The 288358-nt window shown below is 41.3% G+C and overlaps 1 protein-coding gene across 13 annotated transcripts; it reads right to left on the reverse strand.

Moving 5' to 3' along the window:
- Positions 1-2138: 2138 nt before the first annotated feature.
- On the reverse strand, positions 2139-150298 carry USP25 (ubiquitin specific peptidase 25). 13 transcript variants are annotated; one of them, XM_043509274.1, is made up of 26 exons: positions 150018-150298; positions 121284-121361; positions 119254-119398; positions 106169-106292; positions 100872-101034; positions 78843-78929; positions 72272-72409; positions 71119-71195; positions 70005-70078; positions 65472-65620; positions 62265-62392; positions 60488-60583; positions 60049-60210; positions 56723-56931; positions 55823-55893; positions 32421-32649; positions 29960-30157; positions 28043-28182; positions 19598-19711; positions 17123-17218; positions 13676-13854; positions 12590-12668; positions 10693-10772; positions 5167-5290; positions 4230-4425; positions 2139-3591 (listed from the first exon to the last, which is right to left on the reverse strand). In XM_043509274.1, exons 1-26 carry the CDS (start codon positions 150060-150062, stop codon positions 3419-3421), a joined length of 3354 nt encoding a protein of 1117 aa, XP_043365209.1. In that variant the 5' UTR covers positions 150063-150298; the 3' UTR covers positions 2139-3418. The 13 variants fall into 13 exon arrangements, with proteins under 13 accessions (XP_043365209.1, XP_038247667.1, XP_038247662.1 ...); XM_038391739.2 differs by having other exon boundaries at positions 28043-28173; positions 29960-30160; XM_038391734.2 differs by having other exon boundaries at positions 28043-28176; positions 29960-30160.
- Positions 150299-288358: the final 138060 nt, after the last annotated feature.

The raw sequence follows: 288358 nt of genomic DNA on the forward strand, positions 1-288358 counted from the left end.
AAAAAAGTGCATGAATGCAAAGGTGATACAGTAGTGAGGTTTTTATCTTCCTTTCTAACATCTGATATGATTTCAAGATGAACATTTCTGCCAGGGGCATGGATTCATTCCAGATTCAACTTTTCCACTTCAGATTTATTTTCTTCTTCTTCCAAGGCACTGGTACTAGCAGTGGTACTGGCTGGTCCTGTGGCAACAGCATTGACTAATGATAGACAATGACATTTTGCCATTGATTTTAATGTAATGGTGACAGCATGATGGTTTAGACAGACAAAGATCAGTACCAGAAACAGTAAATTAACAAGCACTTACTTTACTCAAATTTGGATAAAATTTACCAAGTCCTTAGTTTTATATGACAGCAAAAAATGGCTTGCATTTAATTATATCTACAGGTACTCTAGTAAAGAGCTTGGGTTCACTTTCTTTACCCGTTCTATGCATGTGTAGTTATGAATTGAGAAGATTTGGTCACAGTCCAATGATTAATGTGGTGCAGTGAAAATGTCCCACTATTTTTATATGTATCATTCATGAAACTAGTATTATCCTGCAGAATGTTTTTACGTATTTTAGGGTTCACCAAAAAAGTTTGTCTAAGTTCTATGCAGCCAAAGAACATGCAATTCCCATCAGCTTTCTTGATCGTATGACTTTGGCAGTGCAGAAGTTCCATATTTTCCACACAACACCTATAATTGCTACAGTTTTAAATTCACATAAGGTACGAGAAAATGCTTTTGACTCTATGGATCTTCTGGATCAAGATTCCAAAATGCTTCATGAACTTAACAAAGCATCCAAAACAGGATTTTTCTTCAATGACATAAATAAATTGTATTTCAAAACTTTTCCTAGTGAAACTGAAACACACAGTTTTAGAGTAGCAGCTGTGTTAGTCTGTATCCGCAAAAAGAAAAGGAGTACTTGTGGCACCTTAGAGACTAACAAATTTATTTGAGCATAAACTTTTGTGAGATACAGCTCACTTCATCAGATGCACACACAGTATGAACTATAGTACACACTCAAAGGCATAAGATATTTCAGTGAAGAGCTGAAAAACTGAGTTCGGAAACATCGGAGATAACTCACCAAAGGAAAGACACTTATGTTTTACCTTTGCTTCTTTCTTATGCATAAAAGGATTTTGAAAGTCTCCTTTTCTCCCAAATAGAGGGATTCCCCCTGCTTTTCATTTTTAAAAGATGGAATGTCTTGTCTTCTCTATTTTTGATGGAGGACTGGATAGGGAAATTCCTCAGCCCTCCACTGAAGCTGTGGATATTTGAAGGTTTAGCAAAAAGAGCTTTTCTCCCAAGTGGAGGAAAATGGGGAGGAAATTAAAACAGTTTGAATCTCATTCAGGCCTTGTTTATATATTATAAAGGAAGCTCAACATCTTGATAATGGATTATATTATTAAATATAATCCCTGGTTCACTTTTATCTGTGTTACTAAAGATGTAAGCTTACCAGCTTTGCTTAAATCTGTCAAAAGCTCCAAGTTTAAACATAGTTACTGTAAGTAAGTAAATATACAATTGAGTCACACCTTCAGATGGAACGTACTATAGCTAGATAACCATCACCACACCCTTTGAAATAATATTTTCACCTGCTAAGTGCACATGCCTGTAGCTCTTCAACACTGTCCTTAATTGCTGTGTGAGACAATATGCAGAGTTTCAGACTTTTATATTTGTTCTTTCCTGGAACAAGAATTACTACTTGGCTTCCAGGCACTATTGTAGTGTTACTATTTTGCATATTTTTGAAAATAGTTATTATTATTTTTGATACATTTTTGAAGACTGCAGAGAAAAATCCTTTAACAGATTTTGAACCTATGTGCCAACATTTTACATACTTCCGTCCAATACAAAACAACAGGGCCATCCCAAAAAAGTAATAAATAAGTAGTCTGAAGGCTGCTGATGAGATTTAAGGATAAACTAAACCACTTATTTTTGTGACATCCAAAGTGAGACCCATTATACTGCCAGATTGGCAATTTTTGAGCTTTATCCACTCTTCCATCCCCTTTTCACTATTTTATTGGTAGTAAAAGAAAAAGACAAGATAGAACCAACAACAGTACTATTGGGTGTCGCTCCAATAAACACATACACACAAATATTTACATCTTTTACTGTTCTAGCACAAAATGTTCTCTATAAAGATGAGGAATCAAAATATTTTCAGGTAACAGGATTTCCTAAGGATGCATTAACTCCTTTTCACAAAATAATAGAGTTTCTTCATTAAAATCAGACAGTATTTCAGTTCTACAAAACAAACTCTACAAAGTTCTTCATTTACTTCTGAGAGAAAGTAAATTAGCGCAGATATATTATTTCTGAAATCCTTTACTATAACAGTACTAGCAACCAACTTCACAGCAAGAGTTAATGGAAGGTTACATTTCTGAGCTAGAGTAGTGTGCAGTTTACATAATTAAAACACAAACCTTATAAAACAAAAAATATGAGTATTTAATCTGTGATGGATTCTAGAGTCATACATATTTCACAATTACAAATCCTCCATTTAATTTACTCAATCAAGTCTTTCAAAGAAATCTGAGTGCCTGCTGTATCTAATATAGCTTCTAGTCCTATGGAAAATAGTTTTTGTTTTTTTAAAAAAGGGTCTCCTATGAATAGAAGAAAGGTGCAATTAATTTGTTTCAGAAGCAAGCCTTTAACTTCACTTTAAACCCAATGCGGCTTCAAAATAAATGTGTTCAGATGCAGTATTATACAGATCAGTAAGGAATATACAAAAAGTAAGGTGTGTAATAATACTGTGACAGATTTCCAATGTGCTGACATACAGTAATCAGTGATCATCTCTAAAGAAATTGGCTGTAAATCCTGAAGAACGATGCCTATGAACTTAATGACCCATCAACATATTGCATCCGTTTCTGGTCTAAAAAAATAGCTATATAATACACTAATATACAATGTATCTGCTTGCAAACACAGGAGTAGCCATAAATAAAACTTTATTCTTCCATTTCATTTACAAGCTATCAAGTACCATGTATTTACACAGCACTGGACACTTAAAATAGTTGCAGTCACAGAATGATCCAGACTGAATAGAAAGCCGTTGATAAAGTAAAGGATATTAAGATAAAAGCAAAGTAATACTGTAACAGACAGGTGGCAAAAAAGCAGTTTTGTAATGTTGCATCAATTCTGGTTGAAACAAAAACCGAGCCCCATGCAATTCTCAGCTTTAATTGTTTGTAGTCTGGCTAATGTCTGTACAGCCATTTTGTCTTTTGCAATTATTAAAATAAAAAAAAGTTAAAAACTATAGCAGCAACAAGCAAACCCTGTGATAGGTAGGCAAGGGTTAAGAACTAAAAAAGTTTATATAATGTGCTTATGAAGGTTTGCAGAGTTTATCTTCCATCAGCTGGAGTTCGACTGAGTGACAACATGATTCGGGCATATCGCTCACACAGTTCATGTGTGGAATAGGAAGGTAACTTTGGTGGATCATTGAAACCTTTAATCTCCGTAGAGCAATCTAGAAGTTTTGGCAGGAAGTCTGTCAGCTTTTCTTGCAAATTAGCTGCAAATATATATATATAAAAAAAGTCAATATAAGAACTTACTGGCCATAGGAGTAATAAAATGAAAAATTGCTCCATAGCACCAACTTCCTCTTTTAATTAGTTTCACTTTGTTACAAAACATCTTTCCTTAGTACTCTAGGCTTCAACTAGGAATAAGTAAATGAGTCATTCAGTATGACCGTGCCGAGAACAAGACTAAAATATTCTCAAGATCATCAGGAATACACAAACAAAAATTAAATATGCAATGGTATGAATGTGAAACCTTTTCCACCTTTAAACAAACGTCATACAATACTTAGCTCTTTTAGGGCCCAATACAATGATACTTGTCACCTGTGGATTTCAAAGCATATTTCAAAAGAACAAAAGATTTTGATAAGATAAGATAGAACTTGAAGATAGACATAAGCTATATCTGACTTCAAGATCAGAATCATTTTGTCTACAGCATTGTGTGTGTGGAGGAGCCTTTGGATTTAAGAAATACATATAAAGTGACTAGATAGCAAGTGTGAAAAATGGGGACCGGGAATGGGGGGTAATAGGTGCCTATATTAGACAAAGCCGCAAATATCGGGACTGTCATTATAAAAATCTGAACATCTGGTCACCCTAAATACATACGACTTACGTTCCATTTCTTGTCCAAGATACGAACACCAGCGGTTTCTCATATCTTCTACAGCAGCAATATCCTTTTCTTCCGTTTCATCCACCAGTAGTAATGGCAAACATGGGACAATAAGCTCATTCATAATTATCAGTCCATTATTTACTTCCTGATCATCTCCAGACTCAAAGAGTGCCGCAGCATGTTCATTTAGTTTCTTTATGCAACATCATAAAAAAGGAAAACTTATAAGTACTTAGCATTTCACGTTTCAGGAAGTATCAGCTTTTTAAAAAAAAGGATTTATGCCTCAAATAAAAAAACAATTTGAAAATCAGCAGTAACCATATATCACAAGTTTTAAGTCAAGACAATCTTGCAAATTCTTCACTAAACATGTCAGGTCTTATGCTATCCTTCCCTCTAACAGACCCTTGAACGGGTGACTGATTACTCGTAATTGTTGTAGCCATCCCTGCCGAAGGCTAGATCCCCATCCCTCTGTTGCTACTTCTTTCTATGGCTGATTAAAATCAAGTGGGGAGTGGAGGAGAGAGAAAAGAATCTATTTCTACTGCTGCCTTTTCTAGCATTAGTCTCCTGTCAACTAGTCCCACTGTAGCAATGTGGCCGTTTGCTGTCCAAAACTAGGGTGTACCACTATTCTTTGCCACACTATGTGTAGCAGTGGACAGGTTCATCATAATGCCCCAGTAAAACAGGCAGCTACATACTCTGTAGGAACAACAGAAATTACAAGTTTTCCTTTTAAACCTCATATTTTACATTGCTTCCTTCTCCATTGTTGGCCCTGTTCTTACAAGGGGAGGGATGCCCTTAACTGGTTATATTAATGTACAAAGGATTTTTTGATTGCAACTTTGCATAACAATTACCTAAGGTTGTCTACTATTTCACACATGCAACAACTACAAAATTAGGGTCATATTCCACTTACTAGCAAACACTCTCTTCTGTAATGGGATATCAGCTCTTCATCATGCCCTCTATACAGGCCTTTGGACAAGAGTTCTTTGTTATTCTGGTAAGCATAGATAAGGTAAAGCAAGGCTTCCATATAACTAAAACACACACAAAAAATATATATACACACATCAGATTTATAATGCCCTTGTACAGGTAGGTATCATTTGTTTCTGTATCTTTTCAAAGGTCAGTACAATAAAAAAGCATTTGAACACTCACACTTGATATGGTTTCCCTTGGTATTGATTAGGACATTTTCTCCTCAATGCACATCAGTACAAATTTCTGTTGCAACCATAAACCAGATCCAAAGCTGAAATCAATGGGAGGTTTTCCACTGACTTCAAATGGCTATGAATTAGGCCTTATATACACAGGAAAACAGTTTTCTTCTACGCATTCGTGACACATTTGGTCTGATTCTTCACTATCCTGCAATTTGTGTAGCCACTTAAACCTTTGCAAACTGAGTGTGGAATAGTGTGATTTCATTTTTCAAGTGTGAACTTCTAAGAGAAAACTTATTTTCAGGTACATTAATTATAATGTCTCCAAATTACCACTTGTATTTAGACTGATGGAAATGTTCACAGATGTGTGACTGGCATGGCCTCCCCAAAAGCAAATATTTGTAGCAGTAGTCTATTGACAATTTTCACCTTAATCTAAAATAATGACAGAGATATGTACGTTACTGTAAGGGGGGGGATGAATAATAAAGAACCAGACAACAAAATTTGATGATAGACAAAACAGACCTCACTGCTTTGAACTGGTTGTGAAAAAGGATTAGCAAGTGTTTCATCTTTCACTTTTAGTGAATACATTAGGAAACTTTGGCATAGTCTGAGTTAGAGAAACAGAAAGAGAAAATGAAGGCAAGTACATTCTAAAGATGCCTTGGAATGAGTGCTCATGTAAAGAAAAAAATAATTTTTGTACAAGCAAACAGCTTAAGATGAAAGCCTCAATAAAAAAAGTTTCAGCGAAACAGAGCACTGAGGTGTACTTGCTGCAGCTATACTAGTGAGCATAGGCGGCTAGCTCTTCTTTGGACATTTTCTGTACTTTTAACATTACATACACATGAAAATCATACATAACACATTCGAGGATATACCAGGGCCTTCACAGTGGAGCAACTTACAAATCTGGATGTTATAGCAAAAATTCTTGTTGTTACTCCCTAAATGCATGACCTTGCACTATTATATTCCATCACATTTCTATTACTTCAGGTTACAAGGTCATCCAGGCTTCCTTGTCTGATACTTCGGTCCTCCTCTGTCTCAGGAATACCTCCAAGCTTTGTGTCATCTGCAAAGATAGTGGAGTTCCTCAGGGACTGGTCTTGGGACCAATCTTATTTAACATTTTTACTACTGACCTTGGCACAAAAAGTGGGAATGTGCTATTAAAATTTGTGGATATCATGAAGTTGGGAAGTATTACCAATACAGAGGATGACTGGAATATTATACAAGAATATCTGGATGACCTTGTAAACTGGAATAATAGAAATGGGATGACATTTAATAGTGCAAAGTCATGCATTTAGGAACTAACAACAAGACTTTTTGCTATAAACTGGGGACTTATCAGTTGGAAGTGACAAAGGAGAAAGACCTAGATGTATTGGTTGATCACACGATGACTAAACCACCAAGGTGATGCAGCCATGAAAGAGGTTAATGTAGTCCTAGGATGAATCAGGTGAGGTATTTCCAGTAGAGGCAGGGAAGTGCTAGTACTATTATACAAGGCACTGGTGAGAACTCATCCGAAATACTGTGTGCAATTCTGGCCTCCCAAATTTAAGAAAGATGAATTCAAACTGGAACAGGTGCAGAGAAAAGCTAGGAGGATGATCAGAGGAATGGAAAACCTACTTTATGAGAGGAGATACAAGGAGCTTAGCTTGTTTAGCCTAACCAAAAGAAGGCTGAGGGGAGTTAGAATTGCTCTCTATAAATACATCAGAGATAAATACCAGCTAGAGAGAGGAGTTATTTAAGCTAAGTACCAATGCGGTCACAAAAACAAATGGATATAAACTGGCTATCAATAAGTTTAGGATCGAAATTAGACAAAGATTTCTAACCATCAGAGAAGTGAAGTTCTGGAACAGCCTTCCAAGGGGAGCAGTGGGGGCAAAACACCTAACTGGCTTTAAGACTGAGCTTGATAAGTTTATAGAGGGGATGGTATGATGGGATGGCTTATGAGGCCCATTGGTGACTGCCAGCTTCAAAAATTCCCAACGTCTGGAGACAGGGCACTAGATGGGGAGGGCTTTGAGTTATTACAGAGAATTCTTTCCCAGGTATCTTCCTGCTGGGTCTTGCCCACATGCTCAGGGTCTAACTGATCGCCATATTTGGGGTTGGGAATGAACTTTCCCCCAGGTCAGATTGGCAGAGACCTTAGGGGATTTTCTTCTTCCTCTGCTACATGAGACATAGACCACTTACAGGTTTAAACTAAGTAAATGGTGGATTCTCTGTAACTTGAAGTCTTTAAATCACGATTTGAGGATTTCAGTAACTCAGCCAGAGGTTAGGGGTCTACTACAGGAGTGGGCGAGTGAAATTCTGTGGCCTGCAACGTGCAGGTCAGACTAGATGATCATGATGATCCCCTCTGACTGTAAAGTCTATTTGGAATGGCAGTTTATGGAATGGAAAATAAACTGAAAGAGAAAGATTACTTGCAGTAAAAAGGAATTAGCTGAGGGGGTTGTGTTTTTCACATTCACAAGAATAAGATGTGTCCCAGTACTGCAGTTTCAAAAGATTAAGGAAAGCCATGGTGATTGTGGATGGCATCAATGCCCTCTTACAGCACTAAACACTGTGCCTGAAATCATATAGTGGTGGTACAGGCACTGTCCCCATCCATTCTCTCTCAAACTTCAGAGTTCAAGGATGTATCCATAAAATTCAGAGGAGAAAGAGAGGCAAACAGAGAGCATATATACACAGAAGCAAGTGCCTCAAGAAATGACAATTCCTAGTTAGTATTCACTCCTCTGGGATAGCCATAGGTGATCAACCAAGCAATACCAGTCATATCAATCAATCAAACCCAGGTGGAAGGAGGGCAGAGAAATTCTTTATGGAGTGACTTATGTTACTCTTCCAAGCTGGACATCCATCTAAGACCATGGTATCCAGAAAATAATGTGAAGTAAAAGTATTGAGAGAACACCAGGCAACAGCTCAATAGATCTCAATGATGGTAACACTGTACAGGCAAGACATTTGCTGTGTTAGTCCTACCGAAACATGCTTTAAAATTCTCATGGAGTGGGACTCTGGCTAAGACATAAAATGTCTCAACACACAATTTTAATCCTGGCTCAATCAGGTTAAGCATGGATGGCTGTGTGGCCACCACCAGTCCCTGGCTGGGCAATGTCCCCACCTGACCTCAAGTCTGATCTTCAGGGCTCCATGTGCTGGGACTTGATCTCCAAGGATTGGGTATATGACCAAAAAGTTCTTGTGCTAGTAATCGCTGATGACTTCAAACCTCTCAAGGCCAGTTCTCAATAATACGTCTGTGTTACTGATAAAAATCAACCTCTCTTAAGGCCAGTAGTTGCCACATATGAAACACATATGAAATGCCTCCTGCTGTCTTGTTTAAGCACCATCCATCTTTCAGATCCTTAAGAGGATCAACAGTACAAAGATGTGATAAAATCTGTACTTTTGTATATACTTTCACCTTCTTTTGTCTCCAGACCCTACAAAGGTCTTTCATGGTTGAGGCTGCTAAACGGTCTATCCTTAGGATGTCTGGCTGGCTGCGCCCATCTGATGACAAATTATTGCCTAGAGAGCTGAAATCATCCACTACTTCCGGCAGCACAGATGTCTTGTATCACGATTTTTGCCCTGACACTGGATTTTTGATTTTGCCCAAGAAATCTTTAGCCCAAGGGCAGCTGCCCTGTAGCAGAGGCTCTCCTGTCTTTCAGGTCATATGCAAGCTGTCTGAAGAGAATATCATCTGCATAATCCAGGATGGTAAAAGAAATTAAACTGACAATTATACTGTTATTTGTGCAGACTTACTCAAAGAGTAAGTCTACTGTCTAGCAAAATGGCGCTGGGGCCAAGACACATCCCTACTTCATCTTGGATCTAGGGTAAACTCTGTTAGACCTAGGGGTCCTCCATTGTACCTGTGCCCCTGACTTATTATCTAGATCTTTAATTCACCTCAAGAGGATATCAGGAACATCAGTGCCTTGCAGGGCCTTCCGGAGGACAGCTCTATTAACAGAATTGAAGGCTGACTAAGTCTCCATATGCTGCTGTCCAAGGACGACTGAATTCCTGATGGATCTCAGATAAGAATGAAGAGCAAGTACAACGTTCATTGAAGATCATCCAGCAGTGATACCTGACTACCCTGGGTGATGGCTTTTCACAAAGTTAGGCTGGAGCTGGGGGAGTAGGACATGTATAAAAACTTTTCCGGTAACAGAAACAAGGTTATGGGCCTGTCTCTCCTAACTCACCATATGGGCATTACCCCTTACAAAGTGGGATGATGATCCCTTCCTTCTACTCTGCTGGTACCTTCCCTGTACAAATCTGGGGGGAAAAAAGTTGGTGTAATGCTACACGTATGGGCTGTATGGAGCAACTGAGAAGTTTGGGGTTATGTCATCAGATCCAGCATCATTCCCGCTTTGCAATTTCTTTATGGCAGAGCAGACCTCATCCAAAATAGGTACTCTACACAGATTTTGGGTGCAGTGACTGCATCTACTACTGATGTGACCAGATCTGAGCTTTGAGTCACTTCAGGATGGTTAAGTGCACACTCATAATATTCTTTTCATCTTTGCAGGACTTTTTTGGGTTAAGCATGTTTTACCATCATCCTTATTTATCCGCATAAACCCTGTGCCAAGTCCAGTTTTGGATCAATGTGATAGAATAACTCTGAATGCAGGTTGTAATTTGTTAGGCCTTATTCCCTCTTTCACCAAATTCTAAAAAATAAGCTTAAGTGCTCAAGCCCCCTCTGTATAATAAAAGGGCGATGCTGGCAGGTGATTCTTAGCAACAGGTCCTTGACTTTGGAAATTGCTCTCCACTTTGGTCTTCAGAGGTTACATTTACTAACCTACCGGGCATTTTGGAAAGCCAGTTGCCCCTCACTTCCCCCAAAAAATTATTGAGGATAGTGGAGGTGATTATATTTAAGGGTGGTTCTTCTGTATTGTGTCATTTTAATTTATGCAATAAATTGTCAAATATATACAGCTGCCCATTCTAATATACTCAACACAATATTGATCTTTTCTGAAAAAGAATGGTGTAATTGCAATACACTTACAAATTATTTTCTTTTACATTTATTATTTTTCCATAAATTTGGTTTATCGTTTACATTGCTTTCCCCCCCACAGAAACTGAATATTTAATGTAACCAATTTAAAATAACCCCGCAGTCTGAATTCTGTAATGTCTCTTCTTACCTCTTTTTTTGAAAAAGTTCCAATCCTACCATGAGATACATGGTTGTTTCTCTGTAATTTCTATATTCTTGATGCCATCTCTGCACATAAGGAAATGTTATTAAGAATGTTCATTCATACAAAGGAGAGATACATTTTGCCCTCTTCACACAGCATTGCATACACATAATAAGGACTCATGAATTGTTTGGGGGATAAATCAAAGAATTTGGAAAATATTTTTCACATAAAAAGAAAAAAAAAAATCAAACTGTCTAAATATTTGTCACACAAAGAGAAAAAGAAAATTCTAAAACTTTGTAAAGTGATAAAACAAAAATTCCATAGGATTATGTTTACAGAATTCATTGCCATTTGAAAGGAACAAATATAGCAGTCTAAGGGGAATTCCAGGCAGACATTCTAGAATTCCAGACATTGTAAAATGTCCTTTTTATCTCCTGGGAGTGGGAAGGAGAACCACCAAAATAGGATCATCTATGTTTTGGACTTGTGCGTGTGATGATGATATAAAAATCAGGCTCTAATTTTAATCTATAAACAGGGGAAGCAAAATGTTACAATACTGCAAACCAAAAGCAATGTGGTTTGTACTGGAGTTACTTTACCAATATTTTATAGGCAAATGAATGTTTTACTTCAAATTTGCAGCATGTTTCTATTCCAGTCGGTTAGAATGGCAGCTCTTAATTGCCTGCAAGGGACAGAACTCCAACCCCAGCATGGCTTGCCAGATACCCATTTATGGTGAAATTCTCCCCAACACAAAGCCTGCATGAAGTTCCATGAAACATTTACTGTCTATATATGATAAATCCTAATCCTAATCATTTTTGCAGATATAGATGTCTCTCCCGCCCCAATTTAGCAGAAAAAGGTGTTTTTACACATGTGAAAGGGGGAGAGGTGGCACCCAGCTGTGACACAGCCAAGATCTGCAGTGTACACCTATGGGAAGTTATGCAGGAGTGGAAAGGAACTTGAACCCAGAACAGAAGAAGTGTGGCAAAGCACCTGCAACTCTGTGAATCCTCCAATCCTTCCCCTACACTGGGGAGGGAAAACACACAGAAAGGCCTTTAGGCTGGTGAAGGGGTGCAGAGCATCTGTCTTCTGTTGGTTAGGTGAGGGGGGAAAATTACTTTCTGTTTGGCCCTATTGGCAAAAAGATGAGGTTTAAGTGATGCATGGGGACCTGTGTGGGAAAAGAAGTGCATCTGAAGGATTTAGGCCCCAATTCATTTAAAGCACATGCATAACTTCAAACATGATTAAATGCTTTGCTAAACAGACATCATTTGATATTTAGCTGGAATGTGACCAGTTTCTCAGAAATGACTTGTAAAAGTTTCATTCTTGAGTAGTATTTGTCAGCATTTTAAAGTCAGGATGTATCGATCAAGTACTTCAAAATTTCAAGGGTTTTGGGGGAGGGGGATGGCAAGAGATTAATCTGCGAGTAGTCTCGGTGTGAGACAGGATGTACATGAATCTGATTCTCGCCAATACACTGGGAATGACAGCATACCCGCTGGAGATAAACTGTAGCCCGGTCCTACTGACCTGAAACCACCCATGCGATTTTACTAGATGCCCACTTCTTGTAGGAAAAGCCAATCAATTCACACTGAAACCATGGGGCGCTGTTAATGATATCAAGCCATTAGCGAGTTGGTCAAGACCAATAAACTATCTTTTAATTATGGTCCTATTCAAATTTGACCTTCCCAAAAATAAAGGGTCTTTCAGCAGCTGATCTATACATCTTATGGCATGAACATGGGAAATTTGGTTAACAAGATAAACTGTGCACTGTAAATGAACAAAAGATCTTTTCTGAATTTTAGTAGATAATTATTCTCTGCTACAATTTATTAGGAAAGAAAAAAATACTGGCCTCATACTCCTCCATGTTTACTTCATCAGGCTTTATCATTTCAAGTTTGGCTTGAGCCACTTTCATTATGTTGCGGCACCTTAAAAACAAAGAAAAAAAAGTTGCAAAAAATTAACTGGTGGTAACTGAAAACTCTCAGACATATGTTAACACTGCAGAGATATTAGCCTAAAATACTGCAAGCAAATATCATTAGAGCACTACAACTTTGACTAAACTACAGACAGGAAGTGTGATTTCCTGCATACTTCTTGAGTTCCTTGCCCAGGTATTCACAGGCAGAGGGTACAGGACTTTCTCATAATTACTTTACAAATATGTAAATCAATCACTATATTTTAACTTTCTTCCTCTACCAAAATGCCATATCAGTTTTTTTAAAAAGTTAAAAAATCAGGTGACTTAAACCTTCCTGAACTTGTAACTATTTTTTAAAAATGTAATCTTAGAGAATTAGGATCTGAAGCTTCAAGTGCTGATACCGTGAGGGATTCAGGGTGCAGTACTATAATCTTTCAGTTTGTGTTTTTAAATAAGTGAACAATTGGTAATAGTTAGGGTAGAGCACAGAAAATTGCCATAGTGAATTAGACAAGTTGTCCATCTAGCCTAGTGTGCTGTTCTTTCGTTTTTACCGTGACCAGTACAAGTTGTTTCAGAGAAAGGAACAAGAATATATAATGGTAAACTATAGAATAATATTACACCCATAGTGAACATTCCTTTCTAATCATCGATTGATTTATGCCATCAAACAAAAGGGATTTCTTTTTAATGTTAATCTAATTTAACCGTGATGTTCCCATTATCCACATAAATATTTAATTCTATCCTGAATGCTACTAAGTTCTTGGATGCACTGATATATTGCAGCAAGTTGTTTCACAATTTAATTATGTATTTCTTAAAAGTAGTATTTCATGTTGAAAATTGCAATGTTGTGTAAACCATACTGAAGTGGTGGCTAGGCAAATATATTGTTCATGATGGGTACCTAATACCCACATTATACATACAATACATAAAGCAGAGTTAAATATTGTATCCTTAATAGTATAAGATTAGCACGTCTCATTTTCCCATTACCTTTCATCAAAGCTCAGATTGTGATCTCCAAACTGTTCCAGTAATGTTCTCTCAATTATTTTCTTTGGTGCCTCGTTTTGCATAAAGTAGACAACTGCATGATGCAAACGGTAATCACATTCAGGTGGTGGATCATCCTGAGCCAATTTTAGTAACCGTGCATACTCCAATTTAATTGCCTACATAATTTAACCAAAAATATCAGTTATTTTTTTTTCTAGTTAGCCCTTGACAAGTAAATTATGTTTATTTCTGTGAAGTTAACATCCTCATATTGCTGGCCATGCTACAAGATGCTTAGTAATCCCCCAGCCCTGTCCTACTTAAACATATTCCCAAAGTACCCTTGTAATGGGAGTCATTTAACAATTAAAAACAAAACCGAGGTTGTTCCTCTCTCTGATCATCTATCACTGGCATATGGGCAGAACTTCAACATCATTTTCTCACCTCCTCAGGGAAGATTTAGCTTTTTACTATCCAACCACTTCTCTAGCCGTCCCATCTTTTTCCCAAGGTAAAGATACCGCCTATAAGTCTCTACAGCCAGAAGCTGTATAGGACAATTGCAGCCATTTTAGCCAGTTAATTATTCTGAAAGCTTTCATGTTGAAAAATAGTTTTTACCCACGGTTAAAATGCAAAATGTATTTTCAGAGAATGTTTAATGAACGTATAAAGCTTTTTAAAAATATATTCAAGCGTGATGGAAATGGTTTACACTAAGAACCTAATTATCTGATTTCTACTGAACACAAATACTTAAAACATGTTTCTATCCTGCCTTACAAGGCCTTAACAGCATTTAGTATTTTACACTGTTTTTCCTTTATGCTAGTGTCATAAGAAATACTTTTCCATGTTTCCAGTACTAATTTTTTTAAAACAAATTCTAGTTTTCCTGAAAGCTTTTCAATTGTGCTCATTAACTACTTAATTATGGACTCTGACCACTGTGTAGAACAAAAGAAATTGCTGAGAGAAATGGTGACAGATCCTACTGTATTTCAAGATTTTTCTTCTAAAAAGGTACAAAAATGGTCAAACACTATGGTAAAAAAATGTCAACTCGAACTAGAGTGAATGTATACAATGCCTCTATGCAAGATCTCAACTGAAAGGATCGATTATCAGGACCAAAATAAAGGTCTAATTAAGTCAAGGTAACTATACCAACCAAAAAGGACATCATTTGCTGGTACAGCTATACTGGAATAGTTACATCAGCCAACCCTTTCTAGCATGGACAAGGCCTGAGACAAAAGCACATGATATACACCACTTTACAGACAGTCTACCAACAGAAGAAAAGAACTGTTTCCATACACATTTTTGACTTGACCTACTACAGTAACAGGCATCTTATTTGAGTTCTAAGATTCTTATATGCTGAGCAAAATAATAGTTTTTTCTTTATACAATATACAGAAAATGGGATTACGGTACAACCAATATATCAGAGAAAGATTCTTTCAATTTCTCAAAGGAAGCTATATACAAAAATCCTGAAGAATGATTTGCTAGATTCTGAAAACTAAGACAACTGCCCTACAAAGACTTCAGGTTTCAGTGAAGAAAGAATGACTCATTTCAAGTATGTTTCAACAAGAACAGTAAAGCAAACATATCCTAAAGCAAACTAAAGAAAAAACAGAAAATGATCTTTGTAAGCACTATTATACCTAAAATACCATGCAAAACATAAAATGGCATATAATTTTATTAAGGCACAGAGCAGCTAAGAGACTATGGAAAACCATGCTGAAGTAACATGAAGTTGCACTTAATATTCTTCAAGTTAGGAAACTGAGTCAGCCACTTCACTATCAAATTGCGCATTTAAGCCTAAGCATTAACTGAAAATATCGTACGTATGGTTTTTATATACAAGTCCACCACCACCTACCCCAGAAAGGTAAGCAGAATACAGCTGAGTGTGAAATGGTTCTCTCATCCCATGGGAATTTTTGAGATTTAAAATATTTTCCCCATCTCAAATCAGGACAAAAATTAGTAATCTCTAAAGTTTGTGTGAACTGAACAAAATTTCAAATCAGATCAAACAAAATATTTTGTTTCCATTATGACCTTTTCCCATATATATATATTTCTTACTGTATATTAAATAGAACTTCAAAACAAAGTCATTTCAAACCAAAAAGTGGCACTTTTCATTTGAATTTTTCAAAAAACAGGAAATGCATTGCAAATGACCTTTTCCCATAAAAAAGTTGTTTTGATGAATCTGCATTTTCCAATGAAAAATGTTTAGTTGAAAAATTCCTGGCCAGCTCTATCAGTAAGGAAAAAGCAAACACTCCCACCACACTTTCTAACCAAACTAACTCACTATATATGGTAAGAGTATTGAAGGCTGTATCTGTCTCACCAGAAATTATGCACATTTAAAACAAATGTCAACACACACACATTTCAAGTTCCATTTTTTTCCTTTTAAGATACATAAACACACATTCTCACTGAAGAAAAAAAAAGATTCTGCACTATTTCATGGTGGCTCTTACACTGGCACACGGATGATTCAAAATCTTATGCACTAGCAATTCAGAAAATTTACATATTAAGGAAAACTGATAACATCTGGATATGTTGTCTAAATTTAATGTTACTTTGAAAAGTTAAAGAATGGGCACCCCAAACAATATCTACCCATAATAAATTGCACTATACAAAAGGGATAATACTGACACTAACAAGTAAACCAAATCAAACAATTCAGCTTGTTATTTTATGGAGGACAAGAGTCAGAATAACATTTCTCTGAAAAGCTTTGGTGAACACAGAGATGTTCCCGTGTGAAAAAGCTGGAGTTCTCAGAGACATGCTAGTGGAAGTTTGCATTTAGGTTTGGTCTACACAAGGAATTTATGTCGGTATAACTATGTTGCTAAGGGGTTTGGATTATTCACCCCTCTAAGTGATGTAGTTATAATGACCCAACCCCCAGCGTAGACAGTGCTATATTGACAGGAGGGCTTTTCCCATCGACATAGGTAATACCTATCGGGGAGGTGGAGTACCTATGCCAATAGGAGAAGGTCTCCCATCAGTGTAGGTAATGTCTCCACTGAAACACTACAGTGGTGCTGCTGCAGTGTTGTAAAAGTAGACAAGCCCTTAGTTATGAAAAAGATAAACAATTGCCGTCATTGTTCAAGTTCACACAGCTACCCTTAATATTTCTTAGATAAATGTCAGAAGCTGTGACTAGTTGTATCAGAAGGCTTTATTGTTAACACGCACCCCTAGTAAGATTTCTATATGCTTCTGTCAGGACAAAAGTATTACTAACTGTGGACTGAAGGTAAGAAAAAGAAAACAGACAAATGCCAGAACAATCATAATATGCATTAACAGGAAAAAAAATATTTCAATAATAAAAAAAAGAAATCAGAGGAGAAGTAAAGATTGAAATGTTAGTTGTACCTTAAAGAACCCTGCTTCTGGCCCACACCTGTCATAAACATTCCTGGCTTTACCTATAGCCATGATAATACCTTGCATGTTCGGGGTCAGCATGACCTGCCACAGGGGATTTAAGGTAAAAGTTTTGAATGATTAATATTTTAATGATTTAAGTCAATATGCCTTTAGACTCATGCAACATAAAGAACAACCTACTGCATGCATACATTGGAATGGCAAATGCTTCAGTGTTAGCGTTTATGTTCTGCAAAAGAATAACATTTTTCTTTACTTCTACCAAAGCAACAGCCATATATGATCTAACAGATGTTTACATTAGAATAAAGTATGTACTAATAATTATTCCCAATGCACTGAAAGCAAGAATTACATGAGCAAAATGTCCAAGGAAAGAACAGACTGTTCAACACTGTTATTCCGCAAATACTGCAAAATGAATTAGTACTAACATGAGAACTTGTCTTACTAGCAAGTTTCTATTTTTTCAAATAAAAAAATCCATTCACAATTTTTATGATGCTCAATACTACAAATTTTTATTTTTATCATTTTGCCTTTTTTCCAGATACTTCATAATTTAATAATTGCATTATTACATAAATTATATCTTAAAAATCAGGATCAGGATCCCATTGTGCTAGGTGCTGTACGAACACCAAGAGGACATGGTCACTATCCTGAAGAGTTTACGACAATCTGAATTAAGAAGCAACAAATGTAAACAAACAGGAGGGAAGTGGGAAGGGAAGACAAAGGTAAATCCAGTAAGATTAAGTAGTTACACAAGTTATTTATATACTCAGATTCAAGTTACTTGAAACAACTTTTTGCTGCTTATATAGAAACAAACAGCTCTGTCTCCAAATACCCCTCCGTCTAAGCATCATTGGCTGGCTAATTTCTGGCAGGCATCACAACAAAAGTGAGTCTTTATGGAGAGAGGGCAGAGAGCTTTGGGAATAGTTCAGGGAGGACATCCCATATGTAAGGGCAGCATGTAAAAAAGCACAACTACATTTATGGAAGAAGCAGACAAATGGACACAAGATTAGCACCACTGAAAAGAAGGGGATGGGGGATGGCATTGCTGTAAGACAAAGGCAGATAAGTAGGGAGGGGCCGATTTGTGAATGTCCTTAAAGGTGAACATTAACAACAATTCCCTTGCTGCTAGTCAGGATATTGTAAGAACTTTCTTTAGAGCTGCATTATGTAGGACATAAGGTCACAGGACACAGATATATAACTGCTGCATTCAGATCACAGTGGGTCTGACATCTCACAAATACAATAGTACCAATTTAAGTTTTGTTCTTCACCCCATTCTGCCAATTAAAGTTTCTCACAATTGAGGAGTAGAATATGACTTGACCTACTCACTGCTGCACAGAGAAGTAACCCACCAATACATGGCTCCATGAGTTACTCAGAACATAGGCCCAGGTGCCTTGAGTAAGCAGGCACCATGCACCAGCTATGTCCCCTCTCTGAGCAAATGGACAGGAAGCAGTGAGGTATGGGGTGGACTCCTGGCTCTCCATTCCCACACACGAGCCAGAAAAACTAAGCTAAACTGGGGGTATTGCAATTTGCTACTGATCTAGGCCAGAAAAAAAAAAAAAAAAAAACTATCATCCTTCTGGAGCAAAGGGAAAAGCAGAAAAGAAACGGTTTTGCAGAGGGGTAGCTCTGAGGTTCTATGCCTTTCTGGTCTACTCCTCCAGAGCTGAAGCTTAAGTTGCACCACAAGGAACAACTTAACCTTTAATTTGCTTTTTTAATAGTCATGTCATAGGAATGCAATTGTGAAATAAATGAGAATTTTTAAACATGTCTAATATTTCCCTTTTTCATTAAGCTTTTCTTCTTTAACTGTTACCATTGTAAATTGGAGCCCTAGCATAAAAGGAAATACAATTGAAAAGTCAAGAGCCAGGAAACACAGTTGGCTGCTAATCTGTCCCTAACTCATGCCTCTGTCTAAATATTTCAGCTTGTATCTGTAGGACAATTTGCTCCTCTGAATCTAAAATGTCTAAGCTTGGCAGATAAAAGATGTAGTTTGAACCTTAACTTTATTCAACTGACAAAAACAAGGAAATTCAGAATGTCATTTGTTATTACAGTTTTTTTTTAAAAAAACTGTAAGATAGTCGTTCATAAATATATTTCATAGCCTACACTTAGCCTAAGATAATACTAAACTTCCAATAGCTCAAAGATACAGATATATGTGCCTTCCTATAATCATTTCATACCACATAAAAAATGTGCCCAATTAGAGTAACTGCTGCTCTTTTCTGTAAATTTTTGTTGTGAATTTCAAGAGATCATTAACACAAATTGATAAGCTTTCAGTTATGCAGATATCTGTTAAGCGCCACAATGTGCAAACATGCCAAAAAATTCTCACACCAGGCAGCAAAAGAAAAATACTAGTGTAGCAACTGTGCACAAGACTGCAATCAAAGGTACCTCATCATCATAACCCCCCTCCTCTGACTCAATCACAAAAGTCCCTACATCAGGAATCGCCACCTCTACAACACGCTGGTTAGGAGCTGGTTGAGCTGGGGTGTTATCAGAGCTCTGCAGGAGAAAATCATCATCAGTATGAAAAAGTCAGAAAAAAGAAGAGAAAAGAAAAAACAAAATGATAGACGGATAAGTAAAACAATCTGTGTTGCTGGGATTTGCTAGACTTTACTAGACCACCTGCATTCTCTCCCACTCTTCGGATTTTTGAAAGAAATTCAAAAGGTATGAAAAATCTTAGTGAATTTTACACTCAATGTTTCCACAAGTCTTGGCCTTTAATTTGTCTTAACACCTTTTCAGAAAAGTGATTTTCCTTTTTGCTGTAAAATTATTTGTCACTGTAATGCTTATACCTTCTCTGTTACTGTAGCACTAAAGTGATCTAATGTGTTCTAGTGACAATTTTTTTTACACTAAGGGGCAGATCCTCAGCTGATATAAACTGTCCTAGCCCCACTGAAATCAAACTGTCATGGATGGCTCCACTGACTTCAACAGAGCTATCACAGTTTATGCCAACTGACAACCTGCTTGGATTAGAGTCACGTGGCAATCATGTGCCACAGAAACAAAATCCTCTAACATCTATATTTTGCTGTAAGAACTATAATAATAATTTATATTCTATTAGCACCCAGCAGCCCCAATAAGGAATAGGCCCCATTGTCCCAGACACTGTATATATACACAAGACGATGGAGTTCTGGTCCTGAAGAGCTTACCACTGGAAACTCAGGAACAGAAAAAAGGGCAGGGGACATAAGTAGAACAAGTAAATGATTGTGGTGGTGACTGGCACATGGCTTGTCATAAGTTTTGCTGGGTCTGGGTTTTGTTTTTTTAAGCTGGGGAAGAGCTTGGGTGAGAAGGTTAATATGAGAAAGGGAGCAAAATAAAAGAAGGGGAAGATGGCTGTGCGGAGAAGGGAAGATGAAGAAAGGAAAAGAAGACATTATGGGTCTGTCTGAACTGTACATGCTTATGTAATAGAAGATTACTGAAACCAGCTAATAAAAGTATGTTTGGACCATTAAAACCTGTTTTTAGGACCTAGTTGTTTAGAAGATACAATGCACAGTGTTACTAAACAAGATATTTATACTGAAAAGTTGCTTAATTTGTGGCAGAAAATTTCAGAAAAATGTTAAATACTTAATATTGTCCAAATACTTCTATAAAGGGGTCCAAATACTGTCCAAATACAAGATAAAGGGGGCACAAGGAGACTTAACTTTGCCTCTTTCTGAACATAGAGAGGGTACTCACCATGTGCAGTAACCGGAGTTCTTAGCGATGTGTGTCCCTACATGTGTGCCACTTCAGGGGCATGTGTACCCCTACACCTTTAATCAGAGACTTTTGGTAGCAGGTCTTGTTCGGCTCATGCATGTACGCTATACATCCTTGTGCCCCAACTGAGGATATTCAGAGCTGAACAAACAAATCATCCTCAGTTTCTTTTCTGCTGCAAAGTCCTGCTGAAAAAAAAAAAACTCAGAAGGAGAGGAGGACAAGTAGTGGAGTACCCATAGGGGGACACATCTTGAAGAAGTCCAGTTACTGCACAAGGTGAGTAACCTCTCCCCCTTCGAATAGTAGTGTCCCTATGGGTGCTCCACTTCAGGTGATTCCCAAGCAGTATTCTGACAAGGAGAAGGGAGCTTTGTAACAGTCTAATACTGAAGACAAAACTGCATTGACAGCTACACTATCTGATCTAGAGACATGAACCAAAGTACAGTGGTTGGAGAAAGTATGTACTGAAGTCCAGGTTGCAGCTCTGCACACTTCAGCCACTGGAACATTCTTCAATAATGCCATGAAAGTAGATTGTAACCTTGTAGAATGAGCTAATGCTCTAGAAGAAGGTTGATGTTTGCAAAGTCGTAACAAAAAAAATGATACACCCAGATCTTCATCTTGAAAATTTCTGGATAGAGATTGGTTTCAGAGTAGCAGTCTTGTTAGTCTGTATCCGATGAAGTGAGCTGTAGCTCACGAAAGCTTACGCTCAAATAAATTTGTTAGTCTCTAAAGTGCCACAAGTACTCCTTTTCTTTTTGTGAATAGAGATTGTAGATCCTTTGGATTGGTCGGCAATTGAAACAAGCAATCTGGGAAATGAATGGTCTGGTTAATATGAAAATTGGAAGATAGAATATTTTGGATTTAGTCGCAACAAGACCCTTTCCTTGAAGAACACAGGAAATGGAAGAAGGTCTGTCATTAAAACCTCCAGTTCTCTGACCCTCCAGGCAGAAGTGACGGCCACCAGAAAAAAAAACAAAAACAACCTGTTTTCAGCTACAGGTGAAGCAATGAACACATAGCTAATGGCTCACAAGGGTAATTCATAAGGTAATTGTCAGTTAGGTTTAAGTCCCATATTGGAGTAAGTTCTCTAATTTGAGCGAAAAGATTAACCTCATCTCTGAGAAATCTTGATATCGTGGGGTGAGCAAACACTGAAAAACCTTTGACGAAGGAACAAAAGGCTGTTACAGCTACCCAGTGATCCTTGATGAAGCTCATAGGAAGACCTGATCTTTTTAATTCCAAAAAAGTAGTCCAGGACAACGAAGCAAGAGAGCGGGCAGGAGAAATCAGTCAATGGGTCTTCCAGAGGTAGTAAAGCATGTCACACTTTCTACTGTTTAATAACACCTGTTGCACTTCTGTTGAACAGGTAGTCTCTAATCCAGAGAACCATTGAGGAGTCATGCCCAGAGCCAGAGAAATTCCAGACCGGTGTGAAGTGTCTGACCAGTGTCCTGAGACAACAAACAAGAACTGATCAGAAGTCGCAGTAGTGGACGAGAAGCAAGTCTAATGACATAAGGACATCAAACTTTTCATGGTCAAGTCAGCGCAAACAACATGACTTTGTCTTTGTCTTGCTTGACTTTGAATTTTTGAGAGCAATGGTATTAGCCAATATGTATAAAAAGGAGGCCCTTCATCCATGAGATAAGGAAGGAATCTCCTAGTGATTGGGTTCAGGTCCCCCTTTTCAAACAAAACTTATTGCACTTTGCATTGGCTGCAGTGCAATAAAGTCCACTTCTGGAAACCCTCATGTTAAATATATCCTGCTGAGGACTCTTGAATCCAACTCCCACTTGTAACTCCAAGAGAAGCATCTGCTGAGGTAGTCAGCCATGGTGTTCTCAATACCTGGAAGAGAAGATGATGAGATGACTATCTGGTTAACTATGCACCAATTCCAGAGTTTTATCACTTTGGCACACAGAGTGAAGGGGAACATGTCCCGCCCTGACAACTGATGTAGAACATGCAGGTCATATTGTACATTATGATCGTGACGGATTTGGCTCTGATCAGTGGAAGGAAGAGGGAGCATACCCTCCTGCCTGGTCTCAGTTCCAGAATGTTGATGTGCAGAAAACCCACTTGGGGAGACTATTTGCCCTGGATGATGTGTGATTTGAGATCAGCTCCCTGTCCCTAGAGAGATGCATCTGAAGTGATAATGGTCAGAGGAGCTTGAAAAAAAGGAACTGCCATACAGATCTTGGAAAGATTCTTCCACATTTTGAGTGACTCCAGAATGCAATGAGAACAGAGAGACCTGTCTATCTAGACTATGCTTGTGTGGTGTGTCAGTGGTCCTCAACCATCCCTGTAAACACTGGAGATGTCATCTGACATGTTGGATTAATGAAATCACAAGCTGCCATATGATCCTACAGCTGAAGACAATTTCTTGTCAAGGTTTGAGGACTTAAGAGTCCTTCAGACAAGATTTTCAGGTTTGTGAACATGTCCATAGGTAAGTAAGCCTTGGCTATCATGGCATCTAGAGAAAACCCTATAAAATCTATCCCACTGAACTGTCAGCTAGGGATAATCTATTTGACATAGCTGTTTAGAAGTCCGAGATCTGATATTGGTCTCCATCCTCTGTTCTTTTTGGGGACCCCTTTCCCCTGTGCTGGACCTCATTTTATGACCCCTAAGCATAGAAGGGAGATGACATCTGGTCTCAGCAACTGATTGTGCGTTGGGTCCCTGAACAGAGAAGGGAAAAGTGGGTGGGAGGGAGGGGTGGAGGTAAAATGGATGGAATAACCATCTGTTATGACTTCCAAAACCCATTTGTCAGATGTTATTGTCGCCCATGCAGGATGGAATTGGGAAAGGCAGTATCCGAGTCGGGGGAGGACTGGACAGTGCAGCAGCAAGCCTCTGTGGAGGAGGTGATTCAGACTCCTGATCAAGCCATCAAAACTGGAGCTTAGCCACCGCAGATGGCTGGGATGAAGTAGCTCTGTCAGTAGTAGTTTTCTTTTTGGAATATCTTGGTCTCTTGGCCCAAGGTTAAGGTGGTCTACAGAAAGTAGAAAAGTAAACTCTGCGAGATCTTTGGGCCATCTAACACCTGCTAAATTTCCTTTCATTTATAGGTGTATAGCTCCCAAGGGATCTAAGGACATGTGTATGCATGTAGTGAAGACACGATAAATCGACCTCTGAACGCTCTCCCGTCAACTCTGGTACTCCATCCGAGCGAGGAGTGTAGGTGGAGTTGACAGGGGAACGTCAGCAGTCGAAGATGAAGACACTGAGATAAGTAGCTCTAAGTACGTCGACTTCTGCTACGCTATTTTCGTAGCTGAAGTTGAGTAACTTAGACTGACTTAGCTCACCCCCCCCAGTGTAGACAAGGCCTAAGAGTGGCCCTCGAATACTTCAAAGTGTGAAGGGACTGTCAGTAGAGCCTGAAAATAACTTATGAACTTCTGCAGTAGGCTGTTCCTCCCTATGGAAGCTGCACAGCTGAAGCCCTGGTGCTTATTGCATCATGGTGGAGATGGAACAGGCTACACTATTGGCTGCATCCAAGGAAGTCTGTAAAGACGACTTTGCCGGATCTTAATTTACGATGGTCTTAAATTGTTCATGGTGATCCTGTGGAAAATATTTAATAAAGATTCTAAATTTGCTGTAATTCAGATAGTGATATTTTGACTTGAACTCCTGATGATTTACTATCCTGAACTGTAGTGTTGCAGAGGAGTTTTTGTGACCAAAAAGATCAAGATGCTTCTGGTCCTTGTTAAATGGGATAGCATTGGTTTTGTATTGCTTCCTACCCTCTAACTACATCCACAACCAAGGAATTTGGTGTCACATGTGAAAATAAAAATTCTGAATCCATGACCAGAACATATGGTATTTTTTGTTAGTATGTTTGCATGCAGGGGGTGCTCTGGCAGGAGTTTGCCGGACTGTCTTGGCTGGCTCTAGAAGAGCCTCATTAATTGGAAGTGCCACACATGTTGAAGTTGAGGAATGTAAAATATCCAGGGGTTTATGGTGGGAGTCCAAATCCCTTGTAAGGAAGTGTAGAAGAGCAATTTGTTTCATCAGCTCCTGGAACTCTGGAAAGTCATCTGCCATGGAAAGTGTTGGAGGCATTATAGCCTCATCAAGAAATATTTGTGCAAGATGCTACACCCTTGTCAGCCCTTGCTTCCTGCCCCTCCAGCTGTAGAAAAGTGGGGATCATCTATCTTCCCTGCTCTACAAGTGCGGAGGAGAACACACTCTCCTTGAATAAACGTGAGACACTTAAACGGAAAGCTGTGAATCGAGTCAGATTCCTCTTCCACACATTCTAATGGAGATGATAATTGTTCCCCTTGGATAGCGTAAGTCAGAGAAGTAGAGTGTCACAATGAGAAATGTCTAGAGAGTGACCCAGAAGACCTCAGTAATGAGAGATGCATGGTACCAGTAAGCATTGGAGACTCTGGTTCATTGGAGATGAAGAGGTCTCGTGAGTATCTGAACTCCTCTGGTACCGGAGGAACTCTGCAGGTTGATATCAGCACCGAGGTAGATACTTGACTCGTCTGCATTGAGGAATGAGCACATCCAAGCATAGACTCACATATAACAGTCCGGAGCACTGAATTAAATACTGAGGATAACAAAGAATCTGATGGCACTTGTCTGTTTGCATGGACATGACCACCAGAAACAGTGGTGGTCTTCAGTATTGAGTCCTTCTTGGCAGAGGGATGACTTTTAGAAGCAGTCTTAGAAATCTTCATGATATCAGAAGCACTTGGAGCCTCAACAGCACTCTTTTTGGTGCCTGCGGTATCCGGTGACTGATACATCTTTGAGGAAGATCTAATACGCCTGCTCCTTGTCAATACCATCAGCTCAGATTGCAAAGCTTTCAGTACTGCAGACATGGAGGCAGGTGCCTCAGCCCTGGATGCTTTCGGTGACTGGGATCTCAAGGTGGCCAAGATAGCATAAGTCTTCTCCCTTGCCAGGTGATCCCGGCATACCTCAGAAAATACAAGTCCGAAATGATCCTGCAAGTTGGGAAAACACAAGCAAAAGGGAAAGACAGAAGCCCTAAAACAAACAAACAGTGTACAACAACTATGTATATAACAGCACTAAGGCAGTTAGTAGAAGCAGGCATGTGCAGCACTCCATCTTAGACCAAAGGTGGTCAAGTAGGAACTGAGGGCAGTTCATTTGTGCAGCCTTATATATTTTTGGTACGGGACACAAGTATGCGTAGACAGCATAAAGGCCGAATGGGCACTGCAACCAAAAACCTCTGATCAAAAGTGCAGGAGTGCCTGAAATGGAGCAGCCACAGAGACATTACTTGAAGAAAAACTTTCTGTTACAGACTTAGCAATATGAAGACATCTAGGTTTCTCAAACATACAATAAAATTTGAGTGTCTTCTACAGTTAATTCCTCCCCCCAACCACAATTTTGTAGCCCACTGGGACTGTTCATTCCATGTGATAGGCCTGAATTTGGTTCCCTGCAACCCAGCTAGTATGCATCTATCCTAGCGTATCTGGAGGGAAGCCAGCAGACCCAAGGTAGAGGACAAGGGTAGGCAGGATATCATTGAGGACTTTCAAATCCTCATTTTGGGATAACACAAATAGGTACAAGGCACAACATATAATTTTCCCAGTCTGTTTTGCTATGTTGGCATTGATTTTTCTGATTTAGGCTCTACTATTTTGTTAATCACGACAGATGATTTTCTCTGAGAACACAGAAGGCCAGTTAAACATTAAACTAGAAATGTTGGTGACGGTATGTCTTGGTGTCAAGAGTTAGATTAGTTTCCCTTTGATTTTAAACCACAACTCGGCACTGTCTCTGCTCTCTTGACATCACAATGGTTGAGAGATAGGAGAAACACACTTCTGCTTTGATTAAGCACCAATCCAGGATTCCATTTCCACATGTACTCGATCCACACAAGTAACCTAATTCTTGATGTGAAATAGGAGCATTTACTGGTATATATGCTTGCCTGTTAGTTCCTGGGACTAGGTGGGCTTGTTTAGCTCTGGACAATTAGGACTCAGGCCACAGTTTTGTTTTATTTATTTTTGTTGTTTACACTGCTCCACGATGACTTAGCAAGCCAAACTGGGGAAATAAATAATAAACTGACACGTTACATTATTTTGAGCTAAAAAAAGAATTATTCCAATAAAGTTGCTTGTGCTTTCAAAATGTATTTCTATTTATGCAAACATATTTGATCAAATATACCTACAGTTGGTCAAAGAATATTTGCTGAACATAAAATTAATTGAATTTTAGCTTCATAAAGAATTCACGAAGCAGCCTTATTATTTGCACTTCTATTCAGTACTCAAAATTACTTGAAGACTATCTGAAGTGAAGCACTGGAAGTCTTTGGAGGATTTACATAAAAAGTAATTACCCAGTATTCTGGCTGGTGTAACATATGTATTCTAAGTTAAATATATACATGTGATGAATCATGAAGACCTGTTTTGAAGATGTGCATTCAAATACTAAATCCTAGAATAGGACCCTAGTTCCAATAGAATTGAAGCAGGATATTCATGTCTCCCCCCAAGTATTCAACTAACTCTACATATATCCTCCATAAATACAATGTTTAACCTTAAAAACTACATCAACTGACAAAACCTTTCAAGGATACTGACAACTCAAAATCCCTAAATAAATTTTTTAAAAAAACCCTTAATATCTTTTAGTGTTCTGGGAGGAATACTACTTTATATACTCCCATAACAAGAAAATTATTAATTGCAGGTGGACACAAAGACATGTGACCATTATTTAAGAAACAAGATACTGTATTCCATAAAGAAGTATGATAATTACATACAATGTATGTACGTCACCAGTTTTACCCTATCATCAGTCTTTAGGTATACTCCATTTCTTCTGAATAGCGTATAAAGGTTAAGAAAAGGTTAATGCTCTCTTCGAGGGAATAATTTTCTCTTTTAATCAGATATTATAATACCTGCCACTTGCAAGATACGAAGAAAAGAAGGGGTATTAAAAACTTGAAAATATCCTCACCGTTTGCATGACAGTTTCAGGACTTCCATCTTCCTGTTCAGCTAATGCTTTAGTGATTGCTCGTACAGAATCTTCTTTCAAATGCTTTGAGAGATCAGTTCTTGATGGCTGCTCTAAATACTCTGGTTCTCCTGCTTGAATTTAGTGACAAAAAATGTAAGATAAGCAATTCCATTTCTTAACATAGCTAAGTCTATCCACGTTATTTGGATTAACAAGTAAGTGCTAAAGAAATTTGCACAAAAATGCAAGTTATGACAAATAATTCACACAAATCTGCTTTAGATCAATGTTCAAAATTAGTCCCATCTTTTCTAGTTTAAGAAAACATTGAAAGAGCTTAGTGAACAGTTTTAGGATTAGAAAAAGTTTAAAATCATATTTAACATATTTGAATTGCATGTAAGACCTGCTCAAGCAGAACACAGTACCCATGTTGAGCCTCGGGCTGTGCTTCCTGAATCTCCTTGTGGGACTGTGGCCTAAAATATCTAACAGTTTAAATCTAAAAGGTTTATATTGCAAAATAAACATACATTACAATCAATACATTTTACTTTTCAAACAACTAAGACAACACAAATTCCTTTCCATTTAAATGTAGAATCTTCATTAAGAAAAATAAAACAGACTTGCTTATTGCTTTCAGTTAGTAAAACAAAAAAAGGATAAACATCTGCGCGTAAATTTTAAGAGAAATTCATTAAATGTTTTTTTTTTTTCCAGAGTAGCAGCCGTGTTAGTTTGTATTCGCAAAAGGAAAAGGAGTACTTGTGGCACCTTAGAAACTAACAAATTTATTTGAGCATAAGCTTCCATGAGCTACAGCTCACTTCACCCGATGCATTCAGTGTTAAATTAAATGTTTTGTATCACTAATACAGAGAACAAAAACTAGGTTGTTCCAAGTAACTGAAAAACAAGACATTTAGAAGATGAAATCACTCTTCGGAATAAAAAAAAAATGCAGTTTAATGTTATCAGTACACCAATTTTCTAGATCCATTTGGCCAAACTATGATGTGTGTGTGTGTCACTACTAAATGAACATACAATCTTTAATGACCCAAGAGTGACAAGAATGTATGAATGACAGTCTCCCACTATCCAAGCATATCTAGTCATCTTAAGTATTACACTGTAGAACCATCAAAGCTAGAAATGGACATAGACTATTAACCCTACCTAGTCTTTTTCTCTTTGTCAGTGAGGGACTGTCTGAACAATTAGTTCACCAATTGTCTGTTCAGGTCAGATAAGTACCAAGCAGTGGAGTTTCCACCACTGTTCTTTGGAGTCCACCACACCATCCCTAACATTCTCAGTATTTTCCTGGTAATCAGCCTAAAGGTTTCCTATTTCTTAATTTAATTCCATTACTACAATAAATATCCCATATACCACGCAATTGCTCCCTCTCCTTACGGATAAATTCTGCTCTTGCATTACTGTAAATTTAAAGTATCTGAGTACCAGGAAAATTTAGAGAAAGGAGCAAGGAAATATCAATTTCTTAAAATAAAAGGCCAATAGAAGCTGCTAACTACTCTGCACTTTTGAAAAATCAGGCCACATTTTCAATTTTGAAGAATGCATTCAGCTGAGGTGGTACTGGAACTTCACAAGGACAGAAAATTACTCAACATTGATAAGACCATCCTGTAGGCTTTTTTTAAATATATTTTTTTATTTTAATGAGAAAAGAAAACCCCCAACAGAAACCAATGCCTATTTAAAAACCAAACAAACGTCAAATGTGGTTATTTTATAGAATTCACTGTTGAAAACAATTCAAATGTGAAGAAAAATAGTTCAGTATCTTCAAAAATATGACAGTTTACAGCTGGCATTAATGTATACACATGTAAAGTTTTATTTTTGTTTTTCCCCCAACATAAAAAATGTATGCAGACCAACCTGGAGCAGAGGAGGGTGCTGGCATCCTGGATGTCTGAGATGCTAACAACTTTTCCTGTTGTACTTTCTGAGCAAGTTCTGCATCCCATTCTTCTAGTTCTTTTTCAAAACACTTATTGTCTTCCTTGACATAGTCCTTTAAATCAGGAGGCAACGTATCCATTCCAAGCAGCATCTGACCAGTTTCCTTATTAAATTCTTCTGTAAAACCACGTAGTTTATATGTTTCACAGAATAATGAAAGGCAACAGGAATACATGTGGATGAAAGGCATTCAGAATGAGCATTCTTGAAAGCACGCAATATACCAGCGAAATTAAAAAAGCTTGTCTCGCATTTATGCATGCTTCTGAGTTTATCATTTGTCATATGATGGAAGCTTACTCACCTGGAGGTGGAATTTATGAAGCATATTGCTTCTGCAATTTAAGACTTGCACTTGGGCACCATAAGCTCATTACCACCTAGAAAGCCAAACCTCTGGGACTGTGTGCCCCTATGAATCAAAATGTTCACAGCAAAAGTACATAAGGGACCGCGGTCCAATTGCTTTCCATTCCACTTGGTCTTAGTTAGACTTAGAACTTTTAGACTGGCAGAGCCACACGTTGGGGCCAGTGAAGACTGTGGTGGTAGGCCCCTTATGAATCTGGGGATCTAGAAATGCTGAGGCTAATCTTAGTTCTCATAAAAATAACTGAGATTTCTAACTTTTTATCTTATGAAGACAGATTTATATTGCTTTACATTTTTAAGGCTATTACTAGGCTTGGAAACTTGTCACTAAGTTGTAACCAAAAATCCAAGTTCTTCATTGTATTCTCATTCTACACAGTGAGGTTTTGAAGATCCATGTAACCTGTAACAAGTAGTCCTTTGATTTCTGGGACCAATTCACTCATGTCTGGGTGTAGAGAGAATAGTGAAGGCCCCAAGTGCCATAGCACTATAGGCATAAGAAACTCCCATCTGTCCTGTCAGATGAACAGCCAACCTCCGCTGAATAGTCAGTCTATATCATCTGTGGCCACAAGAGGAGACAGTGAAGGAGAATATATATTTTCTTTTAAAACATTTTTGAATTATGATTTAAACTACAAACTAGTTATAAAAAATAGGATTGAGGAACACATGGTCCATCACCACAATTTATTCATAATATAATTAAAGATAGTTCTTGTCTGACCACGATAGACAAGTGTGCGAGCAGTGGGACTGCTTTCTGTCATGTATCTTTGCAGTGAACATTTGTATTCCTGTGGAAGTATACCCATATGCTCCCTAGTCATTGCTTTCTGGTTGGACATGATTTAATGCAACAAGGGATGTGTTCCCAAGAAGTGTTATCTGAAGAGAGAAATTTCAAACTACTTAAGTTTTAGCCAGTCTAATTGGGACTGGCCAACCGGGGCCAGATCAGATAAACAAAACTACAGATTAACTGGAAAATGCAATGCTGCAGTGCCATCTAACAGTTGTTTCTGGCCCTGGAGTCCTGGTTGTTCGATAAATGCAGAGAGCCGGTTAAGGCAGGGTCGAATGAACAGGTGCCTGCTGTATTCCTTAGTTTTGATTTTCACAAGGAAGAACTCAAAATGTAGCTTTGAAGTGCTCATTTTGATAATTTGCTACAAATCTGCTCAGGTTTTTTTTGTGTTTTTTTTTACACTCCATGAAAAAGTACATTAAGTATATTAAGTGGCTGAAGGCAAGAAAAATATTCCCGAGAACATGTAAAAGTGATCTATTCTGTAGCTTTTAACATTTAACTTTTTTGGTTTTACTCTCTGGTATTGTGATGAACCTATGCCCTCACCATGACTTCATTTGGTAAACATTTTATTTTGCTATTTTAATAATGCGGAAGCACTACGTACTGTGACATTATGATACTTATTACTCAAAAGATGGATAGTATTTTTTGCCATCTAGAAAACTATAAACATTGATACCCATGAGCAGAATTAAACATTTCCCTTTCTACTCATTTGTTTAAAACACTAAAGATTCTGACATCACTCCACACAGCAATGCCATCTTTAGGGCTATAACTTGGACAGCGCTTTATCTAAACACCTACAATATTCTTTAGTTGATCTACAATTAAGCAATGTTCACTTTAAAATTGTATAAAAGAAGGATATCATTGTTGCATTTGTACTGAACTCCACAGGAACGTGGGGATTTTTTGGGGGGAGGTTGCTTAGTTTTCCTTATATTCAACAAAAATGCATATGTAACATTTTAGTCAATAGGAATTAAAATAATCATATGACTATTACTTCGCATGTAAATAAAGTATTATATACAAGTTTAAATTTCAAGCTCTTAAATTCTGCTATAATTATATTAACCATAGTTCAGATATTCAAAAAAGTAATAGAATCACTCAGGAAGTCAACACCTTGAGCACAACTTCCACATACTGTATCTCATGCTGAAAATATACTCCAGACGTTACCTTGTATCAAGAATTGTTCCTTATCATTGATATACATTAAACAGTATGCACTGGCATTCCTGTAACCACCAAAAGAGTCACGTTCCAACTCCTCCCAAGTTGACTTTGTCACAGAAATGTCATTATATTTCATCCATCTCCTCTGGTGGTGGTCATAAATGTATGCCCAGTAGTGTCCTGCGTTAGCTTGGCCTTCATGAACGAGTACAGCATGTAACCGATAAGGAACCTAATAGAAAGAAAGCATAATTTAAATGTTGTTGCCATTACAGTAGCAGGAGGTTACTTGCTATAACTGGAGATTCTTCAAAATGCGTGATCCCTATTTGGATTCCAGATGTGCATGTGCATGCGTGCCAAGCACTGGTGCCAGAACTGTTCGTAGTAGCGTCAGTTGTACACCACGCGTTGGCTGTGTGGTGCGTCCAAGTCTTGCGAGTTAACGCCAGTCCCACTTACCAGTAAGGGGATGGAGGGCAGGTATTGGAATCCAAATAGGGACCACACATCTAGAAGAACCTCCAGTTACAGTAAGTAACCTCCTCCTCTGCAAGTGATGGCCTCTATATTGGATTCCAGATGTGGGAGAGTAGCGAGCTGTGCTCGGAATACTGATCTGGACACTTAAAAAAAAAATCAGACAAAGTAACATGGGTTATAAGGAGACTACAGCTTTATTTGCCGAACTAACAATTTACCTGGGTCAAGCACCACTCAGATAATCACTACAAACTTTTCAAAAGCAATTGACTGAAGACAATAGATTCCTCAGAGCATGTTCTTTTTCATTCTTCAGTGTGCAGTACAGACACACAGACCATTTAGGTCAGCTCCATCCCAGAGTGAACACTACTCATCATGCAAACATCACAATTCTTCTACCACTGCCATGTTCAAGTACCATGTCTGGAACTTCAACCAATCAGCCACAAACTTATGAATTCAACCTTCCTTATCTCAATTCTGAAAGTAGCAAACTTCAACTCTAGATTACATACTGTTAAAAAGCTTAACATTAAAAAAAAACCCAACCATCAGCCGAGTCACACGTTTCCCGGTTTAAACAAGTCTTTCCAAAGCATAAATACAAGAGTGCTGCAGCAGAGATAAATAATAAGTCAAACAATGTACTGAGTTTAGGTTCTGATTGTCTGATCATGTTGACTGCATCACTAATAAATTACATAAATGAATGGTTTCCTCATATAATAATTGGCGCACTCAATGCACCAGTTATTGTCATCTGAGTAAATAATTAAGAGAACAGAGACCATCTGCCTGTCAAAGATGGCCAATTTTAGTACTCAAATGGTTGACAAAGATGATACCTATTTAATAAGCCATTTGTTGATAGGCATCTAAGCGTCTTATAATAGAAGAAAAAAATAAAATTTGAAGAAAAAAATAGTCAGGTAAAATATACAGTCAATCTGTACTAAAACATCTGGCAAAATATATAAAATCACTAAGTTTTCACTGGATTCTGCCATCTCTCAATTAACACAAAACAGTAAAGAAAAGAAAAGGAAAGTAATCATCTTGACAGTCTGCACATCTGTTTTTATTTTCCCACCCCACCCTCTACCTGCTCTCTCTTCCTGGATTCATCCCAACCCTGTGATCTTACTCTTCTGCTCCAGCCTTCGATGCATAGAACTGACTTTCTGTTATTGTATGCCAGGTGCTCACCCTCTCCCCCGTCATTTAGCATCCAACTCTTCAAACAATCCCTCCTCCCTTCTTATCATTCCTACATTCCGCATGTCATTAACTATTATCTCATGTCTTTCCCTCCAGTGTGTCTGTCTTGCTTTAAGTGACTTGTTAACTCTTTGGGACAGAGAATGCATTATACCCAAGTTTGCAAAGGGCCATGTAAATTAACAGTAACATATTGTTGGTTTAATAAAATCAGTGATAATTCAGTCACTTCATTTCTGTGTACATCAGAAAGTTGAACACTTACATCTTAAAAGAGTACATCTTGATAGTACCAATATACCTATAATAATTAGGAGCATACAAGAAAACAGCTGCATTTTTATTGTGTTCAGTCAGTGAAGAAACTGCTAGCTAGAGAGAAGCACGGCCAGGTGGAGGGGCCGTCCCCTCATTTTGAGGTAACAGAAGAGGGACTTCATATCAATGTCTAGGCCAGACCATGCCAACAAGTATACGTCCTTGCACTTTCCTCAGTGTCTAAGAGCATGAACTTTAGCTCCTAATCAATGAAAATATTGATACAAAGATTTGCAGCAGATGTGGAGACAAGTCTAACTTTTTACCAGTCACCAACACACATTAACCTCTGTTCACAGTGATGCCTTATTGGACTACACAGTCTACCTTGCCTTCAGTGACTGTAAATAACCAAAAAACCTGCGAGTAAGGCCAAGAGGGGTTCTCCAAGAAATCTGCTTTGGTTTTCTTAGACCAGTAGAATACAAGCATCAAATAAGTTAGCAATGAGACTCTAAGCACATTAGGGACATAGGATGTTAGCTAGTGACCATCTTCTGGCAACACCTATGACAGAATTTGAAGACTTTTTGCAGTAGAGTAGAGATGAGAAGTGTTACAGACTATAAAAGAGTAGAGAAGGAAGAATGATCCACTTTACCTTAAAAGACCTTTAAAAAAAATGGTAAAGTTGTTTTATTTAAAAAAAGTTCAAGGGAAAAAAATATCAATTCTATAAAAATAGCATTAAATATTACTATTATCCTTAATATAAGAAGAGATTTTTAGAAGGACTGAGGATGTTAACGAGTGGCTTTTTAATCTAGGGCAAGCAATATAAGAAAAACACAATGAAGAGGAAAAGATCCCAATGCTATTCATACAGCAATCTTGAGTGCTAATAAGCCAGTCTGATATTAAAAATTTAAGCTATCTTTCAGGTTTATTACTATAAAGATCTAAAGCCTAGAGTGAAGATCTGTGTAGGAGAATGTCTGCTGGATTCTTGTTGCACACATCTTGAAAGCTATACTATTGCAGCAGTGGACTTCAAGTTTAATATTTGTGTTATCGTCATGATAAAAAAAATAAGATCACTTATGACAATGATTAGGGATATTGGAATGTTCCCTGCAGTAATTATAGGGTTTTTACTTGCCCCTAATATTCCGGGCTACTATTCTCAAAACAGTAGAACCTCAGAGTTACGAACAGCAGAGTTATAAACTGACCAGTCAACCACGCACCTCATTTGGAACTGGAAGTACACAGACAGCGGAAGAGACAAAAAAACAAAAATAAACAAAAAAACCCAACACAAATACCATACGCTACGGTGTTAAATGTAAACTACTAAAAAAAATAAAGGGAAAGATTTGACAAGATTAAAAAGATTTGAGAAGGTAAGGAAACTTTCTGTGCTTGTTTCATTTAAATTAAGATGGTTAAAGTAGCATTTTTCTTCTTCAGAGTAAAGTTTCAAAGCTGTATTAAATCAACGTTCAGTTGTAAACTTTTGAAAGAACCGTAATGTTTTTGTTCAATTATGAACATTTCAGAGTTACAAATAACCTCCATTCCCAAAGTTCTACCCTATGTCAGTTTCTTTGAGATATGAGGCTATGCAAACTCCCTGAAACTGCAAGGCTGCTTCACAACTAGCCAGTAGGAAAAGTGGAAGAGGAGCAAAGGTTGCATCTGTCCCTGAGACAGGAACATTGCCCTCGGTAAAGCTCCTTAGTGCTGGCAACCCCAGCTGAAAGAACCTTGGCAGTCCTGTGAAATGAGTGTCCTGGGTGGGTAACATTGTTCAAATACAGCTGAGTTACCAAACTGGTTTGGTAGCATTTTTTAAATGGAATATGGGTATGCAGATTAATTAGAAAGACTAATCGGGGGTGGGGGAAGCTGGCCTCTGTATGCCTTTCTGATGACATTCCCTCATCACAGCATAGCACAGTACAACCCATTGGGACTGAGGTTTTAATTGAGTTTTAAATAAAATTGTGCTAATTGGGTTAACTTCAATCCCTCTTTCTCTATCTCTGGCAAACTAGCTGCCAGAACTGTTTAGTCTGATCAAGAAATGCTAATTGCAGCCTTCCATGAAGAGAGAGATGTATAGTGCTAATGACTGAATTCTGTACCAGTAGCTGTATCTCACAATAAACCATTATATCAAGAAGCAATGAACAGTACAAAGCAAAACACAAAGTATGTAATTAGCATTAAACTTTCATGCGGTAACTACCAATGTGTGTAACAAGAGTGAGGCATCCCCAGGAAGGGAAACTTTCAAAATTGTGTACCCACCCCCCTATCACCCTTGTTTCCTCCCTGCATCAAACTAAGCTAACAAAGCAGCATAAAAACACTGACGTAGTGGAAGAAATAAAGAAGTAGAATTTAATGGAGTAATCCTGATAATTGAAAAGGTATGAATGATCAAAGTTTTCAGATATGACTAGAGATTTTGGGTGCCCAACTTGAGAAATCTTCTGTCTACTATCCTATTCAACATATATATACAGCCATTAAGTGAACCGGTAAGACGACAGACTCAAGTACCAGAAAATTCAGATACACAGCTCTACCTTTCCTGAATCCCACATTACCACAATAGTCCAGGCCTTGGACAAGATCAGCTAATGGGTGAACAACAGACAACTGAGGTTGAACCCAAGCAAGACCGAGATTATGTTGGTGGAAAGAGGAAAGCATTTTGAAGTTTGCATCCATGTTGCAGTCTTCTGTGGTTGAAGTTGTATACGCACATGCACACATGGTCAATTCAATTCAGATTCTAGTTTAAGAGATCCAGGAGCACTCTCGCTGACACTAAACTCTCATGTAGCAAAAAGAAAAGGAGTACTTGTGGCACCTTAGAGACTAACAAATTTATTAGAGCATAAGCTTTCGTGAGCTACAGCTCACTTCATATGCTCTAATAAATTTGTTAGTCTCTAAGGTGCCACAAGTACTCCTTTTCTTTTTGCGAATACAGACTAACACGGCTGCTACTCTGAAACCTCTCATGTAGCAGTGTCTACAAGTAATGCTTTCTACCATCTCTGCCTGTCTAGAAAACTCAATCCCAAACTGGAGCCCAATGACCTGGCCTCAGTTATGCATCTCCGACCTGGACTACAGCAACGTAATCCATCTGAGCAATGAAGACATCAGCCTTTATGAAACTGTCAAGCACAGAATATTGCAATATGTCTGCTCAGCAACATGACTACCATGAGCCCATGAAACCTCTCTTCCACTCTCTACACTGCCATCCCATAAAGAATATTATGCCAACTCCAAGGTCTTAGTCCCTACCTTCAAGACACTCAATGGCCTGGGACAAGGATATCTAAAAGATCACCTAAAGCGCCAGAATGAAGAGTATGACTGACAACTCCACTTAAACAAGGCAACTTTCTACAGTAAAAATAAAGTTCACCCGTGCAGCAACTTTCTCAGGGGCCAGTCCAACACTGAGGAATGAACTCCCACAGGAATAAAGGACCATTACAAATTAGATTTCTAGTTTCACAAGGCATGCATTCATATATTTTGAAGAAATGTCAATTAACTTTCGATAAATCCATTTATTTGGCCTTCCTGGTCAAGGTGGTAAGGCAAGATAGGAATTTTAGCTATAAATGTCACAAGATCATTTTGCTATGGCTTTATGGACCACTGCAGTTTCCCCAAATGATTTTTAGCTTGAATGTAATGTTGCAGAAGTTTTGTTTTTTATATATTCAGAGTATATATTACAAAGTTCACTGGTTATCAAAAGAGAAAACAAATACCACAGTTCCATCCTTCCAAGGAAATTGGTTTTATGAACTCCAGAAATCTCTCAAACCTCAAACTATGACCTAAAAAGGAATGATTGTAGCAACTGGAAACTCACTATTAATAATAAAAGATTATTATAAAAGTATCCTCACATAAGCAGTCTACAAAAGAAAAATAAAATGCCTTTATACTTCCATAGCCCAGACTCAAAAGTTGGCAGCTGAATCAACTATAAAGATCAGACTCCTCGTCACTGTGTCAGGACAGCTCCCAAGAACAGCAGTGTTGTGGGGCAATCCCTACTCCCAGAACATGATACGAGGCTGGTTGTGTGTCTGTGCAGCCTCCAGAACCTCAAGTTATCATTTTAAACCCTTGATGCACACACACACACCTTTAGATTAAGCAATGGGTGTAGTGGCACATCAGGTATCAACAAATTAATGTGGCATCTTCATCTTCCTTGGATATGGAATTATATATTTTCAAGGAAATAAAATGATACCTGAGCCCCAATATATTGGCTGGTTTCAGAGTAGCAGCCGTGTTAGTCTGTATTCACAAAAAGAAAAGAAGTACTTGTGGCACCTTAGAGACTAACAAATTTATTTATTTGTAAATAAATTTGTTAGTCTCTAAGGTGCCACAAGTACTCCTTTTCTTTTTGCGAATATATTGGCTGGGTCTTGACTACAAGAACCTTCTTACTCTTTCACCAAATTATCCTCCTTGCTCCAATGTAATGCTTGTTGGCTAATAAATTGTAGCATTCTAGAAGTGAATGACCAGGCAGGTGTTTCTTCATGTCACACAGAAGTCAACAAACCACAGATTATTTGGAATTGCGTTTGGACATCTGAAGGCCTTCTTAGAGAGCCTAGGTGCCTTTACTGCTAACTAATTTACAGTCCCAAAAATTAATAGTTGCACTTAGCAGTGAGCCTTCAAATTACCAAATGTTACTGCTAGATGACTTGCAGCATGTATCCTCTTTGTTATATCACAGACCTTAACAAATCCTGCCTGTGATGAGGAACTTTAAGGGACGCTATCTAGGTAGGTCTGCTGGAAAATCTGAATATCAGCACTGAGCTGCCAATATTTATTACAAACACTGTACTAAAGCTCTAATGTACCTCTAGGAAAAATGTAAGTTGATTGAATAGCTCTTATTGGAAGGAAAACAGTTGATTTGCTAAAAGAAAAGGAGTACCCGTGGCACCTTAGAGACTAACAAATTTATTAGAGCATAAGCTTTCGTGAGCTACAGCTCACTTCATCGGATGAATTTGGTGGAAAAAGCAGAGGAGAGATTTATATACACACACACAGAGAACATGAAACAATGGGTTTATCATACACACTGTAAGGAGAGTGATCACTTAAGATAAGCCATCACCAGCAGCAGGGGGGGGAAAGGAGGAAAACTTTTCATGGTGACAAGCAAGGTAGGCTAATTCCAGCAGTTAACAAGAATATCAGAGGAACAGTGGGGGGTGGGGGGGGAGGGAGAAATACCATGGGGAAATAGTTTTACTTTGTGTAATGACTCATCCATTCCCAGTCTCTATTCAAGCCTAAGTTAATTGTATCCAGTTTGCAAATTAATTCCAATTCAGCAGTCTCTCCTTGGAGTCTGTTTTTGAAGCTTTTTTGTTGAAGTATAGCCACTCTTAGGTCTGTGATCGAGTGACCAGAGAGATTGAAGTGTTCTCCAACTGGTTTTTGAATGTTATAATTCTTGATTTGTGTCCATTCATTCTTTTACGTAGAGACTGTCCAGTTTGGCCAATGTACATGGCAGAGGGGCATTGCTGGCACATGATGGCATATATCACATTGGTAGATGCGCAGGTGAAGGAGCCTCTGATAGTGTGGCTGATGTGATTAGGCCCTATGATGGTATCCCCTGAATAGATATGTGGACAGAGTTGGCAACGGGCTTTCTTGCAAGGATAGGTTCCTGGGTTAGTGGTTCTGTTGTGTGGTGTGTGGTTGCTGGTGAGTATTTGCTTCAGATTGGGGGGCTGTCTGTAAGCAAGGACTGCTCTGTCTCCCAAGATCTGAGAGAGCGATGGCTCGTCCTTCAGGATAGGTTGTAGATCCTTGATGATGCGTTGGAGAGGTTTTAGTTGGGGGCTGAAGGTGATGGCTAGTGGCGTTCTGTTGTTTTCTTTGTTGGGCCTGTCCTGTAGTAGGTGACTTCTGGGTACTCTTCTGGCTCTGTCAATCTGTTTCTTCACTTCAGCAGGTGGGTACTGTAGTTGTAGGAATGCATGATAGAGATCTTGTAGGTGTTTGTCTCTGTCTGAGGGGTTGGAGCAAATGCGGTTATATCGTAGCGCTTGGCTGTAGACAATGGATCGAGTGGTATGATCTGGATGAAAGCTAGAGGCATGTAGGTAGGAATAGCGGTCAGTAGGTTTCCGATATAGGGTGGTGTTTATGTGACCATCGCTTATTAGCACCGTAGTGTCCAGGAAGTGGATCTCTTGTGTGGACTGGTCCAGGCTGAGGTTGATGGTGGGATGGAAATTGTTGAAATCATGGTGGAATTCCTCAAGAGCTTCTTTTCCATGGGTCCAGATGATGAAGATGTCATCAATGTAGCGCAAGTAGAGTAGGGGCATTAGGGGACGAGAGCTGAGGAAGCGTTGTTCTAAGTCAGCCATAAAAATGTTGGCATAGTGTGGGGCCATGCGGATACCCATCGCAGTGCCGCTGATTTGAAGGTATACATTGTCCCCAAATGTGAAATAGTTATGGGTGAGGACAAAGTCACAAAGTTCAGCCACCAGGTTAGCCGTGACAGTATCGGGGATACTGTTCCTGACGGCTTGTAGTCCATCTTTGTGTGGAATGTTGGTGTAGAGGGCTTCTACATCCATAGTGGCTAGGATGGTGTTTTTAGGAAGATCACCAATGGACTGTAGTTTCCTCAGGAAATCGGTGGTGTCTCGAAGATAGCTGGGAGTGCTGGTAACGAAGGGCCTGAGGAGGGAGTCTACATAGCCAGACAATCCTGCTGTCAGGGTGCCAATGCCTGAGATGATGGGGCGTCCAGGATTTCCAGGTTTATGGATCTTGGGTAGCAGATAGAATACCCCAGGTCGGGGCTCCAGGGGTGTGTCTGTGCGGATTTGTTCTTGTGCTTTTTCAGGGAGTTTCTTGAGCAAATGCTGTAGTTTCTTTTGGTAACTCTCAGTGGGATCAGAGGGTAATGGCTTGTAGAAAGTGGTGTTGGAGAGCTGCCTAGTAGCCTCTTGTTCATACTCTGACCTATTCATGATGACGACAGCACCTCCTTTGTCAGCCTTTTTGATTATGATGTCATTGTTGTTTCTGAGGCTGTGGATGGCACTGTGTTCTGCATGGCTGAGGTTATGGGGTAAGCGATGCTGTTTTTCCACAATTTCAGCTCGTGCACGTCGGCGGAAGCAGTCTATGTAGAAATCCAGGCTGCTGTTTCGACCTTCAGGAGGAATCCACCCAGAATCCTTCTTTTTGTAGTGTTGGCAGGAAGGTCTCTGTGGGTTAATATGTTGGTCAGAGGTGTGTTGGAAATATTCCTTGAGTCTGAGACGTCGAAAATAGGATTCTAGGTCACCACAGAACTGTATCATGTTCATGGGGGTGGAGGGGCAAAAGGAGAGGCCCCGAGATAGGACAGATTCTTCTGCTGGGCTAAGAGTATAGTTGGATAGATTAACAATATTGCTGGGTGGGTTACGGGAACCATTGTTGTGGCCCCTTGTGGCATATAGTAGTTTAGATAGCTTATGTCCTTTTTCTTTTGTAGAGAAGCAAAGTGTGTTTTGTAAATGGCTTGTCTAGTTTTTGTAAAGTCCAGCCACGAGGAAGTTTGTGTGGAAGGTTGGTTCTTTATGAGAGTATCCAGTGAGGCTAAATTCAGTGCCTTGCATAATGACAGGTTTCAGAGTAGCAGCCGTGTTAGTCTGTATTCGCAAAAAGAAAAGGAGTACCCGTGGCACCTTAGAGACTAACAAATTTATTAGAGCATAAGCTTTCGTGAGCTACAGCTCACTTCATCGGATGCATTTGGTGGAAAAAACAGAGGAGAGATTTATATACACACACACAGAGAACATGAAACAATGGGTTTATCATACACACTGTAAGGAGAGTGATCACTTAAGATAAGCCATCACCAGCAGCAGGGGGGGAAAGGAGGAAAACCTTTCATGGTGACAAGCAAGGTAGGCCAATTCCAGCAGTTAACAAGAATATCAGAGCAACAGTGGGGGGGTGGGAGGGAGAAATACCATGGGGAAATAGTTTTACTTTGTGTAATGACTCATCCATTCCCAGTCTCTATTCAAGCCTAAGTTAATTGTATCCAGTTTGCAAATTAATTCCAATTCAGCAGTCTCTCGTTGGAGTCTGTTTTTGTTTCCTAAAGTAAGTAAACAGGGAAGACACCAATCAGCAATTCCACAAGTACCAGTGTGGAGGAGAAAACAAAAATTACTTAAGTAGTACAGAGTAAGTGATATGTCCGTTCTAGGGTACCCTCTCAAAACTATACGGTATATTAGGAAAACTCTAACTGGAGGAACACACTCCAACACCACTTTCTACAAGCCATTACCCTCTGATCCCACTGAGAGTTACCAAAAGAAACTACAGCATTTGCTCAAGAAACTCCCTGAAAAAGCACAAGAACAAATCCGCAGAGACACACCCCTGGAGCCAGGACCTGGGGTATTCTATCTGCTACCCAAGATCCATAAACCTGGAAATCCTGGACGCCCCATCATCTCAGGCATTGGCACCCTGACAGCAGGATTGTCTGGCTATGTAGACTCCCTCCTCAGGCCCTTCGTTACCAGCACTCCCAGCTATCTTCGAGACACCACCGATTTCCTGAGGAAACTACAGTCCATTGGTGATCTTCCTAAAAACACCATCCTAGCCACTATGGATGTAGAAGCCCTCTACACCAACATTCCACACAAAGATGGACTACAAGCCGTCAGGAACAGTATCCCCGATACTGTCACGGCTAACCTGGTGGCAGAACTTTGTGACTTTGTCCTGACCCATAACTATTTCACATTTGGTGACAATGTATACCTTCAAATCAGCGGCACTGCGATGGGTACCCGCATGGCCCCACAGTATGCCAACATTTTTATGGCTGACTTAGAACAACGCTTCCTCAGCTCTCGTTCCCTAATGCCCCTACTCTACTTGCGCTACATTGATGACATCTTCATCATCTGGACCCATGGAAAAGAAGCTCTTGAGGAATTCCACCATGATTTCAACAATTTCCATCCCACCATCAACCTCAGCCTGGACCAGTCCACACAAGAGATCCACTTCCTGGACACTACGGTGCTAATAAGCGATGGTCACATAAACACCACCCTATATCGGAAACCTACTGACCGCTATTCCTACCTACATGCCTCTAGCTTTCATCCAGATCATACCACTCGATCCATTGTCTACAGCCAAGCGCTACGATATAACCGCATTTGCTCCAACCCCTCAGACAGAGACAAACACCTACAAGATCTCTATCATGCATTCCTACAACTACAGTACCCACCTGCTGAAGTGAAGAAACAGATTGACAGAGCCAGAAGAGTACCCAGAAGTCACCTACTACAGGACAGGCCCAACAAAGAAAACAACAGAACGCCACTAGCCATCACCTTCAGCCCCCAACTAAAACCTCTCCAACGCATCATCAAGGATCTACAACCTATCCTGAAGGACGAGCCATCGCTCTCTCAGATCTTGGGAGACAGAGCAGTCCTTGCTTACAGACAGCCCCCCAATCTGAAGCAAATACTCACCAGCAACCACACACCACACAACAGAACCACTAACCCAGGAACCTATCCTTGCAAGAAAGCCCGTTGCCAACTCTGTCCACATATCTATTCAGGGGATACCATCATAGGGCCTAATCACATCAGCCACACTATCAGAGGCTCCTTCACCTGCGCATCTACCAATGTGATATATGCCATCATGTGCCAGCAATGCCCCTCTGCCATGTACATTGGCCAAACTGGACAGTCTCTACGTAAAAGAATGAATGGACACAAATCAGACGTCAAGAATTATAACATTCAAAAACCAGTTGGAGAACACTTCAATCTCTCTGGTCACTCGATCACAGACCTAAGAGTGGCTATCCTTCAACAAAAAAGCTTCAAAAACAGACTCCAAGGAGAGACTGCTGAATTGGAATTAATTTGCAAACTGGATACAATTAACTTAGGCTTGAATAGAGACTGGGAATGGATGAGTCATTACACAAAGTAAAACTATTTCCCCATGGTATTTCTCCCTCCCCCCCCACCCCCCACTGTTCCTCTGATATTCTTGTTAACTGCTGGAATTAGCCTACCTGCTTGTCACCATGAAAGGTTTTCCTCCTTCCCCCCCCTGCTGCTGGTGATGGCTTATCTTAAGTGATCACTCTCCTTACAGTGTGTATGATAAACCCATTGTTTCATGTTCTCTGTGTGTGTGTATATAAATCTCTACTCTGTTTTTTCCACCAAATGCATCCGATGAAGTGAGCTGTAGCTCACGAAAGCTTATGCTCTAATAAATTTGTTAGTCTCTAAGGTGCCACAAGTACTCCTTTTCTTTTTGAGAATACAGACTAACACGGCTGCTACTCTGAAACATTTTTTAATATGTCTATCTCAGATACACATCCTTGAATTTCCCTTGGCTCTGTTAAGTTATTTATCTAGCGCTCCTCTAACTATAATTAGCTATTAGCTAATATCTAAGGAGATATTAAATTAATGATACATTCAGTATAATGCACTATAAGGAACTGGTTTTCTTCTCATGTCACATTCCACGTACCCGCTGACTCACATTTCATGTCAATGATGGTTTGCTTTCTCCCATCAATAGGGCATCTTGCTAATATGAATACCACTCCATATTTTTTAAAAATAGAAGAATGCTTAAATTAGGCCCCCCTGTTAATAGGGGGCCCTTATTTTTTTCCTCCTCATATTTTTAGAAGCATTATACCAGCAAGCAGCCTCTGTCAAGCAGGTATTCTTCTACTCAGAGCAGCTTCTTGAAAACAGAAGCTCTTGCACTATTGTCCAAGCTCTCTTACGTGACTCCCTTTATACATAACACTGTTGTGACCGGAGGCCCAGGGGAGATGGCTGAGGTCACTGAATTAGGGTGAACTGCAAAGAACGGGGCAGACAATCCACAAAGGTAGTAGATATTCCAATACTTAGATTTACCAAGCCAGCCCAAATTAACTTCTATTATACCTCACTGGTTACTCAACAACACAGTTCCCTTAAAGCAGGGGTCGGCAACCTGTAGCACGTGTGTCAAAGACTGCACACAAGCCTATTTTTAATGGCACGCTGCTGCCTGCTGGGTCCCAACTGCCAGCCCCCGCTCAGCCCACTGCCGAACCCAGGCCGGGACCCCGGCAGGCAGCAGTGTGCCATTAAAAATCCTGCCAGCCCTGGCCCGTTCTCCTCCCCCCCCCCCCCACACACACACCACACAGGCAGGATGAAGAAGCTTGGTCCTGCCAACTGCTGGTGCAGGGCAGGCAAGGTCCCCCCCTCCCCCCGCCATGCTGGGTGCCTGCCCTCCTCCTCTCCCTCCCTGCCGCTGATCAGCTGATGGAGGGGGAGACTTGCTGCTCCAGGGAGGTGGTGGAGGCAGAGCCTTGGAGACAGGATGGAATCAGGGCATATCCCCTCCAACCCCCTGCCATGAGCCACTCTGGGCAGGGGACTGGGAGCACCCCCACAACCCTAGCCCACACCCACATCCCTCTGCCCTGACCCCTGCACCGCTCCTCACACACCCCCAGCCCTCTGTTCTGACCCCTGAACCCTCCCACACCCCCAGCCCCCCAAGCCCTGATTGCTGCACCCTCCACACACCCCCAACCCTCTACCCTGACCCCTGCACCCCCCCCCACAACCCCAGCCTTGACTCCAGCACCGCCCTCACATGCCCCCAGCCCTCTGCCCTGACTCCTGCACCGTCCTCGCACGCCCGCCCCGTCCTCTGCCCTGATCCCGGCACCCCCCACACACCAGCCTCCTGCCCTGACCCCTGCATCCCCCTCACATACCCAGCCCCTCCACACCCCATGCCCTGACTCCAGCACCCTCCTCACACATACCCAGCCCCCCATGCCCTGACTCCAGCACCCTCCTCACACATACCCAGCCCCCCATGCCCTGACTCTTGCACCCCCCACATACCCAGCCCCCCATGCCCTGACTCTTGCACCCCCCACATACCCAGCCCCCCATGCCCTGACTCTTGCACCCCCCACATACCCAGCCCCCCATGCCCTGACTCTTGCACCCCCCACATACCCAGCCCCCCATGCCCTGACTCTTGCACCCCCCACATTCTCACCCCCACCCTGAGCACCGAATAGGAGCTCCTGCACTCCCCCTACATTCCTACCTGCACCAAATGGGTGCCAGTGAAGCACTCCACAGCCAAACCTCCTGCCCCAACCCTGAGCCCCCTCCCTCATTCTAGCTCCTGGCCAGACCCTACACCCCAACCCCCAGCCTGCTCCTTCACCCTCAGCCCTGTGCTCAGTGCACTCCCACCCTCAGCTCAGTGCAGAGAGAGAGGAAGAGAATAGGCTATAACCAGGGAGAGGGCCGGCAGTCTGGACCCTGGCTGGCAGGAGCTGGCAGACGGAACCCCAGACCGGCAGTGACCCGAGTGGCAGCAGGCTGATTGGCTCAGCCTGCTGCCAGTCTGGGGTTCTGGCTACCAGCCCTTTGCCAGCTAGGGTCCTGGCCGCAGGCCCCGCTCAGCCTGCTGCTGGCGTAAGCGAACAGAACCCCAGACCTCTGCCAGCCTGGGGTTCCATTCACCCAGGCCGGCAGCAGGCTGAACGGGGCCTGTGGCGCAAGATCAGAATTTTAAATTTAATTTTATATGAAGCTTCTTAAACATTTTGAAAACCTTGTTTACTTTACATACGACAATCGTTTAGTTATACAATATATAGACTTATAGAGACCTTCTAAAAATGTTAAAATGTATTACTGGCACGCGAAACCTTAAATTAAAGTGAATAAATGAAGACTCGGCACACCACTTCTGAAAGGTTGCTGACCCCTGCCTTAAAGTAACCCAGCTTCAGGCCTCCACCTAGTTACTCAAGTCAGATATGATGAGGATTAATGAAAATCTTATTTCATCACATAAAGTTCTACCAATCCCAAAGGATCGAATACATTACCTCCCAGGTAATATTCCAGATCTTACCCAAATACACGCTTGCAGCCAATTCTTATTAACTAAACTAAAATTATTTTTTTTGAAAGTATGGTTAAAAGATCAATCTATATACAGACATGAGTTAATCTTGAGATTCAGATTTATAGCAGAGATGGTGAGCTTTGTAGTTGCGAAGAGTTCTTTTAGAATTTAGTCTGTAGGTTATAGTCCAGTGTTTATCTTCAGGGCGGTCCAGTCAGAACTGGGATCTCAGTCCTGATGGCTTAGGCTTCCCCTGTATGAAACCACAAGCAGATCTGAGATGACAGGATCAGGACCCAAGGATCCTTTATACAAATTTCAGACTTTCTTTGACATGATTACAATAGGTAATCAGGGTGATTTGACGCAAGTCCATCATCTATATTTAGCTACATGAATTAACATAAGGCAATTGCCTGTTTTTCACCATTCGCAGATGATCAGCTACACATTTCAAAGAGATGAATACAGCAATATCCCATGTTTACAGTTCATTTAAATGCTAGGATGTTCTTTTGATCTCTGAATTAATAGAATTCAGCATAGACAGGACTGTTGATTACATTGTTGACCACTACCCATACATATGTAATTACACAAAACCACAAACATCATCTCCCCATATGTCTTTAAGTGTTGAATTTGAGACATTTATCCTGCAGAACGCTTAACCCTTCTGGTAATGCATCACAACTGTACTTTGAAACATATCAGTAATCACTCATGTATCATAGCAAAGGCTACCAGAGATATTTGATGAAAGGAATCTCAAAAATCTGTGTTAGAGATACAGTGAACTGAGATATCATGAGCACTACACAACCTCTAATGCAAGTATAGCTGATATTTATGAAACCTGGAATTCTGGGCATAGTCCAGGATTCTGTAACACAGTATGGGGAAGTATGAGGTGGGTTCCCTCAAGGTGGGAAAGCTAACTAGAAAACTCTACTAAAAGTAATTAGACACTAACAAAAAGAAATAAACAGCAATAAGGGAAACTGAACAATTTACAGATTGAAGAAACTGAAGGAAAGCTCTGGACACTGGAGGTTCTGACCCAGGTTATGACAGTGAGGGGAAGAATGTAATAGAGCATGTGCTACGGATGAGGGACCAGATAGCCTGGGTCACTCCCATAGTGAGGGAGCAGCTAGAGAAGGCCCAAGAGGCCCAGAGAACCTAATACAACCATCAAGCCAAGGTTTGACAGTTTCAACCTGGCAACCGACTAATGGCACTGATACCCACGGCCGAAAGTAAACTGTAGGCCCACTGGCAAGGGCCGTGTGAAATAGTTGAACCCATAGGGGAAGTAAATTATAAGGTGCAACAACTGGGATGTCGAAAACTAGAGCAGATATACCACATCAACCTTCTGAAACCCTGGCATGCCCGAGACTCGTGCACAGTGGTTCGAGAAGACCTGCACCCAGGGAACAAAATCCCTGAACAGGTGAAGGTGTCTTCTGATCTAACAGCAGCCCAGAAGAAAGGAGGTAACTGAGATGATTGCCCAATATCAAGACGTATTCTCGACAAAGCCGGGTTGCACAACCAGGACATATCACCACATCATCACGAACCCTGGGGCCAGAGTAACAATGAAGTCCTACCAGGTGCCAGCAGCCAAAAGGGAGGAAATAAAAGTGGAAGTAAGGAAAATGCTGGAGATGGGGATCATCGAAGAATCCCAGTGTCAGTGGTCCAGCCTGATAGTGTTGGTGTCCAAACCTGATGGCCACCACGAGGTTCTGCAACGACTTCCATTGAATAAACGAGATATCCCAGTTTGATGACTACCCAATACCCCGCACAGATGAACTAGTGGACCGTCTGGGTAATGCCCAGTACTTGTCGACCCGAGACTTGACAAAGGGGTACTGGCAGATTTCCCTAGCTGAAGATGCAAAGGAAAAGACGGCGTGCTCTACACCAGAGGGTCTTTTCCAATATACAGTCCTCCCTTTTGGACTACAAGGGGCCACAGCTACCTTTCAGCGCCTCGTGGACCAGCATTTCATCCCCCATTTTGCCACAAGGGCAAGTCCCCAGGGGATTTAGTGAAGGCCCATAGTCTTGATTCAGTCAGATGGTCTGACGCAGCAAAGAGGGCATTTGTGGACCTACGGACTGCCTTCTAAAATAACTCCGAAGGAGACGGATGCAGGATCAAACAAAGGCACCGATGGTCCTCAAGATCCTGGAGCTCCTCCCACTTCTCCCGGCACACTCCGCAGAGGAATGGAACCTCGGGGCTGGCAGCCAGAAGCCTCTCCAGCTCTAAAACCTCCAGTTCCAACTGCTCTATCGCCGCATCCCTCCGTCGGCTGGTGCCCTGGGTGTAGTCGCAGCAGAAGAGCCGGGCGCGCACGTTCCCGACGTCCCACCACCACTGCACCAAAGGCGCACCTTTGCCCTTGAGGGTGGTGTTAAAGTCCCCACCCAAGACCAGGCACTCACAAGGATCCAAAGACCTGAGGAAGGCGGACACCTGCTGATAAAAGCGCAGCTGCCCCGGGCCCAATGTCGGGGTGTAAATGTTGAGGAGGTTGACCACTAGTCCCTCCAAACGGACCCAGTGGTGCAGCAGGAGGCCCGGCACAACCTCAGCGACCCCCAGCACCTTGGGCTGTAGGTCGGGGGAAAACAGGGTAGCCACTCCAGCTGTACGAACTGTAAGGTGTTTAAAATAGACCGTCCCCCCACTCCAGCCGCCAACTTGCTTCGGCAACTGGATCTGTATGGGTCTCCTGCAGGAAAACCACAGCATACCCCGCCCCCCCGAAGGGGAGCACCTGGCACCTGTGGAGACCCATCCTACAGCCCCAGGTGTTTAATGTTGCAAAGATGATGGGTGCCATGGGGAGGGCTGGGGGATCATCACCAGCAGGGACACTCATGTCCCCTGTTGGGCCGCGCAGCAAACTGTGATCTACTCCGTAGGTGAGCAAAGAGTCACGGAAGCCGTGGGCCCACTGGTAGGCCGAAGCAGCCTGCCTCCGCGTGCCTTTACCCTCCCCCAGAATGGCCCTTATAGCCTGGAGGATTTGATAAAATTTTCCCCAGAGCTGGAGAGTGAGCTGCACCTTGTTCCGGGACCCAACGGGGTCCTGGAGAAACTCTTGCAGCTCCTCTCGCAGCCTACTGGGGGGCAGGGTTACAGGCCCCTGGCCATCCTCTAATAGGGCCCCTGTCAAAGCCCCATGGCCTACCGAGATGGGCAGGCAGGGGGAGGACCCCCTGCATGGCGCCCGATGGGCCGGTGCCATACAGCCCACCTCAGACCCCGGCTCAGTGGGGGGTGGCAGAGGGAAAATAGCAGACCCTAGGAGGTCGGGACAGCGAAACACGAAGGCCGCTCCCTAATGGTCATCCACTGGGAAGGGAGTTGGCCCCAGGGGAGGCAATAGCAGCACAGGAGGTGGAGGGGAAGGGGCTGGGGTCGGCATCAGGGGTCATGGTTGGGGAGAGGGGCAGAGTCGGAATCGGGGGCCCCGGGAGCCGTGCTACTGGGGGGTGGCGCCTCTCGGTCAGGCTCAGGGGTACAGGGACAGGAAAGGCACCCTCTGCAATACAGGTGGAAGAGTCCAGGGGTTTCTCAGAGGCGGAAGCAGAAACAGTAGTTAGGGGGATGGACAATGGGGAGAAGGGGGCCGGGGTGAGGTCACCCAGATCAAGGCCCACTGGCAGAGGGTTGTCCTCCCCCAGAATGGAGTCAGACCTAGGGCCTCAAACTCCGCGAAGATGGAGGGGAAACCACCACCCACCACCCCGGGGACTTCCTCGTTGGTGCCCGAAGTGATGCTCGCCTCGGAGCATTCAGGGAGTTCAGGTGGCAAGGGGGCAGGGGGGTTCCATTGGGGAGCCCCCCAGGGAGGGACTCTGGAAGAGGGGTAATGCTACCCTCCATTGCTGCCATGTCATTCCCAGTCGGCTCTAGCAGATGGGATGCACCCGATGGCAAGGCAGAAGACTTGGTGCCAGTTGCCCTCTTCCTGGTCTTTCGGGGGGCCTCCGCATCAGATGGAAGGAACAGAGCTCGAGCCTTCCGCTTGTCCTTTTTCCCCTGTACTTGGACCTAGCCCTCCATGGCATCATCTGTCGGCTGGTCAGAAGGGGTCAGGTCAGAGGGCAAGGGTGATGGCATGGGAACACGGGGAGGTAGCAGTGGGGCAGCACAAGGGAGGGAAGCTTCGTCCTAGGGCGGGCCCTTTCCCACACCCGGCAGTAATCCCGCCACACCCTCCTCCATAGGCCCTGCCAGACTGAATACAGCCAGCGCGGAGCTCTTCCGCTTGTCTGGGCATGCTGGAGGAGGTACCCCTAGGGTCTGAGCGGGAGCAGTGGTGAGCTGAGAAGGAGGAGGGGTGGCTCCAGGCTCTGGGCAGCCAGGGGCACCGGCGATGATGAGAGTAATGCACCCGGTAGCAGGCCCCGGTAGGGGACCAGAAAGGACCCCTTGAGCACCTCTCCGTCACATGCCGCCAGCAGCAGTTGAAGCTGCATCTGCCGGCGGAACGAAAGGACATGACGGCGGAACGAAAGGACATGACGGAGGGCAGGGTCTTTGCAGCCCAGGGAGAGAGGACTGACAACTGACAGTCGTTTCCCCAGGGCAGAGAGAGCAGGTAGTAGGGCGGCATTAGGGAGGAATGGAGGGACGGAGATCAGGACCAACCGGATGCCCAGGTCTTCCAGCGGCTCCAGGGAGACGAACACCTTTCCGCGCCCCCCTCTCCCCCCCCGTTAGGCCCTTCTCCACCACCTCCTGGGCAGCGGCCTCCTATGCCAGGAAGAAGACCACCTTCCCATACATTTTGGAGGCTGCCACAATGGCCGTGGGCCCCACCACCCTCATGTAGGTCTCCACGTGGGGCGAGGTGGGCACCTGGAGGCAATGGACACCGTGCTTCCTGGACAAGGCGGGGAAGGGGCCCCGACCACAGGAGACAGTAGGCAGAGGGGGCAGTTCCTGCCATGGAGGGCCTAGCCTTTTTGGCAGGGCCTTTACCCTTCCTTTTTCCCTGGCCTTTCCCGCCAGCTGGGCCCCTCCCCCCGAATCAGAGGGGGCAAGGGATGCAGCAGCAGTGGAGTCTATCCCGGTGCCCGCCACTGCTAGTGCAGGTGGTTTGGCAGTGGCGGTCGAGGTGGGAGCCACAGGGGATGACGGGGAGGCAGGTGGAGGAGGAGCAGTGGGGGCTGCCCAAGGGGTCCCACGCGCCTTGCCCCCTTCTCTAAGGAGTGGGGACGGAGGACAAACACCAGAGGGGGGGTAGGGAAGGGGGAAACAGGAGGACCACTCCTCCCCACTAGGCTGTAGGCAGGGAAGGTGGGCGCCAGAAGGGGTGTGACTGGATAGGGGTGGCCTATAAAGGCAAGGGCTTGTGGGTGCGAGGGTTCAGTCACCAGCACAGGATGGGATTCCGGCTCCTCTACCTGCACTAGAGGAGGGGAGGCTATAATAGCATTAGGGGTTCAATAGCAATGAGACAGGGGTTCAAACTGAAACAGGGGAGGGGCACAAGCGCATGGGAGGGGGCATGGGTGTACAGAGCAAAAGGCCAGTCAGGGCAGAGGAACCACGGTGCAGGGTGAGGAACAACCAGGCTTGGGGTAGGACAGGGAAACCAAGGGGCTAGCTTTAGAGGCTGGGGCGGGGCAAACAAACAAGCAAAACTGCAGAGGGAAAAGGCAAACAAGCTGAGGGGCTGGGCAAAAAGGGGGGAGTAAAGGGCTACAAGGGGAGACAGCTGCAGGGGCGGGGAGGATGTCAGTCTGGGGCAGGGGCACGTGCGCCCACGTGCACTTGCAAAAGAAAGTCAGTTTATGCTGGCTGCTGTTTCAGGCCCAAGTGGTGGCAAAAGGGCACGGCAAGCCAGGTAAGCAGCTGTGTCCTAGAAGCAGGAGCTGAGGCAGATGGTAAGCGGCCAGTGGGGATGGTAGAGGGGGCAGCGATGGTGGTGAGGGCGGGGGGGAGACACAGATGGATGGGGGGGGCAGGCTCCACGCCACAGCCTCCATGATCCCATAAACACAGTCAAGACCCCCACCACAAGAGCAGAGTTTGAAAATTACTCAGTCCTTGAAGGCCCCCTCCACAGTGGTCTGCAGAGTCTCTGCGCACTCCCCCAGCAGCAGATGGTCCCCTTCTTCCTCCTCAAGGCTCAAGCAGCTCCTGGGCAGCAGCAGCAGCTCCAGCAGGGAGTCTGGTGGCCAGGCAAGAAGGACCCCTTGCAGGTGACGGTGGTGTCCACAGCAGCAGTAGCAACAGCTGGGGCCCCTAGGGCACTCCCCTCCTCTGGGGAGCGGGCCAGCAGGCCCCCCCAAGGGGCTGCAGCAGGAGCAGCAACAACTGGGGGGGAGGGGTGGTTCAGCAGCCTGGTAACAGAGAAGTTGGGGGTTGTCTGGCCTAGCTAGGGGAGTAGCTGGAGCAGCAGCAGTGAGAGCCCAAGGCCTAGCAGCAGCCTCCTGCCTCCTTCCAGGCCAGAGGGCTGTAGGAGAGAAGTCAAAGACCCATCTACTGGCCACTGGAGAAGCAGGTTGCTGTTCCCTGACTGACCAGAGCAGGGGCTGCATTAGAGCAATGAGGAACCTGCTAGAAGCAATTAAGGCAAGCTACTTAAGACACCTGGAGCCAATTAAGAACATACTAGAATCAGTTATAGCAAGCAGACTAATCAGGGCACCTGGTTTAAAAAGGATCTCCCATCAGTTAGTGGAGGACATGGAAGGAGCAGGGAGTGAGAAGGTATGCTGCTGGAGGACTGAGGAGTACAAACATGATCAGGCTTCATGAGGAAGATCCTGTGGTGAGGATAAAGAGGATGCTGGGGGGGAGGCCAGGGGGAAGTAGCCCAGGGAATTGTAGCTGTCATGCAGCTGATACAGGAGACATTGTAGACAGCTGCTATCCACATGGCCCTGGGCTGGAACCTGATGTAGAGAGTGGGCCCAGGTTCCCCCCATCCTCCCAACACCTGATCTGACACAGGAGGAGTTGACCTTGTCTGTGAGCAACACCAGAAGGGAAGGTCTAATTTGGATCTGGCCTATCCCTGATTCACTAGGTGGGACAACAGACTGAGGAGATGGTTCTCCATTTCCCCCATGCTGGCCAGAGATGAGGTTAGCTTAATGAACAGCAGGTTTGAGCCTCTAGCAGAGCAGCCAAACTGTGAACTGCCGTGAACCTCTGAGGTGAGCAAATCTGCCAAAAAGCGCAGGACCCATCAAGGAGGAGGAACTTTGTCACAATCCCTTCTGCACCTTGGCTGCTGCCCTCCACCGAACACCATAAGAGGGCTTCCATATGACTAGCAGAAGGATGATCGTGAAGCACTCCCCTGTCACCTATAGCCCCTTCTCATAAACTGGATCAAATAAATTTTCATCTCTTCCTTGTTGCGACAAAAGAAATGATGGACAGATAATTCTTCAGTTGTAGACCTTGTCCCTCCTTTTCCTTTCCTAACTTTGGTATATTTACCTTGAATTTTGCCTGTAAGCTCTTTGGGGCCTGGAAGCATTGTCTTATGTCTGTAATTTGCCATATCCACCAACAGGTACCAACATTAATAATTAGAAATCATGCATAAAAAAACAAAATAAACACACATGAAAAAGAGAATTATATGGATACAAGACTACTGAAGGAGCCACTACTATATATTGTGATGGCTTAATATTGCTGATCACAGTACAAAACATATCACTTAAACTGTGTCCCCCAAGAAAATGATTTAGCATCATAATAAAAAGACTGACTGATGCTTAAATCAGGACAGAATTAAAATAACTTACTTAATATGGATTTATATAGGTAGTTCCAAATACCCATAGTTAAGGGGTATTTAACCAAGTGTTAAATAGAGGTGAAATTCTGAGTCATATTGTAGAACTTTCAAAGTAAAGTGAATAAGAAATGAAGATGAAATATAAATATAGGAAATAGGTTTCCTGTATTTTATTCAATATTTTTTCTTCTTTTTAAAATGGTCTCTTATCTTAATTGGAAGTACCTCACTCAACAGCCTAAATAGCTTCTACTGTGCAATGCTAAAATTACAGTCAACACAGCTGCATAGAATCAGGTATTCTGGGTTTTGCCACAGACTTGCATCACAACTTTGGTTAAGTCACTTCATTTCTAACACTTGACTTCCCTGTAAAATAGGTATTACAGTATTATTCTTTGACTTGGTGGTGCGTAATTAGGGTCTACAAAACTCTCTGATCTTCTGATTAACGATCTCAACACATTATAAACTACTCTCTTTTTTTAAAAAAAATTACGAATTAAAGGAACATCTTTCATTAAAAAAGATTTAAATGATCTATTTTTTCTTATCTCATGTGGACATTTTACTTACCTGGACCATTGATTTGTCAGAGTACATCAATTCAATTGTCCGATGTATTCTAGATATGCTTTCCTGCAAGTCTAAGGGAATAAGAAAAAAAAGTCATATCCTTCTGTGCCACCACTGAGTTATCCATATGCTTCTACAATATGCTACATCTTCACTTTTTCCAACTTAAAGGCTCAAATAAGGATAAATATTTATAATCTTATTTAAAAATTGATGTTAACCACTCACATGCCAGACACTGAAGTTTCTCAGAACTGAATACAAATGCCAGAATCCCAGGGACAATGTAGCCTGCTCCCCATAAGATACCAGGCGCTCTCTATGGGCAAGGAAGTGGCTTTACTTTGTTCCTGCCCTTGTTTGAACAGTTAGTGCCCTTCCCTGTGCCCCACACCAAGGGAGCAATCCATGCATTCTCCCAAACAATGGCCCTGCAACTGTAAGTAGCTTTTGCAAAGGAGCTCACGGCACTCTCCCAAAAAAGCCCATGTTGTGCACCCACAAAAGGCCCAGTCACAAGCTGGCATAACTCTTTAAACTGCCTGTCACACTGACAGCTACAGGACAATGATGGAAAAATTTACCAGTGCAAGTACCACTTCTCTTCCCCGCCCGCCCCTCCATATTACACAGCACAGCAATGCCTGCATAGGGTACAAGCCCAACTCCAATGTGAAAAGGCAAGGTTTGGGGCTAGAAGCCAATGCGTTACCATCTGAGACAGACTGACATTTTTGTTAATAGGTGTTTTTCCTTCATCTGTCTGTTGAAGACAAATGTAAATCCAGTAAGAATTGTGAAAAATGATTGAAGTCAAACACTGATTTTTTTGCTCCAGAACCAAAACATTTTCAGTAACCCTTTTCAAAAGCAACTGTAGTCGCTACTTTCTCAGAGTACCTCTAGTGTCATTTTCTACTTCAGTCCTCCAACGATGTAAACAGCCCTCTAACACTGAAAGCTCTTCTTCCGTTATGTGTCTTGGTGCTGGATGCATTGGCAGGTCTGGAGGAATTCGGGACTGTGTGAATGGTTTGTGTATTACTGATCTTTGTACAGGTGATGTGCTTGGTATCTCTGAAGATGAAGGCCCCTGTTGCTCTGTTGTGCTGTATTTATTTAAAATATGAAACAAGAGACTTCAAACTCCCTACACACAAGCTATAAACTACAGAAATTGACTTCACAGACACTTGTAGCTGAAATATAAACCAACCAATCCCTAATCATTTTTGTTTTTTAATCTGAGTAATTTAAAACACTTTAAAGCTAACAGTTATCAAGTTAAAGCCATACAATCCACAAATTTTAAGTTTAAGTACTGGTTTCCTTATACCTTGTCCACAGACTTTTTCTTCCAATTTTCACCATTGCTAAACTGGTATTAATCCAACAGTGCGAGCAACAATGGGAGCTCTAGTGAGCACAAGCTACTGGCATTTTAGAGCTCCTATGAGAAGGGTAAACATCTGCATTAACACTGCTGCTATTTACTCCTAGGGGAATTCTGCACCACTGCGCACACGAAGAATTCATGTTCCCTGCAGATTCTTCCCCCCACAGAATAATACATTCTGCTGGGGAGACACTGCAATTACACCATTCTCCCAGCAAGGGCTGCTGTGGTACCAGAAGAGAGGTCAGCCAGCTCAGGGCCTGAGCAGGCAGCTGCAGAGAGCAGAGACTACTTTCCTCACAGCACCATGCCCATGAAACCAGGCGAGGAGGCATAAGATATGGGAGGATGGACAGAACAGGGCACACAGAGTTGCTGGGAGGTCAAATAGACTGGGGTCCAGAAGGGCTAGTGGCGGGGGGAGGGAAGAGAAGACTGGGGAAGGGGCACAGGAGCTAGTGGGGTGATAGCATTGAGCCAGGGGCTGAATGGCAGTGCGGGGAGAGGGCCACATAGGTATAAGATGAGAGAGGGTGGCTGAATGGGAGTGAAGGGACACATGGGGATGAGGTGAGAGGGCATGCAGGGACAGATGGGGATGGGGCAGATGTGCCTGACTGAATGGGAGAAGCTAGGGGTCAGCCAGTGTCTGCCTGGGAGAAGCTCCCCAACTCCAAAACAATCCCTCCCACGCAAAAAAACCCCAAACTGTTCCATACTTCTCCCACCCATATCCAATAACCCTCCAGGTTCACTCCCAGGCTCCTGCCCAGCCATTACTTCCCTCTCCCTCAGCTCCTCTGTTACCCCTGACTTCCCCAAGGCTTTGCATTGTTTTTGAGAGGGGTGGGAAATACGGTTCAGTATTGTAGTTTAAATGAATTACTCAAAGTTTTGTATTCATAAGCTTCGCAAAAAGAAAAGGAGTACTTGTGGCACCTTAGAGACTAACAAATTTATTTGAGCATAAGCTTTCGTGAGCTACATGAAGTGAGCTTGTAACTCACGAAAGCTTATGCTCAAATAAATTTGTTAGTCTCTAAGGTGCCACAAGTACTCCTTTTCTTTTTGCGAATACAGACTAACACAGCTGCTACTCTTAAGCCTAGTAAGGAATCCATTTGTCAAAAAACATTTCCTGAATCTTTTTTGTTGTGTGTATTGTTACATATATATGTGCAGACACGTACTTTGAAATAAATTACCAAAATAATTGAAACTGGTGTGATTATATGAGTTATTTTGAAAAGTAAGATATGCAAAATAATGTAGAATTTTAAAATGTTGTGGACAGAATTTTGAATTTTTTGGCACAGAATTCCACCAGGAGTAACTATTACTATGTCCATTGGTAGCAATGGTGGGAAATTAAAAAACAACCAAGTTTATACACAGCCCCAGAGACCACTTTTGCCCTTATGCCTCCCCATTTCGGCGCTGGCTAAAAAGTTTGTGCTTAGTTTCCAGATTTGTACATATGACAGAGCCCAAATTAGTTAACCTTCATAGCAAAAGACATCTATTTACTTGGGATTATGCTTCATGAGATCGACTGGAGTATACTGTGATTTGGAGAACTCAGGGAACGCTTATAGTTGATGGTATGCTAATCTGCTTTGTGTTTTTAATATTTCTAACATATGGGCCTAAGTCACAATACTCATCTCACAAAATGAACTCAGTACACAGCATGATGTTAAACAGCAAAGCACTTTCTGTAGTGTAATTCATGCAAACAGTGTTCCCTTTCTGGAGTCTGTCACCTATTTTATTAATAGGAAGTTTCTATATTCATGATGATCAGAGCAGTACCAGCAAAGCACCTCAGCACTTTTTAAAAGAAAACTTTTAATCCATTTACTTCAGCAGGGATACTCGCAAGTAACACAAGTCTTTAGTTGCTTTGCTGGATTGGGACCTACTATCCCAATGAATCAGTTGGTATGAAAGCACTGTTTCTTTGTCAGTGTTCACAGTGCCATGTTCGATCCTAATCTGCAAATCTCTCAAATCCATTTACTTCAATGGGTGGAAATAAGGGCAGAATTTGACCTCTGTCAGCATGGTATTCCAACACTTACCTAAAACAACATGATCAAACAACAATTTTAAGTAGTGAAGCACAAGAAGAGCAGATAGCATATGACAGAGATTTAGAAATGCAGATCATTGCTGGATTAAAGCAACACTTGGAGCCATTCAACACACGCATGTGAAAAATTCTGGGATTCGGATAATATATTTTTCCAATGATGTATAATTTATACACCTATAAAATCTTGTATTCATTTTAGAATTGCAACTGTCACAAACTATTTATAAGGATTCAGTTTTTAGGAAAAGTTTTATAACTAGAATCAAACATATTAACAGAGAACAGATGAGCTCATAGGGTCACAAAATTCTATCACTAAGATAAATTTTTCTTAGAGATAATTCACAATACACAGCAATATAGCTTCTGGTTTTAGTTTAAAATTGACAAATCTTCACCAAAACAAAATTTGAGAATAGGTTTTTATAAATACATAAAAATACTCAATATATAGCATTTTTGTATTACTGAAAAATATTCATGAGGAGGAGGAGCAAATCCTAGAACTTCCCATGTTCATTAGGAGCTCTGGCTTTTAAGAGGGCTCATTTTTACTATTATTGGACAAAAAATATTTAAAAAAAACAAAACTCATCTCTCCCTCCTCCTAGTCCTTCCTCATACTGGAGGCAAACTTCATTCCTTAAAAGTGATCCATAATTTGCCTAAAAATAAACACCTAAAACCAGAAATGCTAAACAAAGAACACACACACAAATGAGATCTCGTTTTTACCTTGGTATCGTCTGTGTTGTTACAGTACCACTAGGGGGAGCACTAGTTTCAATGTCATCAATCGGAGAAGTGCAGACAGGTTTACTTGACGCAAACTCCAGTGCATACTGTAGGACATCTACCAGGGGGAATCGTTTAGGACCAGAACCATAGCTTAAATATCTGTTAACCATAGAAATGTATAAATATCATGGCACTCATACAAAATGGAATTTTTGGCAGACTACAAGTAAAATAAACTTCTCATAATAAATTCCATGCATTTAATTATTTTGCTTAAATAAACATTCCACAGAAGTTGCAAGTGGAATGGAACATAGGTCTAAGAGGAACTTCGGAACACTTAATTATATATAAAAAGACAATGAATTATTCTGTTCTGTACAGCTTACAATTCAATGTCACTTGCACCTATGTTTGGAAAAATCATCTATAGTACCGTTCTAATCTCTGCTGTAACACTGTGAGATACTCTTTAAGTCTCTTGATCTCATCCCGTTTAATTCTTGTAATTTCTCTGTTTTTGTGCATGTATCTGTGAAAACAAAATGGTAGACAAGGAGTCACCCTTCTGCATTTCAGTAGTGACACTGAACTCTTAACTGTCATGCACATTCACTATCAACAACTGAGTTTGATTCATTGAAATCATTTTTCTTCCACTGACGATGCATTAAAACACACACGTAAAAGAAAAGACTAATGATAAGACCATGTCTACACCATAAGTCCTACAACAGCGTAGCTTCAGCATTGCAGCTACACTGCTGCAGCACCGAGGCATAGACACTTCCTACACCATCACAAGGGTTTTTTTTTTTTTCCGTCAATGTAGTTAGTTTTTCTCTTTGAGCAATGGTAGCTAGGTCAACAGAACAATTTTGGCATCAGCCTACCCATGTGCTCATGGGGGGTCCAGTTGGATTAACCATAACGTTCAGGAGTATGTATTTTTCACAGCCGTAAGAACCTATATCCACCTAAATTAAGCATAGACCAGGCCAAAGACATTTACATTTGTTTGTCCACTATTCATCAGAAGAATATTTTTAATTAATTCAAGTCAAAATGAAATTACTTATACAAAATACAAGCTTATACTAATCTTTGGCATCATACTGGCATTATAAAACTTTCAGAAAAGTCTGATTCCCAAGCTCTAAAACTGTCCACATAACAAATACAAATATATCATAACTACTTCTCAACATGCTTTTTGATAGTTACTCATAGTGACTCATGAAAATGGTCTGTCCTCACAAACATGGTTGGTTTACACCACATCATCATCAATTAACAGTGTTTCATTCTGCGCTCTGTAAACTAGTACAGCACCCTTTTTTCGGCAGTGTGGACATAACCCTCAAGTGCTCCTAACTGGCTTAGCAGTCTGTGCAGTAATGTATTCCATGTGCACATCTTAAACATCGGGGGAAAGAGTATTTGCAACACTATGGAATAACACTGTTCAGACTAACCATTTAACTAACTAGTTATAAACTGGGTCAAAAGCTGTAGTATAGAGCGTGTTTCAGTAATATAAATAGCAACATACCTACAATTTTTGTCATTTACATGAACCTACTAAAATGATTATTACAAACCATTAACAATTAAGCTATTCTCTTTACAACGTAACATTACAATGGACTTAAATTGCAGCAAGGGACATTTAGGTTAGACAGTAGGAAAAACTCCGTCAGGGTGGTTAAGCACTGGAATAAATTGCCTAGGGAGGTTGTGGAATCTCCATCATTGGAGATTTTTAAGAGCAGGTTAGACAAACACCTGTCAGGAATGGTCTAGATCAGTGGTGGTCAATCTGTGACCCATCAGGGTAATCGCTGGCGGGCTGTGAGACAGTGTTTACATTGACTATCCGCAGGCATGGCCGCCCGCACCTCCCAGTGGGCATGGTTCGCCATTCCCCGCCAATGGGAGCTACGGGAAGCGGCGGCCAGTGGATGCTCAACACAAACTGCCTCGCGGCCTGCCAGCACATTACCCTAACAGGCTGCAGGTTGCCCACTACTGGTCTAGATAATTAGTCCTGCCGCAAGTGCAGGGGACTGGATTAGATAACCTGCTGAGGTCCCTTCCAGTTCTATGATTACTACGAGTTAACCCAGCGTAAGAAAAACTGGCAGTTTAACCAATTGTGTGTGATTTAATCTGTAAACACACTTTAAGATCCTGATGACTACATTATACTGTACCTGTCCAGATATAAAATTGGAGGAAATTCTAATTTGTTGTGGATCTTCTCTGGCCTTCCCAAAGTCTGATTAAACTCAAATCTTGAGAGCTCAAAAGTTAAGACAGGAGGAAGTTCAGTGAACCAGTGCTGAATAAACAAACAAAAGAAGCACATTAAATTCTTTTCAACCATACTGCAATTGTTTGGTCATATGATTCCAACACTGGGTAAAAAAAAAAAAAAAAAAAGATTTCGACAATGGATCAGTGTCAACTTTGTATGGTTCCCCCACCTTTCATCTTTAGTTTAAGTAAGACTGACTGTTTTTATTCAAACTTGAGATCATTAAAGCCCAATTGTTACCAACAGGATTACCTGGGTGGAACACTTGCAAGGTAAACAAGAGTTCTCAATATCTTTCACATCCCATGAGTTTAGTACAGAATTAAAACCTGCCCTCACTTTGAGAGTAGATATGGATTGCCGGTATTTGGAACCATTTAAGTTTAGTTACCTTTTAGGCTCTTATGGCCGCCAAGTTTTGTTTCCTTACATCACCAATGGCAAATGGCAACCTGAGATTTTTTTCTGAAGTGGTATATCCTATGTTAAAGCTAAGAGAAATTCAGCCTTCTGCAATATTTCCAACACCTTAAAGATTTGTTTGCTATTTCCAAAACAAATTATATTCATTTTTAATATTTAATATCCTCCATGGGAAATAGGACTAATTTACTGTACATCTGCTGTCATCTTAGATTGGTAATTGTACAGCAATATTTTTCTTTGCTGAGACTTGAATATTGTCTTTCTTGTTTTACCACAATTCTTTAGAATATGCTACATGGCTGTTTTTGCTTCTGCCTTCCTGTAGAAATAGAAGCCAGGTTTAATAAATCCAGTGTCTTAACTTTACAAGATGTAAAGATGGACAATCAAGAACAGCACATGGTCATTCTTCTCTGTTTTCTACAATTTGTCAACCTTCATATAGTAGGTTCCAAAAACCACTGAATCCTGGAATTTGTAACTAACAGATTATAATTAAACTGTTCCATTTCAATTGTGTGTACCTGCCCATGTGCATGTAAACACAATTTTAATGGTGTGGTGTCCACCATGTTCACCACACACAAATAGACTGACTTTCATAAAAAAATTGTGCTTCATATTGCACTGAGATACTTGAGTGAAGTCCTTGTATGTATGTTTGTCTGCTTCAGGAAAGGTGTTACCCTACAGCCTTATCAAAAGTTTGAATTTATGCGGAATTTGTATTTGTGCAAGTGACCAGAATAAAAAAAAAACAAATAGAAAATGTCATCTGAAAAGAAAGCAGCACGAATGTGGGATCTATAGGCAAAAGGTGAAACAAACAGCAGCTGATAGTAAAAGGAATCAGTGCAGAAGAGAAATTTTAAAACTTTTGTCAGTATTAGTCAATTGGAAATTGTGACAGAGCAGGGAGTGGGGAGGATTGACCTGGGAATATCGCAGAGGAGTTTTACTAGGACTGTCTGCATTGGGGATGGGATAGCAGAGGATTGCTTTATTGGAGGGACGATACCTGAGCATGTAACCTGAGCCAGGAGGGGGGTTGGGGTGAGGCAACACCTTTTGCCAGGTAGCTGGACAAAGGCTGAAGGGGGAGGGGGAGAAGAGGCTGAGTGAGATCGCTGGAGAGGGTTTTGAGTTGGGAGGGGACTGGGGAACTGGAGGGAACCCCAAGGCTGGGGTCTAAGCTCCCTGCCCTGCAGAAGAACCTGAATGTGGGGTCCTGGTTGTACCAACAAGCTCTGTTTGGGACTGTGTTCCTGTCATACATTAAACCTTCCGTTTTACTGGCTGGCTGAGAGTCATGGTGAATCGCAGGAAGAGTGGGGTGTAGGGCCCTGACTCCCCCACACTCAGTGACAGAAATTACAGCTACAAATTGGAGGATGCTTTTATTATGCTGTTATGTTTTGTAATTAAAAGCTAATGTATATTTTGACACCACTTTAAAGGAAAATGTTTTGTTATTGTAACATTCACAGGAAAGGAAAGACTACATCTGAACTAAGGAGACAACACAATCCTTTTAGGAAGGATTTCACATTCTTGAGATAGGTGTGACATTATAGTGAAAATACATAAACTGAGAGAATGTGGCTTAACCATTATGGGGCGGATACAAAAAAAGAATCATCTCATCCCCTTCTACTTTTGCCTGCATATTGAAAACATTTACATCCTAATTTATTCAAATAAAAAATAAATTTCTAAATAATCCAGCCCACCCCAAAAAATTGAGTGTTGACTTTTTTTTTTTTTTTTTTTAATATTAGGTCAGAGTTAAGTTCTATTAACATATTACAAACAGGCTAGTCCCAGACTAGATAGATATGCAGTCATTATGTAGTGTGTTAGACTCTTCCAAAGAGGATAAATTGTCGGAAGAAAAAAAACCATCAATTATACCTGGTACAATCCACGTTTTTATAAATGTACTACGAACAACACTGTATGTGTGTGTCATCTGTACATTAAATTCAGACCAAAATTTTTACCTGAAAAATGCCAGCTCATTAAATCATGCAGGCGCTTAAAATCTGCAGGAGCAAATAGTAAGGCAACCAAATCCATTGCCTAAATAGTCAAAAGGAACCCAGCGCATTTTAGCCTGTGCATGCTCTCTATGACACAGTGGTTCAGTATGCAAATGAGGACTGAGTCAACTATGACAGAGAGGGGTTATGCAAATGAGTATTGTTACAGCCTGTGCCACTTCACCACTATAATTGTCTACCCTGGCAACTGTGTTCAAGCAAAAGCAGGGTAGCCCATGTGACCCTCAATGCCATCTCAGAAAGATGAAGGTGGACCCATAAGTCAGCAGGGGGACATCTCCAGCCACACTGGAGACATGATGCTCACTCAGGGCTGCACTACGTAGCAGACGCAGCAGTTTTTTGCATCACCATATGCTTCTCCAGGGCCCAATGCTGAATTGACTCCTTCATTTGATCTGTCGGGTGAGCAGTAGCCATTTGCACTCCTTGCAAACACAATGCATACCACACAGGCTTGATTTAGAATTGGCTTACACCACTACAGCAGCAGCCTGCATGATCACCAGCACAGTGCTCTTTGGGGATCTGCACTCTTGGTTAATAATCTTGCCCTGGATTTACATCACCATAAAGAGCCACTATTAGCCCCTACAGGAACCAAACATTTAACTCACCTCCTGGCCAGACTTTCCAGAATTTTCTGAATGTAAAGATTCAATCTCCCCTTCAATCATGGCAGCTTCTAGGCACTCATGCAGATCTTTAAAGCCATTAACCTGGAGTGGGTACTGGCCGAACATTTCTGTGTTTTCAAATTTCTTACCTTGGCAGGAGAGAGGTATTAATTAAGGTTTTATGCATAAACATTTATCATTTAAGCTTCTAGTCAGTCATGTGTTAGAATCAGAGAATCAAAAACGCAGGGCTGGAAGGGACCTTGAGAGGTCATCAAGTCCAGCCTCCTGTGCTGAGGAAGGACCAAGTAAACCTAGACCCTCCCTGACAGGTGTTTGCCTAACTTGTTAAAAACCTCCTATGATGAGGAGTCCACAACCTCCCTTTAAGGACTATTCCAGAGCTTAACCACCCATACAGTTAGAAAAAAATTCCTAATACCTCACCTAAATCTCTCTTGCTGCAGCAGGGTAAGCCCATTAATTTTTTGTCTTACCTTTAGTAAACATGGAGAACTGTCCTCTTTATTGCATCCTTTAACATATTTGAAAAATGGTATGTGTTCCCTCAGTCCACTTTTCACAAGACTAAACAAGCCCAGCTTTTTAAATCTTTCTTCATAGGTCAGATTTTCTAAAACTTTTATTATTTTTGTTGCTCCCCTCTGGACTCTCTCCAATTTGTCCACATTGTTCCTAAAGTGTGGCACCCAAAACTAGAGACTGCTGAGACCTTGCCAGCACTGAGAAGAGCAGCACAGTTACCTCCTGCATCTTACATATGCTATTCCTATTAATATACCCTGGAATGATATTAGTCTTTTCTACAGCTGCACCACACTGTTGATTCATATTCAACTTGTGATCTACTATAAGCCCCACATACTTTTCAGCAGCACAAATGCCTAGTTATTCCCCAATTTGTAACTATGCATTTGATTTTTCTTTCCTAAGTGACGTACTTTGCACTTGTCTTTATTGAATTTCATCTTGCTGACTGCAGACCAACTGTCTAATTTTTCAAGGTCATTTTGAATTCTAATCTTGTCCTCCAAAGTGCCTGCAACCCCTTCCAGCTTGGTGTCATTTGCAAATAATGCATCCCTCACACTGTACCCACCATTGTGATAGTCTTTGTACAAAATATGCCTTTTAAAATATCTTTTGAAAAGTAATAGTTTCCTGGTCAATAATACCGTGCTGAAACATGTGTAGCAACATTATATATAAAGTTATGAACATAAGCTGAAGTTATGACAAATGTGTTTACCAGACATGTCTGGGGACTGGCTAAACCAGTTTCTTGAAGACAAAAGACATAATGACACATCTAGCCAAGTTTAGCCAAGTCATCAAAGTTGATTGGTAATAACTGGTCAAGTGGCAATTCTCTGGCAGCGAAGGGGGGGAAGAAAAAGATTGATTTTCATTTTAACGAACACCACAGAACCTCCTTCACCATGAGACCCAAGTCTCCATCCTCATAGCTTGAAGGAACTTTATCTAGGGGTAACCCTCATGAAAACGCATTTCAAAGGGTGACGGGACTATAAAAGGGAGAGGCAAAACACCTTAAATTATTCTCTCCCTCACTATTTCACACGAGAAGACACAAAAACCAGCCTTTGGATTTTGGGAGGAGTTCCGGCCTGTTGCTAGAAATATTTGGTAAGACTGTCACCTTGAACACTCTAGTTTGTTAAATTTGAGTTACTATAAAGTGTTCTTTATTTCTCTTGTAACCATTTCTGGCTGTAATGCTTTATACTTGTACCCACTTAAAAATCTCTTTGTAGTTAAACTTATTTTATTCTTTAAAATTAAAGCTAATCCAGTTTTGTGTTTAAACAGAATTGTCTCCAACCAAAAGTAGTAAACTGTTGTACACTGACCTCTTATATGGGCAATGGACCTCTAATAACTGGAGAGGGCTGGATAGTAGAGAACACATTTGGGGTAGGGGGTAGAGGTATCTGGAATTGGGAGTCACCCTGCAAATGGTAACCAAGGCTGGTGGAAGACAGTGAGTGACGGAAGTCACTGGTAGGCTGCAGCTATCCACACACACAGAGTGCGACCTGCATGCTCTGGCTGTTTGTAAGGCGCCCAGTTTGGGAGTAATAGCAGCAAAGCACTATGAGGCACCCAAGGTTGCAGGGCAGGTGGTGACAACCCCTCACTGTCTGTATTACATCCTAGAATGTGATAGTGCAAATTTTATGAGCACTCTCCCCACTCCATTACTCAAGTCATGAATGAAAATGCTGAACAGTATCAGATCCAGGACTGACCCCCTGTGGGACTCCACTAGATACAACCTCTCAGTTTGACAGCAAGCCATTGGTAACTACTCTTTGAATATGGTCTTTCAACCAGTTGTGCACCCAACTTGTAGTAATTTCATCTAAAACACATGTCCCTAGTTTGCTTACGAGAATGTCATGCAAGACTGGGTCAAAAGCCTTACTAAAAATCAAGATATCACATCTACTGCTTTCCTCCTATCCACTAGAGGCCAGTAACCCTGTCAGAGAAAGAAATTAGGTAGATTTGACATGATTTGTTCTTGACAAATACATGCTGGCTATTCCTTATAACCCTCTTATTCTCTACGTGCGTAGAAACTGATTGTTTAATAATTTGTTCCAGTACCTTTCCAGGTATCGAAATTAGGCTGACTGGTGCATAAGTCATCAAGTCTTCTTTAAAAAGGCGAACAAAAATAGGTACTACATGTGCTAGCTCCAGATTATATTCTAGTATTGAACAAATCAATCGGATGCATGAAAATAAGTTAATTTGGAGGGAAAATTGTCTGGATGGAATATTAAAGTGAAAGACTAGTAGATTTTAGTGGTTGAGGAGCAAAATAAATATTTTAGTTCTACACGTATGTTACTTTAACAACTAGTTTTACTTATTATTGATGTAGCATTCCCGATGTGCATAGCATTTACAGGTGAAATGTAAGAGCCCGAACCAGGAAACTAATTCAATAGTTCTTACTTACCTGTATAGTCCCAGAATCAATGGGACTACTAATGGGATAAAGAACTATAAATGTTTTGTAGAATTAGGCAATAAGAAGAGGACAAGCTAAGACTTCTGCCCTGAGAATGCTACAATAATTTATACAAATCTGTAAAGACATCCTACTAAGGAGACAGGGACAGTAATAATGGGTAACAGCACAAAGAAAGAAAATTTTATTTTAAATGTATTTATTTAGGCATACTTTATGTTAGTCATTACAAGAGTCATGATTTATGACCCGTTTCTTTTCTTCTTCTCCTTTGGTTTTGTAATCTTGCCATGTTCTGGTGTAGAAAACATGAATGAGTGAGTGCAGATATGAGTTGGAATGTTAGCTCAAAGTAATGAGTTTGTAGGATAGAGTTGAAGAATGAAGCAGGAGGGAGGATGTTCCAGGTAGAAAGACAACGCGGAAGTCTCTTTAAATTTGGTTGAAATGTTTTTCAGAGTGATTTCTGTAAAAGTGGAACATCATAATCTTCAAAGTATTAGAAATTTTAAACTACTACGTGTTCCATAGAGAGAACAGCTCACTTGCAAACACATGCAGGAACAGGATTTTCTGTAGCTTAGTAGGAAATATTTGCCAGTTCTCAGGAGTGTTTACACTCAACTCTACCTAAATTGCGCTGCACCTGAAAACACACACACACACACACACACACACACACACACCCCTCCCTCTGCTGGAAATTATCCAAAGTCTTCGTAATATTAGTTTAAAAAACAAACAAACCAAAAAAACTCCACTATCCATGTCCTTGCTTTTTCTATGAAAAAACTGGTCACAGTTGTGGTCAAATTTTTCCCATGCATGGGCAGAACAAATTTTGTTATGTGCACCAATATGGAGGTGATGTGTGGTGGGAGTAGGCCGAGGGGTTTGGAGTGTGGGAGGTAGCTTAGGGCTGGGGCAGAGGGTTGGGCTGTGGGCTCTGTCTGCAGGTGCGGGCTCAGGGGTGGGATGTGGGGTTCCTGGTGCAGGAGGGGGCTTGGCTTGAGCAGAGGGTTGGGATGCAGGGGGGTGCGGGCTCCAGCTGGGGGTGCGGGCTCTGGGGTGGGAACAGGGATGAGGGGTTTGGAGTGCAGGCTGCCCCGAGGCCGCAGCAGGGAGAGAGGACTTCCCCCAGCACACTCTCCCTGGCAGCTCCAAGATTGGGGCAGAGGTGCCTCTTTCTGGCCGCAGCAGCTCCAGGGCCAGGGAAGAGCATCTCTCTCCACTTCTGCCTGGCTGCGGTAGCGCCAGGGCTGAGGTGGAGGGGAGGCGCCTCTCCCCGCCACAGCTCTGAGTGCTTGCGCAGCCCTTGATAGGCTGTTGCGGGGCCATGCAGCTGCGCGGCTTATAGGGAACTTAGGCTATGGTACATATTTTAAAGATGTATTCTGTGGAGTAAGGCATCATTTAGAAATGTGTGCAATTATACAGTTAGTTTAACTAGACGTACGTTTAAAAATTTTCAACTGACATCTTTTCTAGTTCAACTACAATAAAACGCATACCTTCAAGCACACCCACTGCTAGAAATCGTCCATAAAACAACTCTACCATTGGGTTCTTTGGCTTCTCTCCATCCCTAAAAACATGAAACATTCAACTGTAAGACCAAAACCAACAAAGCCACATAAACCAACAGTTAGAAAATGTAAGAAGCATTTACATTTATTACATAAATCTATATAGTGGCATAATTCATTTTTAATTTTGTAAATGTCAAGTTTTGTACTTTCATCTGTTCATGGTAATCTAAGGATTTATATAAGAAAGAGAAAGAAAGAGGGAGAGAAAGAGAAAGAAAGTAAAGGTGACACAGTGAATAGTTAGCTTTTGTGAGAAGAAATTGGAAGAAGTTTTGGAAGTATTTAAACTACTGTATTTAAAAAACAAATTTTCTTTAAAGATAAAACCCAATTGATTGGCCATGATACATTTTAGTTCCTTAATATTTTGCTATTTTCTTACCAAGTTCCCTACATTTTCTAAGATGAAAAAGATAAGATAGCAAAATAAATAAAACTTACTTAGAATACCTAGAAAGAAATGTATCTGCAAGGAGGATGGGGGGGGGGGGATTAATATTAACCAGAGAACAAATATATTCTAAAGTTAAGGTCAGATCCAGCTGTCATTGAGTTCAACAGAAGTCTTACATCAGGAACTGGTCTGGGCCATTACAGTAGTTAAAATCAGAAAATTCTCATCGACATTCAGTGTCCACTAATTCTTTTTATCAGTCCTAAAAAATTACAATCAACAATTTGCATCTATGCCTGAAAGATAAAAAATGTCCAGTGCAAAGATGAACAATGCCTTTGAACGTGATTAGATAAAAAGTGATAAAAATTCCTGAGCCATAACAACCTTACAACTTACACCACTGCTACCACTAGTAGAGCTGCACTTATTATATATTATAAGCCCTATTTCTTCCAGTGTAGACAGGACCCAAGTTATCTCCTTTTTTAAAAATTTCATTTTCATAATATGGGCCACTGGTTGATGGAAAGGACAGAGGAGTCAGTTGTCTTTTAAAAACCAGTTTAAATGTTCTTTAGGATAGGAAATTAGATGAAGATTTATATGAATATACATTTTTGCATATTAAAAACCCCTTACCTCTCCTCTTCAGCTTTAATTTGGAAGGCATCTTCTAGCCAATCTAATAGTTTATGAGTGAATTCACTCACATCTTGCTGTTAGGAAAATAAACAATGATTAATACATATTTATGTGTATTCTTTAACACTATTAAGTGCAGCACAGTGGCTTCCACACCGACAAGAACTCCAAAATCCAAGTGTTTCAAGGCCATGCTACAACGGTTTTCCAATCTTGACTCACAGAATATGTTGTGTTCCTCAACAGTCAGTACTATCCAGACACCCCTAATACTTCGGCAGATCTCAGAGATCTCATGCACCCCCCATGCTCCAATACATCTCCAAGTCCTTTGGTATGTGACATGAGGCTATTGATGCTATCCACGTGGAATGCTGAACTCAGTGTATTGTAAGCAAATGATTTAGCACCTAAGTCCATGTGGATAAAATGACAGATTTAAGTAGAAACAAAACTACTTGGAAACAGTAATAGCTATGATTTAGAACAAAATAAAGTACCAAAACTCTCCATATGAATAAATATCTAGCCCATTCCTCCCATCTGGGGATCCAAGATTAATAATTGAGATGTGCTGTAGAGCCCTGCAGCGGGACCAGGATCTTACAGGTCCTGCAGGACCCACTGCCGTAATAGCGGGAGCGGGAATTGTGGAATGGGACGGGAGTGGGATTAAAAATAGTCCAGTTCAGGGCTCTAATGTGCATAAGCTCTGCCATGAGTAAGGCTCTTCCAAAGACTACTAACTCGATTTAACTTCTGGATCTTACATATGAGGCTGGAACTCAAGAGCATGGTTCTGGTAAAAATCTTTGTAAAGTAATAGATACCACTGCTTTGAAGTTGTTTTTTTGTTTGAGTGTGGGAGGGGAGGGTTAATTTAAAAGCATGGATTATGTTAGGCACACTCGGCCACAAACTTCCTTCCATTTGGAAAATGGATTTAGACCTTGTGTCTGAAAGCAGCACTCCAATGAGATCATAGACTATTGCATGTGGACAACAATTAAGTGAATAAAGGAGAATTAGAAATCTTATTGTTACCAACTATGAACATAGTATATTATGCTTTTTATTTAGATTAAATATTTACTACTGTTCAGAGACCACAGGGAGATCCAATTTTAAATATAATTATAATAAATGTTACCTGCTGAGAATCATTTGATTTGAATGCATCTTTAAGAATTTCAACTGCTCTAGATGGATCAACGTATTTTCTCTTTGAACCAACGAGAAGTGCAAAGAGATACCTCAATTCACGCATGAAAGGCAAATTCCTATGTTCCTGTATTTAAAAAAGAATAAAAACAAACATTCAACAATTTTCCATGAAGTACTTTATCTATCTTGTAACTATAGAGATAGTGTGTAAACTGGGAGCATATTACACATGTACTAATATTCAGTTTGCTACCATACAGGATGCAGCATGCATCCTTACTCATGCATTGCCACATGACTTTTATTTGACTCGTGCTGTTACGTGGAATATGGACCCTCACCCCCTAAAAAGGCACCCCAGCAAAAAAATGCAGTCCAACTTGATTAGTGAAATTTAGCTTCTAAGCCCTAGTCTACACTATGAATTTATGTCGGTACGACTACATCACTAGAGGTGCGGAAAATTCATACCCCTGAGCGACGCAGTTACGCTGACCAAACTCCTGGTATAGACAGTGCTATGTCAACGGGAGGGCTACTCTTATGGACATAGCTACTGTCTCTCAGAGAGTTGGTGAAGCTCTCACATCAGCGTAGGTAGAGTCTTCACTAAGCGCTACAATGGTGCAGCTGTGCCACTGCAACACCGTAAGTGTAGACAAGCTCTTAGAAACTAGACTTTAATGGCTATTTAGTCTTCAGACATCAGGCATAGCTGAACAGTGTAAGTGGTGGAAGCATGGGGTTGTGTTTAATACTATAAATAGGCTTAGAATTTGATTTTGATTTTTTTTTGTAACTGACATCAATTTTATGTTGATGAATTTTTTTTAATCAATTTACATTTTTTTTAACAGTTGCAGGAAATTATAGTATCATTAGACAATTATTTAATGACAGTAGATGTTCAGCTTCAATTGTTAAACCTTTATACACTTAAAACACAAACTGTCAACACTATGTCAAAATATACAAAATAAATATCTTTAAATCAAAAAAGCAAACCTATTTTTGCTATTCATTCGCTAGTCCATTTGTAACAAGCCTAATTCAAAAGTTTAAATTGCTGGATTTTTATTCTAATTAAAGTTTTCAAGCAGCATTTTTCTTGTTTTGCCCATCTGTAAATTTCTGTTATCACTGATGGAAATTTTTTTCATCAGTTTGTGTGTGTATATGATTAAATCAATGTTTATTGACAATTACCAATAAAAATGTAATCCTTCCATGACTAAACTATAAGGTTCAAGATGATACTCTCAGTTTACAATTAACACCAGGGAAAAAAGCATACTATCTAATGATCTTTCAGCTCAATAGCATTTCATTTTATAAAGTGAACTTCTACATGAGATCAACTGTAATCCATGTTTGCTTGAATATTAACTATTCCTGTACTAACTACCATTTGCTAACTATACTATTTACTTTACACTGTGATTAAAAGGTATGTTGGCTAACTGAGGATGGGGTGTGATGATAATATAATTGCCTAGAAATATTTAGTATGTAGGCACACTAAGGAGGGGGAGGATCAGTTGGTCCAAGAAGAGACAAACAAGAGTAATGAGATGAAATTTAAGAAAAAACTTAAAATCTTCCATCAGTGAGATTTATCAGTTTAAATCAGTCTGTAAAAGCCTCCCAAAAAAAGTAGCAGAAACCCCATCACTAGACATATTTAGAACTAAACTACAAAAATCCTAGGAAACAAAGCTGGAAGAATCTTATATCAGTTCTACTCAGATTTTTTGCCCATCTGCTTCTGATGAACTCACTGTTTCTGCAAACTCCCTTTAGGTGGGCCATAAATTTGCAAATATAGTGTGCTTCCCTTGATGGAATTAGGTGCAAGATCCCCTACATAAGGACCTGCTCTATCTCCTACAATCCTATTAAAAATACCTGTATGGTAATATGCAGTTCTCTCTCTAATTTCAGGAGAGAAAAAAATAATAAGGGGAGTCTAGAAATATTTCTAGCCTGCAAAAATCAAAAATCAAGTGAATTGAAATGAAAAGGTTTAATTTAACCCAGGTTACAGGTACTGTACAACACTAGCCACACCTCTCTGGCTTCTGAAAGGGTAGAAGATACTGCTCATGAATGATGCTCGTTAATTAGGAAAGACAAAAGACTACTTATTCCAAATATAAATTAAATGTACCAACACCCTAACATGGTATAGATGTCAAGCCTGCTAGTCAAACTGGTATTGATCGCTCTGTAACAAACAATTGCAGTCTAAACAAAGAATGAACTTGTTTAGGCAGTTCTGTGGAATGCTACCTGGTATGTTTAAGAGCAATGTGTATAAAAATTGTGTCTCACAATTTTTAAAGTAGGAATAATGATTATGAATATATTCTGCATGCATGTTAAATACCTTTCATATTCATATAGGCCTCCAAGTAGATTTACCTGCTCTTCCAGCCTACTTCACAGAAAGTCAAAAAAGAGCAATGTTCATAGAAACCTTCATTTAATCTAATACACACTTCTTTCAAATGTTAATAAAAATAATGTTTTTTAAAGTTTTAAAACTGGCTTTTTAAATTTAAATCAGATTTTTATTTAGGTGTTCCTAGCAATTTAATTTTCTTCCATTTTAGAGTCTTAAATTGTTCAGGTGGACAGAATTTCACACAGTGGTATTCTTCTACTACGAAGTTTCAATTTTAAATGCTCATCTTTTCATAGGTTGTATTTTAGACTAGACTGCATGTAGTATCTTCCAGGAAAGCATTGGATAGGAGGAAGATGGCACTGTTTTAAAATTCTGACAACATTCTGAAGAGTTTTAGGCCTAACTGAAATGCTCATCTCATTCCTACTTCTGACCTGTTAGGGGTACTCATGCAGACAGCAGTCCTTTGTCATACAATCACAGAGACTCCAACTCTGCAGAGACTTAGACACGTTTAACTTTAGCCAAAGGGAATAGCCTCCCTGGCTTTAAGAGGAACTCTCAGTGTATAAGCCTGTGCAGAATGGGGGACAAACTGTAAACTCTGAGACAGAAACCATCTTTTCATAATGTTTGTGAACACAGTGACCAGAATTTCTAGATGCTATCATGACACCAAAAATTAGCAATACCTGACCAATCACAGGCTAGAATCTTCTAGCAAATACTGTACAGTTCCTAACACTATAAATACAGGCCCACAACAAATTTTTGCATTAGAACAAGGTAGAACAGTGAAGGTCTATAAGACAACGCTCATTTAGCACAGTGTAAACTAAATTTTGAAGAGTTTGCGTCTTCAACCAAAACAGAATTGTGTTTAGCAGAAAAACTATTCAGAAAGAATTTATAGAAAAATAAATATATTTTTCTTTGTCTATAGCAATTTGTAAAATTCAAATACACCTCTACCCCAATATAACGCTGTCCTCAAGAGCCAAAAAAATCTTACCGTGTTATAGATGAAAACACGTTATATCGAACTTGTTTTGATCCACCGGAGTGTGCAGCCCAGCCCCCCCCCCCCCCGGGAGCGCTGCTTTACAGCATTATATCCAAATTCGTGTTATATCGGGTCGTATTATACTGGGGTAGGAGGTGTAATTTACCCTGCTAGTAGTTATGTTGAAATAAATTAGTTTTAAAAAAACAACTATATTTATAATGTAGTGCATTATCAATTTGATTAAAATTGAACTACCACAAATTTTCAAGTTATGCTAAAGCTTTTACAATAGATTAAATCTACTATTTAAATTACTCCAGTATGCTTCTTTTTACTGATGTGCACTTGAAAATGACTACTTTATGTAAATGTGACCATCAATACAACTACCTTCTTTGTTTTAGTTTCAAATTCAAATGTGGGGTCACAAAAATATGGATTTAACATTACTATGTCATCTCCCTCATAATCCGTAATACTATGCCCTACTCTACAGGCCAAAATATGGTACCATGTGGTTACAGTAGCTTATGTTGTCTCCCAAAGTTACACCAGCAGCGAAAAGCTATAATGCGTATCTCCTTGACTATGAGCGAGTGGCCTGGAGCCAACCCACTTCTTAGTGTGGTTCTATCATATTTGTTTGCTGAACTGAGTGATATCAGTTAAATACCTGGATGGGGACAGTGTTGAAAAAATACTTCACTGTTGCAAGAAATGGTACTGCCTATGGTGCAAACTTTCCTTTTTATAGTACAGCTCTTTCACCAGTGAGAAGAAGAGTTGAAAACAAACTTTAAGTAACTTATCCAAGCACACCCACCCACAGTGAAGTCAAAAGCAAAGCCAAAATTAAGATGAGGAGTTCGTGGCATCCAACCCTACTCTCAATTCATCAGAGCATGAAGAGACATAAAACAAAGATTCTGAAATTTTGTAGTCAATAAGGCCTTGTCTACACTAGGGGAAAAAATGGTGCATTCTTAACTCATGCTAGCTAACACAAGATACAATCCTAATGAAGATAAACAGTTCACCTCAATTGCTAGCCAATGCTAAAACTATACCGTGCCTCATTTCACTAAGATTTTATCTTGTCTTAGGCCATGTGTACACTTACTAGCTTAGACTTTTACAGCTGTGCTGCTGTAAAAGTGCTCATGTAGCTGCATTATGCCAATGGGAGAGAGCTCTCCCTTTGACATAATAAAACCAACTCAACAATCAGTAGTAACTACGTCGACAGGATAGTGTCTCCTGCTGACATAGCACTGTACACACAAGTGCTTATGCAGACAAAACTTGTCACTCAGGGGTGTATTTTTTCACACCCTTGAATGACAAAAATTTTGCTGACATAAGGGCTAGTGTAGACATAGCTTAGGTTACCAGGTTAGCTAACATGACTTAAGAAAACACCTTTTTCCTAGCGAAGATGCATCCTAAAAGCAAGGGTCTTTGCTCTGATACCTGTCCAAGTGCTAACCAGTAATTTTTCTGAATTCTCCCTGCAGTTTCAATTGGATATGATCCCTTCACTTCACATCAAATTATTGCATTGCTATGAGAACAAAAAGCATTTCAGCACAGAGGTGCCGCTTTCCAGTGCTCTAAAGAGATGCATGTACATCAATTTACTTTATTCATTCCCCTCAGGGTGGAGGTGGTCTATAAAATGTAAGTTATCATTAAACATAGAAGGCAATGTAGACCCTTACTAAGGATTCTTGCTCTCCACCAATTCAGTCTCAAGCTCCAGTATACCAGCTGCCAAGATGTCTAGACTCAAGCCCATACGTTTGGCTGACATTGTGCTATTCCATGCATTATTAGTCTCACATGGTCAGAGTGTCTACAAGATAGTATGTTTGGAAATGGAATCTGTATAATATTGCAAGTGCCAACCTCTGTGTAGAAGATCCTTCTCCAATGGCAACAATTGAAGCTCATTTACTTGATGCCATCTAATGTATTTTAAGTGCTAGAAAAGCAAGACAAGGAACTCAAGAGTATGCGTAGTTGCCACTAAGACAGATAATGTAACTGATGTTGAGATGCTAGACAGAGATCAGTGGATAAATGTGGAAAGAAAAATATTTTAGGACAGCTATTTGGCTGTGGAAAGCTATGTTGCGATCAGACCTCTTTCAATTAATGGAATACATTGTCCCCTTACTCTACCTTAATAAGTTCCTACTACAGCCTACATGATACCAGTTGCTCACCATCTTATGGTCTTACTCAAATGACTCACAGAGATGCCATGACCTATAGTTGACCAACCTCTGAAAATCAGGCCATGAACATCTCCAGGCTTTGCTTGCTCCTGTCTCACATTGCTGTAGAATCTGAGCACCTCAAGTACCTATGAATTTATCCTCTCAAACATACCCAGGAGCAAGGAAGTTATTATCCCTATTTTGTCATACTGTGGACTGAGTCACAGAGAGATTAAGTAATTCACTCAAGATCACACAGGAAGTCTGAGGCAAAGCTAGGAATTTAATCCTAAATCCCATTCTAGAGTCATAGGCACAAAACCAGCCTGCCTCCCAATTCTGTTGAGAGGATGAATCAGTAAATAGTACAATACTTAATTTCGAAAGAACGATCTGTGGGTAATTAACATCTGTGAAAATCAGGCCCAATATTAAACAGTGAGTGTGGCCAGGTCTAGGCTACAAACTGTTGTTGGCATAGCTATATTAGTTAAGGGGTGTGATGAGATGTGATCTACACAGTTGTATTGGCAAAAGCCCCTAGTGTAGATGCAGTTATACAGGCAAAACTGTGCTTTGGCCAATCTAGTTTATTTTGCACGGGGTGGTGGAAATAACCTGCAACAACAAAAGTGAAATTTTGCTGCTATAAGCTGCATCCACACTGGAAATGTTTTGGTAGTATAGCATGCCTGTATAACTATGCTATCGAAGCCTTCCAAGTGTAGTAAACCCAGATCTAACTCCCAGCCCTATAGTCTACCATGAATTTGCAATGCCTCCAATCTCCCCTTCCTACAAAGCACAAAGTAAATATATTTAGTGCCTTTGAAATTACTAACAACTAGAAGTCACACACAGTATGAAACTGAGTTACTACAGAAATGCCATGTTAGTCGCTGGAAATATATGTTTCTAATTTTACCTTTTGGTTTCGGGGCAAATCTTGAGCGCTTGCAGGTGGATTGTAGTTCAAAACTAGTCTTCGAAACTCCAACAGGTTAAATAATGACTGAAATATTAAAAAAAAATATTCAAATGCTTTTGCAGGGGAAAATAAAATCTTTCAAATGTGCTTTAGCAAAATAAATTCATTGTTAGATATATGCCGTTCTGAAGTTCTTCTTACACACGTTATTTAGATTGAAAACTTTGCTTGCCATATTTACAGTAGAGAGAAAAATGTGTATTGACAAATGGCATAGTTTAAAAAAAGGTCATTTGTATATGATTTCTTTTATATATATTCTGGAGTCTTTAAAAATAAGACTCATTTGTATGTGATTTCTAAGATTTGTTTAAATCTTAGAAATCACATACAAATGATTTTATATATATATATATATATATATATATATATATAAATATAAAATAAAAACTTTATATAAAATATAATGAAAATTTAAGATGGCAGTAAAATAAAATTTCCTTTTTATAATTCAGATTTAAGATGGCATTATTTTCAAAACAAGAAATGGAAAACTGAAGTTCTAAAGAAACTCCTACTTTCTTTACAAAAGACACTATGCTTACAAACTTACAGAAATTATTCCATGAAGATACAGGTTCATTTAATATAAATTTAAGATATTCATATGTCCCCCATCACCATAGTACCTGTACCCCTCAATCTTTCATGTATGTATCCACACAAGGCCCCTGTGAGGTAGGAAAGCATTAGTATCCACAATTTACAAACGGGGATTTCAGGGACAGAGTGAGGAAAGGTATTTTTCCCTGGGGGGGGGAGGGGAAGAGACTGGCAGCACGTTTCAAAGTGGGAACATCCACACTGCTATTTTTAACTGCACAGCATGAGCCCTACAAGCCCAAATCAGTTGACCCAAGCGCCAAGACTTTTTTTTTTTTCCTTCCATGTACACATACTCTCAGTGGCTTGTCCAACATCACACAAAAAAAAAAGTCTGTGTTGGATCTGGGAATTTAACTGAGGTCTCCCAAATCCAGTGAGCTGCTATAACTGAGCTAAAGAGTACTTGTGGCACCTTAGAGACTAACAAATTTAGTAGAGCATAAGCTTTCGTGAGCTACAGCTCACTTCATCGGATGCATGCACGAAAGCTTATGCTCAAATAAATTTATTAGTCTTTAAGGTGCCACAAGTACTCCTTTTCTTTTTGGGAATACAGACTAACACGGCTGCTACTCTGAAACCTGAGCTAAAGAGCTACGGCTCGGCAAGATTCTGCTACTCTAACTCACAGTCCTATTCATTTCAATAGGTCTGCTTGTGGAATAAGGTACTATTAACTGTAAGTACGAGTGCCAGAATATGGACCCAGGTAAGTTAAAGTTGATCTGCAAGAAGGGGGCAATGGTGGGGAGTTCTTGTGCCCTTTGTTTCTTCATGATCTACAAAGAATCTCCTAAATGGTGGATTTTTCTGCTGGTGTTTTACTTAATTACTTTAGAAAGTCATTGTCTACCCAACAAGCATCTGACATCTTGCAACTGGTTCCACATGGGGTCGGCGACCTAAAACTATATGGGCCACTGAGAATTAGCAGGATTATATTACATCACAGAGCAAGGAAGTGAAACCTGATTGTGACGGCACTTTATTCTTATTCGGATAATTTAAAACTGAGGTTTTTTACCTTAAACAGTTGGAAGAAAAGATCATTTTGGTAAAGTTCCAACATCGTCTCTTCAATAACGGGTTAAAAAAGAGCTATTTCTAAGATTAAAATCCTTTTTACACCCTTAAGTCCTCCAACAGATGACATTCCTAGCATTTCTAAGGTTAAACAATAAAAAGCCGTTCAGAATCTCTTTATACAAGAGCCAAAAAAACCCCAATTTTTTTCCTTTGCAGTCACCTTTAAGTATCTCCTGTTCTTCCTACTGAAACAAGGATGATTAAATCCATCAAGTATTTTGTCTATACCCTTCAAAGCTAGGAAGTTGAAATATTAATTAATTTATTCTTCTTTCTAACAATTCAAGAGGAATGATGCAAAGCTACATTTCAGATGATGTAATGCATTTTGTTGATGGGCTTTTCATCAAATAAGTTACAGCACTATTATATGTACAAAATAAATCAGTTGATAGATAATGTTCAAAGACTGGCCTTTTCTCATGACTAATTCAAGTGCTATCATGAAGCCAAGCAGCTGAGCTGGCCAAATTCACGTACGTACATATGTACGTACACACACCCACACCCCCCCACACCACCCTCCAGAGAAAGTTGTACAAAAGCACATGTTTTGACATAAAACTGAATCCACCACTTTGTTGGGATTAACAAGCTTCTGGTAAACTAGTGGTTCTGAAGTATCAGAGTACTTGACACTTTACTAAGCTAAGCTTCTACTTCTACTCCTAGACGAATATAGAAACATCTGTGTCTAACAACTTTTTATGCACTTTGTCCACTACGTTTTTTAGAACAGATTTATTCAGGGTTGTCAGAAATTTTTCATACAAAGTATTTAGGTATCCAAGTCCAAAATATGTTCACAGCTTATTTAAATGCAGCTCATATGAACTCAGGAAGAGGCATTTATTTATTCATTCACCTAGAGCAGTATTTTACTACTTGTATAGTCCTATGACCACCTGCTCAGAGAAAAATATTAAATGCCATGTGAGCAAGTGTGGTAGAAACTAGGCCTAAAAGCATTACGTACCAAAAAGCAAGTAACAGAGCTCCAAATGTTATGCCATATTGACTGTTGCTTTGAATATTAGAACTAGTAAGGTAAAGAATATCTGTATTGCAGTTACTGAGTCAAATTCTCTGCTGGTGTAAACTGACTTGTAGACTTGTACCAATTTATATGAGTAAAGAATTTAGCCAAGTCTGTATGCAACTGTCCAGGAAAATACTTCTGAGCCCAACCATTTTTCTCCAAAAGAAAAATACAGGTTTCCCATAAAACTAAATTTCCTCACAAATCTAAATATCAAGCCACCAAAACCTGGTAATTGAACATACCTATACCATTCAGTCTTACTTATATCCAAGACCATCAGCAATACACACTGCAAATTCTTATCTGTTTCGCATAAGGAATAAATATCCATATGGGATGAGATCATGCAATCAGGCCATAATAAAATATGGTTCACTACAAGCTACAAAATTGTAAGATATAATAAATATGGTCCTTTTAAAAAAAAAAAAACAAAACAAAAACAAAAAACCCACAACTACATGAGCTCAAGTTGAACAACTGATCTCCTAAAATAGAGCAGAGAATCAATCAGCATCCAAATCTTACTATTAATGGAGGGTTTTCACAGATATCCCAAAATAAAGAAACAATCACTCAAGTTTGATTTGTACCATCCTGTTATGCTTTTGATTAAATTTCTCATCCTGCTTTGTGGTCAGGACCCACGAGAGAGAAGACGCTATTCCTCTTCCATAGGATCAGAGTTATTTAGTGAATATTTCTATTAGTGACAAGCCTGAATCATCCAAATATCCAATCAGAATATTCACAAACTACTGAGATGTTGGGATTCAGACATGAAATTTGAAACTTCTATAAATCCCCAATTTTCCCCCTGGCTTCTTGAATCACTAAATTCCCTTGTGCTCTTCTTTTCATGCATTTTCTTTGCACTATATTCATTTCAATATGGCATTCAGTACAGTGTGAAGATAAACAATGACAATACAATTTCCTGGCAACCTGAAAATGCACAGGATGAAGAATGGGCAACTTCAGAATGGAAATGACTGCAGACAAAGTCTTGCACTAGGCCAATAAGACATTTAGAAAAAAAATCACTACAATGACCTCAGTTCTCTTTTCTGGAATGTCAAATCATTAAAAACAAAACCAACCAACCAACCACCACTTTTCTGTCCCTCATCCAGACAGATAATGTTTATAATCTTTAAAGTGTGACGTAAAAAGCAAGGTCTTATCATACCCCTCCCATTCATATGACAGATATGTGAATTTCCCTTATAGGCTGGTTTCAGAGTAGCAGCCGTGTTAGTCTGTATCCACAAAAAGAAAAGGAGTACTTGTGGCACCTTAGAAACTAACAAAGGTATTTGAGCATAAGCTTTTGTGAGCTACAGCTCACTTCATAGGCTGGTTGCACATTCCCTGGCTGGTACAAACAGAGAGAGTGTCCTGGAGAGAAAACATAGCTGAGCTCTGGATTCTAGGGTGCACTTTCATGCTTTTCTGATCAGGAGCAACCTGTGCACCATCATCTCTTGCCAAGTGCTTAATGATGGCAGCATGAACACTAGCTAGCTCACACCACGGCCTCCTGGTGATGTGATGCAGCACAAACATGTCAGCTTGGTCACTCTCTAGGACACAGCTACACTTATCATGCACTATTATTTTCATGAAGGAAGGATGTGAAGAAGAGGTTCCAAAGGACCTCTCCCACACCACTGGAAACCAGCATAGGATATGATTCAGTTTTCTCCTGTGAAGTTACATTCTTATTTTATGACATGACAAGCAGGAACCAAGAAGACTACTGTGAGGCCATAAATATAAATTTACAACATTATGATTTCATTGCCCAGGTAGAACAAGTAGCATATATTTTCTATGCAGCAGAAAATCCCTGTTGGTTTAAGCAACCATTTTATTTCTTAAAGTTGGCAACAATGGAATTGGAAGTTATTTAATAAAGTAAAAAAAAACAAATAAACCTTGATCGATATTTTAGTATACATTTCACCACCACTATCAAATGTAAAAAAAAAAAAAATAAATAGTTACTATGAAGATGGTTCACATAAATTTTTCTTTTCCTATATTAGCTAATGATCCTCACACTAAACCCAGACAGTGCACAAGTGGAGTGCTTACTTAAACCTTTTCTTCTCTGCCACACATTTTTAATCACATAAATTAGGGTAGAGCCTCCTTTGTCACCATGAGTTTTGCATTCAAGTACCTGTCATGCAAACAACATGGAGAGAATTAACTCCAAAGTGTAGAAGGGGGGGGGAGGAATAACTCCCAAAAAGCTATACAAGTGATTAACTACAATGAAAAGGAATCTTTAAAATAAATTGACTCACTTCACCATGAATGATTTTTAAGAACATTTCAATAGAAGGCAGCTACATTCATTTCTATATATAGCCCTAAACCCATAACGAGGTATTTGCTCTAAAAAAGCTGAATCCTTGATGAGAAGGCATTAGTCCAGGGGTTGATATTTCACGTCTTATGAGCTTAATTTTTAGTGGGTAATTAAAAATCCTCCTCCTTTTTTGGGAATTTAAATAAAACTAAATCAAATATTCTTAACTATTGAGTTTGTGTTCTTTGCAAAGTACCGCAAAAAGTTTCTGAATACACAGTAATGCTTAGCACAAAAACATTACAATGAATATTGAAAATCCCATTCATTCCAAAAGGACTTAACACTATTACATTTTTTAATATATTTGTGTATTTTATTTTCTGCAGTAAAATACAAAGTGCAGTATTCAAACTCGTTGGAAATTAAAATTACAGCAGAGCCACCAGAGAACAATAAGCCTGCCAGAAAGGGCTTCTAGCTACTGGGAAAATAGGGCAGGACTTCTGGGTGGGTCAAGTGCTGACCTATCCTGCCACAGGCACATATCATCCCTGTTGCCTGTCAATATAGTCTCCCTCTACTCCTAGGAACCAGCAAGTACAGAAAGCAAACAGTATTAGCAGTTACAGAGATGGGACTATTAGAATTCTAAGGAGGGCAGGTAAGCTAAGGCTCCCAGCTGGTGGAAAATGGGAAGAAACAGAGAGGCATCATCCAGCACTTCATAAGGGAGCAAGATGAAACTTGCTTTAGTGATTCAAGAGAAATAGATCACTTCATCGGATGAAGTGAGCTGTAGCTCACGAAAGCTTATGCTCAAATAATTTGTTAGTCTCTAAGGTGCCACAAGTACTCCTTTTCTTTTTGCGAATACAGACTAACACGGCTGCTACTCTAAAAGAGAAATAGAAAAATCCTAAAAAAACGAACAACTTATTGTAAGACCCTATTTTGGGTATGGACCACCTTTTTGTTGCATTTTTCTAGAGTAGGCAATATAATGGGAATCCTGATTTTATGTATGGTCTCTAGGTGTTAATGAAATACACATAATGCCAATTGTAAACAACACAGCCTTCAGTGTACAACACTGAACATCTATATCCTCCATACTCTAAGGATTAATAAGTATCTACCTCAATATTGCATTAAATTATTGATGTGTAGAGACAAGTGAACACATTAAAGCAGCAAACAAGTATATAACTGAAACATGAACAGATTCTTCACTATTGTTTAGGTACCAGTTGCCATTATATTACTAAAAGAGTAAACAACAAAAACCCAATAATTCTTTCTGGGTATGAGCATCCTATTTTTACCTCTAGATGCAGGATCATCAACAGGCTGTCTTATGTAATTTCAGACAGACACTTTCTGAAAGAAACCTTTCAAAATCTGTCTGCAGATTGCGAGCAGACAATACTAAAAAATAGTTGCTTCAATGCCAAATGTCTGACTACTATTTGAAAATATTTGGCTACCAACTCTTTTTTTCCCCCCCTAAAGAAAGAAACTAAGATAAATATCTAGGAAAAGACTGGTAAAATTTTATTTAACTTTCATTTCCCACATTGCAAGTTACATACAACTTAATAATCTATGTATTTTTAAAACTCAATTAGGAAAGGGTAACTTAAGTGTCAAAGGAATCTCTCATATAGGTCATTTTCTCTCAAATTCAGAGGTCGAAGCGATTTTGAATATTGGTGCTCGACCAATCAGTGAGATGCTACAAAATAATAGCGTAATTTGGTGAGAGCACTGTGTAGCACAAGTGCAAATATACCACCTATAAAACAATGGATACTGGCAACATTATAATGGTTGCAGAAAACCAAACTGCTTACTAAAGTGATGGAGAGAAAATAATGAGAGATCCATTGTTTCAATGATAAAGTCTAGCAATTAAAATAGCCCTGGCAGATATGTGGAATGAAATTGTCAGCATTTCACAATATGCCTATTTCATTGCTGGAATCATTTAGAGAGAAAAAATACAAAATTAACTCAGATGTAGGCTGGGGGAAAATGTAGAAGAGTTTAATTTAGCTGAAACCCAAAATCATTGACATTTTTCAAGTTGGGTTAATAAGACACCTTCACAAAGAGAGAGGAAGATACCCATCATGGATTTCTGCAAAGTTCTTCACTTAGATTACAGTACTTATTATACATTAACTAATATGCAATATATTCTACATATAGGAAGTGCTTTTACATATTTAATGGAAGTATTTCATCACTGTAATATGCTTCTTCAGCTCATCCAGGGTACTTAATGTCTGTATAGTTTTCACTGTTTAGATTTTAGTACCATAGAGCAGAGATCATGTCAGAGATTGTGTTTTTTGCAGTACCAAATATACTCGAGTAGCATGCCTGATGACATCTTTAAAAATCAGATATTATTTCTACTCTAAGAAAATAAATTATTACAACTTGGTTAGAGCTTGATCGATGCTGGTTATTAATGAATGTATTTTGTTTGAGACAATTTGGTACTGCTAAGCCTTCATTAGATTAGTTTTGCCCCCTTTTAACTTTAATTCAATTTATCCAAATTTTTGACATCTTGAAAAAAATTTCAGCAAGCTTGGTTATACTCGAATAAAAGATGCACACCATTAGGGTCAATATCATCATTATAAAAGAAGCTAATCTAACAGCACGAAATAATATTGTACGGAAACCCTGTCCATAATGGAGTACACTCCTCCCAAGTAGGGCAAAGAGTTGTGTGTTTTTGTTTTGTGTTTTTAAACTATTTATCCACTTTAAACCTGTCCCAAACCCACTGAAATTAATGGAACAATTCCCATGGACATCAATGGAGTTTGGATTAAGCTCTTTACTTGGCAAAATAAGGGTGAGAAAAGATTTCAACAAGAGGGCTTGAAAAGCATGCTATTTAAGAGTAGACAAAGCAACAGGAAGTTACTCTTGGCCTTGGTAAACCTGAAGAGCTAAAGTAAGGGTTAACTAAGTTGCAGTAAAAAAAAATTAATTTACTAAACCCTCTATTGAAAAGGTTTGTCAAATTGCCATGAGGTTGATTAGTCCAGGATTAGACATACCCTACAAGAAGTATCAAAGGAATAGATCATAAACAGAACTGAGATGCTATAAATTTCCTACCAAAAAAAAAATCTGTTAAAATTAAAATTTGGTTTGCACAGTCCAACAGTTAAAGTTCAGAAATGCCAGATTTATGATTGTCAGGGCAATCATAATTCTGCCCGCTTGCACATCGATCCTGTGCATTGAATGAGGCAGAGGCCCTGAAGGAAAAAAATGGTATAACTACATCATAATGCATATAGATATGGGGGAAGAATTAAGGTTGCACAGACCAGTGCTTCTCAAGCTATCTGATGTGGGGGGGACCGGCAACTTTTTTTTCCCAATGTGCGCGCAGACCGGCAGCCGATGGCTCGCAGACCGGCACCGGTCCGCGGACCACCACTTTGAGTAGCACTGGCATAGACAACAATATCTTAATTTTTGAGTGTTGGCTTAGCACAGCGTGAACAACATTATTTTGATATCGCTATTTTTTTAAAAATAATTTCTTAGGGTTCTTTCAAAGGAAAAAAGGTAAAAATAAATTCTAATATGTACAACTGTACTAAGCACCCAATCATGCATCATGGATTGAATCCTGAAGTTTCAGCAAGTAACACACTTCTGCCGCTTGAAATATGCGACTGACAACAATAGAAGGCTGTGCTACTGACACAACATGCTGGGGGATGGGGAAAAAGCAGTGGCCCTCTCTCCCCAGACACTGGGAGAGCTCCTGAGCCATGCACCATGTTGTTTTTCTATGGGGGAGGGAAGAGGGGATGCTAAGGCCAACTGTCAGATTTAGCTCCCCACTACAGCTCCTCTGGCAGCTCTCAAGTATTACCAGTGCAGCATCTTCTACTGCTACTTTTTGAAGTGGCCCAGCTCTTTGGAATATTCATGTTCATATATTTTGGCATACGGCACAAGTTCTCATGAACCATGCAAACAAAAGGCAGCAAACAGTGATTTTTACTAGCTTACATCTCAGCTAAAACTGAACTGAATTTCAGGGGATCAGGAAAAGACACTTCCCTAGCCAAAGTTCTCCAGCAGAAAATTTCAAAGATGAGTTGGAAATAATGAAGGTGTTAGAGCTTCTAAAAAAATAAATCCCCAAAAGAATCTTTCACAGTGACAAGTATTAGATGATCTAAATACATATGTTGCTACTAGGTTCCCCTCTATTTGTCAATCAAGATAAAACCCGATTCTCTGAGTTCTCTATCAAGTTGAATCTACATGGAGTCCATTCTTCAGTAACACCTTTTGATGCTAGAGTAGCAAAGCACTGTGAGGAACTCAGGGTTGCAGGGCAAGTGATGACACACACCCTTACTGGTCTGGGCTGTACCCCAAATCTCATGACAAACATGTTAGGTCTTCAAGCTACCTGCTGTATAAAGTACTAATTAATTTGAAAATATTTATTACGTATCTGAGCTGTGAATGGTGGCTCTCTGCCAAATATGCCTACACTGACAGGGAGCACCATGGCAACAAGTTGCCTAGGAAACCTGAGGAAGAGTGAAGATGCTGCCGAGCAATTGGTAGCGTCTAGCAGCAAAGTTAGAGCATGGAGAATTGGATCAGGGCAGTTGGACTGTTTGATAGAAAAAAGAAAAATTAAAGCAGAAGGGAAATATGGTGAAATCCCAGGTCAGGGCAACTTTGCCTGCATTTCCTTTCAGTGGTCCAGCAAGGGTATCCACTCTAAGTTTCAGGCTCTTTAGTAGTCACCTCTCTTGGGTGGAGTCACGAGTCTCTTGTCCCTCCTGACATGGGAATTTCCCCCGATTATATTGTGATAACCCCCAGCAGAGAGGACTGCCTAAATTACACTTGGTTTTCTCTTCAGAGACTAACAATGTAATTGCCAGTCATAAGTTACCAAAAAGCTCCTTCTAAGCAAGCACTTTTATTATCAAGATAAAAGCATTACAGAGAAAACATTAAAAACCAAGGACCAACACGCATGCTGACAGGCTTACCAGAGATCATCCCCAAACTCCAACAATAGTTCTGGTTAGTGATTGGTCCTTCAAACTCACACAGGGTTTTTAATTGTGGTCACCAGTTCATAACCACTTTTTCTCAGAACTAGCTCTTCCACAACTTAGAGTCCCTCCTTTATCTAGTTTTGGCCTTTGAAGAGACCATTAATAGGTAATCAGCCAGACAATGGGTTTGTCTTGTAGCTTCAAAAGGATGGCTCCAGAAATGAGTAACTTGTATTCCCCTCTTCCCAAATATTTCCTATTAAAACCATTCCACAAAAAATTAAATCGTGTTTGGTTCAGTGTTTCAAAACAAGAGTCCTTTGAAGCACATAAAACTTCCCAGTGTTTACATTAGTGCTGTCTCCCCCATATAAGAAGTCACATACCATCCCATTGTAATACATAAACCCATTCACATTTTTAATACAATGACCTCCTTAGATATTTTAACATAGTTCAATACGATTTGTCCAGAAAATTGCAGGATATTGTCAAACCTATCACAGTGAAAAATACACAAACACTAATAAGTCTCTGAGCAATAAAGAAGCTACTGAGCATTCAAAGCATGTAAGATATAGGGGATACATGGAAAGTAGTTGAAAAGAAGCAAACAGAATTGGCAACAAAGTTTGAATCTTTTCTGCTTCTTTTGGAGGACACATTAAATAAGTACATAACAAACTGAACTAGAGAAAGAAAACAAGACATAGGACAAAGAAGGGTCATGAGTACCCATACCAAGGGAAAGGAGAACTTAACAGAAAACCAGAGAGCAGTTACAAGTGAGCATGATGAGCAAACAGGATTGTTGGCAAGAACTACTAACAGGACACTCCACACTGACATATAATTAAAAGGCAGCAGCACCCTGGCATCACTCACACATGTTCCAGTATGGACACACAATTGTACTATTAGACAAATGGTAGCACAGGCAGTATTAATTATTGTTTATGAGAAGAGTGAGGCTGGGTTAGTGGGATATCCCTCTTACATGATAAATCATAGAATATCACGGCTGGAAGGGATGTCAGGAGGTCATCTAGTCCAACCCCTTGCTCAAAGCAGGACCAATCCCCAATTTTTGCCCCAGATCCCTAAATGGCCCCCTCAAGGATTGAACTCACAACTCTGGATTGAGCAGGCCAATGCTCAAACCACTAAGATATCCCTCCCCCCAAATAATGGCTCAGATGACCAAAAATCTTTAGCATTGTAATTTAAAAACAAACAAACACACACGTCTAGAGCATGTGATGAGAGAAAAAAAGCTAGGCAATATCTCCTGCTAAAGATGAAACAGTCGCCCTAGGCATAAAGGAAGGAATAGCCCCCATACAAGAACTCTATCACAGTGGAATGCTAGAAACTAGAAAGAGGTAAGAATGGTCAAAAACAAAGAATTTGCAAGTCTTATGGCTACTATTTCATTTAAAAATAGTATTTTAAGGTCTGACTCCACAGGGACAAAGTTTAGGCATTTAAAGTAGAATCTGGCTGAGAAACAAAAAGACAAGCTCCAAATGGAAATAATGGGTTTAACCAAGTGTCTGGTGATGTACATTGTTGAAAGCATGGACAACTTTGCTCAGAGACCGTGCTGACAATTTTTTTCCCCCAAACTTCTCCCTCACAGTCTTTACCTCAGCTTCACTGCACAACTACCCCTCTTACCCTCTCTTCCCCTGTCCTGTCACCCTCTCCCCTCCTCTTCAAGTCTCCTCTCCCTTCCCTTTTCTTTCCATTTAGCTTTTCCCCATCTAATTAAACCCACCCCAAAACAAGAACACTGATGTAATTCAAAGAGGAGTGAGAAATATAATTTGGAACTGTCTCAGAATTTATTGTAAACCATACTTTTGGCAAACAATGAAAACTGACAGTAAATTCCAACGCCCATATCCCAATATTCTCAAAGCTAGGGAAAAGCTTCAGAACCAAGTGTAAAAGAAATACACATTGTCTAATGTGCAGTTCATGTGGCACACGTGACATATGTGCATATACTATTTGTTGTGTAGGACCCTCTCCGATTCACTACAGAGGCTGGATGGTGCTCACTGAGTGAGCAGCTGTTGAGTATGTTGTTTTGTGAACACTGAACAAGGTGCAGCCCTACGCCTTATTTACTACACATTAGACAAATGCTGCTCTGACACAATGATTAATGTAGGATTGTGTCTGTGTAATATGTAAATTAAATGCCTCAGAATCAACACATTGCACACACAGCAAGACTATGGACCCAACAGTAGCAACCACTGATACTCTATCATTGTACCTTAACCTCTCCATTGCCCCACTTTTCTTCTTAGTATTTATTAGGATCACTCTTTCTTAAATTATGCCCTAATTCTGCAAACTATTAGACACATGCTCTACTTAATATAGAAGGCTGACCCACTGAGCTCAGTGGGACTACTCATGCATAAGTGTTTGCAAGATCAGAGCCATAGGTTGTAGACTGGACCAGGGACCCAGTTTTCCTATATGTTTGTATAGCATCTAGGATAATAGGGCCCCGATCCTGACTGGCACCCCTAGGTTCTACCAGAATATAAATGTGATGGGTTCGGTCACAGGGACCCCCCTGGGACTGTCACCTGATATGCTCAGATTACCTCTGAGCTCATTTTCTCTGCCAACCTGGGACTTCAGAACCCTGCCTTGTTGAGCCAGACACACTGGCCCGCTGCAACACGGACCCAGACTCTGGACCACGCCCTCGAAAGCTGCAGTCTTTAAGTGAAAACAGATCATCAGGTTACTTGCCTTCAGCACCCAGACACCCAGCTCCCAATGGGATCCAAACCCCAAATAAATCCATTTTTTCCTGTACGAAGCTTATACAAGGTAAACTCAAATTCTCCGCCCTCTATAACACTAATATAGAGATATGAACGTGACCCAGGTATTAATCACTTACTCTGGGTTCATTAATAAATAAAAGTGATTTTATTAAGTATAAAGTAGGATTTAAGTGGTTTCAAGTAATAACAGACAGAACAAAGTCAGTCACCAAGCAAAATAAAGCACACACACCCAAGTCTAAGCCTAATACATTAAGAAACTGATTACAGATAATATCTCACCCTCAGATATGTTCCAATAAGCTTCTTTCACAGACTAGACTTCTTCCTAGTCTGGGCCCAATCCTTTCCCCTGGTATAGTCCTTGTTAGTTCCAGCAGACATCTTAGGTGTAAACTAGAGGTTCTCATGACTGGCCTCCCTCTCTATCCTGCTCCACCCCCTTTTATAGCTTTGGTACAAGGCGGGAATCTTGTCTCTCTGTGACCTCACCCCTCCTTCTAAATGGAAAAATACTAGATTTAAGATGGATTTCATTATCAGCTTACATGGTCACATGTTCCTGAGAGACCTCATTCTTCATTAACCACGGGCTGGCCCACAGGAAGGCTTGCAGGTAAATAAACCATTTACAACCAATTCTCCTAGTCAATGGGAACCACCAAGGTTCTAAACCACCATTAATGGCCCACACTTTGCATAATTACAACAGGAACTGTGACAGGGCAAGGCCATATGGCTATAGAAAAGTAGTGGGAGATAGATATATTAGCTTCAGGCTAAACAAATCCCTGGTACCAGGACAAGTTAAATGGCAGCTGCTCCAGGTCAATTAAGACACCTGGGGCCAATTAAGAACTTTCCAGAAGGCAGGGAGAATGCTAGGTTGATTGGGACACCTGAAGCCAATCTGGCTGAAATAAGTTAAAAGCCTCCCAGTTAGTCAGATGCGCGCAGATGTCAGGAGCTGTGGGAGGAAGTTGCATTGTTGGAGAGACTGAGCAGTACACACCATATCAGGCACAAGGAAGGAGGCCCTGAGGCAAGGGTGAAGTGGAGCCTGAGAAAGTGGGGGCTGCTGTGGGGAAGTAGCCCAGGGAATTGTACATGTCATGTTTCTAAAAGGTCAGCTACCATAGCTGATACTATTAGGGTCCCCAGGCTGGAGCCCGGAGTAGAGGGCGGGCGGGCCTGAGCTCCCCCCTTTGCCCGCTCCCTGATCAATCACTGAGACTGGGAGACAACAGAGACTGTGCAAGGGAGAACAGCTTCTCCTCACCTCCCTTCCTGGCTTATGATGAAAATGGCTCAGTAGACTATGACCCTTGTCTCTAGAGAGAGAGAAGGGTTACGTGCAGGGTCACAGTGAGCCTCTGGGGCTATCGAAAGCCGCCCGGAAACGTGGGACCCACGGAGACAAGGACAGAACTTTGTCACAGAACTCAGACTTATTCTTCATATTCTTCAGGTACAAGAATAATACATGCATACAAATAGGGTGAATGCACTCAGATTATAAGAGACAGTTTGCATAAAGCATATTTCAGTTACATCATTCATTTTCATAAAGCATATGGAGTGCAACATCACAACAAATAATAGCCACCACCAAGATATTATTTAGCATTTATATGAGTAGCTTAGGATATTAAGTCATTAACAGAATAAATCCATACACCTACAATTATGAATGTTTTAAAAACATACTCTAAGCTCTCAAATTTCTGCACTTTTCCTACCAAGTTGTTAATTCTAAACTTGTACAAAGGAATCCACATACATTTCTTAATACTTCTGATGTTAGAAATTCTCAAGCATACTTGAGGAGGAAGAATCCTTGAGGGCTTGAACTATGTCTTGGCAAGTAAGTGAAGGGAAAAAACTCATTTTACAACCACTTTGTTTTAATATGGATTCATTGGTAGTCTTTAGAGATGATCTAAAGATGTATTCTATTTTGATATGGGATCCTTAAATAGCTTTCTGAATGTATTTTAAAGCTATAGTACATTATTAAAAATTACTTAACTTGATTTTGTTTACAGAAGTTTATTTAACTGAAGTTTGGTCTTCAAATAAAAATTGAGAAAACTCCTCTTCCTTACTCACAGTTAAAAAAAAAAAAAAAAAAAGACATGCTTCAACACAATACATAATAAATGCCATTTCTAGAAATGTTTGCTTCTTGTAACAGGTTTTTTGCTGCCACTGTAAATGACTGCTCTAAGTAACTTCATTCCTCAAATGAAACTGGAACTAGTCGATCATATGTTTAAATCAAAATTGGCTGAGAAATTGACAAGTAGAAGCCAAGCAATATTGCACAAGAGACTGTACACTGAAATGTACAATGCATTTTCATAAGCGTTGCTATAGTGCAGAAGAGAACAGAAAAATGCACCACTGGTTTTTGCATTTATTTTCATTTTGTTTTGGACTATGTTGCATAATATATTATTGTGATTCACGTAGGCAACACTAGATATTGCTGACCTCTAATCAAATGTGTCAGGTTTCAAAATGATCCTAAAAAAGGCCTGAAATATTTTTATAGTTGATGCAACCCAAGGAGTCTATCCATCCTGTGGTTAAATAAATACTGAATTAGATAGTGTCCAAAATTAACCTACACGAAGTATACTAGTATGGTTGTCTGAAACATAATTCTCTCTCTAGTTGACAGGCAAAACATAAATAACCTACATTTTCAAATCAAAAAGATTATGAAAACATACACGAGGAGGATAATTTTATTTTGATTAATTTTTTTTAATTATGAACAGTAAATATACTATTTATATTTATATAAGGTGTAATATTATAATTGTGAATGCTACAGAATTTTACACAATACAAGTAGGGACCATAAAAAACTAGCTAGTCCTTTTATAATCCAGCTTCAAGGTATAAAGTAGCACATTGAGTGCAGCTAACATGAGATCATAGATCTAGCATAAACTTCTAAAAACTCTCTAGTCACAGTTCAGTGTTTCCATTGGCTGATGGACCAAAACCTAAACTATACAAAAAGGTTTCTTACAAATGTTTGACTTTTTGTATCAAAATTAGAAAAAAAACCCATAAGAATGCTAAAGTCAATCTTCTTGAAAATCTGACAGGAATCTGTGAATGAGATAATGGCAAAGCAACAAATTAAAGAACTACCAAGTCAAGTTTCTTTCACAATTTAAGTTTTGGGTTAAAATAACATTGTATCAAGATAAATGTTCCCAAGAGTGGTGGGCCTTTTTTTTTTTTTAAACCTACAGTATCGCTGTGATGATTTGGGGATTTTTCTTGTACTATTTATGAATTCTGGCTGATATTATGAAGTTATAAAATTTTTGCTATGAAAATTGTGCTCACTGAATGCCCCCATATAAAGGTGGATGCTGCTATTGCTGGCAGGACCAGCAACAGGCACGTACCAGACTGAAGACAATGGGGAGTATTTAACCTTAATGACTGTACTCTGACCACAATTAGTTCTGCGAAGGAGAGTGCTAACATGGAAAACCAGTTTGACCAAGTTGGTCTACATGGGGCCTGGAGCAGTGGAAGGTTATAAGACTAACAAACTTGTGACTAATCTGGAAGTTATAAAAGATCTTACAGGAAGTTTGGGCAAGAGAGGGGAAGGACTTTAACTGAGCAAGATAAGAAAAGCTGAGCTGGGGAAGACTATAAGAACGGCCATACTGGGTCAGACCAAAGATATCATCTAGCCCGGTATCTTGTCTTCCGACAGTGGATAGTGGCCGATGCCACAGAGGGTTCAACAGACCAGGTAATCAAGTGATCCATTCCCTATCGCGCATTCCCAGCTTCTGGCAAACAGAGGCTAGGGACACCATTCCTGCCCATCCTGGCGAATAGCCATCTAGTTCTTTTTTGTACCCTGTACAAAAAACCACAGGATGGATAGACACTGTCACAACCAAAGTTCTTAACATTGAATTTACGAGAAATGTTGAACACATGCCGAGTACCTTGAAGCCTATTTCTGTAGCCTAGAACAGAATGCAGGGAAATAGCTATTTTATGGCTGATGCTGATGAAGTTTGAAAGGAACTAAGTGAGATCTTTAAAAGAGAAATATGCAATGACAGAGTTAAATTACAAGCATTAAAAAAAAACGAATGGGACCAGCATTATCTGCAGCTCATTTTCTTGCAAATATTCTCAATACTCGGTACCAGGGTCAAATCTTAACTGCTGAAGAAGAGAAGTTGGCTATGACATGGACATCCAGCAATCATCCCTCCATAACACCAACTATAATAAACTTCAGAGCTAAGGGTGAACCATTCAAGAAATATGTTTGCTGACGTTTTAAAGAAAGTCACACCAGTGAACTGATGGAAGTCACTTAAACATTTGGATTCAAAGATTGCTAAAGTGATGATCTCATTTTTAACAGCAGTAGCTTTTTCTGCTGGTGTAGAAAGAATATTTTCTTCCTTTGGATTAATTCATTCCAAATTGAGAAATCGTTTGGGACCTGAAAAAGCAGGAAAGCTTGTTTTTCTTTTCCAGATTATGAACAGGAAAATGAAGGTAAAGATGACTGACTTAGCTGCAGAAGCCAATATTTTACGTTTATCACGTTGACCTGGCTGATAGTCTAATTTGTTTGTTTTTTTTAAAAATATTTCAACTATTTTAGTTAATTTTTAACAAAAACAAACATGATTTTAAAAATCTTGAATGTTTAAGCAAACTAAAAAATTCATATACTTGTTTTGTTGAAATATATGTTTGCAGTTGAAGAAAAAAAATCCAGAATACATAACGTTATTGTTTTAGTTAAATAAAACAATTTCAATGTCTGTCTGGGGATGTTCTTTTCCTAATACAGCATTGCAAGAAAATCCTCCAAATATTAATCATTAACTTGTTCAATTGTTCACATCCCAATGACTTCATAAATATCTGCTTCAATTACCCTTGGTCAATGAAATAACCAAATAATCATTCACTTTCTGATATAGCTGTAAAACTAATCTGAAAAGTTTTCAAAATAAATCACTTTAACAATATATAGTGTACCTTCTAAAAATGAAACCTACATCTAGCTGAGAGTTGTGAAGAATATGTATTAAGGTTATAACAACTAAACAGGAATGCAGTTTTATGTAGAAATCCATGATTAAATAGAGATTCTTCCTGACTTTTGATTTGAATCAATTTGATTTAAATCTAATCTACCCTGCTTTAAATACTCAGGGATCAGCAGCAGGATTCCTCCAAAAACAATCGGGTGCGTAACCAAGAGGGGGCACTGGACTAGATCTGAAAATTAGGTGTTAATAAAAACTTAGCTAGATACATAAAACTCAGGCCTTTCCACATTTTGCTATGGCATGAGACCCTGGGAAAAACACAATGACTATAAACAAATTTGAAACTAACTGGTCCATTTTCGCTATTCAAACTGAGAGAAGAACACATACACAAAGAACAAAACAGACAATGAATAGTAGAATAGTTTGGCAGAATTTTTTTAAATTTTTTTTAGTTTTACAAACTGAGGTATTATCTGCAGCTCTGCTAATATAAGTAATTTATTTAAAACAATACTTTTTAGCCTGATAGCATCCGTACAATAGAAATTCATCAAAAACTGAGAAAGAGAAGGAGGACTTGGGGCACCTTAGAAACTAACCAATGTATTTGAGCATAAGCTTTCGTGAGCTACAGCTCACTTCATCGGATGCATTCTGTGGAAAATACAGTGGGGAGATTTATATACATAGAGAACATGAAACAATGGGTGTTACCATACACCTTGTAACGACAGTAATCAGGTAAGGTGAGCTATTACCAGCAGGAAAGAGAGGGTAGGATCTTTTTTAGCGATAATCAAGGTGGGCCATTTCCAGCAGTTGACAAGAACATCTGAGGAACGGGGGGGGGGGGGGAAGAGGAGGAAGGAGATAAACATGGGGAAACAGTTTTACTTTGTCTAATGACCCATCCACTCCCAGTCTTTATTCAAGCCTAAGTTAATTTGCGTAGGTAGATAGGCATAGCGGTCACCACCCCATACCGGAAACCTACTGACCGCTATGCCTACCTGCATGTCTCCGGCTTCCCTACCTGCATGCCTCCAGACCACACCACACGATCTATTGTCTACAGCCAAGCTCTACAATATAACCGCATTTGCTCCAACCCCTCAGACAGAGACAAACACCTACAAGATCTCTATCAAGCATTCTTACAACTACAATACCCACCTGCTGAAGGGAAGAAACAGATTGACAGAGCCAGAAGAGTACCCAGAAGTCACCTACTACAGGACAGGCACAACAAAGAAAATAACAGAACGCCACTAGCCACCACCTTCAGCCCCCAACTAAAACCTCTCCAATGCATCATCAAGGATCTAAAACCTATCCTGAAGGATGACAGATCCCTCTCACAGATCTTGGGAGACAGGCCAGTCCTTGCTTACAGACAGCCCCCCAACCTGAAGCAAATACTCACACACCACACAACAGAACCACTAACCCAGGAACCTATCCTTGCAACAAAGCCCGTTCCCAACTCTGTCCACATATCTATTCAGGGGACACCATCATAGGGCCTAATCACATCAGCCACACTAGCAAAGGCTTGTTCACCTGCACATTTACCAATGTGATATATGCCATCATGTACCAGCAATGCCCCTCCGCCATGTATATTGGTCAAACTGAACAGTCTCTACGTAAAAGAACAAATGGACACAAATCAGACGTCAAGAAATATAACATTCAAAAACCAGTAGGAGAACACTTCAATCTCTCTGGTCACTCGATTACAGACCTAAAAGTGGCAATTCTTGAACCAAAAAGCTTCAAAAACAGACTCCAAGGAGAGACTGCTGAATTGGAATTAATTTGCAAACTGGATACAATTAACTGCGGCTTGAATAAAGCCTGGGAATGGATGGGTCATTACACAAAGTAAAACTATTTCCCCATGTTTATCCCCCCCCCCATTGCCCCCGGCTGTTCCTCAGACATTCTTGTCAACTGCTGGAAATGACCCACCTTGATTATCACTATAAAAGGTTCCCCCGCCTCGTTCTCCTGCTGGTAATAGCTCACCTTACCAGATCACTCTCATTACAGTGTGTATGGTAACACCCATTGTTTCATGTTCTCTGTGTATATAAATCTCCCCACTGTATTTTCCACTGAATGCATCCGATGAAGTGAGCTGTAGCTCAGGAAAGGTTATACTCAAATAAATTGGTAGTCTCTAAGGTGCCACAAGTCCTCCTTTTCTTTTTGCAGATACAGACCAACACGGCTGCTACTCTGAAACCTGAGATAAAGAGAAATATTCAAGTTGCAGTGGGGGAGGTCTAAGTTGGATAGTTGGAAAAACTATTTCATTAGGAGGGTGGTGAAGCACTGGAATAGGTTACCTAGGAGGAGGTGGAATCTCCCTCCTTATAGGTTTTTAAGGCCCGCTTGACAAAACCCTCGCTGGGATGATTTAGTTGGGATTGGTCCTGATCTGAGCAGGGGATTGGACTAGATGACCTCCTGAGGTCTCTTCCAACCCTAATCTTCTATGATTCTATGATCTAGTTTAACGTCTTAAGATGCAGGAGTGGTTTTACAACTTAAACAATGTATAGTATGCAAAGTATAATTAAGAAACGTCTCTCTCCCAATTAGTTCTCAGTTATTTTCACAATATTCAATAGCTGATACATATTTTCAAGATAGCCACAGAATCATTTAAAGATGGACTGATTTTCCCTTTAGGGCGATTTAGTTAAAAAAAAATTAAGGCTTCATAAGCATTATGCATAAAGAATACCTGATATTAGTCTAACAACATTTTATGAGTTCAGAGACATGCTGCAGTATACTTATTCATCTTGAGTAGTACTTTACTTCTCAAATAGTTCTGAACTGAGCAGAGTTCCTGCTCGAGGAATAAGGTATTACAGTGAGTATGGATGGCAGAATTTGGCCCTTCCTGTATAGATTCAAGATTTAGACTAGAAAAGGTCTTCTAGGTCATGTAGTCCATCTCCTGGAATCACCACAGGATAGAACTGACAGATTTCTACAGAAATACAATTCACTCCTATTCTAATCTTGCCTTGATCATTTTCAGTGATGAGATTTTGCTTCCCTTGAGAAATTATCTACAGTCTAATTTACCTCACATATTTAACCTATTTCTTAATAGTTTAGTCTAAATGATTTCACTCAAAATTTAAACCTGATATACCAATTCTGGCTACTGAAAACTGTGTTTACTGCTTTTTGGAGTTAAAACCAAATGAGCAAAAATCTCAATTCCTGATCAAGGCACTTGAATTCTTTTCACCTTGTTGCAAAGTGAAAAATGTTTTGCATTCATAATTATGCCAAACGAATAATAAAGTCTTCATACCAGCTGTACATACTAACAGTTTACCCAGTACCACAGTATGCATATATTAGCTGGCCTAGCCAGACTAATTTAAGACAGAATGACTGAGGCTGGACTGGCCTTTTTTCCTCTTCCAAAGATCTTCTCTCTGCCTCTTACCCCAACTTTATGGCTACCCTACAAACAGTCCATTGTTGGGTAGTGGGATTGCAGCATCCTAATCAGTAGAACTACAACAACAAAGGTTAGTCAACCACTCTCCTCTTCCCACTTCTAAGTCACTTGCACCGAAAATATTTATTCCTTGATTTTCAAATACTTTGAGCACCAGCAGCTGCCAAAGTAGTAAGTGTGAACTACAGGCCCTCATTACCTTTGAAAACTCACGCCCTTCATCATTAACACGTTTTGTGACTTACTTTGATACCTCACATATCCAAATCAGATCGGTAATTCACTATACATACCCCACTTAAACCAGTATGAACATTTATAGACTTATGGTAAACAGATAATGCTTAAATATCTCTCATTCCTTAGCTTTAAAGAATAGAGAGAGAAAGTAAGTTTAGATACTGTCCATCATCGCCAGTTAGTTTTGTAAAAGTTATATTACAACAGAAAATACAGCTAATCAGCAAACGCACTTACCTGAATAACAGCACTAAACCAGCATGTGTTGCCAACATTCTTTAATCCAACCGGACAACTGTCTTGCCTTTTTCGATCATAGGGGTTTGGAGAATCACTCCATACTTCTGGATGTGTCCTTTTCAAACTTGCTTTATTTTCTGCTATACTGGCTTCTAGAACTCTTAGAAAGCACAAAGAAATGAAAAAATTAAAAGTAAAAACAACAACAGTAAGATAACTGTATAATATGTAGTCACACCTTCAAATATTCATACAGAAACAACAACTAATCATTTGGTAACTTATCAGATTTATTCTTGACTCAAACTTTTTTTTTTAAAATGTGCTACAATGCACCTTGAAAAATAAGATGGTACTTTATTTGCAGATGCAGTATTGTAGCTGATTTTCCACAATAAATGGCATTACATAGTCATGCTTCTGAATGGAGTAAGCTTTGATGACTTAATTCCACTAAATAAAGGAAATTAATTTTAAAAAGTCAAAAGACCAATCTTAAAACTGGGCCCTAAATGTTTAGGTGGACAACAACAAAGAGGGAAACAGAAGTAGTTTGAGAATCTGCCAGTAGTCATTTTTCATCCATACATATCACTGTGCTTTATAAAGAATATCACCACCATTTTACTGATGAGAAACTGTAATGAAGGAAATTTACCTAGCTCACTCAAGATCATGCAGCATATCAATGACAAGCAGAATGCATCCGATGAAGTGAGCTACAGCTCACGAAAGCTTATGCTCAAATAAATTTATTAGTCTCTAAGGTGCCACAAGTACTCCTTTTCTTTAAGCAGATAATGGAATCCATGTTTCTGGATCCCCATTTCCACATCCTGTGCAGTGGATTCATTACCTTATGTAGCTCACGTGTATCTTGTGGATTACGGAAAACCCACTCCTCTACCCAGAGAATCTTAAACTGCTCCCATCCCGAGTTGTTGGCATATTCAAGTCTTTACATTCCTTGTAAGAAATGTATTGTTCAGATGCAAGGAATTCACTTATACAGAAGCATAACAAAACTGGAGCAAAAACTCATGAACACCGAGTTCAAATCGCTGAGATCTTGCTATATAGGGCACTGTAGGGCAGCATTTTACCTTTTAATTTGGCTATTAACTAAAACAAATTACTTCCCATATTAGCAAAAAATCAGTATTGCCTCTTGAGAAAACCTGAAAGATAAAGGAACAATTTTTTTTTTTTAAATTTGCTTTCCCCATCGCTGGCATTTCTTTGACAGTGTTAGGAGACACTTTGGGAGAAGATCAGCTATTTGATGATGGCATTAAAGAGGACTTCAAAGAAAATATCACATCAATTTAAAATGATTTCTTGAACAACAAGTACAACCTAAACTCTGGTTTACAACGGATCTTGGTCAACAATTGTCAGAATGTGTAATATAGTTTGAGAAAGATCTGCTCAGCCCAGCCAAGTAAAGGGCAGAGTACCCTACTGTGAATTTCCTAAGCAGCCTTTGCACGCAGGGTTCATATAGAGCTCCAGCTGAACTGTAAGACTGGTCTGCCCAGGCAGAACCCCCGGGACAGAGTAGTGGAATTCTGTCACCTGCCCAACTACAGGGATCTATTCCCTGGCACAGGTGAGTGAAACTGGCATCACCTGATCTTTTAACCTACTTACAATAGTTCTGACACCATAGGTTTAGCCAAACACCAGTAGCATTTATGTATTCAGTTCATTTTTAATGATTTTTCTTTTTAGAATTCTCTCTTCCTTTTAATAGTAGAGGGTTCATCAGTTTGATCACCTATAGGCGTTTCTTAGCTCAGTTTAGATAAAGCTTCATTACTAAAGCAGACTTTCACTAGCCTGGTGGCAATTTTTCTTAGTTAGAAATGAATCATCTGCTGGGAGAGGATTAGGCCTAACACTATCTGCCCTCAGATAACAGTGCTTTTATAGTTCTCAACAACCTTAACTAGAGTGTGCAAGAACCAGTTATGGCTCAGTAAAACACTATTCAACGTAAATTACTTGATGGGATATACTGGACCCTCTCAGCCTCCCAACTGTCATCCTGAAATTGCTGCCAAAGGCTAAGCAAAGGAAGCTTGATACGAGACCATTCTCATATACATAATATGATGTGGGACTTATGAGAAAATCTCTCTCACACATTGTCCTTGACATGTGGAAGTGATCTGTCAAGATAATTGGGAGGAGGATGTCTTACTTCTGGCTCTGGGCATCATCAACCCTCTTCAAAATCATAGCATATGGAACTGAAAATGGCTCCCAAGGATGGTGCCAACAACCAAAAAAGTTTTATTTAACTGGAAGAGCAAGACCAAGACATGCATCGATTCATGAATCTCTTGATGCATTTTTAGACATGACTCACCGTGTAGAAAAAAGGACCTTCTTAGTTTTAAGAAGTAAAGGGACCCTCGGGTACAATCTTGCACTCTTTAGCCAACCAGAAATCCCACTATCATCAGTGGGCATTCTGTCTGGGTAACGGCCAAAATATTGGACCCTATTTGGAAATACCTTCCAGAGTTAAAGAGCTTGATATCTAGAATGACTATCCCTTTCTACCATTGCCATTAAATATGGTAGTTATTTACTTGCTCATATTATTACAATCCTAATTATTATTAATTTATATTTTATATAATATTTTACTCATATTTACACTTTGTTTGAATCAAACAAAATCAAACCTATATTGCAGAAATGTTTGAGAGAACAACTGGGCAAGTTTTGTCATGTTAATGCACTGGACTTAAATGCTTTATGGAGAGATTCAGCTGGGAAGAAAAAGGCATTTTTACTTTAAAGTAACAGAATCAATATTCCTCAATGGCAACAGTTTGTGTGCACGCATGGCCATCTGGGTTGCACTTCTCTCAATAACCTCGTACTGACCAGTCCTAAAAAATATCAATTTAACGCAAAAAAAACGAAACTACTGTAATGTTTCATGAATATAGTGATCACACAAATCAATAAATTCATAATGTTCCGATAGAAACCTTAACTCCACCCCTATCAAACTCATTTGGCACTTGTCATTTGTGCCTTTGAAAATCTTCCCCATAGTGAGGGATACCAAATTAAAAGATACATATATCCTTCAATTATTAAAACTAATTTTTTCCAATTTTCTCTCTTTCTTTCTTGCCACTCCAGTTTTTATTTGACTTTTGCCTTTCCCTTAGCCTAATAAACAAAGGCAGACTACTGCATTTGACCACTTTTTTTTTTTTTTAAATCAGTTTCACTTTCTGGTTTTCAGAACAGAGCAAAGCTGCCAACAAACAGCGAAGGAATGAATGTTAGTATCCAAGGAGAAAATAAATCTAGTTGTGTTAGGCTTTCTATGCATATAAAAAACAAAACCTAAAATCCTGTCATAAATTGAACATAGTATCTCTGTAAACCTTAAGTGTCAAAATTGTGATTCAACTTTAATATTACATGAATACATACATCTAATTAAAAGATAAGCATGTTGCTAGTATAAACAAACACCATTTATTTTATTTTGGTGAGGCTGTATAGGATTGACCAGAGAGATCCTATATGCTTCTTGTATGTGTGATACAAATAAAATGGCATATTGGTTTGCTAGTTTCTGACACCAGAGAAAAATACTAAAACATTTGCAGTATTTACTTGTAGATCAGAAGACTAAAAAGGCCATTTTTGGCAATCTTTGCAGTGTGGAAAAGGTACTATGGGTAAAAAGAAAAAAAGGTCTAAATCTACAAGACCCTTCAAAAGCAAAAGAAAAGGTCCTGAATAGAGGCCAAAGCAAAGAACAAAAAAAGGAAGTCGTCCTGCAAGATGCACCTAACCCTCCGACACGCTTATGAAAACAGTCTAACTAAAAGTTCACAAGAGCTGAACTTCTCATATGAAATTAGAGAAACACTGCTTTAGCTGTCTTCTCATAAATTACTATTTTAGTACAAATTATGACAGAACGTACATAAAACCTGAAAAACAATATCACCAGCCACATTAAGTAATTACCAAGAGCAAATCTCCTCTTGTCTTAGCCCCTCCTGTCTTCCTAAGGAATGCAAGACATTTTATACTAGTCTAATAATGAGTGGACTGGTCACTAAATAGTTCTTCCCACACAGCTGGAACGCCATCTTTAAATGGGTATGTTTACTTTTGCAATTAATACAGCTTCTATTTTTCAAAGAAAAATATTGTAGGGAAAGATGGGAAATTACACTTCAGAGAGGAAGCCTTTTCATTATATCCCTGACTTTACTAAACACAATGTGCTAAGCAGTACAGTTGTTGTGGTGGATCTCCAAGCTCCAACTCATCTCAGACTTAGGGTAAAGGGCCATTTTGAAGGATAAAGCAACAACTAGAGCAGCTTAACTTTCTGTGGGAATCACAGGAATGCACAGCACACCCCCAAAGTTGGGTGCACACTTAACAGGATTACCAAATAACTATTGCAAGTGGGCAGTACCTCACTTTCAAACACTCATAACTTGGGTCAAATCAAAGCTACTTTCCTCCAGAGAAAAGCCATGCATAGCTTTTCAGTGAGAACTATATCCACAACTAATTGCAACTTTCAAGACTCTGTCATTTCAGCTCTACTGCTGTTCACAAAAGAGGTCACAATATATGTTCCCATTTAAAAAAATATTTTTGCTAAAAAGTTAAACCAAAAAAAACCACATCACCAAATCTTCTCCCACCCTTCCACCTTTGGCAAAACCAGGTCTAGAAAATTTCACTCCAAAATCTCAATGTTTTTCAGAATTCTGACCCTCTAAAACAGAAAAAAGTCTTGTAACAAAAAACATGTTGCCACTTGTAATGTGGTAGCTCTTGTTTCTGCTAAAATTTAACACTAACAAAATTATGCTTTTCTGTCACAGAAGTGTTATTGTAATAATGAACATTGCAAGCATACGAAGAAGTGGTTACCTTCTTAACCATATTTTGCTTTCCAACTCTTTCCCAAATACACCATAGAAATGTCTTTCAGTTTTAGGTTTGCTTTTAGAAAAAATTGATCAAAGGTCTCTCCTTCCAAACTGGTCCTAGGTATTTAAGCAAATGTGCAGCCATGAAATACACTATTAATTTCTACCCTAAAAATAGAGGGCTGATTTTTCAACAGAAAGCATACAGTGCAGTAAACCAATACTCCTGAAGCCAGACGTATCAGCAGCACAACAGATGAAAATTAACAAGTTCTTTATTAGATAAAAGGAAAAAAAACACAGGCCAATCTCTGATGATTTACAAATTTTATTTCTGCTTTATGTAAGTTGTTTGTTTACCTGCTAATGGCTTGCTCCTCATCTGTTATTCCAGTCTCCCTGAATGCCCTGTTTGATTCCTCCAAACTCAAGGCAATTGCCCTCTGAAGATCATCTTTATCATCTCCAGTGAGATCAATCACATCTGAAAAGCAAAACTATCTTTCTCAAAATTAAAAGGGAAACAGAATGAAAAATAAATCTTACTGTAGAGGACATAAAACCAGCGTGGACTGCTAAACTATATTCAAATTCCTCCTCAAAATTCACTTCTTTTGGCTTGCTTTCCACCACTAATCTTAAAGTCTTCACTACCTACTCCCTCCCCTACCTGATAATTAAAAGAAGGAAGAAAAAGAAAAACAAAATACTTGCTCCTTTGTACCCAATGCTCTACAAAGAGGATTTTTCCTTTTTCCGAAGTCTTCCCGTTTCCCAAGTGGTCTCCATCAAGTTATCCATCAATGTAGGACTGGTTCTGCAAACCTATAGCTTCCTGCAAAGTTCAGTGTTGTAACTGTCTTTATCAAGGATGAAAACAGATTTTCCTTAAAGGCTATCTTCAAAGAGAATAGTCACTATTATCGCATATGGAGCAATGTGTGCTGAATGTCCCCAAAACAGACAAAAGCCCAATCCTGCAAATGCTTGTGTGTATATTGTACACACACACAATTAGATTAGTGATGTAGGTAAGGTAATTACATACATAGGCATTTGCAGGATTAAGACCTAAGCGAGGAGTCAGCACATTAGGCTAAATCTTCCCTTCCCTCCCTTTTTCCTCCCATTCTCCCTCTCACACTTTTTTAGTTTGAAACTAAACATGTTGAGTCTCCTTCAGTCTAATTAGTAGAAGCATCCAGCACAACATTCAAAGAAAAATTATCAGATATTGAAGTTCAAAATAAGCGTCACCACTTTGGCAATCCGTCCAGCCTTTTTTCTTTTACCAGATGAGTAAAAACGTTAGGGGCCTATTTTTTTTTTACTTTCCCTACAACCGCAGACCCCACCAAAAAAAAAAAAATTGCATCAGTTGCCAGCAAACGTAACTTATGTAAGCTTCCCAACCTATTGTATGTAGCAGTAGAAACTCTTCTTTACTCGGAAGAGGAAGCATATTCTCTCTAGCGGCCTCCCACTGCTAAATTATGCATTCCAGTCAAGCAGAGAAACTCTTCCCAGAGCAGTCAGGCTAATGGGAATGACGGCCAGCTGTGCAAGACTGCTAGAAGGACAGAGGACTGAAGGTATCAGACTTTCCATGGCTGAAAATCCCACTTTGCAAGGCAGCGGGGTGTGGGGGGTGGGGAAATGAACATATTATATTGTACAAAGATGACCCTTATGTGTACCTGTGTGATGTCAAACCCAGAGTCATTACAGTGCCATTTTCACTTTCCTTCCTGTTCTTAAGGGCCAGAGCAAAGTCAAACAAAGCAGCTATGCCAGGGATTACTCCAGCCTAAAAACAATGTTAAAAGCAGATGGAGGTGGATGACAGAATGGAGAGCTACAAACTTGGGAGTTTTAGAGGAAAGGAGATGAGGCAATTTGTTTACATTTCCCCTTTCACTGCCTAGCCTTTGTAACTCATTCTCAAGAGCTTCTCTTTTTAGCCTTCCCGATAGATTGGCCTGCCCCCCAGTCTCATATAGCTCTGGATACTTTCTGTTGAATCAAAATAATACACTGAATGTGTGCTGTTACAATCATTTCCATAGCTACACCCCAATACCAAATAGAAGTGGCAGCTAAGGAAGGATTATTGATATCAAAAGACAGTTCTTTTCTCGTATCTTCAGAAATTAGACAGAGCACTGGCCCTTCTCCCACTGCATTCCTCCTCACCAGCTTCCACCAGGGTCTGTGTTATTTGGCTGAAATTCAATTTAATTTAGATATTGAGTAAGGGGCAGCAACCATGTCTTCTTACCTGTAAAGCAATATACACAACTATAGTACTCCAGTAATAAACAATAGCAAGAACAGCAGCAAAGTAACTCATTTTACTTTAAATATCTTTGTGATGCTTGGAAATGGTTCCTGAATTGATTTTTTTATTTTTTTAAAGAACATTTAGAGTCTCAGGCTTGTAAATTTCACTCCAGAGGGGGCTAAACACATTATGAAATGATAGCTTCCTTATCAGCTGACTGTAACACTTGATGCATTATGGATTTTAGTATTCTGTACATGCCAATTAAGACAAAAAACCTGGCAATTTACAAATATGGTACCACACCTGCAAACTGAGAGACTTGGCCATTCAGAGCTGGCAGTAGGAACACTTCACTGATGGTAGATAAAAAAAATATTAATAAAAATTGCAGAGAAGAGGCCAGCAGTGAAGTAGTTGGGAGTGTTAGCTCTAAATCAATATGCTGCCCATTGGATGATTCACTTGTTATTCAAAAAAATTTTAAAAAGTAACAAGATTTCAGTTTCTATGATCGCCATAACCATTTAATGAAGTTACAGCTCTACAATGTATAATTATCTGTCATTCTGCATTTCCCACCCATTTGCTGGTAGTCACTTAGCAACTCTGCAATCTCACTGGAAGTTTCCTATATTTCCAGTTGCAGAGTGCTGGTAGTAATCACAGCTAATAATGGATGGTGAAAGGTTAGTTTGGGGTATATTGGAGGAAAGCAGGTTGGAATAAATGGGCATCCCCATTAATTAGGTGAATCTAGGATTATGTTAGTCACTTCTTTGGAGAGGTGGAATCTTCTGCAGCCATTCCTTTTTCATTGGGGTTGATAAGAAAAATCTTTGAGCTATCTGCATCTTATACAAAAATTAAAAGAGTCAATATTTAAAGTGAAAAATAAAAACTTGGAAATCTCATTTTCTTTACACACACACACACACACACACACACACCATCCAAGACAAAACACACAGTAGTTTTATCGGTGCAAACTACCCTCCATTGAGTCCAGACAAGTTCCCATTGCTAAAAAAAGCAAAGGCTGCCAAAATATTTCAAGATCAAAGTCAACTGACACTTTGCCAAAATTGTATTTTTTTCCTTTTTCTGGTTTATGGAAAGCATATATTTTTAATGTGTATTAACATGTGCTATTAGCCTAAATGCTAAGAATGACATCACAAAAAATTTACTGTTAATTGGTGTACTAAGAACAGAACTTGATCATATAGTATTAAAACAAAAAGAAGAATCCCCATCTACACTTTGTTTCAAAAAATTTTGCTAGTGAACAGTATTTTTAAAGATGACATCTAATTACACATCACCAAACAGCTTTACTTCATAGGCTGCCTGATCCCAAGCCCACTGATGTCAACAGAAATGTTCCAACTGGTTTCAAAAGGCTTTAGCTCAGGTGCTATATGATTTTCTTTTATAAACTGTACTCGCATCTCATGTGTCCGTATGCATTTTTCCTCTAAACAAACAGTTATTACTTATTACCTATCTCTTTCATCAGATACACAGTCACTGTAACTAATTTGGGTCACTGGATATCTAAATGGGAACAGAACCCATAGTTGAAAACTGATGTTTCTAATGTACTTAGAGGACATCTGTTCTGATTGTTCTCTATATAATGATTCCTGATTCTCCAAGCATACATGGTGGCCTCCCAAGAAAAATTCAAACAATGTTTTTTTTAAAAAAAATTGGATTAATATTTTGTAGCTAGTTAATTTTTAATTGGCCTGAAGTCTTTTGGTGCAATACCTTGGGCCCTTTCATTTTCAAGGTATCTAATTTTGAATTTTGTATAATCATTGGTTACTTTGGCTGATTGGTCCTTTGATTTATGATGTTCCGTTGATCTATGAGTTTATAGAGTGCTGCAACACAGAACCAGTGGCTTGTGGTTATTGAATAGTGACTTCTACTGGAACATGATGAACCTACTCATTTTAAAAGCCGATCCTTTGATTAAGTAGGAATTTAGATTTTGGAGCTAAAGGTTCTGAACTGAAATACCTATAGTGAGGGCTTGTGTCTGGATTAGGGTGACCAGACAGCAAGTGTGAAAAAATCAGGATGGGGGTGGGAGGGGGGGGTAATAGGAGCCTACATAAGAAAAAGATCCCAAAATCGGGACATCTGGTCACCCTTGGCTGGATTACTATTGATTCATAGATTTTAGAGTAGAGGAGACCATTAGATCTGGTCTGACCCATATAACACAGGCCATATGTAGAATTTCACCCAGTTACTCCAGATTTGGCCCCATTAACTTGTGTTTGACTAAAGCATATCTTCCAGAATAGCATCCAGTCTTGATCTGAAGATTTCAAGAGAAAGAATCCAGCACTTCCCTTGGTAGTTTGTTCCAATAGTTATTCACTCTCACTGTGAAAAATGTTTTATTTCTGATTTCAATTTGTCTGGCTTTAAATTCCAGCCATTGGTTCTTGTTATACCTTTCTCTGCTAAATTAAAGGACCCGTTAGGACACAGTGTTTTCTCCCCATGAAGGTATTTAAACACCATAATCAAATCACCTTTGGACCAAGCCCTTAAAAATGACCCTGTAAGAGACAGTGAATTTATTCTCAAACTTTGCAGCCAAATAGGATGATGTTTTGTCACACAATAAATCACCTCTTAGTTTTGTTAATAAGCGAAGCAGCTCCTCAGAGTTATGCCAATGGCATTGAAACATCAGTTTGAGTCCAAGACTCAAAAATGCTATATCTGCTGTTTCAGAAAGATTAGTTTTGAATGGGGAGGAAGGGGACATGATCTTCAAAAGGTCTAGCTGGATACACTAGTGACCTTTAGTCACAATTAGTGTACAAAGATGAACAGTGGAACTACTGTTGGAACTGTTTCAGAGTAGCAGCCGTGCTTGCTAGTCTGTATTCGCAAAAAGAAAAGCAGTACTTGTGGCACCTTAGAGACGAACAAATTTATTAGAGCATAAGCTTTCGTGAGCTACAGCTCACTTCATCGGATGCATTTGGTGGAAAAAACAGAGGAGAGATTTATAAACACACACACACACACAGAACATGAAACAATGGGTTTATCATACACACTGTAAGGAGAGTGATCACTTAAGATAAGCCATCACCAGCAGCGAGGGAGGGGGGGAGAGAAGGAAAACCTTTCATGGTGACAAGCAAGGTAGGCTAATTCCAGCAGTTAACAAGAATATCAGAGGAACAGTGGGGGGTGGGGTGGGGGGGAGAAATACCATGGGGAAATAGTTTTACTTTGTATAATGACTCATCCATTCCCAGTCTCTATTCAAGCCTAAGTTAATTGTATCCAGTTTGCAAATTAATTCCAATTCAGCAGTCTCTCCTTGGAGTCTGTTTTTGAAGTTTTTTGGTTCAAGAATTGCCACTCTTAGGTCTGTAATCGAGTGACCAGAGAGATTGAAGTGTTCTCCAACTGGTTTTTGAATGTTATAATTCTTGACGTCTGATTTGTGTCCATTCATTCTTTTATGTAGAGACTGTCCAGTTTGGCCAATGTACATGGCAGAGGGGCATTGCTGGCACATGATGGCATATATCACATTGGTAGATGCGCAGGTGAACGAGCCTCTGATAGTGTGGCTGATGTGATTAGGCCCTATGATGGTATCCCCTGAATAGATATGTGGACAGAGTTGGCAACGGGCTTTGTTGCAAGGATAGGTTCCTGGGTTAGTAGTTCTGTTGTGTGGTGTGTGGTTGCTGGTGAGTATTTGCTTCAGATTGGGGGGCTGTCTGTAAGCAAGGACTGGCCTGTCTCCCAAGATCTGTGAGAGTGATGGGTCATCCTTCAGGATAGGTTGTAGATCCTTGCTGATGCGTTGGAGAGGTTTTAGTTGGGGGCTGAAGGTGATGGCTACTGGCGTTCTGTTATTTTCTTTGTTGGGCCTGTCCTGTAGTAGGTGACTTCTGGGTACTCTTCTGGCTCTGTCAATCTGTTTCTTCACTTCAGCAGGTGGGTATTGTAGTTGTAGGAATGCATGATAGAGATCTTGTAGGTGTTCGTCTCTGTCTGAGGGGTTGGAGCAAATGCGGTTATATCGTAGAGCTTGGCTGTAGACAATGGATCGAGTGGTATGATCTGGATGAAAGCTAGAGGCATGTAGGTAGGAATAGTGGTCAGTAGGTTTCCGGTATAGGGTGGTGTTTATTTGACCATCGCTTATTAGCACCGTAGTGTCCAGGAAGTGGATCTCTTGTGTGGACTGGTCCAGGCTGAGGTTGATGGTGGGATGGAAATTGTTGAAATCATGGTGGAATTCCTCAAGAGCTTCTTTTCCATGGGTCCAGATGATGAAGATGTCATCAATGTAGCGCAAGTAGAGTAGGGGCATTAGGGGACGAGAGCTGAGGAAGCGTTGTTCTAAGTCAGCCATAAAAATGTTGGCATACTGTGGGGCCATGCGGGTACCCATCGCAATGCCACTGATTTGAAGGTATACATTGTCCCCAAATGTGAAATAGTTATGGGTGAGGACAAAGTCACAAAGTTCAGCCACCAGGTTAGCCGTGACAGTATCGGGGATACTGTTCCTGACAGCTTGTAGTCCATCTTTGTGTGGACTGTTGGAACTGGCTCTTTGCTTTTGGTTTGGTTTGGTTTTTTAATCTAGGTACCAGTGTGTATCTGTGATGCATAAGGTCCAGTGTTTGAAACTCTCCCTATTCATTGTGTATTGGCACAAATGGGTTTAATAAGTGAAAACATTTCAATTATGCTAATAAGCACACCACTGGTCCATTTTTTTTTTTCCAATTCATATACTCAGTTTGCTTATTCAGGAAGTTCCCATCACATTTAAAATAAACTAATCATACTCTAGTTTAATGAGTTTTGTGTTTTTAAGAGACAATTATTGCATTATTTGCATTCTTAATGTCAAAGATTTTCCCAGAGTGAAATCAATGGCGCTAAAAAGAAAAAAGCAAATGGGAAGAACCTGGAAGAGTGAGCAGGCTATGAAACTCAGCAGTAGACAGAGACAGAGAGTGGTAACTGAACCTGGGGGCATACAGTAAACAACCATGGTCACACAGTTGCTGGCATAGTAGAAGGAAAATGAAGTTGTTGGCCTGTTGAATAAAAAACTGCGGAGTCTGAGAAGACCAAGATTTTCAAACTATTGCCATATTGGGATTAAAGAGTTAAGATTAGATAATTTTATTTATTATTGCCTATGCAAAGTGAGACTGTAAACTGGGGTGGGCAAACTTTTTGGCCCAAGTTCCACATATGGGCATGGAAATTGTATGGTGGGCCATGAATTCTCACAAAAGTGGAGGCCGGGGTGGTGAGGGTTCCGGTTGGGGGTGCGGGCTCAGGGGTGCAAGCTAGGGATGAGGGGCTGGGGGGTGCAGGAGGGTGCTCCAGGCTGGGGCCGAGGGGTTTAAGGGCAGGAGGGGGATCAGGGTTGGGGCAGGGGAGGGGATCAGGGGTGCAGGCTCCAAGCCACGCTTACCTCAAGCGGCTCCCAGAAGCAGCAGCATGTCCCCCATCTGGCTCCTCCACAGAGGCACTGCCCCATCTGCAGGCACCGCCCCAGCAGCTCCCATTGGCCACAGTTCCCAGCCATTGGGAGCTGCGGAGCCAGTGCTTGGGCAGCATGCAGAGTCCCCTGGCTGCCCCTATGCATAGGAGCCAGAGGGGGAGACCTGCTTCCAGGAGCCGTGCAGACTGGGACAAGCCCGCAACCCTACTCCCCAGCTGGAGCGCCAGAGAAGGGCAAGCCCCAGATCCTGCTCCACGGCAGGAGCTCAAGGGCCGGATTAAAACATCTGGAGGACCAGATACGGCCCCTGGGCAGTAGTTTGACCACCACTATCCTAGACTCAACTTCATGGTATTTCTTTGTTCTTAAAGTGTTACCTTTTGAATGTCGCATCCAATCAATTTCACAATTCCAGGGAATGTTGTGAGCACCAATGGGCAGTACCCTATTGATTTTGATGAAAATCAGAAAACCAGATGTGGGAAATGGGCGAATGCGGAGCCTCTGGGATCCAGTTTGCAGACTCAGCACCTTCTAACAGCTTTACTATTGTCTACAGATCAAAGAACCAATTGATGGCAACCACAAACACCATCCATCATAATGCCAATCCTCATCTCAGTCCATCCCATCATCCCAATATAGTTTAAATTTTGACATCCAGAATGATTCATCTTCCAAACAGAAACAAAAGTAGTAAGAATGGTGGAGGGATATGGGTAAATGGGGGTGATCACTGAGCCCAACACAGGGAGAAAATGAGAGCAATGATATTGGGTGGGGCACACAGAGCCCATGGCATGTGCCAAAGGGAGGAACCAAGGGACATACAGCCCTTGGCATGACAACAAAGCAGTGGAGTTGCAGGGGGTCCCTGAAATAGAGAGGGAGAAGAGTTTGCACACAAAAAGAAGAATGCAAGGAGCCTCTAAGTGTGTGCAAGGAGCTCAGCCTATAGAAGCAACAAAGCCTGTGACCCTCTAGTTCAGGGGTGGGCAAACTTTTTGGCCTGAGGGTAAATGAGCAGTTTCTCCCATTTTCCCTTCCAAGTTTACTCTAGCTCTTAAGCTAACAATATCAATCCCCTTCTAGCAGTGAACATCATTACATGCATCAAGTTTTGGAAATTGTATGGAGGGCCAGTTAGGGGAAGCTGTGCTTCCCCAAACAGCCAGATGTGGCCCAGCCCCCACTCCATATCGCATGCCCTCCCTCCCCGCTTCTCGCCCCGTCAGCTGACCCTGGGACTCCTGCCCCATCCAACCTGCCCTGTTTCCTGACTGCCCCCCAGGACCCCTGCCCCCTCCCCCACTCGCTCCTTGTCTGACTGCCCACCACTGCCCCATCCAACCCCTCCTCTCATTCCTGACTGCCCTATCCACCTCCCCCCCCACTCCCTGTCCGCCCCCCGCTGCCCTATCCAACCCCCTCTCCTTCCTGACTGCCCCCATTCAACCCCCATTCCTGACCCTCTGACTGCCCAGACCCCATCCACACTCCCACCCCCTCCCTCGAATTCCCCTGCCCTTTATCCAACCCCCCCCCCCGCCCCCTTACCGCGCTGCCTGGAGCATCGGCAGCTGGCAGTGCTACAGCCACGCCTCACAGCTAGAGCGAGCCACGTACTGCACAGCACAGAGCACCGAGTCAGGCCAGGCTCTGCAGCTGCATTGCCCCGCTTCCCAGAGCACTGCACCGGTGCACAGTGAGCTGAGGCTACAGGGGAAGGGAAACAGCAGGGAAGGGGCCGGGTACGAGCCTCCAGGGCCAGGAGCTCAAGGGCAAGGCAGGAGGGGCCCATGGGCCGTAGTTTGCCCACCTCTGCTCTAGTTAATATAGTTCCATAGATGTACAAGGGACTTTTGCAGTCATAAGATTGTCTCTGCCAGAGGAGCTTAAGAATAATTTCTATACATGAAATTTTTCAGGACTTGAATTTGATAAAATTTTAGTGGCATGAGGGGATGAAATTTCTTTACTTTAGAACAGAGGGGCATGTGGTTATTTCTGCCAGGCTTGGCTGAGGTTTGACACAAAGACAATATTTTTCGAAAATGAATTTTTCCCCCTTTCACTGCTTCTTCCTCCTCTAGCCCTGGATTCTTTAAGTTTCTCAAATAAAAAGGAGACAAATAAATACTATGTTTAACAATGTAACAATTCTGACTAACATCCCCAGACAAAAATAAATTGAGGTGAGCTGTTTTAAATCATGCTACTAAAAGGACTGAACTTCAGGTAGAAAGTGCTTCAAGTGCTCTATAATGGCACAGCATTATTAAACACTACTGTAGTTCTCTAGTTTTGTGTGTTGCTACTGGCACAGCGCTCTTTCTGAAAAAAACTGCCAGGTCTCTTTTGCAATGCCTGGGATCCACATGACAGCAAAAACCTCTAGATCAGAATTTTTGTACAGGTGTATTGCAACAACCCCAACATTTAACAAGTTTTCATGTTATGGATTCTATTTGCATACACACAAACCGACAACTACCACTTGCACATAGAGGTGATCAAATCAACTGTATATGCAGCTGTTGGTGCTAGAAAACTGCACATGCAGGTGTTGGGACATGCAAAGTTTGGCATGCACAAGTGAAGGCTGTATTAAGACTTCTGTGATAATGTGGCCTTTATGTTTAATACTGAATTAATTTCAGATAAGTAGTAAATTATCAAATTTATGAAATATAAAGCATTGTTGGAGATAGGAGTGGAAAGGTTCTTCATTTTCATTAACTAGTCATGTTTTTAAAATCTTAACAGTTGATCATTCAATTAATAGCTTTTCCAATTGCTGACAAGCCAATAATTTGCTATAAACAGGGTCTGGACAGAAAATCTACTACTTTTGAGGAACTTCAGTTTCCTAACACTTCCTTCCATGTTGGATAATGTACTTGGTGGCTCAACCAGATATTTTATTCTTTACTAAGTAAGCATCTTTCAATAGTATAGATCCAGTTAAGCCAATAACCTCAAGAATAAGACAACAATGCCTTTTTTTGCTTGGCATATACTCAAAAGCCTAAAACAAACAAATATTTTTTGTTCCCTGGTCAGGGACTGAGTTTCCGGTATTTATTTATTGACCTCTTATCCCCTGTCTGGATGGCTGAGAAACTGTAGCACTCTGTATCTAGATGACTCATGACATCTTAAAATTTCAAATGAATGTTGATGATCAAGCAATAAGGTATGATGTGATGAGTTTATCTTGAAATAATTACACCTTGGTGGGGTATATAATGGGGTTCAACACATTTAAATGGCAAGACACTCAGTTTTACACAGTGTTGCAGATTTAAGTGGCATCAACATCCCTCTTCATGGAAGGGAATGAAGGTTAAAATAATTATGTTATTGTGTTTTCATATTTTGTCTTAACCCACATTTGCTTCCTTTCTTCTCTTAAATCAATCACTGTCCTATTCCCACTCCCTTCATACTCTGATTGCAACAGAGTGTCCTGGTGATTTGTTTTGAGCTTTTTCTATTTATAAAAAATGAACAAATTTAGTGGTTGCGATAAAGGTACTTATCAGCAGAGAATGGATTGAGCAGAGAATAGTGTAGTTTACAAAGTTTCTCAAAGTTCTGCAAAGTCTCCTCTCTTCTGATATGCAAGAGTTCTGCTATCCCAGTCAGGGATTCCTCTTCATCAGAGACAGCCAAAGTAGGCTGAATTGGTTTTCTCATGTACAGAAATAAACTAGGATGAGACTCCCAAATACATTCATTCTGTGACCTAAAGCTAGCCTGCAAGGAATTAAGGGCTCTCTTGTTTTGATGTCAATGAACTTGAACAGTCAGCAGCAGATAACAAAGGATGTCAGTCTCCAAAATGTCAGTGTTTTTACTCTACAATGGTTCTTCCTTCTAGATTGTCTTTCAATATTTAATCAGTTTCACAGCCATAAATATTTATTTTTTCTAATGATCAGTGCTGCAAATTAAACATGGATTTCTAACTCATAATGTGTTCTATTTCGTGCATTCTGTGGGCCAGATTATACCCTCTGTTACATCCTGTACAACCCTCTCGTCTCCAGTAAGGTTACATGGGGTATAAATGACAGCAGAATGTGGCTCTGCAACTAGACTTTTTTCATCAGTAGAGTAGTTAATGAAACATGAGCAACAACAGAATCCAACTCGTTATCCCATATCGGTACTTGCTCTGGAACAACAGTCGTAAACATTGCAGTAGCAAATTCCTGTATCTCAGAAAAGTATGCAGATGTGGTACTGGATCCATACAGGAAGCTGATATGTTAAGTATGCACCATTTTGGTACAGAAGCTTTTCTGACTTCACCCAGACCTAAAGTAATTTAGTTACACAATATTTTGATATTTAATTTATTCTTAGGAAATTCTAATTTTCCACAGCATATCTGATAAATTTTATGAAGGGAGATCAGAAACACAGAGGATTAAATACACTTTTCTGCACTGTACTGCTGAAACCCTAAACTAGCTCAGTGATTCCAAAACATAAATAAGCTTTAAAATTACATAAATCTACTCTTCCAACTCCAAGTTGTTAGAGACAAAACTAGATTTTAGAATGGATAATGTCTGCTTAAAATAATATGAAACCCTAACCCTGAACAAAATGTCTTTACTTATGTTACCACCTCTTCCTGAAATGAAAACTAAAGCGCAAAAGCCCATGCTCCTCTAAAGCAGAATTCCATTGACTTCAATGAAGGTATGCAGATTTGCACCGCTTGGGGGTCTGGTGCAAAAAACTTTAAAATTTCAATTTTAGGTTTGTGTTTAAAAGAGATTAGAAACACAAAAACAATATTAACAGAAAGTTCACACATTACTATAGAACTCAAATCTATTATACACCCTTCAATACACTCTGTTTCTTCCATGTTATTTCTCTTATTTCTTTAGAGAATAATTTCTACTTTAGGTAACAAATGCTAAAACATGTGAACAAAGCATTTATAAGGGGGCAAGACGAGTATCCTCTCCAGGACTGAAAAATATACTGTACACTATTAACGTAAGAAAAAGGTCAACACAATAAGGGAATAATCGGAAAATAATGCCTCCCGTATGAAACGATCTTTACCATTTTTAATGGTTTATCTTTTTTCATGAGACAACTGCCAACTTCTTAAACTTGGGAGTTAATCCTGAGAGGCAGAAAGCATACTTAACACCTGCTGTTATCAGTTAGCTCATGGACACCACTGACTATCAATATAGGGTCCTTAAAATGCATATGTGGTAACTTCTATAGCATTGTATTTATAGCTTTAATATTTATTTTTATTCAGATTTGAAGTACTCCTGTGTTTGTGGACTTTTGCCGCTCTTTAAAGCTACTTATCCTTCTTGAACTGGCATGTCCCAACCAGGAACCCCACAATGGGAAAAAATATGTTGTAGGTCCAGTTCAATTTCTAACCAATAGTAAAAAGGAACTTTTAAAAAAAAAAAAAAAAAAAAAAAACAAGCAAGTAACTGAAGAAAGTAAAATTTATGCTGAAAAACAAGAGCAACTGAAAACCTAGGAAATGTGAAGTTAGGGAATTTACAAGCAGAACTGATGGTAAATTTTGTACAGCTGATTTCTCAGTTTCTTTGTTTTTAAAATAGTTTATACAGAGAAAGAAATACCTACTTGTGTCTGCCTGGCTGCCCACACTGATGTATCTGTCATTGCCAGGAAGTGCTGTTTGATAGTAAGTTGCTTCCTCCTGCTGAGGAACCTTGGCATTCTTTGTCGTAAGGAAAGTCACCGCTAATTCCAAGTTCCCATTGCTGTCCTTTAAATGTCAACAGAAAAAGAGACTTCACGTTTTTTGTTTTTGTTTTTTTTTAAATGTAAATGGTAGGCCAGAATGAGTTTGTTATGATCAACTTCAACTGTCATACAATCAACTGCACTTCATTTTTTCCACGTCAAATTCTGATTAGAAAGCCACAATCTAAAATCATTTTAACTCTTCAGCCTTTTATTTTATATATTTGGCTAGTTTCTAATCAAATTATGTTGTAGGCATAATGTCTACTTCCAATTATAAAAGACAGAGCAGTCAACAGGTTTCTTCTGTAATTACTCTTCACTGGAGTTGTACCCATCAAAGAAGAAATTAGTTAAAAAGGCACTGTAAATTATAAATTTCAGGTGGCACTCATCTAGTGTAATTTGGCTCATCTAGCTTCATTGACTTCAACAGAACTAAGCCAAATTATGCTACCTGAGGATCTGGCCTTTTACTTTTAAGGCTACAGGTATTCTACTGTTAACATTTCCTCTAGTCTAAATTTAACCAGGAGTAACAGACATACACACCCACAGATGTTAAAAATGCAGCCCCTTCCCTCCCCCCCGCCCCCAAACTTCTTTCTTCTTTCGTTTTTTTCTTGGAGAAGGAAGGAAAAGGTTGTGTGTGTATTTTTGTATAATAAATTGAAAGGTAAGCTTAAGGGGAGGGGAATTTTACTTAGTTTTATGGGAAAGAAGTGTGGCAGTTTCTACTCCTGCTGCACCCTCACTCCCCCAAAAAATTCAGGTCTTGTTTGCTCTTCAAGAATTTATGACAACTGGAGAACTAGTGAAATGATGTTATCACAAAAAGTCAAAAGAGAGCAAATGAGGACAAATTAAGACAGGAAGACATCCTTATTCAATCTGCTGAAGGGTCTTGTCTACATCAGAAAAGTTGTATTGCTTTAACTAAACCAATGTATTTAACCCACCCTGAGGATGCAGTTATATTCGCAAAGAGGTATCTTATATCAATACTGCTGTTCCAGTACGGGAAGGGGAAGAAGATATATAAATTATAAGGGATATAACTGTTTTGACTCTATAGTGGGACGGTAGAGTCACTAATTACATAGCTTAAACAAAACAAAGAGCCACGACCTAGCAAATCCTTAGCCAACAGTCAGACTCTGCACAAACTGTGCAGATGAGGCCCGAGATGCTTTAGTTTTTGTTGACATCAGTGTCTTCAAATTCAGTGTCTAATTAACATTTTGGTTGAATGAATATTTTGTTAAAGATTCATTCCCTGAAAATCTGCCCAGACACTTAACAGGTCCACCAACACAACCTGGAAAGACCACACTTCATACTCCTGATATTTCTCAGGTAAAAAAACACCATGGGGAAATAAATATACACACACACACACCCCATATATAATAATAATAATCCTCTCAGGATTTTTTTTTTTGGTGCATCATAAAATAGCAGGGATGTTAACAGTGATCTGAGAAATGGCTAGAGAATGTTTTCCTTCTTTTTAAACACACCCCACCCAACACATCAATTGATATTAGTATCTAACCAGATATCAATTTTGTTCTTTCAAATTACACAAGAAGCCATTAATAGGTAGTGTGTCATTTTTGCACTAAAAGGGAAATGCCATAGAATGAATCAGGATGCTAACTTTACTGCTCTAGATAGATTAGATAGATAGATACAACATCCAAGCACTACCCCCTCTGCCTGACCACTCACCAAAAAAGATTCCAAATTATTTTTCACATAAGGAATATTAGGTCTTGCCTCCTTACACTGAAGAACGTGGTTAAGATCTTTAGTAGAGCTAGACAGTGACATCACAGGAGGCTAACTCACAGCATGTGCACATGCTGCTTCCCATCAGTTAAATATTCATTAAAAATCCACCATACCTTCAAGGCCTGTTGCAGTACTTGGATGTCATTGATACCAGTGATCTCCCTCAGCTGATTCAAAAATGTCTGCTGGTGCTGTAAAAAAATAAATAAAGGGTCAGAATAATGTTTATATAATGGCAAAATAATTGTGTTACTTTAATTTGGTCTAAAATAGTGTACCCTTGTAAATTACAAAGATATATATTGTGTACATATCTAGAAGGTAGGAGAGTTAGCGTGAGGGATCATATATTTTAGTTTCCCCCATGATTTATGCACCTTAATACATCAGTAAAAAGTTGTCTATGTATCTGTATTTCTTTTAGAGATATAAAAGAATATTTTTTTATGCACAAAGACAGATTGCATATTCCTTTACGCATTTTCCTGCTCTCAGGCTGTGCACTCCGGAAAGCCGGGGAGCATGTGTGAAATTTCAAATTGCATCCACTGGCTTCTGACAGAAAACCACAACTCTCCTTGGTGGCCCTTCCCATACTGCTTTTAAAGGGTGAGGAGGAGTAAGTAGGTTATGTAACAGAGGGAATGACTGGCTGGTTAGCTGCAAATGGTCTCAGCAATGAGCTTTGGAGACCCAATTATCTACTGTGTGTGTTCACTATAAACCACCTCCAGGCCAATCCTGCAACTGGATCCATGTGAGCAGACCTTTGCACCTGTATGGAGCCTCACAGGCTTCCAAGGGGCTCCATAAGGCTGCCATAGTCTTCCTATATGGAGTCAATTGCATGACTGGGGATTTAAAGTATGTAAGAAAAACAAAAACAGTCTATTGAACATGCTCAGAAAGTAATTTTAATTAAATAACTTCTTTATTTCTTAACTAATTGTTTCAGACATCACAAATGCACTCATCCCTCAAGAATTTACTTTGCATATGCAACAAGTTTTAAATCTTAACCATTTGAATTGTCAGAGCTCAGAAATTCATCTCACTATTTGTCTCCTAGTATGGAATTAATTTATTTTATTTTTGCACCAATGCACTGATAACACAGCTGTATGGAGTTTTTTCCCCCTACTTAAAAAGAAGCAGTACTGTGGAGTAAGACAAAGCATCTTAAATCAGCAGTTTCTCCCATTTTCCCTTCTAAGTTTTACTCTGGCTCTTAAAACTAACAATATCAATCCCCTTCTAGCAGTGAACATCGTAACATGCAAATGTCCGGTGCACTTTATATCTGCCAATATGATCTGATAATCTAAAGAGCTAATGAAAACAAGTAATAACTAAGTTAAAGAAAACATGGGTTAACCTTCCCTCAAGAATGGCTACACTCATGAAGTAACTTTTAAACATGTGGTATTTTTAGTTGCATGATAGCACAAATATGTTCAATTTTAAAACGTGTTTTTTCATAACTTTCCAACAAAAAAACAAAAAACCAAACTCGTTTTCTTTTTCTCCACTCATCCCAAAAAATCATACCTTAGTTCTGACAGTGTGAAAAACAGGGATCATAATGGCCCTTGAATTTTCACTAAATCATCAATATGAAACTTTAAAATTATAGGCCACTGCTATAAACTAACAAATTACTGATCCGGGAGATAGAAAAAGGAAGGAAATATTTACTGGCATTTGCAAGACATTTTTTGTTCCTAATTTTGTTGACCACATCCTGAAATCAAAACAGTGATTTGTGTGTGTGTGTGTGTGTGTGTGTGTGTGTGTGTGTGTGTGTGTGGTTCCCCCCACCCCCCCCCGAATAGTCAGTTTACCCTATTTGTGTGCCACTCACACAGCAGCAAAAGGACAGAAAAAAACAAGAATAATTTGAAAATGTGATTATAAAACCACTCAAATTGGCGAGGGGTTTCCAGGACAGTTTTGTGACCTAACCATGTGTGGGATCAAAAACACGGGAAATAATTACAACATAAACCATTCCTCAACATCATTGCTACATTAAATTGGGGACATTTACAAAGGACAGCTGGGGTAGCAAGACTGGGTCCATAGTCACTGAGATTTTTGGATGGATATGATACTACTTTTTCTAGTTGCATTGCCTACTCTAAGGGCTTGGCTACACTTGCAAGTTACAGCGCACTGAAGGAGCCCCGGGAACACTAGCTCACTACCCATCCACACTGGCAAGGCATGTAGAGCGCTCTGACTCCGCAGCTGGTCCGCTCCTGATTTGTTTTGTGTGCCCCTGCTGGAGCGCCGCAGCACCAGTGTGGACGCCCTGGTCTATTGATGTGCTCTGATAGGCCTCCAGAAGTGTCCCACAATGCCTGTTCTAGCCACTCTAGTCATCACTTTGAACTCTACTGCCCTGCCCTCGGGTGATCAACTGTCAGACCCATCCTTTAAATTCTCTGGGAATTTTGAAAATCTCCTTCCTGTTTTCTGAGACCACTCCACTCCTGGCTGAGCAAATCTTTCCAGGTGACCATGCCTCCATGCACCAGGCAATCCCCAGTATGGAGCAATGCCGAGATGCTGAACCTTATCAGTGTTGCAGGGGGAGGAAGCTGTCCAGTCCCAGCTGTGCTCCAGCCGTAGGAATTACGATACTTTCAGGCAGATATCAAGGGACATGATGTAAAGGGGCCATGACCAGGACGCTCTGAAGTGAGGGTTTAAGTGAAGGAGCTGCAGAATGCCTACCGCAAAGCCTGCGAGGCACACAGCCATTCCAGTGCTGCCCCTGCAACCTGCTGTTTCTACAAAGAGCTTGACGCGATACTTGGGGGTGACCCCACCTCCACTCTGATCACCACCATGGACACTTCAGAGCCCAGTTCAACAAGGCGGAGCAGCAAAGCAGAAGCAAGGGTGCTGAGGCAAAGGAAGACACCCCGGAATCCCAAGATGCATGCAGCCAGGAGCTGTTCTCAAGCCAGGAGGAAGGTAGCCAGTCGCAGCGGCTGGTGCTTGGGGAAGGACAAACACCAGAGGTAAATTTGATTGTGTCCCTTAATCTTAATACATAGCCCGGTAACCGGCTTTCATTTTGAGAAGGAAGTTATTCAGTGTCGGCTCTTGGGGTAAGGAGTGTGTTAGGGCTGGGGCTGCATGCATGCCTAGATGTGAAATAGGGCGTTGACGTGCTCTCTCACATCACGGTAATTGGCCTCTGATCTCTTCAAAGGTCTCATCCAGAACTTGGGCAATGCGCTTGCACAGGTTTCTCGGGAGGGCCACTGTGTTCCTTGTCCCAGTAAGGCTAACTTGTCTGCACCACTGTGCCATGAGAGGCGGGGGACCATTGCTGCACACAGGCAAGGGCGGAAGCCGCATTGCAGCAGAAGACCATCCCTTGCTTCCCAGGTCACCCTCAGCAGCAAGGTATCTTCCAGGACCAACTCCTGTGGAAAATGTGGGGACCATGTTCAGTATAGGGGCTCCCTGCTGCTGTTGGGTCTCTCCAAGGCACAGAAACCCAGAGGGGACAGTACAGCTGTGAAACAATCAGTCAGTCACGCTTGACCCTGTGCTTACTCACCATTTTGGGGCTCCCGTGGGTTATCTGCGCTCACTTTCAGACAGGCAAATGATGCTATTGTGTAGACTGTGCTTGCCCTTAAGTATGGGGGAACCATTGTTCTGTCTGGTGTGAACAATGCTGCCTCTGTTAAGTGTTGCATTTTGCCTTTACAGATGCAACCTTGAGATCACAGCCATCCATGTTATCACTGGCCAAAAGACTCCAAAACATCAGAAAGAGACCATGTAGAAGCAAGGAAACATGTTGCATCAAGTAATGCAGCACTCAAGTAATGAAAATTGAAAAGTGCAGAAATGGCGGGACAGCAGAATGAGAAGCACCGGCACAAAAGCGCGGTGCTCCGGCAGCAAAGCACAGATGGGCTGATAAGCATAATGGAACACCAAGCAGACTCAATCCAGGTGCTCGTAGCCACGCAGGCAGAGTACTAACATGCCCGACCCCCCCTGCAGCCCTTGTCCCAAAACTTTCCCTTGTGCCCCCATGTCACCTCCAACCCACCTTTCCCAACATCCGGGTTCTTACCACCACCAGCTGCCTCCAACACCTGTAGCTTCACCACTCAGCCCTGAAAACTTTGACCCTTACCTACTGCACTCAACCCCCATCACCATGCAGTATAGCCATCCTGAAGTGCAGCACTCATTGCACAGCACTCCAGACAGGAAGGCCGAGTATGGTAACAGGACATAAGCAAATCTGTGATTGTACCATTCCCCACCCAAACTCCTTGGCCCTTTCTCTTTCCCAAGCAGTTGTGTTTCTTTTCACTAAAAGAATTCTATTTTCAATAAAATGGATTTTTTGGCTTTGAAAACCTTCTTTATTATTGCATAAAGTAAAAAGATACCTTAGCCCTGAAAAGAAACAGGCACCGCAAGTTAGCACAGCAAACACAGATTCCTACTAACATTGGAACCACTGCACTTTACTCCCATGCAGGGCACCAGACATTACTGGTGGCTTTCAACCTCAAATTGCTCCCTCAAGGAATCCCTAATTGTTGCAGCCCCGCGCTGGGCCCCTTTAATAGCCCTGCTCTCTGGCTGTTCAAATTCAGCCTCCAGGTGTTGAACCTCCGAGTTCCATGCCTGAGTGAATCATTCATCCTTCCCTTCAATGTTATGGTTCAGCACACGGATATAATGGCGGGGATGCTGTCATCGCCAGGTCCAGCTTCCCATACATAGAGCACCAGCGGCCCTTTAAACGGCCAAAAGCACACTCCACAGTCATTCTGCACCAGCTCAGCCTGTTGAACTGTTCCTTGCTGCTGTAAAGGCTTCCTGTGTAAGGTTTCATGAGCCACGGCATTAAAGGGTAAGCAGGGTCTTCAAGGATCACAATTGCCATTTTGACTTCCCCTACGGTGATCTTCTGGTCTGGGAAAAAAGTCCCGGCTTATAGCTTCCTGAACAGGCCAGTGTTCGGAAAGATGTGTGTGTCATGCACCTTTCCGGGCCAGCCTGCATTAATGTCAATTAAATGCCTACCGTGATCCACAAGCACCTGGAGAACCATAGAGAAATACGATTAATTCCCTTCCGATTAATGTACTCGCAGGCTAGGTGTGCTGGTGCCAGAATTGGAATATACGTCCCATCTATCACCCCTCCGCATTAGGGAAACCCATTTGTGCAAAGCCATCCACAACGTCATGCACGTTACCCAGAGTCACAGTTCTTCTAAGTAGGATGTGATTAATGGCCCTGCAAACTTGCATCAACACAATTCCAACGGTTGACTTCCCCACTCCAAACTGGTTAGCAACCGATCGGTAACTGTCTGGAGTTGCCAGCTTCCAGATTGCAATAGCCACCCACTTCTCCACCGTCAGGGCAGCTCTCAATCTTGTGTCCACAGTGTGCCACAGGGTGCGGGTGAGCTCCACACACAGTCCCATGAAAGTGGCTTTTCTCATCCCAGAGTTCTGCAGCCACTGCTCGTTATCCCACACTTGCATGACGATCTGATCCCACCACTTGGTGCTTGTTTCCCGAGTCCAAATGCAGTGTTCCACGGTGGTGAACATGTCCGTGAATGCCACAAGCAAACTCGTGTCATATGCGTTACTTGAGTCAATAGCATCGTTGGAGCCCTCACTGTCACTTTGGATCATAAGGAATAACTACTGCCAAATATGACGTGCTGGCGAGACTCCTCAGCAGTTCGGACTCCATTCCCGCAAACCAAAAGGGAAGACAGAGCACGCACTACAAAAAAATGTTGAAAGATGGTGCCAAATGTGGACGGAAGCACAGGGATTGCTGGGATGCAAACAGGTGCATCACAGGGCTTTGGGACAGGACCCAGAATGCCCTGCACCCTCTGCCCCCTTCCCACAAGCCACAACTCCAGAATGGGAAGAGGTGCTCTGTGGGATAGCTGCCCATAATGCACCGCTCCCAATGTCGCTGCAAGTGCTGCAAATGTGGCCACGCCAGTGCACTTGTTCCTGTGAGCGTGGACAGACTGCAGCGCTTTCCCTACTGCGCTCTCCGAAGGCGGGTTTAACTCAAAGCACTCTACATCTGCAAGTGTAGCCATGACCTAAGTAAAAGGCTTTAAAAAAAATGGATTCTTACAGCTCCTCTTAAATCCTTATTTATTCACCTAAATAAAAAAATACCTGATTGTTTTCAAAGTTACTGAATGCTCACAAATCCTGTGGAAAGCAACAGAAGCTAGAGGTGCTTAGCACTGTTTGTTTTGGGGTTGCCAGGGCGGGGGGGTCACTTAGGTTCCTATATCTGAATTTAAGAACACAAGTTTAGGTACTTAGGTTTAAATCTTTTGGCCTTCATTTATAATTAGGGCTCCATGTCCATCACAGAGGTTGCAGAAGTCACGGATTCTGAAACTTTCCTCAACCTCTGCAGGGGCCAGGGGGCTAACTCCAGTGCCGCCCAAGCAGCTGGCTCCAGGATCAGCTGGCCCCAGGAAGCTGGAGCCACTGGCACCACCCTCAACCACCCCCCCTCCCAAGATATATCACAGGCCTTATTAATATAAGTCATGGACAAGTCACAGGCAGTGAATTTTTGTTTATTGCCCATGACCTGTCCATGACTTACTAAAAATACCCGTGACTAAATCATGGCCTTACTTATAATGGACAATATAGCTAGAACCAGTAACATCCCACCTACTGATAAAAAGGTAACAAATTCCTTAACAATATCCTCTGTACCTATGACTAGGGCCCTACCAAATTCACTGACCATGAAATCTGCATCACGGACCGTGAAATCTGATCTCCCCATGAAATGTGGCTATTGTCGGGGAGGGGCAGGGCTGGGAATGTTTCAGCTGCGGGGGTCCTACGTGCACTGGGCTCCAGCTGCTAGCCCCAGCCCAGGCTGAGGAGGGATAGGACTTCCTACATAGGCAGCTCCCAGAGCCAGGTCAGACCCACCTCTGGGAACCTGCCATGGGCGCATGAAACTCTGCGGCTGCTGGTTGGAAGCCCAGTTCTGAAGGCAGCACAGAAGTGAGGGAGCCGGTCAGCTTCCGACCCGGGCAGGAGGCTTCTGGGAAAATTGGGACATATGGTAACGCCCCCCCTTTGTTCCCCCTGCCCTATGACCCTGACTTCTACGCTACTACTGAAGGTGGAGCTGGCTTTACAGCTGGGCACCCAGCCAGCAGTCACTGCTCTCCAGCTGCCCAGCTCTGAAGGCAGCGCCCCTGCCAGCAGCACCACAAAAGTAGGGGGATTGTGTTGCCACCCTTACGATAGCCTTAAGACACCCACTCCACAACCACTTTTGGGTCAGGACCCCCACAGTTACAATACCATGAAATTTCTGATATAAACTTCTGAAACCATGAAATTGACTATTTTTAAAATCCTATGACTGACTTTGGTAGGGTCCTACTTATTTACCTCCCCCTACTTTACATATCCATGATGAATACACATTGCTAACTTTTAGAACAAAAGGGTTCTCATAAATGGTGAGAATTTGGCAATTATTTGTACTTTAAATACATTGTATCTCGAAGTTCATAGTGTTCTTACTATTTAACCACAAATTTACAGAGCACTTCCTGGGATGAGAAAAGTCTGTTACAGTGGCAGCTGAGCAGAGAGAATGCTCATTCACCTTCAAGACTGACAGGGCTTGTCAGACAGTCTCAAAAAACTGGACAAGACAATGGCATGGAGGGTGGAGAAGGGGGAAATTCTCGTCTCAAAACAACTTGGCATTATTATACTTTCTATGTCCTCATGTTCAATTCCATCTGGGGAGTTAGGGAGTAAACTGGGCAAAATCAAAAACTTTAAAAATAATTTTCCTTTTTAACCTCAAAAAATATTACTATTTTTGAAAAATACCTCAAAAAGGTTTTATAAACCACCACAACATATTCAGCAATTACATTAAACAGCCTTTTATTTCATCCACTAGCATTTACTACAGGAAAGTCATCCCATTCACACTCAAATGGAGGGTGCGGGGGGAGGGGAGAAAGAGTTTCACCTGAACTGCACGTACGGATTCACTTATTATTTTTCCATGGTTGCTTTACTATAGATTTGCTCTCCCCTATGTAAAGTAGTAAAATCACCTGTGTTCATGTGCTTTTCACTACAAATATTAAGCCTGTCTTCTCTTTCTCTATCATATCCAAATAATAGTTGTGCTCCTCCATCAAATATCTCAGAGAGATATTTTACTTTGGTAGTTTTGCTCCATTTCCTTTGATACAAATTAAAAATCTGAACAAACACTTTGCTGGATTTTTTTCTTTTATTTGCTAAACTGCATGAGACAATAAGATACAACCTTAGCTACATCCCTGCTCCTTTTGGTCTCAATGTAGCTTTCCATTCTAGTATTAATCCTTTATCACCATTAAAATGAGGAAAATGCATGTTCTCGAATTTCAGTGCTTTTGAGTCCTTCACCAACATATATAAAGTACAGTTACAAAAACACTACACTAGATAAACAATGGAAAAACAGATAAATCCTTCACATGTGCTTTTGTTAATCACTTGAGATATGCTGCCCCAGCGTTATTTTTCTCCATCAACCTCAGAAAATGAATTTCCAGATGGATTTGATTACTAACAGCTCCATCAGAATGCCTAGTTTGCACAACTCTTAACATTTTCAGTATAATTTATGAAATACTTTGAAATATATGCACTGAAGTTTTGCATGAAAGTTAAGTACTACCCCAACTGTGCCCTGCCATTTTTACTCACATTGATGTTTCCTTTGGACATGTCTATACTAGAGTTTTTGGTCATGCAAACATCATAGCATATTTTAGTGCAGACACTCAACCATGTAAATGCTACTACAAAAACTCAATGTTTGCACTTGGTCACAGTTCACTGACAGAAAAAGATGGCACACAGTGTAGAGCAAGTCACAATCTGGAACCAACACTGGCAAGTGTTTGTATTAGGCTGGTCTACACTGGGAACTTACATTGGCACAGCTCTCTCTCCCAGAAATGTGAAAAATCCCACACCCCTGAATGATGTAGTTTAGTTGACCTAACCCCCGGTATAGACAGCACTAGGTCAATGAAAGGATTGCTAGTGCCTCACGAGGAGCTGGATTACCTCCACCGATGGGAGAAACCCCTCCCCCCCACTAATGTAGGTAATGTCTACACAGCAGCTGTGCTTCTGTAGCATTTCAAGTATAGACAAGCCCTTAGCATTCACACATTTCTGAGGAATATCTACACTAAAGTAACTGATTCAGTTAAGTTGAGTTACAAGTATAACTAAAAATGCTAGCACAGACAAGCTATGCATCTCCTCCTCCCACAAAGCAATCTGTGTCTTTCCTCTCTAATGCCTGCAAGACTACAAGACTTGTTCTAATCCTTCAAAACCCTGATCAAAATTCACTTTGTTTTTATTAGTCTTTCATGACAGACCTCCATCCTGGACATACAGATGTATTAAATTGGAACCAATGATAAGTATAGGCCTACTATATTTCTTATGCAAGCCTCACATCTGCCCATATTCACACCCTGTTCCATGTGTTTGTCACCCCATGCTGTGTTATGTCAAATTTAGATGGTCAATTATTCAGAGCTAGAGCCTGTAACTGTATCTATTGGTAGAGCACCACGTATACCTATAGTGCTGCATATACAACAACTGTTGAGTGTGACTACCTAGTTTAAAGTCACTGCTGTTAACTCAGAAGTTTTCTATTTTTCTGGCTTAACGCCAACCCTTTCTTTTATAATTCTGTATATCCATATTCCACATCTTTGCCCTTTCCAGCCAGCCACGCCTCTATGTAAGGAAATATATAATTAACGTTATCTGGGCTATACAATCCTAGTGGCGGAGTCTGGACAAGTAAAGCAAGACAGAATTGGCACTACACTTAGTTTCATACAGCTGAGGAAGATACTATAATCCCAAACAGTGCTATAAACTCAGATAATTTCGCCACTATCAGGTGCCAAAGCTCAACTGTAATTTACACTGTCATATTTCATGACAAACCCCATATGTATGATTCCATTCTGAACTACTGAACTGGTTCACAGGAAAAAATAAATTTTAGCCACGCTTTTTTTTTTTTTTTGGTAGTTGTATCTCCAAATCTCTCGTATATTCCTAAAAAGTTATATCCCAGCTCTACGCATGACACTTCCAATTTTAAAATTTTCATACTGCAAGTGCACACTGGTCATTTAAGACACTTCATGTGCCTTTGTTTCAAAGGCCCACAAAGACACTTATATTCCTGGTGATGAACCAGACGGCCTCAAACATTAGTAATGAGAAGTAGGACCTAATACAGAATACAACATTCAGCGCTTTTGGATTCAACATTTCATTCAAAGAAAAAATAAGTGTTCAAAACTCATTAGGAGAATTTTTCCCCTCTCATGGGACAAATACTTGAGCATTTATCAGTGCTAGGGATATTTTTTTAAGTCACACAAAAACAAAAAAACAAAAACATGCTCAAGAATGGTATTTTAATCTTAAATTCCTTCAAACAATACAGAAACCAAACCCTGCTTTCCTGACTCACAAGTACTGCATTATTGATTTAAATAGGAAAAACCTATCAGAATAAAGAATGCAGGACTTGGCCCCCTACATTTATTCTAAATTAGAATTTCTTTTACTCAAATAGGAATTGATTTTAAATGCAGCTGTTACTGGAACTGCCCCCAGCCAATTAGCTCATAAACTGGTCTCATCATGTGATGCTGTTGCTGTAATGGGAAAAATACTGACTGATTAGAGGATTACATTCCTCTAATCTATAAAAGGGCTTTTAGTTTCTACTATAAACAAATAATTAAAGATATAGGGAAATTATGCAGAATGGACATACAAAAGACCCTCAATTACCACAGAGAATGTCATCTCTGCAACGTTAATTATTTCTCCTGGGAACAGTTAAGATCAAGCCTACATCTCTGTATTTTCCAACAAAATAGTAAGCTTTTATTTACTGGTCAGGTTCCAAACCGGTAGCTTGCTTACATGATTGATAAATTAAACCTATCCACGAAGATACTAGGCAAACCAACATGTTAATAATCAATAGATATTTGGGCAGATCAAAATGCTTTGTTGCTGCCACATGCTTTATTACCAGTCATGTTTTAAGGCTACTTCTTATATCAAAAATACAGTACGTGTGATGACAGGAAGCCAAGTTTAAAAAATTGCCTTCTATACTCTAGAAAGGTACTGACCTGAGAGCCCTCACAACACAAGGCATCCACCCCCTGCTTTAAGAAAAAAGCCCTCATTTAATGCCATGAAGCATATCCAGTAAGGAGCTACTAAATCTGATCTGATCAAATGAAAAAAAGTTTTTACTGAATAATAATGCCATAATTCTCCCAATATACCTCAAACCCTCTCTGAAAGGATCACCTAGGTAGCAAAAATGGAGTTCAATCCTTGGCTTCTCTGCTAAGACTGCCAAAAAATGCCAATTACAGTTATGGTTTGTGCAAGGTGGACATTTATCCACTTGGAACTGGCCTGACACCAAACTTATTTCAAATAGGCGGCAGGAAAGTCAATGGAACTACCAGTCCACAACAGCATGGGTTGCATTCAATTTGGAGACAGAGAAAAGGGTGTTAAAATCCATTATCAATGTTTGGAGTCAACCAGTCCTCCCTAAGCTTTAAAAAGAAAATGTTTTTTAACATGTATTAATAAAACCAACAGCCATACTAGGTCAGACCAAATTGGGTCCATCTAGCCCAGTATCCCATCTTCCGTCAGTGGCCAATGCCAGGTGCTCCAGAGGGAGCGAACAGAGCAGGTAATCAAGTGATCCATCCTGTCACCCATTCCCATCTTCTGGCAAACAGAGGCTAGGGACACCATTCCTGCCCATCCTGGCTAATAGCCATTGATGGACCTATCCTCCATAAACTTATTTAGGTCTTTTTTGAACCGTTATAGTCTTGGCCTCAATACTGAATCAGTTTACCTTTCCATATTTTTGCTGACCAACACACAGTCGCTTTCCCTTTGGGAAGAAATGACTGATTTTTTGTTTTTCTATTTCATAACCGTTTCTATATAGCATCCTAAATATTTTGGGCTTTGATAGCTTGGCATGACTTCTCATTTAGTGTCTCAAAACGAAGCAAAATGTGATTGGTTTTGTACATTTTAATTCAAGTTACCAGTGCATTAAAGAGCTGTAAACAATCAGATTTTTAAAAAGGACTGAATTAGTGAGCTTCCCAGCTACAAATGTCTATCTAGAAATTAGAGAAAACACGATGCACAAAGAAAATAGTTCTATGGGGGTAGGGGGGAAGAAATCAACTGTTACCTAAATATTGTAAGCCAAATCATTCTCTATGTGAGGAAGACCTGTTCAGGGAACAGAGAACACTGCAAGTTCACTAATGTGGACTTTCCTCCAAACCATCCTAGCAAGGGGCAGGGAGGGGATACTTTGTATGCTCTGCCTCGCAAAACCCCACACAAGGGGAAGGGAGTTTGAGCCCCTAAAACTGCATGATGGCCCAGGTTCTACAGAGAGCTAGGGATACATGTCAGACGATCTAAGCCCCACTTTCATTACAAGATGGTTCTGTCACACTTCCATAGCCTAGTAACTTTGGGTACATATACACTGCCAAAAAAAGCCATAGCAGCAAATCTCAGAACCCAGGTCTACAGACTCAGGCTTGCACCACAGCACTAGAACTAGAAGGGTAGGCATTCCCACGTGGGCTCTAGAACCTGACAAGGAGGGTGGGTCTCAGAGTTCTAGCTCCAGCCTGAGTGTGAACATATACACTGCTATTTTTAGCACCCTAGCGTAAGCCCAAGCGTGTAAACCAGTGGTTCTCAACCCACAGCCCAATTAGCACACAGCTGCCACATTGGTCTGGCAGGTGGCGGGGCTGGCTGCTGGCCCACACTGGGCGCTCTGCTCCCAGCCCTGCGCCCCGGCGCTCCCGGCTGCCCAGCCCTGCGCTGTGGAGGGGTCTCTGGGTGGGGGGTGCTGGGCATAGGGAACTGTGGGAGGGCTTTAAGGGAAAGGGGCACTGTAGTTCTCAACCTGCAGCCCACAATGATTAATAGGTTGAGAATCACTGCTGTAGACCCACACTGAGACTCGCTGCCATGTTTGGGGGTTTTGTTTTGGTTTTTGCACTGTCAACAAACCCTTAGAGCTAGCCTTCAGCACCCCAGGGGTGGAGAGCGAGAAAGGCCCTTACAGAGGAAAAGGGAAGAAACAGCACTCTTATGTGTGTAACCTACAAGTTTTTAGGAGATGAAGAATGGGGGAGATGCTACACACAGCAGCCCTTCCCACAACCCCATGGTTTCAGATTCACAGAGGCATCATCATATTGTTCTCTCTTGGAGAATCTTCAGGAGTTTCTGGGGCAACAAACACTTCTTTCTTTGAAGGATTTTCTGTTCTATTTTGCTCACATCTCCACAGTAGAGGCCATGAATCTAAAATTTTTAGAAGATGATGAGGGACTGCATATACATAACACACGAAGATTAAACTCAGCAATTTGGTAGTTCTGTTACTTGTTAATATTTTTGAACGTAACCCACATTATTAGAAGTTATTTAATTCTTATAGGTCACTCTAGCTCTTGTTGAAATCAACTTCAGTGTCACCACTGACTTTCATGGCAGCAACATTGGGTCCAGTGTCAAGAAGGTATAATAAATACTGGTTCTACCCACACGATATCGTTTAACACACAAAATGTGTTGGTAAAGTAAAATGACTTACCTTCAGTCTCATTTGTTCTAAAATGAATTTCCATTAGCATTCAACTGAATCAAGCGAAGCTTTGCTTCTGGGGAAGTGCCTCTGTGTTATTTGTGTTTTATATTCTTAGGTAACTTATGATTAACCATTAGCAAAAATATCTTTGTTCCATTCAAGTGTGGATATTCTTATGAAGTCCACAAGATTTTAGGTTGTTTTTTATTCAAAGGATGATACAGGTTTACAGAAACTTTCTAAATTGAGCATTAAATCCAGGCATGTAAATAATCTATGCAAGAATCTAGCTGGAACACCAGTTGCCTCATTCTGCATTCTGATTGGCTGAATGGGTCTTTTTTATGCTGTCACAGTCGCTCACCAACACAGCTAGAGTTTTATCACTCACACAGAGAAAATTTCCATTTTTGATTATACTTATTGAGCAATGGGCAAGTTTCAAGTGGGTAGGGTCAAAGACAGGTCATGTTATGGGCATGGGAGGCAGACAGAGGCACTTGGGGGGTAGTGAGAAAGTGAAGGAGAAAAGCGGATATATTTTAAAATGCCCCTTCCCCTGAAGTTTCAAGCTACCTTTTCAGCAGCTTGTTATCCTTCAGACCACTTTTAACCCATTTTCCAGTGTAAAAGGGTTAGTTGATTTTGTTCCCATTTTCCCTTTTTTTAAAGAAAACAAAAAAAAAAGCAAGCTGAAAGTGGCTGTTAAGAAAATCTGCTTTTGCAAGGTCAGCTAGGATTCTCAAGGAGTTCAGGAAACTGTACCAAGACACAGAGAGAGAGTGTTTAAATAAGCATATTCAAAAAAGCTGAGTAAAGATGTTTTAGCACCTTTTCCCTACTTCTGTTATTTTTCCATAAACCCTGAAATCTCTTAAATTAAATGTAAAAATAATAGGCCTAACAACAATAAGTCACTCCAGAATGTGCATTAGTAGTGGTCCACTTTTCAGTGGTAAAGACACAAGACTAAACAACACACTCAAGGGTATGCCCGAAGTGCCTCCTAATGTAAACACTAAAGTGGCTTATTGATATATTATTCAACAGCTTTTTAAATGCTGAGATCCCCTTATGATATAAACACTATCAGTGTTACTGTCAACAATGAGAATCTTTAAAGATACCACTGTATTGACCTAACCTCAGTTTGCTGTGCCAACCTCATGTTCCTCAGGCAAATGAAGCTTTTCTGTGAGCATGGAGGAAAATGAAATATTCCAACTTAAACAATGTTCCACAAAAGAGAATACACTAAACTCAGATTTCTGCTACAGAAAAAAATCCTACATACTGTGCAGCATAAATTAAGACTTCTGCTATTTTCTCTTTGTTACATACAGAGGATGTCTTTATTACAATGAGATCACATTTTTTCTCCCCCAGTACCAGTGACACATTTATATAAATGTGATTTGTTGACTGTTTCACTTGAACCTCTCTGGTCCTTCTGTAAAAGCTTTAAAGGCAGCCTTTTTTTAGACAAAGTTAACTACTTTGTTTAATTAAATGATTATTAATCCTACTTGGGTGTCCCCAGGGTGTCATTTTTAACCTGTCCAGGTGTTTTTAAAAAGGTCTGTTAATAAGCAGGCACTGACTCAAGAGAACAATTCTATACAAGAAGGGAAGAACACACTACACTAAGTTACTTAACAAGTTGGGTTGTGGGGGTTTTTCTTTGTTTGAAACCAGTTCTCATTTCTATGATTTAGAAAAGAATCTACTGCCAAACACCAAGACATCACTGACACATGCAACATCTCTGCAGGAAGAGTACTGAAACATTACGGACTACCTGCAGGAGGCTTTGTCTGTGAAGGTCACCGAGTAGTTTTGATTTCATTAATTAATAATCTTAACATATGCAATGATACGCAGAACATTATGGAGGCACAGATATTATGTCCATTATTAAGGATGCACTAAGATTTGCACCCAAGGCTAGAGTAAAAGCTCCCCATCTCACACAGTTTTTTAAAAAAATCTGTTGAGAAAATTGATAGAATGATGCTGAAAGGGCACTTTCTAGTTCATTTTATTAATGATTTTTTTCCACTTGAATGATTGTAATCGAATCATACAGATAATTCTAACTTTCTATACAGATAATGCTCATCGAAACCTTAAGCATATACATTTGAAAGTATTAGTTTGTCACTAAGCTAAACTCGTAAAAAAATTGTTGTTCATGATTGTTAACATCATCAGGCCATGTCAATAGCTCAAGTCACTCTTCAGTCACACTGTGATATCTGAGATAGTAACTTGTTGTCATCCTTCCTCTTCAGTCAATTTGCATGCTGCAATTCTATTGACTGAGATGAACCAGTGGAGTGTGTAAAACTCTGTATGTGAGCAAAGTTCTCATTTCACAGGTTACTGGACACATACACAAATAAAAGACAACTGTCCTCCCTCTCCCCTTCCCTCCCCAACAGCCTTCTTCCAACAAGGTCCCCATAGAGGAAAGAACAGAGATGCTACTGTACTTCAGCCATAGCTTTTTCATTGCTTTCACCTTCACAGGACATATGGCAATATAATCTTCAGCATTCTGCATGAAGAAGCCAATAGGCAGCAGAATCTTTCTACTTCACTATGCAGGACGATAATGAAGCAGACATAGCGCCCCCTCCCACCTTCCACACATACTCCACCTACACTAAGAAGTAGTGGCAGAATTATCACACTCCCAGAGGGTACAGGTTGTATCTTCCCTCATGATAACACAACTTCTTTAATCCTAGAGAAGGGAAGAGAAAAATAATGTGGCTAAAGATGGATAAATCATGGAATCCGTAACTTCTAATAGCACCATTATGCATACAAACGATTCAAAGGAGGTGGTAGCCACCAGCAGCAGCACATCAGAGGAGACGACCACAGGCAACTGGACAGACTTCCCTGGGTTCGGGGTTCCTGTAACACTACTGATATCCTAAATTTCTCAGTTTCCTCCTACCCTTAACTTGGGCTATCCACATGGAATCCTGCAGGCCTTCTGGATCTCTGGCTTCCAGCCAACTTCACCAAGTTATTTGCTCTCTACTTCAGTGTCTCCATTCCTTGATTCCTGCTCCCACTCTCAGATTTTCCTCCTTGCAGGGTTTCTAAAGACCTCAGTAAAATATACCATTGTTTCTGTTGATCTGTAGACCCTGTGGCTCTTTGAAAAGCTAAAGGAATGCAAAGATGGAAAGAAGAGCAGGAATCAAAGTGCTGACCCTGAGAGAGCAGAAGGATAGTGAGAAGCTGACTTATGAAAAGGCTGACCAGGAAGCCAGGGCCAGACAGAGCTCCTAAGCTCCAGAAGGATGCCTAGTGGCCAAGCTCACCTGTTCCCACTACTGTGCAGAATGTTGCAGCCTCTATAAGGTGTCTTGTCCCATTCCTCAGCTACTCCCTAGGCAGGTTTGAAATATTTCTTACTTAAAAAAAAAAAAATCAAGTAAATTCTCCAACCAAAAATCTTTGTTAAAAAGATTGAGAAAACATATCAGTAACTTAATAAAAATCTTACATAAATCTTGTAAACAAGCAATGGAAAATCAGGAAATGCATAGTTAAAGCGCTCAAAAATGAATAAACGCTGAGACAACCATATCCCTCTATAGCAATCAGTAACCACAAGACATTAGAATGTTTTACCCTTCATTGTACAGGTTTTCCTGGGGCTGAATTATAGACCAATCCTGCAAGTTGGTGCACTGTAATCAATGGGAGTTAAGGACACTCTTTGGCTTGGGTCCTACAATAAAGAAAACTCTTTCAGGTGAAAGGCGCCTTTAAAACTCCCCAATGGAAATTTGATTACTGAAGGTTCCAGGACCGTCAAGGGAAGGAAAGAAAAGGGTGAGGAGGATCCTTTAATTCTAGTATCTGATTTTTTTTTAAAAAAGAGAATAGAGAGATTTAAGATGCCAGAATCAAAGAACTTCTGCAAAGGGAGGCCACAGAAGTGAGGGAAAAGCTGTGGGGGAAGAAAACAGTAGAAATAAATCAATACAGGCCAACAAATCATGCATGCATAGGCTAAAAAGTGATATGGTCCTTCAAGAACAGATGAAGTAGCCTCAGAAGTTACAGAGAAGACAAACAAATGAGGAAACGCTTTGGAGAAAGGAAAAGAAAAACTGGAAAAAGAAGTGGAACCCTGCAGAGAAAGAAAGTGTGATACTAAGTTTTGCAAATAATCCCAAAGCCAGTTAAAAACGCTTTTATACATTAAAAACAGTTATTTATAGACTATTTTCTCTTGAAGCAAACACTTATTTTTATTCAATAATTCAAAATTGTGGGCATTCTTACTGAGTAGGGAAAAAGAGCAGAGCTCAACTTAAAGGTCAGAATTAAGGTTACTGTGACTTGTTGAAACAGGACATATTCTCTCCTTAATATTTATACCTGGTGATTCCCAGACTGCACATTTCATAAAGCACCACCAGCACATCACTTAGGAAAAATGCATCAATGCCTCCATGAAGTCAGCAAGGGAGCAAAAAAACCTAATGCTAACTCCCAAATGGGTTGAGAGGGGCCAAAGAGTAAGGTTACCATATGTCTGTATTTTCCTGGACATGTCCGGCTTTTTGGTTCTTAAATCACCGTCCGGGAGGAATTTTTAAATATCTAAAAACATCTGGGATTTTGCCATTATTTTTCCCCAAAGAGTTGATCATTTGAGAAAGAAAGTGAACACTGATCAGTCGAGAGAGTGCCCACCTTTTTCCCCCTGACTCCCAGCGTTTGCACCACGAAACAGCTGTTTCATACGGCTAGGAGGGAGAGGGAAGAAAGGGGAATGCAGCACACTCAGGGGCTGAGGCAGGGATTTGGGAAAGGGGTCCAATGGGGCAGCGAGGGAGTGGAATTGGGGCTCCGACTTTGGGAAAGGGGTTGGAAGCAGGGCGGGAAAGGGGTGGGGTGGGGCCGGAGGGGGGCCGTGCAAGCAAATACCCCCCACCCGTGGAGTATCCTCATTTTTGAATATTCAAATATGGAAACCCTACCAAAGAGAGTAGACTCAGGACCACCTTCTGTGGCTGAAAGGAGTAGGGGACTTCACAAGACACTCTCAGCTAAGGATAACAAAGAGATGTTATAGGCAACTGCATGTTTGAAATGTGTATACTTCCCAAATTGTGAATACATGTACTATGCATCATTTACTGATTTAACAAGATATTGTGCTGAACTTCCATGTCATTTTCAAACGAGCCAGAGCAATACAAAAAATTTTCTTCAAATCTACAGTAGCCAAAAGCACACTAATTTTAACATTCAACTTGGTAACTTTAAAGTAACACTTAGCTAAAAAAGGATATTGCTGAAATTTAAAGAAAAAATTAAAAACTTTTAATTAGAAAAACAAGCATGGAAAGTTTTGTCCTAAAAGCTGAACTTTTCATGACTTCCTTTTTTGCACAGGCATATGATTATAATAGAAACAAATTTAACTATAGCAAATTTAACTAGAGCATTTGCTATTCACCAAAGAATGTATACAAATTAGATTTTTCATAATAATTCAGACTGATACTTTACAGTCTCAGAGTGAACCAGAAAGAAATTAATCCAGCTGGACTCCCTGTATTTCACAACAGTACTTATTATACTGTTCTCCAGCAACGAACTATAACTAACTATTCAATATGTATGAAGGATCCACAGAAACCTATGCCTGGTATTACATCACAAGGTTTAACTTGCATGAACTTGCACCAAATCTAGGTGACTAAAGTCAGATTCACAGGTCCTCTGACTTCAATGGGCTTTGGATCAAGCCCTTAAAGCTATGTGGTCTCTGAAGACCATCTGCCAAATGAATTATTCTCCTCTCAAACGCAAGAACCTAATATACTTCTTGAAAATGCATAGAGGATTATTAGTTTGACACTTAAGAAAAAAATCAGAAGCATTCAAGTTAAGGAGAACATCTGAGGTATGTCAAAAAGAAAAGGAGTACTTGTGGCACCTTACAGACTAACAAATTTATTAGAGCATAAGCTTTCGTGAGCTACAGCTCACTTCATCGGATGCATCCGATGAAGTGAGCTGTAGCTCACGAAAGCTTATGCTCAAATAAATTTGTTAGTCTCTAAGGTGCCACAAGTACTCCTTTTCTTTTTGCGAATACAGACTAACACGGCTGCTACTCTGAAACCTGAGGTATGTCAGTCTGTCTTTACTTGAAACCTGTCATACTGAGACATTTGTACGTTTAAATGAGTAAAATTAAGCGCTGTTTATTTTCTATCATATTAACAAAGAAACTCTTAAAAATTTTATTCAGCACAATTTATCTCCGTTGCAGTTAATTTAGCAACCTAGCGTAAAATCAGCATTGTTTTGACCAAGGCATATGAAGTCAAAAGATTTGCATCAGAAAAAAAAAAAAGCAGACTGATATTAGAATTTGCATTTCAATGTTTTTGTTGCTTTTAAGAAAAGTAGTTCAGACACAGAAGTTAAATGTCTGATGTGAATTTCCAATATTAATCTGATCACTCTGTTACTCCAATTCCAATGACTTTGTACTATAAACTACTAGGATTCCATATAGAATCTCTATCCTCACCCAGAATATCTATCCTGACAAATGAGTAAATAATTCAGTGTTGTAAACTCTCACAATACTGGTATTTTTTCCTCAAAGCTTCAACTCTTGGATTCATGTGAGAACACCAGCTTTCTTTAAACAAAAAAATTTCAACACTCACCTTTTCAAAGTAAAGATTGAATATATGACCTCTAATGTTTCAATAACCAGAAGGCAAATAATAAACAAACTAATATGTTTAATCTTATAAATTTTAAGACAACTATATCTGGGGGCTTAATTTGTGATTTTTGAATGCAGCAATACCCACAAAGAGCCGATCTGTAGTGCACAGGACAGAATTCACAATGCCTCGCACAGGCATTTGTGAAATAAATCAGTCTCCTAGTCACCACACCAGACCCCTATTTATCTTTTCAACAATCTTAAGACCGTCCCATATCGCAGTCAGCTATAATTTTGCTATTGAGTTTAACGGGAGGAGAACTGGAGTCTTAGGAGATTTAACTTCAGGAATAGGACTTAATTGATTTGTTGCAAGCTTTGCTATACTAACAAATTCTCCAAATTCTGGAAAATGAACAAGTGCCAGGATTAGGAGTGCTCAAAGAATGCAACAATTTAGCTGAGTTTTGCTTGGCCCTGGCAATGCATGGCAGTTTTGGAGACCCATTTATTTTTTAGCTAAAGAAGGTAGGATTTAAAGCAAGTTTTAGTACTAAATGGTTCCATCTTCCCAATGTTAAAAATACATTCTTTTGAAACATAAATTACCAACATATATACTGTCAGAAACTAAGAATTTGAACTAGCATTAAGAAAGGTGGGATTTGCTCCTCAGAACATAAAACTCTTCATATGGGAATACTGAAAGTGTTCACAATTTCTAACCTACAAACCACCATGGGGAGAAGAGAGAGAACCAGGCCTTTTGCCAAACAGGGAGGGAGGGGAGGGGAGGGGAGTATACTCCCAATTACTGATTACCATTCAGTAGCTAAACATGCAATTGTATTCTTTTTTCAACTTCACACCTATAAATCACTTTGAGACCACAGGTTTTTTTAAAAAGTCTGCAAAGATAGTGATGAAGAAAGCTACACATTTCTTGAAACGGACATGATCACTTTCACTTCTACTATATGCAAAAATCAAACACGGAAGTTAATGCTGCTATTGTATCAACAGCCGTTCATGCTTAATCCTACCTCATCCTTTTTTACCTAGAGCTTTGAAGGCTATAATACATATATAGTAATTGAATCATACATATTATTCACATAAACCTCTGAAAGATGATGTATGGTAATCAGTTGTCACTCAACAAAATTTTCACTCAGAGTTCAATTATTTCATACCATTAAGAGAATGGCTGCTTTATTTTTAAGTATACCAAATAGCACTTTAACAGGAATAGTCATATTTTATAACAAATAATAAAGAAGAACTGTCAAGCCTGAAAATTTCCAATTCATTTTGGAATTTATTACTATTACAGTAACTTTTCTGCACTTAGACATATTGGTACTAATGTACCATCTTCCTAACAACATGGATATTGTTCACATTGTGATGCTGGAATACCACCCTTTAACATAAGGTTAGAGATAGAGATGCTGAGTGCCCTCAACTCACAGACCAAGGAACACAGGTCCTTCTCAACGTGTCTGCTGGTGCAGTAGCTTAGTTTTGTAAAAAAAAAAAAAAAAAAAAAACCCTCTACTTTTTAAAAAACAAAAAAATGTTAAGTTTCATTTTCAAGAAAACACATGGCTTGCTTTCATTTAAACCTTTCCCTGCACTGATACCCATACACTGCATAGCTGTACTTATTAGTGCAGGAGAATAGAAAGGGAAACTAACTAGCGTAGCCCAATCCTGCAAACATTAACTTTTCACTATTGACTAGTAATAAAACTATGGTAAGCAATTCCAGCTAAGTCAGAAGAACTCCTCACCTTAGTAAGTCTATGACCCTTAATAACTGAAGTACAAAAAGTAAACTACATAAACAAAAGTAGATTAATCTCCGTTTCTTCCATGGCAGACAAGAATATCTGATTTTTTTTTTAAAAGGCAGAATTTAAAAAAAAAAAAAAAATAACACCCCTGCCTTTTCAGGTTCATTATATATTACACAAAAGTTCAGTTGTCCTTCTGCCCCCCCCCCACACCTTGCAGATCACTTTTAATGGTCCAATATATACAGATATTTAGAAGCACTTAACATAATGTGTTTTTGAAAATGTGTTTTAACCTTTTAATTCGAAGTTGTGATTCTTTTATAAACCTTGATAAATGTTATTTATAATAGCCATAAATATTTTTGTTTTTGTTTTAACAATGTAAATCAAGCCACTTTGGAGTTCTAAAAAGAACTAAAAACAAGTTTATTAGTTAAAGACACCTTGTGCATTTGTATATTTTGAACTTGGACTTGATCCAAAAGCAATTCAAGTAAGGTCTTTGAAGCAGGAACTGTGTTATGGGCTTGAACAATGCCTAGTACAATGAGGTCCTGCATCAAGACTGTGGCTCAGATGTTACCACAACACAAATACATCATGATGTCACTGCAGGCATTCCCATTGAGTTCAATGAGGTTTGGATTAGGTCCTAAACATGCATTTAATAGTAAAGTCATAATATGGTCCACCAACTTAATAAATATAAATCCCAATTTCACAAAGATTTTTTGTCTGCCTTTTACAACATGACGATAAAATCCAGGAAATATTCGATAACTTATTAGGCGGGGGGGGGGGAGGGGGAGAAGGGCAAAAGATGTTTTGTATTGATCAGACTTGCATAAAATTGAGTTTTACCTCCTGTTGTAAATAATGAGCAGGGTCTGTGTTCAAACATAAGTGACACATAATAAGGCTTTATACACAAATCACCAAGTATTTTAAAAATAGTCAACACAATCACAGCATTCCCTCCAAACATGCTTTTATGACGAATTCACAACAAATATTTTGAATATCTGAAGCTGATGCCGGCACACAGCAAACTAACTGGTCGCAATAGCAAGAGTTCAAAGTCATGTTCACAGTACCATTATTTCAGTGGGGTTGTTGATCTTAAAACCATGAATTGTGGAAAAAGTTGTACAGCACTTCCTAAATATTTTTTTTTTTTTTTTTAGAGAGTAGACCACAACATAGGAAAATGGTCCTTCAGATAATCTCCCCACCCTTTCATGACTGCATGAACCAGTTCTCTGCCCCACCTCTATAATAGTCTCATGACAACTACAGCAACTGTTCATGGAAAAGTAATATTAGGGAGTAATATAACATTTCAGCTGTTATTCAATGCAATTTAATAGTAGGAAACAGGAAGAGCCAAAAATCACATGACCAGCCAACTTTCTGCAGGCCACCAGCAAGCCACAAACCAAAAGTTTGGGAAAGGGCATTTAAGGGAAACACATTTTAATCTATGGAAGATGCGAAAAGAAAAAAAGCAAGTTGTCTTTTTCCTAGCAAAGTGCTGTATGTCATTTAAAAAGTCAGTGCTACATATCCTGAATACAGGATATTTCTAAAAGATGAGATGAACTGCCACCTCTAATTTTGTTCTATTATGATCACAACTACACTGGCAACATTGAGACAGTTCAGCAGCAATGATAACGGTCACAGGAACTGCAGCATAAATAAAACAAGCTTTTTGTTTGTTTTAAAAACAACAACAAAAAATCCAGTCCTTCTCTGATTTGCACACAAACCAGGATAATCATTGCAAATTGGTACCATGTGTTGGCTGTTCAGAGGCCAGTGTAAAATTAGTGATCTAGAGCCATTTCTTATTAGACAGGAGGTCAGCTGTAGATTACACTTCCGTAGAGTTAAGTGACACAGTGGTGAAGAGACATATGATCTGTGTACACTATTGTTTCTCATTTTCTATCATTGGAAAACTGTGCATTTGAGTTTTGGTGGTGTACACAATGTCTAAGGGACTGGAGGCTCTCCACAGCAAGAGTGACAGATTACAACTGTGTTCCTTTGGAAAGACAACTTGAAGACACATCTACCAAACTGAACGGCCAACTGTGTGGAATCAAACAATAAAAATTCTTTACCTTCTCATTAAGAAGCCTGACCAAAATCAACATTTTACTGGAAGGAAAAGAGAATAAGAGTCAGATAGGAGCCAAAAGTTAACGAAATATTGGGAATACCTCTGGACAAAAAACAAAAAGCTACCAGCCTATTTACTTTTATTAAAATACTTGTATATAAACATGGACATTACAGATGACCCCATAAATACTGAACAATGTTACAAATTCCCAAGTTGGACACAGCAACAAGACTGATAATATGATCCTGGTTATTCTTTGATTCAAGAGATAGAGAGCAAATCTTGAGTAACATAAAAGGCAAGATGCCCAATAAAGGAAATAAAGATCCAATTTTAAACAGATCCAGATTCTCTAAGTAAGGAAAACAATATTAGGCCTTGTCTATACAAGGAAGGATTTGCCAGTATAGCTTTACCAGCAAAATCTCAGAGTGTAGACACAACTTATACGAGTAAAATTTCTTTTGCCCGTGTAACTGTCTACACTAGTGCTTCTGCCAACATAGCTATGTCGGTAAGGGGTAAGATTTTTTTCACATTCCTAAATCACATAATTATGCCAGCAAAACTTTTAAGTGCAGATCAGGCTCCTAGCCTGAGTGAACCAAGCTTTCAAGTTAACTATACAGCATTGTACCAAAATAAACCCATATTTTAAAGTATTACAAAAGCTGCTAAATACTTCCTTAGTAACAGAAAGAGATCCTGATTAATTAGTTACTGAAAACCACAGTTATGATGAGTAAAGATATTCTGCTGACTCAAAGTCATCTCTTGGAAAGCTAATAATACATTTGTACCTTATACGTAGTTTCTCTGCACTAACAGAGGACAGTCATGAGAGACTTTCAGACCTTGCCTACAAACAAAAAAGCACTCTCCACTCCTCTCCCCCAATAAAAAAAAAAAAAAACTCTCACCATGTTTAGCTCCAGTTCAGCTAAACCAGTAGGAATTTTTGTAAATTTTCCCTGTTTAGATAAGGTATTAGTCCATTTTAATATTTTACATAATTTGCTAGTATATTTTCTGTAACATATTATTTGGTTTATTATTTGTTTAAATCTATCAGCATGTAAACTCTTGATTGTATCCATTAAGATTTGGAGCCGTCACATGGAAGACAAAATTTGCAACCTGAACTAAAGGTTGTTTTCTCACATACATTTCAGGGAAAATAAGTCATAGAAAATGTAGTATAAGGCAGATTTTTAATGTTACATATAGCTGATAAATATTGATAGATATTAAAACTAAAATAATTTAAAATAATGTGCTTTTGCATCAGTTTTTTGGCTTGAAAAATTAATGAACTCTGAATCCTCTTTGAACGGCAGAGATTTATTAGTTTACTCAGATGATACAATGCAAACAGTTTTACCGTATGCTCTTTGGAGCAGTGCAAATAATAAACTACCAGCAGCAGCAAGATTTTAGTATTAGAGTTCTTGCTAATTCAACTTTTTTCCCCCCAAGTTGGATCACTAGTTGAAATTTAATCACAACCAACCACTTCCAAAGGGGAAAGAGAAAGGAATCCTCAGCTACAGACCATTGCCCACTGGTCTATCTGACAGCCCTGACTACACTAGAAACGCTAAAGCGACACAGCTGTAGTGCTTCAACACAGACACTTACTACACAAACAGAAGGGGTTCTTCAATCTGTGTAGTAAATCCACCTCTCTGAGATGTGGTCGGTACGGTCAATAGAATTCCTCTGTCAATCAAGCGATGACTACACTGGGACTTCGATTGACTTTACTACACCTCTCAGAGATGTGAATTTTTCACAACCCCTAGCCAGGTAGCTAGGCCGACTTAACTTTCTAGCACAGACCGGCTCCATGATTGTTTTGATTATCTGTCAAACATAATCAACAGAAAGAAATGTAAGCAACCAGATCTACCAGATATTACGTGTCTATAACCAAGCTCCAATACAATAATTAAGGGCTATTCAAGTACACCTCATCAATAATAGCATTTTAAGTTAATTGATTGGTCACAAAAGGTGTCATACTTGCAGTAGTAGAAAATGAAGTTCTCTACTAGTCACAAAACACAGGCTCTGGCAGCAAGACTTTGCAACAGTAGCTTGTTAGCACACTTCAATTTAAATTGGTATTGAACACTTCAGGAATGAGAAGATAAATTTAGTCCATGTCCATTCAGCCTTTCCCCTCTCTGCTGAAACTGCCAACAAATGTGCAAATTATTGTTAATTGTGACGGCAATCTTTAGAAGCGGGCACCTCTCTTGAAGGGCTTATCTAAATTAGAAAAGAGTACTACTTTAACGATACCAATATAGAAAAAGCAGCACAACCCCACAGTAAGGACAGTTATATTGGTGTAGCTATTCCCACATGGAAGGTGAGAATAACTATACCAGTACACACTTTTATACTTGAATAGCCACATCCATACCAGAGTTTTACTGGTACGACAACTTTGGTTAAATATACCAGCCCCCGACAAAGTTACACTGATGAGAAAGCGTAGACTTAGCCTTACTTAAGCTTAAGTAAAGCTATGTCTACACTAACGTTTTTGTTGGTAAAACTTTTGCCCGTCAGGGGGTGTGAAAAAAAACCCCACCCTCACTCCCCGACCATCACAAGTTTTACAGACAAAAGCGCCAGTGTGGACAGTGCTATGTCGGCAGGAGATGCTCTCCCGCCAACATAGCTACTGCCGCTCGTTGGGCATGGTTTTATTATGCCAATGGGAGAGGTCTCTCCTGTCACTACACCAGGGACCCTACAGTGGTACAGCTGTGCTGCTGTAAGGTCTGTAGTGGAGACAGTCACAACTCATTTCATGTTAGCCAATGAACAGCAACAGACCGTACCAATTTTCAGCAGTGACAGAGTTGAAAGGTTCCACTCACCACCAGCTGCTTAAATCCAACTGGAAAAATGCAATTGATAAAGTCACTAAATATACAATCTTCAATTTTAATAAGACCTCCAAATATATTTTACAATCATTTTATGACTCCATTGTTATATGCTCAGAATAGCTTCTGCTTTAAATATCTACTGATATCAGTATCTGTATTTTACACTTAAGTAACACCTTTTATCCTGTATTTTATATGTACAGCATAGCACCTTTCTCCTCAGAGAATTACAAGGCACATTATGAAATATTGGTACTATCCTACAATCTTAGTCATGTGAATATTTTTTTCTTAGATAAGTATCCCATGAGTTCAACAGGACTACTCATGAGGGAGTCTGAAGACTGTACCCAGCATACCTGTACCACCACTGAAATACAGGTTTCAGAGTAGCAGTCGTGTTAGTCAGTATTCACAAAAAGAGAAGGAGTATTTGGGGCACCTTAGAGACTAACCAATTTATTGGAGTACGAAAGCTTATGCGCAAATAAATTTGTTAGTCTCTAAGGTGCCACAAGTCCTCCTTTTCTTTTCACTGAAATACAGCTACCTTTGAAGTGAATGGAAGCAACATGGCCTTGCACTCCAGAGCACCCTGCACAATGAAGGCGGGAGGTGATTTTGCTGGAGGCTCAGCACAAGCTACTGTTTTTTTCATGTGGGTGTACCACAGGCTATTTAGGAACTCTACTCATCACATCTGAGCACATCCGGAGGGAAGCTGCACATTCTATCTATCTAAAGGAATTCAAAGGTTATCACTGTGACAGTCCCCTCTCCACTTCTCCTCAGGCATGACAGACGGCACCCGTGGTTACTATAACAGCATGCGCCAACTAGACCGATCCACTCACTGGCATGTACTGATTTCACATCCTGACATAATTAGACAACCAGGTTTTGTTCATAACTTTCACGTTCAAGCGCCGTACAAAAGGAGCACGCTCCAGAACCACCAAGGCCTGGGGAGATCGGCTCTAAAGATCTTCTCGGGGAAGGACTGGAGGGAAGGGAGGGAAACGCTGGCTGACCGGGGCGGGCTGGGCAGGCGGGAGGGGCGAGTTGTTTACAACGGGCGCTGGGTGAATGGCTACTACCCCACAGAGCTCCTGGCGCGAGAGAGACAAATTCGCGGGGCGGGGCGGGTAGGACCTAATGGAGAAGAGACATCATGCGATATATACAGCGCCCACCGCAGCCCCTGCCCCCGCCCCAGCTCGCAGCCCCGCCAGTCCGACCCGACCCAGCCCGCGGCGCCGCCGCCCGCCCGCCCGCCCGCCCGGCTGGCTCGCTGCTAAGGTCACAGCGCGAAGCCCCCCCACCCCACCCCCGCGGCGCTCCGGCTCCGGCTCCGGCTCCAAAGCCGGGCCCTCGCGTAGCCCAGCGGCCGCAGGAGGGCTTCCCCCGGCGGCGCGGGCTGGGCCGGGCTGGGCCGGTCCCCGCGCAGGGCCGCGGGCGGGCTGCACGGTCGGTACCTTCTGGGCTTTGCTCTGCTGCAGCACGTTCTGCTCCACGGTCATGGCCGCGTCCCCCCGGCGCAGAGCAGCAGCAGCAGCAGCAGCAGGCGGCGGCGGCGCGGGCAGCGGAGAGGCAGGTGCCGGGCCCGGAGTCGGGGAGGGCGGGGGCGGGGGCGGGGGCGGGCCCGACTGGGCGCGACGCGGACGTGCCGCCCTGGGACGGGAAGAAGCGGGTCGGCTCAGGCCCGGCTGCTGCCCGCCGCCTAGCCCGGCCCGGGCCCCGGAATGTGCCGCCCGCTCCGCCCCCGGCTCGCAGCCCGGCCCCGCAGCCAACCACCGCCTGCTCGGCGCCCCGCCCCGCCCCGGCTCCTCCCTCTCCCCAGCCACTAACCCGCGGCCCTGTCTTCCCTCCGCCCCGCTCCTCGCTAGTCCTCCGGCTCTCCCTCTGCCTACCCCCTACCTCCGCCACTGCCCTCCCGGCCCACCTGCTTCTTTACCACAGCAGCGACTCCCTCACCTAGGAGCCAGGCTTGCTGGCCGCCTTTCCCACTCTGATCCCTCCTTCTCTTGCTCCTCAGGAGCTGCTGCTCCAGCGAATCACCAGTGATAATATGTCTTACTGTATTGTCATAGGTTTCAGAGTAGCAGCCGTGTTAGTCTGTATTCTCAAAAAGAAAAGGAGTACTTGTGGCACCTTAGAGACTAACAAATTTATTAGAGCATAAGCTTTCGTGAGCTACAGCTCACTTCATCGGATGAAGTGAGCTGTAGCTCACGAAAGCTTATGCTCTAATAAATTTGTTAGTCTCTAAGGTGCCACAAGTACTCCTTTTCTTTTTGTATTGTCATAGTGCCTGGGATCCGCACTTGTGGATCAGGACCACATTGTCCTAGACGCTGTACAAGCACAATAATAGTGTCCACCCTCCCCAGGCTAATACCTCTCCTCCCCCCCCCATCACTAGTGTTCTTACACTCTGCCTTCTCCCTGAGCCGTGGCAGCAGTACCCGTGTCTGTCTCCCCGTCACTAGTGTTACACCCTTCTTGCCCCTTCCCTTCCACTTCCTCCTCTTACTTACTCAGCCCAAGAAGAGCAGCAGGACTTCCGCTCTCTCCCCTCACTACCCAGGCGCCAGTGTCCGTGTCCTCCTCTTCCAGGGCAGCAGTTGAGCTTTTACCTAGTCATTAGTGTTACTACCCATCCTCTCCAGCTGTTGCTGCAGACGAGGAGGAATTCCTACCCAGTCATTCCTGTTACCTTCTTTCCCCTCTTCCACTAGCACTACTGGCCTCCCTTTTACTCTCCAGCGGCAACAGATTAGCTTCAACCACCACTATGATTAGTCATGGGCCTAGTCTACACTACACCGTTAGGTCCACAGATTACATTGACCTAATTATATCAATGTACACACATAGCCCTGTGCTGCCCATGTAAGTGAGGCAGTGCCTGTGTAGACACTGTGTTAACTTACATTAGCTATTGGCTATCTTGTCAAATTCAGGGCTCCGGCATGGAGCTGTGAAATTGACAAGAAAAGGGGGCAGCTAGAGCTGACAGGAGGCACCCTGCTCCCAGCTCAGGGAGCCCAGAAGCCAGGCAGCTCCTGGGTGGGAGCTGCACAGAGCTGTGAGCCCTGACCCACACTGCTCCTCTTCAGTTAGTGGAACGGCTCCTGGTGGGGAGGGTCGCGGCCAATAGAAGGAGAGCATTGTAGACATGCCCTTAGTGTCCTTCCTGTCCCCTATGATTCCTCCTCTTATCTAGCAGTAATAGAAGCTCATCTCTCCCTGCCACATCCAGGCATTAATGTTATTTCATCCCTCCATTCTCTCCCCTCTCCTCCCTCATGGCATGAATTTGGTCAGGTCATGCGTGGTAACTTCTTAAGAGGTCATCTTGTTCTCCAGAATCCCTACTTTAATTAGAAAAAAAGACTTCCCACATATGGATGCAGACAAAATTGTAAAAAACCTGAAACAAATGTAGTCAACTTAGTATCTGCCTGCATCTGCTGAAAGCCTGAAACAAGAGCTCAGAGATATGAAGCACCCCATTTTTCTCTTTGTATTGTTAAATCATCATCCTGGGGCTCTTGAGTTAAATCTCAACACTGTTAACAATTTCACTGCTAAAAAAACATAAGAAAGGAGAGGGAGGATTACAGATCTGAAACATGTACCGTGACTGTCTTTCCATTTTGGTGTTCACAATTGGAGGGATACCACTGTTGGAGCCAAGAAACCAGTGGGAGAGAACAGAGTTCTTAGCAAGAGTTAGTGTCTATCTGCAGAGTGCAGTGGAGCATCCAAGCGCTAACCAATGTGCCTTCCCAAACCTGGAGAGCAGTAGGGACAGGGTCTGCACTGACAGGGGATGTGGTACCAGGTATGCTCTAGTGGCAGCTGCTCCTGCTTCTTCCAGACTCTCTCTGCAGGCTCAAGCAGACAGCACTGCATTGGTCATATTTGGGTCAAGTTTTCCTCACAATCATAAGGGCTAGAAACAATTTGTTTAAAATGAAAGCTGAGATTCTCACCTCATCATATGAATCCGGGTTCTGTGGCCCAAGACACGTGCTTATTTGTGTCTGTGGTGTATCTGAAACCTATCAAGAGAGAGTCAGGTCCCGCTGACCTCATTTGATCATATCATATGCTGTGAGCAGTGCCTCATTTTGGCATCTCGAACAATAACGCAATCGAGGGTAAATGCAAGTGAGCTGAGTTTACCCACTTCTCATTTAGGAATATCGAGTTTATGTTAGTTTATCCACATTTTTTTTAAACCACTATACCACTGATCTCAAGTGAGCAGAGTTTGCAGGAGAAGCACAGGATTGCCACCCACAAGAATTGAAAAATTGTCAGGTCCCCAAAATCATGAGATTTTTAAAAAATGAATTAGAGTTTCTGTTTATTTGTCTTCTGATTGTTCGGCCTTTAGGGTTCACAATTTCAAGTGTTCTCTACAACCGGAAGAACTAGAAACTTACTTTGTTCAAAATAAAAGCTGAGTTGCTGACATAAAAACATGACTCTAAAAGCTGAGGCTTTAAGAAAAACATCAAATAATGTGAAACTCGTGATAAATTCACAAGAAAAGGCAGCACTAATATCACTAGATTTTTTTTCCCCAAATTCAATCCTTGTTACACCCTCACAGGCTCACCTCCCACCCTACACAGTCATTCAAATTACTATCCCCCTCCTCCTCTTCCTCTTCAGCTTTTACCCCAACCCCACACCCACACTCATAGTTCTAAAATCTTATGTGAGGATATATGTGTGGCTTATTTAAATATATATCCTGAAGCTGGACAAAATAAAGCTGGGGAAAGTTCTAGGCAAAAGTTTGGCTGTGAAGAGGAGGAAGAGTAGTTTTGGGGAAAATACAATTTTCCATAATCTAACAAAGTTCTTAAATCAGTGTTGGAAGAAAATGATTCTTTGTGATTCTCTACCACTGTCACAAGGTTTTGGGTTTTCATTTAGACTGTAAACTCAGTGGGGTAGGGATAATTTTACTGTGTATCTGTTCCATGGCCAGCACCATAAAAATTCACATAGCAGTAGCAGCGACAAAGCAAGCTTCCCCCACCTCACAGAGCCAGCGTAGGCTCAGTTATTTTCTTTAGCATCTGATTATTTCAGTCTAATATTTTTGCTTGTTTATTTTCTTTCCTTATTTTATTTTAGCTTTTGTGGGGGTGGTTCTGCAATTTGTTAACATTTGGTCTTCTAAGATTCGCTGATCTGAGACATATTAGTAGCAGTTTAAACTGTTTTGCCCATCATTGCCGGTGGCCTAGGCAATTTATATATTTTTAAAATAGTATTTAACAAAGCATTTGCCGTAGAATAGGCAGCAAGTATTATGCAAGCCAAATAATGAGATTTGACAGTGATCCAAAGGTGTCTTTTTAGGGTTAAGAGCTGTGATTCAGACTTCATGCTCAATCAAGGATTGGCTCCACATGAACAGTGGTAGTTTGTTTCTTTATAAAAAAAAAATCTGTTGTATTGTTGTGCCCAAAAGACAAGACCAGGCTCTTTGTCCTTCAGTTCAGTACATAATTTCTCCATAAATCCATGTGCTTAAGTATATTGGGCTGTCATTTATTATTTTTAATATATTTTAACAGCTTTCTTCTCAGCCACACTTGTGTATTGTGTTGGTGTATGGTGTTACGAACATAATTTTCAATCATGTATATGTACAATGTAAACATTTTTTAAAAATTAAAATGATAATTTAATAGTTTTCAAATATCTAAATGTATAAGTCTGTCATCTCACCCTGCCCTAGGGCCCCTGCTCCCAAACATTGTGTAATCGGTCTACCAAGCTGCCTCAACCACCTGATATGCAGTTGCCTCTACCCAAACAGCACAATACCCCTCTACCCACAAACACACATGGGAGCACAGCTGCCCCTATGCAAATCACATACCAAAATGCTTTCCTCATGTACCATCAAAGCAGGAATGGGCCCCCAAAGAAAATGTTTTAAATAAACTTCAATTTGTGCCCCATTTTAATGCATGAGTAGGATAACCTAAACTCACATTTTGTAAAATAATTAAAAAGTTACAAATCATTTTTATACAGAGTGTTTTTATATAGATAGTTTACACGATAGTTTTTTATATACACCTGACTAATACACTTCTGAATTTATAATTGAAATGCTGACAGTCTGCATCATAGCAATGCAAATTATGATTCCGTAATACATATGGCACTGCTGAAAAACAGATGGAACTGAATTTTGTGTGCCATTTACAACAAATGTTCTATATTGAGTACATTTAATGCAAGGTTGGAATTTACACTTAATCACAGAACAACAGGAATTACATCCAATAATCTTTTACTGAGAATTTTCTTTATAATATTGCTTCTTAAGCAGGACACCGTAACAAAAACAGAACCAGTGTATGAACTCCCCCTGCTAGTCTGCAGTGATCATTTAGCTTGTACAATCCCAGTGTTGTGACTTGTAGCTGACCTTATTGGTATTAGTGCACAGAAAGAGAAGTAAACAAAGATCATTGTTTGTTTCTGATTCATAGGAAACAAATTGGACTGCAGCAGCAGCATCACATTTGCTTACTGGTCTGAGCAACCACAAATATATTTCTCCTAATGCTTACATTGCCTGCTTACAGAGGAGATCAACTGAAAGTCAATGGGAGTTAGACATCTAACTGTCATTTGTACCGTTGAAAAGTTCCACATCATTGGCATTGTTAAGCATTTAAAATCCTAAACAATACAGTCCATAACTATCTATGCCATCTCTGCCTGGACCCTCATCCGCATCCTTACCTCAGACAACTCAAAACCACAAACACCTTAGCATAGGTTTCCTTATATACAATGGCCATCTCCAACAAAAACTTCTTGAGCTAAACAATCACTTCAATGCTCCCTGAAATTTCCAACAAGATTGTTTCAACCCATAGCTTAGTTTAGCTGTTTCTTTATTTAGGTGGTCTAATGGTTAAAGCAAGGGAAGGCAAGTCACAGGTTTCAGGGTCTCTGTTTCTGAGTTTTTAATTTGTTGTATGACCTTGAGCAATCAATTCTTTAACTAAATAATCAAAACATAGGATAATAAGAACAATCCATGCAATTGAGTTGATCTAGCCTACGTAAATGACTGCATCCCACTTTATCATATAAATCCACCAATTCATTGTAGCAATGCCTGATTTTCAGAGGAGCTGAACACACGTATCTCCAGTTGACTTTAATGAAAGTTGCAGGTGTTCAGTAATTCTGCAAATCTGGACTGCAGTCATCTAAGTTTACACAGCCTTATGTTTTGTTTGCTTTCATAGAAATGTAGGCTGAAATGTAGGGGGCCCCAGGAGGTCATTGAATCCACCCCACACACGCACTGAGGCAGGATTAAGTATACCTAGACTATCCCTGACAGATGACTAACCTGTTCTTAAAAACCTTAAGTGATGGAAACTCCAGAAGATCCTCCGGTAACCTGTTCCAGTGTCTATAGTTAGAAAGTTTTTCCTAATTTCTAACATAAATCTTCCTTGAAGCAAACTAAGCTGATTACTTCTTGTCCCACTCTCAGTGGACACGGAGAGAAATTGATCACCAGCCTCTTTATAACAACTTTTTACATATAAAGTGTGGTGCCCCAAACTTGACCACACTTTCACATTGATGAGATATTTTCATTGAGCTGTCCACATTGACACCCATGCCTTTTTCGGAATGGTTACAGTTCATTTAGAGCTCAGAAAAGTGTATGAGCCATTCACAATCATCCTTCCAATGTGCATTACCTGGCATTTGCCAACAGTAGAGCTGGTTGCAAAATTTCCGACTGAATGTCTTTCCATCAGAAAATTCCAGTTTAAGAAAAGCAAAACTTGTTAAGGAAATGTGTTGAGTTTTACAACATTTCATTTTGGGGGGGGCAGGGGGAGGATGGAAAAAGATTTTGATGAAGGTGAAATACTTTGTTTTGACATTTTTAGAATGGAATGTTTCAAAACAACTTTTGTATCTGAAATTTTATTTCATAAAATATGTTTAAAACGTTAAAATATCAAAATCAAATCAAAACAAAATGTGCTGATTGACTGAAAATGAATTTTTTGGTCAGAATTTTGTTTTCTGGGAAATGTTCAGTTTTTGCTGTTTTGTAACCGAGAATTTTTCAAAAATCACATTTTCTGTGACATGGAAAATGCAGTTCCTGCCCAGCTCTAGTCAACAGTGAATTTCGTCTGGCACTCATCTTCCCAGTCTTCTCTTGATTTCTGTTGAATCAAATAGAACAGCCTACAGTATCCCCTAACCAAGTCTCTGTCATACATGCAGGATCAGGGCCTCTTATTTAATTAAATTATGAACGGCAACTGCTTCATTAGCCAATAACTTTACATTTGACAGCATGAATGGATAAATAGGGTCACTATCCACCAACATCTCATAACCCTGAGATAAGATTCCGAATAAGATCAGTAGGACTAGTTTTAAATGCCACTATTATTTGTATTACCATAATGCCTAGGAGCCCTGGTCATGGACCAAAATCCCACTGTGCTAGGCATTGTGCAAACAGCCATGTTCTCTGCTTGTGACACAGCCTTAATTTCTACTTGCCTAGTCTCCCACAGTCCACCATGACAAGGATTGGGAACTAAGTACTTTCTCCCATATAACGTCATTATTAACATGTTTCATTGTATTCAGTTCATAATAACATTGCAAGGCAGAGTTACCAGCCTGTCTCAAGTGTCTCTACAGCAGAAAGATTGTGTTAAATTTTGTCTTTTTTTATTTTAGCCATTGTATGTTGCAGAATTTGATAAGTGTTATTCTCCAAGAGAAAAAAAGTTAAAATCTTAAAACCCCAAGACAAAAGGTAAAAGTCAAATAAACCCACTGTGTCTGATTTAGCATAACATCCAATCAGTGAGCATCCAAGCTGGAGCTAGCGATTGGTGCAGATTGCACCACATGCAAGGGGCATATGCATTTCAATTTTCCTGATAAACTATCCTCAGCCCTCCCACAGTCAGGTGTGGATACACCTGTCATTTTTCTCTACAAGCTGTAGAGTCATGGTTATGGTTTTCTACTGAACTTACAATTAAAAAAATGATAATAAGACTTGAACATATTAATGTATGTATAGGTTTGGGCCCATAATATAATTTATCCTTGGCATGTATATTGAAAAGTATTCTAACATAAAATCTTTGTTTCTGGAGTAACAAAAAATGTTTCTACCATTTTTCAGTTCATGATCTGAGATATCTCCACAAAATTAATTGACAGATGCAACAAGATCTTTGTGAGTCAGTAGGTATCTCAGGAAAAGAAAACCCTTTCACTTCCATTTTTCTGTTATGATTTTAACTGATAAGGCTTCCTCTCTCAGACTTTGCAGCAAAAATATAAATTAGTTACAGATCACTTTCATATCTCTGATTTGACATCTCTTATCTAAGTAGTTTGTGCCCATTTCCTGATTTGGGTGAACAAATCTGCATTTTAGTTTAAAATGGAATAAAAGGGGAAAATATAAAATGACTGAAATTGGGTTGGTCAACTTTTTACTCAAAGAAAAAACAATTGAATGTTCTACTGTAAAAGCCACATATTGCTCTTGATCCATGCACAGAACTCCTGTTGACAGTCATGTTATTGATGTCAATGGGCGTTCTGTGCATTGACATCGGGCAGTATCTGTCTGAATGTACAGCTGCATTCTCCATGAACACACCACAGACAGTATTTGACCCTAAGTGTACAGCAGGAGTCACAAGATCTATTACTTAAATTGTAATGACATTTCCATCCACAATGGAATTGAATACTCCAAATGAAAACAAAATAGTTTAATATGCAAGACACTTAAAGCTGATCTTGTTGACAAACTTTACAATGACTCTTCCACATCAAGTAAGACATATAAAAAGAAAGCCACCTAACAGTAATCTCAGATTACTGCACTACTACAGTATCAGATGTAGTGGAAACAAGACATTTAAATGTTAAAACATGAACAGCTGAGGTGAAATATAAGACAAAGTGTGACACATTAAATAAACTGGAGCCCAATGAGATGAGATCAAAGTGTGATGTTAGTCAAATTGCCTGACAAATGATCTCCAGTGGCATTTGATACTCAGTAGGGACCTTTCATTGATGATCTTTGGGAGCTTTAGTACTCTGTTTGGAAGAACATTTTACAGAAAACCTTCAAAGGTTTTATTTATCCAATGGGCACTATTACACATTTGATTGTTGCCATGGAAAGCCATTCTAGAGACAAACTTTGGTGGTACCAAATTCACCGTTTAATTTAAAAGTCAACACTTATGAAGAGATGCCACAGATTGTTACAGTAGATAGGGCACTACTATGACACTATAATTGTGAAGGTCACTATGCAGTGAAGATGTTGGTGGGGACAAGGATTCATTGACTTAAAATGGGATCAGGACTGAACTGGCAGTATTAAGCAAAAATGTCAAGGGGGCTGGGTTCACTGGTTTGTGAGGCATTAGTCTTGTGGGATTCTCTCTTCACTGGCAACTGGATCTAGTTTCATCAACTACCATGTAATTCTCATTAAGACAGGTACAACTAATGTGACCCTGCCTCTTAGAACAAGTTCAATATACCACATAGCTCAAACACTATTCCAAGGAGTCAATGAGACAGCCAGGCAGAAAATACACAGTAAAAACACCAAGGGCAAGTCAATAAGGGAGAAGTTTGTTGGGGAAAAGGACAGAGGCGGGAGACAACAAAACTTCACAAAACAAACAATTCATCAATTAGTTTTCCAAATAAACACTAAGACAGAGGAGCGAGCAACTTCCAAATTACTAGCCTGTCATTTTTATAGATCCTTGAGGCCCCTTAAGCGAGTTGTCTGGCTTAAAAATGAACACACAGCTCTCAATTCTGAGTGCTTTACTTTTCTTGTTAGCTAGACACTGGCAGATAGGGTGACTGACAGGTATTTTCAGTAGATGATGAACTGACTTGCATATTAACGGTAAACTAATAGCTTCTCTTTAACACATCTTACTTGGGGATCCTCCATCGTTAAGATATGGGTAAAAGGAACTCAAGAGTGGGTTTTTGTGCTGGGTGGCTTGGTGCCATAGTAGAGGAGAAAGAAGGAAAACTGTCATAGTTCCAGAGAGTGTATAGATGGATCAGAGGTATGGGTTCAAGTTCCCTTGGTTTGAAAGGTGTCTTCAGCCATTCCTGCTATGCCAATCTCTGGAACTTTACTGGAGGGATTAAGTGGAGGTCCAGTTTTGGATCTGGAGGATGTACCAGAGTCTCCTGATTTGGAGTCTTTGTTGCATAAGCCACAGAAGTCATCTTCAGTACAGCCTAGGATTGGTTTGAAGGATTGCCTAGACAACTTTTCTGGGGGAAAAAAGCTTCAACTAAGCCAATCCTGTAAGCCATATTGTCAGTCGCCCCTCCCTCCGCCAGAGCAACAGCAAACAATCATTTTGCGCCCTTTTCCCTGGATTGCCCGAGCAGAAGCAGACGCCATAGCACAGCAAGCATGGAGCCCGTTCAGCTCACCACAGCAGTTATGACCATTGTAAACAACTCACACATTATCGTGCAGTGTATGCAGAACCAGCACCTGAAAAACCAGGCAAGGAGGCGACGGCAGCGCGGTGATGAGGACATAAACACACTTTTCTCTAAAACTGCATTCCTCCGCAATTTGGAGATCATGGTGTTAATGGGCCAGGTTCATGCTGTGGAATGCCAATTCTGGGCACGGGAAACAAGCACAGAGTGGTGGGACCGCAGAGTGTTGCAGGTCTGGGATGATTCCCAGTAGCTTCGAAACTTTTGCATGCGTAAGGGCACTTTCATGGAACTTTGTGACTTGCTTTCCCCTGCCCTGAAGTGCAGGAATACCAAGATGAGAGCAATCCTCACAGTTCACAAGCGAGTGGCAATAGCCCTGTGGAAGCTTGCAACGCCAGACAGCCACCGGTCAGTCGGTAATCAATCTGGAGTGGGCAAATCTACTGTGGGGGTTGCTATGATGCAAGTAGCCAACGCAATCATTGAGCTGCTGCTATCAAAGGTAGTGACTCTGGGAAATGTGCAGGTCATACTAGATGGCTTTTCTGCAATGGGATTCCCTAACTGTGGTGGGGCTATAGACAGAACACATATCCCTATCTTGGGACTGGACCACTAGGGCAGTCAGTACATAAACCGCAAGGGGTACTTTTCAATGGTGCTGCAAGCACTGGTGGATCACAAGGGACGTTTCACCAACATCAATGTGGGATGGCCGGGAAAAGTTAATGATGTTCACGTCTTCAAGAACTCTGGTCTGTTTCAACAGTTGCAGAAGGGACTTACTTCCCATACCAGAAAATAACCCTTGGGGATGTTGAAATGCTTATAGTTATCCTTGGGGACCCAGCCTACCCCTTAATGGCCTGGCTCATGAAGCTGTCACAGGCACCCTGGACAATAGTCAGGAGCTGTTCAACTATAGGCTGAGCAAGTGCAGAATGGTGGTAGAGTGTACATTTGGACGTTTAAAGGGTCGTTGGTGCAGTTTACTGACTCGCTCAGACCTCAGCGAAACAAATATTCCCATTGTTATTGCTGCTCGTTGTGTGCTCCACAATCTTTGTGAGAGTAAGAGGGAGACTTTTTTGGCAGGGTGGGAGGTTGATGCAAATCACCTGGCCGCTGAATACACGCAGCCAGACACCAGGGCAATTAGAAGAGCACAGCAGGAAGCGGTGCACATTAGAGAAGCTTTGAAAACCAGTTTCACGACTGGCCAGGGTACTGTGTGACACGTCTGTTTGTTTCTCCTTGATGAAATCCCCACCCCCTTGGTTGACTCTAATTCCCTGTAAGCCACCCGCCCTTCCACCTTCGATCACAGCTTGCTTGCAAAGGAAATAAAGTCACTATCATTTAAAAAAACATGTATTCTTTATTAATTAATTATAAAAATAGGGAGATAACTCACAAGATAGCCCGGGTGGGGTGTGGGAGGAGGGGAGGAGGGAAGGAAAAGGCCACTTTAAAACTTCTTGAATGCCAGCCTTCTGTTGTTTGGGCTGTCCACTGAGGTGGAGTGGTTGGGTGCCTGAAGCCTTCCCCACTGCGTTCTTGGGCGTCTGGGTGAGGAGGCTATGGAACTTGGGGAGGATGGAGGGAGGTTAAGCAGGGGCTGCAGCATCAGTCTGTGATCCTGCTGCCGTTCATGAACCTCCACCAGACACCGAAGCATGTCTGTTTGATCCCGCAGTAGCTCCAGCGTTGCCTCATGCCTACTCTGATCTTTCTGCTGCCACCTCTCCTCACATTCATCAGCCACTGTCCTGTACTCTGCTATTGTGTCCCTCCACACAGCTCTGTCAGTGCTGGACGACTTCATGAGCTCAGAGAACATTTCATCGCGCGTGCGTTTTTTTCGCTGCCTTATCTGAGATAGCCTTTGGGACAGAGGAGGGAGGTTTGAAACATTTGCAGCTGCTAGAGGGAAAAAAGGGAGTGAAGTATTTAAAAAGATACATTTTACCGAACAATGGCTATACTCTTTCACGGTGAACAACACTATTCACATTACATAGCACATGTGATTTTGGTACAAGGTCACATTTTGCATCTTATATTGAGTACCTGCGGCTTTGGTGTTAGAGATCACACATGCAGGGCCGGGCAACAGAATTCAGCTTGCAGGCGGTCATGGTAAGCCATAGTCTTTCGGCTTCTGCAACCTTCATAACAGCAGCCCCCTCCTTTCCTCAAGCAAAGCCCGTTGAGCTGGTCATTTAGTGCTGCAGTTTTCCTGTTAACGTGCAGCAGCAGGAACCAAACTAACCCCCTCACCCCATCCAATTCTCTGTGATGATCGCCTTTCCCCTCCCCCCACCGCCTAGCTGGTATCAGGGAAGATTCCTGCTAGCCAAATGTGAACAGCTCAGCGCCTCCCCCACCCCCACATGGCTAACTGCGGGGAGGATTTCTTTTCAGCCACAGGCAAACAGCCCAGTAGGAATGGGCATCTCTGAATGTCCCCTTAATCAAATTCCCCTATTTCAACTAGGTTACCATGAACAATATCACTCTCCTGAGGATAACACAGAAAGATAAAGAACGGATGTTGCTTGAATGCCAGCAAACACCGGGACCATATGCTGCCAGGCTTTGTCATGCAATGATACCAGATTACTTGCTACTAGCATGGCGTGGTAAAGTGTCCTTCCATGGAGGATGGAATAAGGCTGCTCTCCCCAGAAATCTTCTGCAAAGGCTTTTAGAATATCTCCAGGAGAGCTTCATGGAGATGTCCCTGAAGGATTTCCACTCCATCCCCAGACATGTTAACAGACTTTTCCAGTAGCAGTACTGGCCACAAATGCATCCCAAGTCCTCAGGGCTACTTAATCATTAAAAAATGCTTGCTTTATAACGTGTATTATATTTGAAAAGGTACACTCACCAGAGGTCCCTTCTCTGCTTCGTTGGGTTGAGAGGGTGTTTCAGTCAGGGTGATAAAAAGATCCTGGCTGTCGGGGAGAACGGCGTGCTGTGTGCTCTCCCCAAGCTCGTCCTCCTCCTCCTCATATTCCCCATCCGCAAAATCCTCAGCCATGATGGAGAGTACCCCATCATCGGAGTCCACGGACAGGTGGGGTAGTGGTAGCAGCTCCCCCTAGAATTGTATGCAGCTCAGCGTAGAAGCGGCATGTCTGGGGCTCTGTCCCGGAGCGTCTGTTTGATTCTTTGGTTTTCTGGTACGCTTGTCTGAGCTCCTTAAGTTTCACGCAGCACTGTATTGCATCCCTGCTGTAGCCTCTGTCCCTCAAGGCCTCTGAGATTTTTTGAAATGTTTTGGCATTTCGTCTTTTGGAACATAGTTCTGATAGAACGGATTCCTCTCCCCATACAGTGATCAGATCCAGTACCTCCCATTCGGTCCATGCTGGAGCTCTTTTTTGATTCTGAGACTGCATGGTCACCTGTGCTGATGAGCTCGCCTGGTCAAACAGGAAATGAGATTCAAAAGTTCCCGGGGTTTTTTCTGTACATCTGGCCCATGCATCCGAGTTCAGAGTGCTGTCCAGAGCGGTCACAATGGTGCATTGTGGGATAGCTCCCGGGGGCCAATACCTTTGAATTTCATCCATACTAACCCTAATTCGAAACGGCGATGTCGATTTCAGTGCTAATCCCCTCGTTGGGGAGGAGTACAGAAATCGGTTTTAAGAGCCTTTTATGTTGAAAACATGGCTTTGTTGTGTGGATGGGCGCAGGGTTAATTCGGATTTAACGCTGCTAAATCCAACATAAACTCATAGTGTAGACCAGGCCTAAGTCTTCGTCAGAGCCACAACATCCACACTGCTGTTTTTGGTGTGCATGCGTTAGCATGAATCTGTGTACTGAGTAACTATAAGAGGCCACCTGAAAAGCCTGCTCCATTAGCTCATTCTTGTGCCCTCTCCCAAAAGAACTAGAGTGCAATCACTGTTTTCCATGGCTACTTTCAGTTACAGGTCCTGCTCCCCTCTCTTTCTCACTCCTCTACCCTCCAAGCCAGTATCCACGATGATGACATATCTGAATCACATGGAAAGAGCAAGTGGGTGACATCACCTAATCTACTGCTACTGTTCAGAAGATGGCAACAGCTTCTGCTTCTGATGATACCAAGTCTGCATTAGTGTCATCATGACCCATCTAGGAATTTTTTGTAAGCACTGAAACTGTAAGAAGCGGAATAGAAATGTAGATGATTTGGACGAAATACGTACAAATTGGAATCACTAATACTAAACTTCATAACTAATGCTCTGAGATGAAAAAGAGGCATTAGTGTACAATTACTCCACCAACCAAAAGCAGCTTGCATAACATCTGACCTTGCTAAACTTGGATTTCATACTTTCCCACGAGGAAGGTTGCAGCAAATCAATGACTATTGCAATTGATGGAGTATATAGCAGCTACGGTTATGTTTGGTTTCAGAGTAGCAGCCGTGTTAGTTTGTATTCGCAAAAAAGAAAAGGAGTACTTGTGGCACCTTAGAGACTAACATCCGATGAAGTGAGCTATAGTTTATGCTCAAATAAATTTGTTAGTCTCTAAGGTGCCACAAGTACTCCTTTTCTTTTTACAGTTATGTTTGGTTTTTTAATCTTACATTTTACCTTTTAATGATTAAATGTATAAGAGCAAGAATATAGTTGTTAGTGGATACTAATAAAAATTATTTATTTAATATATTTAAAGTTGACTGACTGGTGAGTGAATTCAATTCTGTTGTTATTCTAATGGGTAGATGGAAAGGCATTCAAATTGTTTAGATTACTAAAAAGTTACTGAAAATTGCTATTTTCCTTTTAACCTTTATATGTATGCATATATTCTATTGTAGTTGGGTTGTGTAGCTGTTTGAATAAAACGTATTTTACGTAATTACATACAGTTTTGCAAAACAAAATTTTTGCAGTGTTTAGTGGCTCTGAGTAAAGGTACAATATGTTGTACTCTACTTTGACAAGGAGAATGTTTGTAATAGTCCTCTGCTCTAGCTGTTTTTAACTGGAGTTAAATTAGAGGAAGACTGTTTGATTTCTACACATACATGATTTCTACGCTCCAATGCTTTGGAGATTCAGAGTGAAGCAGTGGAGTAACTGCTTCATAAAGGTTGTAATCTTAAAAAAAAAAAGTATATATAGCATTGTACATGCATGGTGACATTTTTAAATAACTTCTGGTTGTCTTCAGTACCACATATGATAAATACTTTTAGTTGATTCCTTACCTCTCACCTCTTTTTGACTCTGTCCCAAGACTGTAAGCATTTTGGGTCAAGTACTGCTTTTACATTTTCTTGTATATACATATAATATACAATTTAAAATTAGCCTTTATATATCTATATAGGGTTAAGAATTACCTAACCTAAATGACAGGTTTCAGAGTAGCAGCCATGTTAGTCTGTATTCGCAAAAAGAAACGGAGTACTTGTGGCACCATAGAGACTAGCATATTTATTTGAGCATAAGCTTTTGTGAGCTAAAGCTCACTTCATCGGATGCATTCAGTGGAAAATACAGTGGGGAGATTTATTTACATAGAGAACATGAAACAATGGGTGTTACCATACAAACTGTAACCATGTTCTCTATGTATATAAATCTCCCTACTGTATTTTCCACTGAATGCATCCGATGAAGTAAGCTGTAGCTCACAAAAGTCTCTAAGGTGCCACAAGTACTCCTTTTCTTTTTGCTAACCTAAATGTAAAGTGAATTAAGTTACTCAGTTTTTGTTCTGGATTTCTAATAATGTAGGATCCCATTATGTTAATCACAAACAACTCTAAAACTGAAGATACAAGTTGTGATTAGCTGAGTGGAAGTTTATATGTATACAGAGAAATCCAAATTTATACAAATGAAAATTTGGCTTGTTGTCCTTTCCAGGAAATGCCACATTTAATTCGATTTTAAATCATTTCACATATAAAAAAGCTAAGATTGGGCAAGTAGAATATAGTAGCTGTAAAAGGGGTGAAGTCTATCAAAAGAGCCATATTAAGAAATGGGTTGATCATTTAAATAGACAATTGAGAGAGAGAAAGGGACTATTAGGGTTAATTTGGTTTCTTAATTGTAAACTTGTATGTATATGAACCCTAGAGAGTGGCTACATTAGTTTGAATGGTCAAGTTATGATAGACTGCCTTTTTTCTAATATTGATGTTTTGATAGATATCACAGGCTAAGTTTGACCATTTTATATGTTGTGCAACTTCATTGCTTACAATTAGTCTGCACATGGTGGAAGGTAGGTGGAATCTGAACACACATGACTGAGCTGGTCTGTCATTACCTTGGCTTTTCAAAAAAAGTCAAATATAGATTACACACACACAGGGCACGATTCTCTGCTACCCCCACACGTACACACACAAAAATAAATAAATAAAAATAAACCAAATGAATAACCAGTTTGGGAAAGGGAAAGCATTTCAGATATAGCTTGAAGGGGAATTCTGCACCAGTGTAAACCTGCCCTTATGGTAACAAACAGTTTTTTGGTAGATACACATTCTCATACCAGAGAGAAATCCACCCCTTCACTATCTGCCAATTAAAATTGAGGGGCCACATTTCCCATGCAAGCTACAGAGAAATATCTGGGCCGGTGTGGGTGTGGAAAAATACCTGGTTTCCCTAGAACCAGATCAAAGCCAAGAAATAAAGAAAGAAATTTAGCTAATAAATGGTGGTTGCACTCCGACAGCAGTATAGTGCTTTGTGCAACTACCCTGTATAATTTCATGTGCTAATCTTCACCGCATATTAAAAAAAGAGCTTTAATAGCAGTTTTAGATAGACTAGAGGTCCAGAGCCCTATCTTCAGGCACATAGGGATCCCTATCTTCAGGCACATAGGGATTCCATCCATAAACCTTAACCTCTATAAAACCACTCCTAATAATTGGGGGCACCCTTTACACAAATTTCCAAACGTTTCTCCTACTGTGTCACCATTTCAGCTCCCAGTCTCAGTCAGCCTAACACAAAGTCAATGGCTTTGCCACTATCTCCCCACAACACATACCCTGCACTGCTTCAGAAATATGACTCAACTCAAAATATGAAGGTCAACTCAGACCCATAGGCTTTGTGTATCTATAGTTGGTGATCAAACAGCAGGCTCCACCTTGCTTAGTTGGTAGTCTTCTGCTTTACAGAATTGTGATATATAAGAGAAAGGGGTGTGGCTGGAGCATGCCCAGAATGGAAGGGTTGTTTGTATTGGGTAAAGTGATAGCAACATGGCCTGCAACTCTCTTCCAGAGAAAAGCATTTTCAACAAGAAAAAGGCTGATCCATTTTCTTCAAGAGCATGTGTGCATTTCCACTTGCTGGGATGGTGCCTGTTGGTAATGAGTTCATTGAACCCTCTTCAAACCCTTGTTCATTTTGAGGAGTGCATGTGCATCTCCTTGATGAGTCTAATATTTCAAGCCTGAGGTTAGAGATGGGAATGAACCTGTCCAACCACTGCAGAAAGGACCCTCTGCTGTGTCCCTGAAGAAGCAACAGTTCTGACTGGTGCCTCGGATAGAAATGGATGGCAGTCCACACAATCTCAGTTTTACAAAACAACCATTTATTTATTTCTGATGCCTCAGCTCCTCTTTCTGTACTTCCTGATAAAATCATAGAAATGTAGGACTGGAAGGGACCTTTATAGGTCCTGTAGTCCAGTCCCCAGCTCTGAGGCAGGATGTCTTTCTTTCACGCAAAATGGTTCCAAAGCCGTCTCATGCAGGAGAATTTTTAGTTTTCTTTTTGTTTTCTGTAATCAGTATTAGGTAATACTTTTCAGCTGCTAAAGAGCATTTGAAATGGTGACAGTACCGTCTATTGAATGCTGCTTCAATTTAGCAACATCATTTTGGGCCTCAAGATGCAACACCTTTGCACTAATTAATCAGTGTAATACAGATGTGGAAAATCATTTAAAAGAAACAAGGGCAAGTCTTCATAGTTCAGTTCTCTGACTTCAGTAGCCAAAGCTGAGTATTGGAATGAATCAATAGTATTAACATGGGAGAAAGCATTATTAAATGCCACTATGGTATTCAAAAAAGTTTTATATCCAAAAGAATGATCAGTTTACCAAAATTGTGTTAAAAGTAACATTTTAAATTTTCTTCTTAATGCTTGTAACTAGTTGAAAAGAATAAAAAAGAGTCTGTATGGTCTTACTGATGTATTTTTCTATCTTTAAAAATATTTCTGAAAGGCTAATGTTCTACTGAGAAAGCAACATTTGCAGCAAAAGTTTCAAGTGATGCCGTGTATGGAAAGTGGTCCAAGGTTTATTTAATTGCTTCCAATTTCTGAATTGTCCATTTAGGACATTAAAAGCAAAATTCTTCAAGAATTAAAGAAACCAAAATGGCAGGTCCTGGGGAAAAATAGAAATTGTTAAAGCAAATGAACCTTTTATGAACCTAGATTCTGCAGTGCTTTTGCTGTGTTGGTATGAGTTACAAACCAGGGTAAGATTTAGAGCTGGTTGGACAAATTTCAGCAAAACATTTTTTCATCAGAATTTGCCAATTTGTCAAAATTGGAATGTTCTGCAGGACTGTGTCAATTCTGAGAAAGTTCCACTGGAAACTGTAAGGATCTTAGGGTTTGTGATGGGGTTCCAGAGTGTAACCTGGACTGTGGTACTGCCTAGCCCTCTGTCCCCAGCCAGGGCTATTCCTCTTGCTCTGTGATGCTGTTTCCAATCCACAAACAGGAGCTGCACTTACACAGACATCCACAGGCAGGGGGACACCCAACTGAGTTACATGAGTGCTTTCACCAGCCATTCATGAACCACCAATAGAGAGGCTCCAGCCAATTCCTCTCAGCTCCCCAGCCTGGCACCCCAGAACTGTACTGTCTTGCACTGGTCAGAAGCCTGACTAATGTAAGTTCATTACCCAGTCTGCTCCTCCCTCAATGTGGAAAGGACACACACTAGCCTTTGTAAACTGAGTTAAGATTTCCCAAGCACTTCAATCAAAATATTCTGTAAAATATAAAACAGATTTATTAATTACAGAAAGATAGATTTTTAAGTGATTATAAGTAGCAAGTGTAGAGATCAAAGTTGGTTACCTAAGAAATAAAAGTAAATTCACAGGCTTTGTTCTACAAACTAAGCCGGATTTGAATCAAGCAGTGTCTCACCCTGACAGATGGTACAAGTGGGTTACAGTTCCTTCATACACAGCCTGGGACTCTTTTCCACCCTGGGACAACCCACTCCAGTCAAAGTCTTTGTCCTCCAGATGTGCTTCCAGGTGTTGAGTTGTGGGGGAAGTGAAGCCAAATCATGATGTCACTTCCTCACTTTTATAGTTTCTGCTAGCTTGCTGGAAAAATCTTTTGCTATGACATGGATCATATCATGTCCTCTATTTTGTATGTGATCTCTCTGAGAAGTCTCCATTGTATACAGTTCCTAGGATAGTGGATTCTTTTCTTGATGGGTGTCGGTGAGTCATTAACGCTGTTTGGCTACTCCATTGTTGTATTTGAAAGACTGGTTGTGGATGTTCCAACCTCACAACATATTTCAGTAACACACACATAGCATTTTGGATCCCCAGCATTTTGCAAAGTGATTATTTTCCATATTTATGACAGTTTCCCCAAAGGCAAAACACTGTTTTGGGCCATGCTGCAATCTACACCTTCCACATAACGCTCTGAACCCAGCCCCCCACTCTCCACATTGATTTTTATAGCAGGTGATTCCACTTTTTGATTTGACCTTTTGGGCTATATTCTTTTGAATTTAATACATGAATAACCCCTTCTGGTGAATTCAGCTCTTTGGCTTGTGCTTTCACAGTTTCTGCTAATCTTCATACCTGGAGAGCTTTTTCTAAAGTTAAATCTCCTTCGCGGAGCATTTTCTCTCTTAACACATTGTCTTTAATGCCACAAATGATTCTGTCTCCAGCCAGAAACTCTGTCAACTCACCAAAGACACAGGTTTTACTGAGTCTCTTTAATTATGTGACATATTGCTCTACAGTGTCCTCAGGTTTTTGCATGTATGTAAAAAATGTGTCTCTCAAAGTCTCCTTTATTTTGGCATTCAATATTCCTCAACTGTAATCAGTATTTTACTTAACTTCATGCTTTTACCTTCTTCAAACTTAAAGTTGTTATAAATAGCCAATGCTTCCTCCTCAAAAACATGCAGGAAGACTGATGATTTACTCTTTATCATTTTTCTCCTCTGCCTCTATGGCTGCTAAATCCAATTAAAATCTCTGTCTGAATGTTTTCCAGTTCTCTGCAACATTGCTAGACAATTGCAGACTGGATGGAGGTTGTAACACATCCATTTTTGGCTTTCTTCCCTTCTTCAGCTAGTTAGGCTATTATTGTGCTCATAAAATACATACAAAAGCCTTTGTTCTTCTCTATTTGCTCCTTCACGTGCTCCCCTTTCCTCTGCTTTCAGTTTCAAACCCAGGAGTTAAACTCAAAATTACGGCAGTCTCTTGTGACTTCTGACACTATGTAATAATCTTGAGGTTCATTAAACAAAAAATCAATGAAGGAGAAAAGAATAAAAAACTAAAGTGTGTCTGTTGCAAACCAGTGTACACAGCTACACGGTGTTCTCCATCCCCTGCTTCCAATCATGTCTCAAAATTCCTATATTCATAATACTGTCCCTTATGAGGGAGCCTCCCTAAATTATAATCTTTCACAAACATCTCTACCGAAACCAGGCAGGTTTCTGGTGGAACCCCTCTTGGATTCTCGCCAGGTTTCCTGTATAACTCCTCAACAGCTTTGTTATGAGCTGAGTGGAACCTTGCGTGTGTGTGTGTGCGCGTGTATGAGAGAGAGAGAGAGAGAGCGTTAAAACCTCATTGAGATTGATAAGTATGACCAAGCACTTCAATTAATATAAATATTACAGGTAAATTAACCACAAGCCCCACTCAGACAAAAAAGCATGTGAAGCCTCCCAGGAGTTTTAAATTGTATGGGAAGAGGGTTTTTCACTAAGTGTTGTTTTGGGTGAGGGTGAATGTGTGTTTGGTGGAAGAGGGGAACAGAATAGAGAACCTGAGAGAGGGGAGAGACAGAAACAAAGCACAGCTTAAAGGACTCCAAGCAGAAGTCTGTAAGCATGGTGTGACCTGGAAGAAGCTAAAGAGGCAATGTTTGGTCTGGCGCTTGCTAAAGAGGCTTGGGGATACAAGCCAAGAAACGCAAAAAGAAAAGGAGTACTCGTGGCACCTTAGAGACTAACAAATTTATTAGAGCATAAGCTTTTGTGAGCTACAGCTCACTTCATCAGATGTAGCCAAGAAACTACTCCTTTTGTCTTTGTTTCTTTCTGTTTTTGCAGAAGTAAGACTTTGTACGTTCCTTGTAAATAAACAAGATTGCATCAGAGAAAACACCAGATTCCATCATCATCATATTCTGCTCCCAATTGCAAACTTGGATTAGTCACTCAGATAAAAAAGGGGCAACAGCTCTCTTGGTGTTCTGATAGGAAGCCAGGAGCCTCAAAGTCCTGGATCCCAGGCTTATGTATCCCCAGCAGCACTGGTCCCAAGGTTTCCACGCTCCCAGCTTTTTGGCAGCTGGGCTTCTGGGGTCCCCGGTACTGGAGCAGTCCACTGGTGGACTACCCCAGAGCCAGGGCTCCCAGAAGCACTGGGTAGAAAATGCTAATTCTGTTTCATGAAAATATTCAAAACTAGATTTTGAAATCTCTAAATCCTCCATGAAATGGAATTACTGTTCTCCACCCGGCACTAGTGAGAACACACCAAACTCCACTACTCTCTCTACGCCCTACTTGTGAAAGTGAATCCCACTGACTCTAATGTTAATCTACTAAACAGAACAGCTTGTAAAATCAGGGCCTCAACTCCCACAGTACCAAGTTCATTGCCAACAATAGAATGAGACACAAAGGGTATATCTGCCCTTGAATTTAATTGTGTTTTAACACACATTCTTTAACAGAAGTGTAAATTTCAATGCAGACACTCCACAAATATTTGTTCCAGAACACAAACGTTCTTTGGCCGACACATTTAACTCTATGAAACTTCATTGTGGGCTTCAGCCTAGTAGTAAACATAACACACAACCAGTGTTTGCAATTGCATTAATTAAAATGTGTTAAAACACGACTAAACATTCAACTGTAGACCTATCTTAAAGTAGCAGCATTCAGAAGTTCACTGAAAAGTAGTTTATATAAGAGCCAGCCTAGAGAAAATTGATGTATGGGAGCTATAAACCTGTAATCATTAGTTTAGCAGTTATTTTATCATATGAAACAGTAATTAAAAAGGACAGAGAATCTAGAAAAGCAAAGGAATGGCTTTTTCCTTAAGCCACGATTTAAGGCAGCATACAGTTTTAAGATAACTGCACCAGTCCTCAAAAATTTCAGATCACCTGTAATTAAAATACTGCATTCATTATGTCATGATAATTTTCACTTCTTACCTCTTAATCAATAGATGTTGTAGTATGAATCCTGATTTTGTAGTCAAAAGGAGACCAGATGATTTCTCTCTTTCTAAATGAATAAACACAAAAACATTCCTTAATTATAGGATGCAACTAAAAGAACTCCACCGTGTGTGTTGTGTGTGTGACATATTGAAAATACACATGTATACTTTTTAAGTTTTTCAATTTCTATATGGCTTCCTAGTATCAGAGATTAGGTTTGGATAGTCATTCCTATTGGCTAGAGTGGGAGTTGGTAGCTAGGAATAAGAGCTCAGGGTCAGAATCAGAGTCAGAGGCCAGATGCCAGAGCCAAAGTCAGAAGTCAGGAATCTAAGCTGAGGGTCAGAGCTCGATTATCAGGAGTGGAGTGGAGTGGAGTGATGTAGGGCTAGGGCTGGGTCCAAGACCTGAACTATCACAACCATGTGCAAAAGGTTTGAGAAGCCACAAACTATTGGTGCTTCAGGTTTAAGAGCTGGTCTTCTGACTCTTCCCACCAGTCAGGTGATGTAGCCAGTCCAGCAGTGTAAACCAGCTGCATTTATTATGTTGCTCAGAGACTGGCTTTGGTGCAAGCCATGGTTCCTGATACTTGATTATGAAAATCTGGTATAGGTGTATAGAAAGGAATCTTGTGAATACGGATTTGCTTTCAGTGAAATACCTAGCTCTTATTTAGTGTTTTACATCAGTAGATCTCAAGGTCAGGGGGAAAATGTCCTAATTAAACTTATTTAAAATGTTAAAATGGAACATGGTTATGGCCATCCAACATCTTGACAAATGAAAGGAAACACGACAAAAATCAGTCAGTCAATGGTGCTTGGTGCTACAGGTCCACTAGCCAGATAGAAGTTGGAGCACACTCGGCTTCCTGGCTTACATGCGGACCTCAGCTTGGGCTCTCCATGATGGCTGAACCAGCCTTGCCCTGGCTTCTCCAGACTGAGTGGTTGTGGGCAGGGTTCTCCCACCTGTCAGTAGGAATGCTGAATTTCTTTAGACCTTGCTTGATCTTGTCACTGTATTGGAGCTTTGGACTTCCTCTGGGTCGCGGGCAGTTCTTGAGTTGGCCATAGAGCACAGACTTTGTCAGACGATCTGGAGGCATAAGTTCCATGTGTACCAGCCAGCGAAACCTGCGAATATCCAGGGTAGTTTGTATAGACTGTAGGCTAGTTCTCTCAAGGATCTTGTTGTTAGTCATCCGTTGGTCCAAAGTGACTCCAAGGGATTTTTCTGAGACAGCGAAGGTGGAAGCTGTTCAATCTCTGCTCCTGTTGGGAGTACATGACCCAGCTTTCACAGCCATACAGGAAGGTACTGAGGACACAAGCCTGATAAATGGACACCTTTGTGTTCAGTGTTAGCGGCAGCTTGTTGTTGCAGACACATGAGGTAAGTTTGCCAAAGGTGACAGAGGCTTTGCCAATTCTCACATCAAGTTCTCTATCAAGGCTAAGTGAGCTGGTTATTGCTGTGCATGCCCCGAATGCTAGTTGGCTGCCGGCCCAGGGGTGTCAAAAGTGCCCTTGGTCCCTGTGCCCATTGTAGGTGTTCCCTTCGAGCAAGTCGCCATAGACCTGGTGGGACCCGTCCCAAAGAGCAAGGCTGGATTCTGTCATATCCTTGTCCTAATGGACTATGCCACTTGCTTCCCCCGCACCTATTCCACTGCAAAACACCAGTGCCCTCACCATTGCAGCAGAACTGGTGAAGGTCTTTGCCTGCGTGGGGCTTCCCCAGGAACTCCTCACCAATCAAGAGACTAATTTCACTTCCTGGCTGCTCTGTCAGATGTGTGCCCTATTGGGTATTAGGAAGCTGTGGGCATCAGTGTAGACATCGTCGAGTGCTTTAACAGGACTTTGAAAGGTACGTTGAGGAAGTTCCCTCCACAAGAATTGCAGCAGTAGGATCAGTTGCTTCCGCCGTTGCTGCTAGCCATCCGCGAAGTACCTCAGTTGTCCACTAAGTTCTCCCCCTTTGAACTCCTGTACAGCCAATAACCCTGTAGGGTACTGGATCTGATGAGAGAGGCCTGGGAGTGCACCTCTTCAGCTTCACAGGGGCTTCTCCAATATGTGCTGCAATTGCAGGTCTGACTGGCTCGGGCAGGGGCCCTCATGCAGGAGAATCTCCAGGTCGCACAAGGGACCCAGAAATGGTGCTATAACGAAGGAGCCCGAGACCTGAACCTTTAAGCCTGGTGACCAAGTACTCCTCCTTCTCCCCTCTGAGGAGTCAAAACTGCTTCCCCGATGGCAGGGCCCTTATGAAGTGGTCCAGTGAGTGGGGCCGGTCACATACGAAGTCTACCAACCAGACAGAAGAAGCAAAAAGCAGGTTTATCACGTGAACCTTCTGAAGCCTTGGCATGCACGGGGTGGACTGCTAGTTACCCCTTGCCCACCCGAGCCAGGCTTAAGTTCCTAGGTCCCTGATATGGCTAAGACCGAGGAGCCTCAACTGGGGGACACCCTCTCCCTGAAACAACAGAAACAGGCTCAGTGCCTGTTGGGTGCCTTTAATACAACTTTTACCACCCTCCCAGGCCAGACTAGCGTCATCCACCACACCATTCAGATGAATCCCGGGCAGGTGGTTCGAGAGACCATTCACCTGCTCCCGTGACAGACACGAGAAATTGTTGAAAAGGAAGTCCAAGCAATCATAGAGCTGGGAGTCATGGAACAGTCGCAGAGCAAGTGGCGCAGTCCCATCATGTTGGTTCCGAAGCCCGATGGGACCTTCAGATTCTGTATAGATTTCTGAAGGGTGAACACAATATCAAAGTTCAATGCATACCCGTGGCCACTGGGAGCTGTGGGGGGGCCATGCCTGCAGGTGGTCAACGTAAACAAAATGTCTCATAGCCTGCCAGAGGATTACCCTGATTGGCCACGTGCTGAAAGTTGTCAACCCCTGACATAGCTTTACATTTGCCAACTTTCTGATATTTCAGACAGACATCTGGTTAAGGGTAAACCCAGTACACCTTTTTTCTTTTTTCTTTTTTTTTAAATGAGACATTTCCAAGATGATACTAAAAAGGGACATAAGAGACAAAACTTGGAATTTGTTTCTGGATTCTGCAAGTATGGTGTTAAAATGAAATAGTACTAATTTTGCTTAAAATAAGTTTTCATCTAAAGAAACATGCCCATATTTGAAAACATTCATAAGCAATGTTTTTAGAATTTTTTTACACTAGCGTCTCCATTGATTTCTGCTTTGGGAACTTACATTTTTAATCTCAAAGGATGGATAACAGATATTCTCTTTATAAAAAATGGCTATAACTGAAAGGTTTAGCTTACTCTTTAGATCAGTGAGAAGGTAAATAATTTATGGCCAAGACCTTTGAAAATATTTTGTTAATTTTTTTCAACAATTTTTCTTACAGCTATACAGTATATGGAGTAGAACCAAAATGGACCACACTGTTTTCACTCCCAGCCATCTTTAACCACAAGACCATTCTTCCTCCCCTTGAGACTATAGAGATAAAAATTCACGTGTACAAGATTTTGAAATCATTCCTCTATTTGAGCAAGGCCTAGATACGCACCATAATATTGCACTGCAAGAGTAGTCCTATCTTAGAGTGTCTTTTATCCCAAGATTGGGCCATATGCTACCCTCCAATATATAGTAATCATATACATTATATACATACATGTATATTTTACAGGTTTCAGAGTAGCAGCCATGATAGCCTGTATTCACAAAAAGAAAAGGAGTACTTGTGGCACCTTAGAGACTAACAAATTTATTTGAGAGCATAAGCTTTCGTGAACTACAGCTCACTTCATCGGATGCATTAAGTGGAAAATACAGTGGGGAGATTTATATACACAGAGAACATGAAACAATGGGTGTTGCCATACACACTGTAAGGAGAGTGATCACTTAAGATGAGCTATTACCAGCAGGAGAGCGGGGCAAGGTGGGGTGGGAAGGGGAATAAAACCTTTTGTAGTGATAATCAAGGTGGGCCGTTTCCAGCAGTTGACAAGAACGTCTGAGGAACAGTGGGGGTGGGGGAAATAAACATGGGGAAATAGTTTTACTTTGTGTAATGACCCATCCACTCCCAGTCTCTATTCAAGCCTAAATTAATTGTATCCAGTTTGCAAATTAATTAATTCCAATTCCAAATCTCAAAGAAACTGTGGAACCACCTGATCAACATCCTCTACAGCAAACAGGGAAAGATTAAGAATGAGCTCTCAAAACTGGATACTCTCATAAAAAAATAACCTTCCACACAAACTTCCTCATGGCTGGACTTTATAAAAACTAGACAAGTTATTTACAACACACACTTTGCTTCTCTACAAAAGAAAAAGGACACTAAACTATCTAAACTACTACATGCCACAAGGGGCCACAACAGTGGTTCCCTTAACCCCCCAGCAATATTGTTAATCTATCCAACTATACTCTTAGCCCAGCAGAAGAATCTGTCCTATCTTGGGGCCTCTCCTTCTGCCCTTCCACCCCCACGAACATGATACAGTTCTGTGGTGACCTAGAATTCTATTTTCGATGTCTCCGACTCAAGGAATATTTCCAACACACCTCTGAACAACATACTAACCCATAGAGACCTTCCTACCAACACTACTAAAAGAAGGATTCTGGGTGGACTCCTCCTAAAGGTCAAAACAACAGACTGGATTTCTACATAGAGTGCTTCCACCAACGTGCACGGGCTAAAATTGTGAAAAAGCAGCATCACTTGCCCCATAACCTCAGCCGTGCTGAACACAATGGCATCCACAGCCTCAGAAACAATTCTGACATCATAATCGAAAAGGCTGACAAAGGAGGTGCTGTCGTCATCATGAATAGGTTGGAATATGAACAAGAGGCTGCTAGGCAGCTCTCCAACACCACTTTCTACAAGCCATTACCCTCTGATACCACTGAGGGTTACCTAAAGAAACTACAGCATTTGCTCAAGAAACTCCATGAAAAAGCATAAGTACAAATCCACACAGACATACCCCTGGAACCACGACCTGGGGTATTCTATCTGCTCCCCAAGATCCATAAATCTGGAAATCCTGGACGCCTCATCATCTCAGGCATTGGCACCCTGACAACAGGATTGTCTGGCTATGTAGACTCCCTCCTCAGGCCTTATGCTATCAGCACTCCCAACTATCTTCGAGACACCACTGACTTTCTGACAAAACTACAATCCATCGGTGATCTTCCTAAAAACACCATCCTAGCCACTATGGATGTAGAAGCCCGCTACACCAACATTCCACACAAAGATGGACTACAAGCCGTCAGGAACAGTATCCCCGATAATGTCACGGCCAACCTGGTGGCTGAACTTTGTGACTTTGTCCTCACCCATAACTATTTCACATTTGGGGACAATGTATACCTTCAAATCAGCAGCACTGCGATGGGTACCCGCATGGCCCCACAGTATGCCAACATTTTTATGGCTGACTTAGAACAACGCTTCCTCAGCTCTTGTCCCCTAATGCCTCTACTCTACTTGCGCTACATTGATGACATCTTCATCATCTGGATCCACGGAAAAGAAACTCTTGAGGAATTCCACCATGATTTCAACAATTTCCATCCCACCATCAACCGCAGCCTGGACCAGTCCACACAAGAGATCCACTTCCTGGACACTACGGTGCTAATAAGCTATGGTCACATAAACACCACCCTATACCGGAAACCTACTGACCACTATTCCTATCTACATGCCTCCAGTTTTCACCCAGATCACACCACACGATCCATTGTCTACAGGAGAGCTCTACGATACAACCGCATTTGCTCCAACCCCTCAGACAGAGACAAACACCTACAAGATCTTTATCAAGCATTCTTTCAACTACAATATCCACCTGCTGAAGTGAAGAAACAGATTGACAGAGCCAGAAGGTACCCAGAAGTCACCTACTATAGGACAGGCCTAACAAAGAAAATAACAGAATACCACTAGCCATCACCTTCAGCCCCCAACTAAAACCTCTCCAACGCATCATCAAGGATTTGCAACCTATCCTGAAGGATGACCCATCACTCTCACAGATCTTGGGAGACAAGCCAGTCCTTGCTTACAGACAGCCCCCCATCCTGAAGCAAATACTTACCAGCAACCACACACCACACAACCAGAACACTAACCCAGGAACCTATCCTTGCAACAAAGCCCGTTGCCAACTCTGTCCACATATCTATTCAGGAGACACCATCATAGGGCCTAATCACATCAGCCACACTATCAGAGGCTCGTTCATCTGCACATCTACCAATGTGATATATGCCATCATGTGCCAGCAATGCCCCTCTGCCATGTACATTGGTCAAACTGGACAGTCTCTACGTAAAAGAATAAATGGACACAAATCAGACATCAAGAATTATAACATTCAAAAACCAGTTGGAGAACACTTCAATCTCTCCGGTCATTCGATTACAGACCTCAGAGTGGCTATTCTTCAACAAAAAAACTTCAAAAACAGACTCCAACAAGAGACTGCTGAATTGGAATTAATTTGCAAACTGGATATAATTAACTTAGGCTTGAATAGAGACTGGGAGTAGATGGGTCATTACAAAAAGTAAAACTATTTCCCCATGTTTATCCCCCCCACCCCCCACTGTTCCTCAGACGTTCTTGTCAACTGCTGGAAATGGCCCACCTTGATTATCACTACAAAAGGTTTTCTTCCTCCCCTCCCCGGCCCTGCCCTCCTGCTGGTAATAGCTCATCTTAAGTGATCACTCTTCTTACAGTGTGTATGGAACACCCATTGTTCCATGTTCTCTGTGTATATAAATCTCCCCACTGTATTTTCCACTGAATGCATCCAATGAAGTGAGCTGTAGCTCACGAAAGCTTATTCTGTCAAATAAATTTGTTAGTATCTAAGGTGCCACAAGTACTCCTTTTCTTTTTATATATATTTTAATGTCAGTCCTTAAGGAGCTTGAATCAAGCCTTCTTTTATGTTTGCACAGCCCTCACACATTATGAGGACTACAGGAAATTATTTTTAATTAAATGTTGCCAATTCATGTAATTTTAGCTTGAGTCTAATGGAATTTGATGTTTTTCTTAAAGCCGCAGCTCCTGGAGTCCTGTGACTACATGAGAATCTAGGTTTCGATTTAAAAAGCATATAGTAAATTTCTAGCCTTCATGGTTGCCAGACATAAAGCTTAAAAATGTGATCCAAATACACTCTGATTGCCCCCAAACCCCCAAAACATTACACACAGAAGAATACAAAATGTATTTTTTTAAAATCAGTCATTATTTTGGGGCCCTGATTCAAGATTTTTGAACACCCAGGATTGGAAATACAGTAATATGCCCTGGAAGTGTCTCAAATCCAAATTAAGGTGAGAACAGCAATCCTTTTACTCATCATCCCATCACATGGCAGTAGCCCTTTTCTGTGATATGTGTTCTGTGGCTTAGAAGGAGGAAGACAACAGAGCTAAAGGAGGGGAAGATGCTGGGGAGCAGGATCCCCTCAAGCCTGCTTGTACCCACAAGTTACTGCTGGTTGAACTGACAAGTCCGCTTGAGAACAGAGATTCATTTCAGCCTCCAGCTGCGACAACATGGCTGCACAACTAGGATGAAGTCATGCTGTCACGGGAGCTGTGTGAAGGTATTGGTCCTCTTCATGGATGTTACTGCTCTCTGCAGGTGTAACTAAATTCTGGGAGATCCTGCATTTAATGGGAAGATGAACTCAAGCTGCAGCCTGCCAATGGAAGGCTTAGGAGAAAATGCCTATATTTGAGCACAAGGCACTTCCTAGTTCTGTGTGGCTGTTTCTTCATAGTGGAACATGTGATTCCCTGCTGGTGCTGGAAATTAGACATCTGTGTTGTTGTGTAGGGTTTTTTGTGTGGGTTTCTTTTTTTTTCTTGCATATGTTGGCACACCTGTTGTCACCTTTGCAACCTCTGCAAATGGTCCATTAGAAAACATGATCTTCTACAGACAAGGCAAACAACTTTTACATTTGAGCCACAGCAGAGATACTGGTTTAGAAGTTAGATATTACAGTCTTTTGCATGGAGTGAGAGCCCTACAAAATTATTCTCCAAGGAAAACAATAGATGTATATGCCATATAGAATAGGAACATGCCTATCAAATTCTCTTACGTACTTTAAAAAACACATTATCAAAAACCAGTGAAGACTAAATAGGAAGAACACTATCAGACTATGATGGCCTTCCAAAGTAGATGCCCTATCTAGTAATGCTCCTTTGTAGCAAGACCTGGCAGTGTGTTGCTCTGCCTCAGTTTCCCCTTCCTCATGCTCTTGAATAGGAACCGTCACAAACTCCTCATTTCAATAACACTCTTTCCTGGGCTCATTTATTAAGACAAATAAAAGTCCTTCAAGTCCAAAAATAAAGTCCTTGGAGTCCAAATCTGACAACGTCCAGTGGGGTAGGAATCTTAATCAGAGGATCTTCTGCCACTACTAAGGTTCCTCTTCCATGCTGACATTCAACAATAGTCCCACCATGTGCTTACTAAACATAAGAAAACAAATTCTGCCCCTTTACTGGGCATTGCTTCTGCATTCTCTTTGTCCCTACTCCTGAAGTTCTGCTGAAATCTTCTCTGCTCTTTTGGCTGACCACTACCCCCCAACCTCTCTTCTTGGAGGCTCCTTTTCTCCAACAGGTTACCATGGCCTCCCAGAGGACTCTGGCAGCCTCTCCCAGCAAACTGCCTGCTGATCCTGCTTCCCCAGCCTTAATGACAGGTCTGGATTGTCATAGGGAACACCTATCCCCTCCTCAGATGCATCTGATTATTCAACACGGTTGGCTGGCCCCAGGACCTTAAAGGGGCACACCACCCTATTACTACAGGGACCAGTGAAGATTTTTGAATTGACTTCAAGACATCAAATAGTGTCAAGGATTGTACATGTAAAGACATAGAGAAGAGAACATGGTCTGTAAAGTAGAATGTCTTTATAATAATTATTCACAATAATGTCTTTACAATAATTCCCCGCACTCCAAAAAAAAGGAGAATTTGAAATTCCTCTAGCGCATGATACATTAAATATGGCAATGACGTTATATTACACATTAGTAGTGGAGCAGCACATTATATTATCTATAACTTTGTTGGGGCTATTTTTGTAAAATAGATATATGTAGTTACTGGTCAAGTATGGTAAATAAGTTAATTATAATTACGACAGACAAAGCTGTATATTTTCACCTTGCTGAAATTGAATGTTAAATTAATTTCGTTCATACAATTTCATAATCATGAACAGATGTCCCATCCCACTCCATATGCAAAATGCTTGTAGACCTTTAAACGTAAGTGACTAGACTTCTGAAAATAGATAATATTCAGATAAAGAATGAAGTTTTATCAGATATGCAATCACCTCTTCAACAATCACCAGAAAGCTAAATGACAATCTGAATAGATAAAATTACAGTATCTTAAATATTTGTCAATATCACTTCCATTTTTAAAGGAATCTGACTTTTGATTATGTTATTAATGATCAGCCTTTAAACACAGGCTTCATTGAAGCCATTTCAAGACCTCTGAAAATCATTTATCCTTCAAAGTGTAAAGGAATTTATCAGGTCTGCCAGTTCCATTTGACATAACACATATTTTTCAGTCTTCATTATGAATTACCACTTATGTCTTAATTTTTACCTTTAGGTTTTTTTTTTTTTTTGAGAAATAAGCTCAACAGAAATAACATCACCAGACTAAATTCTACCCAGATATATGCAGGTGCACACGTAGAGAAATAACCAAAGAGTAAGCAATGATCTGAGGAAGTTTTTCGACAATGGACAAGCTAACAGAAACAATATGCCAACACCAGGGTATATGTACCATGTTCACCAGTGTGTTTCTCAAAAATCTTAATTGCAAACATTTAGCCTAGGTTTGCAGGTTATAGGACCAATATTATAGCATGATACTTCTTTTGCTTCTGAATTTCATCAATAAACCCAATTTTTTGTTTGTTTCACATTCAGTTTTGGAGATACAGCATAGAAGGTCCTTCTGAATATGGATTATTTCCTTGGCCAGTCTAACGGTTAATCAAGTCATGGGACAATGCTTCCCACCCCCTTTAAACAGACACTTGATGTCTTTGAAGAGGAGTGCTTTTGACAGCTCCACAGCAAAGCTTAGCTGGTGGTATGAGCCTTGGAGGTTCCTCTGATTCTCATTGGGAGATGGAGGAACTGGAGATATCAGAGCTTGTGTCTGAGGCTATAACCAGTGGTGAGCTGGAGCCAGTTCGCACCCATTCTCGCGAACCGGTTGTTAAATTCTGAAGCAGTTTTAGAACCGATTGCTAACCCGCTTCCCTGCAGGAGGCGCTGAGGCTTTGATGGGCTCTGTTGGGGAAGTGATGTAATTCCTGCTCTGGCCACCAGGGACGCTGCGCTGCGAGAGCCATGTGGGCTGCCGCCTGGCCCTGGGCATGAGCCCCGTTGCTGCTGCTGCTCCCCTGGCCCTGGGGCTCCCGATGCTGCCTGGTGGGTCCCCGGCTGCTCTGCTGGGCCTGGGCTGCGTCCTGCTGCTCTCCCCATGAGTATCCACCACCCTGCCCGCAGCCAGCCCCTGTCTCCAGCCACCCCTGCACCCCCGCCTGCAGCCAGCCCGTCTCCAGCCACCCCCTGCCCTGCCTGCAGCCAGCCCCTGCCGCAACCCCAGCACCCCGTCTGCACCAGCCCATCTCCAGCCACCTCCTGTCCTGCCCACATCAGCCTCTGCCGCACTCCCTGCCCTTCCCACAGCCAGCCCGTCTCCAGCCACCCCCTGCCCTGCCTGCACCAGCCCGTCTCCAGCCACCCCCTGCCCTGCCCGCATCAGCCCCTGCCGCACCCCCTGCCCTGCCCATAACCAGCCCGTCTCCAGACACCCCCACACCCCCTGCCTGCAGCCAGCCCCTGCCGCACCCCCTGCCCTGCCCACAGCCAGCCCCTGTCTTCAGCGAGCCCTGGACCCCCTGTCCTGCCTGCAGCCAGCCCCTACCTCCAGTCAACCCCTGCCCTGTCTCCAGCCAGCCCCACACCCCCTTGCCTCCAGCCAACCCCGCACCCTCCTGTCTCCAGCCAGCTCCGCACCTCCTGCCCTGCCCGCAGCTAGCCCTGCCTCACGCCACTGTCTGCAGCTGGCCCCATGTTCACTGGTGCTCTGCAGTTCCCAGGGCAGTAACCCTGCATACCTGCTTCAGTGATGGGGGCAGGGAGCAGCTGGGACCCACACATGTGCACACCCTAGGGTGACCAGACAGCAAGTGTGAAAAATCAGGATGGGGGTGAGGGATAATAGGAGCCTATATAAGAAAAAGACCCCAAAATCGTGACTGTCCCTATACAATCGGGACATTTGGTCACCCTAGCACACCCCCAGGGTGTGGCAGGGACCCACACATGTGAAACGGAGCTCATTTCTAGTTCAGGCCCATCTTTTTAAAAAAGAACTTTAGGCAGGGTTAACATATATCCGTATTTTCCCGGACAAGTCAGGCTTTTTGGTTCTTAAATCGCCAGTTCTTAAAAAAATTCCTCCCGGACGGCGATTTAAGAACCAAAAAGCCTGAACTATCCGGAAAAATACGGATGTATGGTAACCCTGTTGGTACAAAAAATACATACTGGGGCACATCCGTTAAATCAGAACTTTTTATAGGGAACCGGTTGTTAAGATTTTGGCAGCTCATCACTGGCTATAACCTCCCATAATAACTATATTCTACTGTAACAATGAAACAAGAGGAGGATCTTGAAGACAGGAGCTCCTTTCAGAGGAGCTGGACTCAGACTGTGGGAATCACACCTCCAAGAAAGAACGACCAGAGATGATCACACATTCAGAACCAAATGAACTCATTTCTTTCAATCTCATTTTTTTGACTTAGCTTTCCTTAATACATTCTACACACATACACAGAGCATACAGTATCCATGCTCACAACCAAACAACAAACCTGTAAGCTCATCAATTTATTTCTGCTGCAGGGTGAGAAGGAAGAAAGAAGGAAAGAGACTGTCTTTGCTATTTTTAAATACTTTATAGGTGCTCACATCTTGTGGTGATGGGAGCTATGTAAGTACTTAGAGAGACAGGCAGAGTATAGTTTGAAGTGATCCAAACTCCTCTTAACTGATTGTGTATTTAATTCTTCTAAAACATTTATATTATTTGAAATGTGAGCTTTCCCTATACCTATTGCTTAACCACATGTTGATCTGCAAAATTTTTAGTCTTAGCTGGCAATCTGTACTTCAGCTCATATAGAAAGCATCTATGAATTATCCAATGCTTGCATTATTTTTGTTTCCCCCCTGGACATAGTGATTTTCAGTGACCCAATCAGTGCTGCCATGAACCACAGTAACTTCAGCAACAGATGGGACAACAGACAAAAATCGGAACTTTTATCAAACTAACATTTGCCTCTGGTGACATTTTATAAGCATAAGGGATCTGAACTGCTACAAGTTGCAATTTAGTAACTCTATGTAGTGATATTTGAAGAATGAATATTACTTTATCATAATGTGAAGCGTCATCTGACTTAACTGAAAAGTCTTACTTTTCTGGGTTTAAAACAGAATATTTAGCTTTAAATTATCCTCAACTCACCCTCTCATGCCTAAATATTGCACTGCACATGGCAGAGCATTAAATTCATTCACTATTTCGGAGATACCTTCAATATTAAGGCACAAAAGGAACTCCCAGATCCAGGCTCTCCTTTTTTGGGTGGCCTTGTGAAGCTATTTTAGACTAGGTGATTGCTTTGAGAATGTAACCCATCTTCACAGTGAAAAGGACTACAAATGTACTCTTAATTTTAAAATGAAAACTGTGATTAGCCCAGATATTACTAGATACATGAAAAGGATTGTTCATCCACAGCTCCTATTAAAGTCCATGGAAATTGAAGTGCAGCACTTCTGAAAATCTGGCTATTTAATCTGGCTATCATCAAATTGTGATGTCAGATGTGATTCACACTGAAGTCACTAGTAGTTGCCCAGAGCATCATAGAGAAGAAATTGTTCCAAAATTTTCAGCATTAAAATAAAATGAGATTAAGAAGGAAAAACAATAAGAGCAGAGTCATTTTGATTACTCAGAATATGGGAAAATGCTCATGAATCAAGCACATGCACAGAAGTCTTTAGTGTTTAACTAAATATCCCAGGTTCACTGACACACAGTCTTGCCAGTTCCAGGGCTCTTCCAGAAAGGCAGCAGCAGCATGCTTTCTAGCTTCCACTATAAGTTGCTTGTAGTCAAATTACTTATCCCTTGCTAAGTCAAATGATATGCCTCCCCCCATTCTAAATTTAAACCCTTGCAGCTGGATAATTAGGCCATGGGTTCATGCAATTTTTTGTGATCTGGGACAAGGGAGAATTCCACAATTACTACACCTTGACCAGTGTTAAATTTAGGAAACATTCAATGTTTAGTAATTACAACATATCTGAATATGGTGTGACTAATCACTAACTAATATTACCGCAGTACACAGTGTGTGTTTATAGGGTGTAAGTAACAGGCATTTGTATGTATCTCATACTCTGCCTGACAACTGATTGCTAAGCTTGGGCAGGACACAGCAGTTGGCTTGAGGTTAGCCTTACTACATGAAAAAAGTTTTCAAGATGAAGAGCACTATATTAGTGTTCATTTTTACTGCTACCTATTGGGTTTCTTTGTTCCTGTTTTGCTCTGTTCCTTGACCCTCTCTCTTGTCTGTGACCTCACACCCGCCACACTGCTACAATGATAGTTGTATACAATATGCCTTGTGAGGTATCATTTGAAAACTAACATCACACTGGTCAGTAATACCATTGTGAAATATGTATAACGATGCTGTATGCAGAATTATGGATACAGACTGATATTATGCTTTAAAGTCTTGACTAAAAGATGTTTAAACCAAGTTTGTTGGGGGAGTTGATAAATAGGTTTTCTCCCCAAAAAGGAAAGAGGCCAACACCTCAAACCAGGTATGGCCAAATGTAATGGGCTACTATTAATTGATATTGAAGGATGCAGGAAAAGAACATTTACATCATAAAATTGCAGCAGCAAACATCAGATTTGAACATCACCCTAGGGCACAATTTAATCTTTATGGAGTTAGCCCCCTGGTGGAGATAGGAGACTGAAGCTCAGGGGACCAATTTGACCCTTGAAACAAAGGCAGACTGTGAGATATAAGGACACAGAAAGATTTTGGATGATCCTTTAACTGAGGAGACAAGGAAAAACAGGGCCTTGGACTGTGGAGATTCTGGCTAAGAGTTAGCCAGCTATTGCTGGGAAAGGAAGATTAATGAAGAAACTACCTTGAACAAAGACTGTAGTTTGATAAGTTAGGCCTTAGTCATTAGAAAGCATATTTTTATTTTTGTTTGTAACCATTGCTATCTTTATTCCTTCTGTTTGCTATCCCTTAACCTATACCCTTTTGTTAATTAACATGTTTTATTTCCACTGTAAACCAACTCAGTGGTGTGGTTGAAGGGAATGGTCTGTTTACCCCAGCTAAGTTAATAAGCTGTAATGCATTGACTCTTTAAAAGAGCAGTGAACTTAATATCAGCTGTGAACGTTCAGTGATGAGACAGTGCATTGCTGAAATACATCTCTGAGTTGCTCAAGGGCTGGAGTTCACTCATTGTTACCTCTCAAGCAAGGTTAGGGGTGGGAGAGCCTTGAGGAGTTTGCTGGTGAGGAAGACAGACTGATGTGGCAGGGAGCTGACATTCAGTTTAAATCTCCAGCAAAGCTCACACTTGCTGAGGCAGAGAGGTAAAACTGTGAATCACAGATCTGGGTATCCTCAGCAGACTGTTACATTGGCATAAATTACACACAAAATCCTCTGCGTTGATCTCTCTCTTCAATTTACCAGATTTTGAGGAGTAAATAAATCCATTTAGTCATATTTCTTGCTTCATATCTTCATCATGAAACTGAGGAAGAATTTTGAAATACCTTATTTTGGTTCACAGAATGAAAAGGACAAACTAGTTACGAAATGGAAACATTAAAATTTTTTCCAAATATTGTGACTAGTTCCCCTTCTGTTCGTGTCTTGATTGCAACAGCACGTCCTTGCCTTTCAAAGGTTACAATATTAACATAATCTTAACAACCAAAGGTACTCTTAACACTGCCAACAACTTTTTATTAAGATGGAAGTCAAATCATCTCAGATCTCCTTGCAAACCCTCAAATAACATTATTAATTAGGCTCCATCTGACAAGATTTCCCCCATAAGAGGGTAACTTATTTTAATTGTATCTTCTGAATCTACATTTGCAATCAGCAGTAAGAAGCATCAACTGTAGATAAGCCATTAAATACAAATCAAAATCACATGCTAACTCTTAATTAGTGCCCAAAATTAGCATGTGCTCTTTAAAAATAGCTAATATGAATACATTGAAGTAGTTACTATAAATATTTCATAAACTAATTATACCTGGATTTTATTAGGCATTAAAAAAAATCACTTAGCTAATGCAAAATAAATAGGAGAACGTTCTCTTGGCTCATCCAAGCTTTCCTTCTAACCCCTTTCTTGGCATCCTTATCCCACTCTCCTCTTCATGTTTTCTTCCAAACCAGCCCCCTTTTTCCTGGAAGCGTGTTGCTCTTCTCCTGCATCATATAACCACCTTTACCTCTTAATCCATTCTGCCTTAAAATGCACTTCCGCAAACCATATTATCACTGATGGACGCTGCAAGATTGCACCCACCACCATCTTGTGCAAGTCACCGCAGGCATAATTAATCTTTCAAGTGTTTTGTCCCTGTCTTAGATACTTTAATAAGATCCTTGAGACAAGGACTGTCTCTTGCTTTTGTGTTTTTAAAGTGCTCAGCATTCTGCTAGTGCTTAATAAATAGTTCATGAATAATCAGATCTGGCCATGTCACTCATGATAGAATGCCTGTTAAATAGGGCTACATGATCATCACTATCTAGATGCACAGAACTTCCTTCTCTAAAGCACTCAGGCCTGCAGCATTTGAAATAAAGAAGAATTTCCTTCAACTATAACAGTATTAGGCCCTGTGCCACACACCTGAGCAGTTCTGGCATTACTGAAGCACTCAGATACCATAGTCACAAGCAGAGGCAGATTAAGGTTTTGTGCGGCCTTGAGGCAGAGCAAGTATGTGTGTGTGAGACTCTCCCCACCCCTTCCACCTGTGGTCCTACCCCATTCTGCTCCTTCTGCCTACGGTCCTGCTACAGCCCCACCCCTTCTCCCCATGGCCCCACCCCTGTTCCATCCATGGTCCCGCACCATTCTGCCCCCCTCCCCCGCAACCTATTTGCTCCTTTCTTCCCCCCTCCACTGCAGCCCCAAGACCGTAGCTCGGTCCCCCTGCCCTGCAGCAAGGAGTGAGAGCTCCTTCAGCCCTGAAGCTGCAGCAGGGAGCCAGAGCTCCTCCAGTCCCATGGCCACAGCCAGTGTCCAGGTGCTAGGGCTTCCCCCACCCAGAACTTCTGCTGGGGCACAGGGTTGGGGTGTGGGGGCTTCTTTTGCTGGAGAGTGGCATCAGGACATGGGGGCTTCCCCCGCCCTGCCGCCAGGGCTCCGGGCTTCTGCCGGTCCATCTCAGAGGTCTGCTGGGAGCAGGGTACCCATTTTTCCAGGGTCCCCCAATTGACCGGGGCCCTTGAGCACAGGCCCCTGTCGGCCCATTGGCTAATCCGCCACTGATCACAAGTATATTAGAAGAACCTAAACAGAATGAAATAGAAACAATGATCTGCCCACTCATATTAGCCAGAACATAGTTCTGCATGGTGACAGAACACATGATAGGTCCAATTCAGCAAAACACTTATAGCAGTGCTTAACTTTACATATATGAGTAATTGACTTCAGTGTGACTACTCGTGTGCTTAATTTTAAGCATGTGCTTAAATGTTTTGCTGAATTGGGTCTAATCTAGCTAAAGAGCCTTTCCGCTAAACCCATGAATATGAAGGGTTTACAGAGTCCGAATCTTTTTTTTAATGTTTCTCTCTCTCTCTCTCAGAGGCAGCACTCTGTCATTGCCATAGTGTCTTAAATAATGGCAGTCATAGAGTACTGCCTCATGGAGTAACATTTGCTGATGTGTCTCCTTTTTTGAGACAAATAATATCAATTACAGGTCAGTAACTGTAGTGGGGGGGGGGCTGCCCCACTCCAATAAACAGGGGATAAAAGCAGCAAAGCTAGGCTGATTGGGAAAGCAGCCACAGCTGTAGCCAGTTCAATGGTGTGCACTAGAGTGCTGGCCATTCCCCTAGCTGAATCCTTTTACACAGCGGATTTCAGCCTGTGTCTGCAGCTGGGTATGACCTAGCCTAGGTGTATGCTGGAAAGGGGCTTGAGAGCCTGGCACAGCAACCCAGTGCAAGGGAAACCTAGGCTGATAGGACCGGTGGGCTCATTGGGACCCCAGCACAACTGGTGGCACCCTGAACGGGGGTTCAACCTGTCAATGTTACATCTGAGATTATTTTGTCCTTTAGTTTTATTTTTCTTTACTGTGCTACAGCCTGTGCTACTTCTGACTGTGCAGCTACCTGATGATGCTTTCATCTGCAATCATTCAATTTAAAGAGCATGCAGATATTAATCTTTCTATTGAACATCAATTTCCCACAATATATGTGGGAGATATTATATGAACTTTATGTATCATTGTGGGCCAGGGATTGTATATAATTCCATAGGGGAGGGTGATCACAGCTCCTTCAGGAATTAAGAACCGTGGGGTGTGATTAGACAAATTCACTCAGGTTAAACACCTCCAGAGAGGTACCCCTACCTGGAGAAGTTCACATATACACTAGTTCAAACTGTATTCTCCAGAAACCGCAGACAAAGAAAGGATTTTTGGATCAATATTCTGAGTTTAAACTGAGTCAAGACCTTCTTTATGACCCAGCAAATAGGCATTCTGTCCAAGGGTGTATGCAATCCTCCCATGGAAAGGTTGGAAGGACTTTGTCCTAATAAGGCCCCTTGCGACTGACGGTGACCTCTGGTAAGCTTTTATCATGCACATAGGAACTTGTATTGTTTTTAATGTGTTTTCTCTGTAATGCTTTCACCTTAAGAAAGGATGTGCTTGCTTATACAGAGCTATATGATAACTTATAATTGCTGGGAATTACAGCTGTTCATAGTCTTTGCAGAGAAAGCAAAGTACGGATGCTGGCCTGTCTAGGTAGCCTAGCTTGCTGTGGATATCATGATGTAGGTGAGAAACCGAACACCCTCAGCAATAAGAAAAGGAGTACTTGTGGCACCTTAGAAACTAAGACATTTATTTGAGCATAAGCTTTCGTGAGCTACAGCTCACTTCATCAGATGCATTCCGATGAAGTGAGCTGTAGCTCATGAAAGCTTATGCTCAAATAAATTTTAGTCTAAGGTGCCACAAGTACTCCTTTTCTTTTTGCGAATACAGACTAACACGGCTGCTACTCTGAAACCCTCAGCAATGAGAGAGAGATGCAGGTCTATACTCGAGAGGTGACAGCTGAGGAACTGGGAGCCTAGAGGGTCCACAGCGGGGGAATACAGGTAGAGTTGTCCTGAAGTATGACACTGCTAAAGGAGGAAAAAAGTTAACAGAGGTGGTAGGAGAAATCTTGTTTTGTTTATGCCTGCTATCTTGATTTTCAACTTTTTCCTCAAGTTAAAAAAAAAGTAGCCCCTCCCACCCAATTCCCCCTTCTTTGATAACAAAACCAACATTTCAGTTTCAAATGAAATGAACATTTTAATTTGACTTTGAATGGTTCTGGCAAAATATCTTTAATGAAAGTTTTGTTCAAAATTTTGTGTAGAAATAAAACAGAATTTTTTGACCTGCTCTAATAATTACCTGTCAAAAATATTTCATTTCTAAGCAAATAGTCCCACCAGGTGTCAGTAATGTCAATTTTATCAAATCTTCTAATCTATGAAAATTTTAGATTTTTTTTCTTATTACTCACTGAGTATTGGTATAGAAAACTGAAGTTTTTCTTCTCTTTTGACACCACCTAAGGCTAATGTGTTCATGACATCCAGAGTACGAGTAATAGGTTTAAGCACGTGTACTTACATTTGTCCCTTTAGCATCCTCTCTGGTTAGTTTAATGCCCTCCTGCTTGCTCCAGCTTGTCTCCAGTGCAGAAGATTAGCTCCCCTATCTTTGAGGTGCAGTCAGTTCAGTTCATGGAAAGTGGCCCAATGTTACACAAAACCTAAATCTTCAAGCTTCACACTTGTTGCATAACCAGCTGTTCATCTCCAGTATTTTCAGCCTTCTGCCTCCTCTCAATGGGACTGGAAAGATCTCTGAGATGATTACTTGGATTTTCCTCTTCTTCAGGTCCCTACTGAAATTCCTGAAGTCTTCAGTAATTTGTGTAGTTTCACATAATGCCATATGGCTGCTTTCAAAATTTTGCTTCTAAGTGTTCTTAGCATACATTCAAAGCATACAAGTATAATACATTATTTTTCCCATAGGTAGTATACTTTGGAAATACTACTAGTTCATAAAAATGTGTAGAATAAGCACAAAAAAACTAATGTTAACTATGCTTGCAGTTAATAACTACTCAGTCCATCATGACTGGCATTGCCCTTTCTAGCTGCCCTAGCAGAAAAGCCAAAGGTAGGATATACATAGAGACTGAGCAATACTCTCTAGAAGGTGTCTTTCCAAAACAGGGTTGAGGCACAATGATCAGCAGAGTATGGATAAACTTGCAAAGCCATCAGCCATTGATTTTAGTCTATTCTGGGGACTAAGAGACTTCCCTTTCCCGTGCTGTCACTCTGGCAAAGGAACTAGGGAAAAAAAAGTTACCTGAAAAGCTAAAAAGAATGTGATTGCTATTTTTCATGAGGTATGTACAGAATATGATTTTTGTATATTAACCTAGCATTCTTTTATTGCTATTTCTATATTTTATATACAGTATCATCTCTGAAGAATGAATGAAACTCACAATTCATGTAGCTATAATAATTAACTCGTTTTGCTATACTATAGCTTTAATAAAAGTTCTCTGATCACTTAAGAGCGTCCTGAAATTTTAAAATTTAAAACATACAAACTATCATCCTTCCTTTATTGAGCTGTGTGGCATTTGACCTACTTATCCGTAACTGCCATACAACTATTTAAAGACACACAAATTTAGTAAAAAACCACTCTTTATTACATCTCTTTTCTAGTCTGCAACTGGATGTGAAGTTCTGTTCTGGTGCATTTTGCACTGAGCAATAGTTGCATGTTGAGGAAGACAATAACCTATGTCTCAGCAGTGCCATCTGCTGTGGACTCAAAAGACTTTCCATATATTCCAAGTGAATTATGCTGCAATAACACTACCTTGATTTCTTTCTCTTGGCCAATTTTTCAAAAATGAGTGCTTAAAGTTAGGTTTCTAAGTCCATATTCAGACACTTACATTTTCACAATTTGTTCATGCAGCAGCTCTGATTCCAGTGGGAGTCAAACTTTGCTTCCAAACTACGATGCTTGGCTGTACTCTTTGACTATTATGTTATTCTTTCAGAATCAGAACTGGCAAATGATTATCTTTGACCAGCTATATTGTTGAAGTCAAAGCAGTAGTTTGCTTTTTTACCAGCTACTTTTTTCCAAACCTTTGAGCTGCATCAAGCCTAAACCCACCAGAGACAGGGAGATCAAATCAACCCTCCTTTTAATTTGGTGACAGAAATTTATCAAGAGGTACTAGGTATCACTGCACATGATAAAATACAGAGGGGAAAAAATGCCAAAGAATTCAAGTATTGCATTGCTTACAAACAGCAAATATTTAGATCAAGTACTGTTTAAGAAGAATCCAAAGCACAGACAAAAGGAGAAGAAAAAATAATGAGATATCTATATTGGGATTCATTAAATCTTTGACAGGTTTCAGAGTAGCAGCCAAAAAAAAAATTTTTTTTCCACCAAATGCATCCGATGAAGTGAGCTGTAGCTCACAAAAGCTTATGCTCTAATAAATCTTTGGGGGCTGAAACTGGAATTTTTTTTTTCAGATGAACTATTCTATGCTATTTCATGTTTCCCTTCCCTTAAGGTTTTTGACTGGGAATGTACTGTTAAAGCAGCAATAATTTCAATTATTTATGAATGCTGCAGAAAAATATAGATCAAATAAGATGTGGAAGACAGGCAGCAGGATGAGGAGGTTAGGGCTCAAATGATTAGGTATGGGAGTGGTTCTTCAGATTTTTCCTGGGAGGTATGTAGTTCTAAAAGAAGGGTTTTTCTTAGGAGATCTAAGCAGACCAATAGACAAATTAGAAACTTTAAAGGACTTGCAAATGAATAGCTGGTGTTCAAATAACTTAAAATTCTCACTTAGTAGCAATTGTATTCAGCCTTTGAAGGGAGTGAAGGCCCACTAATAGCAGTTTAATTTTTTTTCTATTTAAACTGCCTCTTAAAACAAAAATAGTAAAGATCCACCAGGTTTATTTTGAACATCTGTTTGAGAATCAGATCCCCAACAGGGTATAAATCAGCGTGACAATCTCATTCTATTTTCTCTCTTTTTAATGAATACTCTGTCACCATGGGACAGCGGCGGTACTATGGAGTAACAGCTGAATGCCGGGGGTTTACTGTCATGACCTGCATTCACATTTGTGCTCTACTCCCTCATGTAGGGTGAGTTTGGGAGCACATCCCATGGTTCATAGTGAGTCTGTATACTGTGCCCTTCTATTAGTGCTTTTGTGGTGTATTGTAGAAGAATTTGTTTGTCCCTTCTGGGGATCCTGTGTGGAAATGACAACTCATTAAAGTGAACAAGTTTTGGTTTGGCATGCTCCAAATTTCTGTCTATGGCCCTTGTTCTAATGAGCAGGAAGGTATAGATCCAACTTGGAGGAATGACCTGTACCCAATGTAGGTACTAGTGCAAATCTCATTTTGTTGATGAAGAAGAAGTAGAGCAAGAAATATAGTGGTGGGCATTTCAGCAGCAGGTTGTCACCATGAGAAAGTGGTGGTATGCTTTCTTAAAGACAGCATGCAAGATATATACAGAGGTGGAGGCATGGAGATAACTGATGAATCCCCATATACTGACCTGCAGTTATGGCCCAGACCCACAAGTATTGAGTAGTGGGACTACATGGTCATGCAGACTTAGGATGACCATCAGTGGGCTCCAAACTTCCATGAGCAAGGCCACATCCTTGGAGCTGTATGAGGATGTCACTCTGCCCGTTCAGTGCCAGGACATGCAGGTGAAGGTGGCCTCCTCTTTCCTCAACTCACAACCTTCTGGTTCTATATGCTTCAAGCAGTCTGCCTGACCCACTACTCCATCCCATATGAAGTTGTTGCTTGTGCTTGGTGTACTGCTAATGATGTGAACTCTCTCATCATAGTATGGGTCCATCCTCAAGGAATTACCAGAATGGAGCTACGTCCTTGGCATTGCAGTAAAGAATCTTAATCCTTTTGTTTTTCTCCTGATACTGGAGTCCCATTTGTTGGATTCTTTGCTCAACCAGCTTATTTGAAATGTCATCATGCAGACTGGTATTTTGGTTTTTACTGCCAAAATCATGGGCCTTGATAGCCTTGCACCAGAGATTTATACGTATATTCCTGTCAGTCTCTGGCTAGCTGGCAGTATGCAGAGATGTTATCTTCTTGGTCTCCAGTCTCAAATAGAGCTCTGCACCAAAACCAGACACCTGCAGTTTCTTGTACTGGAAGGTACATGAGAAAGTAAGGAACCAACAAGCCTATATGCAGTGATAGGTGACTTCCAGTCCCAAGGCAAGAGAGATGGCAAGAAGAGATGACAAGACAGAGGAACCCAGGGGAATTGTGGGAAAGCACTGGAGAACTACCTGCCCTCAATTGTTATGTCATGGCACTAACCACCATCAGTACTACAAAGAGGTCATACACGGGCTGACAAGTGAACTCACCTGAGCCATGCCATATATCCCCGGTCAGGCTAGCTGGTTTGTGTTGCTAACATCACCTTACACCAGTGAGAGGTGGGGGTTGAGTGGTGGAGGTTGAGTAAATGGGAACACGTGAACTGTGTGTCATGTTAACTTGCTGGTGAAAACAAGACCTCAGAAGAGAGACAGAGTGCATGAAGAACACAGTAAAAGTTTCTGTGGAAGAAACTGTAGCTCCACAGCAGGATTCCTTGGAAGTCCATCTACAGATAATAATAATACCTAAATCCTTTAATGTGGCTTTCATTAGTAGGTCTCAAAGACCTTTACAAAAGGAGGTCAGGATCGTTACCTGATTTAAAGATGGGGAAACTGAGGCACCTGACCTGCTCAAGGTGACCTAGCAGGCCAGTGGTAGAACTAGGAATAGAACCTAGGTCTCCTAACTTCCAAGCCATTGTTCTATCCACTAGACCAGTCTGTCTTCCTTAAACAATCAGCAAAGAAGTGTGGTCTGGTGGAATAAGCACTAGGGTGGGTATCAGGCGGTCCTGAGTTCTAATCCTGTCTCTATCACTGACTTACCGTGTGGTTCTGAGCAACTCAATTCACCCTTTCTGTCTCTGTAAAATTAAGTAATAATATTACTTACCCATGACATTTCTAGGAAAGTAGATGAAGGTTAATTTGCTATCTGCACCGCGCATTTAAAAGCTAGAGCTCTGCCTACTTTCGGGGACAAAGGGAGTGGTCAGACTATATTGATTCTGGAATGGAAGTAGAGCAATCGAGGGGGCTTTACGCTATTGAAGAATCAGTGAAGGTGGTAGATTATAATCAAGAATCTGGCCAATAAAGCACTATAAAACATTTAGTAATATTATTATATGCACCATCAGACAGGGACTGATAGGGTCAAGAAGGGATGGGTTGAGGTATAGTGGTTCTCTTCCCACCCCATTCATCTACCACCAACACACCAACATCAGAAGGATTGTGAACCTTAAACTGTGGATCAAGTCAGCATTAATCTTATGCCTGTTACCTCCAGCCATTTGGGGTTTACTGAATAAAAAGGTGACAGCACAAGAAACTGGCTCCTGACAGGGCTGCACTGCTCTGAAAGAAATGTATGGCCTAGGAAGTTGTGAAGAAGCCAGGTTACAAACAGCAATCTAGAGACAGATGCAGGTATAGGAGACCTAACAATCCACTAGTTCCACAGAGTAGGTTGTGTATGTGTAACCCACTGGTCAGTGTGTGTTACGTGTCCTCTGGCCCTCATCCACAGAGGATCAGAGTCTGTTACAACTGTCAGCTAGGAAGGCTGGCTCTTTTATACAAGCTTCTAATTCTGGAGGTCACCACTTCAGTCCCTAGTGTCAGCAAAGATAGTGGCTGCCACATTAACTGGTGCTCACAAGGTCGATGTACATGACAACCACCATTTTGGCTGAGCCCAGGGATTCAACTCAGGTCCTCCAGAATAAAAAACTTGAGTCTCTACAGGTTGACCTTAAGAGTTGTCTTAACTCAAGTACTCTGTGGATCAGGCACAGAGAGGCTGCATAACACACACTGACCCAGTGCGTTATGTATTAAAAACGCATTCCACAAGGGAATTAAACACATTAAAAATTGAGAACCTGGCCAAGGTTTTCAAAAATGTTTGCCTAAAGTTAGGTAAGAGGTCTGATATTCTCACGTGCGCTGAGCACTTAGCAGTTCCTTCAGAAGAGCTACTCAGTGCTCACTACTTTTGGAAATCAGGTCACATATTTAGGTGCCTAAATATGGACTTGGGGTCCTTAATTTAGGCTTCCATTTTTAAAAATAATATTGGCCATCAGCTATACGTTTATCGTAAGTCACAAATTTATGCAGATATCAAAATAGCTATTTCAAAAATGAGCTAAAGCATCAAAGCAAAAGCTTTCACTTACATTAGCTGGCTTCCATCACATGTACACAGTTAATCCATTTCTTTCCAAATATCTCTAAATGATTGTTTTAATTTTTCACATTTTTTTCTGAGTCATCTGTCATATCTATGAAGGGATGACATACAACTGAGAAGAGAGCCACACCCATGTTATGGACAACACATGTGGCTTAAAAGATCTCACAGTTTCAAGATAATTCATTCACATATCTTACAAGTGTGTGGTAAGAAAAAGTTCACTGTGTGAACTTTGAGATTTAAAAAAAAAATAGTTCAGCTGTTTTTCTAGAACGTTTCAGTAATTTTAAGAATTTAAGAACTGCCTTTTCAGGATAGACCAATGGTCAATCCATTCTACTGTTTTTGGAAGTACCAGTGACCAGTACCAAAGCTTCAGCAGAAGGTGTACAAAACTCAAAATGAGCCAAGCAGTACCACAAGCAGATCATCTCTGGAGCCAGTTGTCCCCATGCATCAGAATAAAACCTAAAGAATCAGCTGAGTTGTAGTCATTAGTGGTTCAAAGATTAGCACATTCACTGCAGGGGGGGAGGGATGACTATTACTTTTGAAGGCAAATATGACCATCTATTTAGTGCCCATCTATGTGATATCTCACTCTTTTTCCTTCTTTTTTTTTTAATCAAGAAAGGTTTAATCTGCTTTTCTGGTTATTTTTTTTTAAACTTTATTCCCCCCCCCCCGCCAACTTATAAGGGTTCAAATTCAGATTCACAAATTGGCTCAACTCAAAGTCAATGAGATCCACACTCACGCATTCAAGAGAGCCAGTCCCTGTGAATATTTTACTCATTCTGACCCAGTACAAAATGCACAATGTGATGCTGTTATGAGCTGGTTTGAACCTTGAATGAGTTAAGTTAAAAACTTGTTAAAACTGATATATAATTATGTTCTTCACTTAAGACAGTTGTCAGACAGTTAAGGGGCCACACCTAGTAGAGTCTGCCCAGAAATTAGTATCATGTGGCTGGGGAGTTCCACTGAATATTCTTCTGACTGTGTGCGTGTGCCCATGTGCAAGTAAAAGGTAAGTGGGTTGAGACACTAAACCAGAGATGGAGAGGCAAGGAAACCAAGCAGCATCCTGTGAGCTCCGTGTATCCCCCTGGAAAAAGCTAGAATTGTTTAGGTCTGGTGCTAGCTAGAGGATTGGGGGCTGTAAGCTAAGGCCTTGTCTACACTACAGGTAGTGTCGGTAGAACTTATGTCACTCAAAGTTGTGAATAAGACCCCCCATGAGCAACATAAATTACACCGACAGTGTAACCACTGACTGTGGACAGTGCTATGTTGGTGGGAGAGCTTCTCCCACGGACATAGCTACTGCCTCTCATGGAGGTGGTTTTATTATGCCGACGGGAAAGCTCTTTCCCATCAGCATGGAGCATAGTCATCAGAAATGCAATGGGGGCCAACTGTCACACTTCTAGGGTAGACTAGCTCCAAGAAACTATTCTTTTGTTTTGCATTCAGAGAAGCAGGACCTTGCATATTCCTTGTAAATTAACAAGATTGAATCAAAAGAAAATACCAGATTCCATCATCAACTTTTATCCTGGCTGGAACATCCCCAGAGGGCCCTGAACTTTGACTAGATGCACGGGTTGAAAAGGGGCAACAATGCAAATGGATTAGAAACAGTCTCAAAGGGAGTTTTAGCTGATCCAATAGATTTGAGTGATATTGATTTTATCAAAATGATGTGCATAAAGATTCAATTTCTCAGTGTTTATTACCAAAAATTAAATCTACAACATGTGCAAAGCACACAACATTATGCAACCCAATGGCTGTATTGTCTGAGGCCACAACCCTAGCTAAGGTAAATAAAATACCTCTCCTCTATTTTCTCCCTTAGCTTGTTCAGACTACATGCAGCATGTGACCTATGGAGACTCCGTATGCACAATGCAGCACCCCATTGAATGCTGCAGCCCTGACTACTACGATTCTCTCTGCATCAGTGGGTGCCCATACAGAATTAATAGCTTGACAACTGGTAACTGTCTCCATCATTTCCCCAGGTGCCAAAAGCCCCAGCAGCTAGATTCTCCAGCTTTTTCCCCTGACAAGGTATACAATGCAGCTAGGCACTGTCAGGACAAACATCTGTGGCATATCAAATACTGAAAATGGGAAGACAGCAATAATACATTGAATTCAATATCAAAATCAACACCTGGGCCACTGGCTGATTGCACTAATTTTTGATATTTGTTTTTAAAATGTAAATGCTTCAGAATTTCAGTTTAGCTTGCCATGAAGTATAGAGAATAGTGCACACACTGAGGTATTTAATAGAAGTGACAAGTTTTTAAGGATGACCAGCATATATATTCATGTATGTATTTAACCGATGGGTCTATCATGCCTACTGAAACTTCTCAGCTCAGCTCTTACCCACATTCTCAGATGGGTATTTTATTCAAATTAAGAACTTTGAACCCAAGTCCCTATGTAGAATTTAATTAGATCAAGGATCATTCATGAAGACTATAGATACTATAATTGACCTGCTCTCTCAAAATGCAGTCTGATGCATTTCTGCCATGATGCTGATGGATAATGGATGAATATTTTGGATTTACTTTCCATTTTGCAGCCAAAACTCTTCAAGCAGTGTAGAAAAATAATCTAAAAATTGATATGTCAGTCAAATGTTTAGATTAATAAATAGAACCATATGCATGAAAGGCCTAAATGAGGTTTCCAGCAAGAAGATATTTTATTAACAGAAACAAGCTCTTCTCTGAATTCCTTTTAATATGACAAATGAACTTCTCTTTTACAGCAAAGACACTAAATCATTCTGTGTTACCTTAATCCTTCCATGAACAGCTGTGCTCTTGCAAAGGTTTCTTCTGTGCCCAGCAGCAGGAGCACTCAGCTAGCTGAAAAGGAAGAGATAATTTATACAAAAGTACTGAGCCACCTTTGAACTAAGTAAAAATGTCCCTATATAAAGAAAGAATGAGGGAGCATCATCTGAAATCATTTGTTATCTAAACCCTTCACTTCCCATAGTTTTTATCTGATAACCTTCAGGCCCCAAGACATTTTGCAACAACACTTTTCAAGTACAGATTCATTAACTATGCATTTCTTTTGGTTCTTTTAAGACAAAGCATTTATATTTTGCCTAACACATAGGAACATCAAACTTTTTGTATCTCACTATCCCTCATGTAACTTATAACCTAACCTGAACACACAGACAGAAATGAAAACTGAAAAGTGTTTCTTTCCTCCCCTGCCCCCAAACATGTGAACTTCATTAGAGCTATGTGAAATATATGTGATTTCTTGTTTTGTGCAATTTTTCATGGCCAAATGATGCACAGTTTCACCAATTAGATGAAAATATTTTCAAAGTGAAATTTTTTCCATTTGATGCAAATGAAAAGCCTTTTTGTTTGTATCATTTTTCATATTTTCTGCATCTTTCATGCAGTCTGATTATTTCCCCTGATAAAAGCTGCTCCTTGTTTATGGTAACATAAAGAAAAAAAAAATCACAAAATGTCAGTGACACCCCTCACACAACACCCCCCCACACACGTACATTTTAGGCGAGTGGTGGGCACTGAAAGCAGATAATCTGCCAGCTTCACGTTATACATGAAATGTGCCATCATTTTACACATTTCACCCCAGTGGAATGTTATTTATTAACTGTATTGAAATAGCATATAGGACATTCAGGCATAGACCAAGACTCCATTGTGCTAGGCACTGTACAAACAAAACAAAAAAATGTCTGCTCTAAGGAGTTTACAGTCTAGGTACAAGACAAGTGAAACAGATGAATACATTATAGACAGACTGACGGGAGCACAAAGAACAATGAGATAATATTGGTCAACATGACAGGCAATAGACTTGTGCTTAGAGTCAAATATATACTCTTAATCTTTTGAAGACCCTCATTTTCCCTGTTCTTTAAAGCTAGAAGAAGTTTTTTTTCTACCCATGATCTGCATAGATCCTCTCAGGAGCAGTTACAAGTCAAGAGCATCAGATCTGCCACTGGAGAACCTTCCATACTTTGCTCAGTGCTACCAAAAATAGATGGGAAAAATCCGACAATGCTTCAGAACCTTAAGTTATTGGAGAGGGATCCCCAGTTAATAAGCCTTCCCAGCACAAAGAACAGAGACATACATTCACATCATTTAATATTTTGTGCACTTACTCTGAGCAAGTGACTTACAAGAAAAAATTAAAATGAACTAAATACACATAGCTGGCCAAAAATGACTTATGTGGCTATATAATTACAATCTACAACTATCAAGGAGAGGAATTGTCTAAGAAGGAAACTGAGCAAAAAAGAGACATCCTAAGGAATTCTGTGTTACAAATAAATTAACCTTTGTTATTGCCTCTTTTATGGAAATGCTAGGATATAAAACACTGCCTGGTATTAAGAGTTACTTTAAATGATGTGAAATTGAATATATTTTGAGTAAATTTCCTAAGCTTTTGGGGTCCATACAGTTAAAAATCAGATTTCATGTCCTGAGACCAAAACCTCAGTCCTTGAAGCCTGAAAGTCAGCAGAAGGAAAAAAAAAAAATAAAAGTCTTGAGAAAAGTATGTGCACATGAAACACTTTTTGCCAGATAACCCTCACAGATTAATTCATGTTTTTAGAAAGGAATTGTGTGGTTTCTTGGCTGAGAAGAACAGACACAGCCAAAATGAACATTTTGCCAAGGATATCTTTCTTGTTTCAAACTCTTCCTGTAATCATCTCAGATAAAACCATAGCAGGAATACAGAGGGTGTTAGACTGTATATAGAATAAGAAAAGATCAAGAGTGAGTGCAGATACTTTGTACAGACCCATTAACTGTTCTAAATATTCCACAGTACTATCAAGCTAGTCAACTAGAAGCAGTAGTGTTCTAACCCAAACAAACAAGAATAAGAAAATTGTGGCAGTATAAACATTGCTATGCTACCATGGATTTAAAAAAAAAATAATAATCACATCCTCCAAAAATTCACACACATCCTTTACTGAAGGCTACTCTATATGGGTGTGAGATAGAGCTAGACATAAAATAATTTATTTTCCCTCACCAATGACACCCATTGTAAACAATCCAAGTCTTAACCCAAATCATGAATCTGAGAACTTCAAAGATCAGGAGAGCCATGGAATACAAATAGTTGGCCAGCTATTCAGCAAATAAACTTTTCTACCATAGGCTATGTCTACACTAGCACTTTTGTCAGTATAACTTATGTTGCCAGGGTGTACCCCTCTGAGTGACATAAGTTATACCAACGTAAGTGCTGGTGTGGACAGTGCTATGTCAGCGGGAGATGCTCCCCTGCTGACATAGCTACTGCCACGTGTTGGGGGTGGTTTAATTATGTCAACAGGAGAGTTGTCTCCCATCAGCATAGTGTGGTACACAGGAGATCTTACAGCAGTGCAGCTGCATCCGTGCTACTGTAAAGTCTCTAGTGTAGACAGATACTTATTTAGAGATAAAAATTATCTTCAGCTGATCCATTCTCCCCTGGTAACAGCATTTTCAAGTTAGGCGTTATGTTTCACAACCTTCTAGAAAATCTGTTTTGGAGAAAGCTAACTTTAATAGAAGCAATGGCATCTGGTCAATTAGGAAACAAAAGGTAACTAATTAATATCAATATCTGCAGACAACTTTCCTCACAAAAATTGTCCATATATGACATGCTGGGAAAAGGACCTGGACAAAACAAATTACTCCAGAGTAGTGGGGTTTGATCCAGAAGAGAGAACCAGCAATCTGACTTCATAGTACTGTTGAGGAGTCAGTGCAGGTCCAAGGAGGGTCTGTTTACATCATCATCAGCATCACCTAGCAGTAGGAGTCCAAAAAGGAGCCGCTTACTTCAGCAGCTGTATTGCCCCGGTGGTCAAAAGTATATGGGTTCACCCCTTGTGGCTGCAGCCTTGCCTAACACCGAGAGACTCAGGGTGGGGGGGGCACCTCTCCTGGTGGCTGGGTTGCCCAGTGGCGAGAGTCTCAGGGAGCTGCATCCCTTGCCAGCAATATCACCAAGTGGCAAGAGTCTATGAGGCAACCTCTTCTGGTGCAGAGAGGTTAGGGGAACCCAGGCCCACCCTACTACACCAGATTCCAACCCAGGCCCTTTGAAACCAGTTACCCTGTTACAGGGCTCAGATATCCATATTCCCCCAGCACATCCCCTGGGTTGCTTCTTGCCCGAGTATCTCCTCGGCTGGTACTGGCTTATCATCCACTTCGATCCTCATGATCAACTGGTTTCCCATAACATAGTCAGGGTGCTTGGTCTTGGCAGTCTGGAGCCCCAGTGGCTTCTAAGCAGGAGCCTGCAGTATACAACCACTCTTCTCCTCAGCCAGCCCAGACTGAACTCAGCTGCTTCCTTGTATATGCTCCGTCTTATGGGAGCATGCCCAGCAGAGGTGTGGGGGTGTGGCCTCTTGGACCCAAAGCAGTTGGTTAACCCCTGCATTGCCAGTGTGGGGTTGGTACACCCCATCACAAGCACAATAAAATAAAATTTCTTTAAGGTACAGTTGCAATGGTACCTCACACCAGACAGATATAGATTGAATGGGGAAAAATTTTGGAGAAATTGTGAAGAAAGAGGAGATTCATGCATATATGATGGACATGTCCAGCCATAAAAGGGTACTGGAATGCAATTCATAATCCATTTTACAAATTATTGACTATTTATTACCACATGATCCTTGGGTAATCCTCCTGGCGCTTTCTAGTGGAAATGGTCATGCAAAGGGAAATGAAGAATTAATCTCTCATCTGCTAGTTGCCGCTAGGTGACTGGTAGCCTTCCACTGAAAAAAGAAAATCAGTCCTATTGTAAAGGAATGGTTCAAAAATATGGGAGTGGTTGTGTGACACTCTGTACCTCAAAGTAGCACCCTGGAATCCCCATATTTACCACTCTCATATAATTATGATATGTTTTATACAAAGCATACCTTATGAGATATCATTTTAAAAGTCTTGATTTGCTGAACATTAATATCCTGTTGGATTGTATGTGCTGTCATTGTATGGGAAGTTATGAAGTATTGCTCTATGAGTTACTGAAATATGTTGTGAGGTTGAGAATTCTCACTGCCAGCCTTTCAGTTGCAACAAAGGAGGGCCCAGCATCACCAGTCATACTTCCAAAGCATCACCAGATTATCATTATCCCTCACTCTGGGAAATCCCTTTCTAAGAAAGAATCTGAAAGAGATCAGAAGCCAGCTTTGCAGTCTCAGGACACCTCTATCCTCCATTTATAATGCTGCTTGTGAGAAAGTCAGGATCACAGCTTGCTTCCTCCTCTCCAATACTCTGGCGTGCTGAATCGTGGTCCCAGAACCCCAGACACAGGCTATGCTTTGCACTGTAATCTACTTTAGGCTCCTTTCAATGATCGACTGCTCAGAGAATCTCTGGAAAAAACTCCAAAGTCTCTTACAACTCAGCAAAATTATTCTTTATAGCACTTCAAGAAGCTTGAGAAACAATTTATGGAATAATTTTATTCAATAAATTTCTTATCTTTTCCTACCTACTTATATATTTGAGGTAATTATACGTTCCACCTTTACCAAAGTATCTGAACCCTTCATAATCTTAAATGTATTTATCTTTACAATATCCCTATGCAGTGGCTGGGTTAAAGAATTCTGAGGTCCTGTGCACTACGGAAACTGCCCCCATCCACACACCTAGATTCAAATTTGGCCTACCTCCCTCCCCCCCACATCATGACGGAGGGGCAGCCAGGCCAAACTTGAGCAATGTCGCAACCCAGTGTGCCAGGTTGCCATTCCACCCACCAAAATCTGGTAGTTGGGGCCTCCACTTAGATAGGGGCCCTGTGCAAGTACACCCAGCGTGCATTGGTTAATCCGGGACAATCTCTGTGAGGTAGGAAAATGCTATTATTGCCATTTTATAGACAGGGAACTGAGGCACACAGATTAAAGTAACACTTTCAAAATCTGTAGATTTCAGAGAAATAAACAAAGGAGCTGGTTGGGAATTTTTCAACTAAACATTTTTACATTGAAAAATTACAATTAATTGAAATGGAAACTTTTCACAGAAAAGCATCTTTTCAATCAAAATTTCATTGGGAAGATTTCACAGGTCTATTTTGAAATCAGTATCCTAATTTGGAGAAGGAACTTGAACCTGGGTCTCCAGCATAACAGGTGAACACCCCAACAACTGGGCTTTTAGTTATTCCGGGGTGGGTGGAGGTGTCTGTCTGTCAGTCTCTCTCTCTCTTTCGCTCTCATTTTTCATTAAAATTTTGAATGAGAAATGAAAACAAATGTTGCAACCTCAACATTGTTCACAAAATGTAATTACTGTTATCCAGCAAGCCCTAATAAACAGGAAGCCATCGCTTTCCATGCCAGGTACTGTGCTTCTAGCTCCTATCATCTGTCCCCATCTTCCTTAGCAGACAACTGCAATCTGAAATGGGGCTGGAGAAAGAGAAAACCAAATTGAAATAGTAAAAAGGAGCCAAGTTCATTCATACATGAAAAACTGGAAACATTCTGAGAAGTCAGGAGCAAAAAGCTGAGGTGTCCCCAGGGCTGCTTAAAACTACTTGACTGATGTTTGTGTGCAGCTAATAAGATAACTAAACAAAAGTTATCACATCACATCCTGTTATATAAATGCCCTTTTGAAGTACATTGTGTTCCTTCAAGTTGTGTCACATCATGAGCTGGTCAGATGCTTCATTCTAACTGACATTCAATGCTAATTTAATTTTTTGTAATGCTGAATTATTTGTGAACTGATCCTCATTTTGTGACTGTATTTGTTATTTGTAACTAGTTGATGGTTAGTTTTGAATTAACCATTTCGGAAGCTGTTTAATTTGGCCATTGATGTTGTTTGGTTGGTCACAAAAGCCACATTATATTACTTCTCCTCCCTTATTATGTAGCAATTTTCTTTTCAACAGGAGAATAAGGATTACCAAAAGGTCACTTCTAAATACATTCTTCTCCAGAAAATAGAGGTATGTATAAGAAAAACAGAAATCTCCCACACCTTTGGAAGAACAAAATCTGTTCACACAAATGTTGGAGACTTATACTTAACAATGGGTATGAATATGGATAAGCTGAACAATGGTTTACAGTTTGAATGCATGTTTCTGAATCCTGATTTGCAACATTCAAACAGCTAGAGTCAAATGTTCTCAAGTCTCATACCTTATGAGTAAAACTTGTAGATCACCACTAGAGGACCCCCTCTTCTTTTAAATGAGAAAAAACAACTCAATGAGAAACAAAATTGTATTCCTTCACACATAAAATGTGTGAATGTGGCCAGTGTTTAGAGACTTGTGGGCAGTCGCAAATGTTCAGAGCGTGGTTTAAGATGAAAAGAGATTTTTGAAGCAGTTTCTGGTTCAAGTAACCAACCTGTGTAATTAAATATTTTAATGTACTGAAAAAAAAAGATATGTCACTCTCCAAGACATATCTTATGTTTTATAGGATTGAACTGGACATAAAAGTATTACACACCAAGAGAAGAATTTCAGCCTATTACTGCTGCAACCTCAGAAAATGCTCACCTCTTCTCCCCACAAAAAGTCAAACATTACCCTCCCACATAACTGAAACACCTTGACATCTGAGGACCAAATTCTGATCTCATTCATATCTCAACTTCAATAGGTTTGTGGAGGTGTAACAAAGCACTGAATTTAAGCCTGTACTATATAGGTAGGATTGGGGTGGGAGGAAAGGGGGGTTTCTATGCAGGCCATTGAAGCTGTCATGCAAAAACAAAACAAAAGGAGGTGCAGGGGAAAAGAAATTGTAGGCCCTGTACCTAAAGGGTGATCCATAAGGGCAGATTCATATGCCTGTGTAGAGTGCCATTAAGCTCAGTGCTACATAGGGTATGATGTCTACCCACACTGAAGCAATTGGAGGATTGTGACCTAATAGAATTAAATTTACCAGTAAGAAATGTGCGAGGTAAAACTTGGCCCTAAAATAAAGAAACCATTGAACATTTTAGTGAGGTGCTATTTCTTTCTCTCATTCTCAAAGACTATTTGCCTGAAGCATGTGGTCACTGCAATAATATGTTATGGGTCCACTGCCAATAAAAGTTACCTCTTAGGGCATGATAAATAACAGAAGTTAGATACTGAACTCAGTAGAGAGTTTGGCCAGAAGAGGGACTGTACTATCTGGCCCTTCTTTGAGACAGTCTCTACCATACTTATTCAAAAGATCATGAAATCTCTAATTTTCATATGTTAAGGATAAGAGCCTTTTAGACCAAAGAACTGAGTTGAGAAAGCAAAGTCTAATATTTGATATTTTCCTAGGATTAACAGATTTACCACCACACAAACCCATTTGTGAATGGGATAGAGATAATTGGTAAAACAAATGATATTTTAATATCTCTCTAATATCTGTTATTCAAATAGTCTCAAAGTGAGCTTGAAAAAATATTTTGCCTGTTGTTTCTCTTGTATTCATAATAGTGGGTGGTGCAGCAAACACTACATTTCCACTTTATATCTTTTAGGAACATCAGTTTATATAAGTGTCCTTTAAAGAGGTTTATCCCTTTATTAGCCTAATATTTAAAATATTTAACCTCAAGCATAATATTTTGGCTCTAAAATTTTGCATTGCTTGTTAGATACACTTGTAAAAAGAAGATGGTTCATGTAGTCACAATTTCATCTGATAGCCCCAAAGTTAATAAAGAGATTATAAATTAGCATTCTGAGCCTATTACACTATTCAAATATCTTACCATTCTTCTTTATGCTTCTACAATCAGCAAATTTTCAATTAAAAAAAACCACAATGTTAGACCTTGTAAGTGTTGGTCACTTAGATACTGAATTACTGGTTTGATTTAAACATACAATAGATGCAACTCCTTAGTGATGTATTCTCATTTGAATAGCCCACTGCATACAAAAAAAATGCTTATATGGATGAACATTCCATGTAAATCATCTTTCTTCTAAAGTGTAAGAGGGAGGACACTGCAGTAGAACAATATGACCCAATCATAACTCCCTTTAAGCAGTGGCATTGGAACAATTTGTAGAGTGAGGGTGCTGAAAGCCATTGAATCACACTGTAAACCCTGTATATGATGGAAACCACTTCAAGCCAGGGGGTGCTGCCACACCCACAGCACCTCTAGTTCCAGCACTCCTACCTCTGAGAGCAACGAACAGAACTACAGGTAAGAATACACAATTCTACTTTCTACCTCCTATTGAGACAGCATATTGTTGGGCCATTTATTTTTAATGTTATCAGTTTTCTGTAATGACATATATCAAAGGGCGTAGACGATGACTAGGACCACAACCCTGTAATGATGGGATTCATTAAATAACAAACCAGTGAATAAGAAAGAAATAAAACTTTAATAAAACAAATTGGAGAGCATCTCTGGTGAACTGCTGTACACAGCCATGTGGTGTTTCCCAATCCTTGCCTTCAAGGCACATCTCCAAATTCGTATGTTCATAATACTGTCCCTTATGAGGGAGCATCTCTAAATTATCTTCTACAAACATATCTCTACAGATTCAAATACTGGCTTAAAAGGTGCAGAAAGACCAAACGGACGCTGGAGTTGTTTACTCACAAGATTTAAGCTCAGTGAGAAAAATATTGCCATGGTTATAGCTTACTGTTGTGTCCTGCATTGTGCCTGTGAGGCCAAGGGGAATAATTGCTGGTGGAGTGGAGAGGCTGTTTGCTGAGTTTGACCACAGGGGCTACTAGAAGAGCTCAATGTGGAGCTATGTGTCTGGTGGAGGCCTTGAAAAGAGCCTGTTAACAGTGAGCCACAGTAATGAAGTGTGGTCTACTGTGCTTTAGCTGACCCTGCACTCTGGGGGCCGGTTAGGAATTGTGTGGTGCTTGCTGTACATTTATGGATTTTTACACTGTGTTTGTCACTGATCCTGAGTTCTGCCATCCTGTATGATAAAAAGTAGTGAGTGCTTTGTGTAGCAGGAGACAGTCTGCAGCATATGTTGTGAAGTAATAAAGATGACTTAATTTCCCCAAAATAGAATTTTATTGTGTTCCAAAACCAGTGCAAAACAAAAAACAAAACAAAAAAACAATGTGCAAACAAATACACTGAAAACTTCTGAAATAAATTAACGGAACAGAACTTTAAAAGGCAAAAGAACTTTCCTGACCATTTCAGATCATTTTGGCTACTCATACATCAATCATGGTTCTCCTAGGCCAGTGTATGTGAAGCTAGGGTTGTCCTTACTGTCCCCCGTCTTGGAGTGGCAGGGGTAGGGTTGTGCCTTTTTTGCCATGTGGAATGTTGTGAGGTGGGGTAGGGTGCTAAAATGGAGTTCTCCATTGACTGCAAAGGGAGGTGAGCCTGTGCTTGTTGAACCTGTAGCTCCACAAGAGCCTACAGCATTTGTGTTTGTGTCGGAGAAGCCCCATTATGTTCTGGTGAGTGCCCTTTTTCTCTTCCTGAGGGGACTCCTGGACCTTTCTCCTGTCCACACTTTCCTTCTCCATACTATCTTCAGTATTCACCCTCCAGGTCCTCTGCTCATGGTCTGTTGAGGCACTGGCTTGCAGTATCTCACTGAACATATTCTTCTGAATCCTTCTTCCTTCTCCTCATTGGGGTCAGTCCGGGTGTGGGGAGGGGCACCCCTCAAGGACCCAGAGGTAGCAGCTACAGATAAAACACACATAGGTACCATTGTATTAATAGTCACAATGGAACGTGAAAGAAATTTCAGAACTCTCTTCTCTTACTCCCCTAAAAGTTTTAAACAAGACAGCTTTGGAGCATCTCTGCAAAGCACTGGTCTCCGGTCCCAACCCTGGTGAGTATGGCCCATAGGGGGGTGGAGGGGGCGGAATGAGGAAGGAGTTGTTCGGTTGCATAAAACAATACAATTTCAGCCCCTATTTCCATGGGTATGAATACAGGGCAATGGCACTGAATACTGGCACTATTTTCCATAGGAATTGGTGATTTTAGCTGATCTCATTCCTGAGGATAACAAAGGCACAGAGAGCACCACTGCTGCTGGAGTCCTGAAGGCAACTTGGCTTATATGCAGCTAGCCTGTGTACTGCAATGGGTTGCTGCTGAAGTCATGGACTGGTCTGAGAAAGTGTCCTACCGCAGAGGAAGAAATAAGGCAGCCATCCCTAGAAACCATCAGGATTGCAGAGAACCTCCATGAAAGTTTCATTGAGATCTCTCATGAGGATTCAAAGGACATCTCTGTGAACATAAACAAACTGCTCTCCAGTACCTTCCCGCCCGCCACCATCCTACTTTTATGGGGGAATGGAAAGCAGATAACACTTTCTGGGTTTTGTACCACTACTACTTTTTAGTACAACAATGCCAAGTTAATAATGGTGTCCTGCTAAGCTGGGGTTGGGTGCCAGTTAAACTTTGTAATGGGGAAATGCAGTCAGACACTTACTTGAGTTTTCTTCCCCGAAATTGGGCTCAGCTGGCAAGTCTGGCTAAACTGCAATGGAGTCCCAAAAACAAGTCCTGCCTCGTGGCACAGCTGGACCTCACTGTAGCATGCCCATCCCCCTCTCCTCCTTCTTCTGTTAATGGCTGGGGTCTCAGGCTTCTCGGAGGTATCTCTGGTCTTCCAGAGGATGCTGGTGGAGTCATTGTAAAAGCAGCGGATCTGTGGTTTGGCACCAGATCTACTCTTGGCTTCCCAGGCCATGTGGTATGCCTGCTGCAGATGCTTCACTTTCACATGGCACTGCTGCTGAACCTTGCCGTACCCTTTCACTTGCATCCCCTGTGCAATTTTTTTGTAGATGTCCATGTTTCTATGACTGCTCTGTAGCTGTGCTTGCACAGTCTCGTCACCCCACAAGACCAGGAGATCCAATACCTCCTGTCTACTTCAGACAGAAGTGTGTAACTGACATGGTTGGTTGGGCAATTCCACATGACAAGGAAGAGCTGCTAGGTGTGCTCACCAAGCTGGGCAATCAGGAAAAGGCATTTCAAAAATATGCAGGTTTTTAAAAAGTGTGTTTGTGGGGGGGGTAGCTTCAGGTGTCTCTGACCCCTAAGCAGTGGAGTTCATAATTCGTGAGCAGAGCAGTCAGTGTCAGGCATTGTGGGACAGCTGCTGGAGGACTATTAGGGTCAATATAGGTTATGCACAGTCTACACTCACAATGCATTGACCTCAGTGTCGACCATGGTTCAATGCCGTTCGCAGAGGTGGTGTTACTGTGTCACCATAATAGAGCGCTTACATTGGCCAGAGAAAAATTTGAGTGTAGATACGTGCACAACTGGTTGACAAAGTGATTTATATCAACCTTCTTTCTATTATAAACCAGGCCTTAGTTACAACCCTCAGAGAGGGTACTAATATATTAGAGTTTTTCACTTCTATTGTAAACGGTCAGTGTGAATCTGGTCCAGGTTCACAGTGACAGAACTATGAGATCTGATGGCTGTTCAGTGTTCCATGTGAAATGAATTCACTGGTCTCAGTTCAGAGCTGACCACTGTCCACATTACAGAAACTGCCACTCAAACTATCACCCTTATAGAGAATAGCCAAGGAGTGAATGCTATCCATGCTGTACCTGTTCTCAGATCAAATGCCCCAGGGATGATGATTTGGAACCATTCATGAATATTAAAAAAAAAAATCAAAAAAATCCAGGCACAGTTTTTCCTTTAAGAAAAAAAAAATCTATCCTATCCTGTATAGTTAAAGAATTTAGGAAAAATGATCAAACTTATTCTAGGCCTATATACATATTTACACTTATATGACCCGTATATTTCAAAGGGAATGTCTAGACCACAAAGTATGATGAGATTGTAATATGTACCCAGGTCCCCCTGAGTTTACAGTGGGGTGGCTAGCCCAAGCTGAAGTCAGTGGTGTTTTCCCTGCTATCGCTACCTGCCCAAACTAGATTAAAGTGAGGTATGCCTGTCAATGCTACAGTTACATCTTAATTTGTGGTGTAGATGAGTCATGCAATATACACTCTCACTCAAACAGAAGTTATGGGCTTGATGAAGTTACTGGGTGAGATTCTGTATTATGCAGGCTGTAAGAATAAATGATCATAATGGTCCCTTCTGGCTTTTTAAATATATGAATCTGTGAGCAGTCTACAGAAATCAAACTGTCTTCACCATCAGACAACATATCTCTCTGTTTTGCCCTTGCAGCAGCAAATTAATTTGACTTTGTGTTGTAAAATGTACAGAGGTGAAATGTGATACATCGAAAGAGGACATGCAATATCCGTGTTTCTTCAAGGAAGCATTTTGAATCACACATGTGACATCATGTTCTAGTTTGTATTTCATCTCACATTATTCCAACATTTAACCCCCCTAATGGGTCCTGATTCCGCAAAGCACTTAACCACATGAATAATCCCATTGTTAGTTAAAGCAAAGAAGTTAAGTGCCATGCTGATTCTAGGCTATAAACAGGCATGTAAGAGAAAATGCAATGCTATGGCCTAAGCCTCTGCCCCCATTGAAGTCAACAGAAGTTTTGATGGGAGTAGGATCCAGTCCTTGATGTCACACAGCACAGTTGTCCAACTTTAGCACCACTTGGTTCAATGGACACTGGAATCAATTAGCTGTCACCTCCCCACATATACAATAGATTGGAGAAGTATAGTAAAATTGCCTAAGCTCTCCATTTGCTCTGATTGTGATGCTGGTCACCATGGAGCAGTCTCCGAAGGTAACTGTCAGATTCATTTTGTTGTTGTGTTGTGTCTGATAATCAGTTTTATCAAATGAGAAAAATCCATATAAAAAGCCACGGCATTGTCATTTGTATAGAGGATGGTGTTGCAAATACAAAGATAGAGCAGGAATTGGGTATCAAAAGGAAGCATACTATTAGGTCTGAATATCTTGCTTTCAAAATTGTTCAAATAATTGCCAGTCTTATTCATCTGAATCTGAAATTGGCTAGATGACAGAGTTCTTTTGACTGATACAATTTATCAAAAAGCCAGTTCTTTACAAATAGCAAAATTCAGTATTTCTGAACTGCCAGTTTTCTATTCAAAAAGAAAATGATTAAAGAGTTTCAGAATGTACCCTGCCAATTCACAACATAGGGCAAGCAGTACGAGACCAAAGATCATCAAATACTTTTACCCTCATCGTCACCTGTGACCACAGTTCAACTATTCATACACTTTCTCTTCAAAGCTAATGAGTGGTGACCATAATGAGGTAAATTCAGTCTCCATAATTTGGCATGTCAGATGTTCACTCATCTCCGCATCCCGGTCTATGTGCTCCTTTCTTTTCACACTAGCTAGCCGTAGATGGTTTGCTACAAATAGATATGGAAATTGTCTCTGGAATTTCTCACCAGGTACCTCATCATTCTAATAAAAATTGCATTGATTCAACTTCGAAACAGCAGTAACGATGCACATGCTGGGCTTGATTCTCTGTCTCTCCTGCCTTTTGGACTCAGTGGCAAAGCTCCCATTGAAGTCAATGGCAGAGAATCCAGTCCATTATCTCTTCAACGCTGGCACTGTGTCTTACGCCAGTTTTGGAAAGGAATAAGAGAGTGAGAAGTTCGGATTCCAATAGGACAGCACCTGTGAGGAAATTTTCAGGATCCAGCCCGTGCTATTTTTTCCTCCTTTCTAACAAGCTACCACATAATACCCTATATAACATACTTTTTAAAGAAGGTCTTTAAAGCCTATTTTCATCCTTCTCCCTTGTTATCATCTCATTGTTTTAACACTTATAATGATAAAAGTGGTAATGAGTAATGACATCTATTCATGGAATGTGTGAAAGTGGGTCTGAAACTCCAGCATTTTGCATCAGGAAAATGTGTCTGAAGCAAGGTCAGTTGCATTGAGTACTTCAATTCATCCCTTATTAAAACACAAGCTGAATTTCTTATACATCTGGGTATAATGCCCTCTCGCTTTCTCTCCTCTTAAGCAGGCAGTTTTTAAATGGTGCTGGATAGCCAAATTAAGGAAACTTTCAGACTTATTGTTTCCTATTAAAATGCTAATTCTGCTTGTGTTTCCTATTGTTCAATTCTTACACAGAGTATCCATTCTCTGAGGGCTAGTCTATACTTAAAGCGCTACAGTGGCACAGCTGTGTTGCTGTAGCATTTTAGTGTAGACACTACCTACGATAAAGGGCGAGATTCTTTTGTCAGCATAGGTAATCCACCTCCCCAAGAGGCAGTTGCTAGGTCGATGAAGAATTCTTCCATTGACCTAGTGCTGTCTACATAGGGAATACGATCAGCTTAACTGCATCAGTTAGGGGTATGGATTTTCACACATCCCTGCCCAATGTGATTAAACTGACCTCATTTTCTGGTGTAGACCAGGCCCGAAAATGAACTTGCTTTGTGGGTCTCTCTATTCTACTGTTAACAATGGGACAGAACAGAAATATGACCTAGCATAGCACAGCAGAGTCTTTAAGGAGGTGAAGAAATGAGGTTGCATGGATTGTATCCACTGTGCTTTTTGATGCTCAGTGGAATATGTCCTCTCCTTGGAAAGATAGCATTAAGTTTTTTGTTTGTGTAATTTTTGGGAGGGGACGAGGAGAAAAAAGTCAATATGGGACTAGTGAGAATGAGGAGTAAAATGTACTAGATTATGGCTCAGGGCTTCTGCGTCTTTGTTTCTCCAATTCTCCCTATCAGTTTTTGGACCTTCTCTTTATTTTAAGAACAGGGGAGGTAGAGCTGTCTAGTTGGCAGCATGCTAGACTGGGAGCCAGGGGATCTGGGTTCTGTTCTTTATGGCGGGTCTTATACTTAAAAGCTTCAGTGTGCACCATGCAAAGAGAAACAGCGTCTGCCCCAGGAGAGTTTATAATCTAAAAGTCATTAAATAGTCTGTGGGACCAGGAGAAAGTTCACTTACATAATTTTTTCTGTACTGCTTTTTACCTATAAACCTCACAAAAGACATGGAGGATGAAATGTAGGTTTGAACTTTGTAAGGCCTTGGTAATATCTGAATTGTTATTTAAACGTGATTTTTGTGTGCGTGTGGTTTACAATTTTTTTTTAATGTAAGTATATTTATCATGGCAACAAATACAGTGGGCCTGGAAACATTGTCCCTTATAAAAAGTTGTTTTCACAAAGAATGTGGATTTGACTTCTCTGTTTCCCTTGTATAACTATCCAAAATAATTCCTTGGGTCACTGATGCATGGTCACTTGTTCTTAATCTGTGTCTCTTTCAGCTGGAATGATAGATGTGTCAATGCTTTGACTATCTTTTCCCAGTACTTCCTTTTTTCATTTTTCACTCAATGTCCTCCAGGATTAATAGCTGACAAGGTATCATACTGTAAAGGGGAACCCACAGCGCCGCTCCAGAGTCAGCCCCTTGGCCCCTCTCCTCCATGAATCAGGGAAACTTCAGTCTGTTGCAATACCCATGTTTCCAACTATATACAGGTTTTGCTACTGCTTGGACTACCACAGGCCTGGTCAGCAACAGACTCGGAGGCTCCTGCTCCTACTCCCTCGGAGCCTGACCTCCCACTCCTAGTCTCCACCCCCATATCTCTCACTTCCTTCAAGCCTTATAGCTCCTGCTAATGAGGCTGGCAGGGGTGGTCAGTTAGCAGGCAAACATAGGGCAGTTCACCTAGCCCCAATCCATTTTTCCTGATTGGGGCTTGAGTGGCTGGATCTGATTAAGGGCTTCTCCAGCAGCACCCTGCCACATATACCCATCAGAGACAGTGACTGTAGGCAAGCTATCTTCTTTGAGAGTTGGTCGCTCGGACATTGCCCTTTTCCTCCAAGACCAGATGAACATAACTTCAATACAGGTTTGAAACACCTATAGAAATTGAGCCAAGCGCCTATTACACTAATCCAAAAACTTCATTTACCATTTCACAGATTTGTACCTGTCGTGTACAAACAAAGACCCATGCTACCTTAAAGGTCAAAGGAGGTGATACGTGAATGAAATATAACAAAGATTCTGAAAAACTGAAGCCTAAATCTTTAATTGTCAAATTGTCTTTTGCAGAGATTAACTGTTCCAATTTAATTCTGAATCTTTTAATGGTGGAGGGTGGCCTTACATTGCCTGTTAAATTATACCAGTATTTATTTTGCATCAGTGTGCGACTTTTGGATTGTCGTTAAACACTTGACAGTTCCTCATACTGCTTGCACTTGCCGAGGGAACTATTACATTTTTGATCTATAACAAAACTAGTAGCCACACTGCAGCCATCGCGTAAGAAAGCTTTGTAGCAGAATGTAAGCAGACAGTCATCTTTACAATTTATATTAGTAACATTATGTATCCTGTCTTTATAATATGCTTTACATTCATTGTGATGGTTCTGATTAATGCTGCATTAATTTTAGCACTCATGAGAAATTTAGGTATTTCTGGGTGCAATCCATCTAAAGTTGTTACTGCAAATGGTAGTTGTGAAAACATTTTAACTGTCTTTGGGCATGTCATTCCTGCCCAAAGACAGTAATAAAAGGAGAGATGTGGAGATTTAGAACTTGATTGTAAGCACAGCCTTGAATAAGACTTGGCACATGAACTGCCCCAACCCAGGAGCAGCTCTGGGAAGAACTGTGACTCACTGCTTTAAAAAAAAAAAAAAAAAAAAAAAAAAAAAGGGTGTTTTTTACCATGTGGTAACTAACATGCATGAGTCAGCCCAAGGTAAAAACACAGCAAGGACCAGATATTTCAGTTTTACTGTAAACTCAACTCACTGAGATCAGTCTTTAGAGGGGTATAAGGCTGTAGATAAGCCCTGAGGGAATGTCTGCACTCCAGTTAAAAACTCACAGCTGGCCCATGTCAGCTGACTCAGGCTTGCAGGGCTAAGGCTACAGAGCTGTGTAATTGCAGTGTAGACATTCGGGCTTGAGCTGGAGCCCGGGCTCTAGGATCATGCAAGGTGGAGGGTCTCAAAACTCAGGCTGAAGCCCAAGCCTGAACATCTACACCACAATTAAACAGCCCCTTAGCCCAAGCCCCACGAGCCTAGGTCAGCAGGCATGGGCCAGCCACGGATGTCTAATTGCAGTGTAGACATTCCCTAACCGAACACCAGTGCCAAGCCCCAAAACCTGGGTAGCCTGTCCAGAGGTGTAAGAGCATTCTTACTCCATGGCATGGGGATTGTAGAAGATTATAGTTTAGAGATGTTCCTTCATAAGGGACAGTATTATGAACATAGGAATTTGGAAATGTGTCCTGGAAGCATGGGTTGTGAACAATGCATGGCTTTGTGCAGCAGTTCATCAGAGATGCACTTCAGTTTGTTTTATTAAAGTTTTATTTCTCATTCACTGGTTTCTTATTTAATGAAGCCCAAGACTGTTACAGAATCTTTCCTTAGTGTTGTTGAGGTATCCGGTGTATAGCTTTTTGAGCCAAGGGAGTAAGGTTTAGGTTGTGTCCCCCAGGATCACTATTGGCATTTCACCATCACCAATGGTAATTTATCAGGCAGGAAAGAATGGCCCTGCTTGTAGCTTTCTTAACAGTCCTGTGTTCTTAAAGATGCATACAGCATGCAGATTCCCTGGATAGCCAACACTGATATAGGTGATGCATCTCAGGTGATCTACCAGCGCTTGCATAAGCATAGAAAAGAGGCCCTTTCTGTTGATGTACTCTGTGACAAAATGGACTGGTGCCAAAATAGGGATCTGCGTGCTCTCTATTACCCCACTGCAGTTCAGGAACCCCATTGCTGCAAATCCATCCACTAGGTCCTGTACATTGCTGAGAGTCACAGTCCTGCGTTACAGGACACTATTAATAGCCCTGCATACTTGCATGACAATGGCCCCCACCAAGGGATTTTCCAGTTCCAAAATGATTTCCCACAGACTGGCTGCAATCTGAAGCTATCAACCTCTAGATTGCAATTGCCACTCACTTCTCAGCTGTCAGAACAACTCTCATGCTGATGTCCATGCAGTGAAGAGCTGGGGTGAGCTCAGCACACAGATCCAGGAATATGGCCTTTTGCATCTGAAAGTTCTGCAGCTGCTGCTCATTGGCCCAAACCTGCATTACGATGCAATCCCACTAAGTGCTCATTTCTCAGGCCCAGAATCAGCACTTCACCATCTGCAGCTACTCCTTGGATAGCATCACTAACCTTGAATTGGTTTTTCCTTATGTCCAACAGCAAACTGTCCTCCCCAAAATCATCATGTCTCCATTGCTGCATTTCTTCCTGTAGCTCTGCAAATACTGGGGGATCATTGGGCCTGTGTTTGCAATGCTCATGACAATAGTGCCGAGCTAGGTGGGCTCCATGCTTCTGTCAGTGATGGTGGACAGCGAAAAATGCCACCTCATTTGTGGGATTCTAAAGTGAGGCACAAAAATGATAGGATATGGTACAATTATGGGATGAAGAAAGTTGCATGATGGGAACTTGAGCCCATGCTCCCAGTCACTCCTGCATAACTTAACATAACCACTATGCTTTATCAAAATTTCCTAAAAGAAAGTGCACCAGATGTTGGTAAGCTGCACTCTGGGATACCTACCCATGGTGCACCACACTGTGCATCAACACAAGCACTCCTGGTGAGTAAATACACCACTGACCCAAAGAGCCAAGTATACATGTGCATGCACAGTACATTAACTGCAGTATTGATACACCAACATAACTTATGTCAACCAAAATTTGTGTGGTAGACATGGCCTAATATTTTCTAACAACTCCTTTTTTCCTTATAAATCAAACAGAATTTTTATTTCAGATATTTTGTTCAAATAAAATTATAGTAATAAAGATGTAACTTATGCTACATTTTACTCTGATTGTCTTATAACAATGACAAGGAAGACGATACCTGCCCCAAAGAGCCTACAATCTAAATAGACAAGAAGAACAAAGGGTGGAAGGTAAACAGGGGCATAGAAAGGGGAAGGGACTTGTCCAAGTTAATACACCATGTCAGTGGCAGAGCCAGGAACATAACCGGAGTCTTGTGATAACCAGTCCAGTCATCTATCCACTAGCCCAAACCATACTCTGTAAAGGTTATTAATTGAATTGAGCCCTGGCATGAGATCATCCTCATGATTTTAGCTGGTTAGAAATTTTCTGGTAGAATAGAATTTCCTGGTTCTCTGCCAGGTTGCTGGGAAGCCCAGGTTTCTTGGGTCTGGCTGTGGCAGCCAGACCATTCCAGGGGTTCCAAACTCCCAGCTGTGGAGCTGGAAGCTTGGAAGCCCTGGGAACCCTGACTTTAGCTGGGACATGGCTCCAGTTCCAAGGCAAAGATTCCAGAAAACCAGGGGAGGGAGGTGTCTCAGGATTTCTATGCTCCTGGATATGGAACTGGGAGCCTGGAACCTCTGAGAACCTTGACAATGTCAATTCCAGTCAGCAGCTGATGGCCCCAGAAGTGTATTTTGTTTTAGAAATACCATGTGTCAGTGTTTCTGAAACAATTCCCTTTCCCTACAGGATTTCTGGTTCCTTAGAAATTTCAAAACAATTGGTTTTCATCTGAATTGGAGTGAAACCAATCTGAATTGTTAAATCTTTCATGAACTGAAAAACCTGCATTTCAGCCAGCTCTACTCAGGATACATCAGCAAACAAGATATTATGACACAAAATAATTCCACTGCAGAATACATGGCACGATACAGATCTTGCAATATATTATATGATACGATAACTCAAGTCACTACTCTTTTCTACTTTCCTTATGTTTCCTGTAAATCCATCTTTAGTGTTCCAAACGTTAATCTATCGAACTGCAGTGTACAAAATAAATGGGCTCTTTTAAAAATAGCCTACTAATATAATGAATTAAAATGACAGTAAATGGGGAAAACATCTTACAGTTCTGCCAGAAATCAGTTCAATATGCTGGCTTAGTATTTTTTAAAATGAAATTGGATTTGATAAAGTTTAATGTGGTTTTTGCACTGAACACTATGTTTGATAAATATTTACATGTTCTGCACTTTATAGATTATATGTGGTCAGACTTTGAATGATTTCCCTGTATGCAGGTAAAAAGGCAATTATAACTATACAGTGATGCGAGATAAACTGGAAAAAGTTAAGTACCTTATACAGCCATATTTGTTAAAATAAAATATTTTACATTTATTCACTGCATTATATTGTACTCATGAAAAGCAACTAAAGCAACAATAAGAAACAAGTCCCAGGATATGAGGCAGAGAACAAATGCTACAGAAAATGGCCACCATATAGCAGTGACATCAATCTATACCGGCACTGTCTCACTACATCCATCAATAGAGCTCCCTATACACATCACTATTCCTCGGTTATCTGTTAGCAGAACAACTTTATAAGCAAAAAGCCAAATGTCATCAAATGCTGACACTTACAAACTTGGGGCTCATTCCTGCAAACCTGACAAGGATTAGTCATGTGAGTAAGGGCTACAGCATCAAGCTCTTGAATACATGTGTGTTGCCTTTTATGCTTAGTTTGGTTACATTGGCATCAGCATCCTTCAAAATACATATTTCATTTGTTCTCAGTTTGTTGTCAATTCCAAGTGCTTAGGGCCCTGCGTGGATACAAAATTTTTATCGGTATCCCATCCGCAAACGTGGTCGACAGATATAGAGCAGATATCCACTGATTTGCTGGACTCTACAGATGCAGATACTGTATTTAAGCTCCAATCCTGCAATGCATTCTGTGCAGTGAGTTAGATCCTGCAAAGGGATCTGCATGGGTAGGCCTTTGCACTTTCCATTGAAATCAGTGGGATCTTCACAAGTTCAGGGGTCTGTCCAGGTGAATCCATTTACCAAATGTAGCCCATAGATTGTGAGCTCTGTTTTGGGGAGATATGGAAGAGCCCACACCTTGGAGTCTAGGATATTTATATGCAATTTTGATTATTTAGATTCTGTGAATATTACATGTTAATGTGTATGGATTTGCATATATTATGTAAAGCATTTAATTAATTATGGCTGCACTCAGCCCATCACACAAGGAAAGTCTATACAAATCTGCTAAAGAAATCAATATGTTTAATTTAGTTAGTTAGTTGTATTTACATTATAACCAACATTGCTGGGAAATTTTCAAAAGAGCCTAAATCACTTCGGAGCACAAGTCCCACTGAAAGTCAAAGGCCTTGCCTTTACTAAGAATAAAGGTGTGTCATGGAAAAATCACCACGTGTTGTGTTTGGTTCAGAACAAGCCTGAAGCCAGCTTTATTCAAGCATGCGCATACAGGGAGAGTCAGCCGGAGCTGCTCCGGCGTAAACAGAAATACAGGAGCTTATATTGCTGAAAACCACAATTTGCCAAACCCACTTCCTTCAACAGCATTTTCCTTATTTGGCATACAGTGCAAGCTTCAACAGTAGCTTTGCCTTATTTGGAGTTTAGCAAAAACGAGCTTTTCCTGTTGTCAACAGGTGTTTTTCTTTGAGGTTAATGGTTTTTCTAACTTCTAGCGGTTATGGTTACATTTTTTAAGCTGTGCTGTTTGCAATTTGCCCCTCAATGGAATTTTTCACATTCTTTTCTTATGCTTCATATACACAGTTAGCTTGACCAAAGTTTTAGGCCTAGAAGTTTAGGCCTACTAGATTTTTCCTCACAGGTGTGTTCTTAACTCGCATTTGCAAACTAGTATTAACATGAGGTAAAATACGAATGAAGAAAAGGCATCTGGTAATTAACACAAATTAGCAGATTGACAGTTAAAAATAGCCCCCCTCATAGTCTTTATCTCAACCTGCTAATACCTTTTAAAACTGCCGTGTCTTCAGTAGGGTTTTATCTTGTGTTAGCATGTGTTAGCTAATAAGTTAAGACCACACCTTCTTTCCTGGTGAAGGTGAACCCAAAGCAATGTGTGCTCCAAAGCAATTGGGCACTTTTGAAAAGCCCATGCTGCTACCTATCATGCACCTGATGTAAATTTGAAATGTGTTGAATTTGGGGGGTAAAGAGGATACAATTTTAGTCAATCTGATTATGTACTGCCCAGTAGGACTGCTGCTCCTGAGGAAACCAGAGCAAAGTATAGAAAGGGATATAAAAATCCACACTTCGGGTCAGGGGAAAGGAAAGTGAGAAAGACCTGACACAGATGTAGTAGAGTGAGGATTATGGACATTATGACTTCTTGACACCAATATTTATTGTGGCTTGGGGAATATTTATAAAAAAGTTATTCTGCACTCTGCTCTGGTATGAAAATATTGCTCTTGATTTTGGCGGTTATTTGATAAATATCACAAAGCAGATGCTGGTCCAAAACAATAACAAGAACCTCCACCTTTGGAGACAGCTTTTGTTACCGAAATCTCTATTAAACCAAGAAAATAGGAAACCACCAGCAAAATGTATGAAAACATTTGAGTTACTGGTGCTTCCTTCATGAAAAATTCACCAATATTTCAACTGATTTATCATAATTTTGACAATATTTTAGCAGTACCTTTAAAACACTTCATTTACTTTGAGATATTTTTCCTGTCCTTATTTTTCGTAACAAAAAAGATTGAAGGAAGAGGACAGCATCAGCATTGACAAGTGGCAACAGAAAGGAAGAGGAATGGTGGTTAACAAATTTATTTTAATACATGCTGTAACCTCGTGATTGATTATAGGAAAAAACAGATTGTTTCACCCTTTTTCCACGATTGGATTTTCTAGTTAAATCCAAAATTGTCAATGTGCAATAAAACACCTTTGTGAAAGCAAGAACCTCTCTAATTCTCATCATTTCACCCTCCCCTCCAGCACAAAACAATGCAGAAAAGCCACAAAACTGATTACCATCAGCAGAGTTTTCTTTTTAATGTATTAGACCTTTAATCTTTTCTTAAGTGATAGCCATTAAAATTATTAAACTACTTCCCCTCCTCCTGCCAATGTGTATTTTTTGAACGAATTGACTCAGGTATTTAAAATATATTACTGCATCATTTCTATAGACCCCCCCCCCATCTGTCTTTTAGAGTAAACCTTGCATTGTTTAGTTTAATGAAGTCATCTCAGCACCTTCTGCAAAGTCTGTAGCTCCCTGTTAGCTGCAGCAACTGCTGCTATTCTCTGTTGTTAATGGTATCCTAGGGATTCCTAATTCCCAAGGATTCCTCCTGATAGGGTTGGAAACTCAAAACAGAAAGAAGTCTCATCATCATCTGCTGGGAGAGGGTCTCTGGTCTCAGAGATTCTGATTTCACTTTCCACTTCCCTTTCAAGCCCATGAATTGAGCAAGTATTGGCTTAAAGAATGTCCTGACCCATTTATAACAATGTACACACTTCTAAAAGGATTACAGCACTGCAAGCTCAAGAGCTAGAAGTGGCAGGCCAGAGAGGTTCTTTTCATATAGGGAACAACTAAAACGATTGGCCCAGATGTTCAGAAGCCACTGGTGATTTGGGGTGCCAAGTCCGAGACATCTTAAGGGGCTGGGGTCTGTTTTTCAGAAATTGATGAGCATCCACTCTTTGAATATCAGGCCTTTTAAGGCACCTCATGCTGGGCACACAAAATGTAACTAGTCATTTTTGAAAATACTGGCCAATGATTAACATTTTATTATTATTTACTACAATTTAAATGTTAACACCTAGAACCCAAGAAGTTTGGGACCCCATTGTGCTAGATGTTGCACAAATAGTATGCGACAGTCCCTGCCTCACTTTTAAACTTAGGGCTTGTCTATATGGGAAATTACCACACAGTAAGCTAGGGTATGATTCTATACCCCACCAGCTTGCTGCACAGTAACATCCTATGTGAACAAGCCCTTAGTGTAAATGCAATGCCTATAAACAGGATGAATTAATAGTGCTGGTTTAAAACATGTATAATGGAGAAAGACTTGGCTAAATTCTTCTACCAAATGCAACCTCACTGATTTTTGATCCATGCTGTCTACTGTCCTTTGAGAAGAGTAACATTTAGGCACTGTGGGAAAAGCATTTTGGTAGCGCAGATAATATTGTGCATTTCTGCACGTTATGATCCAATCCTACAGCACATGAGTAACTTGGACACATGGGAGTAGTCCCACTGGACAGAATTCAATTCATGCTTAAGTGTTTGCAAGATTAAGGGCTTTGAAGCACTCAGCTTGTTCCACAAGCAAAATTTAGCAGCTCACACTTAATTTGTTACAGTAAATTTATCTTCAATAAAAAATCATCTTAAAACAAAAGAAGAAAATTTCTGACATGAGCAATAAAAGAAGGTGCTAGATACATAAATAAGGAAACACTGCAGAGTCAAGGTAATATAAATTATGGGTTACAATAAGCATAGATAATATCAAAAGTTACATCAATGATTTATTTTTAACAAGTTCACCCACTTGGCCCATTTTCCCTCATAGTTCATTTATCGGCCGTAGGCAATAAGACATTCCATTTATCTTAATTATTTTATTCTTTTCAACCACATTCCTATAGTGGTTTTTGGTTTTGCAACTCTATACATGAAATAGATTTACTGGCTGCAGTCTTGTCTGCTATCAAGGAGGTAGGTACTATATTTGGTTTATGAAATAGACTCTCTTCTGTACATGTGAATTCAGCTGTTGTCTTCGGTCACAAATGAAAATAAGTTTGGCTGAATCAGCTTAGTCCTTGGTAAATAGCTCTCTTTTTAACAAAACAATCAAAACTTTGGCACAAATTGGCAGCATAATTAGTTGTCACTGGCTATTTGGAAGAGATGCAGGTGTGGGATGTTCAGGTCATGATTAGGATGCATAGCTATTGTTTTACGAGGAACCTTGCATACAAAGGTGAGAAATCCTTCTCTCAGTTACATCACAGTAACCACAATGAAGACACCCGAGAATATTGCTCAATATTCTACTGAACACCTCAATTTTAGACCTTTCCAAAACAGACCGAGATTAACAGGTTAACAGATTGAAAGTTATCTAAATTGTGGCACATGTATTAATAGAGTCACAGATTTTAAGGCCAGAAGAGACCATTAGACCATCTAGTCTGACCTAGATAGATAGATAGATAGGTAGATAGTTAGATATTACTCAGAAACTCCCCCCCCCCAGCATATTAAAAGACAATTAAGGCTGCAAAGGCAAGCATTCAAAAGTTAGGAAATGTCACAATAAAGGTTGTCTGTATACCCTTAATTCAGCCCTTTGTGTGTATATATTATGATACAGTACTTATTTTCATGACCACATACTATTGTTGCCATAGAACTCTTGCTTCATTCAGTGAACTTGATCTGAAAATGAATCAGGGCTGGGTGTAAAAGAACCTTGTCTATAGAACTGCTGAGTCTCAAAGAAAATGTTGCCAGAATTTTTTAGTTTGGGCAAGATAATATATTTTTCCCTGACCTTGTTCTTGAAAAAGTCTTAATGGTTTGGCTGAAAATTTCCAAACTAATTCAGCCTGAGGCAGACAGACAGCATGGAAAATTTCAACCCAAATGGTTAAAATGTAGCAATGTTAAAAGCAACTGAAAACAGGGTTTTTACAATGGAAAGTGTTAACAGGCAGTGTTACCTTTCCCACTTTATATATAAATAAAATAAAGTGGGACTAGAAGCACTTCCTATTAAGGTTGCCCAACACTTTCCATGTGTTAATGATATTGTACTAAGGACAAAAAAATAAATCTAGTAGGGGCTAGGCTGAGCTCATCTTAATTTTTGCTTGTGCCCTGAGCTAACATTTGAAGTCAGATCTCCAGAAGTGCAGGCTAGTATATTAACCAAATATACCATCTACCCTTATAGTAACAATATAGCACCTTTCATCTGAACATCTTGAAGTACTTTGCAAACGTTACTTTAGCCTCACAATAGCACCAGGAAGAATGCAAGTGTCCCATTTTCCAAATGGGGTAACCGAAGTGCAGTGGGGTTAAATGTGTTGCCTCACCTCCACAGAGGAGTTCTATGGCACATATGAGAACAGATCTCAGCTCTCCTATCTCTTAATCCAGTGCCTTAGCCACAAGACCACCTTTCCGCAGAAAGATTCATGTTAGAACTGACAGCAACAAATTTAACTACGTGAGGGCAAGCCAAGTAAAGTTTTAATAAACATATAACATCAGCTGCTCCAGAACTATCTTTTGCCACTAGTATTATATACAAGTGACTTTTTTCCCCAGGAAAAAAAGATTTGAGCTAAATAATACTATGCATTTTGCTGGAAAGGAGGTGGAAAGAAGAGTCAGGAAACTCTATAAAACATATGGGTGGGGAAGATCAAAGGAAGACCTCTTAACTCCATGGAGCCTAAGGATCCATGAGAAAAGCTGACTTCCCTGAAATTTCCATCCAAGTTATTCCCAATTGTATGCCTTAGACATCTGTCTTCAAATAATTCCCAACATCATATTTGCATTATGACCCCTTCCCTCTCCTCAGAGCAGGAGACATCACGGAGTACAAATTAAAGGATTCTTTTAATAGTGTGCATTTTCACTGGTCCTTTAGATGATATTTAAACTGTTGCCAGGATTCATGCCACAAGTGATTCCTTTCCTGCTCATCTCTATACATACACAGACCTGTATATCCCCCCTCCAGCCCACAGAGCCCCAATTGTACAATGTTAGTACAAAGGAGCTTTCCTGGAAAGGGGAATTAGGGGCAGGTAACAAACCTACACTCATTCTTCTTATGTAGCCACTGGGACATTACCTTTCCTTTTGATTCCTTCCCTCCCTGCTTTATCAAACGGCATAAGGGAATAATCAAGGTATCTCAATAAAGTATCTAGCGGATTAACTGATGTATGTTGCTAGAAACAGAGCCTAATTCATCACTGCATTGATTCCTCTTATGCCAGTCTAAGGCCTGGTCTACACTACAGGGCTGGGTCGATGAAAGCTGCCTTATGTCGACCTAACCGTGGAAGTGTCTTCACTTACATTTGGCTCCTGCTGCCGTAAGTGCATCTTTATGCCGATTTATTAACACCACCTCCCTGAGTGGTGTAGAGGCACAGTTGATGTAATTTGGTCAACACGGTGTCAGTGTAAACACTGCATTGCTTACATCAACTGTTATAGGCTTTCAGGAGCCATCCCACAATGCCCCACGCTGACAATACAATCAGTATAAGTGTTCCTGGTTAGGACATGCACCACCGACACAAGGAACGAAGTACTCACACACACACAAGCGATTTAATAACTGCGGTGGCTGCATGCCAGCATAAGTTAGGTCAACATAATTATGTAATGTAGACATGGCCTAATACTATTGAAATTAAATGGGATAAAGTTGGAGTGGGGCTGTGGTGAATCAGCCCAGGGAGTACAAAGTGCTAATACTGATATAGTCAGTGTTATTTTTGCAAACCTCATGAGTCAAATGTAGGCTTCTCACTGCAGGACACTTGGAAGTACAAATGAAATATGGCTCTTTGGACAACATGACAATGGTGCCGACAAATAATACAGTAGTCTAGTTTTGTGTAAATTTGTTAGTGTTTTTTTTCAGACCTGTCAGCTAGTAGCTTTACTGCTTACCAACTTCCTTTATTCTGCAAGCATAATGCCAAATGCTTTTGTATGTGTATTCTGCAGACTATGACTACACGTTAACACCACTAGTATGGTTTTAACTTTTGCCTTTAACCCTGGTGCAATGTTAGGACACTTAAAGCAGAACAAAATGAAGGGAAACATGACAAAAAATGTGTTTAAACAATTGGAATAATATTTGCTCTGTGATATGGTTTAAGGGTTTCCACATATTCAAGTTTGGGTATATGTACAGCCCAAATCAACTTGCAAACAGTTGCTGGGAAGGAAGATAAAAATGAACTTTTATGAGATATTATTTATGAAGTCCTCTTTATCAAGCCTGAAAATGCAGTCATTTCAGATACATAGCTGATATGGAATGCAGCTATTGTTTGGGAAAAAACAAAACAAACACACACACCACACTTGTATATCAATTGATGAAATAAAGTATAATGATTATCTAATAGGTATAATAAAATAACCTCAAATGATTAAATCTGCTATGTTCAAATTTATGTTAGTACTTTACTTACAAGGAAACCTTTATTAATAAACATTTGGTAGAAGAATAGATGTCTTAAATATGTATAATTTTAGTCATTTTACGTATACTGCAATAGAGATCAGGTTTTGGCATAATATAATTTGCTGTTCCAGCCTGAGTGAAGTACTTTGAGAAAATTAGAGGTCATAGATTACTAATTAAATAAAACTTACAATTGCCAAATTATGATTGTTTCCAGAAATGAGATTACTATAGCAAAAAGGAAATACTGTGCTTCCTAGGATTGCAAGAAAGATTTTCAGAGATGTGTCCAACACTGATCTAAGGTGAGCCCTAATTTTACCCTTTAAGGGTTGCATGTATTTACTGAAAGATAAATGTGAATTCAGCTGTAATTGTGTAGAGAAACCATTATATCCCATGGCTAGTAACCTCCAAGTGCGGCCCAGGAAATTGAATAAAAGTTGCCTACAATTCTCTCATGGTCACATACTATTTATCTCCTTTGACTTTTACTTTGCCACTATAATCAGCTTAGAGACGGTGTGGGAGGTATGCAGTTTTGTTGTAGCTGTGTCAGTTCCAGGATATTAGAGAAACAAGGTGGGTGAGGGAATATTTTTTTATTGGACCAACTTCTGTTGGTGAGAGACAAGCTTTTGAGCTACACAGAGCTCTTCTTCAGGTTTGGGAAAGGTACTCCGAGTGTTTGCATTTATCCTAAGGAACCATTCAAGGTGAAGTAGCCCGATAACACCCCTGCAGTCATCATAGGACAAAAGTGGGTGGCACTAGTGGATTACAGATTATAGTAATAAACCAGAAATCCAGCGTCTGTGTGTGAACACTTTTCACAAAGCAATCACTCTATGTCTGACCTATCAGCCCTCAAAGGAAAGCTGCACAACACTTTCAAGACGAGCCTGGGTGCTTAAACTCATAACTTTGCTAAACACTAAAAACCGTGGTCATATGTCTATAGGGGTGTTAATGGGCAACTTCACCTTGAATGATCCCTCAGAATATGTCAAACTATCTGTTCAACCTTGTATTTAGCTGTGACACTCAGTACATTTCCCAAACCTGAGGAAGAGCTCTGTGAAGCTTGAAAGCTTGTCTCTCTCACCAGCAGAAGTTGGTCCAATAAAAGATATTATCTAACCCATCTTGTCCCTGAGTGTGGAATGGTAAACCAAAATATAGAAACTTTTTAATCTCATTAGGGTCTGCAATGTTAACTGTTTTATAGGTCTTAATATTAGATTTTCCCATTTCCAAAAGGTGAATATAAAAATACAGGAAGGATCTGAATGGCCCTCTCTCTTCATAAGCAGGCAAGTTAAAAGAAAAAGACAGTGAACTGAACAAGAAAAATGCAATGACAATTTTTTATAGCATCCTTCACATACAGTACTACCAAACCTCTGTATGGAGACAGCTAGAGTCAGCGTCCTGTACCTTAGGGAATCATTTATACCAGTGCAAAGGGACTGAGAAACACTGCCCTTCTGATTGCTAAGCATTCTGCACCCTCTTTACACTGGTGCAAATGACTTCAAAGGTGCAGGACAACAATGAATTTGGCCCAGTGATCTACTCAAGATCTGTAGTGACTCAGAGGTTTTGCAGGGGAGGGGCAAGATTCCACAGAGTTGACGTGGAACAAGCGAGAGAATGACTGCCAATTTGGGAGAGTCATATGGGAAAGAGCAGCCAAAAATATAGGTGTAAGGTGGAAAATAGGTCATTGTTAGAATGGAGAAAGTCAATGGAGTCTGTAAAGGCAGGAAAGCTAGCTTGGGTGGTATTCAGAAAAAAAACCATAGTTAAGCTAGTGACTGTGACCTAGGACATGAAACAGGTGATCCTGAAGTTGAGAGAGGGAGGATTTTGGGAGACCATTATAAAGAAGAACATAGTTGTTAAGAAGAGAAGCATTGCCAACCTCTCCCTTTTGGGATAGTGAATGTGATAGGGTTGTCAATTGTCTAATTGCACAAACCCAAACACCCTTGCCCTGCCCTTGCCCAGCCCCTTCCCCAAGGCCTTGCCCTGCCACTTCTCTGAGGCCCCACCCCCACTCACTCCATCCCCCTCCCGCCATCACTCACTCTCCCCCACCCTCACTCACTTTTATCAGGCTGGGGCATGGGGTTGGGGTATGGGAGGGGATGCGGACTCTGGGCTGGGGGGTGGGTCCGAGGGGCTTGGAGTGTGGGAGGGGGCTTCTGGCTGAGCCTGGCGCAAGGGGTTAGGGTGTGGGAGGGGTGCAGACTGACGGCTCTGGGAAGGAGTTTGAGTGGGGGAGGGGGCTCAGGGCTGGGGCAGGGAGCTGGGGTGCAAGAAGGGGTGCAGGCTCTGGGAGAGAGTTTGGGTGCAGGGGGGCTCAGGGCTAGAACAGGGGGTTGGGGTGGTGGCTCCAGCTGGACAGTGCGTATCTTGGGCAGTTCCCGGGAAGTGGCCAGCATGTCCAGCTCCTAGGTTTAAGGGCAGCCAGGCAGCTCTGCATGCTGCCTCTGCCTGCAGGCACTTGAGCTGCGGAGTCAGCACTTGGGGCAGGGGCAGCATGCAGAGACCCCCTCGCCTCCCCTGTGCCTAGGAACTAGAGAGACTTGCTGGCCACTTCTGGGAGTCGTGTGGAGCCAGGGCAGCTAGGGAGCCTGCCTTAGCCCTGCTGTGCTGCCTACTGGACTTTTAGGGGCCTAGATCTTCTGGATTGATTTCAGTAGCCACTGGGAGATCGATGCCCATTCTGGGAGACTCATGGCCAATCCGGAAGGGTTGGCAACCCTATGAGGATTTGGCCAGTTACTCTACCACATTCACCTCTTAGTTTATCTTCGAATAGGGTATTATTTAGCCTTCAGTAATGCCCCCAAAACCTCTTTCCCTCTCTCTGTAACCCACAAAGAGTAGGTAACAGAATTGTCGGGGGCAGGGAAAAGAGAGAGAAAAACCTCACACAGACTGCACTGAATAGAAAGGTGGCAATGCAAGATGCTTCCCACATTATATAGCCAACCTGATGGCTTACTGAAAAAGATTCACACAGATGGAATGACCATGAACCAATAGGGGTTGTGATAGGGAGGAGCTACACCAAATGATATACTGTCTTACAAGAACCATGTACCTTACAGACTAAAAGGCTCTGCAAGTTAATGCTGGTTCAAGCAGCACTAATGCAAGCCCTCTGAACCCCCTTTGCAGGGTCACAGAATGCTAGTTAGCTGGCAAGTCATTCGCAACATGGCTAATGGCCTGGGTATACAGTTTAGGCCAAGCTGAAAGCTGTACAGATGGAGAATTCAATACATCTGGTCAGGATCTGGTGTGTTAGGGCACTGATGTTGTGTGTATTCTTGGCCCTCTGCTAGGTGTCAGAGGCCCAGCCCCTGTCTGCTTTTCCTGAAGGTTGGATAGAAGAATGAATGATCTATGTAGGTATTACAACATTGTAAAAATTTTTATATAGGTGAACCCCACTCAATACTTTTCTTTTAAAGGAGAGGAACATTGAGGCCTAATTGATGGACTGGTGAAAAATTCTATATTAACAAGAACATTTGTCTAGCTTCGTGCTCATTACTACAAACCAGAGAACTTACATGGTAGAAATAATTTGCTATCACCAACATAAATGCATTGTTTGGAATTTTTCTGAAGCATTCTACTGTCTGGAATTGTGGATTGCATTTTATGGGATTTTAAATAAACTTTTGATGCACCCCTAGCGGCACAGAGTATGCAAAAAGCAACTTTTAAAAACCAGCAGCCAGTGTCTTAAACCCCTAAACTGAATTATGAAATTAATTTCTGAAGTTATTTTTGGTAAAAATATTTAAACCAAAATGTCTGATGATTCTTTGGCAAATCTTTATATCACACATGCTGAATACAGAAGAAATATTATGAAGGCAGTTAATCCATAAGATGGATAACTTCCTTTCAGGTATCTTGAGAAATTTTGTATGTTTGTAATATTTATTTTGGGTAAATACAGTATGTTACAGAGTTACAGCTTGTTGTACAAGTTATCCTGGAGGCCCCCATTGCCTCATTCTTTCCTCCAGATCTTTTTTACTTCTCCAGATCCATAGGAAGGACACAGGTATTTTTCAGGATTTATGTTAAAATAAGTTATGTTTATAAGAACTTACATTTAGGAAGCAGCATTTTCTGCTAAACAGCCAGCCATTCTCATTAGAATAATTATGAACCCTGTATCTTTCATTCCTGCAGGTTTAATATTTTATTATTTTTTCATATATAAACATAAGCTGGAAGAATATCTTGTGCTCTGCATTAGTGTGACTTATTGCTAATTAACCCATTTGTGCAACCACTGAGGAAGGGATAAAAGAAGATTTGTCTTTCCAAACTTTTAACTTTCTGGAAATACACCTCTCAATGCAGATGCAAAATTAATGCACTCTTTCTGCTCACTGCCCCTGGCCCTCAAGATGCACTGGGTTTGTTTGTTTGTTTTTTTTAATATGGTTGCTACGTTGAATTCACATGAGATCATGACATGGCTATTCGGATCCATACCAATTATCCAGCAGAAAAAAAAAAAGCTGCTCATATATAGCATCTGTCAGTCCCCGAAAAGTGGATTTGTCACATCTGTGCTGTGTTAGCCCATGCACTCTTGGTCTCGAATGGCTTTAATATTTTGGAGCAGGGCAGCAAGGTTAGTTGTAGGAGACCTTAAGGTGTGGTACAATACCTTGTGCCATCACACAATGTTTATGGCTTCACATCACAACATTGCTTCACGGTGATGCTGCTGGCTCTTTTCCTATTGGCACAAAAATCAGTACAAGGTGATCTTGCATTGCAATGCAATGGCCCATTCTTCTATAGAAAATAAATGTAGGAATGCAGATAAACTAAATACAATTTAATTAGCTCAAAGGTGCATTTGTTTCCTCTGTATTTTTCCTTATCTTTAGTCCCTTCTTTTTCTCTACCTCCCCACTTTCATATCTCCATTCCATCTTCTCTTTCCTTCCGATACAGTTTTATCACCATGAAAAGAAAAGGAGTACTTGTGGCACCTTAGAGACTAACAAATTTATTTGATGCATCCGATGAAGTGATCTGTAGCTCATGAAAGCTTATGCTCAAATAAATTTGTTAGTCTCTAAGGTGCCACAAGTACTCCTTTTCTTTTTGCGAATACAGACTAACACGGCTGCTACTCTGAAACCAGTTTTATCACCATGTCATTTCTAACTTGTATACTATTTTCTGCTGTTTCCTTCCTAGATCTTCCCCATCCTCACTCCACTTTACCTCTTGCTCAGTCATTTCCCCTCTCCTATTTTCTCCCCATCTATTCTCTCACTTTTCTCTAGTGCTCACATTGACAATACCTGAGTGCCATGTAAGACTAATGAAATAATACTCATAAATAACACCCCTGAAATAGGGAAGTGCTATTATTCCCATTTTACACATTTTACTTTCCTTTGCCCCGTACTCTAGCTCTGTTGCGTAAAGGCTCTTTCCTTTGCCATGCAAGTCCAGTTTTCTTCACAGGATTTTCCTCCACACTGGTCTCCTGGCAAGTCAAGAAGGGATGAGGTTGATATTCAAGGCCACTGACCTTTTGCCATCAGTGGAGCTGTCTGTGCACAGCTTGTCTTGTGGTGGTTCCTCCACTGAGCTGCTTTGCTCCCGCTCTCTGCTCATTAGAGTCTGTAATGGCAGCTCAGGGGTGGATCAAGTTGGCTCAATGATGTTAGCAACCAATGGGTTAGTGGGATGACGCTTGCTGTGGCTCTCACACAGTCAATAGCTTCACAGCTAGCTGCAGCAGCAAACGGGTCAGGAGTCCTCCAACAATCATTGAGGGGAGGGTCCCATGGATCTGCAGGCCTCAAAGGCTGCTCCTTGCTATGTGTTTATTTAACATTTTGAGTGGGGTCCTAGTGATTTAATGTTCTTTAAACCGCACGTGAAGAGATACTAAAGAACCTTTGCCATCTATTATTCTCAGTTCTCATTTGGAAATACTGCTTTCCAAGCATTTCCCTACAATTAGATATCTGCCTTTCAGATGATCTTTCCCCATATGTACATTAGCCCATACTCTGGTTCAATTTAAATATTTACTCCAAGTCCCTGGTCTTGCCAATAGAACCACAAAGTCGAGCCCTGTGTCTACACAGTGCTCCAACTGAAGTTAACTGATAAAGGATCCAACCATGTGGTTATTAGTGTAAATCCAATCCCCTATCCTCAATAGCTCTCTTAAATCCATTAAAGGATTGTGCTATTTACTTCTTGTACCAGGCTGTTAACAAAGAGTGCATCTACACTACAGCTGGAAGCACACTTCGCAGCTTTGGTGAGCAGAACTAGTGTGTGCCTGTGTGATAGGGTGTGCAAACTGCACACTGGGAAACAAAGGGTTAAACTGCTATGGGCCATCTAGCCCTGCCCTGCCACACCTGTAGAAAATGCTCCAGCTGGAAGAGGAGTTAAAAAGCAGGGGAGCAGCTGATTTAGGGGAAGACAGCCGATCTGCTACTTGCAGCTCCAGCAGAGAGAGGGGAGGGAAAGGCAGAATCTCTCCCTAAAACAACTGCCCAAAGGTCCCTCCTGGAGGTTAGGAAGGACCTGCCACAGAGACTGCTGGAGAGAGAAGCATTCTCTTCTCCCCCACAGATGAACTCTGGACTTTGATAACCCCCTTTATTTTTTGTTTGAACTACCCCAACAGGGGAAAGCCCTTGGACTGAGCTGGCCCAGGAAGGTGGGTCATACCAGGCGAAGAAACAGTTACTGCCTGTCACAAGTCAGGTATACCCTATGAGGGGGACTGTCCTTGGATTCAGGGCAGTATGGCCTAATGACTAAATGAGACCACCCTTCTCTGAGCAAGAGGGCATGGCCTAGTGGCCAGAGCCAGTGGGGTAACCCTCCTATGCAGGGCACTGTGGCCTAGCAGCCAGAGTCAGTAGACTGCACTTTGGGGCAGGGTGGTATGGCCCTAGGGGATGAAGTCAATAGGACTGCCCTTCTGAGTGGGGCGGTATGGCCTAGTGGCCAGGCAGGGGGTGGACCACTACCCAGCGGGGGTTGGTGGCTAGGGTAAGGGGTCCCAGACAAGGGCCCTATCAGCAGCAAGTGTATCTGCCACTGGGTCAGCAGGGATCTGTCCAAAACACACTGACTGTTCCAGTTCTACAATGTCTAGCTCCCTTGGGCTACTTCCTACCCTGTCTTCGTGTGCTGTAGTCCACAGGTACTTTGGGGCAGTTGGCTAGTGAAGTTCCCAATGACACCTTCCCCTCATGGGCTTCCGCAGGCAGCTGGGTATTCGCCTGGGTTTCAGCACACCCTGGCCTATTTTGTGTGGTGCTCCAGCAGTTCCCAGGCAGGAGTCTGCAGCCTACATCCTCTCTCTTCAGCACTCAGAGCAGACTGAACTGGGAAGCTCCCTTTTATACTGTGGCTCCAGTTGGAGCATGCCCAGCAGGTGTGAGGGGGCATGGCTTCCTCGACCCACAATATGGGGTTAACTCCTTCCTGTCCAGTGCAGGGTAGGTATACCCTATCACACCGCCAAAGAGAGGAAGAGAGCTACTATGCTGCATGCCATCACCAGCAGGTGCCTTGTTGTGAATGGGAACCCTTCATACTGCCTTAACCCGTATGTTGACTTTTGGACAATTGCAAGGGGGGGTGATAGGGAGAGGCCCTGGTAGGGCAGTCTTAAGCAGCCTCAGCTGTCAGATCACGATAGCCATCAAAGGGCCCTGGGTCAAAACCTGGTGGAGTGGGAGTGCCCTGGCTCCCCTACCAACAACCTCCTGTAGGCATATGCACCAATTTTCCTTGGTGCTGGTGGGTGCTCATGCCCCCCGCCCTGACTCCGCCCCCTCCCTGCCCCTATTGGACTCCTCCCCAAATTCCTGCCCCAGCCCCGCCTCTTCCCCAAGCATGCCGCATTCCTCCTCCTCCCCCCTCCCTCGTGGTGCAAGTGCTGGGACGGAGCGGGGAGAAGCGGGACACGGCGGCGCACTCAGGGGAGGAGGTGAGGCAGAGGCAAGCTGGGGGGGGCGGGGCAGGGAGCTGCCAGAGGGAGCAGAGCACCCACCAATTTTTCCCCATGGGTGCTCCAGCCCTGGAGCACCCTCAGAGTTGGCACCTATGCCTGTAGGTCATGGGTCTAAGCCTTGACTACAAGGTGACACTACCATACCAATCAGCCCCCAAGTGAGGACCATCATAGTCTGTCTAAGCTAGAGTGCTAAAAATAGTAGTGTTGCAAGGATTGGCATAGGCAGTGTCTTGGGCTAGCCCCCTGAGTACTAACTTGCCCTGGGTACATACTCTGGTGACTAGCTTGAGCAGCCACCCATGCTATCCCTTGCCACACTGGTATTTTTAGTATGCTAGCCCAAGCAGAGCTAGCACATCTGTCTATCTGAGTTGGGAATCTTGCTCCCAGCGGCAGTGTCGACGTACCCAAAGAGGCCAGGTTCATCTGTGTGAATGAATGTGACATCTCCTTCACACAATGGGTTTCTGATTATGGTTACCTACCCTTCGTTTGCATTTTCTCAGTCAGCTTTCGCGCCACATGACTAAACTCTCAGCCAAGCCAATGTACATTAATTTGTTAAAATTTCATAGGCATTGTAGGAAACACACTCTTTGATGTCCAGATTTATTATGTCTGAATCTCTTCTGTCCACTGGTTCTGTAATTTTGGTTACAAAAATAAAAAAAAGTGGTTGAGTTTAACTGATAGCTTTGTTTTGTACTGTCTCAGGGCCTCGTGAAAACTCAAGTATGGATTATAGAACACTAAGGACTTTCCCAACTGGAACAAAATGCCAGCTTCGCTCCATTCCCCTGTCTGTCATCTCTCAGAATGAAACAACTCTTCTTTCCCTAGGTCAACCAAAAATCTTAGCAGCATTTTTGATTTCTACTTATCATTTGATCCTAATTTGATCCAGGTGGTAACAATATTTACTTTCAATATCTGAAATATAGCCACACTCAAACTACTCCCTCTCAGATATTAATGCCCTCATGCACTAAAATATCTCTACTGGCTGAAAATAAATTAATTCTTTATACTTTGATATTTTTTAATATTCTGCAATGCTCACCTTAGTTCTGATTCTTAATTATGTTACAGCCTTTTCTCACCATGGTGGTGTCATAAAACAGTCCTACAGTAGATAGAAATAGACCCCTGAGAATAACTCCTGCACAAAAAGCCTCCTTGGTGGTGTAGAACTGGCACAAGGGATCTACTCCCACGTCTGGCAGCAAAGAGCCAAATAACAGGTGTAGCAGGGGTTTGCTGCACTGTGACTGTTCTTTGTTTCCTAGTGCCCAGAGGGGGCCATGAAAATCGGAGACCTGAGATGGCTCCAATTTACCCCAGGAGCTAGGCAGGCCCCAATGTAGTCCTAGAATAAAGGGAGTGCAAAGGTGGCTTAAATCCTTCACTCTGAGAAACAGGCACTTGCTGCTCTATAGTCACAAGTTGGCAGCAGTGACACCTGCACAATTTTTTAAAGTAGTATTGCGTGACCTTTCATGACCCTAGAAAATGTCACCACAAAGCTATCCTGGTTTTTGAAAATATATCTTCACTTCTGCATTTACTTCTCACATTGGCTTGCTGTGCATAATACTTCTAAACTATCTACATAGGACATCCTTTTTAACCCAGTATGAGTTCATAGTCCTAAGAGAATTTTAAAAGCAAATGGAAGGCTATTATACAAAGGCTTACAGCTGTGAAGCTGAAGCTCCTCGGGGATTTTCTCAGGGTCTTCAGTTATTTTTTATTCAGCATCTTGATCCATTTCCTTGGAAGCACTTTAGCCATGCCTATAAAATACCTGATATCTATCAAGTATTTAGCCAACAAGTCTGGCTTAAGAGACCATCGCCCTAACAAAAATGTATGAGCATAACAAATGTAGATCACAGCAACTGGTTTTGGCTACTACAGCAAATTCCTCTTTGTACTTATTTGGGTTCTTCACTGGCTGTGAGTAATGCTGTCATGGATCTAAACATCAGGCTGATAAGTATACACAAAATCTTTTAAAACAAAATAATGATACATAGTGCATCATTGAAATGCAGCCAACTGTAATCAAATGGGCACAGAACATCATTAGGAGTAAGAGGTATATTTCGGCCAGTGATGGCGGGGAAAAACCTCTATTTTTACTAAAAGTGACACGACATCTAAAATCCAGAGAGAATGGGCGAAGGATGTCACCTTTAAAAAGGTTTTGCCTGAAAAATATGTGCACACCATCCACACAGAACTCAATTTACCTAACTTGGAAGGAGGAGACAGCTTTGCAGGGATTTGAACCTGTGGGTCTATGGCACCTAAGTATTTTAAAGCTGATGCTTACAGTGCTATTCTATCCCCAAGCAAAGTAGTTAATATTACAGACAAAAACCTGCACTAAAAGAATTTTATTTAGGTTGTAAAAGCAAAGACTCAAAACATAGGAAGTGATAGATTTATGATTGCCCAAACAACTTTCATTCTGCTCCCATTTGTATTCATCCCGTGCACTAAAGAAAGCAGGGGTCCTCTGGGAAAAAAAGAAGTATGTAACCATGTAATTCAAGACTGCATCATAATGCAGACACACAAAGGGGGTTCATTAAGGTTGTACATGAAACATTAAATTTAGCTTTTCCTAACTTCTGAATGCTTGCCTTTACAACAAGAAAAGGAGGACTTGTAGCAATTTAGAGACTAACAAATTTATTTGAGCATAAGCTTTTGTGAGCTACAGGTCACTTCATCAGATGCAGGCAGTGGAAAATACAGTGGGGAGATTTTATATACACAGAGAACATGAAACAATGGGTGTTACCATACACACTGTAACGAGAGTGATCGGGTAAGGTGAGCTATTACCAGCAGGAGAGAAAAAAAATCTTTTGTAGTGATAATCAAGGTGGGCCATTTCCAGCAGTTGACAAGAACGTGTGAGGAACAGTGTGGGAAAAAATAAACATGGGGAAATAGTCAGTGATGAGCTGCCAAAATCTTGACAACTGGTTCCCTCCTCACCCCACAAGGGGGTCGTGGCCCACCGCCTCCCCCCGCGGACTCCTGCCCCATCTAACCCCCCCACATTCCTTGATGCCCCCCCTGGACCCCTACCTCATCCACCGCCCTCCCCTGTCCCCTGACTGCCCCAGAACTGGGCAGGAAGGTCTCATGGGCCACCGTAGTGGGTGCCCACCCTGACTCTAAGAGCCAGAGGGACCTGCCAGGGGGTGAGGTGGGGAGTCCCGGCAGAGATTACCTGGGGCAGCTCCAAGGAAGCATCCGGCAGGTCCCTCTGGCTCCTAGGGGTGGGAGACATAAGTAGGGGGGAGCAGGGGAAGCGGCCGCTCCCCCCACTGATCACATCAAAAGTGGTGCCTTTGGTGCCGACTCCGTGGGTGCTCCAGGGCTGGAGCACCCATGGGGAAAATTTGGTGGGTGCAGAGCACCCACCGGCAGCTCCCCACCCCGGGCCCAGCCCCAGATCATCTCCACTCTGCCTCCACCTCCTCCCCTGAACGCGCCGCCCCGCTCTACTTCTCCGCCCCCTCCCCTGGCTTCCTGCGAATCAGCTGTTCACACGGGAAGCCGGGGAGCTTTGAGAAGCAAGCGGGGGCTTCTCACTCAGGCCCAGGGAGGGGGAGGTGAGCTGGGGCGGGGAGCGGTTCCCCTGCACACCCCCCCCGAGTTACCTGCTGCGACGCGGGTGGCCCTCCTCGCGCCCCCCTGCCCGAGCTCACCTCCACCTCCCTGAGCCTGAGTGCGAAGCCGCCGCCTGCTTCTCGGCCCCCATGGCTTCCTGTGCGAACAGCTGATTCACGGGAAGCCGGGGGCGGGCGCGGAGAAGCAGAGCAGGGCGGCGCGTTCAGGGGAGGAGGCGGAGGAGGAGCGGAGGCAAGCTGGGGCCGGGCGCGGGGCAGGGAGCTGCCGGTGGGTGCTCTGCACCCATCAAATTTTCCCCGTGGGTGCTCCAGCCCTGGAGCACCCACGGAGTCGGCGCCTAAGGCACCACTTTTGGCTGGTTGTTAAATTTAGAAGCCCTTTTAGAACTGGTTGTCTTCTAAATTTAACAACCGGTTCTAGCGAACCGGTACGAATCGGCTCCAGCTCACCACTGGAAATAGTTTCTTTGTGTAACGACACATCCACTCTCAGTCTTTATTCAAGCCTCTATTCAAGTAATGGTGTCCAGTTTGCAAATTAATTCCAATTCAGCAGTCTCTCGTTGGAGTCTCCTGCTGAATTGGAATTAATTTGCAAACTGGACACCATTACGTTAGGCTTGAATAAAGACTGGGAGTGGATGTGTCATTACACAAAGTAAAACTATTTCCCCATGTTTATTTCTCCCTCCCCCTACTGTTCCTCACACATTCCTGTCAACTGCTGGAAATGGCCCACCTTGATTATCACTACAAAAGGTTTTTTTTTCTCTCCTGCTGGTAATAGCTCACCTTACCTGATCACTCTCGGTACAGTGTCTATGGTAACATCCATTGTTTCATGTTCTCTGTGTATATAAAATCTCCCCACTGTATTTTTCACTGCCTGCATCTGATGAAGTGAGCTGTAGCTCACGAAAGCTTATGCTCAAATAAATTTGTTAGTCTCTAAGGTTCCACAAGTCCTCCTTATCTTTTTGCGGATACAGACTAACACGGCTGCTATGCTGAAACCTGACTTTACAACGTTAATGTTCTTTAAACATATTTTTTTGTATTTAATTTCCTTCAGTTGTCTTTAAAGAAAAGGTAAAAAACCCAATTTTTATTATGTGTAACTGAAGAATGTGAGAAAAAGAATAGAAATGGTGATCTTTAACAGTTTGTATCTTAGGCTTGGTCTACACTAGGAACTTCTGTTTGTATAACTACGTTGCCCCGGGGAAGCTCTCCTGTCTGTATAGGGAACAGTTTCATTGAAGCACCACAGCGACGCTGCTGCTGTGTTATAAGTGTAGACCTGCCCTTAGCAGAAGTAGAATGGAACAAAGAATAGGCACTTTGGAAGCCCAAGTGTGTTCTCCCTGCTGGAGTATCAAAAGCCTGCTGCAGCTGGAGACACATGGTGAATGAGGAGCACAGCCCACAGCCCTGCTAAGATTCTGGACAGGGTTGCAAACCATGTGGCTGCTATAATTCAGATAAGACCATATGACAGGTGAAATTATTCTGGAGGCCTCTCCAGCCTCCAGAACAGCTCATGATCAGGCAGACTAAGCCACTATTGCCCTCCTTGCCCCTGGGCTGCAAGTTCTCTGCTGCTCCTTTTAGATGTGCATCACAGAATCTCCCCAGCAATGTTTACAACCCAATTCTTTCCTTCATTTGCTATAGGTTTTTATGTCTGATACAAAAAGCCACAGAAGACTAAACAAAATAAAATATCATTAAAAATATAAAATAGTTAAAGCGCTATGGGTACCTTGAAAAAGCAGAAATCTCAAATGGAGCAGATCTTCTGCTTGCTAGATGATGTTTCCCAGCTGTGCTGCTTACCTTATTTTGCAACATTTGCGTCTGCCTTCCTCTCCTTCCAAAGAGTCATTCATTAATATTAGCATCATGAAGACACGCAAATCTGGATAACAAGATGGAGACGCAAAGGCGTAAATCAAGGAGCTCAAAAGGCAAAAAAACAAAATTTGTGTTTCCGTCAAAAATGCAGTTATCCTGTGGCAAAACCTACCTTTTACATAACCTGTCCTAAGTGACTACCACATGTACTGTACAGTTTTACAGTAAGAGAATCACTGAAGTGCAACTATCGAGTCATGGAATAATTCATAGAATTTAAGGCTAGAAGGAATGATTTGATCATGTAGTCTGACCTCCTGTATATCACAGGCAATTAGGTTTCACCCAATTATCCCATATTGAGCCCCGAGATGGTCCCAGATACAGAAACACCCACTCCTAGCACACTTGCTCAAGCACTATGGTTGCCCAGGTATACACATACAGTGTGTACACAAGAGGCTGCAAGTGCCTAGCTCCATTCTTGATAAGGGTCCGAATGCCACTTCCTCTAAAACCCACCAGTGTTGTTCCTGAATTAGCCAGAGGGGTTTTGAACTGAAAAAAAGAAAGCCTCAAATTCAGGCTCCTGGCATTTTACTGGTGCAATGCCCTTCGACCCTGTTAGCACAACTATTCTGACCAGTAATAGACCCAGACCAAAGATCCAGATTTCAATTCCCCCACACTTTGGGAAGGGTTCAAAATCTGAATCAAAACCATGCAACTGAACCTCCCCTGAAATCTGGGTCTGAATTTCACAACTTGGGCCCATCCATGGATCCAACATCAGTAATGAACAATGGCACAAATGTAGAAGTCTGGGCTGTATACAGTTGCATTATACAACTGTAATACTATCAACTTTAACTATGTAAGCATACAGAGTATCCGGTCAATGAACTACATAGCAGGGGTCATGTCTTGAAACTAAGCAGGATTGCAGAAGCAAGATTCTGTGGTTTCGGTTTGGTTTTTTTGCCCAAGACTTACTGGGAGAAGGGGACTGCAGTTTTGGTGGTGGTTGTGCTTTTCGTATTGTGGAGTTATCTGGGGAGTCAGGATCTATTGATTAAGAACTGAGCTTTGATCACTGGGAAGATCAATCAAGTTTTAATATTGAGATAAATTTTATGTAAATTTTTCATTTTAACTGTCTAAGATTACAAATTCCCTTTTTTCATTTTTAAGTGCTGGTGCCATTTGACACCGTTTGGTCACTATCACGCTCTCTTGTTCATTATACTACCATTCTTCTCTGCAGGGCCTTTGAAATTTGGTGATTTTTCATCTCAGTCCGGTTTTCATGTGACGATTCATATTTTACTCAAGTCCTGTATTGAGATGGTCAGGAGACATATATATGCTAGAAAAACTTAGTGAGCTAAAGGTCCTTTCCTAAGTAATTTGTATTCTGTTTCCAGCTAGGTGTAATAACATCAACTCAAAGTGATAAGGATACTGCTAAATTTGCTTTAATTAATGTCAGTTCTCTCAGTTATAAATCACTATTAATTCTCAAGTTAGTTTTTGAAAATGGCCTAGATTTTTTGGCTGTCATTAAGATTTGGCTGGAAGTTCTCCCACTTGTGGAGGTCTGTCTGTCTTATTACTCCTTCTTTTCTGTTCTTTGCCTTTCAAGGTGAGCTTCCATCTGGCTTGAAGATGCATATAATTACTCTTATTCTTTTAACAAGGGACCTAACTAAATTTTATGTCTGTATCTTAGAAGAAAGCCTTGTTTTAATTCTTAAAGGTAGATGAGAGGTTGGAAGCCCTTGTAGTGTAACTTTTTGAATTTCTTTACACCTCACATTTCATCGCATTGGGCAATTAATTCTAACTGTTTATGGTCATGTTGTGATATTATCACATTGTTCCAACTCAGCAATGACACCTATGTTTATTTAAAAAAGACTAGATTCTGATGCCTTTACACATCTCATATAATACCTTACTCCTTTATAATCCCATTGATTTCAATGGAACTACCTACCTGTTAATGTAGTACTTAAGATAAATAAAGGATTCAGAATCAGGCCCTCACAGCACATGTCTTTGTGAGGGTTGTTGAATCTACAGTTTAGTGAATATTTAGCAGGCCTTTCCTTAATTTCATTTAGAAGTTTGCATTGATTTGTCTAGTGCTGTTTTATACGTATTGATAAGTTCAATTTATGCACTGGGGGTTCATTGGTTAGAATGGCTCCTGTGCAATTCCTTCAAGGTTTCAGTTTTGATTTCTATTTATACACTTCCACTACTTAACATTATTCAGTCTCATCAGATATTCTTGTTAACTGCTGGAAATAGCCTACCTTGCTTGTCACCATGAAAGGTTTTCCTCCCCCCCCCCCCCCCGCTGGTGGTGATGGCTTATCTTAAGTGATCACTCTCCTTACAGTGTATATGATAAACCCATTGTTTCATGTTCTCTGTGTGTGTATATCAATCTCCACTCTGTTTTTTCCACCAAATGCATCCGATGAAGTGAGCTGTAGCTCACGAAAGCTTATGCTCTAATAAATTTGTTAGTCTCTAAGGTGCCACAAGTACTCCTTTTCTTTTTGCGGATACAGACTAACATGGCTGCTACTCTGAAACATGGTTTGCAATGTAATTTGCATGCAGACAAAACTTGGATATCTTCTCAGTCCCTGCAGATCTGACAAAGACGTTTGATGTTTTGTATAATTGCCTCTGTGATATTCAATCACAGATAGCTTCAAATTTTGTTAAACTTAACACAGCCAAAAAACTGAGTTGCTATTGATTAGTTCACTGATGCAGAGGTCTCAGGTGTCATCTATGGCAATTTCCATTTGTGGTAGTTCTTTTTATCCCTCAGATAATGCTTGTGACCTTGGGGTCATTGTGGATTCTGTGTTTCTTTTGAAGTCCCCATCAATCATGTAATTAAAATGTCTTTCTACTGTCTTTGGAATCTAGCCAGACTGAGATCTATGCTGTTCGTAGCCCACTTGTTAAAACTTTATTCCATATTTTGTGTCAGACAAGACTACTGCAATTCTTTGTATGCCAGTCCTCCTTTTATCACCCTGCACTATTTGCATTTGGGACACAGTCTTGCTATTTAGGAGCCTAAGTAGTACACATAGCACACTACTCCTTCACGGGCTCCCATTCAAAGCAGTGGGCTGGTTTTAAGATGTTTGTAGTCTCACTTTGTGTAGCTTGGCTTCCTCTTATCTGTGAGGTCTTTTGGTTCTTTATTTACCAGGATGCTCCCTTTCGTTGTGGCTGCTAGAACTTTCCCATGAGTCCAATGGATTTGAATCTTCATCATGTCCTATCCCTGACTTCTGAATTTACTTGTGTTAAAGTTCTAGAACGCCAGGTTTTGTCACTTTACATGATTAAACTTCATATATTAGTAGTTGCCAGCAGCACCAGTTAAAGTTGCAGAATAATGTCCATTAAACCCCATCTTTCTCTCTCTCTCTCTCTCTCTCTCACACACACACACACCCCCACCACTTTCTAAAACATTTGTCTTTGGAGCTAAAATTATCTGTGCTTATTTCTGCCTAAAGATTTTTTTTTTCAGTTTGAGCAAAATCTACTTAAACAGACAATCCTTTTCTAACATGGCTGTGTTTCTAGGTTCAGTGTTACAGGCCACATTCTGCCCTCAGTTATGACCACAGACTTCAGTGGGATTTCACAGCAGTGGACAGTACACAGCTGAAGCCTTGTGTACACAGGAAAATTGTGCTGGTTTAAACTTACGGTGTGATTTTAGAAAGATTTAGTTAAACCAATGCAAACCCCTGTTTAAACCCTCTGATTTCACATTAAGAATATCTTAATTTGTTTTAGTTTAAGCCACTTCCTAATCTATTTAAGCTAAATTGAAACAAGCCTGGTTTTAACACAAATGAGTGTCCATATAGCCTGGTTTAAACACTGACTTTTAACTAAGTCATTATAAAAATCACACCATATGTTTAAACCAGTGCAACCTTCCTTCCAATCTGTATCTGCTACTCTTATTACCTAACGTGAGATTCATTTGGAATGAAATATTTCCTCTCTACACTTTACAGCCAGAGCTAATGCACCAAAAGCACACCTGTTATAAATGACTGTTCGCTAGAGTAGTCTATCAGTGAGAAATTGAGGCAACACTGCTGATATCAGCCTCTAAAATGTTGCCACCTAAAACATCATATCATCTTCCTAGTGAAAGGTGGAGGGCAATATGGGCCTTCAAATGCTTTATAAAATGTTCAGACATTAGCTTGTCAAGGTGATGCACTATTGCTTCCTTAGCTCCCTCGCCTCTTGGTGTAGTACTCCAACCGCCACTTACACAAGATTGTGGGTGAGCAGAATTATGCTCAGTGTGGCCCTGTCATCCTTTGCTACCCAGATACAACAAAAATACCAGTGTGTAGAATCTGTGCTCTGGCAGACTTCCGCTAATAAACCTAAGCTGTTCATTGGTATTGTAGTGATTGTTCTTACAGCTTCCCTCTCTATATGGCAACTTGGAGAAGGCCATGGGCTTCTTCCCAGGTTGCTGAATGTGTGAGTTTCACTGACACGAACTACTTATTATAGCAAAGACCCATAGTCACAGAATTAAAGCACAGTATTCTATTTTCCTAGGGTGATATTCCTCTGCATGCTCACACATGCATATCTATGTGTGGTGTATACATATGAATATATACATACATGCACACAGTATAGAAATCAGAGGGATGGGATAAGCTTCATATTTTATTTATTGCTAGAACATTAAAATACTGCACAATATGTACTGTGTATAGTGCTAGTCTAATGGTGTTTTAGAGCAATTTGTTCCTTGCTGAAACATGAACTTTCATCTATGACAAAGAGATACTGGAACACTCCATCCTTCTTCAAAGTTGGATGATCTTCCTGAATCATTACAAAATTGTCTGGCAGTAACCACAAGTGTTAATTGCTGCAAAGAAAAGATAACTTAGCCTAGCTTCTAATTAGGGAAAGCAAACTGGCCCACGAAAGAATTGGCCTGAAGCTTTGCCTATTCCCCTAAACTGAACCCATTCCATTTGGATAAATCTCCCCCGACCCCAGTATCTTAATTCCACTCCCTGCTATTACTACTTCCAGCTCCAAGATTGGAGTCTGTCTCCACCTCGTCTTCCTACTACCTCTCTACCCTCTTTTTAATATCTGACCTACTTTTACCTCATCCTGATCCAAGCCCCCCAGCTCCACACCCTTCCATTGCTACTCCCCAAACACAACACAATCTGAACCCTCCCTCCTTTCCATTCCCATGGGATTCAATCTCTGACCACTGGCGACCCATCCATGCCAGTTTTCAGGTTCGCAGTGCACAATGGGATCCAATCTCCGTTGTGAGCCAAACATCACTTTTGAAGATCAGACAACGATTAGCAGATCTTGCAGTTTTCTGCTGGGCCATGTGCTGCTACTCAATTCACACTTCCTAATGTTCTTGGGCTCATTTAAAGGAGAAACCTAGGGTCTGTATTATGCCTTTGACCACTAGAGCATATGAGGGGAGTAAGCTCTGCTCTCTCCCTCGGGCATTACTCTGTCATGCACTTTTGGTTACAACACGGGAGGAAACACTGAAAAGCTGGGAAAGTTGACTGATGCAGCAACCTGAGACCATTCAGGCAGGTTTCCATACCTGTAGTCAGAGCTTAAAGTGGTCTGAAAAAGATGCTAGGATCTGTCAATGTGGGTGCAGCACCTTTGGTAAAAGAGTGATTAAAGAGCATCCCTCAGAGACCTGGTTCAAATTTTATTTATTTTTTTACTAGGTCTGCAACTCCTTGCAACCTTCTCCCTCTACTTTAAGCAATGTCAGCAGGACACCTCACATTTTCTGCAAGTAAGTGATTTGGGGATCTAAGGGTGCTTCTGGGAGTTTGAAGGGAAGGAGGAAATTGGCACATGTTGGGTTTTTATGGGCAGGCTGCCTAGAAGTTTCTAGAGGAGTGCAGTTTTGTCTCAAAGAGTCAGAGGTTCATTTAAGGTTTCCCTAAGCAACCAAACCTTTTGAGTTCACCCATTCATATAGCCAATGCATTTTATTCTGCCACTTATTATTTGCTACTATGTCAAAGTACTGCTCCAACATACCATGCTAAAAATATGAGTGAATTCACCAGAGATTTGCTTAGTCAGTCTCTCCCATTAGCTTTGACACAAATAGGTAGCAGAAGTTACCTAGAAAACAGGGGAAGTTGCAGGCTCCCTTTACTCCCAAGCACAACCCAATGAGCAGGTTAAAAGATAAAAATAAATAAATGGGATATAGCTTGCAGCAATATTTGTTCTGCATTATGATGCACTGCCTTTTGGCAGCAGTGAAGGCGCACAGAGAATTACTTTATCTCAAATACAGACATGAGTAATAGATGGCAGACAGTACCAACACTTATACAAGCAAATTTTTGGGACATGCCAAAGATATAGTGGCCCACTGCATTTATTAATGCCACAGAATCTGAGGAAATTGGCTGCAAACACTATAGAATTCCATGCCTTCCTGATATTAATACTGCCATGTACTGGCTAAATGCACCACTGCCTTCTATGAGGTTAAATCAGACATGCGCAGCAGCTTGTCAAAGCAGTCTGGGCTCTTACAGTTAATGGAGATTCTCCTTTAGTTCAAAGAGCAGCAGTTCATGCTTTTTGAAACAGGAGAATCTGAATTCTATACCCACTGCCAAGTATTAAAATGCCCATGGTTTGCTAGTGAACCATACAGCTCTAGTTATCCATGCATCTGTAACAATAGATTTTTAAATAGAGATCACAAACTATTGTGTAATTTAGAAAATATACTTTGATTCTAAGGTGTTGGTTGGGGTTACCAGGCATCCAGTTTTCAACCGGAAGGCCTGGTTGAAAAGGGACCCTGGTGGCTCCAGTCAGCACTGCTGACTGGGCCATTAAAATTCAAGTTGGCACGGGGCTGTCAGGCTCCCTGCCAGGCTCCGTGCAGCTCCCGGAAGCAGCGACATGTCCCTCTGGCTCCTAGATGTGGGGCAGCCATAGGAGCTTTACACCTTACCCCCGCTCCCAGTGCCAGCTCCGCAGCTCTTATTGGCCAGGAACCAGAGCCAACTGAAGCTGTGGGGATGGTGCCTGCAGGTACAGAGCCCTCTGGCCCTTCCAACTAGGAGCTGGAGGAGGGACATGCCATTGCTTCCCAGGAGCTGCCTGAGGTAAGCACTGCCTGAAGCCTGCACCACAAATGCCCTCCTGCACCCCAACCCCGAGCCCCAGCCCAGAGCCCTCTCCTAGACCCCAAACCTCTCATCCTTGGCCCCATCCCAGAACCTGCACTCCCAGCCCAGAGCCTGTACCCCCTCCCACACTCCCCAACCCAGTGAAAATGAGTGAGTGAGTGAGGGTGGGGGAGAGTGAACGTCGGAGGGAGGGGGGATGGAGTGAGCAAGGGACCGGGACCTCAGAGAAGGGGCAGGGCAGGGGGGTTGGTTTTCTGTAAATAGAAAGTTGACAAACAGCTGGGTTGTTTGTATCCTGTAACCTGAAAAAATATTTTTGGGAGTGCCAAAAAACAAACTCTAGGAAGGTAGGAGCAGACTATACGTCTGTTTGAAGAGGAAAGTAAGGTGGTGTTGCTGTATAATGAAAGGATGCAAAGCTAACAGTGTAACTATCTAATAATAACATGTGGAACTTAAAGTGGTTTATAGAACTGATGCTGATAGAAATATAACTAACAATATTTTTTAGCAGCAGTAGTCAAATATTTATGACAGTGCCCAAAGTCTTCCATCAGGTTTGGGGCCCCATTGTGCTGGGTGCGGTAGAGACACAGAAGAGAGAAAATCACTTCCCTGGAGGGCTTATGATCTAGAGACACCAACATATGAAAGGCACGGGAAGTAGATATGATGTACAAGCAAATAAGTATGGTGCAGAATTGGCACAGATTTATTACAAACATGTAGGTTTTTTTTCTTTCTTTGCCTGACTGCTCTGTGAAGCTGCATGTTTGTGAGTAAACAATAATAGCCCTTCTCATGAACACAGCAGAGAGCTTGAAATTAACAACATTTAGTTTTTGATGGGGGACAATGGTTCAGGAAAAGGATTATAATTATAGACTTTGGCTGTAAAGGCTGGACCAGCTGCGTAGGAAATACTCTGCTCTTAATGTAAGCGGGGGAATAGTCCCGCTCTTGTGAGGAACTTTCCTGGTTTCTGCACTACCCCGGTGAAGTAGGCTAGCGCAAGGATCTGAGTCCTCGCTCCCACTTCCTTTACCCAGAGGTCTCCCTGCCTTTGAGGACTCCCCTTCCACTCTCCTGTCTGGAAGAGTCCTCGTAACCCCAACAAGGCTGGGCCCAGGATTCTTGGGGCCCCAACCCTGCTGTGGTCACCTAGGACAGGGGCTAGGGTGTCCCCACTCTGGGGTACTCCCTCTGCACTGGGCACTTCTCTGACCCACTGACCATTACATACAAGTTAAAGCAAATGCAAGTTATTTAATCAACAATTAATTTTAAAAAGAATAAGGAAAAATGGGAAATGTTAAAGGAAACGCATCACCCCGCTCTGTGGCAGGGAACATCACAAACAGAGTCTCTGGATTGTCAGGGCAGTTCACAGCCTGTTACTTTTAAGTCTCAGGCCTTCTTCTCAGGCCCTGGCTGTGCTGCAGGGATGCTGTGGGTTGGATACTTGCTCTGGTGGTGGCCACATGCTCTCAGGCTCTAAGTGGTAGGACCCTTCTTCCCAGTGTCGCCCCGCCCCGTCGGGGTTACGATCCAAGCCTGGCCTGCAGAGCCTCTTGGCTGAGGTGTCTCCCTGTGCTGGGCCGGCTGCCCAGGGTCCCCCTCGGTCTCCCCAGCTGCTCACCGCACCCAGCTCCAGACCGCTCCAGCCCCAGCTCCACCACTCTGTCTCTGCACTGCTGCTGCTGCTCTGCCTCCAGTTCCCTGGGCTGCTTCTCTGGCCCCTCTGCCTCTGCTTGCTGCAGCTCTGCTCCCAGGACAGGTTTGCTCTGCAGGCTGCTTCTGTGACTCTGCTCCCAGCACTGATCTGCTTCTGGGGCTGCTTTTCTGGCCCCTCTGGCTCTGCTTGCTGCAGCTCTGCTCCCAGGGTAAGTCTGCTCTCTCTGGGCTGTGCCTCTGGCTTTGGGGCTGTAGCTCTGCTCCCAGGACAGGGTCTGCTCTCACTGGATCTGGCACAGCTCAACTTGGGCCCCTGCTTTCTCCTTAGCTTGGCTCCACTCTGTCTGACCCAGGCAAATCCAGCTCACACAGAGGACGGGACCTCTCTAGCCTCCTGACTCCCTGATTAGCCTGCTCGCCCTGTCATTCAGGCTGACCTGGAGCATTGGCCTCTCCCCATTGTTCCTGGGGGCTGTTGGTCTCAGGGTCCTGACTCCCCATCGATGCTTCTCCCTTTTTAGTACTGGGAGCTAGCAACTAAAACACCCCCACTGAATGTTAATAAGGGGGCAACAGTCCCCTTACATTAAGGACAGAAGAGAAGGAACCAATCTGCCCTTGCGGATAGAGAGGGCTGGTTATGTGGAACAAATCCAGCACAAACATGCTGAGATGTGTCTTCAGTGATGGTCACTGACTGCAGATGGATCACGTTTTGAATCCCAGCCTGAGTTAACTTGAGAGTCCAGTACTGATTTATCCTCAAAAGCAGTTTGGTTCTTTCTCTTCTGTTCTAACTGGAATCTGATTTTTGGAGATGTTGAAATGTATAACTCCCAATGAAGTCAATGAGAGGGAGATGCAGGTGCTCAGCAATCCTAGAAAAAAAAAATCCAGCACTAAGTACTCCCAAATTTGGACACCCAAACATCAGTAGTGGCTTTTGAAATTTTTGGTCTAGATGATGTCCCCAAGAATACAAAAGTCAAGAGAGACCTGGGATTTGAATCCACAGCTCCAAACTCTGATACCCAATGAGACTCCTGCAGCTGTATTGGAGGAGCAGCCCAGGAGTTTCTGGGGCCGCGGGTTGCTTGAGGAACTGCAGCTAAGAAGCCTAACTGACATGTGGGGTTTTTTGTATGTACGTTAATATTTGCCACTCTTGGCAAGGCATGATACACATTTCTTTCAGGCAAGATATTCTTTTAGGAGGGTATAAGAAAATGGCTTTCAGCTGCTAGGGGTGAAAAGATGAGCCGATGCAGCTGTTCCAAACTGAGAGCAGAGTACTGTAAATCGAAGTCTCCTCAAAAACAATTCCTAAACCTCGAGTCATTAAAGGCTGAATTACATTATTCTTGTCAGATCTCTTTCCTCTAAGATCTTGCTCTATTTACTGTACATTAGCTCATGGACTGCTTCCTGGTCAAACAGCACAGCTTTTAGATAACAAATCCTACTCATTAGGATGAGCTCAATATGATGTGGGCTTTATTTAATGATGCTAGTTAGAAAACAACAGTCCCATTTCAAGGATTCATTTAGGCCATCTGTGTACAATAAAGGAACTCCTAATAGACAGGTCATTCAAGAAGCCTTGTTTGCTGTTTTTCACATTTCACTTATTTGCAGAAGCGTACAACCGTCTGTTACTTGGGTTCTTCCAAAGGTCAAGAGGTTACAGAAAAAAATCATCCTTAAAAGTTCATCATTTATCTGTCCAACAGTAACCTCATGGTGAGTTTCTGATCAACTATAAAGCCATTGATTGCATGTCCCTTCATTCTGCTTCTATAAATCCTCTAAACAAGTCCCTTTAAATGATAGATGTAAATTTAACTTGTGACTCTTGTCACATTAAAATGATAGAGTATTAGATTAGATATTGGACTAATCACTAGATATTTAGCCATTTTGGCAACATTCTATTGTGTAAAATTAGGAGATAAAACAATGTTTTCTGATAATTTATTAATTTATTAAATTAAAGTTCACATACACAAAAATATACAAGTGAAGCAAAAAATAATTGTGCCCCTATTAATCTGACAAATTCTGAAGAAGATAATCCTCTGCAGTTGAGATGCATAGATTAAACTTCAGGGGCTGATTTATAGTGCTCTTAGACAAACAGATGTTAAGTGCTGGAAAGGTGCAGGATTAGGAAGGTTAAACAGCTGAAAAATGGGAATAAAAATTAAGTAGAAAATTATTTTGGTTAATTTGCTTCTTCAGTGATCAGGGAGATACTATTTTTAAAAAGAAAAGGAGTACTTCTGGCACCTTAGAGACTAACAAATTTATTAGAGCATAAGCTTTCGTGAGCTACAGCTCACTTCATCGGATGCATTTGGTGGAAAAAACAGAGGAGAGATTTATATACACACACACAGAGAACATGAAACAATGGGTTTATCATACACACTGTAAGGAGAGGTTTCAGAGTAGCAGCCGTGTTAGTCTGTATTCGCTGAAAGAAAAGGAGTTCTTGTGGCACCTTAGAGACTAACAAATTTATTAGAGCATAAGCTTTCGTGAGCTACAGCTCACTAGAGTGATCACTTAAGATAAGCCATCACCAGCAGCAGGGGGGGGGGAAAGGAGGAAAACCTTTCATGGTGACAAGCAAGGTAGGCTAATTCCAGCAGTTAACAAGAATATCAGAGGAACAGTGGGGGGTGGGGTGGGAGGGAGAAATACCATGGGGAAATAGTTTTACTTTGTGTAATGACCCATCCATTCCCAGTCTCTATTCAAGCCTAAGTTAATTGTATCCAGTTTGCAAATTAATTCCAATTCAGCAGTCTCTCGTTGGAGTCTGTTTTTGAAGCTTTTTTGTTGAAGGATAGCCACTCTTAGGTCTGTGATCGAGTGACCAGAGAGATTGAAGTGTTCTCCAACTGGTTTTTGAATGTTATAATTCTTGACGTCTGATTTGTGTCCATTCATTCTTTTACATAGAGACTGTCCAGTTTGGCCAATGTACATGGCAGAGGGGCATTGCTGGCACATGATGGCATATATCACATTGGTAGATGCGCAGGTGAACGAGCCTCTGATAGTGTGGCTGATGTGATTAGGCCCTATGATGGTATCCCCTGAATAGATATGTGGACAGAGTTGGCAACGGGCTTTGTTGCAAGGATAGGTTCCTTGCATAACCGCATTTGCTCCAACCCCTCAGACAGAGACAAACACCTACAAGATCTCTATCATGCATTCCTACAACTACAATACCCACCTGCTGAAGTGAAGAAACAGATTGACAGAGCCAGAAGAGTACCCAGAAGTCACCTACTACAGGACAGGCCCAACAAAGAAAACAACAGAACGCCACTAGCCATCACCTTCAGCCCCCAACTAAAACCTCTCCAACGCATCATCAAGGATCTACAACCTATCCTGAAGGACGACCCATCACTCTCACAGATCTTGGGAGACAGACCAGTCCTTGCTTACAGACAGCCCCCCAATCTGAAGCAAATACTCACCAGCAACCACACACCACACAACAGAACCACTAACCCAGGAACCTATCCTTGCAACAAAGCCCGTTGCCAACTCTGTCCACATATCTATTCAGGGGATACCATCATAGGGCCTAATCACATCAGCCACACTATCAGAGGCTCGTTCACCTGCGCATCTACCAGTGTGATATATGCCATCATGTGCCAGCAATGCCCCTCTGCCATGTACATTGGCCAAACTGGACAGTCTCTACGTAAAAGAATGAATGGACACAAATCAAGAATTATAACATTCAAAAACCAGTTGGAGAACACTTCAATCTCTCTGGTCACTCGATCACAGACCTAAGAGTGGCTATACTTCAACAAAAAAGCTTCAAAAACAGACTCCAACGAGAGACTGCTGAATTGGAATTAATTTGCAAACTGGATACAATTAACTTAGGCTTGAATAGAGACTGGGAATGGATGAGTCATTACACAAAGTAAAACTATTTCCCCATGGTATTTCTCCCTCCCACCCCACCACCCACTGTTCCTCTGATATTCTTGTTAACTGCTGGAATTAGCCTACCTTGCTTGTCACCATGAAAGGTTTTCCTCCTTTCCCCCCCCTGCTGCTGGTGATGGCTTATCTTAAGTGATCACTCTCCTTACAGTGTGTATGATAAACCCATTGTTTCATGTTCTCTGTGTGTGTGTATATAAATATCTCCTCTGTTTTTTCCACCAAATGCATCCGATGAAGTGAGCTGTAGCTCACGAAAGCTTATGCTCTAATAAATTTGTTAGTCTCTAAGGTGCCACAAATACTCCTTTTCTTTTTGCGAATACAGACTAACACGGCTGCTACTCTGAAAACTATTTTTAAAATGATTGAGTCAGCTGTTTAAATGCAACTGGTGAATTAACTCTCCAAATAGTAAAATTAAGAACCAACTTAGTAAGTATTAGAGCACTGCTCTTTTCTGAAAAGTGACTTAAAGTTACACTGGGTTTCTGTTTATTGTCTTTAAGGTGACAAATTTGTATCAAATTCTCAGTTTACAGATTTTTTCCTCCTTTCAACTGTTTGCCCTTTAAACTCACTTTGGGTACTGAAAGTCAAGCTAGGTTCTTCTCTTCTCATTCATTATTGCTAGTAACAAAGATGCTATAGGCTAAATTATCCCCACATCACAAAAGTGCAACCTTATTATCATGTTACAGCTTCTCCTGTTCACCCTATTATTTACAATGATGAATAAGGAGGGAAGAATTCAGACTGGCTTTCAAATTCCAGGTTGAGTTTGCAGATTTGTCACTAGAAATACTGTAGTTTCCTTATAAACTAAATACATTTCAAGAAATCATTGAAACAAAGGCATGGATGCTCACAATGCCAATCTTACAGTCACCATTTCAGAACAGAACTTTGCTTTAACCAACAGCATTATTATGGGAATTGCGTTTGTCTTTGATCGTGTTTAAAGGACCCCTGAGGCACTTAAAGGATAATAACAACAAAAGCAGTCCATGCTGGGATATACAGCTTCCAAATTAGAATATAGGAGCTGCCCTATCAATTCAGAGAGCATTGCCTGGCAACCTGCCTCTGGTAGGTGCCAATATTTTCTTCTTCAGATAAAGTTACCACTCCCTCTCCCCTCCTTGTTATCGGCCTGATCCAAAGTCCATTGAAATCAATGGGAATTTCTCATGGATTTCAGTGAACTTTCAATCAGGCCCTATGCATCTTGCCAATTGTGCAATACTAGTTCTCATATGTACAGAGGTAGAAATTCCTTCATGGCACTTCCAGATACCCTGAAGCAGGAACCGTTTGTTTGTAAAAACAAGGCAAAGCATTGAGAGCAATAATGGGCAAATCTTCAAGGGTTTGACCAAGAAGTCAATCAGATCTTCACATTCCCCACATAGCTGCCCTTTTCCCTCTGACTAGCTTTTTGAGGAGGAAAAGCTCAGTTACCTGTCACTCCCTCTAGTAGAAATAAAGCAATCGGCTCTGACACTGGGGATGAAATCCTGGTCCCACCGAAGTAAAAGGCAAAACTCCAATTAACTACACCAGGGCTAGGATTTCATCCCAAGTCTCTCAGGTACTGGGTCACTTGCTACTTCTTCTCACCAGTGCTTTCATACCTGAACTTCTGGGATGACTTGGTGGCCTTTCCTGCTGTTACAACCTTTCCTACTGTTACAACAAGACTCAGTAACTCAGCACTAGGGTCTCACTACTGTGCCACTTAACTTTTCCCAAGCTTATGCCACATTTAAAAAAAAAAATCCCTATCTCCATTCTGTAGAGAACCATTGTTCTGTCAGGAAAGCAGGATTTCATAATGCAGGTGTATACTCTATGGTGGGTGTAAACTTCAGAGTCTCTCTTAAGCCCCTGATCTTGTGAACACTTACCCACATAAGTAATTCCAATGGGATTATTCACATTCATGAAGGTAAGCATTGGTGCATGCAGGATTGGGACCTAGGTTTGCAAGTGATAGAGTTGGTGGACCTAGCATAGGGTTTACTAAAACTCCTGCAGAAATCTTAAACCTTCCATTTTTTTTCATGTGTTCGTAAGTCTCTCACTCTTAATGCAAATTCTACTTCCCTCTCAATTCCACAAAACCCTAAGAACTACACAGCAAAAACGAATATGAAATTAAATTTCAAATTACTGAACTTTTGTCATTTGAATTTTAAACGACTTCCAATTTAAGCTGATAAATACCATGAAATAGTAAACAACTTATGGCCAAGAAAGAAAGTCTGTCTTGTAGGTTTTTATAATACACCCACACAATTGCAAATACTTTGTTCTTAAGGTAACACCCTCCCTCCCCCATGATACATCTGACTAATTGTGCAATACTGGTTATAGTGTGTTTATAGAAATTCCTTTCTGGCTCCTTCAAGTGCATCATTTTGTACCCTGAAGTAAAGTGAGCAAGTGAGACTAGAAGTCTCCATGAAGTCATTTGAGACAATAGACCTGGATACATAAGAATACTAACCAGCATGTGAGGATTACAAATCTATCCAGTTCTCAGAAATTATCTTGGAGGCTGTCAATAAACAGTAAGTGCAGGGTTTGTAAAAGAAAGCATTAGTCAGAGCCTGACTTTTAGCATGCTACTGAAATATACACACTATTTAGCAGTGTTTAAAAAACAGGAACATTGAGAGCAACATCAACCTCTATGTCCATGAACAGGTCAATATCAAAGATCACTGGCAGATCAAAACATGAAAAATTCAAAATGTTCAGATTAGAATGCAAAATAAAACATCCGTGTGGAGAGTGGATTTATATGATTATATCATGAATAATTCATTAGCAAAAGCAATACTCTTCTAAAAATGATATAACTACTGCATTCGTGTACAGCCAGTCTAACATATAGTAACATGAAGAGGTAGAAATGCATAATGCAGAAGAAATTAAAACAAATTTGTATAGGAGTACAACTGCCTTTGTTACGAACGGGAAAAGGGCAATGGATTAGAAAGACAAGATCCTGCCCAGAGAGGTTAAAATGTCAATACCATTGTGTCTGCAGGTATGCTCTCAATTGACCTCATTAATATGTGGTAACCCTTGTTGGAAAACTTATTTCTGAATAACTAAGTGCTGGTTGTTTGAAGAGGTCCCAATTACAATTAAATGTTTCAGAAACAGGTTGGGGTTTTGGGGGAAAGGGACATGCTCTAGCCTGACAGATGCCTTTCTCCACTTCCAGTAGATAGAAATCAGAGGCTTGAAGCTGACAGAAGATAATCAATGCTGAAGCTGGCATACTGAATCAATACATTACTGGTAATTGTAGCTTGGGTTAGCGGGATCTCTGCTTTCCAGAGCAATAACTCCAACCCCAACTTCTCTCATTTTCATGCTGAAATTGAATCGAGCTCTTAAATCTCTATTATACTGTTTTGAGTTTAGCCATCCTATTGATACACAGAGTGAGTTCCTCAGAGGCTAGCTGGAGTAGGCATGATCATAGGCCAAGGACTTGCCATAGAGAAACCTTCGAGAAGCTATTCTGGTTTTGCCTTTATCATATATTTCTGCAGCTCTTTTATTTGTGGGAAGCATAAATGACTCATTTACCTAACAGGATGTTGGAATTAGTTCATATTTGTAAGGAACTTTGAAGACTGAAGAGTACTATAGCTAAATTGTCGTATGAAAATGGAGCAACAAGCTGATGAAATATTTCAACAGCATGCAAATGTAAATCAACCATTTCAGCTCTAATGGCTGGAGAAGGAATAGGTATCGCCACCAGTATTCTGTTTGGCACTTGCAAGGGCAATAAGCCTTATTTTTATTTGATCTTGTGTTGTATTCTTTCTTTTAGCATAACTTTCACTGATGATTGAAGCCCTGGTCCAAAACTTACCAAATTAATGGGAGTCTTTCCATTAGCTTCAGCGGAGTTCAAATTGGGCCCCAAGACAGTTTGTCCTCAATCCCGTACTTATGTTGCTACAAATTTTTCTATACATATTTTGGATTGAAGAAAACATACTTTAAAAGGGGGGGGAGTATATACTTCTTTCCCTCCCCCTTCCTAAGAATGAAGGCAGACAGCTATATTAACATTCAAATACACACAATCCCCACAAAACCTGATCTTGTCTACTCTAGCAGGTTTTACTAACAACAGTTCTGCCAGCAGAGGGCACACTTGGCTGTTTGTCCTGGGACACAGTGTTCCCTTAGCATCAGATTGCATCAGCAAACGTGTGGGAAGGCATCCTAGTGTCCTCTGTGCCACCTTCTGGTGTGCTACTTAATGGGAAATTTTTGCTGCGCATTATGGGGCAACAGCTGTTTATTGCAGAATACTAGCCTTTTCTACACACATAAACTACCCCCTCCCAATTCTCTTAGTTGTGAGTGTTTAGTGTAACAGTCTGGTGTGTTGGGAGGGATAGTTTGGTAAATGCAGGGATGGGAGGCTGGCACCCCTTAGGGTGCAGAGTTAAGGTTATACTGATGGTATATGATAGTAGTAAGGTGCAGGACATGTACTGCTCGGAGGCTAACTTTTCATTTTCTTGCATTTATTGTTTTGTGTGAGATATATTATGTGTGTACCAACTTTCCACTGTTTCACACAAAATTTGTGTACATTTTTTAAAAATGGGTAAGTTGGGGTGGAAGGGTATGGATCTGTGCCGGGATAGTTCTCAGAGATGTACACCGTAGAAATGCAGCTATTGACTGAGAAAATTTTATCCACTTTTCTGCAAGAATTTATCCTAAAACAGAAGGTTTTACCTGATAGATAAATGCTGCTGAATACAGAGATTGAAGTTAACCTCCCCTAAAAAACAGGCCAGCAACATCAAGTCTGGAGGGGTTGGAATAAAAAGGGAGGGAAGCAGGGCTGCTCTGCGACAGAGCTCTGGAGTTTGAAATACAGAGAACCTAGGAGATGGTTAAGAGGTTACTTGATCATGGTTTGCAATACCGACAACACAGGGAAGAGATTTCTCATAGGAGAGGGCTCTTTACAACCACAAACAAACAAAAAAGAAAGGCAAAAAACCAAACAAACAAAAAGCACAATGAGCAGTACCAGGTTTACAATGGTGCCAGGCCCACACAGAGAAGGGCCCCATTCCTCTCCACTCCCTCCCCCCCCCGCTTGTTCCTTCCCACCCCTCCCCCTGCAAGCGGCAGGCAGTGCCTCGGGGGGGGGGGGGGGAGGAAGAGGCCAAGCATAGGCGTGGCCATAGTCTAGGCACTGGGGCCCACTAAAGATTAATCCAGCCCTGAAACGAGATTCAATGGCTGGAAGCTGAGGATAGGCAAATTCAGATTAGAAATAAGGCAAAAATTTTAACAAAGAGGATAATTAACCATTAGAGCAACTTACTGAGGTATGGGGCAGATACTCCACCATCTGAAGTCTTGAAGCCACCACTGGATATCTTTCTGAGGGATATATACCTCAAACAGAAGTTCTAGACTTGAAGCATAGATTACTGGGTAAAATTCTGTGGCATATGTTAAGACAGAGGTCAGACTAGATGATCACGATGGTCCCTTTTGGCCTTAAAATGTATGAATCTAACTCTGAGAAGGTTTGGACAGGACTTTTTGCCTTACTTTTTGCTAAAAAGTTAATACCTCAGGAAGGGGATGAGGACTGTTTTAGAGCATGTAGGATACCAGCTTCTCAGAGTATAACAGCAGATAGCAAATTTCTAATCTGTGTATAGTGATTCAGTCCCTCTGTCAATAGAACATGAAATAAAGAAGTGCCATAGAAGAACTAAGTTATCATACAAGTCATCTTCCAGAATGGTCTTCATCCTTCATTGCTAAACCAAACCACTCAGACTACAATCCACAGTTCCCATAACACAAATACAGAATGTGATGTGGATCTTTCCTCACTTGGCCACTGCTTTTTGTTGGTTGCTTGAAGAACTGACTGAAGCTTGTAGGAGTCAAATCCTATACCTTTTGTTCTGATAAAATAGTAATCAGGTCAGAAGTATTTTCAATTCAGTGAGTGTTCTCTTTTACATTTTTGTTCTTCCCCTTCTTTCACTGCCTTGAGAGAATCTATACCACCTGCCACTCTCATATCTCAATAGTTTGCATTCAAACCAATTCTCCAGTAGTAGTTTTTCATCTCCAATGTGTCTTGCAGAGTAAAAAAGAGTTGATGTACACCAAATCAATACATGAATCTCCTGCACCATTATGAATTTTAGTGAAATACTGGCACACCTGTGATAAAGTTAATCAGATGATCGGGGCCAGCAATGGGATTTATATCTGTCCTAGAACAGATTGTTAAAATGGATATACAAGCTATTGCTTACTAGGATCCACCTTACCACCCACATTTCTGCACCTGCATGGCTGTCTTGAGCCCACATTATTACTAATGTATATTGCAGTGGGGCCTAGAAGCCCCAGTCAGGGCCCCATAGCACTAGCCACTGTACATACATGTAATAAAAAGACTGTCCCCACCCTAAAAAACTTGTGTTCTAAGCCAATGATAAGAAAGCAGAAGGAGAGAACAGGTGGTGAGGGAAGACAAGGAAACAGTGAGCATGCACAATGTTTGGTATGGTAAGTGTCAGACTCAGTTAACCAACTGGTTAACCACTGGATCCATGTGATTCAAAATCTTCCCCCAGGATAGTCTGGAATGCATTACATCACTCTAAAAATCCTCACTATTCACTTTTTACTTTGTAGAAGGAGTTTTGTTTGTGATTCACCTGCCATCCCAACATCACTCCCTCACTACTTCCCTCTCAGCCAATGGTCTTCACATGTTTTTTTATTATCTTATTGGCATTTGCTGCAGCCTCGTTTTCACCACAGCTCTTTCCAAGCAGACTAACAGCCCCATGATAAAATCAGCAATGGAGGCTCTTCATGATTGTAATTCTGGCAGTAAAGTCTCTGTACTTTTATTGCTGTACTGATATCAATTATTTGGAGCCATATTAAATAAATGAAGTCAGTAACATGAATATGACATGCTCAATTCATATGGGGGATCATGAACTCTTTTTTAAAAAAAAGTCTCTTTCATCCTGTTGCTTTCCGTATTAAATTTTTGTGCAATTGACCTTCAACATTTCACATTCATCACAAATGTGATTAGTTCAGGATTGAATATACAACCATTTTATAAGGGTTGAGGGATACAAAAATCATGAGAAAAAGAGCAGGCATAAAAATGACTTTTTAAAGAAAGTTCAATGACCTCCATGTAGATTGGTCTGACATGTTAAAGTCACTGACTTCATTTAAACTCTCCAGTTCCCTATATCTAGTATTATATTAGTTTACTGGTAAGTTCAAAGGCACTGCAGTGCTTGAGCTACAATATTTCTTGTACAGTCTTTTATAACCTGCCAGACAGAACCTATCCCTGCATGCACACTAGAGTTGCCATAAAATCAGTAATGACAATGGGAGGGTATTGGCTTTTGCCTTTTGGGTGGCTGAATATGGCAGAGCAACATAATAGTGTAAGCTCTTCTGCAACCTGAAGACATCTTCCTTTTTTAAAATGCTGCTGAATAAGAATTAGGTTTAATAGATCCTATATTTGCAGAACTGAATCGAGATCTTGCAGGATTCACAGACTATATTTCATTAAAAAAACCTTTTGATTTGAGAAGTTTAAAAAGATATATGATCATAAGATGTGCATATAGTTTTTTAATTGGATCATTTAAAGTGATTTACAAGAGTGGGATAGAATAGAAAAGGAAAATAAACATGCAATGTGCATTTTAAGGGGGCACTTTTTGCTAGGGGTGTATAAAATTCTGTGGATATTCAGAACAATAAAGCTACATGCTCTGACTTTAGTGAGGGTAGGATCAGAACTTGGTTTCATGGGCAAAAAATGATTTGTGGCTATCTTTGGAAACACAAACTCTTTTTGATTTGGCTATGTTCAAATTTATTTTATTCATTTGTCTATCAACCCTCGAATTGGAATGGACTTCATTTCAAAGAATGTTGGAGAAAGGCTATTCCAAATGCCAATACTCACTTAAACATGGTTATAGCTTATTTGAAATTTGTGCTCAATGTGTTTGCCCTGTTTACAATTCAGTCATTCCAATTTGGCAGCAGAAAGAATGCCATCTCTCTTAGATGACCAATTACATACCACAAACAAGGAACAATTAATAGAATCATAGGATCATAGGGTTAGAAAGAACAGCAAGGATCATCTAGTCTAGCCCCCTGCCAAGATGCAGGATTTGTTGTGTCGAGACCATCCAAGACGGATGGATATCTAGTATCTTTTTGAAAAGCTCAGTGAAGGAGCTTCCATGACTTCCACACGCAGTTTGTTCCATTGTTCTACTGTTCTTACAATTAGGAAGTTTTTCCTGAGATTCAATCTAAATTGTCTATGCTGTAGTTTGAACAACGTAGCAGATTTAGATTAGTCAAAGACATAGTGAACATGAATAGCTTTTAAGCATTCTATAAATCAGAATATGGTCACATGAAGTGTTGAAACAATTATGAATTTAGATCCCAATTCTGCAAAGTTTTATACAGGTGCTTAACTTGAGGTACTGTGAATAGTTCTATCGAAGTCAATGGGACAACTCACAGGGTGAAATGCTGGCTTCATTGAAATCAATAGCAAAACTCCCATTAACATCAGTGGGGCCAGGAATTCAACCAGAGTGTATTAAGTGAAGTGTAAGCCCTGGTCTACACTAGGCGTTGAGGTCGAATTTAGCAGCATTAAATCGATGTAACCCTGCACCCGTCCACATGACGAAGCCCTTTTTTTCAACTTAAAGGGCTCTTAAATTAGATTTCATTACTCCACTCCTCACAAGGGGATTAGTGCTGAAATCGGTTTTGCTGGGTCGAATTTTGGGTACTGTGGACGCAAATAGATGGTATTGGCCTCCGGGAGCTATCCCAGAGTGCTCCATTGTGACCGCTCTGGACAGCACTCTCAACTCAGATGCACTGACCAGGTAGACAGGAAAAGGCCCGCGAACTTTTGAATTTCAAATTCCTGTTTGGCCAGTGTGGCAAGCTGCAGGTGACCATGCAGAGCTCATCAGCAGAGGTGACCATGAAGAGCTCATTAGCAGAGGTGACCATGATGGAGTCCCAAAATCGCAAAAGAGCTCCAGCATGGACCGAACGGGAGGTACGGGATCTGATCGCTATATGGGGAGAGGAATCCGTGCTATCAGAACTACGTTCCACTTTTTGAAATGCCAAAACTTTTGTGAAAATCTCCCAGGGCATGAAGGACAGAGGCCATAACAGGGACCCGAAGCAGTGCCGCGTGAAACTTAAGGAGCTGAGGCAAGCCTACCAGAAAACCAGAGAGGCGAACGGCCACTCCGGGTCAGAGCCCCAAACATGCCGCTTCTATGATGAGCTGCATGCCATTTTAGGGGGTTCAGCCACCACTACCCCAGCTGTGTTGTTTGACTCCTTCAATGGAGATGGAGGCAACATGGAAGCAGGTTTTGGGGACGAGGAAGATGATGATGAGGAGGCTGTAGATAGCTCACAGCAAACCAGCGGAGAAACCGGTTTTCCTGACAGCCAGGAACTGTTTCTCACCCTGGACCTGGAGCCAGTACCCCCCCGAACCCATCCAAGGCTGCCTCCCGGAAGCACCAGATGGGCACCACATGGGCTGTTTGCCTATGGCTGAACAGAAATGTTCCCCGCTGTTAGCCACGCGGTGGGGGGAGGCAAAATGCAACCTTGTAACGAAAGCACATGTGCTATGTATGTAGTGTTAACAGCAAGGTTTACTGTGAAAGAGTGTACCCATTGTTCTATAAAATGTGTCTTTTCCAATCCCACTGTCCCTTTTTTTTTCTCCACCAGCTGCATGTGTTTCAAGGATCACAGGATCTTCTCCTTCCCAGAGGCTAGTGAAGATTAGAAGGTGAAAAAAAACGCACTTGCGATGAAATGTTCTCTGAGCTCATGCTGTCCTCCCACACTGACAGAGCACAGATGAATGCATGGAGACAGACAATGTCAGAGTGCAGGAAAGCACAAGATGACCGGGAGGAGAGGTGGCGGGCTGAAGAGAGTAAGTGGCGGGCTGAAGCCGAAAGGTGGTGGCAGTGTGATGAGAAGAGGCAGGATTCAATGCTGAGGCTGCTGGAGGATCAAACTAATATGCTCCAGCATATGATTGAGCTGCAGGAAAGGCACCAGGAGCACAGACTGCCGCTACAGCCCCTGTGTAACCAACCGCCCTCCTCCCCAAGTTCCATAGCCTCCTCACCCAGATGCCCAAGAATGCGGTGGAGGGGGTCTCCAGCCACTCCACCCCAGAGGACTGCCCAAGTAACAGAAGGCTGGCATTCAATAGTTTTAAACTTTTAAAGTGCCGTGTGGCCTTGTCCTTCCCTCCTCCACCACCCCTCCTGGGCTACCTTGGTAATTTTCCCCCTATTTGTGTGATGAATTAATAAAGAATGCATGAATGTGAAGCAACAATGACTTTATTGCCTCTGCAAGCGGTGATCGAAGGGAGGTGGGGAGGGTGGTTAGCTTACAGGGAAGTAGAGTGAACCAAGGGGCGGGGGATTTCATCAAGGAGAAACAAACAGAACTTTCACACCATAGCCTGGCCAGTCATGAAACTGGTTTTCAAAGCTTCTCTGATGTGCACCGCACCCTCCTGTGCTCTTCTAACTGTCCTGGTGTCTGGCTGTGCATAACCAGCAGCCAGGCGATTTGCCTCAACCTCCCAGCCTGCCATAAACGTCTCCCCCTTACTCTCACAGATATTGTGGAGCACACAGCAAGCAGTAATAACAGTGGGAATATTGGTTTCACTGAGGTCTAACCGAGTCAGTAAACTGCGCCAGCGCGCTTTTAAACATCCAAATACACATTCCACCACCATTCTGCACTTGCTCAGCCTGTAGTTGAACAGCTCCTGACTACCCTCCAGGCTGCCTATGTATGGCTTCATGAGCCATGGCATTAAGGGGTAGGCTGGGTCCCCAAGGATAACTATAGGCATTTCAACATCCCCAACAGTTATTTTCTGGTCTGGGAAGAAAGTCCCTTCCTGCAGCTTTTGAAACAGACCAGAGTTCCTGAAGATGCGAGCGTCATGTACCTTTCCCGGCCATCTCATGTTGATGTTGGTGAAATGTCCCTTGTGATCCACCAGTGCTTGCAGCACTTTTGAAAAGTACCCCTTGTGGTTTATGTACTCGCTGGTTTGGTGCTCCGGTGCCAAGATAGGGATATGGGTTCCGTCTATGGCCCCACCACAGTTAGGGAATCTCATTGCAGCAAAGCCATCTACTATGACCTGCACATTTCCCGGGGTCACTACTCTTGATATCAGCAGATCTTTGATTGCGTTGGCTACTTGCATCACAGCAGCCCCCACAGTAGATTTGCCCACTCCAAATTGATTCCCGACTGACCGGTAGCTGTCTGGCATTGCAAGCTTTCACAGGGCTATTGCCACTCGCTTCTCAACTGTGAGGGCTGCTCTCATCTTGGTATTCTTGTGCCTCAGGGCAGGGGAAAGCAAGTCACAAAGTTCCATGAAAGTGCCCTTATGCATGCGAAAGTTTCGCAGCCACTGGGAATCGTCCCAGACCTGCAATACTATGCAGTCCCACCAATCTGTGCTTGTTTCCCGAGCCCAGAATCGGCGTTCCACCACATGAACCTGCCCCATTAGCACCATGATGCCCACATTGGCAGGGCCCGTGCTTTGAGAGAAGTCTGTGTCCATGTCCTCATCACTCTCATCACCGCGCTGATGTCGCCTACTCACCCGGTTTTGCTTTGCCAGGTTCTGGTGCTGCATATACTGCTGGATAATGCGTGTGGTGTTTAATGTTCTCCTAATTGCCAAAGTGATCTGAGCGGGCTCCATGCTTGCCGTGGTATGGCGTCTGCACAGAAAAAAGGCGCGGAACGATTGTCTGCTGTTGCCCTGACGGAGGGAGGGGCGACTGACAACATAGCTTACAGGGTTGGCTTACAGGGAATTAAAATCAACAAAGGGGGTGGCTTTGCGAGAAACTGAATGGCCTCATCAAGGATAGAACTCAAAACCTCAAGGATAGAACTCAAAACTGGGTTTAGCAGGCTGTCGATTTCACAGAGGGAGGGAGGAGAAAATGAATACAAAACAAATCTGGTCTATTTCTTGTTTTGAACCACTTCATCTATCTTTATACATCATGCTGGCAGCGGACTGTGCAGTACGACCGCTAGCCATCGTCACCTCCTGGGTGCTCGGCAGAAGACGTTGCAGTATGACTACTGGCCACCGTCTTCTGCTGGCTGAAAATTAAAAGACAGTGCACTGCCGGTAGGACTCAATCGCCATGAGACGAAACAAGGGAAATGACCTGGCTGAGTCACTCCCAGGTTTGCCCAGGCGCCCGGTTATAAGAGCAGCCAGGACTATGTCGACGACAGCTACCAGTCATACTACACTGTCTGCTGCCAAAAGGTAATAAACTGCTGCTGTGTAGCAATGCAGTACCATGTCCGCCAACACCCAGGAGACATACGGTGATGGTTACCTGAGTGGGCTCCATGCTTGCCTTGGTATGGCGTCTGCACAGGTAACTCAAGAAAAAAGGTGCAAAATTGTTTGCCCTTGCTTTTATGGAGGGAAGGAGGGAACGGGGGCCTGACGATATGTACTCAGAACCACCCGCGACAATGTTTTAGCCCCATCAGGCACTGGGATTTCTACCCAGAATTCAAATGGGCGGTGGAGACTGCGGGAACTGTGGGATAGCTACCCACAGTGCAAAGCTCCAGAAGTCGACTGTTGCCTCGGTACTGTGGACACAGTCTGCCAACTACATGCACTTAGAACATTTGTGTGGGGACACACACACTCGACTGTATAAAAATGCTTTCTACAAACCCGACTTCTATATATTCGACCTAATTTCATAGTGTAGACATACCGTAAGGTTAGGTGCTTACATCTTTGCAGGATCAATACCAAAATTATAAAAAAAAACCCCAAAAGTCTGCTCCTGGAAAATTCCCAGGCAGAAATATAGGGCAAAGCTCTCAGATAAACTGCTCACTACAAATAAGTGGCCAAGGTCTAATGAAAAGGAAGTTAGTGAGTGATGGGTTAGGAAAAACACTTGAGTTTTAATAAACCCTGGTTTCTTACTCATTAATTAATGAGTTAATTGGGAAAGCAGAGACTACTCAAGTGTTACCTCTGAAACAGCTCTCAGTGCTAGATCAGCAATATGTATAATTCTGTGGCAATTATCACCCAAAAATCTCAATGTGTACCATTACCAGTTAAGCCACATGACAAAACTGTGTGGGTAGGTATTATATTCATTTGTCATGTGGCAAAAGTGAAGCGCAGAGAAGTTAATTGACCTACCTACTTCACTGGATGACTAACGGGCAGAGCTGGAAATATAACCCAGGACTCTCAGTTTAATGCTTTCTAATTACTGGAGCACATTCCCTCTCCTTTATATGTTACAATGTTTTCATGAGTGACTATAAAAGGACAGTGTATTCAGACTACAAGATTGTCCATAGGTACTGCTCAACTATCTGATCTGCTGTGGATGCCAATGGTAGCCTTTTCCCCTGCTGCTCTTCCTGAAAGTACTGTCCCTAAAACAACTAATTTTAAACTTCAGCCAATATACACTCATGACACCATTCTGCTATTCCTTGAAGTGCTATTGTCAGGTCCACACTTGAAGTAACATCAGAAAAAATGGTATTGTGCAGCCATTCAGGTGAGAAGGCAAAAGTCAGATAACCAAAGATGCAACTCCTAATGCGGAAGTGACAGGTGCCTCCATGTTTAGCGAGATTTCCAAATTTTCCCCAAGAGAGCTGGATTGTTATTGTTGGGGCAGACTTAAAGTCACCACTTTAGAAAACCATGACATTAAAACAAACAAAAAAAAATACACCAGGACATTCTGTGTGTGAAGTGACAATTCTGGGTGGCAGCTAGTTAAGGGGACAAGAATTGCAGAAAGCCTTGGTGCAATGGTGATGGTTATCACATTGCATGATGCAAGGACTAAGATTGAAGCCTGAATCTGGTGCTAGAAGTCCATTGCAACATCAATTATTTGAAATAAAAATGTCATGGTTATGATACTTTGGAAATCGCTGCACTTAACTTCCAAACTGTTGTTTTAAAATGGCTAATGTACCCAACCCTGAATTAATGTCAATGTCCTATAAAACTGACTGTTTAAAAAAAAAAAGTCAGCAAATAATTTTTTTTTTAGTCTATGTCAGCTCAAAAGGGTGCCTCAGTTGTTTCATCTCAAAACAGCTGCATGCTTTCATTGACATTTGTTGACCTTTCTTTGTGCACTCATCCTAACCTCTTAGGTTATTTCCTGGCCTCCCTTAAGTGACCTATGACAAGTGATGACCTTTATCTAGAGAATGCAAAATTTTGTTCTCCTCTGGCTGACATGTGATGTGCTCATTATTCAAAGGTATGCGAAAATAATGACCTCTAGTGACCTTTCAGTTTCCTTTCATTTATTGGTCTGTGGTAGGTGCTTGTTCAGCATATTGCTATGCTTAGGTGGTTGGGATATACAATTTCTTCTTTAAGCATGAATCTGCTCAGTTGAATGAATTTTTAAGTTCTTGTTCATATTGCTCCCTTGAAAGATCATTTGAGGAGGTAGAGATGTGGGCCAGGGAGTGGGAGAGCCTTACAGGCTGCATCTATGTGCTAAATTCAGAAAGTTTGACAAAGTAACTCTATAGTTTTAGGAATGACTCATTCTTCCCATCACCAATATTTCTGAATTCCCTCCGATGATATTTTTGACTGATAGAGATGCAGTTGGTATGGACAGAAGATAAATACAAAAATGCAGTCAAAGACATGTTAGCAACAACAATGACCAGTCAGGTATGCTGTTGTCATTTGGGTTTCAAAATGGGAAAACTTCCAGTATTCTTTCCAAAAGAAAAACTTGATATGTGAAATGTTTTTGCAAGAAGTAGGTTTCATTTTCAGAGCAGGTGAGACACATTCGCATTGCCTATAGCAAACATTTTAAAATGCAGAGGGTGTGAGGAGGAAAGAGATAAACAACTTTTGTTTGGGAGATTGTCATAGCAATTAACAGTTTAGCCAGGATTTAACCAGCATGAATATTTAATCATCCCTTACTTGAAAAAAGGACCACGACTCCAGGTCAGGGTTGAGAGCATTTAGGGAGCAGCACGAGGCTCAGACAGTTGGTCTAGACCGGGGTGGGCAAATTTTTTGGCCCTAGGGCCACATTGGGGTTACAGAACTGTATGGAGGGCTGGGTAGGGAAGGCTGTGCCTCCCTAAACAGTCTGGCCCCTGCCCCCTATCCGCCCCTCCCACTTCCTGCCCCTTGACTGCCCTCCTCAGAACTCCTGACCCATCCAACCTCACCACTCCTTGTCCCCTGACTTTCCCCACCTGGGACCCCACCTCCTATCCAACACCCCCACCCTGATCCCTGTCCCCTTACTGCCCCAACCCCTATCCACACCCCCTACCGGCCCCCTGGGACTCCCACACCAATCCAACCCCCCTGTTCTCTGTCCTCTGACCCCCCGCAGAACCTCCGGCCCATCCAACCTCCTCCTGCTTCCTGTCCCCTGACTGCCCCTACCCCTATCCACACCCCTGCCCCCTGACAGCCCCCCTTGGGACTCCCACACCTATCCTACCGCCCTACTCCCTGTCCCCTGACTGCCCCCCGGACCCTCTTCCCCTTATCCAATCCCCCCACTCCCTGACCCCTTACCATGCTGCTCAAAGCAGCAGGAGCTTGCAGCCCCGCTGCCCAGCCAGAGCCAGCCACGTCACCTGCGCTGCCCGGAAGAAGTGGCGGGCCAGAGCGCTGGCGGCATGGTGCACTGAGGCTGCAGGGGAGGGAGGACAGTGGGGGAGGGGCCAGGGGCTGCCTCCCTGGCTGGGAGCTCAGGGGCCGGGCAGGACGGTCCCATGGGCCGTAGTTTGTCCATCTCTGGGCTAGACACTTTTTGACTATGAATACAATATTTCCTATTATGAGTCTAAAAATCAATTAAGGACTAAATTATGCTTCCCACTGCAAGGAAGCTCTAGGGGAAGGGAGAATGCACTAGAAGCCTAGTTCATCTGCACAGAGGTCAGGCATAAACTGACCCCCAGAGCTAGCACAGCTGGCAGCACAAGAGGAGGTGTTTCTGGCTGGGGCCAGAGTAAGGCAATGTCCCAGCCCTTCCCCATTCAAAGCTGGGAAGTTCCACTGTTCCTGAAGAGAAAAGTTGTCAGCCACATTTTTCATCCAGGAGCTTTAGGTATCCTGGCTGCAGGCCTTTGAGTATCTTGAAGATAAGGACCAAGACCTTGAACTTGACTCAGTGTTCTACAGGATGTCAGTGTAATGAGTAGAGGATAGGTTGATGTGCTCTCAGGATCCTGTGTTGGTGAGGAGACACATTGCAGTAGTCTGTACGAGTTAGATTTTCCTTCCTAAAGGCTGAAGTTTCCATGCTCCGGTTTTTCAGATTGCTGTATTCCAGCCAGGATGTTATGAAGGTATGAATAACTGAGGCCAGGTTATCGTGTGTTAGGATGGGACCAAGTCTCAGACCTAATTGGACAAGTAGAAAGTGTTAATCATGTGTAGGCATCCTTTACTAGAGGGGCCTCTGAACTTTATTTGGAGTGTCCCAGGAAACCCAAAAAGAAAAGGAGAACTTGTGGCACCTTAGAGACTAACAAATTTATTTTAGCATAAGCTTTCGTGAGCTACAGCTCACTTCATCGGATGACCAGGAAACCCAGTCACTTGTAATGCCCACAGACCCCAGTCCTCAGCGGGCGAGATCGAACCTGGAACCTCTGTCTCTTAGTGCATGAGCCTCCACTGCATGAGCTAAAAGCCATATGCCTGTTAGCTAAGGCTGTGGAGCAGACTCATTAATCTCTCTCTCTCTAAGTGGTCTCAGTGACACTTGATGGGACAGAGCACCACACTCAGGGGTTGTGTGAGTTACACATGTATCCTGCTATGTGAAAGCTGCAGCATCAGCAAGAAATCCAGAAACACTCTGCAGCTACAAACCAATTGTGCAGTCTCCTTTGGTTGAAGGAACACACTACAGCTCCAAATCTTTCCAAGCATGTTCCTCTGCCCGTCAGCACCATCTCTGTCTTGCTCAGGTCACCTTCTTCATCCATAAGCTGGTCTCTTCCAAGCACTGCGCCATCTTGGTGGTAGCAGTGTGATCATATATGTGATGAACGATAAGTAAAGCTATGTGTAATCTACACATTGCTGGCACGTGAATCCCTGCCTTCTGACTATTTCATCTAACGGTTGCATGTAGACTTTGAATAGGACTAGAGAGAATTGACCCATGTGGGACTAGACAAGTGAGGGGTTTAGTGGTGGAGATACAGTTTCCCATCACTATTCTTTGGGTGTGTGTCTCCACAAAGGACTGAAATCCTTTTAGCACAATCCCCAGGACCCTGGGCAACTTGGCTGGGAGCAGAGTCAGCACAAAGCCTTTATGCCAAGGTAGCATATAGGGATCATAGCATAACTGAGAATCAGCCCAAGATGTAAACAAGAACTTCTGATGGTCTCCTTTCCAGGCCCTGAAGCTCTCCTCCCAAAACCACCCAATTGCCAGAGAGGCTCTAGATCTTAACCATCTCTTATCTTCCTTGGGGAAAGACATATCTTGAGGGATGTTTGGGGTACAAGAGGTAGCCAGCAAGTCTACACTTTCTGGTGTCCTCATGGGATAGATGATAGGCCTGTTTCTACAGCATTTTTGTGAGGCATCTCCCTCTTCACTCTCTTCTCTATTGCCTTGTGGTGCCCTTTCTTCTTTTCCCTTCTGTTTTCTTTGTGTTTGCCCTTAGCAATACCGACTTCTTTCTCTCCCATCCCCTTTTTGGGAAGTGTGGAAAATCAGTCACTGCTAAGGTAGAGAGCATGGACTGGTGACTGTCTTGTCTCCCCCTCCTGGCCCCTTGAACTGCCTCCTCAGCTCTGCTTCAGTGAGAGGCAAGCACAATGGGCGTGGCACACTCCACAGAGGAAGCAGAGATACACTGAAACCAGAAGTACAGCTAATCTGTGGGAGCTGGCAGGAGCAGGAGTCACTAGCAGCTGGCCTAGGTGCAAGGCAGAAACCTAGGACTGGCACTGAGAAATCTGGACTATTGGTAACTATAATATATTGTTCCATATACTGTTGGTTATTTTTAAAGGATTGTATCCTATGGCATTAGGTTTCCAAGGCCAGCCCTTTTTAAAATAAAAAGAAATGGATGAATGATTTGGGTACTCATGAAAGTGAAGAACTATCATTAGAGCTGTATGAATAACTGATATTTCAGTCTGGTAGCTGAACCAAAAAAACACAACCAAAAAATTGTTTTAGACCAAACAAAACATATAGCTTGACCATTTCCTGTTGTTTTATTTCAAATAAAATTGAACTACAACTCTAAATGACAAGTAGTTTCAAACTAAAATAAAAAAATCAAAATGTTTCATTTAGAAAATATTGACATGAAATGTTTTGATTTTGGTGGGGGGTTTTGACAGAAACAATGCAGCAAATTCACCCAGATTCACAAAATGTTTCAGTCCACTTGAATCTGTGTTTTTGAGCAAAAAAGGTGTCATATTAAATGTTTCGGCCAGCTCCAACTAGTAACAGTGTACAAACAAGGTATAGTTCAAGCTGTTGCCATGCTAACTTCCCCTCATTGATCTGCCAATGCACTTTAAGCCTGACATATTACATCCTTGCAATGCCAGGTCAAGGCCAGAGCTCTTCTTTCCCAAAGAGAAAGGTATTCATGACTAAAGTGTGAAATGTAGTTTAGGAAGTGCACAGATGGGAACTAGACTGAGAAATGGTTACCCACTTATTTGTGATCTAAACCCAGGGCTGATGTCAGGGTGCCTGTAACCAATTAAAGTGAACTAACCCATGTGCAAACCCCATTAAGGACTTTCATAACCATGAACACCATTAGGGCACATAACTTGTGGCACTCAAAACCACTAGACACTTTTTTGAACATTTAGGCCAATGACCTTAAGTTGTTTAAGGAGAGAGACAGTTAGTCTATAAGCAGAAATGGGTGGAACCAATCAAAAATTTTTTAAACTGGTGGAATGTTTATCGAAAATGACTTTTTCCTTTTTTTTTCAGCAAGATCCTTCCCAGAACTTTTCTGTTATCATTTCCTCCCATCTCATTTGACTCTCATTGCTCAGTTGGCTTGTTTTTTTCCTTCTGTAAATCATATGATTAATTTTCAGTCCAAGACTGGTTTATGTGAGTAAAAGAATCTAATTGGAATACTATAGGCCCTCTACTTCACATCTTTCACTGCATCTCAATGTGATCTAAATTTCAGATATCCCTTTCTGTGAGATATTTATTTTCCACATCATGCAAGTGTCGCACTGAACTTAAATTGTGCTGCTGTTTTTTTCTGCCCTTTTGAGCTCCTGCTGTAAATAAACAGTTATCCAGTTTGAATAAGTTCCTTTAGAGCTCTGCAGTTCATAAACTGTATTTGAGTATTATAGCTTTGTGACTACGTTCGGGCTGGGGGTGGGAAAGAGAAGAACTAGATTCATAGATTCATAGATACTAAGGTCAGAAGGGACCATTCTGATCATCTAGTCTTACCTCCTGCACAGCGCAGGCCACAGAATCTCACCCACCCACATCTATGAAAAACCTCACCCACGTCTGAGCTATTGAAGTCCTTAAATCATGGTTCAAAGACTTCAAGGAGCAGAGAAGCCTCCCTCAAGTCAACCATGCCCCATGCTACAAAGGAAGGCGAAAAACCTCCAGGGCCTCTCCAATCTGCCCTGGAGGAAAATTCCTTCCCGACCCCAAATATTGCAATCAGCTAAACCCTGAGCATATGGGCAAGATTCACCAGCCAGATACCCAGGAAAGAATTTTCTATAGTAACTCAGATCCCATCCATCTAATATCCCATCTCAGGGGATTTGGCCGATTTACCCTGAATATTTAAAGATCAATTACTTACCAAAATCCCATTATCCCATCATACCATCTCCTCCATAAACTTATCGAGTAGATTCTTAAAGCCAGATAGATCTTTTGCCCCCACTGCTTCCCTTGGAAGGTTATTCCAAAACTTCACTCCTCTGATGGTTAAAAACCTTCGTCTGATTTCAAGTCTAAACTTCCTGGTGGCCAGTTTATACCCATTTGTTCTTGTGTCCACATTGGTGCTGAGGTTAAATAATTCCTCTCCCTCTCCTGTATTTATCCCTCTGATATATTTATAGAGAGCAATCATATCTCCCCTCAACCTTCTTTTAGTTAGGCTAAACAAGCCAAGCTCTTTAAGTCTCCTTTCTTAAGACAAGTTTTCCATTCCTCGGATCATCCTAGTAGCCCTTCTCTGTACCTGCTCCAGTTTGAATTCATCCTTTTTAAACATGGGAGACCAGAACTGCACACAGTATTCTAGGTGAGGTCTCACCAGTGCCTTGTATAACGGTACTAAAACCTCCTTATCCCTACTGGAAATGCCTCTCCTGATGCATCCCAAAACCGCATTAGCTTTTTTCACAGCCATATCACATTGGCAGCTCATAGTCATCCTATGATCAACCAATACTCCAAGGTCCTTCTCCTCTTCCGTTACTTCTAATTGATGCGTCCCCAACTTATAGCTAAAATTCTTGTTATTAATCCCTAAATGCATAACCTTACACTTCTCACTATTAAATTTCATCCTATTACTATTACTCCAGTTTACAAGGTCATCCAGATCCTCCTGTATAATATCCCGATCCTTCTCCGAATTGGCAATACCTCCCAGCTTTGTATCATCTGCAAACTTTATTAGCACACTCCCACTTTTTGTGCCAAGGTCAGTAATAAAAAGATTAAATAAGATTGGTCCCAAAACCGATCCCTGAGGAACTCCACTGGTAACCTCCCTCCAACCTGACAGTTCGCCTTTCAGTAGGACCCGTTGCAGTCTCCCCTTTAACCAATTCCTTATCCGCCTTTTGATGTTCATATTGATCCCCATCTTCTCCAATTTAACTAATAATTCCCCATGTGGCACGGTATCAAATGCCTTACTGAAATCTAGGTAAATTAGATCCACTGCATTTCCTTTATCTAAAAAATCTGTTACTTTTTCAAAAAAGGAGATTAGGTTGGTTTGGCACGATCTACCTTTTCTAAAACCATGTTGTATTTTGTCCCATTTACCATTGACTTCAATGTCCTTAACTAATTTCTCCTTCAAAATTTTTTCCAGGACCTTGCATACTACAGATGTCAAACTAACTGGCCTGTAGTTACCCGGATCACTTTTTTTTTCCTTTCTTAAAAATAGGAACTATATTAGCAATTCTCCAATCATTCGGTACTATTCCTGAGTTTACAGATTCATTAAAAATTCTTGCTAATGGGTTTGCAATTTCAGGTGCCAATTCCTTTAATATTCTTGGATGAAGATTATCTGGGCCCCCTGATTTAGTCCCATTAAGCTGTTTCAGTTTCGCTTCTACCTCTGATATGGTAATATCTACCTTTATATTCTCCTTCCCATTTGTCATGCTACCATTATCCCCAAGATCCTCTTTAGCCTTATTAAAGATTGAGGCAAAGTATTTGTTTAGATATTGGGCCATGCCTAGATTATCTTTAACCTCCACTCCATCCTCAGTGTTAAGCGGCCCCACTTCTTCCTTTTTAGTTTTCTTCTTATTTATATGGCTATAGAACCTTTTACTATTGGTTTTAATTCCCTTTGCAAGGTCCAACTCTGCTCGACTTTTAGCCTGTCTCACTTGATCCCTACATGTTCTGACCTCAATTAGGTAGCTTTCCTTGCTGATCCCTCCCATCTTCCACTCCCTGTATGCTTTCTGCTTCTTCTTAATCACCGCTCTAAGATGCTTGCTCATCCAGCTTGGTCTACAACTCCTTCCTATGAATTTTTTCCCCTTTCTTGGGATACAGGCTTCCGATAGCTTCTGCAGTTTTGATTTAAAGTAATCCCAGGCCTCCTCTACCTTTAGATCCATAAGTTCTTCAGTCCAATCCACTTCCCTAACTAATTTCCTTAATTTTTGAAAGTCAGCCCTTTTGAAATCAAAAACCCTAGTTGCAGATTTATTTTTGTTAATCCTTCCATTTAGTTTGAACTGAATTAGCTCATGATCACTTGAGCCAAGATTGTCCCCTACAACCATTTCTTCTATGAGGTCCTCGCTACTCACCAAAATTAAATCTAAAATGGCATCCCCTCTAGTCGGTTCAGCAACTACTTGATGAAGGAATCCATCAGCTATCGCATCTAGGAAAATCTGAGCCCTATTATTATTACTAGCACTGGTCCTCCAGTCTATATCTGGGAAGTTAAAGTCTCCCATGATCACACAGTTTCCATTAGTATTTACTTTATTAAAGACATTAAAAAGGGCTGTATCCATATCCAAATTAGATCCCGGAGGTCTATAGCACACCCCAAGCACTATCGTAGGAGAGGCTTTACTAGTTTTCTTCCCCAATGTAATTTTTGCCCAGACAGACTCTGTCTTATCCATTGCATCGCTTCTTATTTCTTTACATTCTACCTCATCATTGATATACAATGCTACTCCACCCCCTTTACCTTTGTTTCTGTCTTTCCTAAAGAGCACATACCCTTCAATACCTGTAGTCCAGTCATGACTACTATTCCACCATGTTTCTGTTATCCCTATAATATCTGGTTTCACTTCCTGCACCAGTTGCTCTAGTTCCTCCATTTTGCTACCTAGACTCCTCGCATTGGTGTACAAACATCTTAATTTTTGCTGTTTGGCCTCGCTCACATTTTGTACCCTATTAGGCACAGTCATTCTACATCCAGTATAACCTATTAGACTAGTATCCACACCGCCCTCACTCCTTATATACATTCTCCTACCCATGGCTGTATCCATTCTTACTTCATCTTCTTCCCTCTCATTGCTAAAATCTGGCGTGGAGATTTTCTGGACATCTCCCATCCATCTCCCCCCAATTCCTAGTTTAAAGCTCTCTTTATCAGTTGTGCCAGCCTCGATCCTAGAAGTCTATTTCCTTCCCTACTGAGATGAAGTCCATCCCGAGAGAACTGACCTCTGTCCATGAATGCCTCCCAGTGGTCATACATCCCAAAGCCCTCCTTAGAGCACCACTGCCTAAGCCATCTGTTGACAGTCATAATCTTGTCAGACCTTTGTTGCTCTTCTCTAGGAACAGGAAGGATCCCGCTAAAGATCACCTGAGCCTCAATTTCCTTAAGCGTCTTCCCCAGCCTAGCATAGTCTCCCTTAATACTTTCCAGCGAGAATCTAGCCGTATCATTTGTTCCCACATGAAGGATAATTAGGGGATTCTTTCCCGCTCCCTTTAGGATCCTTTTCAACCTCAGGTCTACATCCCGTATCTTAGCACCCAGAAGACAGCACACCCTTCTATTCTCAGGATCAGCTCTAGTTACAGGCCTGTCTATTCTTCTCAATAAAGAGTCCCCGATCACATAGACCTGCCTTTTCCTGGTGACAGTGCTATTCTCCAGTGTCTCCCCTGTTCTCTCTGGCTGCAAGTTCTTTCCATTCCTATTTTCCCTTCCAATCTTCTTCAACCCATCCTGTATCCTCCTGGGGCTCATATTTGGTGTAGTCTCCCTTGACTCTTCCCCTTTTTCTATAGGGCTAGCCTCTCTTCTCTCCTTCCTTACCCTTCCACCTTCAGCGACTACCTGCTGAGCCCCTTCTTCATTTTCCAACTCTGCAAACCTGTTCCTAAGCTCTATTTCTCCTTCACTAGCCTGTCTTTTTCTCTGCCTGGTTCTTTGAGTCACATGTTTCCACTGACCACTTTCCTCATCCAGTCTCCCCTCAAAATTCCCCAGCCCTGCTTCCATCCGTGAGTCTGAGCTTTTCCCTTCAGATACCTCATATCTTTGCTCCATCATCTGCTCAAACCCCTTCCTAAACTCAACCAGACTTTCCACCTGCATCTCCAAACCTTGGATCTTTTCCTCCATCAGCTCTATCAGACGGCATTTCATGCAGAAAAAATTCTTACCGGTTCCCCCCTCCAGGATCATGTACATACCATAGCTTCCACATCCAGTAATCCTCAATGTGTCTTTCACTGCAGGAGTCACTCCCACAGCTGCCTCTGTATCTGTCATCTCCTTCCCACCTAAATCCTGTTAATCTGGGAAACACAAGCCACACCAAAAAGACCACACACCCCCCAGCAAAAGCAAACCCCAAACAAGCACCACAATACAAACTCCCTTTTCAAACTCCCACTCAAACTCCCCTGTTTAGAGCTCTGTTTGCTAGTTCCTGTGCCGCTGCAACTACCTGGTCCCCAACCAGAAGACAAGGGGTTAACTCCAGCTTTACTTTCCCCTCCCCTGGCCCAGGTGCTCAGGGGAAAAGCTGTCAGATGTGATGCTGGGGGCGGGGGGGGGGAAGCCTTTGGGAAAACAGGACTCCATACATAGGTGCTCTATGATCCCCGAGTTGGGGAATCTTTTTGTTATGCTTCTAATCTTCGTATGCTTTGTAATCTTATGGTTACTTGTTTTGATTTATACTGATACTGTGTTAGTCCAGCTAAAAATATCATGCTGCTTACTGCTGAATCGTCTTGCCACTTTACAAGCTTATCTAATTCATTTGCTTTTTTAAAGTGAACTTTTCATATGAAGTTAGTGTTTGAGAAGTGCCAGCCTGACAGCTCTGGCAAATGAGGCCTTGTCCACCCTTACCATTTAGGTCAACATAGCTACAATGCACAGACGTGTGAAAAATCCACACCCTTGAGCGCTATAGTCACATCGACCTAGGCCCCAGCGTAGATGCCTCTAAGTTGACAGAAGAACAAGTCCATGAACCTAGCTACCGTCATTTGGGGAGGAGGAGTTCTACAGCAAAGGAAAAAAACCTTCAGTTGCTGTAGGCTATGTCTGTGCAACAGGGTTATGCTGGCACATGGCCCGAAATGCTCCCATTATCCACACAAAAGGTACAGCACAAGCAACACAAGCTTCACTTCACAGCTTTCCGCAGTACACTCCATCCTAAAGGGAGCACAGCTCTGGAGGAAGCTACATTCTCATGGCTCATTCAGCCCTTGTTTCTTTGCTAAGGGTATGACTACACTGGCAAGGTTCTGTGCCACAAGTTGTACTACTTTTATTAAAACACTGGAATTAAACCGCTATTGCAGGTCCACACTGTGTTCCTTGTGACAGTAGACAGCAGTGCATTGTGGTAGCTATCCCACTGTGCAACTAGCTGCAGGGTGCTTTGGGAAGGGTTTTCAATGCCTCATGGGGCAGGCACAGCATCACATGATGCAGGTTTCCCAATACCATTGTTCCATGGGCATCCTACTACATTTTCAGCTGCTTTTCAACTGAGGTTGGGGAGGGCAGGTAGTGTGTATATGGAGTGGGGAGGGAAAGAGACAGTGTGTTTTGGAGGACAGAGCATGCGTCAGCATGCTGTCTTGTAGGTTCAGACAGCAGCAGGAAGCAACCAGTCTTGAGGCAGGGGGAGGAGGAAACGCCGACATCAGAGTGTGTATGTGTGTGTGTGCATGCGCGCGCGCGTGTCTCTCTCTCTCAGCCCCCCCCCCCCACCGTACCTGCCTCTGTGTTCAACAGCATGAGCATTCCACATTAATGGTTTGCTTTGTGTCCCGGAGCAGATCAGCACAACACACAGTGGCTGGCAGAAATGATGCTTTGAAAGGGGAAGGGCGCATGTCTCCAGGGCAACTGAGTTCAAAACAGTGAGCAGAACGGTAACTTGAAGCATTATGGGACAGCTCCAGAGGCCAATGACAGCGCAGAAAGCAATCAAGTATTCACACTGCAATATAGCGCTGGAGCCTTTATGCAACTAGCCTTATGACTCTCGTCGAGTGGTTTTTTTGCTGCACTGCAACTGAGAAGTTTCTCCTCACAGAGTAGCTTGGCAGTGTGTACACATCTGCAGGTTGAGCGCAAAAAGCTGCTTTACTCTGCAGAAACTTGCCAGTGTAGACAAGGCCTAAGACACTTTTGCTAAAGTGTTTTGTCACCTTAGGCCCCACCTGGTCTACCATAAACCAACCTGAGACTACACTCATTTCATATTCTTAGATGTCAGATGGAAATGACTGTCAGTCATTACCACATAGGTCAGAGGTGAAAGTGGGCCGGTACGGCGTACCAGTAAGAAGTGGCCACCGGTACCAGCCCGTACACAGGTAACGTTAAAGCACGGCTGCAACAACTCCTTAAGGACCCTCTTTAAAGTGCTGCTGTGGCAGCGCTTTAATGTGGCTGCCCTTTTGCCCCGCTCCCCGTCAGCAGCCCTGCCAGCAGCTGCCTGGAGGTCCAGCAATTTAAAAAGTATCCGGGGCTCCAGGCCACCACTGGTGCTACCGCAGCAGCAGCCAGAGCCCCAGGCCCTTTAAATTGTCGCTGGAGCCCCGGGTGGAGCGGGCCAGGCAGCGTGGAGGGGCTGGCTAGGGGAGGCTGACCCCCCCGCCCACCCAAGGCCCCGCCCGTTCTGGAGGCCTGGAGCCAGGCCCCCATACTGGTAAGGCTTTTATCTTACTTTCACCCCTGACACAGGTGTGAACAGAGCCAAAAGGCTAGAGATGAGAGGCTCTATGGTCCTCTTATCAGTCCACCATGAAATCCAGTATTACTGAAATAACTACACACTGTATTCATTCCTGCTTGACTTATTCACACAGTAAACCCATTCACTTCAACAGGATTACTCTCACAAATGACCCAGGAGAATCTGACCCATCGGTTTATCCTATACAACACAGCAAACAACTGTGGAAGAAAATTATAACTAGGTTTCTTCTTTTGAGTTTGACCTAGGGATAAAGTTGAATTGGGCTTCTCATGTTAAGTAAAATTAATAATTAAAATTAAACCATTGAAATGAATCAATTTCAATTCAGTGCTGGTTGCGAATCCATGACAGAGCAATTAAAAAGCAAGTGACAGATTCTTCATTCCCCTGCACTTGTTTTGTACTGGTGTAACTCCACTGACTTTAAATTACACCAGCACGAGCGAAAGAATTAGGCTTACTATGTTTAGTGAATGGCAAAATAGTGATTCTACTCAGGTGAAATTGCACACCATTTTGGTTCCTACCTGTCTTAGAGGATAGTTTGAGAATTTACCATTGCTGGCTTCTTTACTTTTCCTGCTTCAACCAATAATAAAAATAAGCTCTTACCACTTAGCAGAACAGTAGCAGAATTTAAATATTGTGGAATTATAGGGAAAGGAACTAAAGGGCTGATTTTGTGAGGTGCTGAGCATCTTCTGCAGGAGAGACTGATCCTTAGTTCTGATTGACTTCCCCGACACCCGAGGGTGCTTAGCAACTCACAATCCAAGCTCTGACAGTCCAATATTGCTTTAATCCAGGTCAATAGCAAGACTCCCATCCACTTCTGAAAGAGCAGGGCAGAGCCTGGAATTGCCATATTTTAAACTGCAACAATATTTGTATTTCATTCTGACAATTGACATAAAAAATTTCCTATAAACCACAAACATATTAAAAAATACAGCTTTCAAAATATTAACAGTGCAGAAAAATTCATGTTATCATTCTAAAGTGTTCCTCATGAAACAGTGGGGGATCTGGCTGAAACTAGCAAGAACAACAATACATCTCACTTTGAAGGTGAAAAGAGAGACAAGGTTGTAATTATATAAATGACTATGGGGCAAACTGTTGTACTCTATACTGTATATATTCAGAATAATGTGGAATACTAATTGGAGGAAGCATACATAAAGCTGATCATTTGCTTTTTTCTCTCTTTATCTATTATAACCCCTTAGCCCTACCTAACTCCTACCTTAGTGTTATTTTTCAGATTTATAAATACGCAGTGCTAAACAGTTCATTAATGCAACATTGAGACTGTGTGCAGCATTCTGTTTTACTGTGCTGTTAATTTATGCCCCACTGAAATAAATGTGACTACTCATAAGTACAGGTTTCAGGATCTAGCTCATAGTGGAAAACAATCCATCCCTTGGGACCAGATCCTATGATGTTTATGGGTGTTTCCTTCACTCACAGCATCATAAAGCGTGTTCTGTAAACATGCAGTCTATATTTTTCAAACTCTCATAACTTCACTAAAAGAAAAGGAGTACTTGTGGCACCTTAGAGACTAACAAATTTATTAGAGCATAAGCTTTCGTGAGCTACAGCTCACTTCATCGGATGCATTTGGTGGAAAAAACAGAGTAGAGATTTATATACACACACACAGAGAACATGAAACAATGGGTTTATCATACACACTGTAAGGAGAGTGATCACTTAAGATAAGCCATCACCAACAGCAGGGGGGGGAAGGAGGAAAACCTTTCATGGTGACAAGCAGGTAGGCTAATTCCAGCAGTTAACAAGAATATCAGAGGAACAGTGGGGGGTGGGGTGGGAGGGAGAAATACCATGGGAAATAGTTTTACTTTGTGTAATGACTCATCCATTCCCAGTCTCTATTCAAGCCTAAGTTAATTGTATCCAGTTTGCAAATTAATTCCAATTCAGCAGTCTCTCGTTGGAGTCTGTTTTTGAAGCTTTTTTGTTGAAGTATAGCCACTCTTAGGTCTGTGATCGAGTGACCAGAGAGATTGAAGTGTTCTCCAACTGGTTTTTGAATGTTATAATTCTTGACGTCTGATTTGTGTCCATTCATTCTTTTACGTAGAGACTGTCCAGTTTGGCCAATGTACATGGCAGAGGGGCATTGCTGGCACATGATGGCATATATCACATTGGTAGATGCGCAGGTGAAGGAGCCTCTGATAGTGTGGCTGATGTGATTAGGCCCTATGATGGTATCCCCTGAATAGATATGTGGACAGAGTTGGCAACGGGCTTTGTTGCAAGGATAGGTTCCTGGGTTAGTGGTTCTGTTGTGTGGTGTGTGGTTGCTGGTGAGTATTTGCTTCAGATTGGGGGGCTGTCTGTAAGCAAGGACTGGTCTGTCTCCCAAGATCTGAGAGAGCGATGGCTCGTCCTTCAGGATAGGTTGTAGATCCTTGATGATGCGTTGGAGGGGTTTTAGTTGGGGGCTGAAGGTGATGGCTAGTGGCGTTCTGTTGTTTTCTTTGTTGGGCCTGTCCTGTAGTAGGTGACTTCTGGGTACTCTTCTGGCTCTGTCAATCTGTTTCTTCACTTCAGCAGGTGGGTATTGTAGTTGTAGGAATGCATGATAGAGGTCTTGTAGGTGTTTGTCTCTGTCTGAGGGGTTGGAGCAAATGCGGTTATATCGTAGCGCTTGGCTGTAGACAATGGATCGAGTGGTATGATCTGGATGAAAGCTAGAGGCATGTAGGTAGGAATAGCGGTCAGTAGGTTTCCGATATAGGGTGGTGTTTATGTGACCATCGCTTATTAGCACCGTAGTGTCCAGGAAGTGGATCTCTTGTGTGGACTGGTCCAGGCTGAGGTTGATGGTGGGATGGAAATTGTTGAAATCATGGTGGAATTCCTCAAGAGCTTCTTTTCCATGGGTCCAGATGATGAAGATGTCATCAATGTAGCGCAAGTAGAGTAGGGGCATTAGGGAACGAGAGCTGAGGAAGCGTTGTTCTAAGTCAGCCATAAAAATGTTGGCATACTGTGGGGCCATGCGGGTACCCATCGCAGTGCCGCTGATTTGAAGGTATACATTGTCACCAAATGTGAAATAGTTATGGGTCAGGACAAAGTCACAAAGTTCTGCCACCAGGTTAGCCGTGACAGTATCGGGGATACTGTTCCTGACGGCTTGTAGTCCATCTTTGTGTGGAATGTTGGTGTAGAGGGCTTCTACATCCATAGTGGCTAGGATGGTGTTTTTAGGAAGATCACCAATGGACTGTAGTTTCCTCAGGAAATCGGTGGTGTCTCGAAGATAGCTGGGAGTGCTGGTAACGAAGGGCCTGAGGAGGGAGTCTACATAGCCAGACAATCCTGCTGTCAGGGTGCCAATGCCTGAGATGATGGGGCGTCCAGGATTTCCAGGTTTATGGATCTTGGGTAGCAGATAGAATACCCCAGGTCCTGGCTCCAGGGGTGTGTCTGTGCGGATTTGTTCTTGTGCTCTTTCAGGGAGTTTCTTGAGCAAATGCTGTAGTAGCCCAGCGGAAGAATCTGTCCTATCTCGGGGCCTCTCCTTTTGCCCCTCCACCCCCACGAACATGAAAGAGCACAAGAACAAATCCGCACAGACACACCCCTGGAGCCAGGACCTGGGGTATTCTATCTGCTACCCAAGATCCATAAACCTGGAAATCCTGGACGCCCCATCATCTCAGGCATTGGCACCCTGACAGCAGGATTGTCTGGCTATGTAGACTCCCTCCTCAGGCCCTTCGTTACCAGCACTCCCAGCTATCTTCGAGACACCACCGATTTCCTGAGGAAACTACAGTCCATTGGTGATCTTCCTAAAAACACCATCCTAGCCACTATGGATGTAGAAGCCCTCTACACCAACATTCCACACAAAGATGGACTACAAGCCGTCAGGAACAGTATCCCCGATACTGTCACGGCTAACCTGGTGGCAGAACTTTGTGACTTTGTCCTGACCCATAACTATTTCACATTTGGTGACAATGTATACCTTCAAATCAGCGGCACTGCGATGGGTACCCGCATGGCCCCACAGTATGCCAACATTTTTATGGCTGACTTAGAACAACGCTTCCTCAGCTCTCGTTCCCTAATGCCCCTACTCTACTTGCGCTACATTGATGACATCTTCATCATCTGGACCCATGGAAAAGAAGCTCTTGAGGAATTCCACCATGATTTCAACAATTTCCATCCCACCATCAACCTCAGCCTGGACCAGTCCACACAAGAGATCCACTTCCTGGACACTACGGTGCTAATAAGCGATGGTCACATAAACACCACCCTATATCGGAAACCTACTGACCGCTATTCCTACCTACATGCCTCTAGCTTTCATCCAGATCATACCACTCGATCCATTGTCTACAGCCAAGCGCTACGATATAACCGCATTTGCTCCAACCCCTCAGACAGAGACAAACACCTACAAGACCTCTATCATGCATTCCTACAACTACAATACCCACCTGCTGAAGTGAAGAAACAGATTGACAGAGCCAGAAGAGTACCCAGAAGTCACCTACTACAGGACAGGCCCAACAAAGAAAACAACAGAACGCCACTAGCCATCACCTTCAGCCCCCAACTAAAACCCCTCCAACGCATCATCAAGGATCTACAACCTATCCTGAAGGACGAGCCATCGCTCTCTCAGATCTTGGGAGACAGACCAGTCCTTGCTTACAGACAGCCCCCCAATCTGAAGCAAATACTCACCAGCAACCACACACCACACAACAGAACCACTAACCCAGGAACCTATCCTTGCAACAAAGCCCGTTGCCAACTCTGTCCACATATCTATTCAGGGGATACCATCATAGGGCCTAATCACATCAGCCACACTATCAGAGGCTCCTTCACCTGCGCATCTACCAATGTGATATATGCCATCATGTGCCAGCAATGCCCCTCTGCCATGTACATTGGCCAAACTGGACAGTCTCTACGTAAAAGAATGAATGGACACAAATCAGACGTCAAGAATTATAACATTCAAAAACCAGTTGGAGAACACTTCAATCTCTCTGGTCACTCGATCACAGACCTAAGAGTGGCTATACTTCAACAAAAAAGCTTCAAAAACAGACTCCAACGAGAGACTGCTGAATTGGAATTAATTTGCAAACTGGATACAATTAACTTAGGCTTGAATAGAGACTGGGAATGGATGAGTCATTACACAAAGTAAAACTATTTCCCCATGGTATTTCTCCCTCCCACCCCACCCCCCACTGTTCCTCTGATATTCTTGTTAACTGCTGGAATTAGCCTACCTGCTTGTCACCATGAAAGGTTTTCCTCCTTCCCCCCCCTGCTGTTGGTGATGGCTTATCTTAAGTGATCACTCTCCTTACAGTGTGTATGATAAACCCATTGTTTCATGTTCTCTGTGTGTGTGTATATAAATCTCTACTCTGTTTTTTCCACCAAATGCATCCGATGAAGTGAGCTGTAGCTCACGAAAGCTTATGCTCTAATAAATTTGTTAGTCTCTAAGGTGCCACAAGTACTCCTTTTCTTTTTGAGAATACAGACTAACACGGCTGCTACTCTGAAACCCATAACTTCACTGTTACTAGTAATCCAAATGGCTTAAGTATTTATTTTTAATTTAAACTTCAAAAGACACCTCTCCCAGGCTCCAGGCATTCTTAATAGTCATTAAAAATACAATTCACAGACCAGAGACAGTGAAACCATGAGAGAGAGAGAGGGAGAGAGCACACACACAGCAGCATATCTTCCTGCTCCAATACGACTACTAGTCAGCAGAAGAGAAACATATATATATAAAAAACCATGATGTTCTCACCCATCATATTCCCAAAAGAAACCTCACTCCAGTTGCCTCAAGCCTCTCCATATTCTCATGCAAAAATTTGTCAAAGGCACTTATTAGCGATGACTTGTTACCTCCTAACTAAAGGTTTTGGCACTAATTTTGTTTGTTTTTTGCAGGAATTGTTAGAAGGAAAAAACTCCTTCATGGAAGCATACAAGACTTGACACAGGAGATCACAATAGCTTTAAAGGAGCCATTAAGTTTTATGATGTAAATATATATTTCTGACCTTTTTAATAATGTGGATTACATACATTTGAATGAAGTGACTTAAGAACATTGATTATTGAGCTGATAAACTGCAGTGTCTAGCCCTTAGGGCTTATTGTGTAAATCATAATTTCAAAAAATTGTTATGCAATAAAAATTCTTATAAAAAAGTACTTATCGTACTTTGAATGCTAAGTAACCACTTTTCAACATTAAATATTTCAGCCAAAAATACATTTTTAAATTGAGTGGCTTTTAATTTATGCAAGTTTTTAAAAATGGTTATAAGCACTCAGAATGTACTCTTTTTATGGGCATAACTTTAAAATGGCCAAACAAATATTTAAGAATCCATGA

The sequence above is a fragment of the Dermochelys coriacea genome, chromosome 1, assembly GCF_009764565.3.
Source record: "Dermochelys coriacea isolate rDerCor1 chromosome 1, rDerCor1.pri.v4, whole genome shotgun sequence".
Classification (NCBI taxonomy): Eukaryota; Metazoa; Chordata; order Testudines; family Dermochelyidae; genus Dermochelys; species Dermochelys coriacea.

What these genes read in the sequence shown, in the direction of transcription:
- USP25 (XM_043509267.1), bottom strand. Translation starts at nt 150,062, where the DNA reads ATGACCGTGGAGCAGAACGTGCTGCAGCAGAGCAAAGCCCAGAAG. An exon ending in AATCAAATGATTCTCAGCAG is followed by an intron (nt 71,196 to 72,271) that starts GTAACATTTATT and finishes TTTTCCTAACAG; the next exon opens with CAAGATGTGAGTGAATTCAC. An exon ending in CTGACAAATCAATGGTCCAG is followed by an intron (nt 32,650 to 55,822) that starts GTAAGTAAAATG and finishes TCTTTCTATTAG; the next exon opens with GTTCCTTATCGGTTACATGC.